The sequence below is a fragment of the Phalacrocorax carbo genome, chromosome 1, assembly GCF_963921805.1.
Source record: "Phalacrocorax carbo chromosome 1, bPhaCar2.1, whole genome shotgun sequence".
Lineage (NCBI taxonomy): Eukaryota > Metazoa > Chordata > Aves > Suliformes > Phalacrocoracidae > Phalacrocorax > Phalacrocorax carbo.
In genome coordinates this window covers 8797009-9085366 of record NC_087513.1, presented here as the reverse complement: position 1 = coordinate 9085366, position 288358 = coordinate 8797009, and the positions used below count along the sequence as shown (strand labels likewise).

Here is a 288358-nt window from a genome sequence, read left to right as displayed (position 1 = left end):
GTTGCTATCTTTGCGTGTTGATTCATCTGACCATCTTTGCTCTCATGTTGTGTCTGTCTTTGCAGAAGATATTTTTCCTGAGATTCAGACATAAAAGCTACATCATGAATGCTTTCTTGGGATACATTGTGCCTTTGTATTAAGACTTCTCAAAAGCCTTTGTCTTATTTCAAGATTCCCTACTCCCAAATGCAAAATTATCTTTAAAGATTTCTTGCAAAAAAGTTACCAGGGAAACGGCTAATAAAAATCTTTGACCAGATAAGCTGAAAATGCACAGATATGTTCTCCTTCCATTTGTTTTCTTGGAATAAATGTAATTTGTATATAAAATCAATTTTGTATTAAACACTACTAAATCCTTATAATGATAGTTTTATCTAAACTGGTATAGAATAGAGCAGCAGTAATAAGAATATTAGTTGCTATGTATCGATATAGTGAAAGATATTTGCTGAGCCCATAGAGATACAGAACTGGAGAGATCAAGTGTCTAAGTCACATGTGAAAGCACGTGTGAAAGGCAGGACTGAACAATAGGATTTCTCTCCCACAGCCCAGCACTTTTTCCATAAGGTCATTGGGGGGTTTTCGTTGTTTTTTGCTGTTGCTGTTATTATTTTGGCTACAGCTGCCAAGGTTCCTTGAAAAACATTAATGTTTACAGGCAGAAAATGTCATTTTTCCTGAAAGATCTGGAAAGAAAAGGGGGAGGAAGTTATCAAACTGCATTTTCTGAACCTAGCTGTAAAACAAAAAGAAAAGGGACACAGAAAAGAGGACTTATTTGCTATTGGAAAAATGTCTATGCTCAAATCAAGTTGTAAGCACCAGACTGAAGCACATTTGACTTCAAAAGTTCAACAGCTGTAATATTTATCTGGAGACCATTAGTTTTCTTCTAAGGATAGGCTGAGGACCAGCAGCTGTAGCACCACACTTGCTCCCTCCTTCCCTCTTATTTGAAAAGAAACATAAGCAAATCCAAGTAAATGATAGTAATGATCACAAGGGCCCTCTCCTTGTTTATTATGAAGCTGTTTTGCTCATGAAGCAAAAGCAATATGAAACAGAGAATGAACATTTTATGCTGGAGAAAAATAAATACAATGTTGATTCAAATCTTTTCCATAGGGGAGGAATGTTAGGAGGCTCCATTAAGTTGCCTGGCACTAGCTGGCAGAAAAAATAAATGAAAACACAGCTTTAAGAACACTGCTTTATTTACTGATGACCATAAATGGAACAAAGCTGGAAGGTATTCAAGATTGCTGACTGGCTGATTGTCACAGCTAATTGTTTTTGACATCCAAGTGTCCTACACATTGATATGCACAACCTGCCAAGCCACAGGCTGCATCTACCGGGGAGTAAAGAAACAAAGCACTCAGTGCTAAAACAATGTATAGTCATGAGTTTAGGCACGCCATTTAACATAAATTGTTTTCCATATCCATTCTGTTATTATCTTTCTAAGCAGGTTTGCTACCTGACAAATTAAAATTCATTCACTGATATATGACGACAGTGTTAAATGACTGCTTTAATAAGTTTTGCCCAGAAATTTCATTCTTGGTTTGATAGACACTGCTGGAACTTGAACTCAAGTTTTCAAGAAATACTAAATGAAAGGCTTAGAAACTGACTGGTAGTGAAAATAGGGTTTGGAAGAAACAGTAGAGCAAACCTACTGTCTGCCACTTTTTGTGGTTGCAAGTACAACTTAAGTACCCTCAGCAAACTAGTGGCACTTTCAGGTATGAATTCAGAAGAATGGAGCCAATTTCCTGCTATATTTTGACGGTAGTTATATCACCTGTAGTAATAATGAATCCATCAAAATAACTTTTTTCCTAAATCTTTGTTAGTAAGGTGTGTTTTACAATATAGTACAACTTCATCTATATTTTGAGGAGCAGTGTAATTGTAGCCCTGCAAGTACAACCAGCACAAAGATAGCTGTGGGAACCTGTTGTTAGGTAAGAGTAAAGCCCATATTATCAAATCTGTTGAGAGATTTATGATCACTTCAAGATCTGAATGCCCAAATCAGAGTATCTTGCTGTGATTTAATGTTCTGAGATTAGGTGCTCCTTACTTTATGAAGATTTATTGGTTCCTATTAGAATACTCTGAAATTGAAGCATGTGAGTTCACTGACAACTTCTAAATGCATTGACCTAAATGACTAAGCAATAAAGATCTGAACAAATATAATTATTCAGTGCTGGATTTTAGTACCTACTCTAAATAGCAAATGTACAAAAATTGAATTTTGCTATTTGTTGTCCTCTACTCATTGTGCTTTACTCACTTCCAGGTCTGATTTTCTCATCATACAAATGGAAAACAAGTTTCCTCTCACAGCCACTCACCCAGTCACTTTGGTTTCTGACAGTGGGCCTTTCTCTCTGACACATCAGTGTCAGAGGTTCAGTGAGCCAAACCGTGATCTAATCACCTCTTCAATTCTACCATTGTCCTCAAAATGTGATCTCAGTGACACCAGGGTAAATGTCCATCAGATTAATTGGCTTAAATGATATATGACAGTGAGAGAGCAAAACCTGAAAAACATGTAATTCTTCATACACAATTTCCACATTCAAAATTGGTGTTTTTTTCTTAAATTGGTTTTTCCCCCACATTTTCTTCCTTTTAGAGGAATCTTGAACATTTGCATTTAAACCAAAGGGTTTATCTCTTCCCTTCTCCCTCTTCTAAGCTCTAACAATCAGAGACTAAAGCCATTCTTCTGTCCCTTTTCTATATCTTGGCAAGTACCCAAACACACTATTACACAAATCAGAATGTCTCCTAAAAAAGAACTATGATTAGGATATTTTCTAAGGACATGTGTTGAGATTCCTACTGGGCCATGAGCAGCTATCACAGTTATCACAGTTAACCATTGTTACCTATTGTGCATATTTTTTTCACTGCAGATCAGCTCTACAGCTTTTCTTTCTCACTCCTCTTGAAATTCCCTCTAGTTTGTTGATATCTTTCTAGGAATAAAATGTTCAGAAGAGACCATAAACCATTTAAAATGTAATATTTCAGGAGGGGATGGAGCATAAAAATAAAGAGCATGTAGAAGAACTGTAACTATGAGCAAATATGACTTGAGACTAGGTACAATTCGTGTGTTGCTGGGGGGAAGCAGATCACAGTAGACACCCACGTACAATATGCTGTCTACCATCATTCACAAGAGCTTCCAGACACCTCCCACCCATCCAAGGTATTTGTCTTAGGTTCCTTTCCCCTCTTGATGCATTAGTGCTGCCACTTTGTGGTTTAAACTTTCTCTCTGCACATTCCTCCAACCCACTGCAATTTGTTCCTTCCTTGTCTTTGCTTCTTTACTTTATGTTATTCTATCAATTGCCATGCTCTTAAAATAAATCCAACAGACAGAAACCCATTCACACGGTTAATGGAAAATCCTGTTCAAGATTCTGGAGGTTCAAAGAAGGGATTTAATGATCATGGAAAATCACCAAATATCCATTGTAAAGATAAGTAGTATGAGTATTCCAGGTCGGCAAGTTCCAAAGCTGTTGCTGCACCATATAGAAATGGAAAGCCCTTCTCTTCGTTTAATGGGTAGCAAAATAACACAGGCTTTATCTAGGTCAGTGACTCACAAAAAATCATAATCTCATTAGAATCCAGTCTGCTTCACAGTAGAAGAGGTAACAAAGTCCCCTGCATGCAATTATGAGTAGGACTGCCTCCAGGACTGTTACATCAAAATAATTCTAAGTAAGCATCATTTGAGAAAGTAAATTAAATTTGTTATGTTTTTCTTGCACATGGAAAACATCAGAGCTAATAATCTCATTGAAATCTCGTTGATATTATGAAGGTGATTTAAAATAAATGTCATGGATACCTGCTATGCTAAGGCCAAACCAAAGAGACTTCAGGGTAGACAGATTATCTACATCTGTCTTCTTTAAAGTGTCTTTTAAAAATCACAGTAGTTCTTTACTAAGCACCTTTTGATTTCATTAGTGACCCAGACAAAACAAATACTAACCATCTAGAAACTAGAACAAGAAACTAGGACTAACACACCAGAAGGTTAATTCCAGTATGTTTAACCATAGTTAATTAATATTCTTTCATCAGAATCAACACTGGACAGACCATTTAACAAAATATGAATCCAAGTCATTTGACAAATTCATGACTGAAGAGCCTACAACAAACACTTTGACCAACTAGGACCAAATCAAGACTATCTCAGCTGATGGTCTAGAGGACTGTGACTACCATACACATTCCAGATGGCCACTTAAAGCATGATGTGATGAATTCCAGTTGGATCAAGTACCTGACATGCTATCTTCTGTCACCTGTCTTTCAGTTCATATTCCTCAGCTCTCCCCTTAACACAGTCTCTCATCAAAGGTATAGACCCTTTGCAGTAACATGAAAGTAGCCTTGGGAGCAGTAAAGTTGATCCGAGTCATTGTGACACATCACAGGTGAGCCCGGATTCCCCACTTCTAGGTTTTAGGATGCAGAGGTGATGAGATTTGGATTTTGCCCATCAGTTGCTTAAGCTTCAATGACCTAAAATGAGACTGAGATTCAAAGCCCGTGATTCTCAAATCAATTCAGAAGATGGGATTTGAGCAGGTCTGATTTTTTTCTCACCATTTTCATCCTGAAAAATTAGATTTAGAGCTTGAAAAATACCGTATGCGCTTTAATTTACATGTGTCATTCTATTTTGCATTGCTGACTAGTGTCTGCAGCTTCCTACTCATAACTTTTGCATTTCATTCTTTGATCGCTCAGGTTGCTCACAGTAACAAAGACTATCTTCATTAGGTCCAGCAAAGATGAACATAATATCTTCTGCTTCATAGCAAATGGTTTAGTCAATCAACAATTATTTGTCTTTCCACTATAAGGATTTCTTATTATTTGATACTCACTTTGACACAAACATGGGCTCTGTCACTAGCATCGAACAGTTATAAATAAATAAAAATATAATTAAAATAATAAATAAAATAATATTGATTGAAATATAATACACATATAACCAAAATAATAAATAATGAAAATTATATTGATTAAAATAATTGATATAATTTTATTAATCTAAATAAAATTAAATACAAATTCGAATGTAGTTCCCATTTGACACTTATTTCTCTCATTTCAGGCTGCCAAGAAGCTTATGCTGAATGTCATCCTGTTGATTAATTTCTTGGGAAAATGGTTCAGCTGATAAAACACCAGTGATGGCATCAAAGAAAACTTGTCCCTTGAACAGTGATTTTGATCAGAGGTACTATGGGCCTTAAGACTTTGCCAGCACATGGGATATGTCTGGAATCTGGTATCTAAGGGCAGGATTTTGAATGCAGCTTCATATTTTCAGTGCTTCAATTTTGCATGTTTAGTTTGATCTGTCTGGAAATGGCTTTATTAATTTTGATATAGAATTTCCAAAAATCAGGGTCTTTTAGAAGGCAAAACTGTTTCCCAAACTTGCATTGTTGAAGTCCTCAAAACTGTCTTCCATTATCAGAGTAAGTATATCTTAGTGTATTTAAAGCAGTCATTTTTGCACAGATTTTGTAGAAAAACATTCAGAAGGAACCTCCCCTTTCTCTTCAGAAACTCAGATGATACATGGAGATGATGACTCATGACTTTTTGAGGTTCAAAAAGAGAAGACACACCACTCTCCTCTTCCTGTCAGGTGCTTGAGAATGATAAAACACACTGAAGGTTAAGCTTGCCTCCAGAGTAGTCTATGGAAATGTTTCAAAATCAGAGAGAGAAAGAGAAAATGTATTTCTTGCCTTAATGATATGAAAAAGAATCACACATTTAAAAATTCAGCAGTCCCTTTTTAATTCTTGGATGCAGTTTTCTGGTAACACTTCTATCAGTCACATTCATTTGGAGCATGTGGAGACACATATTGGAGATACGAATAGACAGTTTCTGCATTTGCAATTTCCTGTCTTCAAAGTGCTTTTCAGTTTTGTCATAAATCTGGAGAAAACTCAGTGATTTGTAAAAGATATTTTCTCCCCTATTTTTCTTAATTCACCACTGTTATTTTATTTAGTTTCTCCCTTAGCCAGGATGCTAATATTTATTTGCCTCTAGGATAGCTTTCAAGCTTTATGGAGCCAATGTCAGGTATCAACTCCAGTTAAGCCTTCATCAAACATAAATATCAACAATTATACTTCAATAAAAAGGGAATACTCAGGTACACATTGCAACAAAAAGCTTCTGTTCTTCACTCTTAAACTTGAATGGACCTGGACAACATAAAAAAGGACCCAAGACCTAAATTAGTGTAATATTGAGTCATCCCTGTTGAACTCCGTAGGTTTCAAGTATAATTCACTTTCAAGTACCCATTAGTCTAAACAAATAATTGCGGGGAGAGGAAAAAAGACCAGATGCAAAAATATTAGTTATGTGTAAAATACCACTGAGGCAGCCAAAAATCCCCCAAATAATTAGTGGAGAAGATTGTTGTATGTCAGAAATATACAAAACCCTAAACAGACAGCATGTGGGCAGATAAATGTTGGGTGCAAAAGTTCATTTATATATATCAACAAAAAATGGAAATATAGAAACTCTTCTAGAGTATTATGGAAAAGCAGAAATGTCAGTCTAGGTATTTTTAAGTTCTTCCTCTTCATCCTATTTCCCACACACAGAGAGTGCCAGTACATGTGCTTAAAACACTGTTGTGGCAGACTGGCATATAATTGACCGTGTAATGACTTCATACCTGGGCCTCATCCAGAATCTCAATAAAAAAGACCCCCGAAATGAAGCCTTATTCAGGTCAGTGGTGCTTCACAGAGGTATGTGGAGGCATTTCATCTGTGAAATAGTATTTTCAGATGTCAAAATACAATGTGATGTCAGTAAACCAGAGATTTGGTTTGAAATCAGCAAATGAAATTTAATTTAAAAATGAAAGATGCTACATTTGAAAGAAGGAAATCCACAACAGAGATAAAAACATGACTCTGCTGCAACAAAGCAGAATCAAATCCGAAGGAATACAGCAAATCACACACAGATTAAAAAGCAAAATTTTATACAATTTTTAACAAGGCATACTGCGAAGTGATTTAAATGTATTATTAGAAGACTTGTATATAAGACAATTGTTTCTTTTAACTGTAAATATCTTATGCATCAGACTACAAAAAAATTGAGACAAACTAAAGAAAGTCTAAAGGAGACTGAAGAACAATAAGAGGTTTAGGAAGCACATCCTAAGATAAAAGGTTAAAATAACTGGATTTATTTAATCTATAAAAGATTAAAATGAAGACACGATAACAATGTCCAGCAGTTGTTGTTTTTACAGTAATAACAAAGATGTAAAGAAGAGAAAAGTGATCAATTGTTCAGAGAGTTCAGTAGGGGTCAATCAAGAAATTATTTGCTCAATTTGCACCAACAAAGATTTAGGTTAGATACAAAAAACTTTCTGACTAAAAGTGTAAGGAAGCACTAGGAGAGGTTACCTCGATGGGTTGCAGAATTGCCTTTCTTGGAGAATGTAAAGCAAACATCTGTTAGAGGTGGCCTCACTACACATTACTTCTTTTTTTCAGTGCAGGATATGGGATTAGGAGGCTAATTAAGAACCTTCCCAGCTTTACTTTTTGAAGATCTATGATATGTGAGATCATGGGCTGTGATATATAAACCCTTTTCTTAAAGACATATAAGAAAAACTTACACTTCACTCTTTTTTTCATCAAGCAAGCATCTAACCCTTATAGTTTTGCAAAAATCTGACATTTTTTGGATCCAAGAAATTATATTCAAACTTCAGTTCGACTGGATTTGGCTTATTTTCTGTTGGTGATCTCTTTGCAAGGGACAATGACCTATTTGTTAGCTCCTAGAAACACAAATGCCAAACTCTGCTTGACATGTTGGAACGTTAAGTAGAAATTAACATTAACATGAACAGAAATTTTACAGATTCCCACAAAGACCCACCAGGCTGACAGAGTTGAATATCAGCAGGAAGCTACATATTGAGGCAATATTGTCCTAGCCCATTAAGTTCCTTCTGCAAAGGAATCCTACCTTGTTTCATCTGACAGTGCTTCCTGAATACGTGGGAATATATTGCAATATATTGTAGTTCACAGAGAGGGGAGAAGCAAATGATTCCTGCGGCATTGGCTAGGAATCAGATTACTACTGCAATGATCTTTTCTCTCTCGAGTGCAGCCTACAGGCTGAAGAGGAAGATGGGACACTACATCGCAAATCACCCTATTATCTCCAGCCCCTCAGCTCCATGTGTGCACCCCAGGCATGAGCATCTCAAAAGCCAAAGAATATGACCTTAAAACATCAAGACAGAGACAAGAAAATACACAGCATAAACTTTGGGATTTTTTTCAAGCAGAGTATCGCTGATTAAAGATCTTCAAATTTGAGTCCCTGAGGCAGTCCTGCTTTGCGTACAGTTCCTATGAAAACACTTCAGACTTCCATGAATAATGAAGAATCTGACTTTACGAATAGTAATTTAAAAAGTTACTAGCTATGTAACTTTAAAATACTGTATATGTTTTATGTATCTCTTCCGCCAGGTCTTAATTGTTTGCTTAATGTGCACAGCTGTTACAGTCTTTGCGATGTGGCAAGGGCTGTAGCTCAGGTGGGAGCTGAGGGTAACAGCTGATCTGGACCGGGGTAGGTCCTGCTGTAGCCTCCCCACAGGCTGTTGAGGGCCTCTCCCTATGGCCTTGGGGCATGGGAGACACCCTGAGCCCTGGCAGCCAGGCCTGACCTCCTGGGGGGACAAGGGTGCTCTCAGCACCCTTACAGGTGTCTTTAAAAGGAGACATATCAAGCATCAGGTATTAAAGATCAGTGATGGATTGACTCACCATTCCCTTCCTCTAGCATCTTGCCAACTTTTTCCCTGGTGTGACCAGAAAACACTGGCATAGCACCATCTCTCACGGTACAGCACAGGATTGTGCTCATGTCCAAGCAGTTCTCCAGCACCTTACCAACGTTATGGATCACGTTACCTCCCATTGAAGAGCTCCTAGAGCACAAGCAGACCACTTGGTCAGTCACTGCTCACATCTCTTGACAAGTGAGTGGGACTCAGCTCAGACACACATATACTCAGTTCCCTCAGATTCAGACAGTCACACATACCAGATGATGTCCTCATCAGAACTAGAAATTCAGCTAGAATTACATATTTTTGTTTATCATAGTCACTATTTCAGGATCTAGCTATATCCAGCTGCTCTGTAGGATCTGAGAAATTTATGACCCACTTCCTCCAAACTTCTCAGAGCACCATCCCATACCTATTAAGGAAGATTTCTGAAAATTCCCGGAAATTTCACAGGTTATGTTACATCCCCGGCACAAGCACTAACATTTCACAGCGTGCAATCACTGAGGTGAGTTTTAGGAAGTGCTGATGTGCAGAGAAATATCCTCATCCATTCTTTTGTAACATCCACCCTGGATGCTGACAGCAACAATCAGCAGCCTCATCCATGTGCTGCCTCTTATGAAGAATATGTACAAATGGACCCAGAATAGAAAGTGCGCTGTCAGACTCCTCTATGGACAAGGTTTATTAAACATGATGTGGGCATAAACAGAAATGCCTTTCTCCTTTCACCCCTCTTTACTCTGCATTTTGCGCTTTGAGAAGGAGGAATGGTGTCATCTGTTAATAAAGATAATTCCAACAATATAGTTAAGACACTGGGTCAAGTTCTGCCCTATGGCATCTCTGGGGAAAATACCAGTGTAGAAGGATGAAAGTGTTATATTGCAGAGGAAAAGAAAGGGGAAAAATATAATCCCGAGTGGAATATATGTTTTTCCTTCTGCTCCTGGAGTAGCATGACTGGGTTTTAGACATCTGCGTTGGTGGATCTGTGCATACTACGAGATTATTGGAATTACAGAAGCCTGAAGTGAGCTATGGACCAGGGTCAATTTGGTAGCCAATATACTGAAACAGGAACAATTTATCTTGGGCCTCATTAGAGCAAAGTGTGACCTCCCAGATCCATAGAAGTGATGGTTCTTTCATGCTGTGTTAACTGCAAAACACCTAATAGCTCACCACTGGAAATCCATAACACATTGTAGGATTGAATGTTTCTACAGTGGATTTAGCTTTACCACTTGCAGTAAATAATGAAGTGAGTGAGTTAAGGGGAAACAAAAACCTCAGTGTCCATGTATTTGTATCCTCCAGATTTTCCCTTTATGCATTCATAGGACAAACCACTGTCTTTTAAACAGAAAAATGTCATATGCATTGACAGTAGCAGAAAAAAGATAAGAATTTCTTGGTATTTTGCATCTGATACCTTCATAGGAGACACGTTGGGTTCTGCCTTAGGCTATTCTCAAAGTCAAAACAAAGCCCTGCCTTTCACTCTCCCTGGGCATAACCAATTGACTCTCTGACGCATGGGATTGAGCACGCTTGACCTTTCATGGTCAAGACTGTTCTACTACACCTATCTGGATTTGCTCAACAATCAATGGAGATGTGCATGCATACCTCTTGAAGGCAACTCGTACCTGTGTAAGTGAAATAACTAAAAGACAGAAGATTATTTACTCTCTAGAGATATTTCTCCCACTCTCCTCAAAATAGAGAGCCAAGAGGACTGCTTTAATCTAGACACTCAAATTTTACGGAGCTGAAGCTGGGTTAGATTAATCCCACATTTGTTCTCTTTTTTCTTTTCCTTTCCTACAGACAGTTCCATTATCTGTGGAGATGAAAGTTTCCTTTCAGCAGGGCTGGTAGGAGTGAGTTTTCACAAACATTTTAACCAGAACTATTTTTGTCCTTTGTTTATGGGTTCTAAACCCAAAATTTATAGTTCCCACAAAGATTAGATCTACACATCACTGTAGGCTATTCACATGGCTCTCTTTTTAGCTCATTATTTCAGGCTTTTCCTCTTTAAAACAATTCTCTTTAGCTCAGTTCTGTGAGGAGGCACTTATTAGCTGATAGGTAATCGAAAGCTTGGAGATACGGCTTAGGCAAAGAGTTATATATCACCTGACCCAGAAAAACTGTCTTTGACAGCTATGAAGTAACTTCACTATCCCTAGTCCTCAGTGGGAAACAGTTTTAAGGATGAACTGTCTGAGGGTATTCTTAGTCATAAAGGAATTAAGGTTTGTAAAGCTAAATAAGCCTTAGTTTTCCTTAAATTACGGTGAGCATCTGCACCCAAGTTTAGTCACAGAAAATGAGATCTAATTGTAAATCTTTATTTTAGCTGAGATTTACAGTCTTTCTCCAAATCTGGGCCAGGGATGGTGGTGGAGTGGTGTTCCTAATTTTTGTCAAAGTTTTCAGCAACACTTCTTTTGTTCAACTCGAAAAAAAAAAAAAAAAAAAGTGTTGTGCCATTTTGTTGCATTTTATTTCCATTGTTTTGTTTTGGCCTTGCCAGTAAATTTAACATTACAATTGCAGAACAAACAAACAAAATTATTTTGTGTCATACGTTTCTCTCATGTTTGGTCACTAGCTGAATCCATGTTGCTCCAACTAGAACAGTTGCTCCCTCCTAATGTCTCACCTCCAGCAGCCTCTCCTTTTGTCTCAGAGTTACTTTGGTGTTCATGTCCGTCTACAGCTCTGGAGTGAGTGGGATACACCCCTGGTGAATGGGACAGTGGTTTTGGAGGTGCTGGCTTTTTCTGTGACTGCAGTGGTTATGAGGGATCTGGTTTTGTGTTAAAACATTTTATTTAATTTGCCTGTTAAAGCAGGTGGGAAGAAAAGGAAGGCAGGACGACAGAGGGGCAGGAAGGAAGTATCTATCTACATTACTAAATAGTGCAGTGTGTAGAAGAGATGTAAAAGGTGAAACATTTAGTGCTGCTGGTCTTCCATTACTGCAGACTCATTTATGGTGGCGGCATTTGCGATTAGTTTCTGTTTGTTCCTGTGGATTGAACACATTTTAGTGGATGAAACACATTGAGTATGTTCCTCTGGCACACTTTCTGGTTTAGCTCCACATAAGATGGGCATGATTTGCATGGTCTGAGAGCATCAATGTGAAGTGAAGCATGGTAAGTGGGCAAAAGCAGAACATCATCTTCAAAAAGTATCTTCATGGTTCAAACTGAAACACTGACGTAGACACATGTTCATTTCCATAAAAGGAGAAAGCTCAGTGTCTCATTGCTAGTTCAAGCCATGGTGTCAGCAGAACCTCTCCCAGAGCCATGTCTGAGATCTGCAGGAGAATGAGACAGGTAGCCACAGACAAAAACTGTTCATCGTTGGAGCGCTTCAGTAAGCAGTGTAGCTCCTCTATCGTGAGAGACAGCTCGTGTGCAGGCTTGAGTTGTAAAAGCAACTGATCAAGAGCAGGAAAAAGACCTGCAATCGACATGGACTACGGGTGCTGGGAGTTGTCCTTTCCCATTGCCAGACTGCTCTGTTGCTGTTAGCTGAGGAAGGACACCCGGCTGGCTCTGTATCATTTGTCTCCCATTCATTTCTTTGTCCACTAAATGTCTCTTTGGTGCAGCTAGCACAGCACTCTCCAGCAGCAGGGCATGTGTCTCAGCAAAAGACAGCAAACTTTCATTAACTCAAAATCAGAGGCACTGATGTCCCAGGGAAAACACTCTCAGTGTGAGAAAGGGCACAGCCAACATGACAAAGCCCCTGGAGGTGGGAAGGAGAAGGTTAAGGGCACAACATAATGTCTTGGTCTACGAGACAGCATAGCTGCTTACTTTTTGGGACACCAACGCTGCAAAGAGGGAAAGGGAAGAAATTGCTGAAGTGTTGTCTGCTTGCTGACAGTTGGAGAGGAATTTGGGAAGACTGAAGATACAATTGCTTCTTCACTTTTTCTTCCTTACTTCCAAATAACGGGAGTTGGTCTTCTGTCACTTATTTTACTGATGTGTTTGGAGTATACTGTTCACAAAATACCTCCACTTAGTGTGTGTGGAAAGAACAGATAATTTTGGAGAACATAAATCTCTTTTTTCTAGAACTTGTTCTCTTCCAAACACTAGACTGCAGCAAAGCACTTGGTCTTGCTGCAGGGTACTGATCCCAGTTCTTTAATATTCTGTGCATTTCTGTACTGACAGAGGAAAAGATTACTGCTTGTGCTTTACCTGATGCTAGGACTGGGGATTGTGCAGACATTTTACTTCTCGTTCTTTAACAGTTTAATTCCGGGTAATGTAGAATGAGATTTATTCTTTGATAACTTTACATTTTTCTTACAAGTGTTGACTGTCTTTGGGCCACATACATACACACACACACACACATATACACGTACACGTACACATGCACATACACGTACACATGCACATACACATAGAACATGCAGAAGGTGAAGACTGACTGAAAAGTGGGGAGGTTTGACGACATTGTTTCTCCTCACACTGTACTCACAGAGCTAAACTTGTTGCTGTGTTTTCACTCTCTGAGATTTGACATAAGAGAACCAGTTTATAAGGAGGAGAAATAAAATATTTCCCTCATCCAACTTTGTTTTTCTTCGTTTTTCGTTCCCTGCCCTCTCCCTCTCCTGGCACAAGATAGCAACAGCTCTTCAGGTGCCCGTTTCCAGCTGGCGTGTTCAGTCCAGCAATTACACAGCATGTAACTCAGCTTCAGGAGCTGAAGTGCAAGTGGGTGTCAAGAAGGCCAGAGGAAGAAGGTGCGTTTGGATGGTTGAACTTTTTCCCTCTTTCTTGCTAGTATTGGGAGAACCACTTTCTCATAGTAGAAGAATGAGGAAACTTCTCAAAAGCATTTCCCAAACATGCAAACTGCTTTTGATTCCAGGCATCTTACAATCTTGACAGATTTAGAGGCTACAGATAGAAGTGAAGCATGCATCCATGGGGTTGCAGGATCTTTAATATAAAACTTGTGCAGAAATGCCTTACACGGCCTCTTTTTTTCCAGGAGGAGATTCTAACTTATTCTGAGCTTACCTGCTCATGCACAAATAAACGTATGAGAGAGGAAAGACTGCGGGTGGATTTCAGTGACTAATGCGTTGGGAAGTGTGAACACTGCTCTGCTTCTCAGAGACATTAGAAAGTTGGCACCCTGTAGTCCTCCTAACATGACTCAGGGTGGTGTGAAAAGGAAGATGCTATACAAGTTCACCCATTAGAATTAAGGCTTTCAAGCAGTGAATTGGGTCCCATATCCACCAGTTCCTGCTGGAACAAAGTAGACATGGGCTAGCTGGTAGCTGGCATCCCTTTTCTAGCAGTTACCCTGACACGTTCTTCCAGTAGCTACTGAATGGCAGAAGGTAAGTGCCTGCTCTCATTGGAGTCACAGGCAAACCTCACACTGGAAGCAGCCCTAGCCCTCTTGAAATAGATGACGATAAAAAGGTGCCCGCAAACTTACGGAAGGTGAAACTCTGTTGCCAACTCCAGACTGTGTCAAAGAGGCATTTGGACTTTTTGAGCATGCTCAGAGTTTTGTCAAGGCTAACAGAAAAGGGCTCGTTTCCACACTCAGTCTAGCATTTACTTTGTCAATCAATAGTTCAAGGCATGAAGCTTTCACAGAAAATGCCTGTAGTCAGTGGCTAACGGGATTATTAATCCCCTGTTGCTGTTGGCTGGGGTAAGCATCAAATTCATGCAGACACAGATGCCCAAGGTGGGCAATGCCCACCTTGCCTGCTGCAAAAGCAGGCTATTGGTAAAGTAAGATAGCATAAACACTGGATTGGTGTTAATTTTGAAAAAACACAGGCATGAACAGGAAGCCTGTACTTCTTAAGGAACTAGACTAGACTCACTGTGTATCAGTACTTAGGGATTTGTCAATAAATTCATTATTAACAAGCTTTTTGTAATAGAGCCTTTTGATTGTAATGTAGAAATCTCGAGCTGAAATAATAGGTCCACTACAAATCGCTCTCAGAGCTGAGCTGTTTATCACGTTAGGTGTCCTGGTGTAACTTAAAAAGGATGAGTTTTCTTGTCTCGGTTCAGTCTCTGACTGGCACTCTGCTGTGAGACCTCCTCAGACCGCTCACACCTTGCTCTGCAGAAGGTGGCAGCAGTAGTTATTTGTGTGATAATCCCTACTATGAATCAAATGGATAGGGAAGTACTGATAAACAAGATTAGGCCCACTATATGACATAAAATACATTACTCCTCAAAACTGAATCAATACACTGACTGTGAGACTCTTGCAGTCATAACTCCATCTCTGGCATGCTCCTGTGTTTGTGGACAGCTCAGCACTATGGCAGCTGGTTGAGTTGGCTGACTGCATCATCTTCTCTGTGCTGTCACTGCAGACTGTCCTTTCAAGAGCGTTCAGATATCTGTCTCCAACCTAAGAGTTTTATTGGCAAGAAGAATACACAGGAGAACTGAATAATTCATAAGAAAAACTTCCAAAAATATGCTGGTTGGATATCACAAATGAGTCTACCCACGAAAATCAAAATACTTTTTTAAAGTGCAAAAATAAAATGTTTTCTTGGAAATGTTTGTGCAGTGCCTTAGGGGAGGTGATTCCCTGATTCTTCATGGTCCATTTGTCCTCTGCAGACAATCTCTTTAGAGCAAACTCTGACTCCCATGAGGCATCATAAACCTGTTCTCTTGGGGATTGTTCTCTTGTGGGAGCTGGCAGTCAGCAATGCAGTCAACTGGAAGCAAAGAAGACCTAGAGAAGAAGGGTACGCTGCATTCACACACCATCAACCATAACTGCCATAAAGGATTTGCACATTCAAAATATTTTGGTTTGACAGCGAGCTTGTTTTGGAGGCAATATCGAAATTACCCATCTGAAATAGAAGTATTTTGTGAAGTGCTTTGGTTAAAAAGCCAGTTTTCCAAGGAAAAATAATTTTGCTGGAGATTTTCTGGCCAGAAAGATAATATATCAACACTAAAGATCCTCTTAGGATGTCCAATTGCTTAACATGAAAAAAAATCAGTCTATTACCTAATCAGAATAACTTCTAAACCTAATATGCAAAAGTATCTTAATTTTACTGGAAGATAGGTTGTTCAATGATAGAGTTTGTAAGTATTTGATGAAAAGTGTTTGTTAGAGAGAGGTAGGACACTCAAAGTATTTCTTCCACCACGGTGAAAGAAAACTAAATGCCAGCTTTTTACCCACCATGAGAGTGGGAACCCAGAGCTGCTCAGTACAGGTACAGCCCCCATGTCCAAGCATTCATAATTTTGAAAAAGCAGTGCATGGACGTCCTATTTACCCAGGAAACCTGTAATGGAATCAGGAGGGAGTTAGAAGCCCTGTGAGTTGCACAAGGGGAATGTTAAGGGCACAGATATAAAGAAAACATATTCCCTGCTGTGGCAAGGATGGACCATTGTTCCTCCACCAGCTGTACGGTTGGTAGCTCGATGTCCTGTGTATTGTGCATGCTGGAATGAAGGATTCATAATCATGAAACACTTTTCAGTAGTGCTGTTAATATAAGAATTTTGGTCATGCCATTTTTATACCAAAGACATTACACACTGCAAAGCAGCAAAAGGAATGAATTATAACTTTTCTGAAGTTTCTGAGATGTGAAGCCATGTGTTATGAATTCTTCATAGAGATGTCACTACTAGCCATCTTCTGTTTTATTTCTAGCTGCAATACTTAGTTTCTGTGAGAAATGAATGAATATGTTAGCCAAGAATTTCCAAAGCAATGAGTCAGTTAGACTGGCAAAGGAAAGAGGATGGGGAGCAATAGCTCCTTCCCCATTAGTATCACCTGGCTCAGAGTGCCTACTCCAAGCTACATGATTGGGTAGAAATGCCAGCACACACATTGCTCTCCATCTTCCTTTCCCCCACCATCTACAGTCCAGACACATCCATCTGACAGGTTTCCATTTTTAAGTTCCCTAGCCAATTAATTGGCACATTCCTTTAGACCTCTCAGCTCTGGTGTGCAAAGATGCCAGTTATTTTTAGAAACCTGAAGTGCTGCTTTTCATAAGTAGAAAATTCACATTTTAAGAAAAACTGTCACAGTTGTTTTGTTTTCAAGAACACATCATAAAGGTAAAAGTTTTGTTTTTGAAGCTTTTTGTTTGCATTGCATGGGTCAGCTACAGAGTGGTCAAAGGCTTTGACATTTGGTATGAAATTGGTTGGCACATTCAAAACAAGATGAGAGAGGGAGACATTTCCTTATCATCCTGGCAGAGAAGCCTTTCCTGGTGATATGTTCAGAATTATCAGGCATGTCTCTGTGTTTCTTTACCTCCTTTCTCTGGGACTTTGATTTCCATCTCAGGAAAAATAATTAACATTTACCAACAGCATCTTTGATGAATTTACCTCTTGGGATTAGGGAGATTTATTAGCCCATAACCTCTGATGTGCTTAGATGCTGACTGTGTGTAAAAAGACATGTACATTCTCCAGGCATGTCAGTCTGGCACCTTTCACCAGTGCTATGTTCACAGAGAAAAGAACCATGGAATTATAATTCCAAACCAACAAGGAACCAAATACAAAATGCCCTCTCTTTCTCAACATATTGACTTCTTAAACATTTCCCCTGTTATCATTCCTACCTTAATGAGTGGGGGAAAGACAGCAGAAGCTTTAGAAAGCTGCAAAAAGAAATGAACTGTCTGGATCACTTATAACTTCTCTGAATTTGTACCTGACCATAACTCCAGCAGAGGAGAAGCTAAACTCCTAATAGTGCCATACCAAACAGAGCTGAACTAAAATTAGATGTAGTCTGGTCTCTACAGCTTCCCACTGTACTTGCAATTCTGCCCAAAATGGGTGGTGAATACAGCCCTGAAGGGAGCCTACAGATACTCCTCAAATTATTACATAGATATGAGGGATGTGCTGAGTCCTTTTCCTATGGATTCTACTGCAAATTGTTTATTCAAGGCACCCTTCCTTCTAAGAAGGTTTAAATTATGCTTCATTTGAGCTAGCTCTGCAATGTCAACAGAGCCATGTAGGACAGAGATGGAGTTTATGGCTCTCATTTTAACAGCATGGCACAGGCTAAAAAGTGCTTCAACTCACACCTAGTCCTGTTGAAACGTCCTTGCTAATGGATGAGGTATTGCAGAGGAGGTTTGGCCCAGACTGAGAGCATCTGATCTGGAAATCAATAAGCAGCTACAAAACATGAAATCTGCATGGATATTTTTACATTCATTTTCCTTTAGGCAAGAGAATACAGTTTTAGAAGCACCCAAGACTATACCTATATGACACAGAGCAGTGCAGCATGAAGATACCTGAGCAAGTGCTGAACAAACAAGCTTTATTGTGGAGCTCCACTGTGACTAATTAACACAGCCAGAAGTAGCTATATTAGTCCGGGCAAACTGCCATGCAAACCTACTACACTGCTTTTTGTATCCAAGCAAATTACTTTAGAGCTACCTAAGGCAGCTGGAATGCGATAGATTTTAAGGGATGGAGAACGATAGTCCTACAAATTATTAGAGATTCAAGGTTCCCAAAAGCCTGTCACCCCTGAATTCTATTTTAAATTAGGAATAAGCTTAAGGGGACAAGCCACTTCAGGAAATTGGTCTCTATACAATCTTTATTTCGTAAATTTTCGCTGTATTATCCACTAAAATTCTTCAATCATCTTGTCTTATTTAGATAAAGGTTGCCTGTGCTTAAGGAGTATGAAAAGAAATAACCCTTAAGAAGCCCAGAGGAAGGGGATTCCTTCATTCTAAAGTTTACTAGTATGATTAGTAGCTGATTAATATTTTTTTTCATCTAACATGGATTTAGCTCCAACTTCTCCCTTACAAGAATTAACTCACAGTTTTTACCATACTCCTGAGCCAAGGTCCTCGCATAGTTTTTTGTCATTCTTTTTAAGGGCAATATTTTTCCTTCTAACTTTTATCTTCCCAAGTAGCAAAGAAAGTACCTCCTGTAATGGGCTGAAGAAGGTGACATTTATTATCTTTGAAACTTCAGTGATTGTAGGTTTCATGAGTACTCCTGGAGAACTGTTTATGCTCAAAAGTAGCGGGGACAATGCAAGTTGTTCAACTGATCCTTATGTGGGAGTATGTTAAGAAGAATTGTGCGTTGAGGCTTACAAATATGATTAAATGTTTTAATAAAACAGCAGATATAAGAACTACTGAGGAGAAGGGATCTGCCTGTCTCCTCTCTGCCAAGATACTGTCAACCAACATTAACACTCCTATTTCAAATCACAATACTTCAATGAAAGGGCTCATCACTACCCATGCACAGCTGTGTGAGACTGTCTTAACCTAGAGGACTGATCATACCTTGGAAGCAGTTCCCACGAGCCATTCAGGTCATGAGAACTCTGCCGGAATGGTAAGCAAAGATGCTGCAGATAACCAGTTTCTGGTTTCTGAGAAATGAAGCCATAGCTGCTGGGAGCTGATCCAAAACCCTCACTTAATTTGATCAAAGCTTTCCAGTGTTATTGCTATCACTTACAGTTCCTTTCACTATAATGTATAGCAGTTGTATTCAAGCCACTAACATAAGAAAGTGCCTGACTTAAACTTTCCAGTGTGTTTCAGAGAACAATGATGACAAGGCACAGCAAATACCAGAGGCATCAAGGTAACGTACATCTCCCTTAATTTTAAACATCTAGTTAATTTTTCATATTCAGAAGAGGGAAAAAAAAGAAAAACATAAAAAACCCCACATTTTGAGAGTGATACATATTTCTTACGATAGTTCTGTATGTTAGAATGAGGTGAACCCTATCCCCAGTGTAAACGGTCTGACTGCCTTTGGTAGCATGACTATTTCTCTGCTTCAGCTTTTCTGGCACACAAGTCATCAAAACCACCACGGTAGCTTTGATACCAATGCTAGGTTTCTTTCTTAAGTTATTGAGATAGGAAACATAGTCATGGACCATGATCTCGGTGTGATAAGTGCTGTAAAGACACGTACAAGTGTACAATATAAAATGTAAGGCAGGAATGTATACGGACAGAGGAATGCAGAGTAGCAAGAGATCTCATTCATTAATATGATGAGGTGTTATCACAGCACATAAACAATGTAAGTAGAGTCAACCTTTGTGTACATCATGACAAAAGAGAGTGTTAAGAAGGGTTATAAAATGGCTTTGCAGATATTCAAGGTACCAGAATACCCAGAGCACCTGGGGATGCAGGCAAGCCTGCTGTGGTCACTCCTTTGAGTACAAACATAAGCAAGATAAGAATCAAGCCTCAAATGGTCCAAGGACTTTTTGTTTGCCCTCAGAATTTGTGTGCCTTCCAAAGCAATATGTGTGTGTAACAGTAACATCACATCAATTTGGAAAAAAATAGACAAGCTTCACAAGGTTTCTGTGCCCCAAAGCAGATATAATTTTTCCATTCTATCAGTTTAATAAAACCACTATAAACATTGTTTCCTTAGCATCCACAGCCTAGAAAAGTTACACCACCATTGGCGTTACTTAACGTTAGGTATTATCAAACTGCTGTTCATAAAAGATGTTTATGAGCCCTGAAACAAATCATTTGAGTGTTTTTAAGGAAATATTTTATTTTTCTATTTACTCCAAAGCCATCGTCAGGGAACAAAATGGCAGATTGATACAGAAGTTGGAAGGGTTGAGCTATGTTATGTCACTGCTGATAAATAAAACATTATTTGCACTTTGACTTTCAGCATTTGTCATTAAATATTGGTATGTTCCAAAGATTTTATTTTATGGCTCATGCAAGCACTGAAAGAAGCACCAGCATCTGCTTCTTTCCCAGATTTGTTTGACTTAAAGACTCATGATGGACCTGTAATATTTTCAAGACCTAATATTTTTACTGCTACTATTTGTAACCATTTCTAATGAATTCTCCTGAGGTTCCCAGTCTGGGAGAGTTGTGGGTGTTTTTTTGGTTTTGTTTTTATTTTAAGATGTTTACTTCCAAGGTATATTTTTTCCACCTATCAACTGCAGTTGTAACTGAATCTCAAGATGGTACCAATCTTATTTTTCTTAGGTAAAAAGAAACATGATGATGCCTAACTGCAGCAGGACGCAGTTGAAGTAGAGTATCATGATAAATACATAGTTGCTAGCTGAGTACCAGTGAATATAGTGGTGTGTTTCCTCTTGACAAGCAGTTTAGAGAAACTGATGTCTATTCCAAAAGGTCATGGCCCAAGATATCAGCTGGTGTGAAGGAGCATTTTCACAAAGTTCAGTGGAATGGTTAAGACTATTCAAGAAGCTGGCATTTTATGGTTGGATGTTTTTTCCTATCTCTTGGTTTCATGTCCTAAGTGTTCATTTCCTGGTAACACCTCAGTAAATGTCATACTCCTGCATATTTGCCTGAAGATGTGCCTACACAGCAGAACTTGTTCCTGGAGTACAGGCTCTGATGTGTAACGAACCAGATGCCCTATAACGTAACACAGGAGCAGGGAATATAGCCCTTACCTGTAGCCAGATGAATCAGCATGGCTCCTTCTTCTGCATGTGAGTAGGCATTTCCAGGCTGGGCATCACAATCCTGATTTAAGTGTTTGTGAGTAATGTCATTCCATTTATACCAAAAGGCAAAGGGAGCGTAGAAGGAAAGCAGGCTCTTTTCTCTGTAACCCACAGCGTCAGGAATGTATAACAAGCTTTAACATTTAAAACAACAGTTTTCCAGCTCCATCATAATTGAAAAAATACAAGTAATTTCTGTGAATAAGAGCTCTGCTTGTAAGCCTTTTCTATTAACCACCCAATATCACCGCAATACTGTTGGCTTTCATTCGCTAGTGTTTTGTGTTTTCATAAAATACACCAAACTGTAGGTGCAACTTTTGTGGCTGAATGTGAAATTACAGCCATTTTGAATGTGTTTTGACTCATCAATATATATTAGCCTGGATAATTGTTAGGTCAGTATGAAGTATTTTAATGCTTAAAAACATAAAGCAAGCCCATTTTTCTTCTAGTGGGTCTTCAATGAGTTCTGTTACAAAAGAACTCCCAAAGTGCCACAGCGCTGGTAATAGGAGAAAGTAATTTTTTTCTGAACCAAAGATGCATCCAGCAATCATTGGATTACCCACTAGTTGAAGTTTTGGCAGACAATAAGCATTACTGTAAACAATTGCTCCAGCCTTATCTTTCAAAAAATCATTAAGCCAAAATGCAATTTCTTCCAAGCAAATCAAGGACACATTTATAGCAAAATACAACCTCTAGTGAATAAGACGTACAGTCAGGCATTGCCCCAGATATGTGCCAGGCTCCATCCTTTTTTTCAAGGAAATCCGTGGGTTGCTTATAAACATACTGAACCAAAATATTTAGGTTATCACTTGAAAGGGTCCCTCCACTGAGATTAATCCAGGAAAGTTAAAAGCCTAGAGGTTGTTCTACAAATATGTGTGTATGCGTCTATAAATATTCCAGCATTTCCTGTAATTAGTGTTGCTCAATACTCCCTGTTTTAGGATCTATTATTAGTGGCTCATAACTTTCCTAATCATTTTGATTAAGATTTTTTCCATGGTGCTATCGAGGCAGACTCAGAACGAGGTTTTTTGACTGAGAACAGCTAAGGCTTTCCTGAGAATACTGTTGTTCTATATTAGAAAAAAATATGAGGAATACTTTTTCTAAGAAAATTAGATAGCTCTAGGATGCTTTGTGGAGGGATTTGAAATTTGAGCCATTCTACTCAGTGTGTATATACCTACAAAGTGATGAGCAAATTACAAGCCTTGGGAAAAAAAAAAAATCTCAGTTCATGGATGCTTAAAACAGATTATTCTGATTATTCTGAGCCTAGCAACTGAAATTAACAGTAGTACTCTCTCTGCCCTGAGCATGCTTCAGTCCCAGCAAGGCCCATCAGTGCTTGGATGTCCCATCCATCATTTCCCAGGTAGCAAACAAGTATGCCCCAGACAGTTCTCATCTTTTTGGCCACACAGTTTCTTCTTCACTCTTCTTTGAGAATTCCCTCTTTTTTTATCTTCTCACACCTCTGAAACCCATCCTAAGCCTGTTCTCAGACTACAGACACATCCAGTACTGACCCACCCCCACACTTCTCTCCCCTTCCTAGTCTCCTGGGCCAGCTTCTTTTCCTGGACAACTGCCATTATTATCCCTTCTCCTAGTGCCCTAAGGTCTTTCTCATTTGTAATTATTTGCACTATGCTAACTCTTATTCCCTTTCCTATATAGTCCTTAGCCATCCTGCCCAAATGTGTTCCATATTCCAGATTCTCATGCTGCCCCGTCTTGTACACCAACAAACGGCCTTGCAACATTTTCCAAACCGTCTCACTACTCAAACCTCCATTCCTTCATGGCTCTTTGGCCATTTTACACACCCTACCAGCTCCAACATCCACCTACAGTCAATCAGTTCCAGTTTCTCCACCACATGCCCAGTCCCATCAGATTTTTTGACCCTGTACGCTCACCTAGCTCTTAGGTTTTTTAAAATTTTTCTCATTTATTCTCCCTGAGTCCAAAACGTGTTATTGATAGTATGGAAGACTTAGGCTTTCTGACTAGCATTTAGCAAGACTGTGAGCAACTCCTTTTGTCAACAGAGATGATGGGTAAATTTAAGACCAGATGGTGATACCAGGCTCACCACTTACTCGTAGAGTTGCGCTTGTGAACGTGTAAACACACATGCATGCACACATACAAACAAATGTACTACTGTACATATGCAGATGTTTTTTTCTACTGAAAGTAGAAGCTTTATCTGTCTAGAAAGATGCAGCTGCCACTTGCCACAGATTTGTTGATACACCAGACCTCTTTGGCATTGCTCCACTGATGCAGAGAATCACAAATGCTACTTATACTGGTTTACAGCTGCTTTCCATCATCTGAGATGCACCAGACAGAAAGTTCATACCAACAGATCTGGTCTTACCTTTATTTTCAGTTGTTTATGACCATGGGACTCTGTTCTTTCCCTGATTATCCTTATGCAAATTGTCTTCAGATTTTAGGTGATGAGACAAATTTGCACTGCAATTTTTCACTCTGGAAAATGAAACTTGTCCAAGAACAAGTTTCCTTGGAACACTACCAGGTAAAATTATCCCGTCCCACAAAATATTATGATGCATTTTCAGATCACTGTTTTCTTATTAAGAATAGGCTTTTTTTGGTCTGATAACCCATAGGAGGAATTAAGAGCAAACTCAGAAGACCTAGGTATGAAAATCATGGGAAGTACAGTATTAACTAAGTTTGGAGACCGAATGATGGTCCTCAGTCTTGTAGGTTTACACCTACATTATGAAAACTGTGTGATATATAATAGATATTGAAATGGAATCTGTGCAGATATTCAGTTTGAGCACTACTGAGAGTTTCACTTATTAGAACTCTGGTAATATATTTGGTAGAGAGAATATTGTCGAAGTATTACAGTATGCAGCCTTAATGTCACCAGCCTATACTAACATCTGACCTTTTCCAACAGCTGAAAAACTCTGCTTTTGTATAAACTAATACAGGAATCACCAGTTTCAAAATAAGGAAGGGCTAGATAATAAAAGATACTCACCTTATGTTCTTTATGATATTAAACTATTTAGAACCTAAATTTCTGAAAACCGCTATTTGATGTAAATTTCTCTAGTTTATGAACTTTGAAGTAACATTGTGTTTAAAGATTGAAACTATGACTGAAATGAATAGGTTTAAATTAATATTAGCATTTTCTGTAGTTATATTTCTCTTTGCAGTTGAATTAATTCTCTTCTCCTTTGGATCAGTGTAAGTCAAAACTAACTCTGCAGATATTGTTCCATTGTAGGATGGGACTACAAGATCAGAATCCAGCCAAGGTAAGGTAAACTGAGTTATTTGTGATTCAGATTATGAAGAACCCCACTTCTTTTGCAGTATTTTGTTCTCAATAAAATCCAGTGCATTGATGATAAAAACACTATTATTTTTTTTCTTATCCTGAAGCTTCATAGAAGAGTCATCAGCCAGTTCGACTAACACCGACATTTACAGTTACATGATCACAGAATCACGGAATGGTTGAAGTTGGAAGGGAGTTCTGGAGGTCATCTTGTCCAAAGCCTCTGCTCAAGCAGGGCCACCCAGAGCCAGTTGCCCAGGACCATGCCTAGACAGTTCTTTGATATCTCCAAGAATGGAGAATCTACAACCTCCCTGGACAACCTATTCCAGTGCTCAGCCACTCCCACAGTAAAAAAGTGTTTCCTTATGTTCAGAGGGAACATCCTGTGTTTCAGTTTGTGCCCATTGCCTCTCGTCCTAGCCTTGGGTTAACCCTTGGCTGTCCACCAGGTGCTCCCCAAGCTGCTTTACCACTCCCTCTAGATCAACAGGACAGGGGGACAAAATGCAATGAAAAAGCTCATAGGGCGAGCTAAGGACAGGAAGATCACTTAATATTTACCATCTGGGCAAAACAGACTCAGCTTGGGGAAATTAAATATATTCTCAATTAATCAGAGTAGGATAGTGATAAATAAAAACAAATCTAAAAACACCTTCCCCCACCCCTCCCTTTTTTCCAGTCTCAACTTCACTCTTTAATCTCCTTCATCCTCCCCCCGAGTCACACAGGGGGATGAAGAATGGGGGTTACCTGCACTTCAGCACCTGGTGGACAGAAGGAGAAAAAGAAAACTGTGCAACAGCAGCTCAGAATACGTTGTAAGCACCAGAGAAAGAGCTGCTCTGTCCTCTTTGTACGCTTCCTTCAGGTATTTATATACATTAATAAGATTCCCCCCTCGGCCTTCTCTTCTCCAGTCTAAACAGTCCCAGCTCTCTCAGCCTTTCCTCACGGGACAGATGCTCCAGTTGCTTAGTCATCTTCATAGCCCTTTGTTAGACTCTCTCCAGAATGTCCATCTCTCTCTCATACTGGAGAGCCTGGAACTCGACACAGTACTTCAGGCATGGCCTCACCAGTGCTGTGTAGAGGGGAAGGATCACTTCCCTTCACCTCCTGGCAGTACTTTGTCTAGGGCAGCCCAGGATACCATTTGCCTTCTTTGCAGCAAGGCCACGTTGCTGGCTCATGTTCAACTTGGTGTCCACCCGGACCCCCAGGTCCTTTTCTGCAAAGCTGCTTTCCAGCTGTGTGGCCCCCAGCATGTACTGGTGCATGGGGTTGTTCCTCCCCAGGTGTGTTGTGGTTTAGGTGCAAGACTTTTTTCTTCGTGTTGAACTGCATGAGGTTCCTGTGGGTGCATTTGTCCAGCCTGTGGAGGTTCCTCTGACATATCAGCCACCCCTCCTCAGCAGACTTGCTGAGGGTGCACTCTGCCCCATCATTCAGATGTTAAGCAGGACTGGACCTAGTATTGTTCCCTGGGGAACATGCTAGTCATTGGTGTCCAGCTAGACTTTGTGCCACTCATCACCACCCTCTGGGTCTGGTCATTCAGCCAGTTTTTAATCCACTTCACTGTCTGCTCATTCTGCCCATACATCAACAACTTCCCTATGCAGATCTTATGGGAGAAATTGTCAAAGACCTTACTGAAGTCCAGGCAGACAATACCCACTGTGCTCCCTCATCTACCAGGCCCATCACTTCATCACAGAAGTTTATCAGCTTGGTCATGCATGGCTTCCACTTGGTGAAGCCATGCTGGCTACTCCTGATGATTTTCTCATCCTTACTGTGCCCGGAAGTGGTTTCCAGGATTAGCTGTGATCCTAAAACCTAAACTCAGCAAAGAGGTCAGGAAGCTAAAAACTATACAAATGAATTTTGAGCAAAAGCGTTACAGTACACAGTTCTGTCTATACTTACTATTAAGTCATAACAGTTCAGAGACTTATATGGAGTGTAATTCAAGCACTCATCCTATGCAAACGTCTACAGGAAAGGACAATTCAAAAAAATCCTACATTTAAGAAAACAGATGTTGAAAGAATTAAATCTAATTAGCACTAAATATATATCACAAAGCTAACTGGAGGGGGATATGTTGACTTAGTGTTTGTAATAGCTTTGTCCCACATTGTACTTATTTAAAATCTGTTCTCTTCACTTCCATTGGGCTAAGTGCTGTGCAAACATCCTGAAAGACATCAGGTGGCATTTCTAAATATTACTGCAACTTAATAAGCTGCAGTTCAGTTTTACCACAAAACTTTGGGTCTGGCATTTGCATAAGTTTTCAGTGTTCACTGAGCCACAGAAGTTTTACATCCTGCTGTATGGATGAAACCTATAGGGTGAATATGCCAACCTTCCTAGGGTTTCTGACTTCTGAGCAGCCAGCTTTGTTAAAAGGTCTAGGTGGACTGTACTGCTGAGTTAGGCTTGAAGCCATGAGATGGGTTCCCAGGGCCTGAGAGTCTAGAGCAATTAGCAAAAAAAGGCACTTCAAGTTTCAGTAGGTTTGCAGCAACTGATGCTTTCTGCAGTTCAATTTAAAAACCTAGCTACATTCAAGTATTTTCAGAGTTTCCAGGGTCAACACCCCAGGTCCTTGAAAGCCGTCTCCAGACCTGTAAGAGATATGAGAGACATCTCAACACAAATCCCATTTCTTTGTGAATAGACATTGATCCCCATCCCCAAAGTAAGCTTTAAGCCTCACTTCTGAGGCAAGTAGGGAGAGCTCTTCATTCAAGAACTGCTTTACCCATCTGGGTCAAAGGCTCCTCCCAATTTTTTCATTTCCATCCCAGTCATCCTTTAATGGTCCCATGTGCAGTGAGAAACCTTCAGAAAGAGTAGTTCAGAGATCCCTTTCCCGATATTTCTCTCTCCTCTGCCTCCAAGAGCAGGTGGTTGTGTATATTCCTCATACGTGACAGCTGCAAGTTCATCTCTCTCAGACAGTGGAGGCTGTTGAGGCTAAAGAGCTTTTCTGCACCTCATCTGAATACAATCAAGTTATTGGGAAATCAGAGACACTCCTTTCTTGCTGCTTATATCTATACTGGGGCCATGTAAGACTGCTGCCACACTGGGCTAGGTTAGACGTAGGTGCTTTGCTTGTTATTCCAGGTGGTGTTTAGCCATGAGATTCAATGCTTTTCCCAGCACTGTCAGTATTTGAGTGGTGTTTCCTGTGCTGAGTACCACAAATATACGGGCAAATATATGACAAAACTCTTCCAGTAGGAAGATGAGCTATCAATGAGTTCAATCATCCACTGGTTTAAGAACACAGGATCTTAAGGTCATAGGTATCACAGCATCTAACAGTTTTACATCTAGGCACACGTGCCATTTGGAAATTAACTTCTGGATGTTCTAAATCTTACTGAAAGTCACTGGGGTTTGTTTTTCTAAATGCTTCAATCATATTTAAATACACTGTAGACTTCTAAATCGTGTTGGCATGTCTGAAAATTTTGCTGAGGAGCTCTGTGAAATATATGATGTATATTTAAAAACGGCAGTGTGGAAGAGTTTGCTGAAGCTATAAATCTGTTCAAGTTTCAGAAACTAAGAACATTGTTATCGACTAGCTAGGCAGAATAAAATTTAAATGCCAACTTTCCTCCACAAAAATCAAGACCCCTTCAAATCCAGCTATTTACAATTAGTTCTAGATGTCTTCTGTTAAGAATAAATTTGGAAAGGAGACAAATCCCTTATATAGGTCACTATGTGCTTGCAGCTGTTTGTCAAAATGAGAATGCTGGTTTTCACACGTAGCATTAAATTTGAACAAATATATTGGTCATAAGACTGCAGTATAACCAGAAGAATATGTTGATTTCCCCTGTGGAGAGGAGTTAGCTAGTACTGCACAATTTCTCTTCTTAGTCTAAAGATATGACAAATCTCTTCTTGGCAGCAATACTGTGAACCATCAAGTGAATCCATTGCTCAAAGAGATTACTTGGATTCAGAGAAGTCCCAGAAGGAGCCATGCAACTTCAAGGCATACGTTTGCGGCTTCACAACTCTAAGAGAAAAGCTGATACTGGTCGGTCCTCACAGACAGCTTTTACAGTATTTATTTATTGAACAGCCAAATATTTCCCTATCCCCACTTTACAACTAGTATCAGATTCAATCTGTATAAGCACGAATGGCCTAATAAAACACTTCATGGCACATGGCGAATTGAACAGTTATCTTAACAGAGACATCAAAAGGTCATAAATACAAAACAGGGTTTGTAAAATAGAACCAAAATCCTGCAAGCAGTAATATGTTTCTTTTTCACTATCAAAATAATAACTTTCTATGGCTGAGCATTTTACTTCTCTTTGTTTTTTATTCCGGGATTTTCATTTTCTAACTCCACCCTCCTTATCCTGCTCCCCTGGTGTGTAATGCTCCAAACTCAATCTGTTTTTGTTCATTTTAACTACATGGGAAGTCTGTAGAATTCTTTAATTTGATTGCTTTGCTGATGCTGCAGCCCTGGAATAATGGACCTTTACTCATTTGGGCTGGGAGGAACAGTGTTGTTCCATAAGACATGCCAGCTCCCATTCACCTCTTGCTTGCACCAGGCACTTGTCAGCATAACCCCATTGGCCTGACTTTTTTCTGGATTACACAGATGCAAAACAGTATTACCGAGGGGAGGGGATGGGACAACCCTAGCAAAACACTTATTTGTCCTACACAAAAGAGGTTTTAAGGGATCTAAACCATCACTTTACAACATTCATCGGGGGAGGAGGGGGGAGCTGGGGGGGGGCGGAACCCAAACAAACATCTTCAGAAGATTGGCATATTTTGTTTTGACATTTCCACAATAGCACATTATTATCTGGGAGGCAAGATTTGGAAAGATGGGTACTAATAACAAAACTGGAGCCTGTTTTCTCAGTTTTTGCATACACCTCAGGTACTGGAATATCCTGAAGTGTGTGGAAAGCCCACATTCAAACTGATTCTTACCTGACTTGGAGAAGGGACAGGACCTGTCTGGCTCTCAGCTTACAACACTGAAGAGTCAAAGAAATATGAGTCTTTACTTCTTAGATATACGTATTTTCTGTTTCAAGCCAAGATAAAACCCCTTTGGCACATCAAATGGCATCTAAGGTCCCTTATTCAGGCTCAGATTTTTCTCTTTTTTGCCTTTTTGTCTTATTTTTTTTAGACAATGACCTACACAGACAACTATTTGCACAGTTCTAATTAGGACTAACTACAAGGAAGCCAGAGTGCAGGAAGATGTGTGTTAAATAAATGCAATGAAGTTACTCCTGATTAACACTGACATAAGTGAGAAAACAATCAAGCACTCTGCTTTTAACACTCCTGTCATTTGCATCATATATTAAAAAATTTCAAGCACCAATATCCAGATACCCTGTTTCTGTAACTCAGCAAATCCCCACTGGAGCTTTGCACATTTGCACCACCTGTGATTCTGGCCCAACTATTTAAGTCAGTTAACATCACACTGTGTGGACTTGTTTTTCCATGGTCTTCACTTTTGATTGATTCTAGGAGGTGATGTGCCACACACCTGCCCTGAGAACATCCTCTGGCTATGGCCCTGCTTCTGTTTGAACCCCCAGTATGTTTCACCTGGATCTTCTATTCATCTTTAACTAAATATTATATCCTGATGTGTGTGAATCCCTGGATAAAATTTCTAGTGTGACGGTGTTTGCTTGATCTGATACATTCAATGACTGTTCTGAGAAACCATGATATTATTTTGTTCTCTTTCTTACATGGTTTCAGTTGTTTTCAATGAAATCATTAGGCATAAGTGTATAAAGCATTCACATAGTGCTTTCTTAAAAGAAATTTTCACTTTAGTCTTAAAGGATCTGTTTCTTTTTGTAACCCAACACGTGCATAGATGATTTGTTGGACATCCATGACTTTTTAAAGATTTATATGTGAACTATCTTCTTAAAAAAAAAATATAGCACAGAAAGGCTTATCATTCTCAGATAAAAGCAGTCATCCTTTGGCAACTCACGTCCACTGCCCTGGTTGGGTACCCAGAAGACAGATCCTTCCCTGTACCCAGTTTCTACTCAGTGCAGCAGAGGGGAAAAGCCACCACAGAGCAGTTGCAGCCCTCTGCCTCAGTGGATTGGGCCCAGCCAGCATGACTAAGAAACACAGAGTCTTAAACTGGCTAAAGTATGGTGAAGGCCTGCATTGTGCCCATCTCTTACCTCCACCCCTCCCATCACACTGTAAGGGCAGGAAGCAACTCTGTCAGATCTATGCCAGCTGAAAGCTGGCCATAATGTGGGAATCCCTCATGTCAGCAAGAAGCAGAATCCAGCTCTGTTCCTGCATTTGAGCAAGGAAATGTCTGACCAGCTTTATAAGCCAGTATGTTCATTTCAGAACTTGTGCTTGTCCTAACATCTCCTCTCTGGGCAGCACCCTGGTCCACAGGAGATTTCAGTCCATTTAAAATATGGGCAGTGGGATCAAGTCCCCGCTGAGGATGGGTCAGACTCTGGGTGGATATACAGTGTTATTTTATTTGCATAGGAGTGTGGGAGAATTGCGGTCCCTAAGTTCAGGCAGATTTATTAACCTCTCCTTCCTTCGCCCAGGAAGCCAGAAAGAAAAAAGTGGGGAAGGACCACCTATCATCCTAGACCAAGATCATCTACTCCTAGGCAAGGACCCTGAAAGAAAAAAGTGCTAGACTAGACATGCAAGATTTGAAGAGTCAATATTCAGGAGGCAAGACGTCTCCCTTTTCACTACCCCTTCCTCGGCAAATGTCACATCTTAAGTCCTATAAAATATTACTGTTCCTTAATGATAATTACCTCTCCCAGTTTTCATTCTAACATCTCAGATCTGCTTACTCCCAACTCAGAAATGGTGTGGATAAAGTCAGAATAAGGCCAGGATTATTACACTTGTTTAAGTCTGGAGTCCAGTCAGGATAAGCTCATAGGCCTTTCTGCATCTAAACTTTTCTTTCCTCTTCAAGTAATATCCTGTATGTTCCTTGCATGCTTGTCGCCTTCCAAGTTAGCAAGCTTTGGCTAGAGTAACAGTGGGAATAATTAATGGGAGTAAAAAGAAAACCAGACATAGCTCACCTGTAGTTCAAAAACATAACCAATAGGTAACTAAATACTAGCCTAAATGATGCAGACAGGTAAAGGCACTGTATCCAGACACAGCACTGGGGAGTGAATACACATCATCCCTCCCAGGAACCACGGTGATGTGCACATCATCAGAATGTCTGTTACAGACATAGCACAGTCAGATTTCAGAAAGGAAGATGATGAAGTTACATTTATTTTGTTCTTATCTCTATTATGCTTTGTTCTGCATCAACAATAACCCCCTATTGCTTCGTATTCCAGACGCAATAAACTGTTTTTATGAGAGATTAGTACCTCAACTTTGCTTCTGCATTTTATCAGCCAGAGCAGCTGTTCATTATTTTGTGTATTTCAAGGCAGCAGAGATTATCACTTAAATAGACATTAAAACTTGTGGTGGGGCAAGTAATCACCTCAGCTGTAGGAAAACAGATTTGTTTGCTCTCTTAAAATATTCTAAAATGTTCAAATTTTTCTTTGACAAATGTGCTGTTTTGACAGCACACTCAATTGCTTTGGTTTAGTGTATAGGCAGTAGTTACCACCCTTCTGCTGGTCTTGTAAGTGTCAGAGGCTTGCAGGGAAACCCAAATGTTGATATTAACAGAAGTCAAGGCTCCTGCCATAGTGAACACTGTACTAGGACTCCAAAATCCAGATTTTATTCCTGGCTCTGTGTGTTACTTTGCATTAGTCACACAGGTGTGGGTATTCTTTGAGCAATTAAAGGAATTTTGGAGAATTTAAAGTTTAATCTCAGTGTGCCCCATATGTCTCCAAAACAGGATAACAGTTTCCTTTATTAGTTAGCTGCAAACCTGGAACTTGAAAATCAGTATCTTTTACTGGTTGAAATACCATGACCTCGCTTATATTGCAAAGCAAATTAGGTGATCATGATGAAAACTTCTGGGTTTGAAATCGGTTCCCGGTGAAGTGTTTAGATACTGAGACAGTTATTTGTCTCTGCACCAGTACAGGTTGGGGGTTGACCTGCTGGAAAGTGGCTCTGTTGAGAAGGATCTGGGAGTGCTGGTGGGCAGCGAGGTGACCCTGAGCCAGCACTGTGCCCTTGTGGCCAAGAAGGCCACCAATATCCTGGGGTGCACTAAAATGAGTGTGGCCAGCAGATCAAGGGAGGTCATCCTCCCCCTCTACTCTGCCCTAGTGAGGCCGCATCTAGACTATTGTGTTCAGTTCTGGGCCCCCCAGTTCAAAAAAGGCAGGAAATTACTGGACAGAGTCCAGCAGAGAGTTACAGAGATGATCATGGGACCGAAGCATCTCTCTTATGAGGAAAGGCTGAGAGACTTGGGTTTGTTCAGCATGGAGAAGAGAAGACTGAGGGGGGACCCTATCAATACTTCTAAATAGCTGAAGGGTGGATGTCAAGAGGATGGGACCAGACTCTTTTCAGTGTTGCCCAATGACAGGCCAAGGGGCAATGGGCACAAGCTGGAACACAGGAAGGTTCACTTAAACATGAAAAATTCTTTCCTGTGCGGGTGCCAGAGCAGTGGCACAGGCTGCCCAGGGAGGCTGTGGAGTCCCTTCCCTGGAGACATTCACCCCCCGCCTGGACGCGGTCCTGTGCCCCCTGCTCTGGGTGTGCCTGCTCAAGCAGGGGGGTTGGACAAGATGATCTCCAGAGGTCCCTTCCAACCCCTACCATTCTGTGATTCTGTGATTCTGTGATTCTGTGATTTGTCTTCCTGGCCATAATATTAAAGAACACAAATTGATAAAAATGCAAGTTTCTTATCAGACGTGGCCAGAGAGTGAAAATAAAGCCCTACTCCAGAAATGTTTTCAAAAGTTGAGGTTCTGGTGTGTTCTGGTTCCAGTATTCACTAAGGTCACAAGTCTCCAAATGACAGGGTTCTGTTCATTTCCAATTCAAGAAGGCTGAAAGTGCAGTTGAAAACACTTGTTTAGACATTGTATTGATTAGAGACAATCTTCTTGCTCCCAAATCTTATGGTCACCCAATTAAATGCAGAAACACTATTCACTGTTGTAACAGAAGCCCTGTTGCCTGCTCATGCTGTGCTGCCTGCATATGAAAAGATAGTTTCTACCCTGCTAATATTCTGAAGACTAAGATCAGCTAAAGACAGCTGTATACTGAGAAATTAAGGGCAAAGCAGGCTGATAAATATAGGTACCTCTAGAGAATTTCAGTTGTGCCTATATAGAGGCATCTGAAGTACATGAACCTGAGTGAAGTCAAGGAGGCAAAACTACTTTAATCTAGTAGACTTGAAAACCTTGCTGGAACATATAGTCACCTTTAGGGGTCTGAACACCTTTGAAGATCTGATCCAATAACATGTTTGTGACAGAAAAAGGACTATGGGTCTCCTGTGTCACATTGAGCATCTCACCCACAGGACTATAAAGTAATTACTATAAGGCACAATATTTTGTTAAAGGTTATGAAAGTGTCATGGAGAAAAGGAAAATACGAAGTTCTTGTTATTGATCTCACTGATCACTTTCCTGGGTCAGAAAATCTAAAAGAAGCTATGCAGGAAATCTGGCAACAACCACGTGAGCCCTCCTAGCTTTCAGCACCTAGGGATCAGAAATACCCCTTTTGGTAGATATCCTTCTAACAGCTTCTTGTCCCTGTCTATAATCTGCCAGCTGAGGGGCAGGGATAACACACCCAAACCCTGACCCTTTCTGGCCACATGGTGCGATGAGGTGAAATCAGTGGAGTTTAACACGTCTCTGTATTTTTGTTCTCTTGCTTATATAACGAGGCAGATGTGTTTGCCGACATCCCCCTTTGCGTGCTGGCATATGGCTGGAAGATCAGCAGAAAGTCCCTACTGGAGTTTTGCTCTGGCATAACTGACCTTCAGAGGCATAGGGAATCTCATCATATGGAACATTACAAGTCAGACTGGGGAATGCGTCACCTGGGCAAAATAGCCTTAGGGACTTAGGCAGCCTTAGGGACTGCCCATCTTTCTATCTCTTCCTTCTCTGAGCTCGTAAATCAAACACAGACTTCTACTCCTGATTCTGCGTAATATGTTAGGACCTGTTTTAAAATATATTTAGTATTTGTATTCATGAGGGGATTGAAATTTGGTCGACGTAATTTATAAATTCTCCAAGAATGTCATTTCCTCTCTTAACTCATTGCTATATCTCTGAGCAGATTTCATGGTGCAGTCCCTTTCAAAGCTCTTTAATTTACATTCCATGAGCAGAATGCATCCTTTCATTCAGTGCATCCTCTAGGTTCAATGTACCTTGAAAAGTCCAAGTCCATCCTAACATGCAATTCACTTCTCACCATTGTAAGGTATTTGTTTATTTAAGTGCAATGTATTTCTGTATCATTCTGGAGTCATCAGGTTAGCTTTATCTGAAGAAATTGTGAGCTTGCAATGAAGTATGAATGGCTATCCTATAATTAATACTATTTTGCCAATACAGGAGTTGACAGGAATGGTTTTCCTCCAACTCATTCTTATTTCCTCTTTTTTAAAAATAAAAATCATTAATTCAGAACCTCATATCTGAATAATCCCTGGGGCATAGGATGCTAATTTGAAAATACTGTGAATTAAACTTTTTTTGCTGATTTATTGGTTGGCTTGTTGCATTAACAAGAAAACTGATAAGTTTAATTACTTTTATGAAAATGAAAGGGAACTATTATTATTTTGCTAAAGCACTAATAGTAGTGCCACTTTAAACTAAACTAAAGCACACCACAAGCTAAGTGACATGCTTTGTAGGGAGCATATCAAGAAATGGAAGAGAATTCTTATTTATTAGGACAACATTAGCATTTTATGGTACAGAGATTGATTACCCAACCCTGATTTGTTTGTTTCTCGCCTGCTATGCAGTGTTCTCCTTTAGGCTCTTGTATAATTCCCTATTTCCCAACAGTAATAGTAATTATTTGATTCAATGATAGATTATGTAGCCTGTATGTAATCAAGAGCTGGAAGCAATTACATTCCAAATTTAAAGGCTTTTAAAAAGATGTTTACATGGTAGATTTAAAGTAATATAGATTAAGTGTCATGGTTGTCCTCCCTGAGAACAAAGTGACGGATTTTTGTTTGTGTTTTGATTCTGTAAAGAATCTACTATCATGCATATCATACACATTTTATTGATGAAATATTAAGTCAGCTTCTCCTTTGTTAAAATCACAAAGTTCTTTTGCCCTCACTAACACTGTCCAGGTGTGAATTAGGAAGTAATTCTGCCTAAGGTACACTTCCACATAAATGTAACTCACTTGTGTAATTCCATTAATTGTCTTCAGGGTTATTTCTGACTTCACTACGGTATAAGTTAGAGGGGAATTCACCCAAATACTTCACTGGGTCTGTTGTTTGTCACCAAAACCTCCATTGTTCCCTGGCCTCTAGCTGCTGCTTCAAAAAGATATGGGCCTCCAGTGGTTCCTCTGTCTTATAGGCATGCAGGTAGCTCAGATATTCTAGGATCTCTCAAACGATAATCCAAGGCTTCATTCAGGTGACTGACATACCCCAGGTGCCTTCGTTAAGGACAGTCGTCTAACCTCCCATTCTAGTCAAAGAAGATCAAATCAAAATAGTCCATAAAGTCTAGGGAATGAGTCTTCCCATCATTAAGCTCTGCAAAAGGTCAATAAAATGCTATTCAAGAGCTTATCTCCTCCCTACAAACAGACTGCACAGTCAGGTGTAGCCATCCATGCTGTAAGCACTGTAAGCTCCCACCCTTCCTGCCTGGGATGTTGCTGACTGTAAGTATAGCAAGTATGACCTCTGGCAGTACAGCTGATCCTAAGAGTGAAGGAGCTGATGCAGTCTCACACTGGTGAGTGCTTAGAGAAATAATACTTCAGGCTTTGGGATAAAACTCAGGAAATCAGGGTTTAGGTCCCGGCTCTGTCAGAGACTTTGTATGAAATCTCTTCAGCAGAATAGGGGATTATTCATACACAAAAATTTGGAGTCAAAAGTGTCAAGAAATAATTTTACAGATAAACTGGTGTTCTGGTTTTGCACACAGCCCTTTTTCTGCTGGGCAGCATGGAGAACAGCTGCCACTAAGAGCCATTAACTATAAATGAAGTGGAAGAAAGGACAAAGTAGAAATAATTTGATGTAGCGTGGTTTGTGGTGTGGTCACAGTCTGAGCTGAGGTGGTATGGCCTCTCCGTTCTAGCACTAAGATCAAAAAGGTGTCCTAAAAGAGAGTGAAGGAGTGCAGTAACCTCCTCCTTATCGTTTGTTGATCAGATGTCATTTTTAAGTTGTCTGGTTTGATTTAAGCACAGTAGATCCTGACCACAGGCAGAAACAGAAACCAATGAGCTTCTGAGGTCACGTGGGAGCTTTTTCGCTGCAGTGCCAGGAAGGTTTGGTGGTCATACTCCCACTGCCCTTTCATACTAGAAAGACTTGGGTAATTTAGTCTCCTTGAGATGCCTTGCCTTCTTGTCTGACTTCATAGGCAGTTGTGTCTAAAGGGCTGAGCTAAACTTTTATTACATGTGAAATCTGAAAGTCAGGCTCTTTCGTGCAACAGCACCTAAAGACTATTTACTTACAAAATACCTAGGTGCTTAAATGTTATATGTACTTTGAAAGTCTTCTGCTTAGTCTCTGGGATGAATCTAGGAAAATGTTTAGAAGCCTGCATTCCCTCTGAGGGAAATAGAAATTAGGCATGTAAGTACTTTGCTGTATCCATCTCTGCGCCTGATCCACTATTTTATATAAAGGACCCATTTATTTATTGTTCTTCCGCCTTTTGTCTCCCTTACATAGAAGTCTGATAACTGTACTCTCAGGCAATCCACAACATCCGAGGCTTAAGTGTAAAGTACTAGAGCTTGAATGCACAAGCCAAACTTCCAGGTCAAGTTGGATCATCTTGGGACAGACAAGAAAGGAAAACTAGCCCCAGGTAATTTTGTAAGATAATTGTTATCTGCACTTGTTTTCCTGTGGTCATATTATAACACCTCACCAGCCAGAGTTGTCATTTTAACATGACTTCTCTACACCATACCAAAATGCACATAATACGAAATTACAGCTCTGTCTGCTATGCTTGTTATCAGTGGTCTGGCTGATTAGCAGTGTGAACTTGCACGGCAGGGAAAATACACTGGTTGTACTTCTTTCTGGGGAAAACTTAATTGTTTGGAAAGATATCACCTTGTAAATTTTACATTGTATGTGTATGACTTTATATTGCTATTCAGTGGAGGACAGAACAGAAGGGGTAACAGGAGGGTTTCCTCTTACCCCCAAAACACTAAAGAAACAAGTTGTATAGAATTTTCAAACACCATTAAGCAAGCATCGGGTATCTGAGGATTCATTGATTACACTGGCTCATTAATCAAAGGGAAATTAGGTGTCACCTCAAGAGCATTCCTATTTTTTATATATTTGTGGTGCTAATCTCACCATCCAAACAAAAGCACGGGACGGAAAAAAGACTGAGAAGAACAAAGCTTTTCTGCCATAGCAATATAAGAGTGATTGTTCCCAGCATCAAAACAAGCTTCTGAGACATTTACTAAGTCCTGTTCTTCCACATCCTTTTATCTATAAGTAAATGTACCCCAGATTAAGAGTGTTGATTTAAATACATGCTTGGACAGAATGAATTGCTATAAAACAGTGTCCTTGAAAATGAGACAAAGGAACCCTGGGCAAGAGAAGAAGTATGAAGAGGTAAGGCTTGACAGACAATAGAGAAGTTTAACAAAAGGTTATAATAACAAAATTCTCAGCCCCAGGCTTTCCAAAATCAGGAGGCGTGCTCAAACATTTTATGATTAAGAAATACTGAGTTCCTTTGAAGTTGCCTCCTTAACTTGGAACCACTGAAGAGTACACCAAGGTCCAAGACACCTATTCAGGCACTGAAGTATAGTGACATCTGAAAATTCAGCAGCTACTCTAACTGGGTATATTGCATTTGTGTGGCAAGGTTTTGGTAGCGGGGAGGGTTACAGGGATGGCTTCTGTGAGAGGCTGCTAGAAGGTTCCTCTGCATCTGATAGAGCCAATGCCACCTGGCTCCAAGTCAGACCTGCCACTGGCCAAGGCTGAGCCCACCAGTGACAGTGGTAGTGCCTCTGGGATAACATATTTAAGAAGGGGAAAAAGAAAACTGTGCAACTGCAGCTGAAGAGAGGAGTGAGAGTATGTGACAAAGACAGCCCTGCAGACACCGAGGTCAGTGAAGAAGGAGGGGCAGGAGGTGCTCCAGGTGCCCAGAGCAGAGATTCCCCTGCAGCCCATGGTGAAGACCATGGTGAGGCAGGCTGTGCCCCTGCAGCCTGTGGAGGTTACGGTCAGTGTCCTCACAAGCCAGACACCCTGGAAATCAGGCATTGCACTTGTCAGTGGTGCAGGAGCTGCTGTCTCGATGTCTGCAGGATTTGCAGATGCAGATGAAGCATGGCACAAACTCCCTGTGGCTTGCATCGGGTGTGATAGACTCTGGAGAAATGGATTCATGAAAGGTAACAAGCAAAGCAGATTTGCATCAGGATTCACACTTAAGGTAGGGAATGTTTAGCAAACAGATAATTATTTGATTGGTGCCAATGGGACTTAAGTAAGAGGCGGGTGCTGGCTTACTCCATACCGTGCAGCAGCTGCAGCAGTGGAGGTTCCGGAGTTCCTTGCAGGCACATCCAAAATGAGGGGGTTTAGGTGCAACGAGATGATGTTTTATGAATACCAGGGGAATCTGCATTAGACAACATCACAATATATCTTCAAGCCCTTAACTTCCTTTTTCAAATCTCATTGCTAAACCCCCAAAACATCTAAAATTAATTTTCTCTGAACAAGCCAAAGAAACTTAAACACTTAGAAACATCCTGTACTGAAATAAGTAGTAAGCATTGTCAAAAAACTGTCAGTCTCTTTCCCATGGTATAAACTTCCCTTCCACATTAAAAAGATATATTAGAGTATGAAAACAGAATCATAGAATCATAGAGTCATAGAATCATAGAATGGGTTGGGTTGGAAGGGACCTTTAGAGATCATCTAGTCCAACCCCCCTGCAGTGATCAGGGACATCTTCAACTAGATCAGGTTGCTCAAAGCCTTGTCCAGCCTGACCTTGAATGTCTCTACGGGTGGGGCCTCCACAGCCTCTCTGAGCAACCTATTCCAGCACCTCACCACCTTTACTGTAAAAAATTTTTTCCTTATATCCAGTCTAAATCTACCCTCCTTTAGTTTAAAACCATTAATCCTTGTCCTGTCACAACAGGCTTTGCTAAAGAGGTTGTCCCCATCTTTCCTATAGTCCCCCTTTAAATACTGAAAGGCCACAATAAGGTCTTCTCTCAGCCTTCTCTTCTCCAGGCTGAACAACCCCAATTCTCTCAGCCTGTCCTTATAGGAGAGGTGCTCCATTCCCTGGATAATTTTCATGGACCCCTCTGGACCGCTCCAACAGCTCCACGTCCTTCTTGTGCTGAGGACCCCAGAGCTGGACGCAGCGCTGCAGGTGGGGTCTCATCAGAGCAGAGCAGAGGGGCAGGGTCACCTCCCTCGACCTGCTGCCCGTGCTGCTTGTGATGCAGCCCAGGATACAGCTGTCCTTCTGGGCTGCAAGTGCACATTGTTGGCTCATCTCCAGCTTTTCCTCCACCAGTACCCCCAAGTCCTTCTCCACAGGGCTGCTCTTTATCCCGATATCACCCAGCCTTTATTGATACTGCAGGTTGCCCCAACCCAGGTGCAGGACCCTGCCCTTGGCCTTTGTTGAACCTCATGAGGTTCACAAAGGCCCACCTCTCCAGCTTGTCCAGGTCCCTCTGGATGACATCCTGTCCCTCAGGTGTGTCAACCGCACCACTCAGCTTGGTGTCTTCTGCAAACTTGCTGGGGGTAGACATGATCCCACTAAGTCATTGATGAAAGTGTTAAACAGCACAGGTCCCATGACTGACCCCTGAGGGATACCACTTATCACTGGTGTCCATCTGGACATTGAGCCATTGACCACTCTCCTCTGTATGAGACCATCTAACCAATGAGGTCCCTTCCAACCTGTGATTCGCTGATTCTGTGAATTTCTTATCCACCAAACAGTCCACCCATCAAATCCATATCTCTCCAGTTTAGAGAGAAGGATGCTGGGGGGGATTGAGTCAAAGGCCTTGCAGGAGTCCAGGTAGACAACATCCATTGCTCTTCCCTTGTCTATTGATGTAGTCACTCCATCACAGAAGGCCATTCTGTTGGTCAGGCAGGACTTGCCCTTGGTGAAGCCATGCTGGCTGTCTCGAGTCACCTCCCTGTCCCCCATGTGCCTTAGCATAGCTTCTACGAGGATCTGTTCCATGACCTCCCCAGGCACAGAGGTGAGGCTGACAGGTTGGTAGTTCCCCAGCTCTTCCTTTCTACCCTTTATAAAGATCATTAAAATAAAATTATTTAGATAGGGGAGCATGTTTAAAAAGCGTAACTAGGGTACACTTTCTAGATTTGAGATGAGCGTAATTCTGGGGACAGAGAAAAAAGTGAAGAATCCTCATTTAAAAGAAAGCCACTTGTAAGATCAGTTGAGTCTTATTTTGTTGTGTTTGTTATATTTTTATTAGGAGCATCTCAGAGGTTTACAGTATTAATGTCTGAGAAAATGGATTAGGAAACAGTGCAAGTGAAAGACTGCAAAGTTCATTTTATATACAGTCACCAAATGGCTTTGCAATATACCGAATTCATATTGTATCACAGGTATGTATTTGACATAAGTATATATGTAGAAACTTTAATGCTCTAAGAAAGAACATAAGATAAGCAGAGTTTGTTCACAAAAATATGTTTTTACTGAAAGAATACCTGTTAGCAACATTAAAATTTGAACATGAATGCATCATTCAGAGCAAAAAAGTATACGTGTCTGTTATAAAAATATTTGTTGCTCTGTCTCTAAGGTAAATAGAACATAAATGAAAAATAAAAACCTTACAATCTGTAGTTTTTATTTCCCCTTTCAATGCTATTTCCTCACATTTGCTAAAGGAATGCCTTCAGTCACATGGAAATGAATTTTAAATTTAGCGTGGGTAAGGTTCTACAAATCCTAAAAAGGATGCCTTTTTTTTTTTCAACTCCTTTTTTTAATTAGCCTTATAACTATGTAATTAAACTTTTTGAAGTCCAGACTTTTCAACTTCCTGCTGTCACAAAAGGATTAAATACGTGAGACTGACTAGGAAGTCACTCTATAAATCAAGGTGATCCTGGTGTGTCCATTACCACAGTCCTTTGCTGCCCCGAGGCAAAACAGCAGTAGGGATTTTCTTTATTTACTTTTTTCTAATCCTCTCAGTTTCAGTAAGTGAGAGTGTTAGTAACACTGCAGGGGAAAGGGATAGTTTTGCAGCTGTGCTGTGGCTGTGTGAGCTGCAGGGCTGGGCACTGTGGGGCTGCTGCATGACATGAAGGGAGAATGAGCATTGCCGGAGGCAGGCCGCAGACCCCTCCGACCACCTCGCCACGTACACCCCCACACCTGCCAGGGCTTATTTTAGGGTTCAGACACAAACATCAATGACAACATTTATAGAGATGTTCATCTGATCAAATGTCTACAGTGCAACTCTATTTAAGTTAACCCCCAAGACTCATTTACAATTAGCAGAGGGAAACAGGTAATTTAAGGATGTGAATCATCTAACACCCTACATCTAAAAAGATATGTCTAAAATGGGTAAAATGGATTACACTCCTTAAATAAAAGAAAAAAAAGAAAAAAAACCCACTGTTTCTCTCCATGACTGGGTAGTGATCCAAAAGTGGCTGGTCTACTGTACCCACAGGTGTTTCACACTCTTGAGGTCTAATTCTCAGTGCTGTAATTCATAGCTGATGTGTCAGCTGGGTTTCAGACCTTTTTCATTCTCAGTTGCTTGGATTATAATCTATGGCAAATTAAATCTTTCCTTTGCCTGTCTCATCTGCTTCATCAGTGGCAGACATTCATTGCTTCCTGCAGCTACGGCCTCTGCAGCGCCAACCTGAGGCAGCTGCACCTCGGCTGTTCACTTTGCCTTAGCCCCACTCAGATGGGAGATACCACACATTCGATACCTGTATTTTCACATTGTACTTTCTCGTGTGTGCAATAATCAGTTCTGAAGCCAAGAGCTGTGGTTCTCAGCACTCCCATAAGGTTCATGAGTTGATGCGCTTTTTAGGAAGAGCAGAAGGGAACCTTGGAAAGGATGTAGAGGATTAACATGACTCACTGTAGGGGTACAAACCATCAGCACATATTGAGAGGCTGTGATACCTGTTATGGAGTGCATTCACAAGTTTTGCAGCCTGTCCCTCTTTGGACCCATCCAACTTGCAGTACAAGCACCACCACATTGTACAAGCAATTGTATTTGTATGTTTTGACTGGATATAACTGCAGAAAAGATGAATCCCAGTAACAAATAAAGCTTCTATTGTTGTGGCACCTCATCTCAGCTAAAGCGTCTATGTACCATGTTTATGCATTATGCGTAACATATATATATATAACATATATTAATTATGCATTATGTTAGTTATAACAATCCTTGTAATAACATAAGCTTGAGAACTATTACAAACCATAGCCTTAGGGTTGTATCAGCTGTGGCTCTGACTTCAGCTTTGTCCTTCCACATGCTTTCCTTCTAAGGCAATGTCATGTCTTTGACATGCATTTCCACGTGGAGACAATCTGATCCCCTGTGGGACCATCAGCATGTGCTTCAGAAATGCCTTTTCTTGGTTTCTTTGTGTTCATATGTGTTTATATGCTTGCCTAGCTTTTTATTCCTTTGTCTGTGACTAGCCAGTTAGGAAAGCTAGTTATTCTAACATTTACCTCTGAGCTTAAGGCTGTCTCAGGTACTTAGGAATATGTGTTTATATGTTATATATAGGTAGTTGTAACTTGGTGTTTGCAATAAATCTGCCAGGCCTGTTATAAGTACCTGGTTCCAGTTTTCCTCTTCCTTTACTTGAGTTTTGTCAACAAGACCCATTACGTTGGAACCAGAGGGAAGCACCTTTTCTCTGCAGAGATCCTCAGACCTTTTCAGTAGCATGCACAGGTTTCCTTCAGGTCTGCCTAGCCTTGTACGTGTTGCTTCAAAGGCCATCCAAATGGCCACAAATATCCCTGTGTTCATTAATAGTTGGGAAGATCATCTTCACCATAGCTTATTTACATTTTTCCTTCTTCTTCAGTGGATTGCCTATTGGTTTTAAAGACAGGATTTAGGCAATTGCTTTATGATGCATAAAACGTTCAGTGTCATGCATTAAACTGAGAAAGGTTTTGAAGTGCAAGGTGCAAAAAAAACCATAAAGGCAAAGAGCAATTTTTTTCTTGCTATATCAGAAAAAAGCTGCCAGAGTTAACTAGTCAATAAATACTCCAGGTGTAGAAGGATGTTAAGGCTGTAACAGAAAACCCAAATGACTTTTTGCATTAATGTTCACCATAGCCTTTCTTTACAGGTGACAAGTCTGAGGAACTGTCTCAAATCTAGTTGTCAAGAGCAGGCATATATTAAAAAATGATAAAATGAACAATAAAAATTTGTGAGACCCAAGCGATAAAGGGATTCCAATATGAAACTGCTGACCTACTGCCTGTGGTCTGTACCATATTTCTTAAATGAACCCTGTTACCAAAGGAATAAAATCTGTCAGGTGTCCTTTAAAAGCATTTTGAGGGTGATCTGGAGAAATACAGATGAATAAATCTGTCTGTCATACAAGAAAATTGCTAAGAAAACTATGGCAAGGAAAGGTATTAACTAATGTGTGGAAAAATCTCTTGGGAATAGGTTCTTGAAATGGAGAAAGCCGTGCTGCACACGGCTGCAAGAGCACTTTGGAGCCTATAAACAAACAGCTACAGGTGACTTATATTTGGATCTTTGCAACATTTTTGACAAATCTCCTCACAAACGACTCTCAAGGAAACTTAGCAAAGACAAGAGGAGGTAGAAGGTGCCCGAGAAAGGAGAAGAAAAGGGTAGGTATTCGTGCTCAATTTTTGCTATGAAGGAAGACCCCAGAGTGAGTTCCCCAAATGTCTATTCTGGGACCTATAGTTCTTAACATAGTCTGGAAATATCTGGAAAATTATTGACTAATGAGACATGAGACTGTTACTCATATACAGAGATATTCAGAACAGTAAAAAATGAAACTAACAGCTACAAGGCATAAAAAGGTCTCTCAATATTGACTGACTGGACAATAAAATTGCAGATGAAAGTCTGTTGATGAATGTGAAACACTGCAGATGAGACAAAACATAATTTAAGCTATGCGTATGATACAATGGACTCTAAATTAACTATTATTTCTTAGCATAGTTAGTGTAGAAAATGCCAGCTCAGCCATCAAAATGGCAAAGAAAATGTTAGAAATTATTAGGAAGCAAAAAAAATAAAGAAAGCTGATATCATCATTATGACACTGGAATAATAGGCATTTCTCCCACACCTTAAGGGATCCAAATGGTGGCCAGCAGATCTCAGAAAAAGGTACTGTGAAGCTAAACAGAGAATAGAGAAGGGCAAAAATGTGGTCAGAAGCAAATTGTGGCCAAGGAAAACTAAGCAGGCTAGAATTTTTCAACTGTCAAGCAGAGAAGGGATATGGCACATGTCTAAACCCATGTACAGTGTGAAGAGGATGAGGAAAGAAGAAGTATTTGTGGTTTCCCAGAATACAGTAAATTAGGGTTCTCACTGAGGCAGGCTTAAAATGTGAAAAATGTGCTTTTCACACACCACCTAATTTGGTGAGGGAATTCCCTGCAGCAGGGTTTTGTAAAGGCAAACAAAAGATTAAAGTCCCTAAAGCACACATTACTGAAAGCCATAAGTGGTATATCAAGAGAAAAATTTTCTGCTTTGTCCAGTCCCCATGTTTTCCTAGGCAGCTGCTACTGGCCATGACTGGACAGCTAATACTGTCCTGGATGGATATTTGGCATGATCCCGTAACACTGTGCTTAGAAGGCTGTTTCTATTGTCCAGCCAAGCTCTGATAACTATCACCACATGAGGTGCTTCTTCCATAAGAAAGCTACCAGGGTATAATCCACCACTAGGACCTGTACTTTGGAGATCTTCTCATTCTTCTTTTCCCTCTCAAAACCCTTCCTCCCCAATAGTCTGAAGTCCAGACCTGTAAAGCATGCTGTAAAGTTAAGCCAGGTGGCTTAACCGAGAGGGTTTGTTGTTGGTTGCCATTTATTACTTGGAAAATTAAGCATTTTTCCTTCTTTGAGACTTTGCATGGAAAATTAGGATGTCAAAATGGAATTAATGTCATGTATCCACAGTCAGACTATCTAGTACTGATGCACAGCTCGGGCCTTATGGCTGCATAAGAGCCAACGCTCACTGGCATCCCCCTCTAATAGGAAGTCTGAGCAAAGTCCACCAACTCTAGCGACCACCTGCAGGTGATTTCAGCCTTCCCTTATTTGGGAAGGAGGGAGGAAAAGCCCACAGAAATATGTCCTTATGAAGTCTGAAAATAACATATATTTGGCAAAGAGCCTATAAGAAACAGAGACCAATAAAAGAGCAAGCCACCTGCCCCCTGCCATCTCACAGGCCTCATGAAACTGGCTTTGCAGAGTGAAAGTATCAATAAGCTTTGGGTAATGTATGATCATTACCCTGCTGATGTCAATTAGAATTTTAAATGAAATTTTCTTCATGATTTAATACCAAGTTATTGGAGTCTGTTAGAACTCCAGGAACAATACCAGGTAGCAGTCTAACTACTGAGCTTTTCCCATCATGAAGCTCTGATTATAATGGCTTATAATTTTGCCAAAATTTAATTGTCAGGATGGCCTTTTCCGTGTTGATTGTCTCTATGCATAATTTCATTAAAAAAAAAATTAGTTACTTATAATAATGCATCTAAGGAAACTATATTGTTCTCCCAGCCAAGCTAGAACCCAATAAAACCCAGCAACTGGGAGCATAGACTTAAAACAAGGTGAGCAACAGCCATTATTTCAAGCTATAATGTGAACTGTTCAGAAAGTGTATACCTCCTAAATGAGACACTCAGAAGCCACAAACACTTTCAGGTTGTAATGCCAACGTCCCACCTGCGAAACGGAAATCCAAAGCACCCGCCCTTACCTCAGAAATCTAGTAAAACTAAATGGGGAAAAAAAAAAAGGAGGTTGCAAAACACTTGAATGTTTTGCTGGAGAAGAAATGGACCATTCTGTCTCTAACGCAGGGCAAGAATAGTGCACAGTATACACGGCAGAGTCACTGAGCAATACAGAGAAATCAAATTAGTGACAAAGTCCTATTTCTTTAAGGTGCTGAATGTGTCAGGATTCTCTGAAAAAGAAAGAAGACAGAGTTAAACCAATTAAAGAGTGTATCAACATGTACATGCACAAGGGAGCTGAATTAAGATTCCACTGTCAATGTTAATTCTCATATTTCTTAAATTTGGATTGCTTTGCAACCTTGGGTTATTCTCCTAACTGCATTTACTGGTGTGCAATTTAACTAGAACAAGCTGAAGAAAAGCATACAGCTCTCTCAATTTGCCTGTATTTTCTCTCTTTTCTTAAATTAAAGAGGACAACAGGGTTCTGACAAAAAAAAAAAAAAAAAAAGGCATTCAAAAAAAGGCTTTAAAACAGCCCCAGTGCTATTTTTATCACCATCTGTTTAATTATATTTTGTGCTAGTAGCAGCTCTCCAAGCACAGGTATGCCTTCCTTGCTGGAAAATGTTTTGTCTTTGTTAAGGGATAGTCGAGAACCGTAGCTTGTTACTGGTTTGTGGGGTTATTTTTCCTTTTTTATTTCCCCCCAGTCTCATTTCCATGAACTTCATTCCTCTTATTTCAGCTTTCTAACTCTGGGCTCACTGTTCCTTTCAGGAGTGCTAATAAAATTAAATGGTTGGGAAAAAGGGAAAAAAAACCAACCAAACAACCAAACAAAAAATAAACCGCTAACAACAAAAATCCCAGCCAAGATAAAATCTAGAATATCTTTCAGCAGACAAACACAATAATCTTCCTGTTTATAAATTTAGCCATTCATTTTTAACTAGTGGCAAAGCAGAGTCTCAGCAGGACATTTAGACAGTAGTATATCCAGATGGATTCTCAGTGTGAAGGGAGTCTGAAATACACTCACTGACATAATAAAAACAGGGGTTTCAGGCTTGCAAAGCAGCAGCACAGGGGCTGCGAGTAAATTTATTTCACAGGAAGCTCATATCTTGAGCTAATGGGAAAATGTAGATCTTTTGCCTTGCTCTGTATGTGGTAGGGCATAGATATGATAGGATTATAAAGGAAATGGATCTATGTGCCACCGCCCCTGACAGCATTGTGCTACATTTCTTGGCCCGTGCCCTAGTTCAGAGTCACAAGCAATCCCTTCTATCAGCCAGTCAATGCTTTAAGTGGCTCACAGCTTGACTGTGTCGCATAAACCCCCAGGGGCAAAGCAAACTTGCCAATAATTCCTAAGCACCTTAACCAAAATATGTAAATGCAGTAATTTCTACGGAGAAGAGAGATGGGGGAAGGGAAAGTGTTTCAGAAGAAATGTTGTTAGGGGTTTTTCAGGGGGGAAGAAGGAGTAGTATGAATAAGCCAGATTGCTAGCAGCTGAAATATAATAAAGATAATAATAATGCACCGAAGCATTAAGGTGACATAAGTCAAAAGCAAAATGTGTTAGGTGATTCCAGTATCTGGTACCCAATTATTCATATGGTAGGAAAAAGGGATAACAGTCAGGATTTTGTAGAATGGGGTCATCTGCATGTATTAATTTAAAGAATACAGCAGAGACTGGAATGTGCTACTGTGCCATGCCCCGTCCCCAGATGAGGAAGACCCCTGCTCCTTCTTGGAAAGGCTAGTCTCCTCTCAGAAGACAAATATCACCTCCTGTATCACAGACTTAGGTGAGGAGTGAGAAGATGCAGACTGATAGTAGACCTTGGCTCCAGACTAATGAGCAACAGAAACTGGAGGAGGTTCGAAGTGTGCTGTACCTATCATGCATACATCAGGCAGAGCCTGTGTTATGCTCATCCCTGCACCTGCACAAACTGCAGTAGGATTTTGGCTAGGGAAGTGTTGTGGAGGTTGTATACTTGTATATCTGGCAGGGACCTGGAGGGAGCCTTGCCTGTTCATGTATTTTTATGAAGGAGCCCCTCTTGGACAACAGCTGGGTGTCACGTGTGTCCCTGGAAGTATGTTGGGAAACCTGATTTCTGAGAAAGAAGCAGAGGTGGAAAGAGGGCAGCTGGTTCCCACAGTGAAGCCAGACCTTTTCCCCTGTTGTAGCTGATGAAGATGAACAACAGCTGCTGTTTTTTTCCATGGAAAGAGGTCTCTGCTGAGAAGGGGCAAGGAAAGCTTGGGGTTAACTGGAGACATGGCCAACAGACATGAGCAGGCAGCCAACTGTCTAAAAAGTAAAAGGGAAGAAGGTGAGAAAGGCAGAGGGAGACTGAAGGAAATGGGAAAGTTGGCTGGAGAAAGGGGAGCTGAGGAGAAGGCATAGACAGAGACACTGATGGCCATGGGAGGTTGAGGCAGAAGGGAGGCTGCTGCTGCATGCGCACAGACAGTACTGAATGCGGTCTTCCTTCCGTGTGCCATACCATACCACGTGAAGCCCAGGGTTTTGTTGTGTTGAGCCTTATAGTCAGAGTTTCCACTGTCCACGTGGCTGAGAAAGGCTCAGGCTACCCAAGAAAAGCCTGAGCATATCATGGCATATTCCCCATATCGGTGCTAGGCCAATATCCCATCAGTCAGCTGAAAAAGTCATCGCTGGACATCTGACAGGAAATAACAATGTCACTGAGGTCCCAATGGGTGCCACACAAATCACTCATAAGAAGGTAAGTGTTGGTAGTAATGTACATGGGGACTTCTTGCACTATCTGTATTGACCTTAAATCTCTTCAAAACCGCTTAACAATAAGAAGACAAGATATTCCATTTTGATGATGAGCTTCACGACGAAGTTAATCAACCATCAGTGTTGTTAAGAGAGAACAAAGTGAATACTTGTCCCAGGAGAAATACACTAGATGGCCACTTCTTGGTAGAGTACATAATTTTCCACGGTAGAGGTCCAATACATCGCCCCAAGATCAGTGAGGCCCTTGAGTATGACAGAGTGACACCCCTTACACTTTTCACAGCTGTGGATCTCCCCTAGGAATTACCTGATGGGGACACACACCCATCTCAAAGCATTGTGCCGTTGGGCTGGTCCTTTGGAGTATGTTTCTGTCACCTACAATTGGCAGGTAGGGATGACCCAGACAGTGTGGGGCTTTGTAGACCTCTACATCAGCCCCTATGAACATTTTGCCTTTGTATCTCCAAAAATGGAGACTGCCATTGCCATAGTGTTGTGAAGACACATCTAGACCCCTGTGGCTACCCAAAAATGGGAGAGTAGCCCTCCTGTTCCATCAAACCAGTGTTTTGCACCCTGAGATTGCCAGACTCTGAGAACACGATATCATCTCCAGATGCTTCCGATGTGTGTCCCAAACCACTGAGATATGCCAGGCTTGGTCCTGTGGTGATGACCACAACTGTTAGCTCAGAACAGCTGCTGCAGAATGAGATTATGCCCAGTCACACTGAAAGGAACCAGCTGCAGAGCTGTTGGAAATCAGGTGGCGGGAACAATTTGCTAGAAAAAAACTCATTGATCCGTGGCCCTATTCCCTGTCCGTTTCTGTAAGGTCCCCAGGGAAGGAGGAAAGATCATAGGCCTCATGAATTATTCAGGTAGGCTGGGCCCAATCCATAGATCGCTCACTGGCTGTACATGCACACTTGCAATTTTTCTAAAGCATCACTTTAAGCTTTAACCTGCAAATAATTTGAGCGTGTCTCAAAACAGCTGTTTATAGCAAGTTAGGGAATCTTACAAAGCATTTTGCTGGAACAGTATCTTGCTATCAAATGTGAAATTGGAAAGTTCCCATGTGAACAATCTTGAAGCTCATGCTAAATTTCTATGTAAGAGAAAGATACGCATCTGTTTATTTGTGGCGGTAAGCCTGTTAATTAATCACATTCAGGAGTTTTATAAAAATAAATTCTTCTGCTCATCAAAGCTTTCTGCAAACTCAATTTGGTATGATGTGGGAACTCAGTTTGAAAGGAATATATCTTTTAACTGGCTATAACTAGTTTTTCTCTAACAGATAATTCACAAAGGCAAAATATCCCTATTTCAGAAACCTTTAGTGTAGCTTTTACATATTTGCGTCAGAGCCAGAAAAGAAATAAATAAATTTCATAGTAAGACTCCTCCTTTAGATCCAAGTCAAAGACATTGAGGGGTGATGATTGTTTTCCCAAAGCTGCCCCCTGGCAGAACTTATACTGCCTGATTGCTGTGTCTAACCATGGGTATATCAACAATCAAGTGTAGCATAAGGTGCAGAATTTAGCCTCAAGTGAGTAATTTGCCTAGTAATATCCAAATACAGCTTAGCACAGAGTTTCAGTGAGATCTCTGGATTGCCCTGCATTGTAACATTGTGTGTCCCCCTAAGTCTCAGCACCTGACTGAAAACACATGCTCAGCACAGGACTGCATCTTCACAACACCCTCTGGATGTAACATGTGCTATCCCAAAAGGGAATCAAGGTACAGTTGTTTTCCCTACAAAAATAAAGATGGTTCTGTTAGAGTCATACACTGAAATGAGGTCTCAAATCCTGCTTTGGGATGACAGGGTAAGTTCTGTTGGGGCTAAAACAAGACCCCGTTGTGCTGGGAGAACCAGCTGAGGAAGTGCGCTGGCTGAAAGTGGGACTGAAACCCTGGTGCCTCCGTGTATGGCTTGGTCAGCTGGTCGGGTTTGTTTCCCTGCTTCTCTGTGACCATAAATCAGGTGTAAATGCTAGTAGTAACAGTGTTAGAGACCATTATCAGACATCGCACAGCAGCAGGCATGGAAAAAGAGTGAACCATCAGTGCCAGGGATGCTTTCTGAAGCAAAGGCATGAATGACCAGGTCACCTCCTTGCCTCTTAAGTGGTGTGCTGCAAATGAAATAATACTTCTCAGCCACTTGGTGCCTGTGGTGACCAATTTAATATACAGTGGGTTTTATATCCTACCCAACCAAAAAGTTACTTTCACACTCACTTTGAGCCATGACTGCTGTGTACAAGGCAATGAAGAATCAGATCCTTCCTCCCACTAGTCTTTCCCAGCAATCAGCCTGCAAGACTGTGAAAAAAAAGTATTCCAGGCCTGTTGGTCAAATTGCACTGTGATTTAAAGATTGGGACTAATTTCCTGTTCATTCCAGTTTACCCTGATGTTACTGCAATGTCCCATGTACCTTTTGATCCAATTTACAGTAGGGTAAACCTGAGAGGAACTGGACTCTTTAGTTTTACCCCCCGCTTATCTTTGAAGTCCTTAATGAAGCAGTTTAACACGCACATTTTAGCAAATGTCTTTGGCTTCCCAGAAGAAACTCATAAAATTAGCCAAGTAGCTCAAATATAATGGGTAGATCACAAAAATAAGCAGATGTTAAATAACTTAAAATATTAAAAAAACATAAACAGGGTTGTTTTTTTGTTTTATTTCCTTTTACTTTGGCTTAGTTCCTTACCAGAACCATGGCTGCTGAAACAATAGTGGCCCCCTGTGAGTTGCTGCAGGTCCTGACTGCAGTGCCTCTTTCCTTGCTTTACCCGAGAACTGATGGTACACAAGGGGGCAGCTGGGCTGGGGCAAGTCTGAAACTGGGGGGAGGCATTTGGGGAGGAGTGGATGATGACTTTCTCCCTGCTGAAGACTTAGAGGTGAGAAATTCACAGTGTCCCAACTGGAGCTGTGATGGAAAGGGAGGTACTGGGATTTTACTGCCACCCTCTCTGTCCTGCACTCAACCGGCAGGAAGCAGCTGCTCGCTGTCTCCCATAGCAGAGGATGAGCAATGAAGCCACATGTAACACCAGCGGTGCCCCATGCAGCGCGGCTTAAACTCATGCCCTCTGAAGCCAACACACCCGCCCTCACTGACTGTTACAGCACACTCACCTCATGGTGTTTAATTCTCTCTTAGGACCACGACCTCCTGTTAACACTCCAGGTGATGTTTTGGGTTTCAAACACATAACACAAAAAGTAGCTTTCTTCTTCCTTTCTCACCCAGCTTTGCTGCACTCTGGAGTGATCTTTCCCCAGTAACTGTTTTTCTTCCATCATGCCATATGGGAGACACAGAATATAGAGAGATAACATAAAAATATAGATAGTACAGATAGCATGTGTAGAATATAAATGTTTACTTATATACATCTACACATTAAAAAAATATATATTTATATATTTTGTAGCTACCTATCTATATATATACACACACAAGTACTTTCTTTTTCTAGGAGGGGTAGGGCAGAAGCAAATGTACGGAGCCAGCTGGAAGGGAGGAGGCAGGAGGACGGTGATAAAACACGCCGGCCAGCCTCGGCTCGCCCGCCTGCTCTCGGTCCCCCCTGCCCGCTGCCGGCTTTTTGAGGATGCGACAAGTCGCAGTGCCAGAGCGCAGCATCCTCGGAGGGGCGTGTTCCCCCCCGGCCCCGGCCAATCGGGGCGCTGGGGGAGGGATGCTCGGGGCAGGGATGCAGGGTTGCCAGGCGACAGCAGCGTCCCCGTGTCCCGCCGCCCCCCCCCCGCCGTGCCCTCCCCGCGGGCCCGGGCTGCGCTCCTGCCCGCGCTGCCGGCGCAGTTAAACGGGCGCGGGGAGCGCCGCGCCGCGCAGCCCCGCAGCATGGGGAGAGCGGCTCGCCCCCGCCCGGCGGCCCCCGGCCACCGCCCCGCTGCCGGCCGCGCCACGAGCGATAGCCAGCTTCAAAGTTAGAGCTAGAAACGCAGTAAATGAATAAACGGTAGGAATAAGCTGCAGCCAGCCCCTCCGCGCAGCGCCGGCTGCAGAGCCACCGCACGCCCCGAGTGCCCGGAGAGGCAGCCTGCAAATGCCAGCCGGCTCTCGCTCCTTGTCTTTGCAACTCTAGGTCGCCTCCTAATTTAAAGCTTTGCACCAATCCCCTTTGCCCGGAAAGGAGAGGAAATCTAGAAAGATGCCAGGCTGCGAAAAGGGACCCCAATTAGCGGCGCTGGCGGCGGGCGCTGCCTGGCCACGGAGAGCCGAAGTTGCTCAGAGGAACGGGAAGCGGGTGCTCCAGAGGAGAGGGGAAGGGAAGGGGGTCATTGCTTGGTGACTGCAGTCTCTCCCTCCCGTTGCCCCCTTCTCCTTCTCCCTCCCAGCCTTACCCCTGACCGTTTAGGAGGCCTCGATGAGTTTCCGTCGGGATCCGATCCAAGGTGGGGGGGAGAAAGCGTGACTGTTCCCGGAGGAAGCAGCTCACACAAGTTTGGGGGGTGAGAGTCCCTGGTGGATGTTTAGCGAGCACATCGAGAGGTCCGCGATGCCCAGGAGCAGCTGGAGACCCTCGCTGGGACCTACCTTCACTGCACGGTAAGGAGCTGGCACCGGTATCCCGCGTCCTGGTCCCTGCATCCCACATCCCGGTCTCTGCATCCTGCGTCTCGGCTCCGTGCATCCCGGTCCTCACAGCCCCGCATCCCGCATCCTAGTCCTCGCATCCCACACCCTGCAGCCTCGGTCCCTGCAACCCGCACCCCCACCCTGCCCTCCCGACGAGCTGCAGCCGCTGCCCGCGGCCCGCGGGATGTACACCCGGGGAAAAAGTTTAGAGTGGCGGTTTGCAAAGAGGTTTGCTGACGGGAGCCAGGGGCCAGGAGGAAGGGGGGGCAGGCGGGCAAGGGTTTTCGCACCTGCAGAGGACAGGTAGGGCGCAGGGGGGACCCCTGTAGTGCGTAGCTGGGGGGGGGGGGGGGGGGGGGGGCGGGCAGAAAGGGATTGGCTCGCCCAAGGCAAAGCAGCTCTGTCCAGATGTTGCCCAAAGGTTCCTGCTCCCATAGAGGCAGATTTTGGGGGTGAGGGGAGGAGATCTTAAGCTTGCCGTCCTATGCCCTTCCTTAAGCTGGAGTGGAAAGTGCCAAGCCAGCAGCTGGGAGAGCCGTGCTGGGTACCCAGCTTATCTCCCTGGATCTGCTGCTGGGAGAGAGGGAGAGAGGCGGGGAACGTTAAAGAAACTGGAAGTGCTTTGCTCCTCCTGAAGTATCTCCCCTGCAGGGACCTGGCTCACTCCAGGATCCTAAAATTGGAAGGCTTCAAAAAGAAAGGAGAAATTAGCAGGGATGATAGAGCCAGTGTAAACTCTCCCTCATATATACCTGTATATCTAGCTGTCCATGTGAGTATGCATCCAGCTGTATAGGTATATGTATGTGCTTCTAGAGTTGTTTGTGCCTATGTATGTGCCTTGCCTATGTTCCTGTGTCTCTGAGTGTGTATATCTATGCTCGCATTTGCTTGGATGTATATAGATGTATTATTTGTATAGATTCATAGGAATGTGGTTTTATTCCTAGACAGTGTTTATCTAACTCTGTGTAGACCTAGAGGGGTGTGAGTACGTATCTTTCATCTGTGTGTGTGTCAGGCACACATATCTGCTGAGATATGCATGTGGGTGTGAGAAAGTGAATTTCTATGCCAGTGTGTAGGTAGGATCTGGGGTGTGTGTTGGTTTTTGGGGGGCTTTCCCCCCCAGGTTAGTGTCTCTGTGGATCATTTTGAGCATACATCCCTGTATTTCAGCAATCTTGATAAAAACCAAGCAGTTCTTGAAAATCCAGACATCTTACCAATACTGCACTGAACTGAGCTAAGGATTTGCTGGTAGTTTGTGAGTTTTTTGGCTTTTTCTCAGCTTATGCCACCTGCTGAAGAGGATTTCAGTTCATTTTTTAAATAATTAATTCAGCTTAAAGAAATCTCCATCAGAAGACTGTGAAACAGAACAGCCTGGGACACAGACTGGTACCTATTTCTGCTTCCATAATGTATGTCTCAGGTTGATTAAATATGCATGAAAACAATTTGAAAAACACACAACCCACCTGATCAAATACGTATTTTAGGAAAATTACCTTTTTCTTTTTTCTTCAAATACACCTAAGTCATTATGAATCCTTTGGCTGTTGTTTATGTTGATAAATGCAAGTATTACAAGAAAATGGACCGCCCCAGTTATACTGGGGAAGATTGCACGTTAAACTACTTTCATTCACACTTAAGGTAATAGAGAAATTGTACTTTTGTAATTTTCACTCTTTGAGTGAAATCAGTAACAATCCAAGAAAATCCTTCTTAATAAACTGATTACCTGAAGAGGAATGGAAGCTAATTTGTTTTCTGCTAGAAAATTCATACTTTAACTTCTGTGGCTCTCTTTCTTGGTTTTTTTTAAAGAATGATGCTGTTCACTCCTACTCTCAGTATTTCTGGAGTCCTGCATTATATATAAAGCATAAACTGCACTTCAAAATAGAAAATCCACTGATTTCTTTACCATTCTGCAACTTAAAAACAAGAAAGATTGCATCGGTATCAAATACATTAAATCAAGATATTCGTCCAAGAGCTGCGGTACTTTTGTAATCGCTGCTGATCTTTGTCTTGGTTCCTTGTGCTGATGACCTACTTATAAGCTTCTACAAATGAAGATTTTTAGGCAAATGTTGACACCTTGTCTAGGAGTAAGATTCTAATTTTATCATTGAAAGAGTGAATCTAACGCAAGGTGCAGGGGTAGGGTATCTTTCTGGATTCCCTTAATGTTTTTATGCTAAATTAAACTGTGATGAAGCAAAGTGCTAAATCAGACTAGAAAGGCAAAAGAAAAGAAATACATTACAAATAGTGGTATCCTTCAGTCCAGCTGTATGCATTACATAAGTGGAGCTGAAGTTGGAAATGAAGAAAGTATAAGGAGATGTACCGGCATTTAGAGCTATTTGGATGCTCTGTGCAGACGCAGCTCTCCCATGGAAGGGTTCTACAGAACGTAAATTGTTATGAAGTTTGCAGAGCCCCATTTAGAATACTATAAGACCTGAATGACCTGGTTGTAATGTCACTTATGCAGGAGTCAAACTGCAATTTTACCTTTAATCATGGAGTTCTACATCGTCTAGTGGTCTACAAGAATTCAGCAGTGTCACATGAAGTGTGTACCCGCCAAGAGTTTAGCAGTGTAATTTGAGAATCCAGCCTAAAGCTTTTTCAGGGTGCAAGACCTTGTCTATAAGGTTGATGAACTTGCCGACACTGTCCTGCAGAGGACTTCACTCTCTGTTATTTTTGAAAGCCGTTTCCCAAGCCCTATAAAATGGCACCTTGTTTCTTCCAACTTGTACTATAGTTATTGATCAGTGAGTATGAATTTTTCTGGTTGATAAAATACTAGGCATACTATCACTCTGAGGATGCCACAGAACAACACAGAGACGTTTGGCACACTCCAGGATCAGACAGCGTTACTCTTTGTGTGTGAATATGCACAACTATAGTAAGCTACATAAGCTCTTGTGAAGAAGATCATGTAATATTGACTGGCTTTTTTCCTGCTTGCTGATATAAAAATTGCAGCAGGTTTAAAGCTTTATCAAGAACTTAGTCCAAGTCAGAGATTTAAAGAGAAGATTGTCTTCCTGGTCTCTACTAGGGTGGAGAATAAGGTTGTGCTTTAATTACCGGGCGCGTTGCATTTGCAATGGAGGGGTACCCACAGCCAACAAGAAGGGGTGACCAGAAGGGTGATTAACCACCCTGCCCCTGCACCCAGCATTGAACGTCCAGAGCACAGCCATGGTGGACCTGGACACCAAAGCTGGCAGGGAAGGAGCGTAGTCTTTGGCTGGTACCATCTTCCTAAATCTCTGCCTGTTACTGTTCCTGGCTATGAACATAATAAGGCCAACTTTCACTGTGAAAACCTAGCTGGCAGAAAAACCTGGGACACATTTCATCTTATGAAAATACAGATTAGCTTGAAAATCATGAGTTTATTTTAGTAGTAGGAGTAAAATGACAAAAAAATAGGAATTTCTCCTGGGCACAATGATGCCTTAGAAGAGCCTCAGTGCAATTGTCAGATATTTCCACTGAGATGAAGACACTGTTCATTGTTAGAAGTGTTTTAATTATTATAGATTAGTGCAATTGGCCATTTTTTCAGGTAAGCCCAGAATCCAGTGCATGACCTAAATGAATTTGCTGGCTTATCTATTGTCTTATGATGTTTTCAGACATTTTATTTCAGGGATGTCCAGTTTTTTAAAAATACTGCAAGGAATATACTGTCTTGTTTCTAGCTGCCTTTCCGAAACAAGGCAGCAAATTTTCATAGGGGGTAAATCACTATGAACCTATTAAAGTCAAAAAGAATTTACTAGAGCTATAGCAAATTACACAAAAAAAAGCTGTAGAACTATATTGCTTTTGTCTCATACTGGCCCTCTCAAATATAAAATTATGTAGTTGGAACTATTATCATGCTATTGTTCATAGCTATGATGAGATTATGGGAGCATTTATGTAGTTAGCAATTGTACTGCTTATACAGGAACATATCGGCTCCTCATGTAAATCAGTAAGTTGTCTCAAAAGCCTAAGTAAGAGTGTAGCAGCTTTTCCAAACCTTCTAAGACCCAACATATCCACATGCAAGGGTGTGGTCTTAACCCCAGTTACTGAGGCAGCATTCCTTCAGAGCTCTTTAAAGTCTGGCAAGCAGCTTGACCTTGATAGCACCGATGACCTTGACCTTGAAAGTCCCTTTCCCAGTACAACCAAAGGGATACAGGATGATGACCAAGTATAAAACTATATCAAATATGCATCAGGCGAGGTGTGTCCAGAGAGAATGGTTAATGGATGCTGTGAGACCTTGAAATTCTCCATTCAAAAAGTGACTGGAGAAGAAAAAAAGTTGTGAAGACAAAAAAAAGGTTGAGGAAAATAGATGGTAGGAGACACAAAGGGAAAAATAAAGAGAAGAAAATAGCTTTATAGGAAAGGAAAGAAAGAGCAGTAAGGAGACTCAGATGAATATTCAAGCTGGAAGAAAAATAAATGGTATGGTGAGTTGTGGGATGAAAAGACTGTAAATCAGGTGAAGGCAGTGAAGAAGACACTCTCTTTAAAGAGATTAGAAATTATCCTGTGATCCAACTAACTGGGCAAAAAGATTGCACATTTATGGAAGTGGTAACTGCAAACTGTGGCCAGGCAGAAGACTGAATTCAGGCGTCCTGACTATGGAAGAGAACAGCATAAGAGATGTGTGAGAGGGTGAGCTAGTAGAGAAAATGTCATAGGGCTGATTTTTTCCATGGTAATTTGTAGTAATAAGGAAGATAAAGAAGCTAGGCGGAGAGGTGGAATGTAAGAGCATTCTAAAGTCCCTGGTGACCAAGAAGTCTTACCAAGTATCAGCATACAGTGAGCACACAAGGACAAATCAAACATATCCTTGAGAAGAGGAGGGAGGGGACACTTGTAGTCACGCATGGGCTTTGAGTAAAAACCAGGCAGTACAGTTAAAACACAGGAGGCAGAAGCAGATTGATGAGGTGTCTTAGGAAGTCAATGGAGAGACTGTCAGATTCTAGAGGAAAACTAAGCAAGTGCACACACGGGAGAATGAAGTAAAAAACTCAGTGGGTGGCCACAACATCAGTGAATTCATAGGTCAGAACTATATTAGGAAAATTAGTGTGTTAAAAGGAAGGTATTACTGGGAAGAAGGATGAATATGTTTGCTTAGAATACCCCTTAAGGAACAGGGTGTTTGAGAGGAGGAGTACTGAGAAGGGAAGGTAGAGTATGCAGGTGAGAAGAAACAGGACTGCTCTTGAGAAAATGAGGGGTGCTTGCGGAGATGACAAAAGGAAGAATAAAATAGGGAAGGAAAATGACAGGGTTGGGACTGAGATTAAATCAGAAGAAAAGCACAAAGGCTGGAAGCAGCAACTGCCAAAAAAAGGAAGGAAAAGAGAAGCAGAGGGGTGAGTACTATGGGGAAGTCACCTCCCACTGGTACAGAGGAGGAGGCAGGGCCTGGGCTAGCCGGGAGGAAGGAGCTGAAGGGAACCTGAAAACTGTTAAAAACCTTTGCCCAGAAGATGACATGCTGATGGGAAATGGAGCAAAAAGAAAGTGACTGGCTGAACACTCATCTAAGAAATATAGTAAGCCTTGTCCATTAGCTTCCACTCCGATGGAAACTCCACTAATGAGTCCACATTCAAATCAGGGACAATTTTTGAGTTACCTAAATGCTGCATCTGGAGAGGTTAATGTCCCAACAGCTGATCCTGATGCATAAACTGCATAATCTAGGGCTCTGCAAAGCCTCAGTTTCTCTGGTTTGTGGTGGCTGGTCCTCAAAAACACATGTTGTTAGGTTGACTGAGCTATTACCTTGCAGTCTGTGAAGGAAGATGCTGTAGGGAATTTACTGAGTCTGAGATTTGGCAGTACTGTCACTCTTCCTTGGAATTAGCCCTGCAAAGAGTCTGGCTGAGATAAGTGACCAACAAGGGCGCTGCCTGATTTTATGGTGCAGCTCCGTAAACTTCTTCCAGCACAACTAGTGTGCCAGATGCCAGGTTTAGCCCTCAGGGACATTAGTAGTTTGTGACAGGCATTGAATAGTGTGTGGTCAAACCAATGACCATTACACCAACCTCTGAAGCACAGTATAGGACACCTTTTGAAAAGGATTTGAAAACCTCACAAAATATTTTTTCATCCCTAAATTCCTAAAATTTATCCCTAAATTTATTCCTAAAGTTACTCATCCCTAAAAATCTCTGAATATTGTTTCATCAGTGGTGTGGCTCCCTGCTCCACAGATATGTAACAGCAGGGCTGAGATGGCACAGGAGCCGTCAGGCAACACCAGTCCTCTCTCTGGGAATGAAGGGATCCTGCGGGTTAGATACGCTCTTCCTCCCTGGTGAGGAATGGAGCCCTATAGAAAGCTAGAGTGTTCTCTGAGAGGCTCCTAGAGCATTCGTGACCTTGTTGACCTTGGCTATCTTATGTAGGGTATGCGCTGCAGTTCTTGACTATTTTAATGTGCAGCTCACAGCATCAGGATGGTTTTCTTTTTTATATAATGTAGCTGTGATTAAGGCTTCTTAGATCCCATACCAGCTCCAGCTTGAATGTGCCATGCCTTCCTGATGGGACACTTGCAGCTGTGCTTGAGTGAACATTTCTGCATGTATGTCTTATAGGAGGTCTTTGGCTGATCTGTTTTTTGACCCGGTACTTACTGACTAGTAATTTCTGATTATTTTATAATTATTATATATTTATATTGTTATTATTAATTTCATTCACAGTGGTTGCATGATCCAGTGAAGAAATTATTAGGAGAGCATGAGAAGACATTGTTCTGCTAGGGTTTGAAAATATTACATTACATTTGTGATGCTTAGCAGAAACCAGCTGCCCTGCTGTTAGAATCACACAGCCACAGACCGGATACAAATCAAGAAGTAAATTTTAGGGATGTTTCCAGAACTCATATTTTTTTCTTACTTATATGTATTTTCATGAGAAGAGAAGACAGGTAAACAGACAAAAGGATGGATACAAAGAGAAAGAAAAATATATTGTGCAGTAAGACATGTAGGGTTCAGTTCTGAAGTGTTAACAGAGTTTGATTGCTTAGATCAGCTCACATGGCTAAAAAATGACAAAGATTATCTTTATCTGCCAGAACATTTAAAACTGATATTTTATGTGAAAATATAATTGATTTGCCATGACAAGGGAGTTTTCAAAAAGCCACATTATAATTTTTGGTGAGATTATGTATTTATTTCAGCGTTGAGTGTTACAAGTTGAGAATATGGCCAGAGACTTTCAGGTTTTTTATCATAGATTTTTAATGGCATTTTTGCTAATGTTCAGTCTGTCAGAAAGACATCTTCACTGTATGTCAACTGACACCAACTTTGGTTCCATTGTAAAAGATTACAGCTGTTTCAGTATACAACAGATGAAAGATCTTCATTTTACCTTATAACAGATTTATTTTGCCAGTATTTAATTCTTTTCCTTGTAAAAAGCAGGTGAAAAAACCACCCTCATGGGATATCAATGTAGTAATAGTGGATTAAACTTCAGCAAAATTGTGTGAAAAGGGTACCTTACAATGCTGGTCTGTGCAGCACATTATTTGCACAGACAGTAATAAGCGTCCATTCCTTATGAAATACTTGGCCACAAAATGCTACCACAGAATGACATTTTCCTAGAAAATTTACAAAGTTTATGGGAATCTTAGCATTTTTTTCCAAGCACTATCAGAACACACTGAAGTACACTTGTCAAATCTACCTTGCAACAGTTTTCAGTGTATTCCCTTGGGGTCTCTTAATTGTGTTTGCTCACTGTCTTCCTTGCAACCATCACGCTTTAGAAGAGCACTGACAATAACAATGAGATCAGCAGACAGCGCATTTTCTTAAAAAGTTGCAAGCCCGTCCTACATGGGACTGATGCACTAGGCTGAGTTATCAGGCCAGTCTTTGCTCTCAAGTTGAGAAAAGGGTAGCAATTCTCTGGGTGGGAATGGTAGATCAACACTGAAGTCTCCTTCAGCCAAATACTCTGAAACTATCCAGCACATGCTTCTCACCATTATTACAGGATACACTTACCTTGGAAAAGAGCATTTCCTTCATAACCAAGAAATAAGCTGTCTGCCTCAGGGTCTTGAAAGCAGAACAAAACCAACTGCTGTTCTAGCAAAAGCAACATGTAGTTCATGCCCTTTTTCATCCATTCACTTGTCAATAAGGATGTATTTACATATGGCTAATCCCACAGTCGATTCATTAAGATGATTTTATGAGTAAAAAAGGAAGATGACCTAATGGGGTAGCTCCAGGAATACAAATAAAGTGAGATAACTTTCAGAGAATAATAATTTTGCTTCCTGAAGTGGACTTTAAATCTCCAAGAAGAGAATAGATCTGCTTAAAACAACCTTTTCTTCTTCACTCAGAAGTGATCTCTGATTAATTGTGCAGCTTAGCTGAACTTTGCTTTCCTTGGTATCCTAGGAGAAAAGCTCTGACAGACTGGGAATTTTAACTTGTTTGTAATGTAAACTCAGTATACTGGTGGTGCTTTTTAACACTCCAGAAACTGTTTGGGAGGAAAAAGAAATAAATAAAAAAGCTTTGATCCTCTAAGCAAACAAAGAGGGGAGAAGGAGGTTAAAAGAACCATCATTAGTGAAAGGCAGAGAAGGAAAATGTGGGAAAGGTGCCTTTATTTTAACAGTTTCCGAGACTATTTGAAAGGCTATTGGAAATATCAGGCACTTCAACAGCATTAGAGCTCTCTGATGAACAGGGAAAGACTGATTTCTTTTTATTGTCTCATTGATATTTTTGAGATTTCTAAGGACTATGAATTTCTCAATTATATCAGTCTCTCTGACCAAGATTTCTCCCAGAAGCAGATATCCAGGACAAAGCTTAGAGATTAATGCTAATGCCTTCAGTATCAAGCTCAGATAAACACATTCCTAGTGGCATTATTCAGTATGAAGAAAGGAAGAAGAATCTAGTGTGGAAGTAACTCCAGCTCCTGGGAGCTGGGAGATGACTTAAAGCCTGCATTTCTTGGCCAAAGGGTGAAATGTAAATTGAAGGACCCACTCATGGCAGCAGGGAGTAGTGTGATCCAGCAATGCCCTGTTGTCTGCTTATCTGTGGGAGGTGTTCCTGCTCCCTAAAGTGTCACTGATCTAGGTATTTTGGCCAGTAGCTAAGAAGGTGGAGTCAAGTCTCCACATACTCCTTTCAATCTGCCTGCCTATTCCACATTCACCAGTTTTAAGGAAAGAAGCAGACAAATAGCTCCATTTAGACCTAGATACCTTAAATCAATGTCCAGGGAGCAGCTGCAGAGAATAATAGAGTTTCTTAGTCCCTGTGATTTCCTGGCAAGGGCGTAAGGTCCCAATTAGAACTTAGCCTGAAAGGGTGCAGTATCCATTAAGGTAGAAATGGATAGAAAGAGGGGTTTTTTTTTAATGTAAGCTTCTTCATTTTCAAAGATTGTACACAACGTTCCATTTTCCTGAACACAGCATTTATAGTTCCACAGATAATGACACCAGTAAGGACCTCATCCAATCCATCTCCCCCCTCCAAAGACAGCATAAACTACCTCTAAGTCTTTGTTAACTAATACTTACACTTAAATCTGCAACAACAGAGATTTCACAGCTTCCTGCAACAGCACATGTCTGTGCTTCACTGTTCTTATGGACAAAAGGTCTCCAAAAGTTTAACTAAACCCCACGTTTTGCAACCAAGCCTATCACTCTTGTCCTCTCTGCTATGGACATTAGAAGCAATTTAGTACTTTCTTTTCCATTCCAGCCTTTTATACAGCAAAGGGATTAGATTTTGGCTTTTTAACGTTTATTTATATAATGTTCCCCTCAGTCATCTCCTCTTGACTCAATGAAATAACCACTTTTCTTTTAGCCATGTGCTTTTTTTAGAATCTTGTTATTCTTGCTGTTTTCCTTTGGACCTTCTCCAGTTGCCCATTTGGACTCGTATCCAAAAGATGAGTATAGCTGATGAATGGCTTGACTTCAGTTGTCTTGAATACAACATTCCTCAAATAAATCCTTTGTGCCATTTCTTTGTTCTGTGCTCCAAGCCTCACTCCAGACAGCATTTTGCCCGAAGAGTCCTCAGGAGCCTCACAAGACTGTAGTGGTGTCCTTGTCCTCCCACCTTCCCATTTGCTACATTTTTATTTTGTGACTGCTAGTAGCCTACAAGCATTCTATGCATTTCTAGTTTGCAAACACACACAACTCCAGCTAAACAGTTGTCAGCCCTCACATCCAAATCCACATTTAAGAAAATTTCTTACGTAGTTTGATCAACTTGTTGCTTTGTCTTTGCCAGAGGCAGCTATATGGGTGATGGCTTCTGTTGGTTCAGTCATTACAAAACAAAGGGATGCAGAACTGCTGCATTGTCTAGCATGAATCAGGTTTAGCATGAAACATGTATAACATGTTTAGCATGAAGTGACCATTATGATCACTAACTTCATCTGGCAGTCTGATTGTCCACAAGTCAGAGATTAGCTCCCTGGGAGCTTCTGTAGAAGGGAAGCCTCCAGGCCAACACCAGGCATAAAATATACCAGTGAATATCACAGACCTGAGTGAATGGATACAAATATGGGATTGGAATTCAGCTGGGTATTCTAGCTATAGGCCCATGAAAAGGTAGAAGCTGCTCATGCTTTCAGGATCATAACTGTGGAGCAATGCATCAGGAAGTCTCAGATGAGAAGTTTGACTTTGCTCCTGGCAAACCCACACAGAGTTCATCTACATTAAGCCTGATGAATGTGGCATTAGGCAAGAATCCAGAACTTCATGCCCCCTAGAAACATTTTCTGCCTCTCTTGTTTAATTTCTCTTCCTTTATTAAGACTCAAACTTTTCCCTGGCCAACCTAGAACGTTTCCCGAACTGTCTAGGACACAGATAACACCAGAGGGGTCCTAATGGAGCTGCCACAGGTACTTGCCCCAAAGGCTCCTTAGAGAACCCTTTGCAGCTGTTAGGTTCATGCATATGAGAGTAGCAATTACTACCAAAAACAACCCAGAAAGTCTCAGAAAGGAAGAAAAAATTTAAGAGCATTCACTTAAGAATCTGCAGCAATTCATGGAACACCTTAACATTGCAACAAAAAGGGTCCCCTCTAGCCTTCAAACTAATCAACACGATGTTTTAATATATCTCAGTAAATTATAACACATCCAGTCCATCTCATTAGTTCCTGCTCATTAACTTCAAAGCCTTGAATCCCCACTGCTCTGAAGGTTTAACTGGCCTGACTCTACCTGAGTACAAGCCACCATTGCATGAGAGTAGTCCCTTTCCTCCACCCTCTGTCTAGCTTGGTCTCTCTGGGATTGATAAATAAACACTACTCGGATTCACTAACTGAAAGGGAACGTTGGTGTCCATGTGAGAGAGAACATTTTTACAATCTCTGATACAATGTCACGGGGAGTCACATTCACAAAACCAGTGGGATGCGGTTTGATGCTTTTTTCTTCCACTGGTAATACACGGATTCAGAGTTTAGCAACCCCAAATACTCATCTGATATGTTGTCTCTTGAAGTTAAATCATGTTAAGTTAGTTAAGTACCTAAGAAACACTGTCTGATCACTGTCAGCAGAGCCTAGCATTGACATGACGCTTATTGGATGGTCAACAGAGTGTTCCCAAGGCCTTAAAAAAGAGCTTCCATGTAAAGAGTCATCTATATTTAATCAACAGAGGTAATCTCAGTGATATTTTAGAGTGCTGCAAGTTCTTTGCAACACTTTTATTAAAGCACCAAGAAATAGGTGCTCTAGCATGTCCCATATTTGTCCCTTCCCATTTATAACACTGTTTCCATGCCAATGCTTACAACGTAATACTAATATGAGTAGTTTCAAAAACAGAAGCACATTTAGAATCATCCATGTTTATCTTTAGAGAGTAAGAGCTGCAAAAACGAATGGATCAAGGGGGATTAAACACTAGGCTAATTGTTCATTAAGCAACCTAAGACCGATTAAGTGTGCTAATCCATTTATTATTTTTTTCTGTTTGTTTCCATTATTATCCCTGCCAAAATTCTTTTACACATATTAATTCATCTATGTTTATTTATTAATAAAGGAATTATCTTGAAATGTAGGTCTTGAATCCTATAGTCCTTTCTCAAGCAAAACTTCCATGACAGCAGTAGCAGAAGGACTTCAAGATGTGACTGGAACATTCTGTACTTCTCTTTTCCTAAAATAAAACTTCAACTCGTTCAATAAGATTAATGTGAATGCATTCTCCATCTGTATTGATTCCAGGTACCCTCCATGTTTAATTAAGATACATTATTCTGCAAAATTATGCATAGTTCTATGTAATGTCCTATGGAAGTGGTCCTGATTGTACATGACCCAAAAGAGTTGTTCTAAAATTGATTGCTGATTGTTGACTACTATTATGTATTAATTTTTACATTATTTTGATGTGTAATTGACTATCTGTTTGTCACATAACTAGAGGACAGAGAGTTATTGATAGCTAGTTTGATTATCATGTCTTCCAAGTTCCAGAAAGCAATATTTTTTTCAGATCAGCTACAGTTTAGTATTGCCAGATACTGGCTCCCAAAATAAACCTTGGAGGGAAGTAGATTCACCATAAAATTATTCACATAGATACTACCAAAAATACGGACACGTGAGCAACAGGCCAGGTAGGTGTTCAACAGAATGGATCTAAGGCTACAGAAGGTCAGAAGCAGAGCATGACTGAACACCATGGTATCATATTGTTGTGAAAAAGGGAAATTTCCTACTGGGATTAATAAATAGGAATATTGTCTACAAGATATGGGAAGTAAACATTATTCCCTGCTCAGCACTAGTAAGGACACATTTGGGGTATGGTGCCCAGTTTCGAGCATTATGTTTTAAGAAGACATAAATCACTGAGGCAGATTTTGGAGAACGGCAAAAAGAATAAATAGAGGTGTGAAAAAACCAAATTTATCACAGGTAAGTAAGAGGCTGAAATTGTCATACAGAAGACTAGACCTCAGGAAAAGCTCTTAATGATAAGGAGAGTGAAGCAACAGAATAAACTGCCTGGAAGTCTAGGAAGGTCCTATCACCAAAGGTGTTTAAAAACAAGCTAGCCAAGAGATAAGTTATATAAGACATAAGTTGATCCTGATTTGGGTAATAGAAAAGATCAAGATCTTTCAGGTCCCTTCCAACCCTCTTCTTCTCTAGGTGCCCTGAACAACATTCAGGGTTCTTACCCCAGGATCTTACAACATAGCACTGCATATTGCAAACATCTACCTCCCTAGGAGGCAACCTAGACATCTGCCAGTAAAGCAGAGCTTCCACTACTCCCTTTGTGAGGTGAAGCAGAGGCAGAAAGGGCAGAGAGCAACATGCTTCTTTTGGGGAAGAAGGGAAAAAATTGACAAATTTCAAGAACAAACAAGGTTCCCCTGCAAAAGAGAAGTAAGCTCTGCCATGCAGAGGCAGATCGTGCATGCATGCATGCAGGGAAAGAACGCAAGATAAGTTTCTGCTTAATTCACACACAGACTCGTTATGGGTGTCTATTCAGTTCCTTCTCTACTGTAGGAGCAGCAGCATGCTGCACCGTCTTCACTATAGGTGGCAACGTAGTCTGTCCTGTAAAGACCATTAGCAGTCCTGCTTCTTATTGTAGGTACTGTGCAGAAGTGTACGTGTCTACAGAATCCAAGATTAAATGAGCTCTAATAATAGGGCAACAGAGAAACAAGAAAGGAAGGAAAAATGTGTCTTGCACTGTCAACTTTAAAGTCTACTCTGCATGTTCATACCCTCTTGTGTAGGCAATACTCTATATAAGGTTCTGAAGTAATGTATGGTTTTTGAATATTTGCATAAGGAAATGAATGCAGTAAATCTATTGATGTCGTCAATGCAGAACTACTGTAACTCTAATGCTTTCTGCACTGCAGTGATGATTATGAAACTAGTAGGTATTTTATGTTATTAACTTAAGGCATCATCTTTAATAAATACTCATAAAATACACTGGAAAAAGCATAAACTGCAGAAACATAAGTAAGAAATTTGTAGTATGTTCCTTATCATAAACAAATTAATACTGTTACTCAGCAATTATTTAATCAAAACTATACCTAAAGAAAATCTGAAATAACTGAGATATTGCAGTTGTTAGAAATAAGGATCCTATCTTCATGTTAATTACTGAAGCAGGGTTAGAGTATATTTTAATAAAAGTCTGAGACAGTACTGAAATTCAAATAACTCCCTGGAGGTTTTATGGCTCATACAAAATGCAAAGATATTCAGAAAGAAGATTTTTCAAAATTAATAACTTTCTTAAAGAGAGATAAAGAATTATATGCCATCTTCTAAAAGGACATTATGTTTTGTCGTGAGTTTGTGAAAAAAATGTATTATTCATACCATTGATAAAAAAGATATTTAGCCTAAATTACACTCTTTCCTTTCTACCCTGAAATTTTCCTTCTATTCAGAAACTACTGTATCTTTCATCATTCAAGGCCCCTCTGCACTGACCCTGGAGAATACTGAAATATTCCTTTTATCCGTCCTAAATCAGGTGAACAATAAAAAGGTATTGATTTGTCATACAGTATAAGTACTTCACGAATATATAAAAATTTAATTCAGCATTCAGTGGGTCAAATCCTAGACTGCGATAAATTAACAACAAAGTCAACAGAGCTGCTCCATCTTACACCAACTGGCAATGCGGGTCAATTTGTCAGGCATACTGCATTTCAATCATTTAATACCTTCAAGAAATCAATACAATCTACAGTTTCAGGTTTTCAAATGCCAGCCTGCTTGCATCTCATATGCTTACTCAAGAAGTAGAGAGGACTTTGCAGCAAAACCCTTATATTACAATAAAATATTACCTTCAGGCAAGCTCACTAGCCTGTCGGATTGAGACTGGATACTGCACTCTGACTCTGTGCTTGGTTGTCACCAGTGGGAAGCTGCTGAGGAGTTGATGGCATGAGAACATGAGTCATGAACATGTTATCCCAATCCCGCAAGTAGAGTAAATCAGTGTAGCTGCACTGTTACAAGCTCCAAGGACAGAGACACCTTGTAAATATGAGAAATAGTGGGTTGTGCAAGATATATAAGGCTGGAAGACACAACAGAAGGTCATTCGGTTTGTCTCCTGCCCCAAAGCAGTGTCAGGGTTATTGCATCATTCCTAAGAAAAGTTTGATTAATTTTTTCTTTAAAATTTCTGACGGTGGAGACTCCACAGATTTCCCGGGCACCATGTCTCCGTGCCACATTACCTTTACAATCAGAACATTTTCCCTTGTATCTAGCCTAAACATTTATTTTTGCAGTTGAGTTCATTTGTGCTTTAGCTAATGACTGCAGCCAAAGTTCTCCTTTCATCCTAATTAATTTCTTACATCCTGACCTTGCTGCAGCTTTGCTTACAACCTGGTCTGGTCACATCTGTGATGAACCTGAGAGTGCTGATGTGATCGGGAAAACTGTGAGTCTCTGGCCAGTCTGTCTATGATTTTCCTAGTCTTCAGAAAGTGTCCCACTTCTCAGTCTGAGGCCGCTTCCAGTCTAGTGAACTGGCCGTCAAGCCATGAGACATTTATTGCCACTGGAAAGACTCAAAGTATTGCTTATGGAATACCTAGAGTCCTATAATCGGGTGCTTTTTTTTCCCTTGTCACCTATTACAGGAACATTCTGCTATGGGTTTTAGTATAAGAAATAGAAACAAAGACATGTTTTAGACTGTTTGTGCAATTAGTGTGGTGTGTTCCAAAGGAAAGCATTTATTTTCTGGTTTTTGGCACAATCTCATCAATGGGATAATGTTTCCTTTCTAAATTGTAGCACCAAATAATCTTATGCTCCTGGGTGAGATGACAAACTTCAGCCCGTGCATCAAATATTTTTCAAATGGCACTGAGTTCTTGTTGCATGATGGTTCCAACATTAACATGATTCATTGTCATCTCTTATGCTCATTAAACAAAATATTTAGATTTTTTAGAGTAAAGGACTCAGTGTTTAGTGAAGGAAATAATATTGAATTGAAAAGAAAATAGAGTGTAAGTAAAAGAGCTATTGCTGGTGAAAAAGGGTTGATGAACAAGGTATTGAGAATGGCAGAAATAATCTGATAATTTTTTCCCTGTTAGTGGACTATTCTGCTCTGATCAATAAAACCTCCCAGACTGACTCAGATGGTGTAAGAGTCACTGTGCTTCCTAAGTTGATTATTGAAAAGAAAACGAATCAGTTCAAAACCCCTCTTAAGTAAACAGTTCCCGGTAAGATCCTTCATCCTCCTTGGTCATTGTTCTTCGCTTGGTCTTCTCTAGCAAAGTTACTTGGAGGCAGCATCCTTGGCTAAACCTCAGGCTGGTGGGTATTCCTTCACTGAGGAGATTCATTACAGTATTTTCCCGGCCCGTGCTCAGCCTCTACTTGGTACCAGGGCCACTTTGCTTCCCTTCTGGTGAGAGAGGGAGGGAAGGACTTTTGCACTACCTGGTGGCCAGAGAGTTGTCCAGACTTTTTCATGCCTGTTGTCCTCATTGCTGACTGTCAGTCACATCTAGGGCCTGAAGCTTTTCCTTTGTTTGTCTAATCCTCCTATTTCCCAGGTACACAACTTAATGACATCCTTCAGATACTTCCAAGCCACTTTCCTCCCTGAAATTTTCGAAGATACTCTGGATTATGGACATATTGTGTACCAAGTTCCCTTTCTGTCTCCTGAGTCTTCAGGGGATAATCCTCTCTAACTTCTAACACCCATGCTGACTTTTTCAGAGTGCCAGCAGAGGATACCTGAAATTATAAACCAGGCTTATTTTCTCAGCTCGGACAAATTCCTCTGGAGTAAAACCACAATGTGCTGGAGGACCTTTGGGTCTGTAAAGAGTAAAATACAGTCTGAATCTCTGCCTGGCACGTAGGCAGTTGTCTCCTCGCTCTTGCCCCCAAGCGTCCCACAGTCTGTAGTGCTGGGAACCTATTGCCCTGAGCCCTTGGGGTCATGTGTGACTCCAACCCACCCAAGTGTGTGGAGAGCAACTGTAAAGGCTCAGTTGATTGCACAACTATGCTAATTGTTTTGCCTTTAGGTGTGAACTTTATATCATTTAGTCTCCCTGTGAACTCCTTGCAGTTAACCAAATAGCTGCATTTCAACTCAGACACGTCAGACTTACATCACATAAAAATTTTCTAAGCAAGCAAGTAATTCTTTCCACTTCAGATCAAATACATTTGTTTGTATTGAATCATTCTGCTTGTGAGTAATATCAACAGTGAAGTTAATACTTAATTTCCCTCACATCCCTCATCAAGACCCAAACTGCCTTGACTCCCACTCAGACATCTGGAAGAACAAGCAGTCTCTCTCCACTTCCCCTTCTGAGAGATAATCTCCCTTTCACCAGATCAGAAAGAGCTTGTGGACTTTGGCAGGGAGGGGGAAGGGAGTATCTGTAGCACTTTTCACCACTTCTGTGACTATCCAGGAATAGGGACTTCTTTTGGTCATTTCACTCCACAACCTCATTCTTTGTTCAAATCAAGGAAAAGAAGCATCTGAGGGTGGAATTTATCTCAGAAGACATAGTGTGAAGACAGAGGCAGACACAGTGTGGAGGTCTACATCTTTAGAAAACAGTATTTCGTGATAAAAAGAAAAATAACATTTTTAAGGAGTGATTCAGCTGATCTATTTTAGACATCCACTATAGGAAGAGAGGAATCATGTCAAAAAAATGTTTTGTTTTTTTCTATAAACTGACTATAAAGGGACGTTTGACTAACCAGATCACAGGTAGGAACATATTACCTGGTTGTTTGGTTAAAAGAATCTCACCTAGATGTCTAGGGCAGTACTCCAGCAGACCAGGCTCGGTTTTATCTGTGTTTCTTTTATGATTGAAATTTTTGTCATAATTTTAATCAAAGCCTGCTCTGTGACTGACCTTGAACAAAATGCCATGTCAGCGAGAGAGGAAAACCTGGTGCAGCTGTTTTTGCTCTGGTCTTTGCCAGATTGTCGTCCCTCAGTTATTTCCACAAGAGTCTGCTCTGCATCTCTTCCAAAAAGGAAATCTCTCTACAGCACAAGATCCTCAGTAGGAGGAAGGCAAAATGTGTCTGAGACCCTAAGGTACCATCTTTATTATTTGGAAAATAGTTTATCTTGCAAAGGGAATTTTCTCTCCCAGAATTCATAGTTTGCCTTTACACTGAGGTTTAACCTTTTTACCACACACAAAATCAAGAAGTTACTTATGCTGGTGGGGATTTTTTGCCATCTGAAACTTTTAGACATGCAAAGTTTTTTAAAAACTTGTCATCGAAGGACATTAGCAAGAATATCACTATATATGCATTTCTATACCTTTGCTTCCCTAAGCGTACACTGATAACCTAGGTCAGAGATTGAATATTGAGAGACATGGGTTTAAGATGCCTTTGCTTTAACCCAGTCCAAAGGTTCTCAGGTTCCTCCTGCTAAGCTGTTACACCTGAAGTGGGAATTAATGCAGGGAAGTCCTTTTGCTTGCTTTATATGAGAGATCAAGCCAGAAGGTCATTATAGCCCCTATGCCTTTAAAATCAGTAGATCTGTGAATTAGCTATTCATAATCTTCAGGGATGCCAAAATAAAACTATGCTAAAGTGAGGAAAAAAAATATTATTAGAAAATCTGGCAAGCATTCAAGCCTAGGCTCACTGTTCATCTTCATCTTGTTGATTTGAAAGATTTTTCTCCAAATATTAAGTTATTCTTCCAATAATCTCATAGTGTCAACACTCTGGTCCAATATTAAAGTATTCAAATATACAAACTCTTTTCAGTTTACATACCATGCATATGTGATCACTTTCATGTTCGTTATAATAAGGACTGAACCAACAATTTCCTAAGCCAAAAACTTAACATTCTTAAACTACAATATTGCTTCCTGCTCCTGAAGCTGAATTAGGCTCAGAGCTTCTGTGGTTTCAGTGTGGAGGAGGTTACGCTGCACAAATTAAAGCAAATACATTTCCTTCCAAGTGATGCTGTCAGAAAGTGACTTCTGCTAGACTCAAGGTTTTTGTGTAGAGGCGTTTGCAGTATCACAAATACCTGCTCTTCCTCCTCGAGTCAAGAGTTCCTGAGACCTCGGGTCCCCTGATTTCTTTTTTGAACACAGATTCCCTGGCAGGGTTCACCAGGGTTAAGTTTAGTTTAAATTCAGTGACTGGTGGGTTGAGTTCTTTCTTTAGCCTTTGCTGTCTTCTCTGTTAAAAACCGTCATGCATTTGAAGCTCTCTGATAAAAGGCTAGAATTTGCCCCTTCTGCATAAACCAGCATGAATCTGAGTCTTATAGCCCCTTATAGCCCCTTATAGCTACTTTCTCCTCCTCAAAGCTACCTTTTATTCCTCCTTCCCTGCTGCACGTTGTGGTGTCTCTCATTCTGAAGTTGCCTCAATTAGAGCTAGTGGAAGTGTTTCCTGAGGCTGTCAAAGGTTCCTGGAGATTCCTGTGTACCATAATCTTGCAAAGGTTTCCTCACTGACTTGATTTTCTCCTTTCTGACTAAGTCAGCTGACTTTAAGGTCCCAAAGACAGGACTATTAACAGGATCAGGACAAAGCCATTATAATATCCATCAGCTGTTAGATGGGTCTTCACAGCAGTTAGGAATAGAATTGCTTCTCTGGTATGATTTGGGTTAATAAGGTTCATTCCTTTACATATTCAAATTGTCCTACTTACATGTTCAAGACGGTCCTTCTGACTTTGAGTGGCATAACCAGGTAATAGCAACAATTACAAGTACATTCCCCTGCTGAGCCTCAAGAGATGCACCATCTGCATCATTCAGTCCTTATAGCCTGGATTGTATTTATGCTTTGGGGTTCAGGGATTTGGGGAAAATTTTCCTCTTTTCACCACTTTATGTCCTGTCATTGTGTCAAGGGTCTGTAATCTCCCCTTCATCAGTATCTGTTAAGATGGCAGAGGACTAGTTACAATACAGGTAACCACTGGACCTGCACTGGGACTGCAGGCTGCCCTGCCCTGTTAGTACTGGTCCCCAGTACCGACCTTCCAGGGTGATGCTGTTGCACTGCTGGTTTTGGTGATTTTGTTTTCCTTCTTTAGGACTACATTACAAAAATCAGAATTTAGTATTAGCATGTTCCTGTTGTGTTTAGGAATGTCCATTTTTGCTAATGTGTTTACAGCTGAAAATGTCTCTCCAGCATGAAATTGAAGGATCTCCACTGATTGTGACTAACCTTTGAGTTACAGCACCATAAACATCGGGGAAGCAGACCAAGTTATGCGGTTGCAGCATTTGGATTCATAAATCCACCAGCACTAACTTTCTTGTGGTCATAGATGTAGTTAAATAGACCAAGGGGGCTGTTTTTGTAGATAAACATTTGTTTATATCTCATCAGGTTGTGTATTTACTCCTTAAATGAGTAAAAAAATACTTACAAAACAAGGAAACAACTCTCCTTATGACTCATATTTACTAGGTCCAAACTGATCTTAAACTGCTCTAGTCCAGAGTTAAAATATTTTTAAAATAAATCCCAACTATCAGTGGATGACTAGTGGTGCAGAGCTCATGTAAAAGTCATTCCATTCTGATGCCATGTTGTGTTAAAAAAAAAAAAAGTGATATTAGGCTAGCCATTTCATAATTCTGGGCATCCGTCTTTGAAAATTAAGTATGTAATATTCAAGCAAAACAACCCTGACAGACTATTAAGGATGATACTGGTCTTTTTAAAAAGAGAAAAGCATAATGAGTTGAAAGAGTTAAGGTCATGTTTTCCACGAATACAAGTGAACAAGCAGATAAAGATTATTAAGGTGACATCAAAGACTGTAATTTCATAAAGTTTTATCCATATATATCATCTCATCACCCATACATATCATACATCCGAGCTCTGCGATTTCAAGGCCCCCCTCCATGATCTACTCAAAGACTTGGATTTTGCCTAATTGTTCCCACAGATCATGGGTATTATCTGGCCAATTAACATTCTTTTTCCTGCATGATTTTTTGGTTTGGTTTGGTTTGGTTCAGTTCTGAGACTTGAGAAATGCTTCAGATATTAAACAGAGCAGACAACCTTTGATCTTCAATCCACCTGCTAATTCTCCATTGGATATTCAACATAAATTCCTTGCGCAGACCTGCCGCAGAAGCGAACAACAGCTCAACATGCAGCAAGTGAGGAATACAGACAATGCCGAGGAGAAAGCTGGCTGTTGTTCACTGCTGACAGGCTATTTTTAGCTCACAGACTCTTATTCCACTGAGTAAACTCAAGTCAGGTAAAAGAAAATGCACTTTGCAGGCTCATCTGCATAGAGTGCTGGATCAATCGGAATTTTCAATACCTTTAATGCTCTCATATTTTTAACACTTGGCTGGCAATGTTGTTCCTGGCTGACTGCTGTGGCAAATCCAGCAGAACTTCTATAGAGCAGTCACTCTGTTGTATAATTAAATACCCACAAAATTTACTTTGTGCTAGAATATGTGCCATGATCATCTCAAAACAGGTGGCTAGCAACTTGCAGAGGCAAAGGCAACTTTTATATTGTTGCAATAAAAGTGGTAATTAGCACTTTCCCCTCCCTAACTGTGTCTTGTCGGCCCTCAGCTTCTTTCCTCTGTCATCAAGAGTGATGATAAGATTTCAGGTCTCCCATTTCTCAGAGCAAAGGGCCATGACTCATGCACCAGGTTGGAGATTTAGGCCACGGTCTAAATCTCCGATTCCTGGTGATCAATTTAGCAAGTGTGACTTCAGTTCAGCACTTTCTGTGCTACTTTCTTTGGGCAATGACAGTGTCATTGTAATTGACAGTGCCAATGACCGTTGCCATCTAGCTTCTCTGCCTGTCAGTCTTTCCTGATACAAGTATAGTTGGTTCTCCATTAACCAGGGTGTTTCCATTTATTAAAAAAAAGGCCATGGGAATCTTGACCCCTTTTCTCTTGTGCTGAGTTCAAAAATGTTCCTTTTGTACCAGTGGTTTTCACTCTTTTTGTTGTTGCTGAACCCTTCCTATATTCCTTTGTAGATGCAGATTCCGCTGTAAGTGTATTGGCATTCAAGTTGCTTTCCTTAGAAAAGTAGAAAAGCGTAGACATCGGGAAAGTAGTCCTTGGACCCATGTGGATTCACAGACCACAGGTTGAAAACTGCAATTTTACTGTTATTGGGAAATAGCATTAAAAACAAATAAAAAACATTACTTTAAAAGGCGTCCCAGGGCTACCAGTTCAAACGGTGAAAATCAGCATTTCCAACAGATTTCTAGCTAAGGCTTTGGAAGAGCAGACAATTATATGGATTAAGTTTTTCTTCACCTAAGTGCTTTTCCACAGTACTTTATCCCATGTCATCCCATTGAAGTGGGATTTTGCACTCTTGGCTTCCTAGGAATGCATCTCTAACCCAAGGATCTACCCAGTTCATCTTTGTGTTATCATTCCCCAAAACAACATTGGTACTATTTATGCTGAAATGTATTAGTAGAAACATATCTCACCGTGATGACAAACACTACTTGTGTTCTTAGTTCAGCAGGTATCTCTCATCATTTTCCCAGCACCCTCACAGCTACCTCTCCACAACGCCTATGTCCTGACACAGACGTTATTCTGGTTTGAGGTTGCCGGGTGGGATGTCCTATGCATTTGTCCAGTTTATGTTCCAGGGATGGTGTCCAGCTCTCATTCTGTTGGTTCATTACAGGACAAAGTGAAGCAGACCTCCCTTTTCATATCAGTGTGATCACTTCCCACATAATTTTTTTGTCAGCTCTTTTCAACCTGCTAAAGCAGAACAATGAGAGGGCAAGGCTCCTCCAGTTTGTTTGCCTGCTTGAAGATTTGTGGCAGCTATTCTCAAACCTCTGTGTGATATTAGCAGCTCACACAGGAAACTTCCCCTTAGGCTCATGCAGGTACACAAAATGTTTACAAAGATGATATATAGGCTGTTGAAGCAGATCCTGAGCATCTGGTACAACTATGTAGCTCTGCTTCCAACACCTCACACCTGGCAGAGACTTTCCAGTGCATCTAGCAAAATCCATGAAGCTGTCTCTGTGTTATTAAACACGCAGAAATGGTCTCATCTCCATTTCAGGATATCAGAAATCACAAACAACTTTGCTAATCCTAGTTATGCCATAATGACACTAGGCCATTTAAAAAAAAAATGTCTTGGAGAAGGAGGAAGCTCCAAAGTGTAGCAGTTGGAGCAGTTAAAGATATTGTCTGTGTGAAAGTAGATTAATTATTCTTCTTCAGTTAAGGGAGAGGCAGGGTCTTTACCTCCCCCTTTTTTAACTATCTTTCCTGCGTTGCAATGAATCTGTCTCTCTGCACCAATGTGAGACGGAGCTCTGTGATATACATACATACAAGTGATGAATTTGGATTATTAAAATTAAATAGGATTAAACTCACCCATTTTGCTTATTGTTTTCACCTGTTGCATCAATTGGGAATAATTTGCCTAACCTTTCTTCTCCGTAGCAGTTTGGAAGCATTAATTTTTTATCACTTTTAAGTTTCAGATTTTTTAGCGTGGTATGTATTACCAGTGGAAACATTATGATATAGTAGGGACTTCACCACATGCTTCAGTTGTTTTTATACCTGTTATTGCTGTGCCATTTTAATGTAATTTTCCACAGACTCCAGTGTTATTAACCTGCATTCATCATTTATATCCCTCTCTTGAGTCTTGTTGTAAGACTCTATAGAAGAAGATAAACAAATTACAGATACAGAAATTAATTGTTGCCTCATTGGAGCACCCCAATCAAGGGATTTTAGGAACATTCATTGGAGTGATACAGCCCATAGGCCACGCTGATGGGAACGGTAGGAAGAAGGGTTGAACAGAACTGGAGAAAATGCTAAAAAAGAAAATGCACAGGTTAGAGCAGATATGAAAATGGAATCCAGGGAAAGTGATAAAATGACTGCAGACCTCCGAGGAATGAGGCTTTGGAAGCCAGATGTTAAATACTTCCAGCAAGGTTTGTTCCCCGTTACACAGCTTTTTCTACAAGCTGTGTCACCCCTGCTGAGCTGGTTAGACAGCTCTGCCTCTTCTTTCTCTTTATTTTCCTGCCCACTTAGGATCAGGCATAGAAATCCCCACTCCCCCCAAAGGGAGGGGGCCAAAGCAGCTCAACCCTTCCTGGCAGACTCTTGGTGGCCCCTGGTCCCGGCCCCATCTCCACCCCAGGACAGCTGCCCAAAGCTCAGCAGCACAGCCCTGGAGGAGGGCAAGGAGAGTGGGGAAAAGGAAGAAGGGCCACAGTGCCGAAAATGAAGACGGTATTAAAAGAACAGTAGAGGCAGGAGGAAGAAGGGACAGAAGGGCAAAATGAGTTCAGAAAAATGTGAGGGCACATCAAAATGACTGCATATATTAAATAAGCATATGGTGCGTTGAACCTCAGGGGAGCTGCGTTGTGCTACACAGTGGGTAATGACACAAAGTAACAGGCTGTCCCTTTCCCTGAAAATGATGTGGTTGAAATGGATAAAATATCTCAGAAGTGAGAGGAGTGACTGGCACAGTGTGCGACAGGACCTCTGCATCAGAACCACGGGGTAGCACCCAAGCTTGCCCCAGCCAGATACACCAACAACGAGGCACTACTGCCCTCCAGGAGCACGGCACGATGGGAAAACCTGAGAAACAGAAGACCCGAGAAACTGTGATGAGGCAGAGGGTATGAAAAGGGGAAGGGAAGGATGCAAAGTTTGTCTCGAGAGAGTCAGGTTTGCTAGCCTGACCTGTGTACACAGAGCCCAGGAGATGGTGAGAGCATGACTGAGTTCTTTGCTTGGAGCAAAAATAGTGACTGTGAAAGAAATAGAGAAGAGGCAGGCAGACATAAAAGAGACGAAAGCTGGGGAAGGAAGGAAAAGAACATGAAAACACTATCCTCAAAACCAAGGCAGACATGCCAGCTGTATTAATTTCCAGTGCAAATGCTCTTCCTCCACTGCAGCCCAGTGAGGGATCTGAGCACAGTTAAGTTTAAGTTATGTTTTTTTAATAATAATAATAACAACAGAAAAGCCAATGCCAAGAAATAAAAGTCAAAAGCTCAGCTTAATTCTTCAGGAGGAATGTAAGGAGAAGCTTTGTATGGAGGTGAATGTGTTCTTCTCTGTCTAAGGAAGAGATTTGTTGGTGGTTTCAAGTAATTTCAGTGGTGGAGCTGATAATCCTAAAAGCCAATCTCTTCTGTTATGTTCTATTATTGTTTTTTAGCCACAGCTATCAATCAGACCACCTTCCAAAAAAGGCAAGTGTCAGTAACTCTGCTCTGTAGAGACAGCACAGGGAGGTGAAACAACTCCCCCACAGGCAGCCAGTACCAGTAATACCCCCCATCAGAAGGGTCCCAGCTTGGCCCATGCCTGCTCTGTGTCCCCTCTGCAAGGGCTGGGAGACTTTGGTGTTGATCTGCTGACGTGACAGCCAGAAAAAGGTCTGCACCTCATTCAAAACCACAGGGTAGGTTCCCATCTGCCCTGACGGCTGTGCAGCCAAAGGGAAGTGGTCATTTCTATGACAGTGAGCTGATTATGGGACTCTATATGGGACACACGCACTGGAATCACTAACTATGTGGGTGGAATTCAGGTTTTTTGGCTTGATTATAGTCATTCAGTCTATAACTGGGAGGAAGCATCTTATGCTTTGGACAATGATATCTAAAGTCTGAAATAGGTACCTCTCTGTTTAATTTTGTCCTGTGGATAGAAATTAAATCTACACATAATAGCAGCCACAATAATAACTGGAAATTAGGAAGATGTTTCCCCCACTTGTAAAAACATAACCTCTACAAATTGTCTTGTATCTTCCCCTGAAGCGTCTGGTGCTGGACACTCTCTGACACAAGATGCTGGTCTAGACTGGATTTGGGTGCAGTCCAGCCTGCAAATGTCTGTGTTCCTAAATAAGTTGTGAAGTATTCTCACATTCTGCTTCTCAGCCCGTATAAAGAAGCCCAAATAAAGCATAACCTTCTCCTTTGAGAAATCTCACATTACATACTTTCTTATATTCTAAAGCAAAATTCCTTTCAGTGCTCTCTTCAAAGCACTTGTACTCCTGACAATGGTTTTGTAATGTGCTTATCGAGGCTTTGCTTTCCCAGCGGAGAGCCACAGTTAATTACTACAGCCACAGAGTGTTTGCAGCGGTGGCTTTTAAACACCCTGCCATCCTCAAAGGTGGCCGGTTGGTTCATTCTTGAAATGACCACCTAAAATAATGGAGTCGGTAAAGATGCTCCAATTGCTTTGCAAATATTGGTACGGAATTATTTATCACCTTTTCTATTTCAAATGTGCAGTTTGTTAAACCAGAAACACAGAAATAGGATATTAAAAGACAGACAGCTTTTGAATCTGAATTCCAGAGTCCCGTGGGAAAATGTTTCTTTTTGTGCTACAAATGGAGGACAGATGAAGAAAAGGTGTTTGTTTAAAAAACAAATTTAAATTGTTCATTTTTGTTATCTCATTAAATTCAGATCAGTGTTCTTTTAATGTACTTTTTGCAATTACAAAGGGGATCGTGTCTTTTGTTACATGCATGTAGTTTGCTTCGCAGGAGGGAAATGTCTATGTTCCTTGACTGGCACTGTTTCAAACAAACTACGTAATGAATAACCAGCAATCACACTTCATAGTGGAAAAATGCGCTGTCCCAGGGCTCCAGCATGCAGAATTCAGGATGTGAACCACATCTAAAGAGCTAATGGGAACAGATGTGGCCAGTTATCTTTGAGGGTCAGGCAGAGAGCTGCTGTCCTATATAAGAAGCTGGTAGATAATGGATCCAACCTTGCAAACAGTGGTGAGCAGCCTGAGCTTTCAGATAGTTCTATGGGAATGATGAGGGAAAAATCAAGTCCATGCAACCAGTGGTCTTAAGCAGAAACAGCTTTAACGGAATTCTGAAGCTGTGGATTTCCAGAAGCTGGGAGCTTTATTAGAAAAAATAAAAAATCACAAAATATTTCCCTGTTCCTGTATTTTGTGAGCTTCTGTATCATTTAGGGAATCATGTAACATACAAAGGAAGATGACAAAGAAAAACAACCAAGCCTCTAAATCCATATAACAAGACACAATAGAGAAAGCAATCAGCTGGATTCATCATCTTCGGTTCATCCAGTTTACACCTGCTGTAGGGCTGACCCTTGTAGGAAAATAAATACCTGGCTGCTATTATCCAGTCACGTTAGGTATTACATTCCCTTCCCACAGACCACCAGTGGCCAATACATTGATTTTACAATCAGTCCAAAAGCAGCATCTTTAACACCATGCTGGATTATTGCCCCAGCTCTGACTCAGGGAACATTTCCTCTAGCTCTTGCATTTTCCTTGGAGGCCTCTCCATCTAAGTACTGACCAAGCTCAACCTGCTTTAGCTTTTGAAATATGACAAGGTAATAAATCACAGCTGTGGGCGAGCGGGGCAGCTGTGTTACTGTAGTTTAGCAGGAAGGCTGCCATGCAGTGCCATGACAACTTCCCACTTTGCTCTCTGTGGGCAGCAGTGTGTATGTCCAAATTGTACCCTGAGGTCAACAGACAGGGTCCCTCCTGTGTGCCCACACCCCGAGGGGTGATGAGGAAGGGATACGAATAGCAGGGACAGATTTTCAAAATTAACCTGGATGTTGCAGACTTGTCAAACAGGCCATAGGACTCTACAGAGAGCACCCTTCATGGATAAGCCCTTGTTTCAGGTGTTGCAACCTGTCTCCCGCCCTGTCACCCTGCAGGCTGGAGGCAAGCAAGCAGTAAAGCCCAGTGTTCAACAGCACCGCACTGCACTGCAGCAGAGGACAAGTCCCATGAAGCAGTCCCCAGTTCAAAGAGGCTACAGCAGGTGCAGACCCCTGCTTGGCAGACCAGCTCCCTGCTGAAGAAAGGATCCTTTCCCAGGCACCTGCAGCCAGCATACAGCTGCTACAACAGTTTTGAGGGAAATCAGGCCCTCGACAGCCAGCAGCAATCTATGAACATTTGCAGGTGTGACACATTTGCTTCTCGTGACCTCTGGGAAGGCAAAAACTTTGCCCCGAAAGTGTGTCACAGATACCACTTAGCACTTACATTTTCTACTTCAAAGTGTTCCACCAACATTAATGAAGTGAGCTTTAAATTAAGAGCTGAAAAACACCCTAATAACACGAAAATATTGCCCTGGAACAAGTATATAAGCAAGAAGACAAGAAAGCCATTATAAAATGAGAACGCTTTTTTTTTTTTTTCTTTAATGAGCTGGCTTTGCACAATCTATTTTAGACATAGCTCATCTGTTTAGCTGAAACCCTCCAGCCATTTCTTGATAGTACTGTGCTGTGGAATATAGCAACCAGAGATGTAAAATTTCAGTTCCTGTGACCTGGTGGCCTGGGAGAATGTAGCACTCAGTTTAGGAAGATCTTAAATGACTTCACTTATCACTCCAGACTATTCTTCTAGACATGTAAATGTTTGGTACAGAGTCCCTCAAAGAAAGATTCGGCCCCTGTTCTGAAGCTCTGGGATCCAGCTCAGGTCTGACCAGGAGCTGTAGACAGTCAGAGGTGCAATTTTCTTCTGAAAATATCATCAGGACACATGTAACTGTGAACAGATCAGATAGGTTTGAACAAAGCAGGCAGAATTGTCAAATCCAGGCATCTCTTAAGCTAGTCTCCCATTGCTTTTACTAGGGTTAGGATTTTGACGCTGGACAAAATTCCCAGCTCTACACTGAATTTACTGTAGTAGAAATCCCTTAATCTCTTGTGCTTTTTCCTGTCTCCTCATCTGTGGATAAGGATGATACTAATGTCTGCCTCCATGCGTGTTAGGAGAACTAATTAACTGAGCTTTCAGGGAAACTTCAGCAGCAAAAGCAAATTTATTATCTGGAGATGAAACACAGACACACACATGTATAGTTGTAGATATTTTTGTCTATGGGGATACAGATATATGTACACACATATGTATAAATAAAAGCCATACCTATCACCTGCCAGACCTTTCTCAACATCAAGGCTCTTCTTCTGTTTGCTTTGTCTTTCTGTTACAGTCCCACTGTTTTTAAATGCTGGGCTTTATTCCAAGTTAGTGTGGGAATGTCAGGCAGGTACTTGTTAAAAAAAGAAAAGAAAGCCTTTGCCTTCTCTTTTTTAATAGCATTGTTGTTCTGTAACCATTGTTCCTGCCAGTCAGAAAAACTGCTTGGTTTTTAATGAAAAATCCGAACACCAACAAATTGCAACCCTCCTTTTCAACACAGACATGCCCTTTGATTTTAATTATGCCACAGGCAATGCATTATAACAGGCATGTGATAAGCGACACCAAAATCTTACAAAAGAGAAAATATCCCTCACTGGGAAAAAAATAATTCAGTACCAGATTGCTTGGTTTGGTACCAAGTCACTCGGGCCAGAGCCTGGCTGATTTACCCCGCCTGGGCTGAGGTGTCGCAGCTTGGCCCCACCGATGCCAGGAGAGCTGAACCCCTTTATAGCCACCCGGGGTCCGCTCATTGCACGCCCCTCGATCCCCGGCTCTGGCAGGAGGGGGTGGCTGCAGGAGAACATTAACCCTGAGGAAGGGGTGGAGGACCCCGCTCTGGGACAGGGACATTCCTGGTGGGGTGATTCAGAGCACCCAGCGGGAGCCGAGAGGAGCCAGGGGCAAAGGAAGTGGAGGAGTTTGGGAGGTTTCCTTTCCTCCCAGAATAATTTCTCTCAAGCTGTGTCAACTATCCGCAGTTAAACAAATACTCGAAATATCAACATTTGCCATTTGGAGGGAGTGGCAGCACCAGTTACCTTCGGTTTTGTTGTCTTGGGAGCTGCAACAGTCAGCGGGAGAAGGCTGCTGAGGATTTTTCTCAATGTTCACAGAAGAAAATTTCCTTTGAAAACAAAAACCCACAGCCTTGCCTGTAATGCAATACCAGGGTCAAACTCTGGCCTTTGCTATCGTGGGATAATGCAGTGCCCCTGTATCGTTATTTAGATCCTCTGTGATGACCAGTGACTCCCAAGCAGCAGCAGATCTGTGTTTGCCACCTCTTCAGCAGTGCTGGTGGCTCAAGTGATCAGGTCTGCTTATTATGAGGATGCAAAGTATTCATGTGTATGGGGAAATAACAGTCGCAGATGCCTCCTGACTGCTGGTGGGCAAATATCAGACAAATTCCATCTAACCTCAAAAGTCATAAGGCTATAAACACAAAATGAAGCAATTGCAATCCTGCCAGAGAGATTCATTCTTTCAAAGTGGCTGCATTTGACCTGGTGTCTGTCTTTCATTCCCTTTCTCTTCTGTACAGGTACCTTGGCTCACTGACATTTTAAAACAGACAATTTTTTAAATTGTATATCAGATATAGCTGCTCTGGGTCTGAAGATCCTTGCTCATGTCAGGAAATGGGTTTCCTGCAGTGGTGCAGCTCTCTTATGAGCTTCTGCAGCGACTGTTTTCGCTGAAGCCTTAAAGATGAAAGACAGTGCTTTATAGAAGAGCGGGCTGGGACGCACAATCAAGTTATTGGGGTTTAATGTATTTCTGTGCAACCGCTGAGCCACACCAGCCAGAGGGGTTCACACCTTGAGCTTGCGGTAAATGCAGTATTTAAGCAACACACGTTACTATGGCCTGAGTTTGTCTCAGGTCAGATATTCACAATAAATCACTCACTTCCTTGAGCACGATAACTCCATCACATAACTGTCCTCCAGATACTTAAATGTTTAATTCTTGATTTCACCACTAGCTTGCCCTGTAACCATGGGTCATATCACCTCCTTAGGCTTCACACTTCAGGTGTAAAATGGGTATAACAGGAGTGCTTAGTCAAAAGGGTATTGTAAGGTCAAATACAATAAAGCCTCTGAGGTGTTGAGATATCCTGAATACCTCAGCTGGCCTGAGGGACATTTTACACACACCAGTCTGCTAAGAGGAATCAGAACAGCAGTGCTTTGCTTTTAGTCATTCACAGTGCTCCTCGTTATTTATACAGCTGTAGAGCTAACAAAAGATTTAGAGTCTTGTCTTTTTCTGCAGTAAATAGAAGTCAACAGGGCTGTGTTGCTGTACAGGAACTGAGAAGCTGGACTGCTTTCTTGCATGTTTTAGTGAGAACCTGCAAGTCACAATTCTTGTACCAAAATATTTCCAAGTGTATCTCCTTTGAAAGATGAAATTTTGGGAGCTGCTGTCATATATCCCACATAAACAAGGTGAAGGATAATACTAAATATTTGGAAAGTGTGCAAGAACACCAAAGGAAAGTACTGTGATCTACTGAGCTTTAATGAGTTCAATATAATTCCATGAATTTTACACTTAAAGGATTCGGATTGCTGTAACCGTTACCTGTGAATAAAGCTTGCTTCTGGCAAGTGATAATTAATTCTTAAATCTTGGAAGCTTCTGAGTTTCAGAGACCCCTGAGCACATTTGTATGAAGATTAGACATTGTTTCTTTTCTCCTTTTTTCTTTGAAGTCTTTTCTTCAAAGATTGCAGCTCGCTGTTCAGACTGCATAAACCCTCTCTTGACAGCGACCGCTCTTCTCTGCGCTCACAGAGGCTTTGGGTCTGACTCTGCCCTCCCTTACTCCGCTCTGCGCCCCACCAAAGTGTACAGAGAGATGTCAGCATCACATCGCTGTGAGTGGGGAGGAGAATCAAGCCCTTTGCCAAATACATCAAGTGAATTGCTCACCCCCTGTGGGGAAAATTTACCACATAACAACGCAGTAATTGATATTGATGGCGCATGTTGTTCACATTTCATTTTTTAGACACTTGTTTTCAGGGTTTTGAGAAGTCAGGTTACAGTGATCAAAGGTCAAAGCCTTAAGTTCTCTGTAAAACAACTTCCCCGGGGCTATGCCTAATGTGGGAAGAAATTAGTAGTGAGATTTATACAAGGCACATACCTAAGCTAAAAAAGACCAAAGATGTTAAATTACAAGAGTGAGATTCTTTTCTTATTTACTTCCCTATGAACTGTAAGCAACTGCTCTGATGTTGAAGGAATGACCTCCTCCCCATTTTTAGTTGGAGTAGGAAGTGTTTGGTCCATAGCAAATGCAGCTGAACTCCTATGTTCACAGCTTAGATGAACTTCTTACTTCTCTCTCCTCAAGCTGTGCCCTTCTTGGTCTTGTAATGAAAAAATATTTAACAACTTCTTTTCTAAAGAAAAAAAAAAACAACTGAGTAGCCAAGGAGAGGTGTTTGGTTTAGGTTTTTTTAATATTCTTGGGAACTGCTTTCTGTCAGCCCATTATAGAGGAAAAGGAAAAGGAAAGGTAAAGATTCATATAATCTAGGAATTCTTTTTTTTTTTTTTTTTTTTTGACAGCTTCGGATAAATGACCCCCATTAGTTGGAAACCAAAAACCATGGTTTCACCTTCATAATTCAGAATCCATAAGGATGACTCAGTTATATGGAAAGCTGGACTCCAGGGTCTAAGTGTTAAATGGTACAAGTCTTCAAATATTCCTATTGCTACTGGTATTCTCAGGTGTGCTCCCTCAGTGGTCACTTAGCCCATGACTTGTGTGAGGAAGTCACTGCCAAGGTACATGAAGGTTGCACCATCCAGATGAATTCTTGTAGATTAAGTTTCTAGTCAATGTAATCTCAGTAAAGTCCCCGGACACTGGGAAAGCGCAGCGTTCTACAGACTGGCCAAAATCATCATCTTTCCATTCAGCAACAACACGGTTTCAGCCAAATCACTGCACACCACTGCAGAATCCTTCACACTAAAAATACATGGCTGTGTGTTTTGTGGTGCAAGTGATAGTTAATTCACACAGTGTCTTGCTCATTAGCAGTTATCTTTAAAAAAATGTTGTAATTAAACCTCTGTTAGGCATGAGAAAATAGAAGTACCAGAGAAAGTAAGTGTCCTGCACAAGACATGTCAGTCAGGAGTGGAGCCCAGAGCACTCACACATCCCATCTTCGAACCATCCCTTATGTTATCTTGCCTCCCCATTTAGTATCCTAAATAGTCTATTCATGCTCAGTCCTTCTAAGCACTCTTGAGAGTTTGCTCTCATGTCATTTCATAGAGTACAGCCTGATGAAGGAAACGCTTCTAACTCTTGTTATGAATCTCTATTTTACCCCAAAATTTCAGCACAGAGCTGAAGTTTTATGAAATTTTGTGAGATTGGCACTGCAGGCACCATATGGCTCCATCTCCCATCCTGAGCATGGGCAGCACTGCCCCATGGTGGCCCAACATGCCAGCCACGCAAGTGCAACTCCACCAGCAGACTCCTCTCCAGGGGCCACAGGCCAGATGACAAAGAGCCAGGAGAGGAGGTTTATAGCTGAATATCTTTGCCCAAGGGAAAGCTGGCCAAAGAATACAAAATGTTGCCCTTGATTGAGTGGTGAAGGGCCCCCACTGGCTGGAAACCCAGAATTAACAACAACAACAAGAAAATTAGTAAGGCTTGCCAGCTGGGGAGAGACATCTGGCTAGTGATCAGAGGGACCTGTGAGTCAATTAATCCATCTCCATGAGCTGGATTAGCCCATTGAAACATGCTTCCCTTCACTGCTGCAGAGGGACCTGTTGAATGAGCTGTAAAGATGAATGGAACTAAAGAAACTTAATTTAGATGAAGAAAAATGGCTCTGAAGTAGTGGGTGGGTGGTTTTTACATGCCTTATGTGCTGCAAGAATTAAGCACAACTGAGAGAATTTAGGGCATGGAAGACCTATTTGGATACGAAAGCTCTTGAATTTAAGATCTGATGGATTTCAAATTTGCATCTAGATATCTGCCTATTTTTTTTCTCATGTTTATAGCGTATCCAGGACAAAAGATACTGCAAACACAGATTAGGATAAATGACTCTTCCAGTCCATTCTTCCCCAACTGTGTTACATCACGTTACCATGTATTTCTCCACAGCGGCTATTCCTGGGCTCTTTTGCTATTATATGGAATGGCAGGACTGTTGCTCAAGGACAATATCCTGCATTTAGCCCTGAAGAGATTGAGACTCAGTTTCTACCTTCTTTGTCATTGCACATCAATGGGACATGGTCTCCTTAGATACTTTTCAGATCATCAGAGATAGGTCTTGAAGGGACTTCTTTGGAACTGATTTCAGTTCCTACTGTCATGAGCCATTAGGTCATATAATCCCTTCCATGGATTTCTTAAGCTCCCTCTTCAGTTTTGAATTTTTAGCTGTTTTTTCTGCTGTTGGAAGACTTTTCCAAAACTTCATTTGTCTGCTGTTTCTAAACTTCTTTATAATTTCCAATATCCATTTATTCACGACCAAGCTACAGCCATTGTGTCTTGTGCCAGAAATGTCCTTTAGTCTCCTCCCTGCTGAGTACTCAGACCCCTGAAGTGCCTATGGATAGCTGGCAAAAAGTTCAGCTTTCCTTTTACTCAGCTAAATAAGTGAAGCCACATTGCTGTCCTCCCTTAAAACAGGCTCACCCGTCCCCTGGTTACTGTATTAGTCCTTTCCCGCACCTACTCTTATTTCAATTATTATTTTCACAATAACACACGGATTATTCAGAAGTTTTAAATAGTATACTGTGCAGTAGCACCAACATTGTCTTGCATCTGCAAAAAATAGTCTTTCTGTCTATACCCTGGATGTTGCATTCACTGATTGGGTGCTGCATGCACTCAAGCCGGAGCCACTGTTCTTTTCAGCAAAGGAGCTTTCAGCTTGAGCAAAGTATGAGGAATTTCTGTTAACACCTGGAAGCTTTAATCCTGGAGACCTCCTAGGAAGAGACACACAGTTTTTTCATACAGTAGAGGATGCCCAGGAGCAATGTGGATGCAGCTATTAGCAAAGCAAATTCAGTGCTAGGGTGCATCGGGCAAGATTTCCCTGGCAGAAGTAGTGAGGAGTGTGTTTGTATATTACTAATAAGATAAATATTGCCAGTGAAAAGTCCTAGACAATATAATCTGATTGCCCATATCAAGAAATTACTGGAACAGTCCCTGGCATAGTTCTGACCTGAGTCATGGAGTTCTTTGGAACATGACATGGCCCTGAATAATTCCTAGACATGGCTTGGGACTTAGCACATAGTGGGGACCATTCACCATACACATTTTCAATGCGGGCACTCTGTTTTAGAGGCTGAGAGAAGTTAGCTGTATGGTGCACACCACTGTGGGCCTAATGATCTCATTGCCTGAGAATGATCCCATGTAAATTTTATTTATGAGGCTAGACATAGCTATTGACACTAGTGTACAGCTCCTTGTCTGAAGGACTGCATGGTTCTGATCATCTGTATTCATGACAGAAGCACAAAGGTTGCAACTATAGGTTTTAAACAGTGACAGACACCAGAATATGATCATCCATATCACTCATTTACTAACACAGTCCCTGGCCCTTGAGTTTTGGCCAAGATAACTCTCCCAGGACACCACCTGGGAAGAGGCTGGAGGCTATCTCAGCCCCAGAAGCATTCACAGCAGACCCCTGGGGTATGACCATCCAGTGCTGGAGTGCCAGACATTTTAGCTGGAAGGGCACTGGCACAGCTGTGTCAGGTGGTATCCAGACCAGAGAGTGGGCCATGACCCATCCTATTTGCTAAGATAATTGCAGACAAACTGGATCAGATGTAGTGAATGGCTATCTGGGTGGTCAAGAGAATGCAGAATTAACTGTATGAGAGATTTTGAACATTTTCGAAAAATCCCCTTTATACTCAAAGGGAGTTTTATGTACAGAAACTGTCCACAGCCCCTGGGAATTTCGTCCTCAATTCCTTTAACTGGAGCATCCCAAATGATTTCAGCTGTCACATGTCATGTCTGAGAGACAGTGAGCTTTGACACAACATGTACCTTCAAATGGATGCAGTAATTCTCTGGGAGGCAATGACAATTGCTGAGCATGATTTCCCTCCCAATAAATATGAAAACTCCACAGGCAGCAGTCAGAAGATATTTACTCTCCTTTAATACACTTCATATGAATCCCCTTCTTTCCTCTGTCCCTCTGCTGTCTCCTCTCTCAAGGAAAGTGCCCAAGTGGATAAATTCAGGGCTTACCCCTCTGAAAAACAAAGGAGACTATAGTAACAAAGGCTCAAAACCACGAACATCTGTACCTAGATAGGGTCGTATCGGGTTTGCAGATATCTAGTCCTTATTGCTACTGTGTCACTCAGTGTCCATTGCCAGCTATTGACTGTTATCCAACACAGACAGTTCCAGAGATAGAGGGAAGGACTCCCTATTGGCATATGTATAAAGCCTACTGCACAGAGTGTTTTGCCATGTTAGAGCTCCTAGTTATACTTACATAATGCTTAAACCACATTATTTGTCACAAATTCAGGTATCTCATCTGAGGAACCAGGGAGAGAATGAGAAGCACTTATCTGCCTTTTCCTTTAAGTGCAAAGGAAAGACTCAAACCTAGTCCCCAGTCTGGGACACATTTAGACCAGAGGTTTAACAATGCAAACCCCTCTTTGCCTGGGGACCACCGTCAGTTCTTCCTGCTCTGATGGTGTCTGAGAAGAAGCAAGTGAAGTACATGCAAGCTTTCGGAGAGGAGAGAATACATGCAGAGAATAATCAATGCCATGGACTACAAGGGTGCAGAAGTGCCTCCATCCACTTCCCTACAGCTCTGAGGAAGGAATCTCAGGACCAACCCAGCCAGCACCTTGTCCCCCCAGCAGCTGCAAGCACTCCCTGCTCAGTGTGCCACCAGTCTGGCTTCTCTTCTTGGGCTCCTGATTTTTCTCTGTGTATGTGCAGTGACACACTGAGTACTGTGAACCAAGAACCAGTGGCTTTGGACTTTTGTTACAGGTGCTTCTCAAACATGTTTGTCCACTCATTTCCTTCCCTCCCCACACCCCAATTAACAGCCAAATGCTGCTAATTTATACAATTTTGAGATATCTATATACTTCTCAATTCGTTCATTTCACAGTTGTGTTCTAAACAATGTATCTTCTAAAACCTTTAGATCCATAAACCAAAAAATAATCCAATGAAACAAGTTATTATAAACAGATATGTATGCTTGAAAATAAAAAGTATAACATGAAATGCAGGTAGATTAAATAGAAGAAAATCCGAATTTATGGACTTTAAAAATATACCCGAACTTACTCTCACAGCCCATCAGTGTGATGAAAGGACTCCAACTTATATCACCAGTGGGGAATATGGGACTTACAGGGATGGAGAAATGTGTCTACAATCACACTTGACAAAGAACTGTGAATTCAGTTGAGATTGTCTGATCATCATCTCATAAGTTAGTCATGATTAGAGAAAAAGTCAACTAGTACAGCTCTAGGAGCATGAAATAGATCTAAATATCCCCTTAATAAGCCCACTAAGCCATGTTCCTTCAATATGGCACAGCAAGAGACACAGGGAAAGGACCAAGGAAAGACAAGCCTGGTCAAGATGATTTTCACCCATCTAATCTCTGTAAACTGTAACACTGCAAGTGTTTGCTGCCAGCCAACACAAACCACCAGCACTGGCCATCTCAGAAACAATCAGTCCCTCATTCAAGAAGGAAAAGCAAATGGGTGTTTAAAACTCCCTGCAAACTGCTCTGACCTTACACTCCTTCATAACGGAGCTTGTGTATTATAAAAAGTGTTGTTTAAAGAGAGATTATTGGCTTGTTGAAGAGCATGCCCAACAGAACCTCTGGGAATAATAAGGAAGTGTTTAAAGCAGATTGCTTGCCTCATTTAGATGTGTCAAAAAGCTGATCCAAAGACACCCAGGAACTTTAAAAGGCGCTGAAGCATGCCCATCCATTTCTAGTACTAATAGGAGCTGAGCTGTTAATGCTTTTGCATGACATCCTGTAAGAAAAAGCACTGGCATTTGGCTTACTTGGGAGAGATTTCACCATCTGTTATTGTAGAGACCCAATAACGATATAAAAAACAAATAAGTGAAAAACCCTAACACTGTCACCATTTCAAATTTAGTGAGGTCTTAAAATATTCCTGCACAGGTAGAGGATTTTGCTGGAGGAGAGGCAACACAGCAACGGGCTCAATTACATCCGAGTTTCCTGTGTAAGATCTGTCAAGCAACTCCTATCATCACGTCTGTTAAGTGAGTGTGAGTAATGGGTTTTATTTAAATTCATGTGGTATTTACTACCTAGACCCAGACAGATAATGGACAGATAGCAGAACAATGATCAGCAAGTGGCTACCACTTAATTCTTGTATTATTCTGCAGCTTGCCTGCCTTCATCTGTCTTCCCTTCTGAAGAAGGAAGCACGTTCTTTCTGTCTCAGATGGAAATGCAATGGCCTATTATGATTCATTGCAAGTTTTCCATTTTCCATCCAAAATCATGACAGTGATAAAAAAAATAAAACTCCACAGTATTTGTTTCCAAAAGCATTCAGCTCCATGTATATATGTTCAGCTTTCTGCAATTGGATTTCTTATCCCCAAAAAGACACAGTCAATGACTGAAGCCTCTAAGTAGCAGATATAACATTTAAGTTTATTTGCCTTACCAAAAACAATAGGTACTAAGCATGGTGGTAAAGGCAGAGCATGCTAAGAAATATTGAAATAATCTGTTGACTTGCTGCAGTTCTATTGATTTCAGAAACACAAAGAGAATTTGTTGAACAGGAGTCAAAAAAACATTAAGTAGCATCACGTGAATGCAGTAGTAAAGCATCCTACACACTCTCATCACTGTCAGCTTCCTGCAGGAAGAAAATATGTGTTCAGCCCTGAAAACTACCTCTTTTCAATACAAGTATTGGTAGGCATCCATTTGCTCTAGCTATCTGAATTCCTTTGGGTTTAGTGAAGCTGTCAAAACCTTACAAGTGTGAATGCTGTTGTGTAAGTAAAATTAATGACGCCTTTCCTGCTTCCCATATTTTAAATCTTTAAATGACTCTTATTGCTGGGGGAAAGGGGAGGAGGAGAGGAGGCGCTGTCAAAATGGAATAGTAAATCTTTTGGCATTTAAAATCTTAGACCCGATTGACCTCATGACGGTGCTTCAGACCGGCATTTATCTTGGTGTTGTAAAGCAAGCGAACTATCTTCACCCAGGCATGAATCCCACTTCGCAATCTGTTGTAAGTAACTAGGGTATGAGGCTCAAGTGGAACACTCCAGTCAAGCAAGTAAACATCAAAAAACAAACAAAAGCATTTGCATTTGCGGAAGTATTAAATGTATTTATAGTCTCCCCTTTGAGTATGTGTAAGTGTTGGAGTAAGCAAACAGTCATTTCAACATATTTGCAAGCCAGTTATTAAATAATATGGAAATATATGAGTAATTAATATCAACAGTGACTTGTGCTTGCCAGACTGGTGTGTGCTAAGGTTTTAGCTGACGCTTGTCATCATATGGGGTCACAAACTAAGAGTTATTTGGGGAGAGGGCTTCCTCAGTGTCTGGATCCCCAGCACATTGTGGGCTGCACCCCGAGCTGCAGGCTGGCTATTTTCAGAACAGTGAGGAGGACTTCCCAGCAATACTCTGCTTATGGCTGCAAGATGAAGGCTGGCTTCAGAAAGCAGCGTCAGCCTGACAAGCACTACTGCCTACATGCTGTCTGTCTATGCCAGTGGCTCTATCCCAGGGTAATTTAGACTCTGTTCAATAGAGGTTATTGACACCCTCATATTTCAGCTGCCCATGATATGCTCCTTCACAGACATTAGAAAGGCCCTCCAGAAACCACTTTAGAGGAGGAGCCAGACCCAGATGCTTTGAAAATCCCACGGGATTTTCCTAAGGAGCTTGCATGTGCCCAGAAAGGAGAGGGAGCCCTGGGAAGATGGCTCGCTTATGACTTTTTCTCCACATGTTAGCAGCAGAGATGACCCCCACATGCCTTATTTAACTGTTCTTCCATCAATCCATTCAGACAGTGCAGGTGATGTAATTATCTGAAAAGTATCTCCTGTTTTATCAGAGTGTGTGCTCCAGTTCTTGCTCAATCCACCAACATACTTTCTCACAATGCAGAGAAAAATCTTTCCTTGTAAGATATGTCACAACATTGAAGTTAGGTCTCTGGCATGTTGCCAGCACAGTGAAATCTGTCTGAAGCCTGGAGAAGATGGGATTCATGTTGCTATCTAATGGGACCAAACTTTTGCTGCCACCAGAGGCATACCTAATTTACCTCCATGCAAAGAAGAAGAGAGTGTACTCACTGATTAGATTACTAATCACTGCAGGACTGTGTAGCACATTACAGGCTTTAATTCTTAGAATGCAAGCACGTAATTTTAAAAAGTAATATTATACCTATTATGCCTATAGGCACAGCGAGGTGGGCCAAAGAAAGAGATGAGACCGGAACCGAGTTACAGTGCACAGCTTTACTTACTAGACTGGAGCCCTTCCAACAAATGTAAGGGGATTTTGTATAATATATTGTAAACCCAAAGCCAATTAAAAAAATTTCTCATGGATTTTAATGAGTTCACCCCAGGAAATATGGGGTATACATGAGTTTTCCTAAGAGATCTGGGAAAGTCAGACTTTAAATTAGAGATTGTCATAAAGTTAAAAGTCCTGAAGGACACCTTCACAGAAAATGTCAGGATTTTCTCCTTCACATAAACAAACAAACAAAAAAATATTCATGGCACTTTGAGTGGTTCTGATCTAATGTAGTAGAGCTCTTCTCTCTTGGTTTTTCTACTGGCTATGCAGTCACTTCCCCACTGAAATTCATAACCTTTCTGGACAAATAGCTTTGTAAAGGGTTAATGTGGCCAAAGTGGTCTAGTTTAAGTGAGGCAACATTTGTAAAGAGAAATGGGAATTAAATCATTTATTAAATTACATGTTTCTGGGGACAAAACAAAGCTTTGGATAATGAAGACCTAAGAAAGAATTTTGGTAGCCTAAATGGTGTCTGCTTTTTCCAGCCATATCAGTCTTATAACATTAACCACTTCTTCTTGCATATGGACTGGGCCTCTAGCTTCCTGTTCTCTTAGTTGTTCTTAGACACCAGTAATCTCCAAGTGTTAGATGCTGGCACTGGAAAAGAAGTAATCTTTGCTGCTCCTGCCATTGATTCATGCCATGCATTGTTTTGTCCTCAGCTTCTCATTGGTAAAACACAAGGAACGGTACTTACTCTCAGTCATTAAGGGATTTGTATGTCGTGGAGAAGTACAAAATATTCTTCTTTATGAGTTCAACTAGTGCAAAGGAAAGAATTGTTCACAACTCCATGAAAAAAAAACTTCTGAGTCTAAAGGTTAGGTTTTCAAAGCAGAGAAATAACCAAAGGAAAGATGAGGCGTGTTGCAGTTCTACTTCACTGTTGCCTTGCTGAGCCATCCAGGATACTAACAATCCCTGAGTGAAGATCATGCCGTTACTTTAGACTCATGGTATGCACTGAAGCACAGCTAGTGCTCCACTGTTATCGTTTCCTGAATGTTGAAAGCAGCAAGAAAACCCACGTGCATGTATACACATATATGCTCATTGCTACTCTTAGGCTGACGGAAATTCTATAAATTGCTAACCTTGTCTGGAACTGTATTGCTTCCAACCAAACATCAGCACATTGCTTTAAGCAGCATATCTAGGAGCTGAAAATGGGTTCTCTGAAACAGCAGGCTTAACAGCTGAAAGCAACAAAGCTGCGAGCCTCCATGCTGGTCAGCTGATGAGTTTTTAATTTCTTCTCTATGGCTCCTAAGATGCAAGAGATAAACAGGAACAAATTCATAAGTTAGTCCTGTCGACCTTTAATATCGGTGGAGAAAGTCTGCACCTTCTATCAGAAATGAAAATAATCCATTGGTGTAAATATATGGACCTCTAATAGTCATCTTAATATGGTCCATGTACTCATTTTGCAGATGTTTGTTCCTTTAGTCAGTATGTTTACAATGAGGACCTACCCACATTTGCAGCAGTCACCAGGAGCACCAGCACGCACATGGCAAAATTTATTAGTTCGCTTGCACATGTGTCAGGTAAACAGCTGCCCCAGAAAACGAATGCAGGTATGTCCATATACCTGAAGACAAGATCCAGCTCTACATCACATGCAGATATCTATTAAAGCTCTCTGACTTTCTTACTATGCCTGTTCAAATTCAATGTACTTTGTACTAGATCCATCAAATGAGAAGGAAGGAGGAATTTAATTTTTCCACTTGAAAAATTATACATCTTTGTGTTTCATTTCTCCACCTTCCCACGCTACAGTCATATTTAATTTAAGATCTTAAGTGGTTCTAAATAAGGTCCTAAGATTCAGTTTAAGTACAAAATATTCATTCAGGATGAATGGATAATTCTGAATAGCTGGAAGAAAAGAACAAAAAGGTTTTAATGTTAACAATGGGCCAGATCAATCAATGAGATAGCTATGATAACACAAACGAAGTCTCTTTCACTGGTACTTAATTTGGTCATTGCACTGCATGGTGTTTTATTCCCCATGATTACAGTCCTATTTCAAAACAGTCTGTTGGTACAAAAAAACTCATCTTTTGAGCCTATAATGCTTCTGTCTCAATGAACCAGTGGAGCCAGTCAAAGTTCTCATGTTGATTCTAGCGGATGCTGATTCAGCAACTGACAGAAATTCTTGAGTTCAGCTTGAAAAATCTATGAGTTTTCTCTCAGTGTAAGAGACCCTTTCTGGGGTGCCTGTTGCTAAATTTGTTAAGCATTTCCCACGTGTGGCTCTCTCGAGCCTTAGCTGAATGGCAATGTAGGGTGTGGTCTGCTTGAGGCCCAGTTTAAGGTGAGCTGAGAGTGGGCTGAGGACAAGAAAGTTTCAGCCAGGACTGGTGTAAGAGGTGCAAATGGAGATGGAAGGACTGCTGCTTTGCCATTTAAAAAAATTCTAGCAAACTTTTCTTCAAAAAGCAATTCCAGTTGCTTATGTTTTGAAGCAGGACACTGAGCGAGCACAAGAGTCATTTGGTTGAGACTTTTCTTAACCTCTGAGAATATCCTGGAGCTTGGCTGTTACCAGCCCTTCAACATAATCACTGCTTATACATACTCAGGAAAACCTTCTTAAGAGATCAGTAACTGAACCCTTTAAAGAGTCTGTCCTCACTGAAAACACGTGAGCCTCTCAGCTCTCCTAGTGCCATCCAGAATAATCTCGCACAATAGTGAAGGAGACTGCATTGCTTCACAGTATCTGCTTGGGACCAGCTTATCCATGCAAAGAAAGACAAGAGCACAGAGGCAAAGCCAGGATTTTACTGCAGTTGCTGTTCTCAGTAGCCAGCCATGGTGGGACTGACCACCAGAACAGTCTCTTCTCTGTTGTCAACAGAGTCAGGTAGAATGAAAGAAAAAAAACATGCCACTGAAATGCCAAGGGCATCCAAAGTGTCTTGCAGTGTACTAATAACTTGGGGTTCTAGAGTGAAGAGGGGGAAGACTTGGAAGAGGAACACAAGGCAATTGCATCTGGGAACTAGGAGTGGGATACGTCTGAGAGCTGCTGAGGGACGGAGCTGAGCAGCGATCGATGAAGGGAACAGTTCACAGACTGAAGAAATGGAACTTTTAACATTTGCAATCTTATTGTGAAAAGCAAACTTCCTACATGCAGGCATCCCAACTACAGAGTACCAAGTTAACTCACCAAGCTCATGCAGGACTAACTGGAGCATGCTGTAAAGATAATAAAAGCATTTATCTGTCATGAATGCAAGCTTATAGATGGATAGATCATTTGACCTGTGTGACTGTATTATGGATTTGCCATTAGCTTTCATCTTTGGCCATGCTGACAGAATCAAAAAACATATTTATTACACTTGGTGGGTTTTAATCGACTTTGCATTTTCCTATGAGCAGAGTTGGAACATAGATAATTTGCAAAAGACACTGACAATCTTCCAGCTTATTTATATTTTTCAAAAAAACAAGCCAGGGAGCATATCACAGATGTATTCTACTGTAAAGGCTTTACCTAAGATTTGAAGGAGAATAAGCTAGCATTAGCCATAGAAGAGAGAAATATACTGTGCAAAAAAAGCTTATTCTCTGGGCTTCATGACGAAAACAGCTTGAAGCCAGCAAATCAGTGATTTCAGAATGAAACTGAAACACTACCCACAGAGAGAATGGATTTTCAAAACGTGCATTCTTCCTATTTCATATGGTATTGTCACTGAAATCGGGAATAAACCTCGTAACACCAATGTAGTGTTAAAAGGTAGACATTCTTCATTCATGGCCCGGTTGCACGGGGGATCGCTCCACCTAACGTGCGTACCATGCGCACCTTTTCCATGTGATTTATATAAACCAAAAATATACATATTCATCTTATTCATACATATTCAATATTGTTCTCTTTGGTGATTGGCACAAACTTACCCGCTTGACATGTAAACTATTGTACAGACTCAGTTGTTCTTTCCCATTGTTCTCTTTTGAGTAGGTGGTATTACTTGGGTCAGTGGTCCATGAGTCAGTGGTCGCGATCTCCCCCTGCTGGAATTACCTTTTACCTGCTTGGCTCTTAATCTTGGCAGTCCTGGTCAGTTTTCTCAGTCTACTACATGAAACCACATTTTGTCATCCTCTTCTGACAGAAGCACATTGTCTATTGTTTCATTCGCATCAACCTAGAGACTAAAATACAGATCAACGAATACACTGATTTGTATACTCCATGTCCCCAGACTTAATGTCCAGTTGTGTAGGGCTGTACAAGGAGTACAGCAACATCCATGGTTGGTTAATTCCATCACCCTGGTTACAGTATTGCTCCTTCTCACAGGGGGGAGTTAGTGCTAAGACACAAAGTCTGATGTTACCAAGGTCTGATATCATACAAATGTGACAGAGGGAAAGCTTTTCATTTATATCAAGAAGCTAAGAGTGCATGAAGGGGAATCCATCTTATCTAGACATCTTTGTTGTAGATGTCTGCATGTGAACTAACTGACTAACGTGGACCTCATTAATATAGTCAATAGAGTGTAGGATATGATTCAGCCTAAAATGATGCCTCCATGTGGTGAAATGAATTGCATGCTGATCTTTTTTGTCTATGCTGACCTCATTGACTAAATGGGAGTCTAAAGACTTGACATGCAGAGAACTCCTTTGTCTGACTCCACAGGCCCTCTTCACTGTCAGTGGAGAGAAATAGATTCAGTTGGGTCCGATTGATTTCATCCGATTCCAATGTCTAAAATAATAATTCTATAATTGACTCCTTCCAGGAGTAAAACTGTGCTGTTGGCTTACATAATAATAGGTGAGATTTAATCGTTAGAGCCTGGGACATTGCAAGGATAGAGGAGTGCTCATAGCATGCACTGGTCTTTCAAAGGCTGCTTTCCAAATAATAGGGCTTATGCGACTACACTGTCACTTCCAATAAAGTTTGAATGTTAGCCAGTTTCAACAAAATTGTACAAAATACTGACTTCAAAGACATTAATTTGTTACAGGTTTCCTTTTGAGGAAAAGAAGGTGGCCAAGTAAATGAATGGAGAACAAGATCAAAATCCCACTGAAAAAGAAAGGCTGAAGAGTGAGCTCAGCCACAATATCAGACACCAGAGAACACTCCCTGGAGAAAGCCACAGGAAAATAGAGTTTTAATAAGCTCCCTTGTTCACATAGGCTATATCACTGTTGTAGCCTGTCTTATATCAGCTGGAAACCACCAGGCAACTTATCTGTCTTGGGAAAAATGAAAGCCCTGGCTTTATACAACGTCAGAAAGAAAACACACAGTGTCTGAGAGTGGGACTCACGTGTCATCTGGGGATAGCCTGGGTTTGAGTGAAATCAGTGGAAGTTTGGCTTTGAATTGAGTAAACCCCAATTTCATGCCTTGTTTTGGAGAGTAAAGCTTACAGATAGAGCACACTAAAAGCCTTCAGTAGCTTATCCAAGACAGCAAGAAATCTTTAAGTCAGAACGACAGACCATCTCTAACACCTGTTTCTTCTGCATGAGATACCGTCATATTGCAGGTGAAGGTGCCTGTTCTGTGACCCACCAGGATGTACTGAAAACATGCAGCCTGTCATAAAGCAAATGTAGGCTGTTACTCAAGTATTGTCCTCATTTTATATTAGAGAGAGGCCATAGGATTTACCATTTTAGATGTTGTCACCTGCTTTCACAGGACTTCCCTGTTTTGCATGTATGTTTTTCATTCCTGTGTGTAATGGGGAAAGGCAGAGGATTTTGGCCACACTGATTTTGCTTTCCTGAGAAAAAGTGTGCCAGCACCCTCCATAGCCAGTCAGCTGGGCCTGAGCCCTGAAGGGAAGGTATTTCACCACTTGCTGCCAAACTGAGTGTGATAGTCCTAAAAGCGCATAATGTCATTTAATTTAAATGCAGTTCTTTTCCCCTGCAAACTGTCGTGTAGCTTAGAGGTCTAAGAATTTGTCAAAGCTGCCATTCTGCCCTAGAAAATTAATTTCAAAATTTCCCCTCAGAATTCCTTCACATTTCCGTACTTGTTCTCCTTCAATAATTCCTCTCTGCCTAGGCGCTGTCAGTGAGATCCTCAGAATTTGTCCCCAGGCTCAGCAATGGCCTGACCTGCGGCTGAGCTACTGCTGGTGCGTTGCCGCTTCCAGGGCTGCTGATTGCTTCCTGATTTTTCTCCTTGCTCAAAGACACCTCTGGAGTTCATCACCTGTGAGGTAGGGTCCTTCTCCTCTCAGAGCCATGGGGCTGGCACGGCGGGTAACACCACAGTCCGAGCCTCCCCCCACCCATTTGTTCCTCACACATCTGCACGATGGGAAGAACAGATGTTCTGCAGAGATCACTCTTCTCCATCATATTCCTGCCCCATGAAACAAGCTGCAGAACAAGAATATGTCCTTTAGGGGAATGCAGCCTGGATCACAGTCTGGCATGTAAGATTCCTAACCTACTTTCTCCGTATGCACCCGGTCTTGTGGCTTCTCAGTTCACATTTTTCAGTCACTGTTTGACAGGAGGATTTGGGGCAATCATCACAGAATAATATTCATTGCTTGCCTGCTGCCACGTGGACAGTTCTGCTGGCGTTCCTGTGGTCAGTAGAAATACTGGCTGACATGGAGCTTCTCCTCGATCAAAGCCAGAAAGTGCAATCAAAGCAATGAAATCCTCACCTCTGGATCAGTTTTGTTAACAAATAAAAGTAGTGACTCTTGGCCAATTCCTAAATTCTTTAATGGAATTATTATTCATTCATGCTGGCCTCAGTGAAATTTAAGATACAAGTATTAATCTTAAATTGTGATGAGAATTGTAATAACAAGAAAGCTTGTTATTACAAGGCACACAGGCCACACAGAAATAATATTCAGCCCTGGCGCTCCCAAAATAAATCAGATCTAACTCTTCCCGGAGTGAGAGAGGAGTACATCCATAATGTGGACTGTACCTTCCAAGAAATAATAAACCTCTATACAAACAGCCATGCAAAACAGTTTTAACTCTTCCTTGACCAAAACTCTCTGTCTGCCTCCAGTAAGGGATGACAGGAGCACAGTTAAGACCTAGATTCATCCTGCTTAGTTTTAGGCCTTTGAGGCAGTGAGGTTAGGATTGTTTTCACCGTAAGCTTTCCACAGTGGATTTCATCCCACCCAGGACAGCAATTGCCATTTGAAGGTTCCTATCTCCATCTATCCATTGTAAAGGAAATCAAACAAGGAACCTCACTTTAGATGTCTAAAATTAGATATGAACCTTTGTTTTTAATGGACAACTTTGGAAGTTGTCTTATCTCTCCTAATTTTCATCCAGGCATATTACCTTTCCTGTATAAGAACAAAACAACATCAAAGATGGAAGGGGGCAGGATCAAACAAGGAAAGGAGGTATGTTTTTGCCATGAAAAAAGGTGTTTTCCTGGCTAAGCTCCAGAATCCCATTTCAAAGCTCTGAAGGTCACTTGGTGAATGCTAACAGTTTCGTGGGTTCAAAGGGAAAATGTACAAGATAAATCTATTGCTGGTTAATAAATTCATAAGAAATCACATCCAGCGTAGGAAACCCCTGAGCTGTAAATTGTTGGAGATTGGGATTGTGTTCGTGGGAAGTAGCACAATGCACTTGTTCAATTTTCGCTCACTTTCGTAGGCAGCAGCTTTAACCACTGCCAGAGAAGGATATAGGGAAGGTGGACTGCTGGCCTCATGCAGTGTGGGTGTTCACAGTCCTTTTACAAATTAAGGTCCAGATTCTCTGCTAGTGTGCTCGTGTCTTCCCAGTGAATCCAGAGACACCACTTTCCACAAACTGTGAAACAAGACTTAATTCAGTAAAGTCTTACAGCCCTGCGCTTTTTGAACAGTGACTATGAGGTACAGAGAACTTAAATTGCTCTCCCACGTCTTGCAGCAATCCATAGGGATACAGCAAACTAGAATTGCAGCCTATGTTCAAAGTAAACTCACAGCCTGCCTTTCTGAGGCAGGGAGTTCCTTAGGAAGGCATGTGGTCTTCATGCTTACTAGTCCAGGGTGTATTTCTTCCCCATGAACTTTTCCAGTGACCCTGAGCTTATGCAGTCATTTAGCATCCACATTGGCCAGCACCAAGCGTTGAGCAGCTGTTGAGCAGCTCAACAGTATCTTGGCAGAAGAACCCCCTGCCTTCGTCTGTTCTGAGCATGCACCCTACTGCCTACCCACGTGCTCCCTCCCTCTGTAACAAAGGAGACAGTGAATGGCCATCACCCACACCCTGCCTATGTCCCCATGAAAATAGATTATGAACAGAACAGCTTTCAGCTCCTGGCAGCCAGCAATGGATGGTTCACATCTGCATGCCTGCCTTCTTGTCATTCTAGTTTTTACCCAAGATTAGGGAGCCACCTCACTGACTTGCTTTTATAGGCAGGTTGACCCCCAGATTACATCTTCTCATACAATTGACATGATCCGAAACATACATAACTTCCACTTTCCCAAGAGTAAATCCACTCCTGAGATGCCCAGCTGCAAGCAGAGCCTTTCTGTCTGTCTGTAACTGACCACTCTTCCAGCCTGTTTTATGTCCTGGTAGGTTTGGCATTCTCATACAAAAGTTGTCTGACTGGAGTTCAGTCACACAAAGACATTTTTATGAAGAAAGAGCTCAGTGATGAATAATTTTTAACAATTTGTGCTATTCAACCAAAGAGTAAAGAACAATAGGGATACTTTGATCTTGTCTTATATAAGATCTTACATAAGGTGTGGCCATATGTAAGAACAGAGGACAAAGTTTGCACAGGTTTAGAAAGAAGTAAGCGAAGGACTGGATTACCAGCTACCTCCTAAATTCACTAGGAATCCTTGAGATTTTATTTGCTGACCCTTCCTCTCCTCTATCATAATGTCTGAGAGTTGGCACCACAGAGCCACTCCTCGCAAGAAGTGTCACAGGCACGCGGTGTGCTTTGTCCTACGACGCAGCCAGGCATGCTAATGCAGAACACTAGTACCATTCAAGAGGCTCTAAATAGGGCCTGTATCTTTCCTTGCCTTCATTAGCAAGCTCTTCCCCCCTCATGCTATCAGACCATGAAGTATTCTGGCACAGGTATTGAGGAACAGGCTGCTCAGACTGTGAATTTGGTTCTGTGGTTGATCAGATGGCTAAAATGATGTTTATGGTCAGCACAGACAAAAAATAAAGAAAAAGCCAGAGTTGGAGAAAGCTTTTTCCTGCACCACACTGAGGAGGAGGTGCGAGACCACAGGTGGCAAGGTCCCCAGGGTGTCCTGGAGCGATTGGTGACTGGAGCCACGGCAGGACATCAAACTGTGGCTTTATGCATAACGCTGTCACCTGTCTTCTTTTGTAGTTTGTGCTAAGTGCTTCTCTAAATTTTGAGTTAAGCAGCTGTTGCCATAGCAATGGCCATTTAGAGGAGAGAAGGCAGCAAGCATGTTGGGGATGTGAGCTTCTGGCTCTTCTTATAAAAACATATATATATGCATGTATGTACACGGCTGTGAAGCTGCAGGAAAGGAGCCAAGCAAACAGCTTACCCCAGATCTGAAGGATGGACAGGTGATATGGAAAAAGGAGCAGCTTGCTGCAGGTCGGAGGTGTTCGTTCCAGGATGCACTCTCACCTACAAATAGCTGGGTCCAAAATACAAATGAGCCTGAGCGGTGACTGACTTATATTTTGTTTCATGCCAGTAGAAGTTGCTCCCTCAGTCAGGATGAGGCATGGTTATTACTGCCTATGCAGGATACATCTTTGCAGAAATAGGAAAGATTGGCTTTCACAGATTCATTTTTATTAAAAAATAAAACCTTACTGCTAGCTCTTTAGCAGGAAATGCTTTTCAGCAATCTTCTCTGAGTGTTTATACTAGTTTATTTGCCAGGGGACAGGCTGCCAAAAAGTCAATAAATAATGCAGGTATTGCATTACCTCACTTTAGGTCCTCTTCTAAGATTTCTCTGCACTCCTAGCACTAGCATTTCTGGTGGTCACAGCAAGACAGAGTCAGAACTCCTAGGTCTTATTCCTTGCTTTATCCCACCTCTCTGTGGGGTACAAAAACCATATGAGCTTAAATACCTACAGTTAGGGCAAGATCCTGCCTGCACACCTAAGTGTATTTCCCTGCGGACTTCAGCAGAGTTTAGTCTTCCTCTGACTAAATTTAACTAACAGGTGGAGTGAGGTGTCAACGTGATCAGCAAATGCAGGCAGTGCCTGAAGTTAAGTGGTTTGGGAATTGTCACCTGAGAGTGAGTTTTAGGTCCCTGTAGCACTAACTGATGCAGAAGAGCAGGCAGTTTGCGTCACTGACTGGGACCCGAATTCTGTCAAAGTCCCAAATTAAACTGATTGTGAATGGCCTTTTAAAAGTCCATAAATTCATAGCAGGACATTCAAGTTTGAAAAATGTAGAAATAAAGTTACTGTGGCATACCTTGTCCATCCCTGAGCCCAGACAGGGTCATGGATCAGAATCAAACATTACTGAATTCCTGCATACACAATTTAAGGTTTGAAAATAATTTTGGGCCCAAAAGAGAGAAATAAATGTGACTGTTTTCCAGGTATAGCTCTCTATTGCTGCTTGTTTCTCAGCAAATAGAAACTGCCAACTCCTGTTCCCGATTGGTGACCTTGCCTGCTTCTAAGGGCAAGCCAAGTGAATGGCAGGTCTGAGAGACTGAGAATATTGTTTCCATCAAGCTTCCAGTGGTACTTTCTGGCAGAGGGAAGGCAGCCTCGCACCTTTCTTTGCTGACTGGAAAAGAAAAGTGCTAAGAGGATCTCTAAGTCAGCAAAACCCATAGGTTTCAGTAGTTTACTGATTTACAACAGCTGCAAATCAAGTTCAATAAATTTTTTAGAACAATCCAGTTCCTGTAGATAGCTGAGGGCAGCTTTTGTTTCCAGTAAACTTCTGTGACATTTGTGATTATAACTATAAAGTCAGTAAGCACAATTCACAATCAATTATGTTTTATTAATGGTTTTTTAATACACGCCACAGCCCAGTAATCATGAAGCTGTTCAACAGCGTTGTTTTAAAATCAGCTAATAGCAGGATGTAATTTGCAGCCGCCTCTGCTCACTTACAAAACACTTGCTCCGTTAATTGTGATTTCACACTCCGCTGAATGCTGTAGCCTAGAGGTAACATTCATGTGATGGAAGAGTTACAAGTCTGGGCTCTGGTGGCGGGGAAAGGATCATTTCATGAGAGGCTACTCTTATTAAATTTTTAATCCTTTTATGTTAAAAAAAAAAAAAAAAAAACCACAAAAAACAACCAAGGAGCAACTCAGCAGCAAAAAGCTACAATCCACTGCTAAAAGATTCTCTCATTTCTTCATATACCAGAACAGCCTTACCCCATTTTGATCCCTTTCAGTTGTTTTGTGTTATCAAGAATGCAACAAAATACATGACCTGCAGGTGAGACCCTGTGTGTCTAATCGGGCACCTACTTTGATCTCATGTTGTAGATGCTAGGTGCACTAGTCTTCCTAAAGCAAGCACCTGAGTTTTCATTAGAAAGATTTTTGTGCCTTTGGAGGTCTCCAGAGACACTTTGTGTCTTTCTTAAATCAGAATAGGCAGGAGATTCTCCTGGGGGAGGTCAAAGGTGCCTAAAATGTTGCCATATGTTAATTGTGCAAGTTAGGCAGACTGAATCTCATGAGTAAATGGTCAGTAGTGATGAGACAGAGTCCAGCACTGAAGATCCATGGGCAAGGAGACGGCCTTGCTCTGAAGTGCTTCTAGTGCACATGTCAGAGGGAGAAATATTACCTTGTCTGACAAATGAGAAGAACCATCTTAAATTAGAAAATTCCCAGCTGTTTGATATTGCTGTGGCAAGCTGGGAGATACAGCTCAGACCAGACAGGGAGCACCACACTGGGAAGGCTTTGATTTGACTTGTGACGGGGAGACAAGAAGGAGCCTTGGAGTGGGGCTTTGTCTGCTGCTGGCCATTGCCTTGCTGTCCGAGGAAAGATTCTCCCATCCTGACTGGGGACGTGGAAGTCACCAGGCCAGGTTTGAATGCCTCTGCTTAGGGGTCCAGGCCAGGATTAGGTCTCATTAGGGCACACTAGGTCACAGCAGAAGTCATCCCATGTACAGATGGAGAAGACAAAGGGTGCACACTTTGCTGCTTTGCAAGGCCTGTATGACTGTAGGGCTGGCCATGCTGGCAGCCAGATTGAGTCTCAGCAGAAGCAATAGTGAGGAAGGACTTTCTGCCCTCCACATATGCAGAAGCTCAGCCATATTTTGGCCCTGTTGCCACAATGTGAGGGAAATGTCTTGGCAGAGGAGCTGTGAGAGTGAAATCTGGCAGCTCACATCGATGTCATTCGGAGGCACCAGAGAATGCACAAGCAGACCACCTCAGCTAGAGCAAGGGCAGAAAGAGATGGAGAGATCTGTGCCCAAGGAAACCCCTGCAGATGTTGCAGTGAGATGAAAAGTGATTAATGGCACAAGACAGAAATGAGCTTTGCAAGGACAGAAAAAAAATAGATGTTTAAAAATCAAGTAAGAAGGAAAGGATAAATACTTGTCCAAAGACTAAATGCACAGATAGTCCTTGGAGGTCTGTACTTAGGCTGGTGTTAACTTCACTTATTTAAGCTTCACTTGCATTAATCACAAGTGTTAAAGCTCCTCTTAGTTAAAATTTGCATCCCAGGACATGATGCAAAAAATGCCACAGATCACTTTGTGCAGGGCAACTCTACATTTATGCCACTACTTCTCTCACACAGCCTTTGACATCTCTGACCTTAGCACGGCAATGGCATCCCTGCACCACCTAGCAGGAATAATTGCTGTGACATCCACAGGTCACAGAAGCCAGCTGCTCCTTTGTCCTCAAAGTCTTTACACTCCCACTTTTCCTATTCCATGTCTTTCTGGGACCACACAGGGAGACTGAGACTAAAGTCGACTAACATGCAATCAATAAGCAGACAGCACTTGTCTGTTCATGGCTGCCTCTGCTGGTGTGCTTTCAGCTGTCGCCAATGCCTGGAAGAAATAAGCAGATGGATAAAAAGCAGTAGGATTCAGCTCAATCCAAAAAAGACAGACGGGAAGATGGTGGGACTTTTAAAGGTCTAACCCTGCATTACATCAAGATCATTACACCACAAATTGTCCAGATGGTGCAAAGCCTCAGGCGTATGGCTGGACTTCTCAATACACTTGAATATACTTATTGTCAAAGTACGGAAGAAACTCTAATGTTTTAGGAGACTGCATGGCCTGACCCAGATCTCTAGCTCTGGTGGTCTGCTCATTGCAGCTCCCTCTCCCGAGACCAAACTCACTGTAGAAGGACTCAGACAGTGCCAAATGCACTCTTTCATTTAACAAGTAGCAAAGACCCATATTTCCACACCACGTTAATGTCTGGTAATCTCCAGGGGCTCCTTGTTCCTCACCAGGCTAAATTAATAGGTCTTGTTCTAATTTATAAAGTTCTTTAATATCTAGAAACTTCAAGAGTATCACGCCAGAGACATCTGTTTTCCTGTGTGATTAATATTTTAAATTCTCTTTTTGAAACAGGATGAATATATCATAGATCTCTGAGGAAAGAGCTGGGCATCTGTTGTATGTTGACATTGTAGAAAACATAAAGCATCACTTGTTGATGCTAACACAGTACAAACAGTAATGCACTGTTCTGACTTTTTTTCTTTATTATTCTGAAGTAACAGAATGTAAGTTTGCATTTTAAGAGGAATGGTCTAATTCTGCACTGACATATGTTCTCTTGCTTTGTATGTCATTCTTTATGTTGAAATTACCCTAAATTTTTAGATTTTTTTCCAACCTTTCTACAATATGTTAGGCACGGGATGAACTGTCTTGTACTCTCATGCTGCTGGCAGTGGTAATTGTATTAATTAAAGTTTTTCATGTACAGATTTCCAAGTTGAAATGAAAGGCATAAAATCACCTAGCTGTAAAGCCATTTTTGTATTTTTTCCCAAGGAAAGAAAAAAATAAATTCTGAGACAGAAGAGTCAGCAGTTGCAATTAAAAGCATTTTGATTCATATTCAGCAAATTTATGTGTCAGCACCTGATTAACGTTTCATGAAGGAAATTTCTCCATTTCCATGGAAGAAATGTACCTGTTTTCTCCACCTCACCGTGCAACTTTTTCCTCTTTTTGTTTAAACTTCCTGATTTAAGCTATCAGATTTCAGCCAGCCAGAACCAGGATGTGAGTAATTTGTGTACCTGGCACATATCTGTCAACATAAGGCTTGGGTTCCTTTAGATATATTTCTCTTCCAGAGGTGATGGCATCTCTAATTATAATTAGTAAGAAGACTCAAGCTTGTCCATCACTTTTTTTCCTATGAAGTGAGACATCTTATCTTTCCACGCAGTTCTCATCAGGCAGAAGGTCAAGTTCTGGCAGAGCACATATAAATGAGCCAAATGTGTGGGATGAGCAATGCTTCTGTGCAAGTTGTCCATGATCTCTGGGAGAAAGAAATCAAGGCATTTAACTTGTTATGTCAGTCTTGAAAGATGCACCAGAATTTGGAGCCAAATTTGGAATAGTTTTAGAAATGTGCTTCCCTAGGATAAGATTGGTAGGGCACAACAAGGGCTTGGGGAATGTTATCTCTCTCATGGGGTGTCCTTGGAGACAGATATGTTGATGGAACTATTAACTTCAATGTTGTGAAACACCACAAGAACACAGGCATGGGAACCTCCCTTGTGACCTCCCACCAAGAACAGCCCTCCTCCAAAGAAAGGTTACTAAGGGTGGTAGGTGATATCAAGTTGACATATAGCTCCAGGCACCACAATATCACATTATAGCCCTGAATAATGAAGTAAAATCCATGACTGCCAAAAGGGAGCCACCCACAATAAAGCTAAACATAATCTTCTCGAGTACCAATGTCAGCTCTTGTTGCATCCTTTCTTAGAAAGCTGTGTAAACAGATAAGACCTGCCAAATGCTGCAAAGAGGAACAAATGTGAGGGAATTTAGGATATAGCACATGGTAGAGATGAGGGGAAAACCTTCCAGAGTTTTAACCCAGTCATGTAGATTGTCCCATTTGTTAGCTAATGGAGTTGAAAAATAGCTGAGAGATCTGAGGTGCCTCAGCTCTCAATAAAGTTTCCCATTCTATCCTTGTAAGTGGAAAATTGGAAAGTCTATGGCTGTTGGATAAGCTGCCAATGCCAACCATTGGTGCTGATATGGTGGAAGGTATCAGTAAAATTGTCATTGATGTATGAACAATTATACTCGACTTACAAGTCATCCAGCTAAATGAAAGATTCAACTGCACTTCTTGTTGGAGCTTGACACTGAGAAAAATAGGCTGAAGACACTTAGCCTAGTAAGAATTTATCCCTGAACTGATAGCACAGGTGGTTACTCTGTGAGCTGAAAACATCCTGCAGAAGACCAGAGCTGTCATGTGAATATAGCCCTGGAAGAAAGCCATGAAAGACAGATTTGGTTTTGGAGATGGTATTGGTGGGATACCGAATGTGGAAAACCCAGACATCCTCTTTCTTATTCTAGTTGCTTTCACAGAAACAAGAATGTGCACATCCTTAGTAAATAAGCAAACTTGCAACAAGAAATACTGGATTTGTGCAATCAACAGGCACAGAAATACTCCACCAGGATTCATTACTCAGATGAAGAGGCAAGGTAGTTTTCAACAAGAGCAGCACAGCTGCCGTTTAACACAAGTAAGTGAATTGCTTTTATTCAGGGAAGTGCTGACAGTGTCCCCCAAAAGCAGATGTAGCTCTCCCCTGTGGACCTTCGCTGGTGGAAAGGGAAGGGACTCCGGAGTCCTGAGTGAAGGTGCTTCACAAGCTGAGTGCTGCTGGCTAAAGTTCACACTGGGAAGTGCTGGCAGAAGCCTTCTGATCCAGAGATGGAAACCTTTCTCCTTCTGCCTGTTTCTGTTTATTTTTCATTATGATATTTGGATCATTTCTACACCTAGGCTCTACATCTATTTCCACCAGGGACCCAAAGCCTATAAGGCTGGAGTGTAAATGATTTTAATATTAACATAACACCTAGAACAATATATCCCTGCCTATAGCTGGAGTTAAAACATTAAATACAAATTAAAAAATAAAGAATTGCAGCTTAGTCAACAGGTAGTTCTTTTTAAAATGTCCCAGAAACATAGTTTTAGTAAAAGAGGGCCCTGCAAAGCTAAATTGGTGTGGTCAGTGTAGTGAAACCACTTTTGGTAGGAAATGGCAAATCTCTACTCTAGAGTGCTACCTTCACCATGGTTAAGGGGAGGAATACGGGCTTTATTAGCCTGGAATAGGTACAAAATATTTGTATATATAGTTGTGAGTTATGCAAGCTGCAGAGAAAGCATGTGGGAGGTGCATGCCAGAGAGAATAGGAGAGAAGCTGAGTTGCTGGCCCATCTTTGCAAGCTGCTTTAAAATAACTTCCCTTCTTCACATCAAGCTGTCTGTTCAGTGTCACCATAGCAACGCTGCTCACTGGCCACCCAAATCTGCCTCTCATCTCCCTTCAGGAGTCCCACCGCCCAGAAGCCATTGCTCCTGGAAGCATCCCTCTCTCACAGCCTGAAGGGGAAATGTCCCCTGACAAACCAGCTTTTGCCTTAATGCCTCTGCTCACCGACCTGTGCACGGCACTCTTGTTCCTCAGCAGGACCTTGTGATGCCACTACACGGGCAGCAGTGCACAGGCTGCTGAGTCTGCAGAAGGAGACAAGCACGCTTGATAACCAAAGCTGTGTTCTTAGTAACTGTCTCCCATTTATAAACAAAGGATTTGAACACATAAGATAGGGTGATGATGTTTTTCTGGAAAGCAGGACTCTGCACGCGTGGTATCTGCTTACAGTTTCAAAGCCTCTGTGAAAAGCTCAGAGATTCATAGGAATTGCCAAGTGGGGAGGCTAAGGCAATTGGTGTTGGTGGGTGTTTCTGACCCATAAGGACCCCATACCAAACAGTGTGTACACAGAAAGAACAGGATCATGGGGCTGAGTCATCTGTGTTCTCCAACCCACATGAGGTTCCAACCATAACCTCCTTCCATATCCTTGGACACCTTCAGACCAGTGCTCCTAACACAAAGCAGCAAGGAAGAAACAGAGAAATGGTCATGCCTATCCCCAGTCCTCACCTCCTCTGATCACAACTTGACTTCTGCTGGGGCTGATCCTCTGCCATACCATGACGGATTTCAGTTTCCTTCAGCCGGGCCACTGTAAAAAGCCTAAGTGATAAAATATAGAAATCCCTTGCATTCTTTGCAGGGAAAGGCGGTTCTTTCTATGGCATCATACATTTTACATATACATTTTTTATGTGCAATACTGAAATAATTTTCGGTACCTTTCTAGCCTTTATTGCTGACGTATCCGAGACACATAGATCTCTGAGGCACAGATGTGATGCAAGGTGGAGGGTGATGCCATTTGCAGAAGCCAGCACCTATGAAGGAGTCAGGGCAATGAGAACAGCCCCCTTGCTGTTCAGGGTAAATCCACTGTAGCTCTAGGCATGTCCTCGGTAGGATTTAGAAAACCTTATAGAGGACCCCATTTACAAGCTTCTACTTTGACAAAGTTAATTGTTCTTGGTAGTGTTGAAGGGTTGTGGAAAGCAGTCTCGTTTTAATATGACCTTATAAAAGACTCCCATAAAAGCCAGAAGGAGCAATGGGAAACAAGGGAGGTTTATTGTTAAGGTATCAGAGGAGCACTGGAAAAGATCAAAGTTTGTTTCTTGGCTGTGCTGATGACCTTAGGTAAATCATTCAGGAACAGGGTTGGAAGAGACACCAGCTTGCTTAGGAAGTTTGTCAGAGTCACTGCCTCAGTGGGAACCAGGGGGTGCAGGGCACAGTTGAAAGCATGTTCTTCAATTCCTAAAGGGAAGAAGAGACCTCTTCAAAGTTTGATAGTGATTGTGAGTTCCGAGCAAATCAAAATCTGAACTTAGACTCTTATGAGAATCTCACTTCATCTTTCTGTGCCTCTTTTGCCCCAAGTGTAAAACAGGGAAAATAAATATTTTAACAGTGTTGTAAGGATAATGTAAGAATATCTGCTGAGATACAGTGGTGACAGAAGCTAGAGAAGTAAATAGGATGGATATTGCATGAAAAAAATCCCAAGATTAGTGATGAGAACAATGGAAGTCAATTTAACTGAATTATTAACCACACAACCATTCTTGTGACAAATGCCACCTTTTTACCTGATTATTTCCAATGGCATAGTATCACCATTTTATATGCCCTGTATACACTTGAATAGTATTTGGTAAATCATAGTACTAAGTCTGACACAAAAAGCACTGCTGAATACGGTTAATTCATTACTCCTCTTAACATTACCAGAAAATATATTTTCTGGACCTGTTAAAAAAAACACAAGTCATCAGAAAACTAGCTTACTTATAGATTAGTGAGGGATGATGAGCTTGTTTTCCATTGACATATCACTTATTTTTGAATGGAAGATTCTGCTGAGACAGCCTGCAGCTCAGACTACACACGTGTTACAAGGATAGCAGAGAAGGACCTTTAACAGTGCATCTGACACATTACTGATTTATGAGAGAACAATGTTGGACTAAATATGAGTAAAAAGCTATCCTTTCACACAATTTGGTAGAGCAACATTGAAATTGTACTAGGATAAGCAATTGCCTTGCAGTAAGCGTGCTCATCCATCACTCAGTGTTAAATCTTAATTGCTGCTTATTTCAATTTCTTTGTGTTAATGTTTCTAAATTATAAATAACCCTGCAACTATAATAATCATATATACTCTGTTAAGAAAAAGGTAAGTACAGAAATAAATTATTAAAGTGATCTATTTAAATATTACGACACTTGATTTATCTGAGGATTTGGAGATCAAGGCAGACACTTTTTTTTGAAGAGATATTGACAAGGATTCTATGGACAAATTATGCATCTGTGTTGCATAAATAGCCTTTGTGAATGCATATTTAGTTACAAATTTGTTACAACGTGATCTTCACTCTAAGGCTTGATTCTCTCCTTTTAAGGTCATCGGCAAACTGTCTTGACCCTTAGTGAGAGTAAAATCCTATGCTGAGTACATACATCACTGCTCTGTTCTCCCTTTGATCTGAGCACTGAACTGTGGTTAACATTAAAAAGAGCAAGTCCAGCCGTAAATATTTTCAAGCCCTAAGCAAGCATCGAGTACGAGACTCCTCCTTGTCATGTCTCTTCTTTTTCTCTTTCTTGTGTCTTTTATTGGCATGAATGGCAGCCATAAGAACAGCTGTGTGAGGTGTGACCAGGTCGATGATTTGCTCAGCATGGTGGCAGAGCTACATGAGGAGGTAGAAAGGTTAAGGAGCAACAGGGAGACTGAGAAAGAGAGAGGCTGTTGGTGCCAGAAATAGGAGCAGCCACCAGAAAAAATCCAAGATCAAGGGGTTCCTGTATCCCTCCCCCACCAGGCTGAAGGCAGTAGCTCAATGGAAAAGAGTGAATGGAGGCAAGTCCACGCTCAGGGTAGCAGGTGAACACCCTCCTTGCGCACCTCACCTTCCCGGGTTCCTCTGTATCATGGGTATGAGGGTCTGCAAGAGGAAGACCAGTCAATGGAAGATGTGGATAACAGTCCATCTAAACCAGTAGTGTTGCCAGGGTCAGAAAGGCCTACCCCCCCCATCAAAAACGCCTCCACGAGGAAGAGAAAACAGATTATAGTTGTAGGCAACTCCCTTCTGAGGGGAACAGAGGGTCTAATATACCAGACAGACCCTCTTAGGGAATTCTGCTATGTCCCTGGGGCCTGGGTTAAGGGCATTGCTAGGAAACTTCCTAGCCTGGCACAGCCCTTGGACTCCTACCCATTACTGCTCTTCCATGTGAGAGGTGATGAAGCTGCAACACATAGCCCAAGGGCAATCAAAAGAGACTTCAGGGCCTTGGGATGGCTAGTAAGGGACTCTAGAGCACAAGTTATTTTCTCCTCTCTCCTTCCAGCTGTCGGCAGCAACACTGGAAGGAACGGATGCACCCAGCCTATTAACACATGGCTTTGTGGCCAGTGTCATTGACACAATTTTGGATTTTTCAATGGGATGGCTTACACAGCACCAGGCTTGCTGGCAGCTGATAGGATTCACCTTTCTCAAAGGGGAAAGGGTCTTTTCTCCTGAGCTTACAGAGCTCACTGACAGAGCTTTAAACTAGACTTGAAAAGGGAAGGGGTTAATATCAGACTTGCCCAAGACAAGCTGAGGGACACACTAATGTTAGAGGGATGGGGTGCTAGCGAGGGCACTCAGCCTGTGTCTCTGAGATGTGCTGGGCTCACTGGAGCACAGCTGAAGTTGTACAGAGATGAGCTAGGGGCTACTGAGGTAATAGGAGCCAAGAGGGGAACACTGGTGAAACACCTCAAAGGAATTAGGGGGTGTTCCTCTAAGAAGGTGGTATGGATGACATCCCAGGTGAAGTGCCTCTACACAAATGCATGGAGCATGGGCAATAAACAGGAGGAGCTGGAGGCCTTTGTACAGCACGAAAACTATGATATAGTTGCTATCACAGAAACATGATGGAACGACTCACACAACTGGAGTGCTGCAATGGATGGCTATAAACTCTTCAGAACGGGTAAGCAAGGCAGGAGAGGTGGAGGAGTATCTCTGTATGTTAGGGAGTGTTTATATTGTCTAGAGCTTGATGGTGACAATAGGGTTGATTTCTTATGGGTAAGGATGAGAGGGAAGGGCAACAAGACAGATATCATGGTGGGAGTCTGTTACAGACCACCCAACCAGGATCAAGAGGCAGATTAATTATTCTACAAGCAGCTGGGAGAAACCTCATGATCACTAGCCTTTGTCCTCATGGGGGACTTCAATCTAACAGATATCTGCTGGAAATACAGTACGGTGGAGAGGAAACAGTCTAGGAGGTTTCTGGAATGTGTGGAAGATAACTTCCTGACACATCTGGTGAGTGAGCCAATTAGGGAAGGCACCTGCTGGACCTGTTGTTCATGAACAGACGAGGACTTGTGTGCGATGTGATGGTTGGAGGCCATCTTGGGCATAGCAATCATAAAATGAGTTTTTGATTCTCGGAGAAGTAAGGAGGGGGGTCAGCAGAACTGCCACCTTGGACTTCCGGAAGGCAGACTTTGGCCTATTTAGGAGACTGATTGACAGATTCCCCTGGGAAGCAGCCCTGAAGGGCAAAGGAGCCCAGGAATGTCGGACATTCTTCAAGGAGGAAGTCTTAAAGGCGCAAGAGCAGGCTGTCTCCATGTGCCAAAAGACAAGCCGGCAGGGAAGAAGACCAGCCTGGCTGAACAGAGCACTTTGGCTGGAAATCAGAAAAAAAAGGACAGTTTATGACCTTTGGAAGAAGGGGCAGGCAACTCAGGAGGGGTAGCGAGGTTGTGCAGGGAGAAAATTAGAAGGGCCAAAGCCCATCTAGAGCTTAATCTTGCTACTGCCATAAAAGACAATAAAAAATTCTTCTATAAATACATTAGCAGCAAAAATGAGGGCTAAGGAGAATCTCCAGCCTTTATTAGATGTGAAAGGAAACATAGTAAAAAAGGATGAGGAAAAGGCTGGCATACTTAATGCCTTCTTTGCCTCAGTCTTTAACCAGTTGTTCTCTGGGTGCCCAGCCCCCTGAGCTGGAACACAGGAACACAGGGACAGGGAGCAGAATGGAGCCCCCATAATACAAGGGGAAATGGTTAGCTACCTGCTACACCACCTAGACACACACAAGCCTATGGGACCACATGAGATCCACCTGAGAGTACTGAAGGAAGTACTCACCAAGCAGCTTTACATAATTTATCAGCAGTCCTGGCAAACTGGGGAGGTTGCAGTTGACTGGAGATTAGCAAAAACCCATCTACAAGAAGAGCTGGAAGGAGGGTCCAGGGAACTACAGGCCAGTCAGTCTGACCTCTGTGCTAGGGAATGTTATGGAGCAAATCATCTTGAGTGGCATCACGTGGCACATACAAGATAACCAAGTGATCAGGCCCAGTCAGCATGGGTTTAGGAAAGGCAGGTCCTGCTTGACTAACCTGATCTCCTTCTATGACCAGATGACCCACTTAGCAGATGAGGGAAAAGCTGTGGATATTGTCTACCTAGACTTTAGTAAAGCCTTTGACACTGTTTTGCACAGCATTCTCCTGGAAAAAAAACTGGTTGCTAATGGCTTGGGCAAGTGTACTCTTCATTGGGTAAAACTGGCTGGATGGCTGTGCCCAAGAGTTGTGGTGTATGGAGTTAAATCCAGTTGGTGGCCAGTCACAAGTGGGGGTTCCCCAGGGCTTAGTGTTGGGGACGGTTCCGTTTAATAGCTTTATCAATGATCTGGATGAGGGGATTGACTGCACCCATGATAAGTTTGCAGACAACACCAAGTTGGGCAGAAGCATTGATCTGCCTGCGGGAAGAAAGGTTCTACAAAGGGATCTGGACAGGCTGGGTCGATGGGCTGAGGTCAACTGTATGAGGCTTAACAAGGCCAAATGCCAGGTCCTGCACTTGGGCCACAACAGACCCAGGCAACGCTACAGGCTTGTGGAAGAGTGGCTGGAGAGCTGCCTGGTGGAAAAGGACCTGGGTGTTTGTTGACAGCAGGCTGAACATGAGCCAGCAGTGTGCCCAGGTGGCCAAGAAGGCCAACAGCACCTGGGCTTGTATCACCAATAGTGTGGCCAGCAGGAGCAGGGCAGTGATGGTGCCCCTGTGCTCGGCACTGGTGAGGCCGCACCTTGAATACTGTGTTCAGTTTTGGGCCCCTCACGAGAAGAAGGACATTGAGTTGCTGGAGCATGTCCAGAGAAGGGCAATGAAGCTGGTGAAGGGTCTAGAGAGCAGGTCTTATGAGGAGCAGCTGAGGGAGCTGGGGTTATTTAGCCTGGAGAAGAGGAAGCTGAGGGGAGACCTTATCGCTCTCTACAACTACCTGAAAGGAGGCTGTAGTGAGGTGGATGTTGGTGTCTTCTCCCAAGTAACAAGTCATAGGATGAAAGGAAATGGCCTCAAGCTGCATCAGGGGAGGTTCAGACCAGATATTAGGAAACTTTACTTCACTGAAATAGTTGTTAGGGATTGGAACAGGCTGCCCAGGGAAGTGGTTGAGTCACCATCCCTGGAGGTATTTAAAAGATGATTGGATGTGGTGTTTAGGAACACGGTTTAGTGGTCAACTGGCAGTTTTAGATTTGTGGTTGGACTCGATGATCTTAAAGGTTTCTTCCAACCTATACGATCTGCGTCTGTGTCTATTTTATTTTTTTTACCTTAATTTGCTTGCAGGAAAACCTTTCATGCCTTAAGGAGGGATGGTTTTGTAATTAAGGCTTTTGATGGAGAGCCAGGTTCAATTTCCAGGTCTTCCACATAATAACTACCCTTAGTGGGTGACTCAGTAAAGTGCCTTCCAGAACTGTAGTGCTAATAAGTAAATGGACCACAGACTGCCCTCCGTTGGCAGTGCTGACCAGCATGAAATGGCTGAAACACTATGACCACAACTCTAGTCTCTGCTTGTCCATGAACCATGCCCAGGCACTATTTAGAAAAGCACTACTTGACCTGAGTCAAAACTGTCCCAGGGAGCAAGATAACAGTTACATGGTATGACGTGGACTTGATTGCTTTTCTCTTACAGACACAGCCTTCATTCCCACCTGGTAAAACAGGGCTTCTCCTGTATTTCAAATCTTTGTCACTGTCCAAGATAGAGGCAAAGCCCCAAGAGGTTTCTCCCATCCTCTCATTGCCTGCACCAGGTGAGCAGGCTAGTAAAGGAAGGCAGGGCAGGTGGACATCAGGACTTTGGATCTGAAGGCTAGATGCTGAGTTCAGCAAAAATTGACAGCGAGGAGATATCACTGTGACAGTGCTATAGCTGAAGGAATAGTAAGTAAAGTGCAATCAGAAAAAAAATATTAAGAGGAGGCTGGAAGCAGCTGGAGACACAGTGAGTGAGAATACATAAGACCCCAAGTCCAGAAGAGAGAGAGGATGGAATAAGAGAGGATGGTATGTCAAAAATATCAGAAGTAGTCTCTTTGACTGCAAAATGTAAAACATAGTTGAGCAGTGGTCAACATCAGATGTATCACCCCGTATGTCTGGTCTTTGTGCATAGCTGTCATAGTAGATGCTTAGCCTGTAATCAGTTATGAAGCAAATGGAATAAGATGTTCTATGAGAACACAAGACAAAGTTATTTCTTACCTTCTATGTTATCCAGCAATCCCTTAGAACTGCTCTTGAATATTTTATTGATAAAACTTTTGTAACAGCTCGCATGTCCTTTTACCTTTTCTAATTCCTTCCATCTCTTCTTCAGAGGTCCAGAGGAAAGACTTGTTGGCTTGTTCTTCACTGGCTTGTGGGACAGCACTTCAAATTTGGCAATGGATCAGAAGGACTGAAGAGCACTTTTGCTCCCACCAATGTTTCTTAGAGCTGCTAAAACAGGACCAATGAAGATGCTCACCAGACTCCAAGTCCTTGCGCTAGCTTTATTTTCCAAAGGAGTTTTCCTTTCCCTAAGTGACCACAGCTTTGTAAGGAAGGAAATTAAGATAGAAGGAGACCTGGTCTTAGGTGGCTTATTCCCAATCAATGAAAAAGGCACCGGGATAGAAGAATGTGGGAGAATCAATGAAGACCGAGGCATCCAACGCTTGGAGGCCATGTTGTTTGCCATTGATGAAATCAACAGAGACAACTACTTGCTGCCGGGAATTAAGCTTGGAGTTCACATCTTGGACACATGTTCCAGGGATACATATGCCTTAGAACAGTCTTTGGAGTTCGTCAGGGCATCTTTGACTAAAGTGGATGAAACAGAGTATATGTGCCCCGATGGCTCATATGCCATTCAAGAGAATTTACCATTACTCATTGCAGGAGTCATAGGTGGTTCCTATAGCAGCGTCTCCATACAGGTAAGTCACAGGAGTCCCATCAGGTGAGAATCATTCATCTGAAATTCCTGTGAGAGAATCACAGAATCACAGAATGGTAGAGGTTGAAAGGGACCTCTGGAGATCATCTCATCCAACCCCACTGCTTGAGCAGGCACACCCAGAGCAGGGGGCACAGGAACATGTCCAGGTATATCCAGAGAAGGAGACTCCACTTACCAGAACCACTGCTTACATACGTTTGTCAATAAAGCAAGTCTTAGCTTGATCACTTTACCGTAGGGGTCAATCAGGCGTATAATTGTTACTGAATTTATATTACTTGATTTACTCTTTAAAATACTTGCTGTAGTTTAAACCTCTGACAGCTGTCCACTTCCTCTAGCTATGGTGTGTTCTGAGGGCATCTGAAGTTTCCAAAAGTCTTAGTATTTATTTTGAACTTTGCATTTCATGAGACTTTTACAACTCTAAGTTCAGGTTTCTGCTTTCATATCACAATAATAAATGTTACCACCTATATTTCTGAATATACGATGCCTGCCATGATGTGTGTACCTAACATTGGTCATTTAAAAAATAGAGATTGAAATGAAAGAATAAATCCTTATCTTACTTCCAGGCTGAAATAAAGTAAAAACGGCATACTAGCCAGAAACTTAAATTACACCTGGCCAAATGATTGCAAGCTTTTAGTGTCTAATTATGCACACTAAAGCCAATAAAAATTATTCTGCTGATCTCAGTGAGCAAGGTCTCAAATACCCCATGCTAGCAGTACAGTTTCTAAATGGATTCTAAATGTGCTGTCTTTCCTGTTGTTTCCATATGTAGTTCATACTAACACAGTCTTTGCCAGGGAATGTCGCCTCACAGAGTGCAGTGTATGCACTGCCAGAAGTCCAGCACAGGAGACAGATGCCCTCAGTATATCTTGCCTCCTCCTTCTGGCACATTGTAGCTGCAGCTTTTGGTTGTGCAATATTGGTCCCAAATACGGTCTCAGCAGGGTGTTGGAGAGTTTTTAATGGCTTGCAAAGGTGTAAAGTTGCAGGTGGGTTAAATGCTCCATAGATCCTTCCAAGTACAGTTTTATTTCATGCTTGGTTTCAGTTGGAAGGGGCTAAACTAATGTTGATTCCTTTTGGTTGTGACTTCCCATTTTTTATAGATTAATGATAAAACTTTAAGTCCTCAGCATTTTCTTTCATTAAATGAACATGAAGACATATACGCCCTCTTTCTTAGCAGTAACTCTGTATTTCTCCTCTCCAGACCAGGAAGTCCTATGGCAGGACAGCCTCAGAAGTTTTAAAGTTCCCCACCACTTCCAGTGTGAAAAATCCACTAGCAAAAATGCCCCCTAGGTTCACTGAACCCACCAAATCTATATATTTCTCATTATTTTGGGTTAAATTAGATAAGGCAGTCCACATCACTCATAAGTGCCAGTGAGTGGTGTCTTAAGCCCAGATTCAGGTAGGTTAAGACCCTGCATCTAGTATTTCCTAATCGTCAGCTGTAGGTTTCCAAAGGCACCAAGCCTTGACAGTGCTAGACTACTGTGAGCAATATGATTTTCCAGACTGAGGACAAGCCCTAATTACTGCGTCAGTGTCAAAAGAGAATAATGTTCTTCTGTACTACAGGCTATTCCAGCAGTGACAGAAAGCTCACAGAGCTTTATTTACCTGTTTCATAAACAGGCCAAGAGTTCATCCAATGCTCATTTCAGTCAGAATTACTTTGGGGAACTGGCTCCTGCTCTTGTCAAGGCATTAAATCCCATAATCTTGGGAGCATGGCCAGTTTCCATCAGACACGCATGAGCACAGAACCTTTTCAACAAATTACATTTTATTCTTCTTTGTGTTTCAGTGTGTGGTTTGCCTGAGTATTCATAGTAGGGAGTGCATGGGCAAATGGTTACCCATACCACAGGAGAATAGTTTCTGCAGAGCAGGACCTCAGCCATCTCTCACACTAGGAGTGGCTTTGTCCCAGTGTGTGCCCCTGTTTGTGCAACAGGGACGTGTGCTTCACCAGTTACGTGTGTCTGATCACTTAGAGCACAAAGAACAAGTAAGTTCCAGGGCTGGAAAAGAGACATCGGAAGAGGAGAAATGATAGCTAAAAAACCTTGGGCAACACAAGCTGTGTGTTAAGAGAATCATTATTCATTGTCTTTTCCAATCAGACAAAGGGTACATCAAGTGAAAGCAGCCAATGTCAGGTTGTTGTGGATGCTAAAGACTAAATGAGTTCAAGAAGTGACCGGAAAAAATCAGGAAATTCTGTACAGATACCACCTTTGTCTCTTTGTCTCAACAATTCCCAGAGATGCAAGTATCTCAAGGCTCATAAAATATTTTGAAACATCATATGCTTGCCCTATCCCACTGGTGGAGAGGTGGCAGTAGTTTTGCTGTACCTTTGGTCTAGTCATTTGTGGTCAGTCTGTTTCTCAGTCCACCTTAAATTCAAGTGTGTCTAAAGGACATGAAGTAGCCTAAAAGGCACACCCATAAAAGTCATTACAGCTGAGGAAATGGTACAGATATTTCTTTCCTCCCTGAGGCAGGCATGCCATGCTCCTAAAATGACCTGGGGCCTTTTGCACAATATCTGCCAATTTTTCCCTTTGAAGCCAGTCTCTGGTGATCACTGTTTTAAGACTAAATCCATATCTGAGGCAGCACACTGGATGCAGTACACACTGAATAACGTAATATATACCAATTCTTCAAATTCCAAAAGCTTGGGTATGGAGCAGCTGTCACATGGAAATATAAAGTCCTCTTAAGAAACTTTCTCATTCAGTACATGTGAAAAATGGCAATATAGCTGTATGCATATACGTATGTTGCCCAATTTTCAAAACTTATGAGGGATGATGAAACAATAGTCATAAATATTACTCTGTACAGCTTCCCTATAGTTGTCAGTAGTTGTTCCAACATAAGATCTTTCTTAAACAGTTCTTCATTAAAATAAAGAAGTAAGTTCACAGATCATTCAGTGAATGTGTCATTGAGCATTTTCGAGCTAGAAAATTCATTTTATTACTTTCCCTTGACCTAGACTGGGTTGGCCTTCCTTCAGCCTCTCTTTTGTAGCTTTCCTCTAGATTTCAATCTGTCTAGAAAAGATGTGATTAAGCCATTCACTCCTTCTGCTCAACTTGTTAAGGTAGCCAGTCATGACTTCTGTTTCAAAAGAAAATCTCTGTCAAGAGTAATAGACATTGCAGATTCAAGCCTGAAGATGTAAGGACTTGAAAGCATTAAAGCTATGCATTCTGGGGCCGCACCAGAAGAAGAGACTACCAAATTTCAGAGACAGTCACCTGTACAGAGTAACCTCCAGTAGCAACTGGAATCACACCACCACTGAACGTCAAACCACTTCAGCAGGCGCATGTGCAAGGCTGAGCATCCCCATTCCCTGTGCTTTCAAACAGCACTCAGGGTGCTGGGAGCTTCCAGGTGTAGCCCTGCCAAACATTTGTCTTTTGCCTGAGAGCTGTAAACATCATAAAGTCCCCAGCACAGTTTCTTAGCCTTAAAATAAACCATGCTGAGCTCTTCAGACAAGAAATTATTTCTGGCTTTTGGGGGTTTTGGGGTTTTTTTTAGCTCCTATGAACTTGCCGTTGTACTTCAATACCTTTTCTTCTCCTTTCACCCCCCGTCCTCAGACTTTTGTCTGGACAGCTGTCTGCCAAATCACTTCATGATGCTCCTGCTGTCAGATTTCTGCTTCTTTCATTATCCTTCCACCAAGGAAAAAGGAATTTGCTGGTAAATCAGCAACGAACACCTTCCCCACTGAGTCATTATGCACGATAGGCACTTTTTGCAGAGACTAAAAACAACAAGAGAATGCAGAATGCTTAATTATTTTCTGGTCGGACTAGGCTATTATCATTAATGATGATCTGGATAATTAGTTTTTAGATGTTGTGTTTAAATTAGCAGTGAGCCCAATCTGCACAGCACTTGATCCTTCAAAACCCAAGCCAGAATTCACAGTCAATGGAACAGAACATGTGAAAAAAGATGTTTTTGTGAAATAAAATTCTGACCTGAGCTGAATCTAGGATCAGAGGGTGAGTTCTCCAAAGTTTGGAGGACTTTATTTTGGATTCATGGCTTTTCATTTGAGCCAGATTATCCACTCTTTCCTAGTTTACAACAGAAATTTCAAACATATTTTCCTTGGAGATGTTCAATGACATTGTAAAAAGGATGAGAAAAAAAGCATTATTCATTTTCACAGAGGATCACCTGCATAGCTAATCCAAATGCTCTGTTTCAAGTACTCTGGTCATCTTTGTCAGGATTATGCATGTGTAAGCAGGAATACAACTATTCAAGTGCTGGATTAGTTCTTCCCTGTTTCTGGAAACTGAATCCATCTTCTGAAAATTAAGATTGGGGTCTGTTCCCTACAGTCAACTCTCTTAGAAACATTAAAACATTCCCTTAGGTGGGCTGGGCTTTGCATTTCCATATCTACTACATTCATGTTGATATAAGGCGTTAACCCTGTGTAAAGTTTCCTTTATGCTACCAACCTGCAAGACCTCCAGAGCACAGTCATGAAAGTTATTCCCAAGTTAAAGTTTCATCCAGAAAAGAAGGCAGAATAGAAACCAGTACCCAGCTGTCTTCTCTTGAATTCCTTGCTGTGTCTCAAGCAAACTATAGCAAAACCACTAGAGAAGGTTTAAAGGTACATAACTGCTATCACAAAAGCTAAGGTCCCTCTCCTAACTGAGTGAGGATCTGGCATGAAATTCAGAATATGCACTCATTTACTGGCAGTCTTTTCCTGGCTGTTGTTTCTCCTTAGCCACGCAAGGGCTTATGGAATCTGAAAGATAATCACCTCCATATCCTTCCTCCAACGATAAATCATCTTCCAACAAATGAGTCTTAACAATAGCATGTGCCTTCCATAACCCCAGTATAGTGCAAAATACTTAGAAGAACTACATGCAAAAAAAAGCCCCATAACATATGGGGGCCTGTCCCCCCTGCATGGACCTAATGGGGATACAGGCAAGAGAAACGTGCAGGGGACACCAGGGACCACAGACCACCTATGCCATTTGTGCTATGCTTGAAGAGGAGCTTTGCATTCAACTGTGCAGTGACAGCCTTTGGTGATTTTGTGCTTGTAAAACTAAACTAAATCCTTATTAAGAGATCTGTTCCATGAGATGGGCCACCTACTACTAACATTTAAGCTACACTTGCACTTGCTGACTTCCTGGTGCCTCCTTTAAACTCTTTCCCTCTTTTACCTCTGTTATTTCTCTCCTTCTGCTACCTCTCAGCCAGATCCTGTTTGTTCCTCTCTTTCTTTCTATGCCACATTCAGAAACTGAACAGTCACTAGGTTAAGATTTTCAAATTGTCTAGTGCCCAGACAGCACTGGACAAGTCTTTCCTAGAGATTTCAAAGAAATGTGAGTACCTCCCTCTGGCTAGCTTCTTTGAAAATCGCAAGGTAACTGATTCCTTTGCAGTTTTTTTTAATTTGAGATCTTTTGTTTATTCAGTGTGTTTTCTCCTTTCGCCAAAGGGAAACTATATGATTTTACAGGGATGGGTAAGGAACCCATGAGATGACAGGTAAGGATCAAGGAAGGAGCCCTACCATGTTACAAGTGTGAAAGGACATAACTACAGGAGAAGGCGGCCAAAAATAGGAACTAGTAAGGGTTCATCTTGACATCACCCACACTCATTCTGTCCCTTCTGACTAGGACTTATGCATCAGTTAATGAGTCTCAAATAACCATATTTATCAATGATGACCCTTTTAACTCCAGAAACCATTTCATGCTTTTAGAACCATCAACCCCAGTTTCAGTCCCTTTTCTCATCATGTGTAAATGTGACATGAGTTACTCACGGTCAGGTTTACCAAGTCTCAGAGAAGAGCTGTACTCTTCGTGCAAAGCAAGGTCTTCTGCACAGATCTCTTCTCAGTGTGCCAGCTTTGTTCTTATCTTACTTCAACAGTTAATGCTGTATGGAGGCAAGTGCATATGCGACAGCTCACTGTTCTATCCCCTGCAGGAAAAAGGAAAAAGAAATTTCCAAATAATTCTTCTTTCAGAGTACAATATTTCTCTGCATGTCCTTCTTGGTTTATGTTTTATTACATAGGACAGACATATAAAAAGAAACTCCTGGGTCCTCTGCAGAAATCCTAGACTTTATTCTGACAGTATTCCCTACATCTGATATTCATTTCGTAGATGCAATTATTTCACTGTTCAAACACTGCTTCTCCGGATGTGACAGCTATTGAGTCCGCTGTAAATGTTTAGCTATGTTTTTCCAGCTTCATTGCCAAAATTTTCAGGAAAAAAGCAAGGCTGAAAACACTGTTGTCTTCTCCCATGATCCTGCTAACAAAAAGTGCCAGACATTTTTATTTGATGGCAATTAATTGTTTTTTCCTGACTTACCTTTTGGAAGGAATTTTGTTAAGGAACAACACTCACTAACTAGTAAACAAACCTCTTAATACGAAAGAGAGACAAAGATGATGGGAACCACTGCTTCAGTCCTCCAATGTGTCAGAAGATTACACGGGAGTACAAGCCAGGTTGGGACTCCTAAATAACTTCACTGCTTCTGGCTTAGCTCCTTGCAACTGACCTTTAACGACTAAAAGGACTGGGATGTTGGCATTGCTGATGCATTCCTGGGGTCAGACCGTGAAGTCCAGCTGAATGCAAATGGATAATTTCTGTTGCAGGTAGTGACATAACCCCCATGTAGACACTGTCTTCCATAGTGCTTATTACAATATCCTAGGCATAACACCCACAGTTTTAAAATGGACTATGGAGAGAAGACATTTCAGGCCAATAAAGGTATTTCAGGTCTGGAGACAGTAAGGAACTTAAGCTCCTAATCTCCCTTTGAAAACAAATCAGAGTTTAGAGTGAAGTTTTTTCTTGTATTTAGGCTGAGTGGCGGCATTTGTATGACTGAGATCTCCCCCTCTCGAATACTCCCAAAGCATGTGAGTATGTCAGAAATGCCCAAGCTGAGTCACACTGGGTCACACTGTCCCCAAGGTGAGAGCCATGCCTTTGAGCCTAATGAATCCCAAGAGGACAGGGAAAATTATGGTGGAGCCCACCTCTTCAGTATTGTTCATATTCATTGCCACAATTGCAATCTGGCAGCACTGTAGGCTCACAGCGTGCTGGGCAGTATCTACAGAAACATAGTCAGTAGATAGATGGAAATTATTATTTCAATTTATTCTATTTATTTCTATTTACTCTGTTTTCATTGGCGGACATCTGGAATAATATGTACATCTTTGGGTCCCCTCATAAAAGAAATATTTAATAAATACAGAGATGATTGAGGGGAGGAGAGTCTGGAGAACATACCCTTCAAGAAGAGATGGGTGGAACTGGGTGTGTTTAGCCTGAAGAAGAGGTTTGGTGGGAACCTAACATCAGCTTTTTACTATGTACGGGTTGGTTCTCAAGACAACAAAGCAAGTGTCTTTACCGAGATGCATGGCAACAGGATGGAAGAAAATAATTATAAATTGAAAGAAGTGAGGTTCTAACTTGACATGAAATGTACGAGCCAGGTGCTGGGAGCATTGGGAGGGTGTACAGGCCAGCATAAGTAGTTGACTAGAGACAGGTACCTCATTTATTCTTCACATTAGGTTTATGTCCACCACTTAGTCACACACCCACACTCCAGCCTGTTCACAACGTTTCTTTCCTGCCCTTCTAAAATTACATTTTCTGCCAAAATTTGATTAAAACATTTTCAGATTTAAGAAAAAAGAAAAAGTAAAATAACCAATTTTTAAAAAAAAATAATTGGAGCAAATGCTTTAACTGCAGTTTGACCCGCAGCTGCCCGAATAATAACAAAAAGCCACACTGTAGATTACCATCATTTAGGAACTAGACACAGGATACATTGGCAGCAGCACACATTTCTTCCAAGTAAAAGCTCAGCTCCTGTGCTATAGCGATGATCTAGACATTAGAAAATCCTTGGGCTTTCCCATGGTCTTGCTGTGGGAATCTGGACAAGCAACTTATCCTCATGAACAGAAAGACTTTTTCACGTGACCGAAGGCAGCAACTGAATTCTCGTTAGGACAGATTGCAGCTCAGAGAGACAGGGATTTCTCCAGTTTCTCACTAGAGACAAACCTCCTTTACCTCAATCCCAATCTCTTCAGCCGCCTAATTTACTGTCTGCTCAAAACAGCCACAGGAGCTCTTGTCTGTCTCAAAGGAGCTGTGTGAAATTAGATTCATTAAACCATGTTAACTGCCATGAGATTCTCGCATGGTAAAATTTTACAAGTGTAGAAAGTACTGACATCTAACAAAGGCCCTCCTCTGTCCAACAAATGTGTGATGTGCACTTGTGTATTGTGTTGAAGAAACCTTACCTCTTCTAACACTTTTGAGATTTTTCTTTTTTTCCAGAGTGTTTCCTGTGCTCCCCAACCCTGTACACATTCAAACAGCCCGGGTAACAACACCTGGATTGTTAAGGAGAAGGGAAATTATAACCAAAACCATCCATATAAATCCTGCTCCCAGAAGAATGATGGGATTTGATAGATCCATATATGGGTCTCCGAGATATATAGGTGTTACCTACCTGACCCCATCTATCTTCAGGATTCTTGAATGGCCATAAATATAGAATCATAGAATCATAGAATGGTTTGGATTGGAAGGGACCTTTAAAGCTCATCTAGTCCAACCCCCCTGCAGTGAGCAGGGACATCTTCAACTAGATCAGGTTGCTCAGAGCCCCAACCAGCCCGATCTTGAGTGTTTCCAGGGATGGAGCATCGACCACCTCTCTGGGCGACCTGTGCCAGTGTTTAACCACTCTCATTGTAAAGAAGTTCTTCCTTATATTATATACTCAGAAACCAGATTCACTTATTTCATAACTGTACCTAATTGGGCTTTCCCATGTACTAAGCTCCTTGCAGGTGGCTATTATGAGGTAATTTTCAGTGTTACAAGCTAGACTGGCAATTTCTCACACGTATTTGTACTGTCCCTAATGCACAGAGAAGTAGAAGCAACAGATGTGGCTTCAACGTCATGAGATGGACATCAGCCTCCTTTGGCACTGCCTTGTCCACTCCATTTGCAGGAGTTGCTGGTGCAGTCTGTCCCTATGGAGGGACATGGCTCTCACTGGACTTTCTGCCATGCTCACATTGGGCAGCTCCTTATGAATCACTCGCAGTGCTAACAGCTGGGTGAGAGCCAGGTTTGCTTGGGAAGTGGACGCTGTAGCACAGGACAAGGGCTACACTAATAAACTCAGCAGTGTGAGGGCAGATAAAGCTTTCCCATCTCACTGGAAGCTGACTATATCGACACGCTTTGTTCACAGTAAGCTGTGCAAAGTGGTTGTTTTAGATTGCAGATACTGAACATCCAGCATTATTTTCAAAGGTGTTAAGCATCTGCAAAACCCACTGGTTTTGACAGAAAAAAACCCCAACAGGCTACTACTGCTACTTAAGTGCCAACATATGGATTTCAGGCTCTAATTGCACACACCATGGCTTGATTAAATTGCTGCCTGGAGCTTTGCCAAAATAGATTATTTAACTTAGCAAAAGCTGGGTCTACACTGCAATTTTGAAGTCCTAGCACACATCCCAAGGCAGCAGGGAGCTCCGGTGTAGGTATGCCTCAGGTGATTCAATCTCAGTTCACACAACTCTGGTTCACATTGCACTGTCCTCTACCACACAGAGACACTGTAGAGTAGGCATAAGCTTAGATATCAGCTCTTCTCCAGGACCTGTTACCTATGCCATTTTCTTGTTGCTCTTTTAGTCAGGATCTGATGTTCAGAATCAGATGTTCAGATCAGCGTGGAAATGGCTGGGAAAGGGGACCATTCTGAAACTGACTGCATCAGCTAAGTGCCTGAGTCCTGAGCTTTTTTGAAAACTTAGTCCCTAAAATCAAGATGTTACAACATTCCAGAAAATCCCAACTTCAGAGTTTCCAGAAGAGTGTCCTGAGCTGAATTAATAACAGATACAACTTCACTGAGCTCCATGATCAGTCACAGTCTTTAGGGACAATCGGGTCTGATGATTAATCAGACTTTTTTTTATTATTATTTTTGGTCTATGAAAAACCTACCGTGTGGACAGCATTGCAGTGAGCAGCATTGCAGAAAGCAGCACTGCCACAGGAAAGCTTTCTTCTCCCCATGGAATTGCAGGCAGTTTGCAGGGACCCTGGATGTATAGTGACCTCCAAGGCTCAGGGCCCCCTTGTAAAATCGGGGTGTAGTTCTGTTTCCCTGCATATGGATACTTTTGCTGCTTAGACTAAAAGGGGGAAAAAAACCCCACAAACAAACAATAGAAAAGCTGCTATATTTGTTCAGAATATCTTTCTTTGAGATGAAGGCTTGACTGCACATAGAATAGCGCTGCTTTATCTAGAAAATGGACTTCTTTTTTAGCCATTTTGGGGAGGAAAATGCAGAATGATATGTGTGCATATCTTTATTATGGTTTAGCTCAAATAAAATAATTCCTGCTAGAATAAACTGGGACAAGAATAGCAATTCCAGCCCACACAGTTCTGCAACAAATGTTCCAGAATAGCTACACTGAGGACATTCTTATTACCAAATCAAAGTGCTCTTTTTGAGCAAGGATATGTGAACCAAACCATGTGGATACGTGGGCATCTAATCAAAAGTTACAAAGCCACAGAGGCTTAACAATACTCAGAGAAACCATTGCACCTTAGTGACAAAACAAGCCTCTCAGCCCACCCCGTTGCTTTAAAGCTGTTTTTTTAAACGACCGCAATGGAAATTAATTCCCACATTTCCAGTACAAGGCAATTTAATGCATGTTACCACCTATCAGGGTGGTTAAGGACACATCAGCTGTTTCCTGGGGAACAGTAATTTGTTCAGCCACACCACTCTCTGGCCACGTGCCTACACAGATAGGCAAACCACAGGGCATTAGCCAAAGCTCCTTGTCAGGACACTCTTTCCAAGCAGTGTAGAAGAGGCTTTATTTTGGTTTAAACTAAAATAAACCACCATGAGTGGTTTACTTTATGAGGACACACTTCATCTCCCTAGATAGAGGCACCCAGAAACCTGAGATGCCAGGGCATCCTGCTTCCTCTTCCCTGGTGCCGCAGAAGGACAGGAGGACAAGGGTCCCCTTAAGTTCCTTGTTTCAGATAACTGAGAGGGCTGTGAAAGGCACCGTGCGTGCATGGTTAGGCAGCAGAGTCTGGCCCAGACAAGAGATTACACCAGTTTACAGTGGGACATGAGCCACAGCAAAACACCAGTCCAGTGTTTGTATTAAAGAAAAGACAGAATCTAAATGTATAAAATCCCAAGAGATACGGGTAGCTGAAAAGTAATAAAATTCTTTTGGTTTTTTTCTTGCCAGACTGTCTATTTTGCTAATGACGTCTGAGCCTCTAAAATTTGTTTTGTTCCACATTTTTTTGAAAACAGTCCTTTGCCTTTGGATTCTCACAGACGTAGTCTGTGGTCAAAGAAACATTGGGGGAAAATATGAAAAATTAATTGATTGGGCAATTTTTAATGAGTTTCCCTTAGGAATCCCAAGTACATTACTGCTTTTCAGATGGTTTTGTCAGGCTGTATTCCAAGATCAGCTTTAAAATTAATTTACTGGACACAACTTCCATGCACCAAGAGCAGAATGCCAAAGTCTCCCCTTTGTCATTTAAGAAGCAATCACAAGAAAAAAAAATGCCATAACCTTTCTTTATTTATTTCCAGATATTATCAGATGCTACACTTCTATGAGAGTAAGAGTAGGTTTGGGAATATTTAAGCAAGGGACACAGCAACACATGAAAAAACACAACAAAAAACAGGACTTTGGACAACATAAATAGCACAAAAATGGCAATTAGAGATTATTCGAAGTTTTTATTATTTATGAAAAGCTGTAGGTCAACATTTCATTGTACAGCACTTGAGGAGTACTAACACACAACAAATATGATATCTCAGGACTGCAGTCAGAACAGCTCTGAAAAGAGTTTAAAAGAGTAAAAAGTAGGAGAGGTGGGGACTCAGAGCTTGAATAAGTGGGATCAGAAAGCTCTGTGAAAGGCCTTTACATGTACATCTATGATGTTTGTATAAAAGATAAATTTATGTCTCGTTAGTGCATTTGGTTATCAAATACAATGAGTCTTGGGGAAGATGAATCACACTATGACACCAAAGGCGTGCAGATCCGCAGACCTTAGTCAGGAGCACAGGCTGAGGCTGAAGTATATTGCCCATTTCTGTCACATTCTCTGTTGGCTTAAACAGACTCAGATGGACAGAAATAAAAGGTCCATTTGAGTCCTGGTAGGACCCTGGGAACCAACTTGCAGCAGAGCAGCTATTCTGCATATGCACAGTGCACTGCTCTCGTCAGAGTATGTTATCAACATCCTCTGTCAACACCCTTAGTCTGTGATTGTCAGAACCCCTCTTATTAAAAAACTCTGTTTATGCCTTTCCCTAGATTTTTCTGTTCAGTTTTATGAATACCAGCCTTTAAAAATCTGTGTTCTCCCCCTTCTCTCTAGGTGGCAAATTTGCTCAGACTCTTCCAGATCCCCCAGATAAGCTATGCCTCCACCAGTGCCAAGCTGAGCGACAAATCACGCTATGACTACTTTGCGCGGACAGTGCCCCCTGACTTCTACCAAGCGAAAGCCATGGCTGAAATCTTACGGTACTTCAACTGGACTTATGTGTCAACGGTTGCTTCAGAAGGAGACTACGGGGAGACAGGGATAGAAGCCTTCGAGCAGGAAGCTCGCCTCCGCAACATCTGCATCGCCACCTCCGAGAAAGTGGGGCGGTCCAACATCAGGAAGTCCTACGATGGAGTGATCAGAGAGCTGCTCCAGAAGCCGAACGCCAGAGTGGTGGTGCTCTTCATGAGAGGCGACGACTCTCGGGAGCTCATTGCAGCTGCCAACCGCTTCAACGTTTCCTTTACCTGGATTGCCAGCGATGGGTGGGGAGCACAAGAGAGTATTGTCAAGGGCAATGAGCATATAGCTTCTGGGGCAATAACCTTGGAACTTGCTTCCCATCCAGTTAAAGAGTTTGACCGGTATTTCCAAAGCCTCAGCCCTTATAATAACAGACGCAACCCCTGGTTCAAGGACTTCTGGGAGCAAAAATTCCAGTGCACTCTTCAGAACCGAAAACCACATAAAAAGGCTTGTGACAAGCACTTCACCATCAACAGTTCCAACTATGAGCAAGAATCCAAGATCATGTTTGTTGTCAATGCTGTGTATGCGATGGCCCATGCCTTGCATAAAATGCAGCGGACTCTGTGCCCAAACACCACCAAACTCTGTGATGCTATGAAGCATCTGGACGGCAGGAAGCTGTACAAAGATTATCTCCTGAAAGTAAACTTTACAGGTAACAACTTCTTTTTTGGTACATACAGAATGTCACTCTAATTAATGAAAAGTTCATTGGTCATAGTAAGAGCCAAATGAATTTCCAGTAGCACCTCTTACCAAAGTTCAGACCAGGGCGTTATCCAGGCAAGGCCACTTCTGTCACAGGAAGGGAGAAAGAAGAGGGACAGGAAGCATGGTAAGAACCCTAAAAAAATCAAGTTTGATGTTCCTACTGTTTCCAGAAGAAGGTGGAGGTGGCAACAGCTGCTCTTGGAAATGTTACCTACTTCCACACACCAACTTCCATTTCATTCACAGCCAGTTTGGCTTCAGCTGGTCATGTCTGGAAGCCAATGGTCATTTCACCACCTGCTACACTAGGCAATAGCCTACTACGCCTATGCCAAGACTTGGCCTTCTCTTCCTCTTTTTTTTAATGACCTCACATAATAGCTGGACCCCTGTCAATGGCTAATGTCCTTGCAAAAGTAAAGCAATAATTCCTGCCGTAGAACCAGATCAGTATAAAATATTTAAATATGTGACATAGTGCCATTATCGATGCTATAGATCTTTAGGCTTGATGACAAAGTATAGAAAGCTAGATTAAATATGTGCAGGAGGCTTGTGGACACAGAGTCAATGATCTGGCAATGATATAAGCAAACTTCATGGGGACTGGCTGCGCAGTACATGACATTGCTGGTTTTGCCATCACATATGGCTGAGCCTAGGTTTGTTATTAATATTACACCATAGCAAAGCTAAGTAGATCTACAGGGGAAACAAGCGTAGAGAGCATCATGTCTTTTTGTTGTTATATGTCTAAATTTCTTCTGAAGCATCTAGGTTGAGCTTTTATTTCTATGTATTATTAAACTGATATTCTCAGCTGAGTGATTTGATAGTAAGGAAACACCAGGCTGTGCTCTGTATGAGAACTAGCTCTAAGAGGAACTGAAGGATAAATACATGTATGATACAACATGCTCAGTCCCAAGAGACCCTCAGTAACGGTACAACATTAATAACACTGGAAACTATGTGGAACTCAGATTGGAGCTCGAACATTTCCCTCCTTCAGAGGTCTTCTCAGCTCTTGATTCAGACCATTTCTAGACACTACTGACTACATCCCTAGAGCTTTTCTTGCTCCCAGTGGGGTATGACTGTGTAACTAAGTATGCCACTTTCTTGGGTACATGTAGACATACCTCCCAGTGCATGCTGAAGAGCGCCATACGACTCCTGGTCTCCCAGCATCCTGCTAGCTGACTGCTTTAGAGCACATCAGGGTTTCCTGCAGCCCACACACCTGGATTTCTTTACCATGCAAATCAAGGAGGTGCAGGTCTTGTCCTACACCTTAACTCATCCCCCAGAAGGTGATTCAGGAGGACCCAGGAGCTTGGCCATGTTCTGGTAATATAGATTCAGTCATTAAAAAAATTAATGCTCTTGGCAAGAACAGTTGTAAGGTGAGATGCTTCAAAACCTTCATCTGAGTGGTGCATGCAATGCAGCTGAAGCAACATGCCTGGCCTGAGCAACACGATGCTTATGCACATCATGTCATTTGGTCTCCTTCTAAAGACTGCTGCATCAGTAGGGATAGTCACATACCATAACATATGCAGATGCATAGGCAATGTATATATATTATAAGTCACGCTGTAACTGCATTTGATTTATTTACTAATTTCATGTGTTACAGACAACAGCACAAGACAGAATGAATCAACTGTTTAGGCTTTAAACCTATAGAAAGTAAGAACCATCATTTCTCCTACCCCTCCACACAGTACTGCAAAGAAACTATCTTCTTGTTTGCCTACACTTACCCTTAGAGATACCTGGATGTCTTGAAATTGTTGAAACCAAAAGGTTTTAGGAGCACAGCACTTCCCAGAGCTGAGTCCTGGCTGACTGATCACATGGGATGGCAGAGGTGTGTGATGTGCTTCTGCCCCTGCCAAGCAGACACTTTAGGACAGAAACAGCCTACCCAAATGAGTAGGCAGTTCAGTAATTTATGTCTGAATTATTTTGCAATTTGTTCTGACACTCCAGGTATTTTTATGGGCTTAAATGCTGTTGTGGTTTAGCCCCAGTCAGCAACCAAGCACCACACAGCTGCTTGCTCACTCCCCCCACCCCAGTGGGATGGCGGAGAGAATCAGAAGAGTAAAAGTGAGGAAACTTGTGGGTTGAGATAAAAACACTTAATAGATAAAGCAAAAGCTGTGTACACACACAAACAAGGAATTCATTCACTGTTTCCCATGGGCAGGCGGGTGTTCAGCCATCTCCAGGAAAGCAAGGCTCCATCACACATAATGGTTACTTGGGAAGACAAATGCCATCACTCCAAATGTCCCCCCTTTCATTCTTTTTCCCCCAGATTTAAATACTGTGCATGACATCATGTGGTGTGGGACGTCCCTTGGGCCAGCTGGGGTCAGCTGTCCCAGCCGTGTCCCCTCCCAGCTCCTTGTGCACCCGGCAGAGCATGGGCATCTGAAAAGCCCTTGACTAGTGTAAGCACTGCTTAGCAACAACTAAACCATCTCCGCATTATCAACACTGTTTCCAGCACAAATCCAAACCATAGACCCATAATAGCTACTGTGAAGAAAATTAACTCTATCCCAGACGAAACCAGGACAAATGCATATACTCTTAATAGCGTCCAGCTTTAGACTGTCACTAAACGATCTTGGTTCCAGTCCATGATTCCTAATCTTTTTTGTATCATGCAGAGATCTTTTAAGAACCCAAGCATTCTTCCACTCAGCATTTATCGATAAAGTCAAAATAACCATGGTTTTCTTTGACCAGAACTCCAGGAAACTTTTTCATTTTGATATACCTAGAAAAAAATAATTTTCATTTTGACTGAAATATCTTTTATACTTTTTATGAATTGGAAGTTGAAGCTGTTCAAGATAAAAAAAGTCAAAACCTGTCATTTTGCAATTTTGAAAATAGAAGGCTTTTTTTGCAATCAGATTATTTTATTTTAAAATCAACATGGAAATCTTTGAAACTCTGAAGAGCTTTAGTTTCAGCTAATTTTCATTTCTAATTTAAAACATTAAAAAGCCTGTTGAGTTCTTATACAACAGCTTTTTTTCTGTATATATTGTTTCTAGCCTACAGCATGATTTGCTCGTCTCCTGTTTCTTTGTTTTCAGTTCTTCCATTATAATGTGAATCCATGTTTTAATGTCAGTGATTTTTGAAAGCAGATAAGTCATTTTTATGTAGTGAGAGAATCACAAAATCTCCCATGTCTTCTTCCTGTCAGAGGGTGTGAAATTTTAATACATACAAGTCTTGCCATTGATTTCCAGGGGACCAAGAATTCACCTTTGCTCTTTTCTAGTTGAAGAAAGTCTCTGGGTGTGTTGTTAATACAATTTCAGGACCCTGCAACATTGTACATTTGGTCAGTGATATCATATTTCCAGCTCCAAATCTGAGACCATATCCCCAGTGCAGAGAGGATGGCATGGAAGCTATCAGCCCATCACATACACTGCAACCAAGTCAGATTGGGAATTTTCTTACTTCTTTAGCTTAGATAGTGAACCACACCCACCAAAAGGAATCAGGCAAGAAATAGAACAACAGTGACGACCATGTTTGCACACACACAGAAGCTGTTTAAGCAACACCTCCCCTGCTGAAAGACAGAGGTACAGATAGATGAGCCCTGCATGCATAAACCTGCAGCTTGCCATGAAGAAAACCCCACAAATGGCCCTGAATGTATTCTCCCAGCTTCCAGGAACAGGTGATGGTGCATTTCAAACACACCAGTCTGAGTAAATGACAGGGTGCATTTATGACTGGTGTGGGACTGTACAATTTTAGATATTTACCCTATTCACTAGAATTAGTTTTGAATTAGTTAGTCTCTGATTACAGTTAGCGGAGGATTCAGCACCTACAAGCTGTGGTTCAGCCACATGAGACAGCCCACCTGATTTGCCCTTACATCTCTTGCTATTGACTACAGATGGAGCATAGAGCAACTGAGATTTTCACTCACCATTTAGCTGAAAGCCTGAAGTGAGACTCAGGCACAGCAATAATGGGATCTCTAAGGAAATACTGAGGGACCAGCTAACAGCAGCTCTGGAGTAGAGGACTGGTCAGGATTTGTGCACTCTCATGCTGCCACTGCTCCTGACATGCTGTGTGACAGGTATTTCATTAATATCTCTGGGGTCCTACTTATTTCCCCTTTTTCACTAAATTGAAATAACTCCATAGAACCAGAGTGTGGCACGAAGGGTGAGATTTCATTCCCTATTGTCTGTGAAATACACTGAGGACATAATTTTCTTGCACCTCAGTAAGATGTATATGACCAATGTTGTGATACCCTGAATCTTTTCAGTAAGGGAGAAGAGAGATGCCTATGCCTGATTCCCACTTACAGGAATCTGAGAATGCAAAGCCCAGCCCCCAGATAAACACCCTCGCTCCATCTCAGTGCTTGTTTGGTCTTTCAAAGAGATATAGGCTGGTTCATCTTCTTGATCTTCTCATGCTCTGCATTCCTTCCTGAGGGCACAAGTGCAGCATTTGATGTTCTGAATTGTGATGCTCTTCAGCTGATAAAGAGATGCTGGTTCAAGAGGCTGTTGGCTTGTATTGCTGGAATAACAAAGAAGTGCTGAACAAAAAGCAAAGGACTCCATGGAAGAGAGCACAAAGTAAACTCAGCTTCTCACCCACACCCAGCCACTGCTTGGTGGAGGGCAGCATGTGGAGAAGACTCTCAGGAGGGCTGTGAATTGGAGATGAGCTCCAACACAAGGCAGAGCTCCATATATCCAGAAGCCTCCCTCCCTCTGAGGGATAGAGGGGCCAGTGCAGCAACCAGCACTGCTAATGGTTTTAGCTCCTTAAAGCTGCCACAATGACACAGAAAACAGTGTTATCATTGTCCACAGCTGCTATTGCAAACCTCACATTTGACATGTGCCAGGACAGTAAAAGTTAGGATGGGCAGTGTGAAAGGGGTGTCCATCATTTGGAATGAAGTGGCAGGGTCCGGCACAGCTGTGCCCCACATCTTGCTACCTGGTGTAGCTGTTTCTCCGGGGCTTGGGCTCCAGGTTGACCAGGGGTGAGGAAGGGCAGCAATGACATTCAAGGACAAGTGTTAGCTCCATCTGGCCCAGGGTTGTTGAGCTGGCTGTTCAGGGTGACAGCCTTGTCACCCAAGGGTGTGGGGCTGGGCTCCAGCTTTTCCCACTGCTCAGTTAGCAGGGCTGATGGTATTGCAGGACCAACTCCACTGTGAGCCTGGCGTGAAAGCATATGGGCAGAGGGAGGTTGGGTTTAGGGGTATATGCTGCTTCCCGAATCTCCACAGGAAATGGTAGGAGGAATTTGGCTAAAGTAGCTATTCTGGAAAACAGACCATTAAAATTTTTAGGCAACACTTATGTTAATAGTCTTTTCCTACCCCTTTCTTCCACACAGCTACAAGAACCACTGTCACGTCCCTCCCTGTACTATGTTCAGAAATCCAGCTCTTCGACAGCAAATCGTGTATAACCAAACCTAGCTTATACTGGGCAAAATCCTCTCCTGTGGCTAGCCAGAATGACTGCTCAAAAAGAGAAAAGGGTTGTAAGTCATGTTTGATTTGTCCCCTTTCATCCACTGGACTTTAATTCATAACTTTTATTCTTATGTTTCTGTGCAGTTTATTTTCTTAATTTTCTCTGCCCCAGTCAACACTCAAATAATATGAAGTGAAAACACAAACTCGCCTTCTCATTTACTCTTAAACACTGGTGACTTCCACGGTGGGAACATACTTCCATGGACCATTTCCATCGCAAATGTTCTACCCAAGTAGAAAAGAGCCTAAAAATCACCGCCTGCAACAGGTAGATATCACCTCACTTCTGAGCACAGCAGCATTGCATGGTCCCTGCTCTGGGATTTAGCCACAAATATTTCCTGTCAAAAGTCCACTTCAAAGCTCAGTGTCCTTCCAGGCTTGCATGGAGCACAGACCAACAAATTATGCATCTGCTATCACAAGCAGATTACGGATGCAGAAACTTCAAAGACCAGGTATAAATTTACAGCAGGGGGTACCTGTCAGTAGGTGTGCAGGCTAAAGCTACAGCTCATATCGCAGGTTCTGCAGCAGATGGCCCTGCTACGCCATCATCTCACCCTTCAGATCCCTTTGGCCTCCAGCACTCAGTCAGCTGTAAGGTCTTCCTGGCCTTCCTTGTGATGCTTGTTTGTAAAATAAACCAGAGCACTGCTTTCAGCTGAAGCTAAAACTTTCATGGCAGAAGTCATCTAATACCTTGTTAATCATAAAAGTTTTTAAAGTGTAATTCATTATGGATTTGTGACCAATAAAACCAAGGAAAATGTAGAGTTAATTCCCCAAGATATTAATTAAAAATATACATTAAAAAGATGTCTAGGATTTATAGGAACAATTACTGCCTTTTTCCCGGGACCACAAATGTGTCATAGCATTTAAAACCTTGAAAGCAGCTAAGGAACAGTCTCTGAAAGCACACTTGAGACTTGCTATTTCAGAGCAGAGGAACAGTTGAACCTGTACAGTATTTTCCCCCATTCCTCTCTATATCAGAGTTACAATGGTATATATACACAGAGAGCTGTAGTGAGATTTTGACAGGTTGGTTTTCCTGATGACCCCCTCTACATTTTTCCTTCCTCCAGCTGCCTCTTTGCAGACCTAGCTGCTGATGGCATCTGCAGTTTCTTTCCTTTGGACAAATTTACCCCTCCAAGAGGTTCCTGGGCAGAAATCTCTGCTTAACTTTTCCTGAAGACTTTTATATATGTATATATTCATACATCTATGTACTTTGTTTATATACATGCATATTTTCATACATATCTATTTAATTGCATATAATATAGATTCATAATATATAGAATCATAAAGTTAAAGAGAAAATCAGGTTGTAAGGGCCCTTAGGAGGTCACTAGTCCAACCTCCTGCTGAAAGCAGGTTCAGCTCCACAGTCAGACCAATTTGCTCAGAGCTTTATAGACGTAAACTGGCTGAAATTAAAATAGTGTGGAACCTTTTCATCCCCTAGTGTAGGACCACGGTGACAAACAATCTGATCTGCACTCTGGATGCGTTGTGTGTCACACACGGCACCATGTAAACTGGGTACTTGGGCTGGCAGCAGGACACAGACATTGTCATCTCTAGGGCACAACTGCCAGAAAAAAATTTCATTAAAACTTCCCTTGCCATGACAGCAGGTCAGTAACCTTCCTGTTAATGGTGTCCGTTATCTTGCTGGAGACCATCATAAAATGCTGCTTTTTCATGCTTTCGTTTGGCGCTAATTAAGAATAATTAGCCTGAGTAAGCAGAGGCAGAGGTTGAACTGTGTTCTTACCTCTTGAGATACGCTCCAGCAGCACAGGCAAAGCTGGACCACTGCTTCCCATCTAACTCTGGAGCAAAGTACTTCTGCCTGCTGCCACCACTGCCACCACTGCCTGCTGTCACCACTGCTGTCACCACTCTTCTGCCCAACCTGGGCGCTGACCTCCCATAGACAAAAAGACGGGAAATGCAGAATTGCCGAGACATAGAGCAGCAACAACTTTTCTTCATATTCCTCAGGCAGATGCTGGAAGTATATTGCCTTTGGCCTTGACCAGCTGGCTGCCATTCCTGGAAAGTCTGCAGAAACCATGGGCCAGCAATGGTCCCAGAGTTGGTATATTTAGGTGAAGGTGCTTTAACATCCCTAAAACAGCAAATAGCTCTCCATCTCAGTTTCCTTTACTTGAATATTTATACAAGCCACCACTTCAGCTGAGCTATGAAAAACTGAACATAAAGTTATATAGTCTGTGCCTTGTATGTAACCTGTAGTCAGTTGCTTTTATCTTACTAATAATGTAGCCTTTAGGTATCATATAAATCTCTAGATTGCGCAGAGCCCATGCCAGTGTGTAAATGAGGACAAGATTAGACACCCTGTGTTTATGGATAAACACATACTGAAAAACTGAGCAATTATTTTCTTTAAGATCACATATTTGAGAGACAGAAGGCTCAGTAGTCTAATTTCTCTAAATCATAGACTTATGTGTTTGCCTGCTGCTTGTTTTATAACAGTTATTATTTCATCTTTTATTTTGCTGGCAAATGTCATGTGAATCCCAAACACCAAGGGTCTGTGCAGTCAAAGTTCTCGGAGGAGCAGGAAGAGTCACAGAACCCTTTCATCCCCCAGCCATGCACACCCGCTTTTCCAACCCCACTGGCCTTTACCATGGCGGGACAACTCAGGACATACCGCGGGATTCTGTTCTTATTCTTCACAGAGTTTTACCCATGAGAGACATCCACACATAAGTGAAAAGATGTCAGGGTCTGCTTCTTTCTCCTCATGAGCTGGAAGAACAAGGTAGCATGTAGGAAAGGAGTCTGGTTCAGGATTCCTACCCTTTACACTTTAGCATCTACTTTGGCTCTGAAAAGCCAATGGAAGGACCAGATTGTTCTCTATTGCCTGCTATGGAAGACCATTTTGGCACTTCCAGAACTAACCTTAGTCTCAGTTGCATGCTGAGGTGTTATTTTAGGGGCTGAAAAAGGCAGAAGCTGTGCTCAGAACATGACCACAGCAGTGTTAATGAGGATGAAGACAAGGACATGAGAAGGAGATTGCATAGGGACACACTGGGACAGTGTGACACGTTGGGAAAATAAATTACTCTTTTGAAGAATCCAGGTGTGATCTGGACTTCCAGTGAGTCCTCAAGAAAACTGTTAGTTTCAAAAGGTGGTGAAGAAAACTACAGAAAGTCACAAACCCGGATTTCTAATCCCAAAGATAACTAAAGTGTTATGTTATTTTTACCAAACCTCTATTTTGGTTGGCAGCTAATAATTATTCTAGAAAGGCAGAACTGAAATCATGATCTGTAGAAAAGTATCTTTTCTCCTGAAATAACCTTAATATCACTACATTCCTGAAAGACACATTTGCTTCACCCAGTAGAGCACAGTGCAAAGATATTCCCAGGCTAATACTGACTAAACAGGAACTGGTACTAAACCAGTACAGCTGCATTAATGTGACACTAACATTCAGCCCAGCCTGGTGCTGCAATTCAGACATGGCTCTTGGTCTGAATCCTACTTCACTTCCACATAGCATATTTCCAGGCAAACCCATCACAAGCTGATTGTTGTACTTATATTTGTTAAACTGCAGCCCAGATGAGCTTTCTGTGAAGCCTGAACTATTCCCTTCAAGCCCATCTTGCCCATTTCTGACTCCCAGTGCAGAAAAAAAGCAGCTCAGTTGTACAGTCATGTTTCTCTATCGAAAAGGGAGAAAGGAACTCAACCCAACCTGAAAACATCCCTTGTGTAAATTTTTGCACTAGCACACATTTTCTTCAAATATTCACAGCCTTTCCTTTTGTGTAAATGATCTCATAAATCAAAAGAAGTACTTAGGGCAAAAGTTTCAGAGGAATGACTGAAAGGATTTCCTACTGCAAATTTACCTTTCTTATTCGTGCAAGGGTTAGTGTGTATTTTTATTTTAAAAATTACTCAGGCCAGTAGATCACACCTACCTTCTAAAGCAATCAGCTCTGCCCTTTCATGGAGCAGAAACTCCTTTTACGTATGAGTACTCTTCACAAACTGACCTTCTACACAATTCCTGTCAACTGCAAACTGGATGGCCCTGGCAGACAAATGTATTAAAAGGTAACTTTCTTTCATTTCTGCATCTGTTAGAGCCACATTTCTAAACACCTCAGAGAACCTCTGCTTTGGTAATAATGCAATATTTGTGGCTATTTTGTTAGCAGATACAGAATATAATTTTAAAAAGATATTTCATTGCTGTTATCCGGGTGAGCTATTTCCTTTTGTTTCCTGCTTTCTGACAGGGAAGTTATTTTGTCTGAGGAAATAACAAATGAATACAAAGAATATGAAAATTCTTCAAGGCAGGGGGAACAACACATATATACACGCACAGGGTTATCAGAAGCAGAGAAGCTTCTAAAAAAAATGCCCACAAAACCCTAGCTGTAGCATGGCTCAGGCACAGGAGCAGTCCTTTGATTTGCCTTCTCACCTCTTGCTCCAGCCATGGAACAACATCAACTAATCTGCTCACTGTTGGGATGCAAAGGGGTTCAGCATTAAGCCAGAAATTACAATATCTCCAATATAAGCCCTTAAACTTAAGGCATGTAAACCATAACATAATGACCAAGATCATTAAGCTGGCTTGTAGGGTCTCCACACCACAACTCGCTGTCTCCTTAGTTCATAGGAAGAACAGCACAGAGCCAAAAGCAGTAGTGATGTGAATGGAGGTTGTAAACACCCAGTAAAGAGGAAGCAGAGGTTAATGCACCTCACAGTCTGAAGGCCTCTGCCCCCTCAGTCTGGCATCCACTTTTCATCTCCTACAGTTTTGCTTTTCTTGTTACAAGCCCATCTTTCTACTTGCCAATATATGAATCATCTCATCTTGCCTACACTAACGGCACATACATATCTAGCACTTTTCCTACAGAAGAAATTCAAGAGTACTGCTGAAGGCTGAGAGGTATTCACTTTATAAATGTGTACGTGTAATTGCTCCTCAATTCAATACAGGTTTCACATAGCACATTTTTCTATTTGCTGCTACACACAGGTTCCAGGCCATTTGATGGACAACAGAATAAGCTAATGCAGGAATTCCTTTTTAGGTATGAAATATTTACCACTTCCGTGGCTGAAACAGGAGGCCCAGCTAAAAACACACCATACATTTAGCCAGGGAAGGAACTGCACCATGCTCAGTGTAAACAGTGAAACTATTAGTGAGAAAGCAGAGTGAAGCACAGCCTTGAACAAAGCCCTCACGTAGAATGTATGTGCTGCAGAAGCCCCGTGTAACTCTGTGGCTGAAGGCATGTGGAGTTTCAAGGTAGAATGTGATTTGTAATGGCTGCATCTGATATCACTTTGACTCCATGACTCAGGATCAACCACAATCATATAGGAAGTTTGGATCGGAAAACACACACACCCGCACACACATGCATGCACACACACGTGCACGCACGCACACTCACAAGAGCACTCACTTAATGCTCATTGAAATTCAAATTTACTTAACCCAACTCTACTGTAAAAGGTAATCCTTGATGTGTGATAGCTGAGTTTGAACTGACAAAGAGTGAACAGCAAATCAAAAAGCAGCGATCTTTTCCTACCGAAGAGGAGGGAGAACGTCCTGGTGTTTAGGTAGCAGCACTGATGAGTTGCGTCATCCACATCCAGGGCACTGTCCCAGAGTGGTTCTTTTCTCAGTTTTCCCTTTGTTCCTTTTCTTGCAGAGGACGTCACTGCCCTTGTAGCTTCTTGTTATTTCTTTTATATTTTCACCATACACAGGATGCTTTGCATATGACGTATACATGTTATTCTTTCTATTGATTATCCCCTAAAAACAATCCCTCTTTGCTGCCAAGGTTGAATTTCTTTAGTGATCAGTAGCTGACTGACTGTGTGTAGCTCTGGTGCCTCAAGCATCCTCCTGTGCTTCTGCTACAGAACTCTCCCCCTCTCTTTCTGTAGGAACACTTTGAACACTTTCTCTGTGGCTCTTTGTCTTTTACAGTAGGTCTTAAATTTGCTACAAAACACCAGAAAATGCTTGACCATATGCAGAAGTGTATGGGATGGGTCTGCTGAACTCTTCTAGTCCAAGCAGCAATGACATAGTTGCCTGTAACAGCAGACAGTTGTGCTTTTATGTCCCTTCCAACTCTATTCCTCTGACACAAATAACTATATGTCTTGTGCCCTTATAAATAATTTTTACCTAGAGTTTCTCCAAAAGTAGAGTTTTTCCACAGTATTTATCTATGGCCCTGATGAATGGAGCAGCTGATCACTGCTCCAAGATCTTGTTGCCAGCTTGGTAGCAGAGAATGGCCTGCTGCGCCAGGACAGACCTCCCCCAGCCAGTGGCAAATAAAACACTGTATGAAGCTGTTATTGGGAACTGACAGAAATGTGTTGAAAAAGTTTGTTAAACTTCCTCTATTACATTTGCACATCTATTTGAATGAATAGCTAATGGCTAGATAATGGTCCAGTAACTGAAAGAATAAAAAGCCTGTCTTTAAATATTCTTTAGAGAAGAAAATATCTTGTCAGATGAATGTTTGAGGCAGTGTTGTTACGTTCTGTCTAGATGTCTAAAGAACTTTATCAGTCTAAGCCTATCAATGTGTCTCTGCTTCCACCATTAAACAGGCAAATAAATCAACATTTTCTTTTTACATTTTCCCCTGAGGTCCAGTGATTGCCGTTGCTGTTGCTGAACTGATTCAGTGGAGCAAAACATTAGCAAAAATGATTCTGTGCTCTCAGCTTTATCTTTTCTTCCTGAGAGCAGAAGAATTTGCAAGTATTAATAGGGCATGCAGCTTGCATGTGATAGGATAATGCACGCCAATGAACACTGATGATGTTGGGAGAGGTGACGTGCTACCTTTGTAGCTTGTGTGTAGCATGCATGAATAACCTTAAGAGCCAGGAGTCCTTATCCTTTATCTCACTGTCTTTTTACCAAAACTCAGTGCTGTGAGTAGCCGGCTTTCACCTCTCAATTGGCTGACTCAGCATTTGGTCATTCGTGAGGTATACTCTCCTGACTTACTCTGTCATTTTAGATGTGCATTTCTAGCCATTGCATTATTATATGGAAATGAGTAAAAAGAAAACCCAGGCTCAAACCTTTACAAAGGGAGATGAGTCACATTTAATGTGTGCGGTGGGCCTTACTGAAAACATTAGTTTGATGATTTCTCCATCAGTGGCCAAAATTCAAGCCAGCCAGCTTTCATATCTTCTTCGGCACAACTCGCTTTGTGGTCTAATAACTAGAGGACTATAGGTGGAGGAAGCTACCCCCTTCCTGATGACAACTCAGTTTAGCCAGAGACCACCTTTGGAGGTGTCTATCTCTCTCCGCTTTTACAGGAGCTCTGTAAGAAAAAATGCATTCCCAATACAGACCCTTTAATTAAGTTTAGGTTAAAGAAATATAGGCCACTTTTTTTCATGCACATTTTATATTCACAGAGAAAACTGATCCACTCCAGAATATTACACCATAAGATGTGCAAAACATTTACATTTCCAGCTGAAGTCCAAGCCTTCTTTGTCTTCCACCAACATTACATCAGATGTGGCAAATCCTACAACTGAGCTGCATGATGTCTGAGCATAAAGGTTCCTCTGTGTGCTTCACCATAGCATTGTTTCTTTATTCCAGCTCTGAAGCATCCTACAACTCCTTTTTTTCCACAAAAATCTTCAATAAATTTGAGTTTCAGTTATTCCAAAAAGATGTTCTCCTTAGAATTCACTACTTACGGTTTTATTTTCCTACTGGAAATACAATTTCATTTTGCAAATTACCTCATTATTAGCAATTTGTAGGGTGATTGCTGAGAGTTTTCAGTAGTTTCTTAACAAAAATAATAGCATAGAGTCATAAGATTTGTAGAAAAAGGCAATACATTTATTAGACTGCTTACATATCTGGAAAAAAACAGAGAAGCTTTTGGTATAACACCTCTTTGCTGTACCTTGTCTTGCATCTTGATCAGACCTTGTGTTTCTAAACTATACACTTTTAAAGGAGCAAAGAGAAAGCTCTCAGCAATCACTCTGCAAATGGGTAGTAATGAGGCTGTTTGCAAAGTGAAATTGTGTTTCCAGGAGGAAATAAAAACCCAATATACTGAATTTCAAGCAGATCTGTTCCTTCAAACTAATTGAAGATGAAATATATTGAGCAATTTTTCTGATGATCTAATGAAGTGACCTTGTGTCAGAAAGCTCGTGCACTTCTTCCATCTATAGACTAGTCTAACAAAAAATACTGCCTTTCTTATGGGCTTGAAATTTCTTGAATCTTAAGACCATCACAGCTATAGTGTTACTATTATTAAATAATAGTATTGCATTATAAGTAATGAAATCTATGTCAGCCCACTGGATCTGGGAGTGTCTTCATATCAAGTCCATTAGGAAAGTACAGCCAGAGGGTCTATTTCATGGTTCATTTGGTTCTGATCTCTAAGGGCAAACTATCTAACTAAATTATTCAGAGCACCGTCTGGAAACACCTCTCTAATCCTCGAGTCCCCACAGAGGAGAGACAGTTTTAACCAACTTCCTTTAATATCTTAATAACTGAATCTATTCATATTTCCTTCAGGCTGACAAAGAAGGACAAAAAATGTTATTAGGTATTCAATACTTCCTTAGCCATCAGCTACTATATGCAATCTGGGGATGGCATTAACACATCATGGAATGGTGCCTCCAGAAAGAGGTGGTTTCATGCCCCTGTGACGTAACTGAGTCCCTCACTTAGTCCAAAAGTGAATTTAGCAAAATTAAAATGCACCTTCAACTTCTTTCAGCTGCACCCCGATGTACTGAGAAGAGTAAGGCAAGAGTACTGAGAAGGGGTAAGGCATGGCACCTGTTCCCAGCCCGGAGGTTAAATGAGTGTCCCTCACCCAGAAGTCCAAATCAGGGAACTCATAACCCCGGGACCGGCAGAAAGTCCCCATCAAAATCTCAAGCTCTGAAAGCAATGTTAATGTTCAGCAACTGGCAGACCGCTCGCCAGCAAACTTATTTTTACTCAGACCAGAACATTTCAAGAGATACCGAAGGCCAGCCCATAACTTACAGTTCCAGCTCCCGAGCTTTTGCGTTGTCACCCTAACGGTGATTGTAAGTCTTCATAACGGGATTGGGTTCCCAGTGCTTCTGTTTACAAAATAACTAGATGGCCTGAGGGACAAGTTAGGCAGTTTAAAGTCAGGGTTTAATTTCCTTTGTAACTGCAAGTTCATTGCTAGTATAAATTACATCACAAGCATTTTGGCCGTTTGCCAGCCATCTCCTAAAGTGGATAATCTTAAATTAAAAGAGTGGTACAAATCGAAAGTCATTGCTATGTTGGAAACTCACAAATCATTCATATCAATTATCAACCTGGCAGACTTATTAAAAAAAACCAAAAACACCTTGAATGCTTTTCCATTAATGTTTGATTTATTTTAAGTTTGGGCTAATGCAGCTTCAACCAAAAAACATCAAGAAATTTTCTTAATTTCAGGGGATATATTTTGTAGTTTTAAAGGAGAAATAAAATGACTGTAAAACATTTACATGCTTTTTGGCTGCCATGTTTCAAACTCTAAATCCTTTAAGGACTCTGAAATCCCCTTTAGTTCGTTAAATTTGCTTTAAAAATAAGATTGATTACATATTTTCTTTGATGGAGGGTTGTACCTTAGCATCTGGTTTATTCTCCCCAAGTCCCAAAGACCACACAAATGCCCAAGGGCCACACAAGCAAGACAACACACCTGAAAATGCAAAACACTATGCTCAAGGCAAGCATTTTGCAGGAAAGATGGCTAGGGAGTTCTGTTTTCAGCCAGGCTGAGGAAAATGACAAGCTGAATTAATCCCTCTAATCTTTTTGACCCTTCTTAGTTTATTTTGCCAGTGTCCACATTACTTTTCTCCTGGACTGTTCTCTGTGATAGCCTCCGCAGCAGTCACAGCCGCCTGTGCAGACAGCTTGCCAGAGACACCCCTTCGCAGGTACATTGCAGGGAGCTTGTACAAGTTGCTATCACTTGGCACTCCAGCTGTGAGCCTTTCTGTTCCAAACAGTGGTGATATTTATCACACCTAACTTCAGATACATACATTGTAGATGTATTTCAGCTAGCCATTCTCATTATGGCCAGCAGAAAAAAAAACGTACAGTTCAGCTGTGCTATCCTAAGGTAATCCCTAGGGATACCCATTCTCTTCTGTAGGACAGAAGCTTGGGATAACTAACTCATATACAGATACCTGTGTGATAGATCTTTGCAAATAGTCCTGGGGAAACGTTTCTGACTACTGCAGATGCTTTGGGGGTCTAAGTATGTGTTAAAATTCCCTACAACAAAGCGACTTTCTAACATGAGAGAGAAACCACAGAGCTGAACGGAGAATCTGTAGACACAGATAAGAAAATTACATTTGTAGGAGACTAATCAATCTTATTCATTTCTTGAATGAGAAGAAGCGATACTGCAAATGACCCAAACCCATCCAGAAATGGTGCAGAGGTTAAAAATGGCTACTTGTCTCTGTGAAAACTGATATTTTAAGCCCATCTGTTATTTATTAATCGTCAAGAGGTACAATTTAGTGACACTTCACTCTGACCATTTCCTATACTAACTTTTAAATTGCAAAATTTCAATGTCCCTTCTGGAATCAGATGTGAAACCAGCTGTATTATGCTGAGACAGAAACAGGAGTGGATGCACCAGGTCTCCATTTCTTGGTCTGAATGTTCAGCCGAGCAGAAATAAGTCACTTTGACCTCAACAAACCATATCTAGCTAAAATTAAAAGAAAATGAAAAGATATATGCATTCTCAGGGCCCTTCGGGATACTTTTCAAGGTAAGGGATCACACATGCAGATGAGCCCATTGGACAAACAAGCCATATCCTGTTGTTAGTATTACGGCTCTTCCTTACAGTGCTTTAATAAGGCATTGACCAGGATATGTAACAGGAAGGAGTAGGGGGCATTAAAAAACCCTACATTTTTCCATTACATAAACAAATGTCTTGTTTTTCAGTCTTAAATAAGAAGTTCAGGGTTTTTGCAGCACCATCTAGTGAGACTAAAGAGGTTTTACTCAACTTTTCAGAAACTCCAGCCTGTTCCCTTTTTACATTTGCATTCCTTTTTCATCATGATCACCTTATAGTCTATTGGCTGAAAGTCTTTGGGGCCAACAAGCTGTTGAAGAAGGTGCCTTTGGTGCAACAATAGTCCTTTTTACATTTCTTTCTGAACTGCATGAAATCCCACAGCTTTGCAAACTGCCAAGCTGAAAAACTCCAGAGCTTTCATCAAGCCTTGTTATTAATGAATTGAATCCTAGCAAGTGAGATGTGCCTCTGATCTGTACCTTGTTTTGAAAGAATACACCCTGCAAGCAAAGAACAGATGTGTATTTTATTGGATATGAAGGATGTTCTCAGATGTAGGCATACCTGTCATCATTCCCACCAGGAAGAGCTGCAGATGATATTTTCTATAAGACAACATGTACACTCTCAGCTCTGTGCCAGACACATGCAAGACTCTGTTTGGAAAAATATCCTTCCTGGCCCCAGGATGTTGCTGGCAAACAAAACTCAGTCTGATTCCAAGCCAGTTACGATGACGCTCATCTTTTCCTAGGCCGCCCTGTCTCTTAAAAGTATCCCTGTGTTTAATTAGGATTAAAACGGCTTTGTTTTCTTCATCCACCCATAGCTGGTTAAAAGATCCTGGTTTGTCTTTTTTTTTTTCTTTGACACAGCTGAGCCAATGTGAGAATCAGAAGCTTTTCAAAAAATATTTCCCACACCACCTCTTAAAATAAGGGTTTTGGTCAATAAGAAAATAAATCCCCCCTTCAGAACTTTCTTTCTGAATTCTTTCGTGTCGCAAGACCTGTTCACACTGGCACTGAAAATAATAAAGATTTCTAAATGAAAGTAACGACCTGCTTCTGACAGCACATAAGCACATACTTGCAAGTTATGTGACTGTTGGAAAAGATGATCCCACTGTAGGAAGATTAAAACAAAATGACATAAATCACTTTATAAAAGCTATGATTTTATTTTACGTTCTTACCCATATCTATTACAAAAACAGTAATAAAACTACATAGTCTTTCCTCTCTTATCTGAAGTTGAAGGAGTGTGTCCTCCACTTACACAATGGCATCCTTCCCCTTTGATAGGATTGCTTCAGTGAGCTGACAGAGGCGGGCTGCTTGCACCACAGCTCCACAGGTTTCTACCTTCTGCACTCTGTATACCTGAGTGTTTCTCCTGTTGTCATAAATGTCACTGCTGTTGCATCTTTATTGCTGAACTGCTGCAAGCTGCAGCACAGAGCATTGCTGGTTTATCTTTAAGTCACTTTTAATCATCTTATTTTTCATTGATAACTTCTTTTATAGAATTTCTCTTGGATAACTGCTTTGCATAAGGATAATTCAATTCATGAAGTGCAAGGGGAGGAGAAGATTCAAAGATACTGCTAAAGGACACAAAGTTTATATTGTCATTGAGACAGCCTCCTAGCTAACAGCATGGGTAGACCAGAGAGTCTTGCTCCTCCTCTCCCAAGGGATGAGTCCAAAACAGCTCGGCTACAACTCTGAAAAACACCTGCCAGAAATACCTGTTATAAATGTTGTAGGTTTATTCACAAAACTGAAGTTTAATTACAAAAAGGGTGACTTATGGCATGGCCTGGTATTTCATCTCTGGGAAAATCACTTACCAATATGCAAAAATTATTGCTTTTACACTAGAACATAAAGTCCTGCTTTCATATGGTATTACGTTCTTGCTAAGAGCATCTTATTTCTGTGATTATTATCAGATCATATTTTCTGAAAACATGACTTCTTGGAAGTGGTTCTACAGGATCTAGAATATGTTGATAAATATCAGTTAAATTGCCTTAGTGATCTTATATGTAATTAATGGGTATATTAATTGCTGCCACCCAGTGGGCTCATTTGTAGGCTTTGGCTCACCATACTATAATTTAATACATCATTGTTTGGTTAAATGATTTCATCCACTCCATCTGAAGGAGTGCGATTTATTTTCCTCTATCAGCGGCCACTAAAAATGAATGTTTCAAGTTACAAGCTGTGGTTAACTTAAAACGTACTGTCCTACAAAAACCTTTTATTCGTATTTGTAGTGTGGGAACAGCCCCATGGAAGGCAATATGCATGAGCTTCAAGTTATCTATATGTAAGATTATGTACTTTTCCTTCTGGACCTACCTGCAAAGTCCAAGTCAGATGCTTTGCTCTGTTTAAATGGTAAATATTCTATCAGAACTAAGAAGGTGTTAAACGTGTTACACAGCGGGAACTCTTTCCTGAAAAGTGCTGAAATTTCTGACCCTCACGTAACTTGCACTGGGGTACTTGTACACTTGAGGTTATGCACTTGACAGAAGATAAGCCATGCCACAAGTCTGCAGTTTGTCTTGCTTAGCTGTGGCTCCACCGGTCCCAGCAGAAGTCACAGGCTCTCAGCACACCTCAGGAGCTGGCCTGTATAACACTGAAGTGAATAAATTGTCTCTTAAAACTGGGCTGCTGCGTTAACAGCTTCTACAATCTATATAAGTGTTATGAATAATGAAATAAGACACTGGCAATGACAACATGTTATTGAAGAGCTGTTAAGTGCTGCATTATGATTTCATTTTAATGCTGCTCCTGTACAAGAGAGCTTGCATGTCTGTGCATGAGGAGGAGGAAAGAGAGAAGAGAGGCTGCTTAATATTCTTCTTGCTAACCTATATTTTGAATTTAGCTACCTGTTTAATTTAGAGCATGGTATTTCCAGAAGAACTGGCCATTTGCGGGAGTATTAGGCTGCCCTTAATTTTTGTGCACTCAGAGGTCTTGCTGGGGTAGACAACAGTACAACCAGATGCCAACAGTGAAGAAAAAGAGAAAATAATTCTCTTATCTGTTCTTGGGTAACCCAGACCTAGCCTGTAATCCTGCAAACCAAGGCTGTCCACCACTGTTGTTGGCATAGGTGAGGTGGTAACGTGCAGGAGAGGGCAGGGATAAGAACAGACAGTCTTGGCTCAAACCCAGAAGAGACTATCACTGGGTGTAAATTATCTTCCAACCTTGCCCTAAGATAAGGAAGTCAGGAAAGAAAAGCACTCCAAGTCCAGCACCTGGGGACATGCAGGTTATGCATCATCCCTCTAATCAGGGCTTCTGTGCCAAAAACCACTGTCCCTTTTGCTGACCTTAGTGGGAATACTGCAAAATAAGGTAATGCTCCGCAGGAATAAAGGTGAAAGAATTTGGTCTCAGTGCTTTATAGAAGTTAAATAAATCTACTGCAAGAAATCCAAAGTATCTGGAGGTCGGCATGGAGGAAAATATTACATCCTTATATGATATTGCTCATGGCACAGCATAGGCGCAGATGCAGGGAAAAAGATTTATTCCAGCAATGACAGTGGAACCACTTCTGTAACCAAAGACACTAGGGAATGAAATCAGCTTTATTGCTCAACAATGGCAAAAAAACCCTCTTTTGCTTCTTGCCTACAAAGCTCTTCACCTTTGATGCTATAGCAAATGATCAATAAATCACATAGTAAATGCAATTTCCTCCTACATTTTTAATATTTCTTCATTGCCTGCATGAACATCAGCTGAAGGAAAAGAACAAAAACTCTCCAGAGCTCTGCAGTTGGAAGTGTTACAATATTGATTTCACAGAAGGTCACAGATCCAGTTTTGTTTTTCCCATCTATTCCCCAAACAAGATATAGGACCAAAGCAGCACATGCTGGGAACGTTAGACCAGACAAGAAAATTGAAGCAAAACAGAAGGGGTTCAAAACTTCCTACAGCACAGGGAGAAGTGAAAAAGACATAGTAAGAAATTGTTGAGGACATCATAGTTACTTCTCCATCATCCCCAAAACGAACCCTCTATTCAGCATCATTCCAGACTGTTGGCCTCAGAACAGATGTTTATTGATCTGACCATTTAAACTTCTTTATGACAGCCAAATTTCACCAAATAATGGTAAGTCTCAGTTAGAAGCAGACATCTTTCTTTCAAGAGAAAATATGAAAGGTAGCAGTAGTGCATACTAGGGGAAATAATTGGAGAATTCATTTGTATTCAGGGCAAAAAAAAGTAAGGACATTGGTAATCTAATGCAACTCTCCACATTCACAAATATTTCTCATGTAGTGAAGTGAAATAGCGTTCTAGTATGTGAGTTGCTTTCTTCTTCTAAGTTCAAACAAGGCAAAAATATTTAAAAAATAAGACAGATACAGGCCTCTCAGCTTACCTGTTGGCACCTGAATTGGTTTCTTTAAGCTGTCAGGTGTCTGTGCTTCCCAAAAGGATGCAAAAAGTCATCTGATGTTTTGATAATAACATTCTCTATTTCTTTTTTTTTTTTTTTCACAGCTCCATTCAACCCTCCCAATGCCGCGGACAGTATGGTCAAATTTGATGCCTATGGAGATGGGATAGGACGATACAACGTGTTCAATTTCCAGTACACTGGAGGCAGGTACTCCTATGTGAAGGTTGGTCACTGGGCAGAAACCTTGTCACTTGAGGTAGACTCCATCCACTGGTCCAGGAGCTCTGTCCCCGTCTCCCAGTGCAGTGACCCCTGTGCTCCTAACGAGATGAAGAATATGCAACCAGGAGATGTCTGCTGTTGGATTTGTATTCCTTGTGAAACCTATGAGTACTTGGCTGATGAATTTACCTGTGCAGACTGTGGGCCTGGAAAATGGCCTACGGCTGACCTGACTGGCTGTTATGACCTACCAGAAGACTACATCAAGTGGGAAGATGCTTGGGCAATAGGTCCTGTTACCATTGCATGCTTGGGCTTTATCTGTACTTTTATGGTCATTGCAGTGTTCATCAAGCACAACAATACCCCCCTGGTCAAAGCCTCTGGCCGTGAACTGTGCTACATATTGCTTTTTGGGGTCTTCCTGTCTTACAGCATGACTTTCTTCTTCATAGCCAAGCCTTCTCCAGCTATCTGCACCCTGCGTCGTCTGGGGCTAGGAAGTTCCTTTGCTGTCTGCTACTCTGCCCTTCTGACAAAAACAAACTGTATAGCCAGAATATTTGATGGTGTAAAGAACGGTGCTCAAAGGCCTAAGTTCATCAGCCCCAGCTCTCAGGTCTTCATTTGCCTGAGTCTCATTTTGGTACAGATTGTGGTGGTGTCTGTGTGGCTTATCTTGGAGGCCCCTGGCACCAGGCGGTACACTCTTCCTGAGAAGAGAGAGACTGTCATATTGAAATGCAATGTCAAAGATTCCAGTATGTTAATCTCCTTAACATATGATGTAATCCTCGTAGTCTTATGCACTGTATATGCCTTCAAAACAAGGAAATGTCCGGAGAACTTCAACGAAGCCAAGTTTATCGGTTTCACAATGTACACAACGTGCATCATTTGGCTGGCCTTTCTCCCCATATTTTATGTGACATCCAGTGACTACAGAGTAAGTCTTTGGATATCTGTTTCCATAAATCATATGCATCACTTTAAAGGACCCTGTCGTCATTCACTAAAAGCTTCTTTCACTTCTTTTGCTCTCTGGATCCTTGCAAACAAGGTCTATTTCAATGTTAATGTCCACCTAAGCGTATTACCAAATTTTAGCTTATTTCTAAGAAAGATGGTCTCGTTTCAAACTGAGCATGTACAACTAGAGCTGGAGGGGATTAGTACTACCAGTCTGATTGTCATAGAGGCATAGCATATGGATTAGGTATTCATACTGGTACATCAGTACGTGAAGTCACAGTCCTAACAGAAAAACCAGTAGAACATGAGGTAGAATGAGTCAGAATGAGTTATTTGGTGGAGGTGGGCCTTAAATTAAAAACTGAACTAATTAGTCTTCTCTGCAAAAGAATCTGCCATTTAAACATGGTATTTTCTTCCAAATAAGAAAGATAAGGGAAGAATGTCAAAATTTCCTATGAAACAGGGTTGTTTAAAAAAAATCCAATAAATGTTATGTTTGAATATAGAACTTTTTGTTCTTTCTCCACTTTTAGAGGATAAAACACATACCCCACTGAGTGGAAAATATTGGTCAGCCTTCACCAACAAACTTAAAAAACACCAAATTGTTCAAATTGTCACATAGTGTTGCAAAGCTTCAAGTTCGATAAAATCATATTTTTAGACAGAAGGAAATTGTCTCAGAAAAAGATTCAGATCTGCTCCACTGGAAATCTCACAGTTATTATGATGTGAGAAGTGGCTGCTGGAGTTGGCCCTTGCAGCAGTTTGCAGTGAATTAATTCAACTTTCTGGCCAGAAGAAAGGTAGCAGACTAACTTAGAGTAGTATTATAACCAGTAGTATGTCTATGAAATAGAATGTAAAACTGTGGAGCTAATAACGTCATTTAACATACTTTTGGTGTGACCACCCTGGAACAGTATATTTAGTACTATTTTTCTCAGTTTAGGAAAGGTACTGAAAACCTCGAGAAAACAAGAATAAACAACAAACGACACAGCAAGACATGCAGAGTGACAGTAAAAGAGCTAAATATATTTAGTCTAGACAGGAGTAAACCCAGGGAGATGCGATCACAGACTATAAATAATTTCAAGGCAACAAAAAGAGAGAAAGGGATTATTCAGTCTCAGGAGAAGTTAGAATGGGGAGTAATAGATGGAAGCTAATGAAGAAAAAGTTTAAGGAAGGCACTGGGGAACAACTCCGGACACCCAAAGTAATCAGGAGTACAGACATAGAAGGAGGGTAATATCAGTGCAGACAGTCACATGAGTGGGCAGCACAGACACTAATGGTCAAGAGGAGCATGACTTGATTGCTCAAGCAGCATTTTTCAGCCATATTTCTTGAGAAGGATTTTCAAAATCACCCACAGGCATTTAATTTAAATACAAGGTTCCTAATCAGCCAACTCAAGTCCTACCAAACAGACAGAAAATGCTTTTAATGTCTCTTTTGATACCTTCTTGACATGTCAGAAGCTTTTTGAAAATCCCATCCTAGATGTCTACATTTCTGGGGTTCCTTTGAAAGGCCCATATTTAATTGCCATGCAGTGTTACATGTTGACTCTGAATCAACCTGTGCCATCCTAATATATACTGATATTGGTAACATCACCAATTAACAGCCTTAGAAACATAATAGTAGCAATGAAAAAAATGAATGTTGACTGGCTTGAGATGTTATCATTAAGCACAAACATCACTTAGGCCTCACCCTTCTGAAAAAAAAAATAACAGAGATTTGGTGTTGACCTCAACGTAGCAGTTAAAGAAACAAAAAAAGTAGTTCAACATAGTATACATCCCTACCAATACTGAAGCAGAAATGCCCCCGTATGAACACTATATAACAGGTGCCAGACAGCATGTTAGATATGCTGGGATGACATATTACCATATGGCTTACAGATTCACCCACCAAATAACCCGGCTATTTGGTTAAGGCCTTCTCTGCTGTGAAAAGGGTTTACGGTATAGCTGTGCCTTCAATGCATACACGTTTTTTTTCTGTTAGACTAAGCTTGCTTATATTGGCACAACCACTCTCTTCTCCCCGAGTCAAATAAATTTTAACAGAAAAAGGAATTCTGGGAGAAGGGTTTACAGAAGAGCTCTTGATGATTCAATCATGACATCAGCTGTCCTCTCCACACACGTCTTCACATAATCATCAAGGCTGGGAGGGACCACTGGGGATTGTCTTGTCCAACCTCCCCTGCTCACACCAGGGTCACCTACAGCAGGTCACTCAGCGCTCTGTCCAGTCAGGTTTTGAATATCTCCAAGGATGGAGACTCCACGATATCTTTGCACAACCTGTACCTGTGTTTGACCATCTTCATAGTTTTCTTATGTTTAACTAGAATTTCCTGTATTTTGGTTTGTGCCCCTGGCCTCTTGTCCTCTCACTGGACACCACTAGGAAAAGTCTGGTTCTTTTTCCTTTTCTCCCGCCATGAGGTACTTATACGCATTGATAAGCTTCCCCTGAGCCTTCTCTTCTCCAGACCAAAAAGTCCCATCCACTCAGCCTGCCTCATATGACAGATTTTGCAGTCCCTTAATCATCTCCATGGCCCTTTGCTGCACTTACTCCAATATGTTCATGTCGCTCTTGTACTGGTGAGCCCAGAACTGGGCATAGCACCACATGTGTCTCACCAGTGCTGAGCAGAGAAGGGAGGATCATTGCCCTTGACCTGCTGGCAATGCTCTCTATAATGCAACCCAGGAGGCGATTGCCTTCTTTGCGCAAGGGCACACTGCTGGCTTATGATGTGCTTGTTGTCGCACAGGGACCTTCAGAATCTTCTCTGCAAAAGTCCTTTCCAGCTGGGTGGCCCCCAGCATGTACTGGTGCCTGGGGTTATTCCTCCCAAGGTGCAGGATTCTGCTTTTCCCTTTGTTGAACTTCATGAGGTTCCTGCCATCCCATTTCTCCAGCTTGTCAGGGTACCTCTGGATCCCTTGCAAACATCCCTCTGGATGCCAGCTATATAGTATATCAGCGACTCCTACCAGTTCTGTATCGTCTTCAAACTTATTGAGGGTTAACTGAGTCCCAGCATCCAGGTTGTTAAAGAAGGTGTTAAGCTGCATTGGTCCTAATATCAGTGCCTGGAACAAGTAGTGACTGGCCTTTGGCTGGATTTTGTGCCACTGATCTCAATACTTTGAGCCCAGCAGTTCAGCCAATTTTCAGTCTGCCTCACTGTCCACTTATCTAGCCTGTACGTCATCAGCTTGTCAGTGAGGATGTTATAGGAAACAGTGTTAAAAGCCTTAATAAAGACAAAATAAATAATATCAGCTACTCTCTCACCATCCACCAAGGCAGTTGTTTCACTGTAGAAATCTACCAGTTTGGTAAAACATAATTTCTACTCTAAATCCATACTAACGGACCAGTCATTGCGCATCCATGCAGGCCTCCTGTCACATTTACTTGACTTCTTGCCCATTGGGATGGGATATTCTTAAGTTTGGATGAGGTGATTTTTGAAAAACAGCCAGGCCTCCTGGACCGCTCTTCTCTCCAGGGCCCTATCCCATGGTATTCTTCCAAGATGATGCTGGAACAGGTCAACCTCCTCTGCAGGGTAGTGATCTTACTTTTTGCCTTGCTTCCTCCTGCCGGGATCCTGAATTCCACCACTTTCTGGTTACAGTAGACAAAGCTTTCCCTACCTGTCACATTCCTGACAAGTTCTTGTTTGTTTGTAAGTATAAGATCATGAGTGTCGTCTTCCTTCATCAGTTCCTCAATCACCCGCTTTAGGAAGTTGATCTCAGTGTGCTCCAAAAACCTCCTGCACTGCCTCTGCCCTGCTGTGTTGTCCCTCCAGTGGATATCAGGGTGGTTGAATGCCCCAAGAAGACCAGGGCCTGCAAATGTGAGACTTCTTGAACTTGTCTGAAAAATGCCTCTTCTACTTCTTCCTGATTATGTGGTCTATAGCAGACGCCCACCACAATGTTGACCACTTTGGTCTGCCCGCTAACCCTATCTATCATCTGGCTCAAGACCCATCTCTGGGCAGAGCTCCACTGACGCCCACTGCTCTGTCACACAGAGTACAACGCCCTATCCTCACCCTGCTACCAGGGTACTGATCTCTGCTGCAATTGCAGGTCTGTAAGTAGAGCAGGAGCCATCTGCCTGCTGCCAAAAGTCACAGACTTCCAGCTTTCATCATCATGGGAGTCTCCATTTCCCGAATCAACAAACATGCCTAGTTCTTCTCCAGTACAGGCCAGGCTCCCTTACCTGCAGAGTGTCAGAAAAGATCCAGTCAGCCTTTTTCTCATCATGTCTGATGCTGCAAAGTCTGCTGACCTCCTCCTAAGTTCCTTAACTTGGCAACAGAAATCCTCCACATGTCCTGTAGAAAAGAACAACTCCTCCCGCCCCCATGAGAGGCCTCAGGCATCCCTGCAGCCCCAAAGCTGCAGAGCTGCATCCTCCCTTGGGACCTCAGTCTGTGTGAATCCTGACATGCCAGGATTTGGGTTTTGACTGGTTCATATCAATCCTGATATGCCAGGATATACAGTTGCCATTGTGGGCACAGGGGAGTGTGCCCTGTGCCATCCCCCTTGCTCTGCGCACGAACGCAGCCTCCAGCAAAGGTTGTAGCCCTCTTCTGTGCACGTTTCTGCATGCTGCTGAACCTGTCAGCTGCCCAGCACCTACAGAGCGTTATTCCCACCACCTGCAACAAGAATGCCCAAGCTTACTCTACCAAGATTCAGCTCAGACAAAAGCTCCAGGCTGGTCAAGGACAGCTGGCAGAGCTCCTTAGGAGCTGATGGAGGTTGCTAGAAGTCACAGCCTCTTGCAGCAATCCTCTGCCAGCAGCAACAAGGACCCCTGACGTTCCTTGATGTGTTCCCAAGAGTCCTCCAATGATCCCAGAAGATGTTCCCAGGAGGTCTATAAGATCCTAAAGCAGAGGCCAGAAACTGCTCTGCAAACTGCTGTGTTTGGCGGCTGACTGTTTAGCTGTGCTGTCAAAAATTTAAAGGAATTTAATGGAAAAAATAGGTTTCTCTGATGTCATTGATTTTCATACAGAGATCCATACTGATTTCAGAATCAAAGATACAATGAAACCTGATCTGATTAGATAAGTACACGTAACATAAATTCACAGCAGCCCCAATACCTAGCACTTTTAAGGGAATTTTCAACATGATTACCTTAGACAAAAGGTTAAGAAATGCAGCAATAACACATGAAGTGAAAAGTCTGGGTGTTAAATTGGTTATAACAAAATCAGGTGTCTAAGTTCCTACTGTTTAGACAGTTTCTCCCTGCATTTTCTTTAGAGGTAATTCTGGCTCAAGGAGCTCGCCCTCCTGCCAGTCGTTCCTGCCTGGTCTAGCAGGATTACCTCCATTCTGCCAGCACACCAGTGTCTGTGAGACTGGCTTACACACCAAACCACTGAACTGGCCTGGGTTAAAAGGAACTCTGTGGGATGGGGCTATTTTTAACCCAAATTATTTCATTGATCAGGTATGTAATAGTGTCAGCACAGCTGAGCTGCTCCAGGAGGCACAAACCCTAGCAGAGCAGGCTGGGGGGGAGGGCTTTGTAAGTGAAGAGAACTTACCTTGAAACTACTGCCTTCATTTATCCTTGTTCTATAAGAAAACCCCCAGTCCTGTTTTACCAGTTCAAGACCCACACAGAACTGGCTGCAGAGTCCTGTGGGCCAAATGCAGAGAAGAGAAGGAGAAAGTGCAGCTGGAAACACTAAGGCGTCCCTGTAGGATCTTCTATGCTCACTCACCCTGTGAGAGCTGAGCACCTTTTCATGGTGCTTGCCACATCTATCTTGGGTAAAGAGTGATTATTATATGATCACATAAATTATACTCACTGCTGACAAAGCATTTGGTGCTCTGTATATATATAAAGCCACAAAGGCCATTCCCTACTTGATTTTTTATTTTGCATCAATTATTTCTGACAAGGAGCTATGAGAAGCATTCCCATGGAAGAAGGTTAATCTCCAAGGACTGCAGGAGTGCGGCTAAGGAAAAATGAGCCATAGATGTATAATCATTCAAATTAAGCAGTAGAGTTTAAAGCAGTTTAGTTCAACAACTTAATTAAGGAATCTGCTTGGAAGAAAAAAAATATAACCTGAAAATGAGGCAGTAAACTGGTACCTAGTTACACCATTGAACAAAAAGGAAGAAAGATAGTGCTAGCAAAGTTACACTAACAAATGTCCCAAGGCAGCTAATCTAAAATCCTGCAACCTTACAAACAATTAACTTCTGAGCCCGAAACCTTATGTCCCAAACTCAAGGCTCCTTTCTGGCTCAGTCTGACAAATGCCACCAGCTCTTATGTTTACTCCAAATCACACCTATATTCCTGCAAGGGATTGTTCAAGTTCACCGATTAGGATTGAGGCTGGAAGCTAAACTGGTTTTCAAGTAGACGGTTTGCATGAGGCATCTAACATAACCCCATGTAAATCGTGGTAAGTGCAAGCCGGTTTCTACCCCAGCCAGCTTTTCCCAGGCATTACAGAGAACTTCCTGATTGATTCATTAATTGAGGACATGGAATATGAGAGAAAGAGAGCAGAACTACCCTTCCTTTGCTAAACTGAGGAAGAACACAGTCAGTCAAGCTTCCCCTGAAATGCAGAGATGCAGGGCACCAGCAGCACCATGCACCTCACTCTTATGATCCTAGGATTGTGGAAGATAAGGATGTGACAGATGTTCAAACCAGCCTGTAGCAGTACAAAACCCTAGGACTTTGGTACCTACTGTTGTATGATAATGCTTCTAATATTCTGCATTTCAGAGCTTTCCATACTGAAACACAGTGCTTTGCACCCACTCTCTCCTAGGTGCAAACCACCACCATGTGCATCTCTGTGAGTCTGAGCGGCTTTGTTGTGCTGGGCTGCTTGTTCGCGCCCAAGGTGCACATCATCCTCTTCCAGCCCCAGAAGAACGTGGTCACTCACAGACTCCATCTCAACAGGTTCAGTGTCAGTGGGACCGGGACCACTTACTCCCAGTGTAAGTAACGAAACTGCCACCTTTCTATAAGGATGTGGGGTTGCGGTGAGTTTGGGTAAAGACCAGATGGGTTTTTTACTAGCAACAAAAAGACCCTTATAGGTTGGGCTGTGTATCCCATGGAAGCATCACTTCATCTGTGTCTGGAGAGAAAAACTCATTCCCCTCCCATGGGAATCAGCTCAGAACCTGCTCTGAAGCTCATTGAAATTGGCAGAAAGCTTTTGTCAGGCTCTGACTCCATCCTGCTGCACAGACCAAGCAGAGCCCATCACTCACTGTCACTCTCGCAGCAGTGACAGGAACAGATTGCCCTGGAGTATTCCTGTCAAAATGACATGCTGACAGGACCTGGGCCACAATACAGCATGCTCTCAATGGCTCTTATTGCCTGCATTATAAGGAAAGGCTCCAAGTCTGCAGAAAACACATAAAAGGGATGCCATAAACTATATCCGTATGCTGAGCGTTGAGCAATAAATGCCCTTTGTAAGTGCCACAGCCAGGAGAAGCAATCAGTGCTCTGTTGCAAGGACAGCTCATCTACTCTGCCTCCCTCCTTTCCCTCGTCTTCAGCCTCTTCATCCCAAGCAGGTTCACATCTGTGATTTTGATTTGATGCTGTTGCTCCTCTTCTGGGCAGGTTGCTCAGAGATTTTTTTGGATTTAAAAAAAAAAAAAGGTCACCTGTATGGATTTTTTTCTTGTCAAGCTTAACCAGTCAAGGATGGGAGCACAGAGCACCTTGTTCACGGAGCTCTGCAGACAGCATGTCGAGCCTGGAAAGCTAATAGAAAAAGCACACTGCAGCTAGAGAGAAGCAAGGAATAAGCAGCAGGGGAAAGGGGGGGGACACAGAGCAAGGCTTGCCAGCAAGTTCACGTTAACCTAGCCTCAGGTTTCTGAGTATGACCTAAATTTCAATATTGGCTAGAAGTCTTTGGCACTTCAGGTTTCAGACAGAATGTGGAAGGAATGTGGGACTCTGCTGTGTATCACATTGGCAGGGATTAGGAGGTAAAGGGGTCCCAGCCATCTCTGGCTCTCCCACCCCAAACCATCCTTTGTCTGTGAATGCCTATGGTCCCTTAACAAGAGAGCAGCCACGTGGCTCTACCTGTTCCCCGTCTCATCAGAGTCAGGACTGCATCTAGCCCTGACATCAGAAACCAAAATCTCCTTGTCGTTTTGGAAAACTTAAACCAAGAGAGACAAGATGGCCCTAAGTGTCCAAAGTGCTGAGCACTCCCGAAGGGGCTAGACTTGCAAGACCAATGGATTCCCAATAACCTTTGGAAGTTTGGTCCCTTATTGAAACTGTAAGTCCCGTGAGACTATTTTCATCACTTACAAATTTTGTATAAATGGTCTTTCCAAGTTTTTTAATTGTCTCATAGTACAGAATAGCTTAGTCAGAACCCATTTTGATTCATGGATACTTTGGTACAGGATTGCATTTTGGAATTTGATATTTATATTATAATGGCTGGATAATACACGTATGTGCACATAGCATGCATGCAACTGAAAGACATCCTCAGTGTACATCTTTATACTAAAAGCTTGCTTTTTCAGGTTTATGAATAGCTTTAAGGCATTAAGGAAAGCATAAAAATCCAGACTTACAGTGGTCTTGCTACTTCATTGTTTAGAAAGGTAGCCACAGTCATTTATTTTTCCTGCTTACACCTAGGTGAACAAGGACTGCTCGTCCTCGTTGGTCTTTTTGGACCATGGCAAGACCTAGACCTTGAAGTAGGACTAAAAGGTCCCTCATATACAATGGAAAAAGCCCTATAATTTCCATCTCATAAAATTATTTGGGAAAATAGCACTGAGAATTCACCAGTGCCAATATATTTAAGAAGGAAAATTTTCCCTTACTCATTTCCATTTATTTGTAAATTATTTAAAATAAATTTTCTTTTTTTTTTTTTTAACTGTTTTGTTATTTATAAGACTCCAAAAAAGTTGTAATCCAAACTGATTCCAGTCCATGCCTAAAATATTCCTCTCAGCAGTCCCAGGGCTGTCAGGTTGTTTTTATTTTGGTCTTGATGGTTCTTTCATCAGTCAGAAACTGCTTAATATGAGACTGATCAAAATTAGCTCCAGGGCATTCTAGTAACAGCAACATTCAAAAAGCCACTTCTTGTTCATTATCAGACCTTCAGGGGTTAGGAATACACAAGTGGCTCAAATCGGCAGTGTATTTCCTAACTCCATGGATTCCCACCTCCATTGTATCTCAGGGCTGGCACCAGCTCTTCACTCCATCAGTCATTAATGCCATGAGCATAGTGAGTCATGAACAGCAAGTGACTCGCCGACAGTTTTTAACACAGTTCCTTGAACCATAAAAACTGATCAAACGCTATGAGAAAAGGTAAGTGACACTCATGATGCTCTTGGGTAGTGTTAAATGTTAGCTCTAACTGTGGGCTGCCATTACATCCCTAAACTAGGCAGTCAAGGGAGGGCCTGAGTCAATGGCCAGCCACATAAGCTGCAGTGTGGTAGTGGTCATGAGAACGAAACCGAGCACCTCGTGTAGTTGTCTGAGCACAGCTCCTCTTAATTGCTGCACGGTCTGCAGAAAGCAAATGCAGGCGAATACTTGACTGCTAAGTGAGGAAACTTGTTTTAGAGGCCCCGAGCTTTGATCACTTTGAAAGCTGAAGTTTGGACAACAAAAGAACTTAGATTCAAGCTGAAGAGAGGCCCTGATATATAGCTCTTATACATGATTAACTCACAGTTGTCTGGCTGTGAGCACGAGTAGAGGAAGTGGCAGACAAAAGCACATTTGAGTCTGCCTGTTCAGACTATGTAGGCGTGCTGCAAGGTGCCCACAGCAGTGCTGGGCTCTTGCATGTTCTCTCTCTTTCTTTGCCTTGGATTATCAAAGCAAAACGAGGAACTTCCAGGAAAGAGGAGATCAAAAGCATGAACTGCAGCCAAATAAAGACTTCTGGTCATGTCACATGTTTTGCCTTGGCCTCAACACAAGGCAAAATGGAGATGGTGTGTCTCTAGCAGGTCCAGCCGTATTTCAGGAAGCCCATTGGCTGCTGCTGTAAGACACACCATGACGCTCAGAAACCTGCCGGGCCAGTAATTAACATTGCTGAGGTCTGTAAGGAAAAGCAAGATCTTTTGTTCAGGCTCACAGAGAGCTGGATGCCCAGTGTGAACACTTTACCCAGCAGAGTTAATAACTGCCTCCCAGCACTGCGTGAGAGGTATGTGCTGGGGAGGAAGCCTGGGAATTCAAAAGGCAAGGCCACTTGTTTCCCACCTACCACCATATTTCTCTGTCCAACTTTGACATCCTCCTGACCCAGTTACCATCGTATTTGAGCTATTCATGCTTTTCAGCGTGTTGGACTTCAAAAAATCTCTGAAGCTAAAAAAATTGTGGGTGGCTGACTGATGCCTACAGAAACAAAGTGCTTTTGCCTGTAGTCATCCTGGAGTAGAACAGAGATTTGAATCAGGTCTCCTAAGCAGTACTGATTTTTCTGTTTGCCAACAATAAGTAGAAATAAAAATAACAACAATAATAAAAATTTCAAGTCAGTGTGCCGCCATATTATACACAGTTAAACACTGGACATAAAACCTGATAGTTAATTTTCACAAAATCATAGACATGATGCCCTGAGCCCTTTTACCTACAAATGACTGTTTTCAACATGTATCCAGGCTGTGAGAGGTCAAACTCCATCTACCTAATTCAGAGCAGGGGCTTATTCTTGGCTCACTTGTTTATCAGGAATATGTCCTGCCCTCTGAGTAGTAGGTTAGTCCAATAGGTACCTCTAAATTTCTCTTGTTAAAGCAGTTCTGTTTTCCATTTGTATTTATTCTGTCAATGAAAGAATTGGAAAGAGTAGCTGATTTGAAGAAGGAATGATCTGTTCTGAAAATGATGCTGAGCATCTTTAAACAACCAGTCTGCAGCTGAGAGTGTAGCCAGCACCAGTTTTGGAAGAGTGAGCATGCCCTTGTCAGCTGCATAAATTGCTTTTTACACTGGATGATTGAGTTTACTAAGTCATTGCTTGCTGTGTGTTTTCTTTGATGAAGGGATCACATTTCTCTGGGTCACTGTTATCATTAACCTAATGTATCTTTCAAAAAACAGCTTTATTGTGCCGTGAGCAGAGATGTCACAGAGTATCTGAAAACACATTCCTGATGTCTATTGGATAATTTTAACAGAGATGGACAAACCAGCTTGCTTTTAAATTAAAGTCTACACAGACTTTAGCAGAACGGTAATATATCATATAATCAAAATGTGAATACATTTAAAAACAGATTCTAATACTCAGATTCTATTGTCATATCACTGAAGCAATGAAAAACAACTGTATAAAATATTAGGCAATCTAGACAAGGGTATCAGAATTTGGCTCTCACCTCTGAATGCACACTGAAGCCTAATCCAGAGCTCTTAGAAATGAAGGGTATTAGGGCCAGAAAATATCCTGGGTTTAGGTGAGAAATAATCTTGCTTTCAAATTCAATTATTAAAAAATTTCTTCACTCCATCCAACATGTACACAAATTCTTGTTTTTTTTAATTAAAAAGTAGATCAGCACACAGTCCTAATATGCAGAGGTGAATTCTCTCCTGGATTTAGAAAAGCATATATTTTATTTCAGGAATGTCCATTCCAATACGTGAAAGCTCAAAAGATCAGACCTTAACATTTCTTGCCAATAAAACACAAAAAATCCAAAGGTTCACTTTTTTTCCCTACGGGGATACCTTAGCACCACTCTAGCTATATTAATTCACACTACCACGCAAAGTGCTATAAAGTGAGACCCACTGGTGCAGGAACATCCAAAAAATTTCACGTATTTTATTCAGACACTTCTCGGAGAAGCTTAGTCACCCTAAGTGCTCTCAAAGGTCAGCAAACAGAAATCAGGTTCCTCCAGAGGATGCTTCACCCTCAGATCTGAATTGCCTTGTGAAGGTGCAAGCAGCACCTCCATCAGCTCCGCTGCTGACACAGCCGTGTATGGTAACTTTTCATTGGGCATCTCGGTTAAATTGGATAAGATTGTCCAGATCAACATAAATCCTAATCCTGTGTGTTGTAATTTTTTGCCACCCTGAAGTGAGTTGGATTTCCTCTCTCCTTCTCTTTCAGCATCTGCTAGTATGTACGTACCGACCGTCTGCAACGGAAGGGAGGTCCTGGACTCCACCACTTCATCTCTGTGATTGTGACTTGCAGTTCAGTTCTTGAGGTTTTAGACTGTTAGGCAAAATTTTGCACATGTTGTGCGCTCCAGAAAACACCAGAAGACAAAAGAAATCAAAACAAAACTAGTACCTTTTTTTAGAAACAGTGTAATAAATTATTTTTGAGGATTGTACAGTATATAGTGATGTTCTGGAACTTTTTAGACTGATTTTAGCCCTTCTGTTGTTAACGGTTGTAAGGGACATGTAAATAACCATGGTTCACAATGTGCATAGTCCTGCAGTAAGGGAGTGATTTGTTGCAAGCACAGTTGCAATGTTAGGTGACTTCTTTCCTACGAAATTTTTTTGTAGCTCCTTGTTGTAATTAACTTAGACTGCATTTCTATGTTGTATATTACAGTTACCTTACGTGTAACGGATTGGTTTTCTCAGCACAAAACAGCAGTATTAATGTAAAGGCACCAATAATAAAAATATAAAAGTTTTTCAGCATGGTTTAATTTTTGTCTCTTCCTCCCTCAAGGTCATTACATTTCCCTAGACACCAGGACAGGTAAAAAGGATCCGGCTTTGCAGCACTAGTGTGTGTACACACGTATCTGCATATGGTCTGTGGCTGTGTTACAAAATTCATATACACAGTATTTGCTTACGATGAATGCTTTGTCAGGGTCGAGTACAAATTCCCTCTCCTTAAAAAACCCGCACATTATTAAAGCATCTCAAGTGCTCTTTTTGTTATTAAAATGTCTGGAAATTTTCAAAAGTGAAAATGTCTAATTGCATCTCAGTGAGATATTAGCAAAAAATCTTTGATTGCTGGTTCACTCATTTGGCATGACTTAAAGCTGTTATGCAGACAATAGATTGGTAGCATATAAAAACCAAAGATATTTTAGATTGGGTTGGTAAAGAGATGGAAGAAAATCTGTCAGAAAATTAGCTAAGACTGTTTTATACCTCCAGCCAAAACAAAGCTGGTTCAGTTTGTCTGCATCAACAGTGCCGTGAAAGGTAATTGGAGCACCACAGAAACGGAGATCAAAAACAGTCAAAAAAGAGAAATCCTGCAGACATTTACACACATCTCTGGGGTGACCTTTGCGTTCAAACCAAACGATTCAAGACACACATAGCAGCTACTTAGACAATTGCAAAATACCTTTAAAGTCTGGCTTTTATAACTGCACCCTTAAAGCCGCCCTCACTCTATTGAAACAATCTGAAATCCTCCCTTACGCCAGGTCCAAAAAGTCATTAAGGAAACAAACACACCTTTGATTAATGTGTCTGGGCATATTTACCTAAGGGCTTGTTCCCGTTGATCTCATTCCAGCTGAGGTCAATAGCAAAATTCTCATTGACTTCAAAGGCAACACCACTGAGGCTTGAAAGGCAGACACTACAGATACATGCTGTTGGATGTACACGTTCTCTGGAGCCCAGTTCTCCTGCACTTGCAGATGTTTTTACACATTTCTGGGAAGGTGCAAGTCCTAAGGGCTGAACTGGCAAAGGAAGTAGCTGTTATTTTGAATGCAAAAATTAAAGATGCAGGTTCTTAAAATTCCTACTCACAAGATAGAAGCCTAATTTTTCTGGACATCCACATGTTCACCTGCAAAGACCTCTTGATGTCAACACTTCTGTGACTACGCAGACAGCCATGGAAGCCTCTGCACATGGAGCTGTCTAGTACAGAAATCCCTGTGATGGTCCCCAAAATAGGCATTGCTCAGGCCGCATTACATGGAGAGCTCTGCATTTGGCTTCCTTCTCTCCACAAGCTCTGGAGTACCTAATGTTTCAGGCTTGATTCCCACCTTGATGCACAGCACAGGTGTCAAGTTTTGACAGGTTGGGAGTCTTGCTTTCTACATGAAGACCCCTTAAAGCATCTCAAGTCAGGCAGCTATATTCATTTGACTTTTGCATGCTCTTTTGTGGACTTAGAGGCTGTTCACAGTATGGCAAAAGGTCAGAATATCTGCCCATCATGCTGATGTCCCTGCATTTACATTATCTTCATGGAGCTCTTAAAATGCCTAAATCAATGGGAATTTCTTCTCGATTTTTTTTGGAAAGCAACAATCGGGGTCAAACCCATCTCACCTAACATTCATTGTCTACAATATAAACAGCTACATACAAGACTGTTAACCCCTTCTGCCTTTGTTCTCAGTGGAGGGAAGCAGGCACAACTCCCCTGGCTTATCTCAGCCTGCTACTTTAGACTGAGACAAATCTCTCCAAATAAAGGTTATCACAGCTCGGTCAGATCACAAAGTTTGCAATGAAAATAAAGGCATTATGTCAGATGAATTCCAACCCTAGAATCTAAATTGGCATCACTGAAGCTAATTTACAGCAGGTGAGGACCTTACTGTCCCAGAGTTTTCACTCATTTTGATAGCACTATTGAGAAAATGACCCAATGTCTGCCTCTGAACACATTATGAATACTTAGGTGGTTTGAAAGCCACTTGCATGTGGATTTTTCATTCAAAAAAGCCCCACACGGAGCTCTGGAGTTCCAGCCCCACCAAATGTCCCCAACACTCTTGTACTTTACTTGGTTTTTGTCTTGAAAGCTTTTCACTGCTTTCTGTTGGATGTTCAGGGATGCAGATTATCTGGTGTTGCGTGATGATTCAAGTAATCCAGTTTCAAAACACAGCAAACAGAAAAGGAAAATGTCAAAGTCTGGTAGAGGCTTTGCACAACACACTGGCATGAAAACCTCTTGAGAAAGGGATTTTTTTTAATATTTGTTTTCCTGAAACCTCTTCTGGTTTCTTTCTTGCTCCCGTCCTATATAAAGAGTTGAGTAATTCACCTCAAAGCACAGCGGGCCCTGTCACGGTTCCTTGCATGGTGGAGGGAAGCCCCAGGTACGTTGGCTGTGAGCCTGAGGCGTCACCACACTGTGCTGCGCCCTGCACGCAGCCAACGAGGGGGAAGCGCTGGGGACGAGAGCAAGGCTTAACCCAGCGTCTACAGTGCCTTACTGGAGGCTGCAGGAAAGTTTAATTTTTTCATTCAGAAGCCATAATTTCAGAGTACCTTAGCTCTCTGATACAAACCAGGAGTGCAGAAAGGTTGTGAAAAACAGATTACTTTTTATTTATTGGCTGAGCAGAAAAATAGATCTCAAAAAGGTCATTGCAGATCAATCTGAAGTAAACAAGGTATGTTTGGTTTTGTTCTTTGTCCTTCTTTTGCATTTTTGTTTTGTTTTGTGTTTTGTAAGAGAGGTGTTGCTTTTTTAAGTAAGTCTTGTGTGACATCTGAAAGCAAAACCAAAATCTACTATGTTAAACCAAAATATTTTATTTTATCTTCAGGTGATTGTTTTTCCTGAATTAACTGAACATAGCTGGTTTCAGTCATAGCCAAAGAAATTTCAAAAGGAATCACCTTTTCCAATTGAAAAACGATCAAAGGTTATTTAAAAAATATCATGTTGTACCCGAACAAAGCAAATCCCCAAAATAAAAAAATAATGTCCAAATTATCCTGGCTCCACCCAGAAATCTCAGCTCTGCTTAAAGTTTCCACTGCAATCCTTCACCCAGTTAGTACACTTAGAGCAATGGCGACCAAAACCAGCATTCATCACCAAACACAGTCTGATGTCCATGATACCATTGCCTACTCATTAATGCTTGCAGTCAGCAAGACAAAAGGCAGAAGCTCTTTATCTAGAGCCATCTCAAAGCTTCTCATAGGCACATAGGCAAAGCTGAGCTTTGTCACTGCATGAACAAAAGAGGCCAAGGCCAGGCTGGGCTGTTTTGCAATAGGAAGGCAATGGGTAGGAAGCAAAGGCTGGGGGGAAACCTCGTGTGCTGATCTTTTTGCTTCTCCTGCTTCTAAGGAAATGGCAGGGCTAGGAAAAGGCTCCTCTTTCCCCAGCAGTGCCACTTCCCTACATACACCATCCCCTCCTTTAGAGACCGCAAGAGCAAGCCAGATAAGCACATTACCACTGCCTACAACCAGCTGGAAAACAGAGCATGTTACCCCTGAAGAGAATGACTTTCTAGTGCATTGTCATTTTAAATATGGAAGGAGGTAAGGACAGGAATGGGCTGTACATAACACAAAAACTCTCAGAGGTCACTCTTGCATGTCTTTAATTCAAGCAAACACACATCCACACACCTCCCTTCGGCTTTTAGGTGTTGTTAGAGCACCAGCCTCACAGTACGTGGGACCTTAGAGTTTTCTTCCTGTTGATGTCCAACGCTATACATCCAGAGGAATAACCAAAACACAGTGGCAGCTTATGATCGACTCAGCTCTCATGTCTCCCTTGTTCCTGCTGCACATGCAACCAGGTGACCGCAGATGTACCCATACATTGTTAACCACACTGCATATTTTAGGATGAGCCTTACCTCCCTTTATTTCTGTTCCTATCGCCTTACATACTTGCCAAAGAAGCACAGTTCACAAGCGTTCAAAAGCAGCAAGAAATTAAAACAAGGAGATTCAGTGAAAGAAGCATACAAGGGGAAAAGGTAAGAGAGAACACCACCAAAGATAAGCAGACCTTCCCAAGATTTCTCTTGAGGTTATTCCCTGTTACTTTACACAGAATAGCTATTTAAGGCCTCCATGCTTCATGATATGGACCAACCAGCAGCTTTCCTTGCTAAGGAAGAAATGTCATTTCCATTGGTGTCAGCAACAACCATAGATGCTTTTACTCTTACATTGAATAATTTGTGTTAGTCACTGTTGGAGGTGGGTCAACAACCACTGGCTCCAAAATGGCAACATCTGCTGCTATCTTGTCTGATTATAACTAAGTATCTTGATTTTATGGGTACTACTTGACAGACAAACCAAAACCTGCAGATTTTCCCCTTTACTAACAAAGAGTCCCAGAACCTCTTTTTCAAGAGCAAATAGTCAAATCCTTTCTTTGAACAAAGATGACAGCTCCTTGAAGCTACTCAGTAACTTCCCATTGTGGCTCTGAGACACTTAATTTTCCCCAAACCTAGACTCTTAATCAATTATATTATACATTACAAACATCAACCAACATAATCAGAGCCAAGACAGAATACACTCTTTGCACATTTCCCCCCTAGCAAGTACTGTCAAAGCTGAGACAATAACATTCTGCTAATTTGCCAGTAATTTATACAGAGACACCGCTAAAATGTGCTTAATCCTCAAAGAGATTCAGCTGCTTGACTCCAGATTTCAAAGAAAAGCATGCAAATGTAGCAATAAAATGCATTCCGTTTAATCAAGTGAACACATAACAGACTGATTCACATTGTTTTATGGCATCAAATAACAGTTTCTGATGTGATTCCATGTGGGAGAAAAGGGGGAGGTTGCTGTAAGTATATTTTGGCAGAGTACTAGAAGAGGTCACAGACAGCTGATTTCTTAATGAAGTGTTAAAGGCTTCCAAAATTTGCCTCTTATGGGAAAACTGAAACTTCCCCTCTCTACTATATCTTTAACGGGAAGAAAAGAATAGCAGAAGTCAGCTATTTTATGCCAGTTTTAACTTGCTTAATTGTTGGAAAATGCAATTTTCTTATTTTAATGTAAATAAAGTCTACAGTATTGGTTTGTATCCCACTACGTTAGCACTGAACCAGATATGCTATTAGATTGCCTGGAAGAATTTTCAACAATATCATGACAAACCATTTGGAAGCAGAGCTGAGAAGGGTCATACAGCAAAGTCTGTCAGAGCTGACAAAAAATTCCACTCTCTACTTTATTAGGAAAATAAAAGGGAAGGAGAAGGGAACCAAACAAACCATCTGCGGTATTAAGTAGAATTAAATATAGTTCATAAAAATTAAGGCATTTTGACGCTACAGAGATATGGGTCCAGTGATGAAAAAGGAATGATGTTCTGGAGAATGAACTGTAATTACGGCTTGGAAAACATATGGAGAGAGAGGGAAAAAATTAAAGGAGATGTAGACAGGTGCAGTTTGATGGCAGCGAAAAGCTCTAGCAACCACTGCAGACCTGCAATGTTCAAGAAATAGGCTGCAGTTCCACCAAACACCTCAAGTCCAAAATTTCAAATATATTTTCACTTTATTTTATGAATGCCCATCAGATATATATCTTTGATGCTACAGCACACTAGTTGAATAAAAATCAACAACATAAAAACCTTCTTCATAAAAGATCCAAGAAGTGAAATCCCAAAGCCATAACCAATTACTCCATGAGCATATCATCTTAGACAACCATATATAAAGGACATCATGACAACAAATACAATGTACAATAATAAGTGTGCAATGGTACAAAATATACAAAAAGGAATGTGTATTTAATATACATTCAACAATACCCCATAAAAATCTTTGTTGGGAAAGTGAAGTGCCTTTTCAAGAACAACAAAAAACGTACACCACTTCAGCTAAGATGTCTGAAGTATCTCCCATCAAAAGAGTAAAGGCTGTATTCTTTGACTGGAGATATAAAATAACTGAGCTTCATTTTCCCTAAAGAAAAAAAAATCTAAACTTCAATACATTTTTGTCCACATCTGTAGTATAATAAAATATTTAGAGTGCAGAAAATTCAGTTTAATTTAAATTTGACTTAAAAGTGGGTCCCCTTTTATTGATAGATCTAGCTCAGTCATATAAAATCAAAAATCTATATTCCTTACAGTAAAAAGATCATTTCTGCCCATGTGTCTTTTCTGGGTTTGATGCATTCCACAGTTCACATAATTTTGCTATAGTGGAAATATGAGTCTGACCAGAGGTCAATACGAGAATCATTCCTCATTTTGTCCTAGCTCTACACAAGTCTTGCATAATTTTACTCAAATATTTTTTTGCCTAAGTTTCAGATTCCTTTGAGTTCAACCTCAATGGGAATTTCAGGAAATTATTACAGTGAATATTATGAAAATCACATGCTTATAAAGTGTTTGATTTCTGAAAACATCCACCTAGCCTCCAGTTTTCCAGGCACCATTTTGTGCCCTTCTTCCAAAGCAGATACTTGCATTGACAGCAGAAAGCATTTAGATGCTGAGCGGTGCAAGTATGTAACCCGTGCTCAGCTCTCCTGGGCATCCATCCTTGCCCCTTGCCATGGGTCCAGGAATAAATATGGCTGAGTATTTTTAAAAAGCCTCCCAACTGACAAAGCTGACCCCTGATTTCCAGAAGTAGAGATTCTTGCTTTACCTCCAGAGTTCAGGCTTGCTTTGCAACCCAGAGAAAGGTGACATTTTGGCAGCCCAAGGGAGGGTACTGAAGCTGCCAATGACCTCTCTTGAAAGGACAAGCTTCCACAGAGAGAGACAAATGCAACTCGCACTGTAGGTATCACTTTCCTTCTCTTTATAGAGTTTGAGTCTGTTGCTGCCTATAAACTCATGGGCCCAGACCTGCAATTCATGTAACATAACACATTTGAATTTAATAGCACTGGGTTTTACCCCAGCCCTGATGGCCATGACTTAGGCATCAGAATGGGTTCAACTTGCAGGTGCAACACTATGCCTCTTGTATTAGAGGCCAACACAGACCATGCAGCCCTTCAAAGCATTAAAATCAAAAGTATTTTCCAAAGTTCAAAACTCACCTGAGGCTCATTCCAAGTACCATTCACAATTTTGATTTTAAGAGAGACTCATACTACTAAAGGACAATACACAACCTTCGCAGGAGGTTTCAGGCCTCTCTGAAAATCATTTCTTATGAATATGTGTAGAAGGAGTGGTAGGAAACTAAAGGTACCTATAAATCATATGGCATGCCTGAGCAATGCCCAGGTGAATGCGTGAAAATTCATGTCATTTGCAGTATGTATATCTCTTCCTGAGTTGAATTTCATTCCCAGTATGGAATCCAAGCGTCTGCTTTCTTTTTTGGCAAGGTACTCAATCACATGGTAAGGCAATCCAATTTTCTGATTTGCTTCCTGCCTTCTTCCCTCCTAAATGGCCAAGCATTTCTCACCAAGATCACCACTACAATGTGTGCCAGAATATGTTTAAAATATGGTCCTGTAAAAATAGAAATTAGGTTTGTTTCTTTGAAGGCAGCATTATTTCTTCATATATTCTGGGATCTTGAAGATTTCAGCTGAACAGATTCAAAATGATCTTCTTTTTCCTGCAGTGGAAAAGACAGGTTCCCATCAACCGGGATTCCTCAAATTCACTCAACAGTTACTACAGTCACATCTTTTAATATCTCCAGAGCAGCCCTTGCCAAAGACTTTATTTGCACCACAGCCATTAAGTGCACAGTTTGACCATTTATTATTTGATAACACTACTAATTCTGTAAAAAAACCCTGCAAAATCAATACAATTATGCTGTATATATTTTTCATGGTACTTACTTTAGAGGGTACAGGGAAAGTTTGCATTTCATACTCATAGTATAGAACAGGTAGTCAGATATGGTGAATTGCAAGGTAATCGTATCTATGGTTATTATTACTTATTAATGTGTTACCTACAATAAATAAAATGTTTGGGGCAAAGTTTGTGAATATGAGCACCATTTCCTCACTCTTTAAAGCCATCTCACTCAGATCAGGGCAGCCTAGTGCAGGTGTGAGAAAGAGTGGGGGAGAAAATTTCCTACGCTAGCCTGCTGCAGAGTACGTATTTCTTGTTCTGAAGGACCTGGTATTGTTATGCTGGAGACAACAGATGGAACTGGAACAGCCTCCAATCTGAAGCAGTTTAATAATTCTCTAACTTCCATATTCTCATTAAAAACAGCAGTAATTTCTATATTATGGGTCTAGCCCTGAATTCCTTGGGTACTCAAAACCACTAATAGATTCATGAGATGTTTTGCTTCATAGAAATGCCATTGCCTGAAGCTTGAACAGATAGGGTACTTCAGATTTTTTGTCATCCCTCAGTTTACATTTCTCTTCTTTTTGTCCCGTTTTCCTCCATGTTTTTTTTTCAATATTTTACATGCATATGCAGCAGGAGATGGATTTCCTCATCTTTTGCATAAAATGAAAACTGATGCCTATAACATTTGTTTTGGAGATATATATATATTAAATCCAGCTATCTACATGGATACAGGACACAGATTTCAGTAAGCTAATGAGGTACTGGAAGCTGAGTTTGCCAGCTATGATTATTTAGCAGAAAAAAAAGAACCAGCTTAGAAATATCTGACAGGCTTGTTTAAAAAGGAGAGAATACTCAGGGAGCCTGCTACAATGGCTACAGGAACTTAAAAAACTCTTTTTGAGTCTAAATAGGCATTCAAGTGGTCTGAATACTAAAGTACTAAAGCTTACTTTAAAGAGAGAAAAAAACCCACTTCTCCCACGCTCTCATCTTTATACTTCTAATCAGGAAGGAGCCAGCAGTTGGTGCTGCAAATGGAGTCAGCAAAGCTTTTACAGTTATCAGGCGTACAGCAAAACATGACCCTCACCAGCAGCACTGGTCATTATGCTCAGCCACAGCCAGCCAAGCCATTTCACTGACAAAAAAAAAAACCATCAGTATTTCAAAGCCAATCCCTATAGGATCCAAAATGGAATCAGCTTCCATTTTTGCAACACCACCACGAAATTTGACGTGATTTGATTTTATTTACATATTCAATATTCTTAGTATTGAATTAAGAATTAATATTGAATTTTTGCCCCTTTCCACAAGAAGCAATATTGATTTTGCAAGACAAGCAGTCAGGCTGGGGTCCAGAGGAAGTTCCATATATTAGCTGTACAATGGTAACATCTAGGAGGAAGATCTAGGAGCAGGGAGTGTGCAAAGAGGACAGCAGGCTAATAAAAAAAGTAAAAGAGCAAAGTGAAGAGAAAAATAAGGGACAAGAAAGGAGGCACACAGGTTTTAATTACATTGCATTTAGTCACAGAAAGGAAAAAAGGAGTAAATGAAACAAATCTTGACATTCAACATTCTGAAATATTATTTGGACAAGGAGCAAGAGAGGGAGTTTTCAAGAAAAAAATTATTGCGATCTTTTAAGAAACCTTATTTTGAAACAACCCCCTTCAGCAAAACTGTTTGAAAGGGAAAATGTCATCCACCTTTATCATGATTATAATAGATGCTCCAGCTGGACCCCCTCAAAGACAACTCTACCCTTCCCATTGACTTCAAGGCACTTGCAATAAAGACCAAAGTGTTTGCAGGATCTACCATGACGGTCCTCTGTCACTCCTCTCAGAAATGTTCAAAGGACCCCAAAGACCTCTGTGCTACACATTCAGACATGCAACAAACCACATCACACGTGCTGTGGAAAAAAAAAATGCTTTTTGCCGTTGCTTCCCACTGAAATGGAGGCGGTGGCTGTATTGGGTAACAGGTTGTGGCTGATGCCTCCTCTTCAACTGAATCCTATAGCACTCATAATTACGGTGCTCAAGTCAGCCACGAAACAAGCCCAGGTAAGCTGCAAGCAGCTGGGTGGTGACTATGTTCCCAGCGTTAATTTTCTGTATCTATAATAGCCGTGTTTGCCTCAGCAATGGAGGTGTCTGGTAGGAATCTGGGAAGAGGGGATCCCCCCACCATTAACTGCTCTTTTTAGGTATCACCCATACAATAAAGAATGCTACTGAACTCTCTCTGCAGAAGAGGGAGCATATACTCAATACCCTGTGACATCTCTTATATTATCCATACTGTGGATTTCAGCAGATCATCTATGGACTGAGTGATGTGTGCGTGGGAGGCTCAACAAAGCACTGTGCAAATTAGCATCACAGCCTCATCACATCTAGTAATAAATAAAGGTAATCATTATTTTTAGTATTAATAGTAGTAATTACTACTCACCTTCGTTGCCAAGGACTTGAGCTTCCCCAGCAGTGACTGCTTATTTGAATACACTATTTCTTCTTCATTATCTTCTCCTTCCATTATGGCACAGCTGTCAGCAGCTGGCAGCTCACACTCTTTTGAGTTTGCTGTCATCACTAATTTGGAATACTTATACTCCAGCCTGAAGATATAAAGCCAGACAGGCATAAAATTTTTTACAAATGTCCCATATTCAAGGTTTTTTTAATTTAGATTATCTGCAGCCCTTCCACATAGTTACTTCTGTGGTATTTACTGGAAATCAGATATTTTCTAATCATTAAAAACATGTAACCAGAATAGTATTAGGACTACACAGAGCTCCTGCTCTGCAGATGAGCACTCCATCCTTATAAGAGAGTCATGCTTTCCCAGAGGACCACAAGTAGGTTGACAGGATTTCCTGCATGAAGTGTGACATGTGTGCTGGCTGGGGCAACAGCAGGTCTGATTTCAGCCTGCATCAGAATCTGCATCGCACCCATGTCCGAGGGGTCTTCGGGGGAGAGATGTGTTACACTGTGAGGTAGGAGGTAGCAAGAGGTGGGGACTGTGATATTGGAGTCTGAGTTTGGTGAAGCTGGATGTGTTATAGGGTGATGAAATCCTATGGAGGTGGTGAATCACGTTTTGAAAGTTTATGGCATGAGATTTGCAAAGCAGAGCAAAATGGGGATGGGGAACAGTCAGTATGTTCAGTCTGAGAAGCAGGGATCTTTTGGGTGTTGACCAGACACGTCCCGCCAAAATAGACCTAAGCATTAAATGGTCAAGAACCTTGATATCTGAAAATTCATGGCAGTCAGGTAAAGTCCTTGGGGACTAGAAAATCGGAAACATTGCTCCCATTTTTAAAAAGCATAGAAAGGAGGACCCAGGGGAACTACCAAACTGTCAGCCTCATATTTGTGCCTGGGGAGGTCATGGAACAGATCCTCCTAGAAGCTATGCTAAGGCACATGGGGGACAGGGAGGTGATTCAAGACAGCCAGCATGGCTTCACCCAGGGCAAGTCCTGCCTGACCAAGAGAATGGCCTTCTATGATGGAGTGACTGCATCAGTGGGCAAGAGAAGAGCTATGGATGTCGTCTATCTGGACTTCTGTAAGGCTTTTGACACAGTCCCCCACAACATCTTTCTCTCTAAATTGGAGAGATAAGGATCTGATGGGTGGACTGTTTGGTGTGTGAGGAATTGGTTGGATGGTCACATCCAGAGGGTAGTGGTCAATGGCTCAGTGTCCAGAAGGAGATCAGTGACAAGTGGTCTCCCTCAGGGGTCTGTACTGGGACTGGGACTGTTGAATATCTTCATCAATGACATAAGCAGTGGGATCGTGTTCACCCTCAGCAAGTTTGCAGAAGACACCCAGCTGAGTGGTGCGGTTGACACACCTGAGGGATGGGATGCCATCCAGAAGGACCCGGACAAGCTCAAGAAGTGGGCCCATGTGAAGCCCATGAGGTTCAACAAGGCCAAGTGCAGGGTCCTGCACCTGCATCTGGACAATCCCCCAGTATCAATACAGGCTGGGAGATATCGGGATAGAGAGCAGTCCTGTGGAGAAGGACTTGGGGGTACTGGTGGAAGAAAAGCTGGACATGAGCCAACAATGTGTACTTGCAGCCCAGAAGGACAGCTGTATCCTGGGCTGCATCACAAGCAGCACGGGCAGCAGGTCGAGGGAGATGACCCTGCCCCTCTGCTCTGCTCTGATGAGACCCCACCTGCAGCTCTGCGTCCAGCTCTGGGGTCCTCAGCACAGGAAAGACATGGAGCTGTTGGAGCGAGTCCAGAGAGGGCCACAAAAATGATTCAGAGGGCTGGAGCACCTCTGCTGCAAATAAAGGCTGAGAGAGTTGGGGTTGTTCAGCCTGGAGAAGAGGAGGCCAAGGGGAGACCTTATTGCAGCCTTTCAGTACTTAAAGGGGACTTATAGAAAAGATGGGGACAAACTTTTTAGCAGGGCCTGTTGTGACAGGACAAGATGTAATGTTTTTGAACTGAAAGAGGGTAGATTTAGACTGGATATAAGGAAGAAATCCTTCACAATGAGGGTGGTGAAACACTGGCACGGGTTGCCCAGAGAGAGGTGGTACATGCCCCATCCCTGGAAACATTCGGGGTCAGGCTGGACGGGGCTCTGAGCAACCTGATCTGGTTGAAGATGTCCCTGCTCACTGCAGGGGGGTTGGACTAGATGACCTTTAAAGGTCCCTTCCAACACAAACCATTCTATGATTCAATGATTATTTTGACCCAGCTGAAAGGGACTAATTAGACTGAAGAGATATCCTTTTGGTCTTCAGACCTTCAGAAAGCTGTGTTGCTTCAGGACCTACAGTCAACTTCAGACTTGTGGGGGTTAAAAAGACAGTTCCTGCTGAGATATTATGCCATAACAAATTACTGTGGATTTCCTATACTTTCCTCACTAGAATTTTTAAAAACCACTGTTGGCAGAAGAAACCTCAATTTGGTGGATTAACAGACTGGTCCAACATGGTATTTCTTATCAACATTGTCATAAGGTCGGATCCATGAAATGGTTTTCTGTTCACCATATCAAGCTTTTAGGTTACTTTTATATGGAACAAAATTTGCAGTACTTACTTCTGGTTCTTCTTCCAAAAATAGCAGGTCAAGGCTATGAGCAGAACGGCTGTGAAAGCACCAACACCAGCTCCAACTTTTAGCCAAAAGTCCACTGTTTCACAAGTGCTGGTCCTTTTTTCTGGCAAGGGAACCCCTTTAATGCAATGCTTTGGTTCATTCCATACATACAAGGTTTCCTTTCAAATGGAAAACAGAAAACACCAAAAAGTAAGCTGCTTACAGGAAAAGAGACAACTATGTAGATTTGAAGAAAGCAAGCTGTTTAGAGGTAGACAGACTGTTTAGAGGTTTTCACACTCCAGATTGAGTCATATTGTCTACTCAAGCGTTCCCCTGATTGTGCCTGCAGGTTCAGACATGGCAAAAGGATTTCCTCTTCCGAATTGCTCTTGAGCTGGCACAATATGGGTTGGACAGTGACTGTGAATGTGTTGTGCCTACACTGGAGCTATTGATCAACAGGTCAATTCTGAACCTGTCAAAGGCCTTCCTAATATTTGAGTAGAGAAGGCAGCAGCAAAAAAAAATTACAAGCAAGGAAAGATGAATTTCTGAACTGAAATTCTGAATCCTTTCCTAGCCTGCCCCTGTTGTTTATGGCTATTAAAGGATTTAAGTCCTTCGGGCACTCCACCCTTCACAGATAACTTGCCCGCATATATGAATGCATACAGAGTTCACATCCCTACCAACACAGTTGGTCAGCACAGGTCAGCTTTCCTTCAAGAACCACGCTGCCATTGGCAGAAATATCTCTGACTCTCGACACAGCATTTCACCAATAAGACTTGCACCCGGCCAGCTCAGAGCCTAGACTGAGATTTTCCAACTCTGCCTGCACTTACATATTGACTTGCACACCAAATTTCAATGGAGTCCAAGTTATACCCAAATAAACCCATCTGACTTGGAGACAGGGGTCCTGTACCTGAAATCCTTTTTTGCAGGCTCCCTCAATCTCGTGGTAGTCTTGCTCCGTGCAGAGAGGGCAAGCTTCTGCACTTTCCCATATAAAGTAGAAAGTGCATCCATCGCAGGTGCCTGCGGGGCATGAGCTAGGAGGAGAGCAAAGCTTAGTTATGACTTACGAAACACTCTGGGGTTTGCATCCTCGCTACACATTCTGCTGCTGAAGATTGGTAATGGTAAGTACAACAAATGGGTAAACATCCATCAAGTCAGCAGATGGAAAAATCTGGGGGAAGAATTTTTCCCACTTAGTAAAATGCTTCTGCAAGGGAAAGCAGATGTTGGCCCGTCAAAGGTCTAAAATAACAGTTCAGTTCCTGGCAATGAATGCTACTCATGTGCCTACGATGAAGAGAAAGAAAAGCAAACTTTGATGACCAGCAGAACTACTCCAGTGTTTCACCAGCATGGGCTAGCCCAGCACGCACCTCTACCGCTGTTCTCCTGCACTGGGTAACTGTTCCACATGAATGCTGCTATCTGGTTCCTGCTGTTGTTCTAATGATGTCTGGGTGATTTCGTCCATATGGAATGGACTTGTCCTGTCATGGTTAATTACTAGAAGGATGTTCACCAGTTAATGAAGAGATAACAGTTCCTCTTAGTCTAAGAAAGACTAATGACCCTATTTCGTATTCAGCCTGCAGAAGAAAGTTGTACTGCCAATGGCAGGACATTCACACAGCTTTCGTCACTGATGATTACATCAGGTCTAACAGCCGCAATGGCCAAAAGTCCGTGCAAGAAGCTAGGTCATATAAATGTGAAATATATCCATACAGAAAAATTGATTTAAAGGAGTGCTGGGAGTTCTTCAAGAGCTCTCTGTTGGAAGCACAAAGCCAATTTATCCCCTACAAAGGAAAGGGAAGTAAGTGGAACAAGAGGACCCCATGGCTCAACCATGACCTCCTGGGTCTACTCAAATCCAAAAGGGAGGCATACCAGAGATGGAGAAGTGGAGGATTATCCGTCAAGAGCTACAAGGGCATTGCCAGAGCGTACAGAGATGCAGTTAGAAAAGCAAAAGCCCAACTCGAATTGAAACTGGCTGTAGATGTCAAAAATAATAAGAAAGGTTTCTTCAGGTATGTCAACCATAAGCAGAAAAAGAAGGAAAACATAGGCCCAGTGTTAAACGGAAAAGGAGAATCAATCACCAACGATGCAGAAAAGGCAGAGGTCCTCAACACCTTCTTCACCTCTGTCTTTACCAACACTGTTGGGTCCCAGGCTTTGGGAATGAATTTGCCGGTTGATCCAAACACCGACCCACCATCAGTGAAGGAAGAGTTAGTATATGAATTAGTACAGGAGCTTGACCCCTACAAATCAATGGGCCCTGACGACATCCACCCAAGGGTGTTGAGAGAGCTGGCTGACATCGTCACAAGGCTGCTCTCCATAATTTTCAAGAAGTCATGGAGAACGGGGGATGTCTCAGAGGGCTGGAGGAAGGCAAATGTTACCCCTACCTACAAGAAGAGCTCGAGGGAGGATCCGGGTAACTATAGGCACATCAGCCTTACTTCAGTCCCTGGGAAAGTTATGGAATGAATCCTCCTGGGGGCCATCACAAGTCAAATGAAGCACGTGACTGGGAAAAGCTAACATGGCTTCACTAAAGGCAGATCATGCTTGACAAACCTGGTGGCCTTCTATGACAAAGTGACTTGCCTGGTTGACATGGGGCGGGCAGTGGACATTGTCTACCTGGACTTCTCCAAGGCCTTTGATACGGTCCCCCACAGCCTCCTCCTGGAGAAATTCATGAGTTATGGCCTAGACAAGTGGTCTGTGCAGTGGGTGGGGAACCGGCTGACAGGCCGCACCCAAAGGGTGGTGGGAAATAGCTCCTTTTCCAAGTGGCAACCTGTCACTAGTGGAGTCCCACAGGGATCAATATTGGGCCCAATGTTATTCAACGTCTTTATAAGTGACCTGGATACCGGCATCAAGTGTAGCCTGATGAAGTTTGCTGATGACACCAAGTTGAGCGGGGAAGTAGACACTCCAGAAGGGAGAGCTGCTCTGCAGGGAGATCTGAATAGGCTGGAGGAGTGGGCCAGCAAGAACCTTATGAAGTTCAACAAGGACAAGTGTAAGGTCATGCACCTGGGAAAACATAACCCAGGAGTGCAGCACAGACTGGGATCCACCTGGCTGGAGAGCAGCTCTGTGGAAAGGGACCTGGGGGTCCTGGTGGACAGAAAGCTCAGCATGAGCGAACAGTGGCTGCTGCAGCCAAGAAGGCCAACAGGGTGCTGGGTTGCATCAAAAAGGGCATCGCCAGCAGAGAGAAAGAAGTCATTATCCCACTCTACTCAGCGCTTGTCAGGCCACACCTGGAGCACTGTGTGCAGTTCTGGTCCCCGCTATACAAAAAGGATGTGGACAGGCTGGGAGGGGTCCAGAGAAGGGCCACCAAGATGACCAAAGGACTTGGAAGCTGCCATAAGAGGATAGGCTGGGAGAGCTGGGTTTGTGCAGCCTTGAGAAAAGGAGGCTTAGAGGGGATCTCATCCCCGGGTACCAGTACTTAAGGGGTAGCTACAAAGAAGATGGAGACTCCCTTTTTACATGGAGTCCCATGGAGAGGACAAGGGGGAATGGACACAAATTGCTCTTGGGGAGATTCTGATTGGACACCAGAGGGAAATTTTTCACAGTGAGGACAGTCACCATTGGAATAATCTCCCCAGGGAAGGGGTTGACTCGGCCACGTTGGACACCTTCAAGATTCAGCTGGACAGGGTGCTGGGCCATCCTGTCTGAGCTGTGCTCTTCCTAGAAAGGTTGGCCTAGATGGTCCCTGAGGTCCCTTCCAACCTGGGATTCTGTGATTCTGTGATTCTTCTATATCATCAGGAAATCTGTTATCCTGATCTGAAGGACTGAAAAATCCACAGGCCTAAAAGCCCATTCTGCCTTATCCTGGTTTGAATAACTGCTAACTGTCCTCTCTGGATTATGGAACATTTTTTCAATGTACATGGCAAGAGCATTGACAGACCTTTCTCCTCAGCCTCTTTCATCTTACACTGCACTTCATATGATACTAAACACCATGTCTGAGGATCAAGGAGTTATATACAGTATTGTGTGACATGTATCAGATACCTTTCTGTTTGAAAATAGATGTCTGACTGCTGAGCTAATCAAAGGGGGCTAGGAAGGAGTCAACAAGAACTGAGATATGTTACATCATGTCAGCTGTGTGCCATTTCTGTCCATGCTCACACTTTCAAAGCAAGGTAGGTTACTCCTCCCTCACTACTGCTGAGTTCTCACAGCTCACATCATGTTTAACCTACAACATTATGACACCTGAAGGATTTTCACACAGCAGCTGATAGATGGTGGCTTGCTGTCCAGCATAATTTGTAGTGTACCAGGTCCCCAAGAAACTGGGTTAAATATCTACAAAGGTGCTCAAACACCAATCGTTCATCTACCACCTATGAAATAGATGCCTCTTTTCCTTCATTCAGGTGAGCATGGTTCACCTGCCTCAACAGGGACAGGGATCAAAGATGATCCCACACTTCTCACACTGTTAGCTTTTCAGAAGGGGACTTCACTTTTGGGAAAGAGGGTCGGTGAGGGGGCCATCAGCAGATTTATAGTAACATCCAGATGGAATAAGTTGGGCCTTGACAGCCAAAGAGGAGGGTTATAAGAATTGAGGGCAACTTCTGAAGAATCACAGGCGGTTACTGAAGAGTAACAGAATTAATTATTTTATTGTTTTTTCTCTGCAAATTTTCAGGTGCAGGAATAAACAGTACTTTGGAAAAAAGAGGTTTTTAGAGTCACTTTAATCAGACTGAAGGGAAAAAAAGGTCAGGCAAATTAAACACAACTGGTACAAGGGGTTCAGGATAGAAACCGGAGTGATGAGACACATAAATAAATGCATATTGAACTTGAACTAGACAGAGTCAGGGCTCACATAAACATTACAATAGCAGATTTCATTGTTCGTAGGACAGGTTGCTCTTTTTCAAAAAAAATCACTTTGTTCACAGCCACTGCTGTAGATCAGGGAAGAAAAACTGCCTCTCAAAGCCCAGACTAGGCAGTTTTATCAGGAGGCCAAAGACCAAAATAAAGGAGAAGTGGACAATAGAAAACATCACTACATTTGCTTTTGGCTTTAACCTTGGAACAACCTGCCTGAGCTCTAACTTCTCTCACCGCACAGCCTAAATACACAGCAGTTGGTGGGCTGGGAGGAGATGGACACACACGTCCTTCACCTAGGAGAAATGAGTGAGATGTCCTGGATGGCTGATGGGGCAGACAGCACTCCTCATTGCTGTTAACTATAAAGTTACTAACAAGTTTTTTAAAAGTTGCCTGAGGGGAAAAGGCTTTTAGGCACTACTAGGATCAAATACATAAATACCTGGGTACAGAAAGCTCTCCTTGGTCTGGTTTGTTGGGGTTGCATCTCATTGTCACAACAGTTGCACGGCCATTTTCACAGGAGGTTGTCACTGTTGAAGACCTAATGTCAAACAAGAGGAGAAATGTAATACGTTTCCACTTCAGTAAATCATGTTGCTCTTTCCTAGGTCTCTGTCTGTTCGTGCAACTGCAGTACTAAAGAAATACCCTTTACCACAGGGCTTTTGCCTTTGTCAGCTGGAAGAAAAAAAAAAGACCAACAGAACCAGAGTAGGTTTCACCATTTCATTTAAATCAGAAAGTGCTCTGAGATACCACTCAGGGAACTGCTGTTTTTCTAGCTAGCTTGAATTCTGCTGAGTCAAGGAATAAAGACGCCCACAAAACAGAATAGAACATTTTAAAAAGAGAATCGCACGTGCTGTGGTTGGTGTGTTACTCTGTTGGAGAGTTTATGATGGCTCTCTCCTCGCCTAGTAATCTGAGAACCACACTGTCCTGAAATAGCACAAGGCAAAGGGGATTAAAAAACTGGACCTTTTCCCAACATGGTAGACATTTTAAGCCAAGTTCATAGTACACTCAAAGTAGGGTCACTGGTGTGGGGTTCAGTTTGCAGAATCAGACACTTAATTTACGTATTCACTTATGCATAAAGTGTTGATACCCAAAGCTCTATAGCCAATTAAGATCTATCACTGACAGCAACACAACCTTGAGAGCCAATCATTAGAACAAATATAGGTATATGCCTTAAGAAAAGCTGAATAGCCCCATGGGCCCCAGAGTCCAAGCTTAGAAACCCTGTTCACACGAAGACACCAGCATGCAGACATCTTAAGTGAGGTGACCTTTGAGCTATTTCTTACCCAAGCTGAGGTATTCTTTTTATGGAGGAAAATGAAGAATAGGAAAAGCACACTAGTAACTGTGCAGGTTGGAACAATTATTTTTTACCTCAATTAGAGTAAAGAAAAATGAATGTGAAAGAAAATATGCAACAGGAAGTGGACATATCAAAGCCGTATATGAGAAATTATGGAAAGGAACATGACACTGTAAGTGGCACCTGGATGAATCAAAGCTCTGATATCACTTTCTCCAGATCAAGTGTAATTTAGATTTGAGGGAAGAGTGTTTGCTGATTTCATAAGCTGTTCTCCAACTTGCCAATCAATATACTGATTAAAGTGATAAAGATTAAAGGTGGATTAAAGATCTCCTATCGCAGCTTTAGTTTCCTTTAAACAAATGAAGAAATTTGATGTACCAATAAACTGGTTTTTTTACCTACTTGTAAAAGAAATGCACATCAGGTATTTTGCTTGGAGAGGGAGGAAACATATCTGTCTTTATGCTGATATTTTCCAGTGTTGTTTCCACAGTAGCTCCTAAAATTAAAGGAAAAAGTAAAAGGCATAAACTAAGAATGGATTTCTATGGGGTTCACATATAACATTTTCTCGGTCTGAAAGGTACGGGTCTCACTTAACAGCATTTAATGACATAACTATACATGATATACTTTCTTCTAACTAGAGTTTGCAGATTTGTATGTTCCTCATTCAGTCTGATTTCCTTACATAGAGATTAAAAAAACCAAAAAAAATAATAAAACAACACCAGTGTAAATAAGTTTTACTCTTTTTCATTAATTTAAAGCAATCACAGGATATTACAGAATCATAAAATAATTTAGGTTGGGAAAGGACCGCTGAAGATACCTGATCCAAACACCTGCTCAAAGCATGTGCCTTGAATGAATAACCCTAACACATCATAATCGTGTAACACCCTGAGCAATCTGCAGTACTGTGGAAGAAAAGCTGAAAGATGCAATGACAAGATTCAGGAGGATTATGGAGTTGTAGGCAAGCCTTGATAGGACTTTTTGGAACAAATGATAGGCTGGTGTGTGGAACAACACGGGTTACACAGGTCTGCATGGATCTTGGAGAAGAGCTGAAAAAGAGGAAAAAACAAGTAACCGAAGTTCTTAGAGATTCTTCCAACCCCATGAATCAAAGAAGACAGAAAATATTGGTGCTGCGCTGCAACATTTCAGAAGAAGGAGTTGTACAAATGGGACAGGCGGCATCCTTCTAGTGAAGTGAAAAATGGCTAGAACAAGAAGTGGTAGCAGCCTGCAACTGGTGGGAAGACGGGAAAGACTTGAAGTTTTCCATTTGTTCTTGCAACAGTACAGACAGCCTAGCTGAATTCTTAGGACTTTGATCCATGTGCTTTCACAGTCCCAAGCTCTGAGTTGTCCTACACCAGACAGTAGTGTCTAGTGCAAACTGTCACCTTTGTTACCTGCTATATTTACCTAAAAGGGTTATAAGCAGACATGGATTTTCCAGCTGTGTGAATCGTCCTCCCAAATGTAATGCCAGTCAAGTCAAAGTCATGTCAATGTGCTCTGTAACATTGCTCAGGAGGGCTTGTAGGTGAGGGATAGCTACAGAGCATCACACCAACCAACAGAACAAAATGAGCTGTGCTACAGCAACCAGCAGGAGCACGTGAAGAAAGATGTCAGGTTATTGTTGAGGGACCTCTGTTCTGAGAACATACGATGACGTCAGCAAGGATGATCATTTCCTCTCACCAAAGACATTGCATCAAACACAGGGTAACTTAAATTTGGATTTCAACAAAATGGACAGAGATAAGTTACTCACTAGACTGGAAGGTGATAGCTCCTAGGGACCTTATTACATTCAACAGAGGCAACGAGAGAATATTCCCGTCCAATATGCAGTACTGTACAGATGGCATCTCAAAGTGCAGTTTCTCAAAAATAAGAACACTAGAAGCAAAATCAAGTGTGAAAAAAAATTACATTCTTCAGAGGATATTAATTATATGGCTAAAAAGCCACAATGACTCTCTCAAGAATGACAACAGTTTTGACTAAGAGTCCACCTTGGATCAGAACAGCGGTAAAAGAGCAATTAAAATAAAAACATTGGCACAAGCTTAATGGAGGGGGAATAGAGAATCAAATAAAATCAAAAGTTATGAGTTACAGAAAAATGATAATGGATGCTAAAGACTTCAGGGAAAAGCCTGTGTTTGCCAGGACTAGAAAAATTGTACGTTTGGAGCTTTTTTAGAAATCCTAGAAATAAAAGTACATCTTATGGATAGGAAAGGCAAACTTCAACCATTTTAAAATGTAACAATTGCAATAATGAAAAGGCAGCAGAAGAGCTTGATATCTTTTCTCTGTATTAAGAAAAAATCAGGACTATCTCCTTTCTTTCCAAGACAATGACTGAACACCTCATTCCTTCAGTGGGCGGAGAGGATATTGGCATCTCCTTGGCATGCACGCTTATAAACTAGCAAACCCATACCTACAGTAAGCTTTAATAGAGCTTTTAATGACAGCAAAATATCAGAAGACTGATGGAGAGGGGATATGGTGACCCAAATTACAATGTGGCTAACACAATGAGGCAAATGGTAAGTGGAAGATGGGTTTCAGTTAATGGATAGATATGTAATGAGAGACAGTCAACAAGAATTTATGGAGAACTGCTCTTGTTGAACAAATCTGATTTCACTCCTTGAGTGCTGATGAATTTGGTTGCTAAAGAAAATTATGTAATGTAAATTTATCAAGTATTTCACTAATTACCACACAAGATCCTAATTTAAAAGTTAGTAGTGTAATACCAATTAAGCACACATTCTGGACTAAGAATTGTTTAACTAATGAATTATAAAATTATCTGGCCATGGGAAATTGTCATCAAATGTGGTATGTCTCCAGGCTTCTCTAGGCATTGATATTGGAGTCCCAAAATGCAAGATTATCATCAGGGATCTGTAAGTAACTATATAATCACTGTTGGTAAAGTGTGAAGGTGAGACAAAGATTAAGGAATAAAATACAAAACAACTTAATTCACTTGGTAAGATGGTCCCAGTCAAACTAAATATATTTTAGTGCAGAGAAGTGCAGCAAGGGATGAAGGCCAGTCCTAAGGAAGAGAGATTTTCCCTTGGAAACTCTAACTTCGAAAAAGATCTAGACTGGACATCAGATGCAAGAAGCCATCATGAAATCCCATGACTCTGGAGAAAGAAGGACTCAGGGGTTCCATCCTTGCATTTAAATACAAATGCAGAAGCAATTTTTATTGCCATTATAGTGAATACTGGAATACTATTTCATTCTGATGCCTATGCTTTAAGAAATTATAACAATAAGTTACAGAGGCTTCAGAAAGATCCTCAAAAAATTATTCAGATGCTTGAGAGAAATACATGATAGCAAGATACTTAGAAGAACTTGGTCTACTTAGTTTATCAGAAGAGCAGACTGGGGAGGGTGTGATGATTCCAGTACACAAAATATTTCTCCAGGGAGGAAAATGTGGGTGTGAAATGGAGAAAGAGTAACAAGAAGCAGGAGCTGAAAAATGAAGCCAGTCAAACTCAAACACGAAAGAAGTCTGCTTTAAAACAAAATACAGAGATGGTGTTTGACCAGTGGAAAAAAATACCAGTGACTGTGGCAAAGCTTTTATTTCTGGCAGTCTTAAAAGTCCAGGTTCAGTGCTCTTCCAAAGACATGCTTTTGTCAAACATGAGTTTCTGGGCTCAGTGCCAGGGAGAAAGTACGAACGCTCAGTGCCTGTAATGGATAGGTGAACAGACTAAATGACTTCATTGTCTACTCTGGCTTCAGACTCTGGGAACTTGTGAGCCAGAGCAATGCAAGACTTAATGATGTGCACAGCCCCATGCTGCCCTAAGCCTCCTCCTTCCTCAACTAATTATGTCGCAGCACCAGCTTCTTCTTCTGAAATTGCCCGAGTAGGGACTTGGCATAGGCAGAAATACTTGGACTAATGTGACTACTACAGTGATTGGTCTTGCCCTGCATGAGGCAGGTAGAAAACATGAAAGAAACCCAGTGCTTTTTAATTACATTCTCCAGATTTTTGTGCTGAAACTCTATGCATCATGGCACCCACTAGACCAAACACAGGGAAGAGCGAGTAATACAGGCATGGAAAACAAAGAATGGGGGACCCTTACTCTTCTCCAGCCACCAGCTGTACTGAAACAGCAGCAAAAAGCAATGGCATCTGCCCACATCTGCTTCACAGCTCACGAACAAAGTGGAACTGAATCTTGGGCTGCTCCTTTGCTTTTCTCCCAGTGTAATGCAGCACTGCTGAGCTGAGAAGGATTTACTCTGCAGCCCTAAATACATGAGAGTACATCCATGATAACAACATGCAGAAGACAAACCACATACCTAAGAACCTGTCAGCAAGGCTGTTGGACTGCAGAGCCAGGGCTGTTCGGAAACCCTTGCTGTCTGAAGGGATAATTGTGGACTGACAGACAAAAGCTCCCACAAAGTTGGAAAAATCTTCTGATTCTGCAACCATGTCTTTCAGAGTAATATCTGTGATATTGTCAGTGCAAATAGCCATCTTCTTCCCCTGTGGACAATCAGGAAAAAATGGGGAAGCTGTTGGTTGTTGATAGGATGTGAAAAAGTTTGGGAAAGGAGAGATTGCAAACTTCCTGACTGCAAACTGGAAGAATTTCATTCCTGCACCTTAGAAACAACTTGATGTTTCTATCATGAGAGAGACAAATTGCGACAGCAAACTGTGCCATTGTGAAAGCTCTGATTAAAGCCTTGCACAGACCCAGAAGCACGATGTCACCTCTGGTATGTGCCTTATCAGAAACCTGTGCTGTGAAGCACTCTTCTCTGTTTATCTTGACAGCGCAGTGTTTACTTGCGGAGCATAATAAAATGGCTCACAAAGGAAAACCATATTTCCCTTGCCTTTAAATAATATACTATAGAATACCTTTTTATTTGGGATTGAATCCAGATAAAATATTTTTTCAAAGCACAAATACGTGAAGCCCCTAAACAGATACATAACCTTCAAGGGTGCATTAATGTCACATGTCAAGACCAGTGCTAGAATCTCAGAGTAACAGCAATGAAACACAAATCACCAGGCTCAGTTGTCCTGACAAAATGCCAGGTACTCAGGACGTAATCATATGGTTGGAAGTACTGCAGTACCATCCTAGTAGTTTGGGAAAATGAAGACCAGATCCACAGGGGAGCGCCATATCTGTATCTTTGTGGATCTTGCTGTCAGCAGCTCATATCCAGGTAGTAAACACACATTTAAGCCTAAAAGTATGCAAAATGCTGTAAAGAAGCGTGACTACTCATTTGCCTCAACTCATGCAAAGCCTTTGGTATACGGGAAAGCAACTTCAGAACTTTGCAGGGCTGAACATCAGTGTAAACTACACGCATTGGCTTTCACAGGACAATACACATCACTGGTACTTCTCTGAAACTTCAATTTATGGATGTGACAACATGCTCTGGTACAGTCCAAGCCCCAGACAGAAAACTTTTGACTCTGGGGCAAAGACTGTTTGCACTCATGCACTAAGCACATTTTTCCACCACTTTCAAAGGCTGCAAAGTCAGCAACAGGTGCCTCAGCCACTGACAGAGAGCAGAGGCTCTGCTGACAGCAACACCTCCAGCCAAGACACAAGGGAAACATATGGAAAGAAGTTGGCAGCTGAAAGACTCAGACTCTTCACTTGAGTTCCTTGGTGGCAGCACAAAAAGGTCAGGGTTGCGATGCAAGTAACTTGAAGGCACAAGAACTAAGAAAAGGTAGGGATGTGACAGGGTTTTTCTTCTGAGCATTACTTACACCTAAAATGCTGTCATCTCTGCTCTGAAAAATCATTTTGCTACTCAAAAGTCCTCTTGCACTGCTGAGCAAGATCCAGAAGAAAATGTTTGCACAGTGTTGGTGACAGCTCAGCTGTAGGGAAGTGCTTGTCCTGTCTCAATGTCATCCCACAGGGCATCAACATGAGCAGCAAATTGGTTAATCCCCCCCAACCCTCAACACCAGCTGAGCTCACCTCATTCCCACACAGACTGATGTTAAAGAAGTGGAAGAACTTGGTGCCTCGGGAGGTGAAGCTGGGTCCGCTCATCAATGAGCCCACCTGGCTGAGGTTGCTAAAATCGTAATTCAGGCTCTGGTTATCCCTGACGTGCGACACCAGGCAGTCACTGAAGCAGGCAGAGTGGTCCTTCAGAGAAAGAGAGGCATCCATTAAAGAGCAGTTATGGACCAGCAGCAAACAGTTCACCTCGGCCTTAAAGCAAGTAGGTGCAGACAGGACTCCTTTCCTTGCTAAGGATGGAGGGGAACTTTTTTCTATCCGTGTAATTCACGGATATCCCTTGGGAGAATTCCCATTCCTGTTTCAGTCCCTTGCATTCACATATCAGGATTTCAATGTTCCCTAAGCCTGGCCTTTCTGCTGCTCACTGCATTAGCCAAGAAAGTGCAGAGTTTCTTGCTTTGTTTTGTTGTGGGTGCTTTTAGGATCCCAATGTCCCAGATAGACCAGAACATGGCCTCAGTTACACTTGCATCATGCAAAGGAAACACAAGAAAGAGCTCAAGAAACAGGGATGGGATAAGAACCCAGCTGGAGAACCCAGGCAGAATATGAACAAATTGGAGCAGTTCTTCAAGTCGTTGTGCAGCTCCTTGACAAAAGGATGCTGCCCATGATAAATGTTTATCTAGGCTTAAGGGTGATTTCATACAGGTTTCTAAAGACACAGAAACATCATCCAACTGAGGAAGTCTCTGAGTTTAAAACAGCAGGAGTCTGGGACAGTTTCAGGTGGAAGTAATCTATATCCTTGCCCTGTTCTTACACTGTCCCCAGTATAGCTTCCTGAAATGAGCCTTTTTTTGAGCTGGTGTGGTCAATTTTATCTTCTTATTGTATATCTGCAAACAGAAATTAGACTAGGGACATATTTGGAAGAGTGGGATCATTAGTTATAATTATAGTCCAATGTTCACAAGGCACATACCTGTAGAAAAGCACTAAAACTGGCCCTTTGAGTGCTTATGTCCTAATAAACCCTGTCTGTCCATCACTCAGAGACACTCAGTTTCTGTACCTTGGTGCTCTTGCTGCCAGGCCCACACGGGATGCAGGCCTCCCTGCCGTAGACCTGGTGGATGGACAGGAAGGTGTTGGCTGGACACTCCTTGCACTGGCTGGTCTCCTTCTCGATGTAGTGTCCTGCTGGGCAGGGCACGCAGGATGAGCCAGACTGCTCAGAGCCCAGCGCACAGGCCCGGCAAGAAGAGGCAACTCCATCCACTGCATTGGTCACCGTGATGGAGTAGATCTTTGCCATGTCATTGATGAACTGTCTGCTCTGGAACAAGAGCCAAGGAAACCACCCTGATGTCACTGAACCATTGCATGTGGTCACTAATCACAGCTCTGTGCACCAGGGCACTGATTCAGAGATCGACTTATGCATGCGCCTGTCTGTCAACATGGATGGTTTATCCACAGCTGCCTCCCAAGGTGACAGCCATGCACCCTTTACAAGAAGCCTGTGAGCTTCAGTGGAGGGCAGGAGCTCTGGCAGTGAGTGTCCAAGGAAAGCTGTGCTATAAAGCCTTGTATGTAAAGAAGTACTTACATCTTGGCCCTCATTTATTCTCTGAAAGGCCCAGGTGAACGTGAAGGAAGCGTTTTTGGAGATGATGTGAGTATAGGATTGTTTCTCTTTACTTCTTTCCCATGATTCCACCACATTGGTATTTTTTCGATTAACATCCTATAAAATGGACATAATTTTTTTTTTTAAACTGAAAAGTGTGGTCATACTACACTAAACACTAGTGTTTTACATTACAGATATTAATATATATAAAGGACTTTACAATAGCATTTAACATTTAATAAAGGAGAGCAAACATATTTATTCTGGTTTCCATCACTGGCAATTTTTTAATTGAGAATGGCTGTCTATTCCAAAAGGTTCACACAACAGTTAAGTTCAAAGTCCTATAGCAGGTTATAAACATTATGAGGACAGATTCAGCACAGCAGTTCTTTCAGATCTGAAATTCTGTTTTTGTATAAAACATGTGGGTTCCACAGCACAGAGACGGGAAGGCCAAAGTTCAAAGAAAAATTGCAGTTTCCACCATCTTCAGATACCCACTTTGCTGTTATATCTAGTGAAACAGAACTGAGGCCAGTAAGACAGTGTCAAAGTTTACACAAGAAAAACCTGTTCAATTTATGTTCCTGTTTCTTATTCTCCATCAGCTGTAACTGTTCCAGCGAAAGATGCTTTTCCTTTAAAACAGATTCTTTTAAATTATCCCTACATGCAGATTGCTTTAAATTACCACCTACTTTCCACTTAATTGTCTTTAAATAAAGAGTAAATACCTTTAAAGTACCACTAAATACAAAAAAGAAAGGACCAGCTTCTCTTTGCAATGGCAGGGGCAAGGGTGCCCTTGCAGGTATGGTTACCTTCCTCAGCTGATGGACTTTTGATAAGCAGATGAGAAAAGTAAAAAACACACCCCTTTGCTTTCCCAAACAAGCGTCTGCCTGCGGCCTTACCGATTCTCCAGGTCACCAACAGGATCAAGAATAAATTTCCATATTTTCTATTTCCCATCCCTCTGACCCACATCTTGACTTGTGACTCTACTAAACTCCTGGAGGCTAACTCAACTGCACGTGAGACACAGAACTTTATCAGTCGGTTTAACGGGGGAAAAAATGGCTCTTTGGTGTCCGGTGATTTCTTTTAAAATAAGCAGTTAATCAGGAATGGTTCACAACTCACGTGGTGGAGGAATTCTGCTAGGCCATTCATTAAATCTTTCCTGCAAGGGCACCGCAGATATTAAACTAATGTCACACTTAATCTTAGTCATAATAAACCAAGTGCAACTAATCACGCCTATGTAGAGGTATTAAAGTGACATGTGGAATACCGGGCTCAGTCATCAGTCATGGAGAGAGAGGTCTCACTTACTGCCATAAAGTACAGCACACAATCTGCTGAACAGATGGTCTCAAAAATAAAAGTAATCCGTCCCAGTTCTGACCCAGTTGCTCCTGTCACTGATGTCGGAGGTCTGTTTAACAGAGAAGGAACGAAACATTTACAAGGTGCTCTCCAGGCAGGCAGCAGTCGGTCCTTCAAATTGCTTTTCGTACAGTGGTGAACCATCAAAGTCCTGTCACATAAAACCTGCTCTTGCAGAACTGCGGAGGCCAGGTTTGCACAGCAGCTCTGCACTGGGTATTGGGCACAGCAAGATTATTTTTTAAGTGTCTGACTTCTTTATGGTAGAGTTCCCTCCTTATGACCAACACCCAAATTTGACCATATTTGTAGGGTATCTTATAGCTTAAATGAATTACATGCTTAAAGTGATTTACACCGATTTAATTGCATCTACCCTCCACCCGTGGGAGATGCATTCAGGAGTTTCGAACAAACCAGAAGTATTCAGGGGGCTCCACTGCAAAGTACGAAACAGTATACAATAAACTGTAGCATGCCGACCTTTTCCATGGATACGTTTCTTGCTTCTCTTTTATCTTCACTGCTGTTTGCCCATATTGCAAAATAAAAACCAGGGTTTGCTCATTGGGTGTAAGAAGTCACAACCCCCTCAGCTTAGATACACTAAAGGGAGCGTATGGTTCATTTTGCCATACCCTACCTGTCTTAATAATTGGCTTCTGATCTGAGCTAGGAGTCTAAGCTCGCTCTTCAAAGAGGCACAAGCACCTGAAGCTGCTAATTCATCCTGTCTGAGGGTCCAGGAGAGGTGGGATGTCCTGCTCTCTGTGGTGCCTGCATCTCGCCACTGGCTCCAGGGGAGGTACAGGCTGTGCAGGCTGCCCAGAGCCACAGTGCAATGTAATGTGGGTTTCTGTAAAACACCTTCAGGGCAGGCACCACTACACACAGTGCAGATTTAGCTTGTTACTTTGGGATAATTCAGAAGCAGAGGGATAGGAATATTTTTTCTCTGTTTCTAGACAGCCAACCAGCTGGCATCTCAGACTGAAGCAAACACTGCTGAAAACCAAGGTCTTACAGAATAGTCTGCTGCAGTGGGATGACTGGAGACACAGGAATAAAATCCAAGTTTCCCCTTGTCTCTCATTCATGAGATTGCACTTCGGAAAGGAAAACCCTGCTCATTCCAGGGGTAATGTGAAACAGGTGTAAGAGGCAGAGATAAATGAGAAATAGATGGAAAAAAAAAATCTGGTTCCTTACTTAAATCCTGGGATGTGCAGGTTCAAGATAAGATAGTCATTGTCAGAGCCTCCTGCCCCACTCTGGATGTGATCACCAGCCACCTCCCAACCTTCACAGGAAAAAAAAGATTCTAGAAATACATGGTGTCTGGGACATGGCAAAAAAAATGTCTATGTTACCACACTTTCTTAAACACTTCACTATTTTAGTACATTTTAAAGATGTCTGCTATAAAATACAGAGCAGAAAAATAATGCTTTTGAATGAAAAAATTTAGTAATTGTATGAACTGCTGATTTTGTAGGCAAATGTCACCTTGAAATCAATTGAAAGCAATTAAAATTCCCTGACCTGAGCTGTGCAGCTCAAGGGGGATGATCCATCTGATCTCTTCCAGCCTTCAAACAGGTGAATCAATGAATCTGTGTGTTAAATGTTACTCATATACTTCAGTGCCCCTCTGCTCAACATGCATAATTCAAAGCTTGAGTTACGTCAGCCTGACAGGGTGGATCAGCCTAAGGAAAATCTCTCAGAGAAGGCTGGAGGTGGGAGAAGTCCCGAACAGGACCACTTTCACTGGTGAGCTGTGACTGCTCTCTGCTGCAGGCTTAGCACATGTGCAGAGAGAAAGCTCTGAGGGCTAAATGAACAAAGATCACAGACTTGGATTAAATTTTCCAAAAGAATTATGTGGGACCTCAGAGGGCATAGTTATCACAAAACATGAAAGGAGACAAACTAGAGAGAAGTCAAATAGTTGGGTTTTTTCAGTGGGGATATTCATATGCATCAGTCTATGGTGGGATAGGTCCTTGGCTGAAGGGACTTCACATAGGCTGCAGCTCCTGCCCTCTTCTGGTACACAAGAGATTTTTTTATTTCTTCTTTGTGATATTGTGACATTGGTTTCTACGGGAAATTTAAAGCCTTGTGCAATTAAAGAAAAGGGGGAAACTGTTGTGACTCACGTAGCAAAGAGCCTACTCATTGTGGTGAGTGCCCCATCACAACAGTGATCAGCACAGGAGAAAGACAGGTGGGTAACAACACAGGGAGGTTGGCTCACCGTTCATCCCATCGCACTTTGAGTTGCCAACATTGAAGCAAGACGTCTTCATGTTGCCTGGCAGGATGTTCCACCACTTGTACTCAAACCCAAGAGCTGGTTCAGTCCCAGCAGGGCAGGCTTTGCACTCTACAGGGCGAGAGCATGGGAAAAGAAATCACAAAGCCAAAGAACATGTCAGTGTTTAAAAGAACATATATATTACTTTTTTACTCTCTGGGACATGTAATGAGAAAAGAAAATATTTTATTTCTTTATAATTAAAGAGAAAAAGACTTATCAGGACCAGAAGAGTGGATATGAGACCAGAATTTTATGAATTGCAGATCATAACCTTGTGATAAGTAATCTGCAACTGATCCCCAAGCCACATTTACTTTTTAATGACTTCAGCTGAAGGTTTGATTGTATTGGTAAACTTGAGCTCCCACAAAGTGCTGTAGGTGACCACTGGGCCGATACATCTCAGAATCAACAAGCCAGAGTTTAAGCTAGACAATGTTGGCAGAGTACCCATCTAACATTGCTTAAAATGAGATTTTCACAGGGAAAAACTTGGCATGGACAGAAGAATGGGTGAGGATGAATTACGGACTGTAAAAGTTCTGATTCCCTTCTCAGAATCCCTTAAAATAACCCTCAGGAAGTTTACATCAGCCAAGAAATGCATCCAGAACACAGCAGGTCAACCTAGAGCCGCAATGCCTGATAAGAAAGGACTTCAGGAGAAAACAGATATCCAACTCCTTCTCTCCAATGTTATTTAGTAAGTATTTTATGCAAAATGAACTCTGGCTTATTGTGTCATTAAACTAAGTGGTTTCATTATAGTGTCATTAAACTAAGTCACATGCAAGCAGACAACAGCTTTCAGGGACACAAGGAATTGTTTTGCAGACTCCTACCCTGTGTCCCATCTGAAAATGTGCCTGGAGGGCAAGGAGTACAGGAAGATGAGGCATTGTTGTAAAAGCCAGGATTGCAGGGTGGACAATCCTTCCTCTCTCCAGAAGGAGGTAAGGTCAATGCATCGGGGAGATCTTCTCTGCAGATCTTGGGTTCAATCCATTTGTACATGATCTGAGTCTGGAAGGAGAAGACACTGAGTTCACATGGTGTGTTAGAAAGCTTTAGGACTAAATGCATCAACCCAATCAAGGTCCCCCTCATAAATGGAATTAGGGTATCCCAGTGTTCTAGGCCAAAACCAGACCTTGCACATCCAGGGCAATAAAGGGAAGGGCAGAGAAGGCAAACAGGAGTGACTGGGTTCACAGGTAATTCCAAGATTTCAGACCTTAAGAGCAAAGGAAAAATGTGAATCTCAGAACAATTACTACTGTTCCTTCCTATTTATCTAGCGGATTTTCTCATGAAAATGTTTCTGAGGAATGTCAGATAAATAATTCTAACAACTGCATAAGCAATCTCTGCATTTTAACCATAGTAACCCAAAATATAACTTCTGCATTAGAAAACCAAATTATTGGGAAGGCATCTGTTAGCAGAGAACATTACAAGTTCTGCATTGTCTCCATACTGGCCTGTTCTTTGGAAAGTCCTCAGTTTCTCTCCAGCCATTTTCACCTACTGAGCAAATGCCTAAACCACACAGGAACGCTTCCAGCCCCATTCCACTCCCTCCACATTACATAAGGAGCAGTCTATGAACACTAACATAAGTCACTCCTTGGTGTTACCATATACAACGGTATCACCTCTCTGATATCACCTCTCTTTGACAAGACACAAGTTTTCTGACTTCAGGAAAAGGCTTAGGTGAGATGCATCACCCATAGTGTTGAGTCTCAAATTTCATCTGTCTCTGGGTCTATCCCTGAAAGGGTTTAATATCCCAAGATAAAAATTAGTTGAGTCCCAGAACTGAGAAACCCAACTGGCAAGACTTCAACCTGGCCCCAGCTCCTTCTCTGAGTACTTCCACCCTTTGGTTCCAGCAGTGCAGTCAGGGATCCTTGAGGGCAGAGGCACAGGTACAGAGGTTGAGAGGGTAGATTTCACCTTATGAATTTGGTTCAGGGCCCTGAGCACATGCCCCTGCCATCCCAGACATTGAGCTGCTTGTCCTCAAGGTTAGCCCCCTGACAACACAGAGCTGTTCAAGAAGTATTGACCAGCTTTCAACCTGTTTGAAAAAAAAAAAAAAAAAAAAAAAAAAAAACTGGAAGAAGCTTCAGTGCAGGCTCAGGCCTCAGCCCCTGGGAGCGGAGGCTCTCGCCCTTTGTTCCTGCCTGAGCCGTGCACAGCCATGCCTGTGCCAGGTCATGTACCCTGGCTGATCCACACCCTGACTGACCCAGGGACTTGACGCCCCAGCTTGGCATTGGTCCTGCCTCATTGCTATGGACTTGTCTGGCAACCTCGGCTGAATCTGGTCACAGACATCGGGTCTGCTTTGCTCACTTTGCTCAGGTACTGTGGTACTGCTCCTGCTGTCAGAGTGGCACCTGCCTCTGCCTGCCTTACTGTCACACTTGGCTCCTGGCTCCCTGTCCCTTACGGATCAGTCTGCCCTTGCTGCTCCTGAACACTTTGAGGATTTTCTAGAGCATTGCTCCAGAAATGCCTCAGCAGCATCAGGGTGCACAGCCTATAAAACAAAAAGGAACAGAAGCTGGTGAAGTACCTGTGTGGTTGCCCAGACCCCAGACACACTGTACACACTAAAGTAATCCTACTGCGAAGGGAGAAAAGGGTCAGAGAGTGCCCACAGCCATGCAGGTGAAGGTTTCTAAGACTAGGGCTGAAGCAATCAGCCTGGGATTTTTAAAGCAGTAGATAGGTGAAAAGACAATAGGAGTCAATTACCTAAATCTCCTGGGGCTCCTTCTACACCTGGCATGGGGACAGCAGCAGGGAGACAACAATCTCATGTCCAGTGAAAAACCTGGCTGATTTTATAAGCCATGGATCAATAGGCCTTTAGGCTGGTGCTTTACAGCCACTGTTCACCTGAAACTGGGCTGCAGAGTCAGGCCCTCTCACTGGACTGCATCCCATGAAGAGATGGCTGGGGACTATGGCAAACCTGGACTGATTTCTAGAGATGCAGAGCACTAAGTGGTGAAAGCAGTCCTGAAAACCCAGCCGGTACCTGTGTGTCTATGACACATGTTGTTGTTGCAACTGGAAGATGAAGGATGTCTGCAGAAAGACCTACTTTATATTCTGATGATGTCCACCAGTGAAGTGAAAAACCATTGAGGACGCAGGAAGAGGGTCAGTGGTGGGAGCTTATTCAATGCCAGGGAGCCTTGAATTGCACAGAGCAGTGACAAGGTAATCTGCAGGAGGCTGCAATTAAAGCAGTACCTGGGGGTGTAGCAGTGAACACTGCTGCTAATTCCTCAAGTCATTACAGGAAGATAACAGATCAGGAATCAGGGAGTCAAGACCAGGTTGTAGAGCCTGCCAGCTGTGGGGCTAAACTTAGTGATGCCTTGTTATGAAAGCACACAAACTCTCAGCAGCATTTTGGAACTGGCTGACCAGGAGACTCCAAAATACTCCAGCCAGCCAGCAAATATTGGGCCAGTAACCTACAGGTGCTATGGATTTTGACTACTTGACATCCCATCTGATACGAGAGAGATGGGAAAGGGAATAAAAGAGATAAAACAGGTCTAACCACATGTCCATACCTCTGTGGGCTCCATATCCTAGCAAATAGGAGTTTCTTCTCCAAATCCCACCAAAATCCCCAGGTGACTGCTGGGACAAAGGGCTCCAAAGCCAGGCTGCTCCACCAGCAGGTCCCTCTATGAGAGATCCAGTGGATCTAAGATCTCTGGGTGAAACAATCTACTGAGAGTCCAGGTGTTCCAAGGCATCACATGGTGCAAGCACATTATTAGCAGCTAAGCTCTGCTGCTGCACATGAATATTCCCAGGCTATGTATATACCAGTATTTCAACAGATCATGGCCTCTTCTTTGATGCTGAAACCAAGGGATATGATACACATCATACCCATGCAGCCAAATGCTCTCCTACCTGTAACAGGTATGGTCATGCTGCTGTGCCATGGTAGCACCTGAATCATGCCTGGGCATTGCTGGGACAGGGCAAATCGTCACAAGCCAAAAGTATGTCAGCAAAGATTGCTAACAACTAAACAGTAGGGTTTATTCTGGGACAGTAGCTCAGCCTGTGGTCCAACCCTGTGTTTTTATGAGCACGGAGGCAGCACCAGTGACCCAGTCATACTAATCACAAGTGCAAGGAGCTTAGCATCTCGCAACGAAAGATCCCTTAAGCAGACCCATGACAGTCAGATTCTTACAGATGGATAAATGCTGGAGAAAAAGCAGCTAAAGGACAAGCCCAAAGCCGGAAGAAAAATTAGGAAAGCAATTGTGAAAGAGAATCCTAAAAATTCTACTTTGTTTTCAAATCAAGAGATCACAGCAAGCTCAATGAGCTTAAAAGTAGTATCATGCCTTCTACTTACTTTTCCTTCCTTATCACACGGGGTATGGATCTGGAAAAAGTCTTTGTTTGTGCATGGAGGACGCTCTATACACGTACTGGATCCCTCATCTAAAAAGAAAGGGTGAGGAACAGGATGTTAAACTATCAAATGGTCCCTGGAAATAGCCATAATGAGCTTAAAATCTGGACATTAAAGTAAGCCAGCAGAAAAATACAAAATTAGAATGAAAAATCAAACTATTAATGGAGTCTACATGAACCTTCCCCTGAACTGAAGCGGGGGAACAGGATAAATACTAGCTGTGCTTGCACCGTCACACTGAAATTAATTGATTCAGTATAACCAGGGAGTCACCCAAACCCTCACGCCAATCCTTCAGGCAGTAATTTCTGTAGTTTGCCAAGCATGGAAAGATATTCTCACTTGCTAAGGAACAAAAACACTCTAACTCATTAGAAACTTCCTTACAACACTGGCCCTAGTTTTTCCTCTTCCCAGATATTTTTGCAAAATTCCCATTCCTATCATGAGCACAGGCATAAATCCCCAGTCATTTGCCATAACCTGTGATAGCAGGTTCTATAGTAGGTAACTGATTCTTCAAAAACTTTCTTACAAAACAACTACAGGAAGAAAAGTGAAGACATTTTGACCATGAAGAATAGATTTTGCCCATGCTATTTGATGACCACCAGCTAACCACAGCTGGAAATGCAGAGGACTTCGGGGACTAGGGTTTGTAACTAGAACACTATGTCTTCCAGCCACATAGGAGGCAGGGATGGGCCGCGAGAGGATTTGGAAAGGAGATTCCTAGAAACATGACAAGTCTGAAGGCAATGATGAAGCCAATCCAGGTCATCGCCAATCAATAACAAAAATTACCACGAGAGGGCACAGCATGACTGTTATTATCCTTCAGAACTGTTCCCTTCGAGGTCATAAAGATTCATAAAGGTAAGACTCTCCTGGTTTTGCTTAACTCATTTCATTTATGTACCTGCATAAAACATTTCTTCTTTGCATTTGGTGCATTCTTTAGCTCCTTTCTCAGAATAAGTATTTCTTGGACACACCTGGCACCCAGATGAACCTGGTTTGTCACTGAAGGTACCAGGCTTGCATGCAAAGCATTCAGACGTATATGCAACTCCTGTAAGGTAAATTACAGGTAAAGCACTGAAATACAGAAAGGTATGTTCCGTAACTACTGCCCACCTGCTTATGGGGGAAAGCAAGCCAGCTGGGTAACACAGCTTAAAAATCACAGACTTTCACTACTCCCTTTAGACACTTTGGCTTTGCTGACTCTTGATTTAGGTCTTTAAGTTTTGCTCCTCAATGCAAGTCTAGCCCACGTAAGACCCTTATATGACACTCCAAGTTTGATTACACTTCAAACAGGACCAAAAGAGCAATCCCAGATTAATTAAATTACCATTTAACTGTCACTGTTATGATATATACATCCACTGATCACTTTTGAGAGGCTTACCAATAAGCATGGTCTTTCTATACTACATTAAAGAAAAACTGTTTATTCCTTTTGCTGTCTCTTTATTTGCTAAGCCAGTCTTCTCCAGTAGATGGCATTGTTTACCAGCTAAATTAATTTTTCAGCCTTTCCCCACTGTGAAGTTTTTCTGTTCTGTTTCTGCACTTTAGAGGAGGGACAAGGGGGCTAAAAAAGCCACTTCAGTGCTGGAGGCACACCAGTAGAAATGGCACTTGGCAAATCTGTGACGAAAGAGTGAGATAAGACCTAAAAGGCAAATATCACTTACCTTCAATTGTGATGTTTTTCACCAGAACTGGTTTTACTACTTTGGACCCCATGAGAATCCCTGTTGTTCTCCAGTATAATATATTGCTACCTGATTTCAGAGTTACCTGCAATAATATGCATGACAGTTAGTGGGCATCCCCTCCCCAAGAAATTGGTTTATTCTTACTTCCATTACTCAGTTTTCTTGCATTCTAGGAGCAATCCTGGCTTTTTCTAAGCTGCTTAGTGAGCCAAGAAGCAATGGGAGACAGCTAGGCAGATGCTGTAGAGACATCTCTGAGAAGTGCCAAAGTGGAAAAACACCAAAAGCTGCTTCTGACCTTGTTGTAAGCAGAACTGGGAAAAAGCTGTTCCTGCCTTTATCGAACTACCCCTGTCACTCAGGAGCTTTTATCTCTAGCTCTATGTTCAGATATAGTCAATCAGTTTGTTTTTAAAGCCTTGAGATACACTTTTATAAAGAAACAAAACACGACCCAGAGTTCAAAAATCCAGGGTCACAAGCGAGTTTTGTTTATAGGCTTTAAAAATCAAGTTCTGCCTGCATCTAACACTACAGCAGCATGATCAGCAAGCCAGGCACAAACCATGAATATCTCCAGCAGCAGTCCCATCCCTCCTGCTCATTTGTGACCCTGAACAGCAGGAGAGATGCAGAAAACAGCCCAGTTTCCAACTGCTTTGACCTACTTGCCTTCACAGTGTGGTTCAGCATAACCCCTGTTCTGGCACAGGAAGGATGTGGGTCGGTGGCACCGTGGCTGGGATAAGGGGGAGGAGGAAGGCAGGACCACTTCTTTCAGCAGCAGCGTTGGTGCCTGCTAACCTCACCTCACCTGTGTAACTACACCATCACTCTACTCACTAAAAGCAGCAGGTTTACCAAGGCCCTGCCTGGCCTGCAAAGCTGTACCATACCTACTACCCCAGTACAGTGATACTGTCCTGATGGTGCTATATTTTCACACAAGAAGAGGGATAAACTCTACCAGCATAAGGGTCCAGGATAATGAGATTTACAGCAGTGCTGTACAGGCCTGGATGGACCACGGTTTTTGCTCACACAGGATAAAGAGTCCAAAAACTCAGTGAAGTGGAGATACAGCATATTGTATCTCCCACTCCCCAAGCACCCACTATCCAGGGGTGCAGAGGGGAGCTGGGTTACTGCAGGTAACAGCAGAACTAGGCCGTATTGAATTAAATATCATGTTGTGTGGTGTAGAGCTACTCAACCTCAGCGCTGGTGCAGGAGAACTAGTATGCTGAAAGCAGAGGCTGCAGCAACTCAAAAACCAGGCTCAGAGAAGCTGCCATGGCAGGATTTGCAATGCAGAAAAAAGCCTTGAGGAGAGTCAGAACTGTCATCTCACCTAGCTTGCGTGTCTACACTTCAGCCAAGCATCCAAGCAACCTTCATAGTCAGTGGAGACCTTTGCACACCCCGGACAATGAGCTCAGATGCCACCATGTCCCGTGCCAACACTGTCTACACCTCTCAGCTCACCCAAGTCGATGTCCTGGCCTTGGATTTACCACTCAACCTGTGCCACTCGCCCCTCCCCACCCAGTTCTCCTGCCTCCTGATGTGACTTGCATTGGCCTTGCACCTGAGCTAACAGGCACTGCCAACCAGAGCTGCGTCAGGAATATGGTTTCTCCTCCAGGAAGATAAACAGACCATGGAAAACAGAGACCAGGATGCTGTCTATGTCCATAAAAAGCCTCTTTCTTCTGTCATAATGTCACCTATGCTGGGTCTTTGCTGGTATGGCTCCGAGAATCTGTGTATGATGGTATAGGGGAAGCCAGGTATCACCATGAGCTAAGGAGTCAGTCTACACGTGGTCTGTGCACTGAGCAAATTCAGACAGCTGGGTCACAGGCCAGCCAAAGGGCTGCTGCTCCCAACATGGACATGCTTGTATCAGTGCTGTAGGAGCCACCCTGGTTCTGCCAGTTTGCCTTTCGACCACGTAAGTCACCACAGAGCACAAGTGGGGTGCAGTCCAGCTCTTCTGCACACACTTGAGAATAAAATGCCCATCCTGCCTGCCTCCACATACACACACCACTCCTGCCACTCTGCTGAGCAACAAGGAATAATCTTGTGTTCTCATGAGCAAACAACTGTTGCAGATTTCAATTACAATCATGCAGAGTGACGGTGGCATGCGGATTTGCATAAATCTATTTAAACTCATAAAACACTTGATTCAAAGCCCAGAAAAATCAATATGAAGTCTTGCATCTATATCATTTGCTTTGGGATCAGTCCCTTAGAGATTTCGGCAGCATTGCCCACAGTACTAGGAAAGCGGTGCTTCTTCAGGTGCATTCACAGGATCTGGCCCTTATCTGCTCTCTGCCCACAGGAAATCACAGACATTTATAAATGGGAAAAAAGCTTCATGAAGGGATGTTTTGCACACTTACAGAATGAGAGCCCCATTCCCCATTGTCTGTTAGCTTCACCCACTTGTCTGCCGTGGACTCCATCTCTTTGCACTGGTCATTTTGTATCTGTTAATCAAAAGCACAAGATCAGTGACCACAATCAGAAGCATCTCTCTGTCAGTATAACCACTGGTGGTAGGGAATGATAAGATACAGCTTTGCTCCTGTTGTCTACATATATAGGACAGCAGCTGCCTTAGCTGTGGCAAAAACACCCCCTTCTTTCAAAACCTGCTAGCAGCTTAACAGTGCCTCCAATGAGCACCTCTGACACAGGTGGAAAAAAAAAAGAGCGGGGGAGAAGATCTCAGCCTCTCGCTATCTGGTCAGACCTGGCTGCTGAGCATCTTGTCTTTGCTGCCTCCTCCTTCTCCTGAGCCCACCAAGATGCAATTCTCTAAAATCCAGAGGCCATGGGCTTCTAAGTCAGAGGGAGGTAGGAATGGACAGGCCAAAGCTAGAAGACAAACTGCTTTCTCTGCAGCCAATATTTGCTACGCCTTTGGCTCCCTGACACCTAACCTCACTAACGATGAGCGTAATGTTATCAACAGATCAACAACATGCCATGGAGAGTCTGCCCCAGCAGAGGTGTGAGGTTGCGTGTCCCTCACCCAGATCCAGTGCAGCTCAGCAGCCTTTCCTCGCAGCAGGGTTAGCTGCATGGCCTCACAGCGGTCCACTTCTTTCCTCTCATAACTGTCTTCTCTGAAGAAAAAGTATCAAGTCCCTTTGAGGCACAAGTTCAACTACACATTTTTTATTCCACCAGGAAGAAAGGCCAGTTCAACACTTTCAGGAGACCTGGGGTCAAGCATCCTCCTCAAAGTTGCTCCATGACAAGACTGAAATAAGTCACATAAACTCGCATCCTCCAAAGCATCTGTGCACTTAATTCCCATTTACATCAACAGCACTGAGGAAAAGAGGTGAGAAGAAGCACCTAAGTAGAAGGTAGATCCCTAATTATGTCATGCAATCTGAGCTACAGCATCTTTGTGCCTCCGTTCCCCTTTGCAAAAAGAATATACAGTCTCTTCTCACAAGGTGTAAAGGGTTTCAGTACATAAAAAGAGCCTGTGAAGGGCAGGCTGCAGAAGCACTGGGTATCTAACAAGAAGTGTCCACTCTTGCTTCCCACGTTTGAGCACACCTCCTCGCTTACCCTCAGACCAACAGTGCAGCCACCTGTGCCTGGAGAGCCCAAAAACTTCACCATTTCCCAGCAGCCTGCAAGCCACAGCCACTGAAATGCCATTGTCCACAGCTAAAGTGTCTTTCTTAAATACATTTAAACACAAAGACATGCTGAAGAGAAAAAATGGACTTTTAGAAGAGCGTTGAATATGGTTTCCCTGAAATATGAGGCTGACTGGGACTTATTTACCTGGGCATTTCTATAAAGGATTGCACCACTCACTGCTTCTTGAAGAGGGAATGATAGATTTAAGGGGGTGAATGAGTGGGATATGGATAAAAGTAATATTCAAAAAGCTATTTTCAAAGTCAGTGCTCAGAGAAACAATATATTTGCTCCACTGCAGGAGTAGATCAGTCAGTCAGTCAAGCAACTGGAGCTAGGATTCATCATCGTGGTACATTCACCTGACAGCATATTTGCTGCTTTCTTCCCATGAAGAAGGCAGGATAGTCTAATATAAAAGTGAAATGGCTAAATAGTATTGCCTGCACTGTCTGTTATCAAAGTGCAATAAACTGCGCTAATATAGCAGCAAGAAGGTGCCTCCATAAGGTTATTTTTGTCTTCCTTTCCCTTCTTTACTAAGGATAAGGATACTCCACACTTTTCTCTGAGCTTCAAGAAACATTAACCAACACCAGCTAAGGCTTCATGCTCCTGTGAGATACCATGAGCTGTGTTTTTCAGATGAAAACCAGAGCTCACTGGACAGGGAGAGAGAGTAACAGAGAAGAGTGAAAAATTCCAGTCATCTCCTGCTCTGAGTTGCCCTCTCATTAAGTTTTTTTCTGTCCCAAATGGCAGGTACAGCATGCCAGGGAAAGCAACCTGTTGGTGAAGGCTTCCAAAGCGTCTCAGTGATGTGGAGCATTTGCACCACACTGCTGAGCCTGGTGCTGGCCCTGCTCCCTGGGCCCCAACCAGTCCATCCACATGGGCAGAGCAGGGCTGTCCTTCCCACTCAGGCCCCTGCTGATCAGATTGCTTTAGTAATTTGGGTACACCATGGTGCAAGCCCAGCCAGGCTGCTCCCTTTTCAGAGGTAATGACCCCCAGCCCCTCCATTTCACAATGCAGACACATTCTCAGAGCCTAATTCCTACTGAAAGTCATGTGAATTTTAACTCCTAAATCTCTTCGGAGATTTAGCTTTTGCTTTTTTTTTTTCCTTAAAGGATCACCTTTTCATTTCTTCTCCTGCTTTTCTTTTCATCTTAATTGCTATGACCAGACTGACCTAAAATTAAAGCTAAGTTTTCTACACACCAATGCCTTGGAGCACTTCAGGTTCTGGATGCCTACCCCCGAAAAAATCTTTTTAAATGTCAAGTCCCTTTAAAGGCACCTCAAGCCAAACACCCCCAAACTGAAGCATCTACCACCAACAGTTGTCTCGTAAAAGGCTGGACTAACAGGGCTGTCATGACCCCTAATGGAAAAATCCCAGTGCATGGTAGATAGGATCAGTTTAGCCTGAGTTTTGAAGCTGAAATAAATGCCAAAAGGCAGCACGAGTGACGGAAGGAGAAGACGACTTTATCTTGGTCAGTAATAGCAAGCTAGGGACACATGGGGAATGTAAAGGGAGAAAAAAGCAGATTCTAGTGGTCTTTATCTGGATTGAATTCTTACAATATAAGGTTGATTCACCATATAAAAGGCCTTACAAAAAATTCAAAGAAGATGTTGTTGTCAATATACTGGTATTCGAAGAAGACAGAACCAGATTTCTTCAGGTGCACAGCATAGATGAGAGAAACTGTACAGTCATCCCTGTTCGACTCTATGTAATTCCCTCGAGGCGTCCATGAAGAGCTGATGAATATAAACAAAACAAGGCTCAGCTGAGATCACAGATACTGAGGAGACTTTTCTTACACTACTATACAAAAGCATGTTACTAAGAACCCAGAATCCTACAATAGCTAACTGCAGCGATTTTATAAATTTATTACTGGATTCCCATTTATTTTTCATATAAATATAATACTTTTCATTAAAACCATGCATGGGGAAAGATATGGTACTAGAAATTTAGGACCCTGCCTACATAGGAAAGGTTTATTATCCATAGGTTCAATATACTTTCTGTTACATTAAGAAACAGCCTTCTGCAACTACCATGGGTCTCTAAATAGGCTGTGAAAGTACCTTTTAGCCACATTTACTATACCTTGACCCCGGAGCTTCCTAGCTACAAATAAGAGCAGCTCCAGGCTGTACTTAGACTCACTAGCTGCCGATGTGCCTGGGGAGACCGTGATGACAGCAAAGAGATAACAAAAAAATTTTGCTTTCCAGCCACTCTTGCCATTACTGGGGGTGGTTAACCTCTGGAGAGCTTAGATAAGTCATTAAGTTGGCTTCGTCCTGCTGAGCTGTCTCAGGTTTACCCATGGCTGTGTAACCCAGATGCAAACAGAACTTCTTACTTGTTGCAGCTGTCAGCTTTATTCTCAGCTGAGCCAACTGCTGTGTCCATGAAAGTCGCCACGTTGGAGAATCCTGCCGGCAGCTCATCCCACTCATCAAATTTGATCCCACTGCCCAGTGAGTAGGTCCCTTCTGCACATTTGCTGCACACCTGGTTCTTCATCTCCAGGTACTCGCCAGAGGCACAGGAGAAAGCTGGGGAGACAATCGTTTCCAACATATGAATGGAGAAATTAATCCCAATTGATTTCAATTCATTTTTTGCTGCCCATTAATTAAGAGTGGACTGTCACTAAAGGGAACGAAACCGGAATGCCCCAGCCCCAGGAACACGAGAGCTGAACTACCAACACTGGCTACAGAATTGAGTTGTTCACCAGTGCCTGTTTTTTCACTGATGTGGCAGCACTGAAACCAAACCTCAGATGACGGCTCCCGATCTGCAGCTTGACTCTGTTGGCAAAACAAGATTTTAGAAACAAAATATCTACCCACAGATTGTGTCCAAAAGCAATTTGTGAAAATAAGGACTCATAATACAATTCTCACCGTTGCTCACCCACCTGTTCCTCCTTGAACTCAATGAAACTCACAAGCACCCGAGAGCCAGGGCAGGCTCATATCACCCGCTGGTATGGCAGCTAAGAGGAGTGCACAGCAGCCTGCTGATGGTAAAGCAATACTACAAACCTCAGCTGAGAGTTGCAGACCTAACCCAAGGCTCTCCCCACATTTCTCCTCACATTGTCTGCCCATAAAGCCTTGAACCTCTTGTCTGATAGACCAGGTGGGTTTGAAAAAGATCACCAATGGGCCTGTGTCTTGCAAATGGGGATCTTTGACTGGGGTGATATTAGCATGCTGAGAAAATAAACACTGGTTGCCGGGACAGCAAAGGCAGTACTCAAACATATGTAACCAGGGAAAGTATAATTTGGAAGGAAAGTTCACAAAGTGCTTTTTTTACTGATGTCACTAGAATTACTTACTTGAAGTTACTATATATCCCTTGCTCCAGCCTGATCACACCTCTACCTGCTAAGGGAAGAATATTCCCATTATATAGAGGAAACCTGGGCAGCGGCTGAAGTCCTGTATGCCCACAGAGCCCCGTATCTGTGCCGGGAGTCATTAACTCCTGCACAGATGCTCATTTCGATGGCAGACCATCCCACTTCCCCCCAGGCTCGTGCTGCACCACGTCCCCTCTGAGACAGAACATTCTGGATGGAAAAAAAATGCGTGCTTTCTGCAGCACAGAATATTTCCTATGTTGCTTGCAGATTTCTAAACATAACTGTGCTAGTCTAGCAAAAGCAGGATCAGAGCAATGTGCACAACTCGCATCCCATTAAATGGTGGGGTTTTTTACTTTTTCACACATGCTGTGTTGTGTAGTGGCAAATATTTCATACACTCACTTTGAGACACATAAACTCACTAGTCTGAGAAACTGTAGGACAAGACCAGACTGCTAGCCAAAGTGGTGAAATTGGTCCAAAGCAACTGATGCCAACTGAAGTCCCAGCATATGCAGTTTTATAGATGTGTTGATGTTTAACTGCAGAAAAACTTGTCTGACTGTGAGTACTTTGATAAAGACATGACTGTGAAATACCAGTTTCCATCTGAATCCAACTTCAATTCAGGATCCCATTTCTGTGCTGGCTCCCACAGCATTTCCTTGTGTAATCACCCCTGACGGGCAATGCTGGGATGTAGATAGAAGGTCCATTTTGATGGTAAGATCTGCCAAAGGGACATTTTTCCCTCTTGGTCCTATCAGCATACTCTGAGTTTGAACCAGTGGACTTCAAGCCAACAAATCTGTTTTTCTAAACCCATTGCTCGCTGGTGATGGACCAAAGAGGAAAGTGGGGAGCATCCTAGGAGGGACAGGTGCTGGGGTGGGTATATGCAAGGAAATCCTGCCAGAACAGATTTCTGTAAAAGTATGACAGACAGGCAAAAAAATCCACCCTCAGTGGGGGCAAGTGGTTTTTCTATAGGCAGTGGCACATGATAGAGTGGTACGGCTAACATCCCATCTGGCTACCTCTGCAACCTCAGCTCAAGCCATAGGATGTACCTGCAGCTGGGGTCAGAAGCACAGCTTTCTTCAGAGACCCGGAGAAAAGTAGTGAACATGTCCCTGTGTGTCTGAACTGAGACCACACATTGTACAGCCTTTCACCCTAAATGAATAAAGGTGTCCTGACTCACTGCTTTAGCACCATTAATTAATACTGCTATATTTTATCTTCTTTTGAAGGGTGCAGAAAGAAGCCATCAGGAAGGGAAGTAAAAAAGTGAGCTCTCTCATGACATATTCAAATGCTTTAACAGTGTCAACATTTTTTTTAAGAAAGTTAAATAGCAGGCAATGGAGAGCACTACTTAACCACAAATTCCAGATTTGTGAATTTCAAATAAGGAGTCAGTAACTGCAAGCTATTTGCTGCCACAATGAAGATGCAGAAGGCAGCAGAGCCCCCTCTTCCATTGCACTGAGGCTGAGCGGAGATTATTGCTTTTACTGAACTAATATCTTTTAACTCCTTTAAACCTGATCATTTTAGAGAAAAAAAGGGTATAAGAGATCAGGCAGGCTGCCACACAGGACACTGCCATCCATTGCTCACCTTCCAGGAGAGAGATGAGCCTTTTTCTTATTTAGGTGGGAAATTACCTTCTTTCCCTTCTCTAAGAATTATATTTCAAAGGCAGCAGCATTTCCCGTCAAAACACATAGGTCTGCAAGCAAACTAGCTCTGAGCATGCCAGCTGCTTGCCAAGTTCAATTTGGGGCTGAATGTGGCTAATGGCAACACGAACCACTTTCAACATTGAAACAGATGCATTGTTTGGTCTCGTTCCAGGTCGTCAAGAGTGGCTGGAGAGGAACAGGGAGGAAACACGGCATGTGATGGCTATGGAGATGGTTTCCTCTCCTAGTGTTATACAACTTGCTCTTCCAGCAAAGGGGGAGACCAAAAGCCAGATCAAACCCTCTTTAATCTAAGCAGCACTGGGTCAGGAGTCCTTCCCAGCTGGAGGCAGGCAGGTTGCGGCCGTTCCCAGAGGGACCCTGCAGAGCAGATGTCCCCTGCGATGGGCCAGGAGGCACTCGCCCAGGGTGGGGACAGGGCACAGACGGATGATCCGCCCCAGGGCACTGGCACTTTGCCTTGCTCATGGCTGCTCCATCTCACTAAGATGTACCTGACCACCAACCAACCTCTTGTCCACAGAAACATAGACATTATCGCAGCACCGCTGTCTTTGTGGGGGTGACACACACAAGAGGCTGTCAACAGGAAGGACAGCATCACCACATAGGAGGTTAAGGTGTGATGTGAAGCTTCAGGAATCTAAATCATATATTTTAGGTGTGTGCTCTGATTTGTCCTCCACTAAATCCTCCCTCTTGCTTCAGACTCCAGAAGGAAAATTAGTCTCCTAGCTTAGAGGTGACCTTTCTGAACACTATCTGACACTGACCCCAGAGCCCATTTGTTTAAGCATTTGATACCTAATTTTTGGAGAAAACATATCTATTGAATCACTTCTTACATGTCTTCCTTGTTTCAGAAAACAGAACTAAGGCTGCTAAATCACATAGGCAAGTCTGAAAATCTTTTCCACAATTGACACTATTGATCCTGTTCGGACATTACTATTCCTCTCCCTCTCGACTGCTCCTATTACACCTTTCAAATATCAGTTTGGGTGCCACACACCAGCTTACACAGAGCAATGCGCATTGTGAAGACTGAATTTGATCTTCTTCCTTTCTGTGAAAAAAAAAAACTGTGAAACTCATTGAAAGGTTTCATGACTTGCCCCATTGTGGGCATTTTTAAAATGGGGAGAACATTTTCAGAGGCCGTTAGGAACAGCACGACATATGGTGCTGGATACACTGATGCCTTCAGTAGCTCCAGTGAAGCCGATGCAATTATTGGTGCTTTCCAGCTGTAGCTTTCTTAAAATAAATACAGAACAAAGGAAAAATAAATATGTGGTTTGTATAGGCAACCACTCTTGGTCACAAAAGATACTGTAAAGTACTATTAGGTAGACACTGCCACAGGCAGCCACACACATTCATACATGCATGCAATAAAGCTGACACCAGATTCACTTCACAAAAACTTAACAAGAGCCACAGTACTAATACCCACTGAAATCATTGTGTAAGTCTTGTCAAACAAACCTCATTTCATTCTTTAAAAGGATTACAAGTTGCTTGATAAAGGTGACTGAGTGGATGTAATAGACTTAGGGTTTCTAATACAGTTAATTTAGTTTTGCATGTCATTCTGATGAATAACGTAGTATCACACAATACCAGTAAGGCACATCTTAAATGGATTAAGAACTGCCCGAGTAGCAGATCTCAGGCAGAGCTGTCGATGGGAAAGCATGACTGAGCGGGGGGAAAGGGCCAGTTCTGCCTTCCCCAGGACTGAGTCTGATGGCTGTCCACTTTTTTATGAACGATCTGCAGGCAAACAGAAAAGGAGCAGCATTAGTGGGTGAGAGACTGTTGCCAAGCCTGAGCCCACTCAAAGTCAGTGTGTTTTAAAAGAGTCAAAGGTAAAGACAAACTGCTGAAGGCAAGGGGTGCCAGACCTGCCTGCAGAAGGCTAAAAAGTATCCCAGAAAGCAGCAAGCCTGAGGGTCAGAGTGGACCCACCATTCCTCAAAAGCTTCTACTGCCAAGATGTGCAAAAAGGCACTAGTGAGATCTGTGGATATATTTAGAGGTGGAAGAGAGATGTGTAGGATGAAACATGTGTATTACAGGCAAGAATATCATTCTAATACTGAATATAGTTGTGATACAGCATTTTTTAGGAGGTCAATGCAAAACAAAAGGACTTTAAATGTTTTTAAAATTAGGGGTAATTTCTTGTAGTGAGACATCTGAAGTGCTTAGTCTATTTAGTTTATCAAAAGACGATTGAGAGTCAACCTGATTAATACATAAGCTTCTCCAGGGGGAGAAAACACAGATCCCACTGGACTCTTTAATCAAGCAGAGGACTGCATAAGAAGAACTACCTTCTGCAAGTTGAACCCAGACTCGTTCAAATTGGAAATAACACACACATTTTTAATAGGAAGAATGACTGATTGCTGGAACAATCTGTCACTGCATGTGACAGACCCTTTGTCTCTAAAGTCCTTCGTACCGTAACTGGCCACCATATGGAAGAAAAGCTCACGTCAAATACAAATTACCAGTGTCAGCCTAACTGGATGCATTTTAATGGCCTGTGAAGTCAAACTAACAAATCTAATTAATCCCCCTCCTCTTACACTCTGTGAGTCAAGTTATGGTATCTTACCTCCTTCCTGGGACACATCATGGATGTGGGGCATCCTGAAGCAGGAGCCCTGCCCACTGTGTAACCACTTCCAGGGAGTGTTCCTATACATTACTTTGCAGATCTGATAGCACTTTACAATCACTTTGCAGACTTGGAAACAGGTCCCTAGAGGGGAAAACAGACCAAAACCAGGCTTGCCTCATTTGGCCTTTGGCTGCAAGGCTCCTGGGTCACATTCTGCCTTTTAGTACAGCTGTGGCCTCAATATTAGTTGGCACATTCCTCTTCTAGTAATTTATCCTAACAATCACATGTTGCCTAACTTCCTGATACTGGGGGTCAGGACAGGCTTCTCACGAACAAAACTAGACTGACAGAGTAGATCCTCACATGTGTATTAACACTCTACCACTTCTGAAGTTTGAAACCTGCCTCTAGAGTGTTTTCTCATGTTAAATATCTCCCAGATACTGCCATGCTGTGAGAGGGATCAGAATATTTGTGATTTCACCAGAAAATTAACCAAAGCTGCCTCAATGCTCTGCATCCTCCAGCACCAAATCGATAATATATTCAGTTGCTTCCCTCTTTATACAGCCCTGGCCACTTAGTCTTACACCTTCTCTCAGCTAGCTTCCCATCCCACACTGCTTGGACCCACTACTTCTACCTCTATCACTCTTCTCAGCAGATGTCTTTCTCCAAACATTTCTCACTTTTGATACCTAAAACTATTGCAGTTCTTCTGTTTATTCTGCTGCCACTGAACATGGGCACGTTCATGTGTACCATTCTGTGTGCCGCTGGCTCTCAATACATTACAATTTAAAAAAAGACACAGGAGTGGATTTTGCTGGATTATAACATTAGAAGGGGGTAGCAATGAAGCAATTTCACCTAAACTAGCGAAAATACACAGGAAAAGTAATCTCAACTACTGGTTTTCCATCTCTCCCCCCTCCATTCCCATGTTGTTCATCCAAAGCCCCACTGCCTGCAATTCAGGTGAGATGCTGCCATGTCCTGCAGGACAAGTCTGGACTGAGCTATCCTAGCCTCCATGGGCAGAAGTGAAAACTGTAGCTCAGAAAGGAAATATGAGGCTGGCAGCATCCCACAGTTGTCCCTCTGAACAGCTGCTGGGTTCAGCAGACACATGCCACAAATCTGGAGGGGAAGATGTGGCCAAGGACAAGTACATAGAGGCATCTGTTCAGTGATACCCTGGGACATCGGGGTCCACACAACATGGAACCAAGGACCAACCAAAATACGGGATGAGGAGAAAAAAAGAAAGCCAAAGGACAAGAGGAAATCATTGCTTCATTATTAATGTTTCCTATAATCTCTGCCAGTTTCAGAATGTCTTCCATGAATAATTTATACAAGGCTTCTCCAATAGACTGTGAATAATTGATGTTCGTTTTCTTCAGTCATTATATCACAATGTGTTATCAGGAACCCAACTGAATCTTAATTTAAGAAAAAAGTCTGTCAATGCTGTTTAGGCTTGAAATGTGATCACACTAAAGCTGATGTAACTTGGGGAAGAGTACCTTCTGTGGAGGAGACCCTTCCTTTTCTTAAGGGTAAATAATTTTTCCTTTTATCCAAGAAATTACAAAATAAAGCAACACTTTTCCAGTTCACCTCTTGACAGGAATAGTACCATTTTCCCCAGCTGGCCTGACACATAGGATGGTTTTATTACCACTATTTTTTCATCATTTGGACACTGAAAGGTGTGGTTTTGGAATGGGAGTACTCAATAAATTCATGAAAGTGTTGGGTAGAGTGGAGGAAGGCAGTCATCACCAAGAGGTTTGCTGCCAGGGTTACAACAGCCATCCTAATGGCTCAGCACTGGCGATGGCAGGAAACATACCTCGAGGTGAGTGAGTAGCTGTCCAGGCCCCACTGACTCCATCAGGCTTATTTTGACTGTTTGCCAACCAAAGTGGTCGGTGCAAATAGCTTCTAGTGCCACCTGAGATATCATCTGCGCGCACACGCGTGCACACACACACACACTCGTGCTTGCCTCTCATCCCTCTACCAAGCCATAGCAAATCTCAAGATCTTGCCAGCGGCTTTCCTGTCAAAAGAGAAGTCAGTGACTCAGAGGAAGCTGTGTTTAACTGATTTAATTACATCATGTACACAAATAGGGTGAAGAAATCATCAAAAGGCACTAAGGTCAACATTTCTCTCGGAAGTCTAAATGCACACATCAACATGCAGTTCCCAGTAACCCTTCTCCAGGAAATAAACTCTGTGGATTCAGTGCAAACTTTTCTGCTTTTTTTAACTATTTACCTAGAAGAATCTGTGCTTCAAAAAGCCAACAATCGGACTTTTTTTCTGGAACGACAGTGTATTGCTCATGCACAGAGGAAAATATCTGGGAAAATTACTTGTAAAACTGGGGTATCTCTCAGGGTAAAAATACGCATTAGGAAAACATCCAGTTGGAAATGCCATGGCCAAATGTAGCCTCGAGCCTCAGTCCTGGTGATAAATAATGCCATCAATAGGACTCACCTACCTGACTTGAGTTAGAACATGCATTAGCAGGGATGCTTTAAAAGGAATAGGAATGAACATCTGCTTGAGTGCTTTGCTAAATCACAGCCTTTTAGTAGTGACTCTCAAACTGTGCCATGCACACCACTGCTGGCTAAGCACCTTTGCTACATGACAGACTTGCATTAATTCCTCAGGTTCACAGTGTTCCTCAGAGCAGCCTCTGCTGCTGTGTGCTAGTCCCCTCCCCAGTGGGCTCTAGTGGGAAAGCCTTTCCTTTTCCTTTCAGAAAAGACATTAAAACTTTCCTAGAGATACAAGAGAGACACAGGTAAAACTGAGTTGCCCAGTCCTGCAGGCCATACACACAAAAATGCCCCATAAAGATCATGTCTTTGAAACCTGCTTCTTGCACGTCTTGCTGTTCGTGTCAGAGAGGGTTCCAGAGACTGACTTATATCATGTTTTTCTCTGTCAGACATCCTTAATTGCTACATGACAAGGCCAAGGGTCAAATCCATGGCATATCAAGAAATTCTCAGATTCCCGGATTTCATGCCCATTAAGAATCCACTTTTCGATACTTAGGTTTGAGAGAGCAACCTGTCATATGTGACTCTCATATGTTGACAGGCAGCTTCACGGGAGCTATACGACTGTTCAAAAGAGAGGGGAGAAGGGAAGGTGTTAGTCAAAATGAGGGAGGAGATCAGCATATACCATTTCAGTGAGCAATCTTAAGGATGGAGGAATAGAAGGGGAAATCTTCTGAATATATATTTTTTTAACATTGTCTCAGAATAGTGCTTTCCTACAGCTCAGGATGCCCGACAGCATCTGTCACCTTATGTAAGTATGTCTATGTGCATATGTCAGATCTAAATGACATGGTTAAACACCAGCAGCCATTAATAGCTTAACCTCATTATTTCTTCCAAGGTGAATATCCACGGAAGCAATATCTGAATGACATTGAAAATGAAAATAATAGTAGTATATCAAGGTTAGTGGAGACAAGATCCAGTGCTTTCAAGCCACAAAAGAAATGAGAATGGGTAAGTGCCTTGTCCTCTAGGAGCTACACTGATGTCACCATATTTCCTCTCTTCAGCTGAAACAAAGAAATCCAAATCACTTCAAAGCCCATTAATGAGACCAGAAAATAATCCTCAGTGAACATCAAATAAAAAAGGAAAAAAACTTTTCTGATGATTTGTTAGGATACACATGCTTGCTTCACAAGGCTGTACTCTGGACTTATATAAGCCCTATGGGAAGTATTTCTTACATGCATTCATATAGGAAGACAATGACACTGTCATGAAAATTTTTGTGATTACATAACAAACTATTTTGAGATATAAATAAATGTGACTGTGTAATAAATAGCACCATTCTCGTGGGAGTATTTGTATGTGTGTTCACATCCACATGTGCAATAATGGAAACATGAAAGAAACTACTAAAACTCATCATGGCTATTTTCAAGTCTTCACCAGCCAAGTTTCAAAAATCTCAGTAAAACTCCGGAAGAACCAATTCTTTAGCACAAAGACTGCACAGAATTTGCCTCAATGAAAATCTAGCTGACAATGAACAGATGTAAACTTTATGTCAGAAGGCTGTAACAGAAGCACACAGGTTTTGCCAGATGTATAACATTTATTTTATATTATCCATCCACACGGATATGTACGTGCATACACTGTATGTTATAAAATTTGCAGATGCCCACTGACTTCAAGGGAATTAGGAGCAGACCCACTTCTTACCTGCTTGGGATACCCAATCTTATTAGAGATGGAGAGAACATCAAACTCAAAACCTTGTATTTAAGTTTTCTGCTACAAAAGCAGAATGATAAAACTTCTGCAGATCACCTAAATTGCCTTAAAGTGTTATAAAACCTACAACCCTTAAAAAGGTCATTTGCCCTAATTGTGTCTGAAGTGGGCTGCAATTAGCAGGAAGATCCATATCTCCTCCTGTGGTATCCTAGGAGCAGATTACACAAGTTAGAATAAACTCAACAAGCACAGATCAGTAGCAACAAATCAGGACAAATTTTGGTTTCAAGTCTCGGAAAAGTCCATTGCAATTAAGGACAGTCTATTTTCTGCAGTCAGTGGAGCTTTTCACACGCTTACCTTTGGCACACGCTCACATGCCTTGCCCCAAAGCTGAAGCGAATTTCTGGGTTCAAAGTTGCTCCTGCTTTAGGGGCACTAGGTAAAGGTGGAGTTTGCCAAGCAGAGCCATTAATAACTCCATGGCACCAGCCTTGATCAAGTTCTCCCATATTATCAATATTTTTTGTGTTTCCTTCCTTAAGAAATCTTGCTGATTAGTTATAACTGGCATTTGGATGCTGACTATACCAGTGACTCTATCAGCACTTTTTCCCCTTGAACACGGCAAATTCAGCTCCTTTTGAAGTTGCTCTATTATTCTCATTACAGTTTCTTTATTATGTACATAACACCACTAAAATTAACAGATATTTATGAGATAAGGTGCAACCTATTCTTGTTTAGGATGGCAAAAAACAACTCATAATCTGTGGTATAAGAAAGTTAATATTAAAAAAGAATTTGAGGTCAAAATGTGAATTCTTTAAGCCCTTTTTGGTCACTAACTCTGCTCAGACAAGCATATCAGTGCACCTGGGCACAGTAAGGGCACATTCTGAACCAGGTATTTGGGTTGTACTTGAGTGAAGGGAGGTGAAGAAGAGAGGAAGGAAAGGAGACATGCAAGGAAGGCAGGCTCCAAATTCAGACTTTTAATTTGAGTGTAAAACATGCAGCATATGGTCAGGCTGGCAGAAAAGCCTGACTGTGGCCGCTGAAACAGACTGCTGCGTAGTATCAGCGGGAGCACGATGCCAAGTCCTGCTCCCACTGCCAGGCCATGAAAGGTCCCCATTAGGCACTGCATACGGCCCCCACACCAAAGCAAAGGGCTTTCAGAGATTCCAGCCATATGGGGTTGCAGGCAAGAGCTTAGCCCTGAAAGCAAATTCCTCCCATTGACTGCCATAAATATTTTCCATTTACAAAGCCAAGCACACTGCCCTTATGGCAGTGATCCTTATCAGCTAAATTCCCTTCCTGCTATCAGACTCATGAGGAGATCAGAGTGAGATCTGTGGTAATTAAAAATGAACAAGACCAAAGCAGTTAAACTCATTCCTGACAGTCAAGAAGTAAGGGAGTGATTCAGAGAGTCTGGATTTTGCCGAGGGAGGCTGCTCGCCCTTCATGCCCCCAGCACAACACTCCCTGCCTCCATGTATGTACCTTACCTCCAAAACAGTACTGAGAAGATGCTTGGACGGGACATCCTAAACATGAAGCTGAGGAGAGCCACACAGAGTAGTTTTAGGTCTAATAAATATTGCCTCTTTCCTAGCCAAGATCCTTGCTGCACTTTTAATGCATCTCTTTGCAGGATCCCTTGCAATCATGATGTGCCAGTGTCAAAAATATGAATCATCTCTGACTAAATACAGGCATGACAGAGGTGGCCGAGTTGTCTGGCATGGCCATGCAGTGGCCTGTCTGGAGGCAGCCCAAACCTATGGGGTAAGCCTTGAGGTACCACACTGTGCAGAAAGGCAGAACGCAGGTTGACATCCGGATTTGGAGTCTGAAAGCAGCAATGGCCACAGCCCCTCAGAGCAAGGAAATCAGAAAAAAAGAGGGGAGTGAAATAGGGAAGAGAGCATGTTGTCCCAGTGCATTGCAAGCGAGCTAATGTGCTGCAGAGCTGCTCCTGCACCCTCCCTCCCATATCTGGGGTCACTGCATAGCAGCACTTCCTACAGCATCACAAACATCTGTCATGTGAGGTTCCTTCTTTCTTCCTACCCCCACCTGGATGGTAAAGCTGTTGTGGGGAGGGTGCCAGGAGGAAAAGGTGGTCTCATCACGCTGCTCTGTGCTCAGGGCAAGATAAAGTAAAAAAAACCTTTCATCTAACACCCAGGTCATAGAGCAGCCAAAATATGACAAACCTTTCTATGCTGAACCCTATGACTAATTCTTAGCGGACCCTGCCTTCTCTGCAGGTAAACTGTGCTGATTAAGTTTCTGAAGACCCAAAAGAGACAAATAATGACATGCTTTGGAGACTATAGCCATTTCGGGGAATGCTGGTAGCTATTCCCAGCGGCTCACAGTCAGCTGTGCTTTGCAGGTCAGCCTGCACTTCAAAATGCAGCAGAGCACACAGATATCCAACCTAATTTTAAACAGGTTCATTCAAATGAAAAGTAGTAAAACACAACATCCTGAAAATGAGCACATCTCAAGACACTGACTGAGCTCCAGTGCCACAGTTAGATTGCTCCAGATATGTGAAGCACCTGAGCTAATATATTTTTAGCAGTCTCAGGTGTCTTTCTGCTCCACTGGAGACCACAGTCTAGACATATTTCCAGAGATGACTGGAGACATTTAACATATTGTTATACCATCTTTTGAATTCCTAGCTCAGGGAAAATTTAAAGAGCATGACTGCTAAGCATTTGGAAGTGGGAGAAGTTGGTGCAGTATTCTCAGGATCAGGTGACAGCCTGCAAGTCACTTCTGTTTTCGTGGAGCAGATATTCTCAAGCAGCAGGCGTTTCTGAATAGACGAAAACAACTGCAAACAGTACATCATTAAGTCAGCAGCAATGGCAGATGTGTTCCAAAAAACCCCACATTCTCACCCAGATTCTCCAAACCCAATGTCCTAACTCCCACCAAGGAGCACTGAGGGCTCTGCCAACCTTAAGGAGACAAAAAAAGTCATAAAAGCTCATGCTGCTATAGAACTGAAACTCTTTTTTACAAGAAGACACAGTTGGCTCAGCTATATCTCAGGAGTAGTAGATACCAACCAAAACTTCTGAAGCTAACAGATCTCCAAAGCTGGAAAATGTCCTGCCTGTGGTGTTTGTACTGTGGTCCCCAGCTCTGCAGGCTGTAGGACTGAAAGAGATACCTAAGGGAGTCCAGGACTCTACCAAATGTCAGGATGAGTCCCAGTGTCAGAACGCTCTGGTGTAAGGTAGGATCTGCAAAATGCAGCAGGATCTGAATAAGTTTGTAGAATGATCAGAAAGACTCATATCAAAGGATATGCCGTATGTTTTTCTTGATAAAATAACTCTAGACCTATGAGAAAAGGAAAGCATCTCATCAAGTCATTAATTACTTGGAGAGATGTGTATGCAATGCCTGGCCAAGTCTGTAGGACAAATCCCACTCTGTATATGATCCACAGAGAAAGTGCATTGTAGCAGCCCCAAATACAGAACAGTTCACAGAATCATAGAATCATTAAGGTTGGAAAAGACCTCCAGGATCATCAAGTCCAACTGTCAACCCAACACCACCTTGCCTCCTAAACCATGTCCTGAAGTGCCATGTCTACGCGTTTTTTTAACATCTCCAGGGATGGTGACTCCACCACCTCTCTGGGCAGCCTGTTCCAATGCCTGACCACTCTTTCAGCAAATAAATTTTTCCTAATATCCAATCTAAACCTCCCCTGATGCAGCTTGAGGCCATTTCCTCTCATTCTATCGCTCATACTTTGGGAGAAGAGACCACCACCCACCTCACTACAGCCTCCTTTCAGGTAGTTGTAGAGAGCGATAAGGTCTCCCCTCAGCTTCCTCTTCTCCAGGCTAAATAACCCCAGCTCCCTCAGCTGCTCCTCATAAGACCTGCTCTCTAGACCCTTCACCAGCTTCATTGCCCTTCTCTGGACATGCTCCAGCAACTCAGTGTCCTTCTTGTCGTGAGGAACCCAAAACTGAACACAGTATTCAAGGTGCGGCCTCACCAGTGCCGAGCACAGGGGCACCATCACTGCCCTGCTCCTGCTGGCCACACTATTGCTGATACAAGCCCAGAAGCTGTTGGCCTTCTTTGCAACCTGGGCACACTGCTGGCTCGTGTTCAGCCGGCTGTCGACTAACATCCCCAGGTCCTTCTCTGCCAGGCACTTTCCAGCCACTCTTCCACAAGCCTGTAACGTTGCATGGGATTTTTGTGACAAAAGTGCAGGACCTGGCATTTGGCCTTGCTAAACCTCATACAGCTGACCTCAGCCCATCAATCCAGCCTGTCCAGATCCCTCTGCAGAGCCTTCCTACCCTCGAGCAGATTGACACTCCCGCCCCAACTTAGTGTCATATGCAAACTTACTGAGGGTGCCCTCGATCCCCTCATCCAGATCATTGATAAAGATATTAAACAAGACTGGCCCAAAACTGAGCCCCAGGGAAAACCGCCCATGACTGGCCACCAGCTGGAGTTAGCTCCGCTCACCACAACTCTCTGGGCTCGGCTGTCTGGACAGTTTTTTACCCAGTAAAGAGTACACCCGTCCAAGCCATGAGCCGCCAGCTTCTCTAGGAGGATACTGTGGGAAACAGTATCAAAGGGTTTACTAAAATCCAGGTAGACAACATCCACAGCCTTTCCCTCATCCACTAGGCGGGTCACCCTGTCATAGAAGGAGATCAGATTGGTCAGGCAGGACCTGCCTTTCATGAAGCCATGCTGGCTGGGCCTGATCCCCTGGTTGTCCGGCACATGCTTGGTGAGCTCACTCAAAATGAACGCTCCATAACCTTCCCCAGTACCAAGGTCAGGCTGACAGGCCTGTAGTTCCCCAGATCCTCCTTCCAGCCCTTCTTGTAGATGGGCGTCACTTCAGCAAGCCTCCAGTCATCTGGGACCTCCCCTGTTAACCAGGACTGCTGATAAATGATGGAGAGTGGCTTGGCAAGCTCCTCCGCCAGCTCCCTCAGTACTCTTGGGTGGGTCCCGTCCGGCCCCATTGACTTGTTAGTGTCCAGGTGGTGCAGCAGGTCATGAACTGCTTCCTCCTGGATTATGGGAGTTTGTTCTGTGATCTGTCCCTGTCTTAAAGCTCAGGAGGCTGAATATCCTGGGAATAACTGGTCTGACTGTTAAAAGACTGAGGCAAAGAAGGCACTAAGTACCTCAGCCTTCCCCTCATCATTGGTGGCAATGTTCCCCTCTGCATCCAATAGAGGATGGAGATTCTCCTTGGCTCTCTTTTTGTTGTTAATATAGTTGTAAAAACATTTTTTCTTACAACAGTGGCCAGACTGAGTTCTAGCTGGGCTTCTGCCTTTCTAATTTTCTCTCTCCATGACCTAACAATATCCCTGTACTCCTCTTTATTTGTCCGGCCCTTCTTCCAAAAGTGCTAAACTCTTCTTTTTTTCCTGAGTACAGCAAAAGCTCCCTGTTCATCCAGGCCAGTCGTCTTCCCCACTGGTTCATCTTGCAGCACTTGGGGACAGCTGGCTCCTGCTCCCTTAAGACTTCCTTCCTGAAGAAAGCCCAGCCTTCCTGGATTCTTTTGCCCTTCAGGACTTCCTCCCAAGGGACTCTCCCAACCAGTGCCCTGAAGAGGCCAAAGTCTGCCCTCCAGACGTCCATGGTAGTGGTTCTGCTGACCCCCTTCTTACTTCACCAAGAATCGAGAGCTCACTCATATCATGGTCGCTAAGCCCAAGACGGCCTCCAACCACCACACCTCCCACCAGTCCTTCTCTGCTTGTAAACAGGAGGTCAAGTGAGGCACCTCCCCTGGTAGGCTCACCCACCAGCTGTGTCAGGAAGGTATCTTTCATGTACTCCAGGAACCTCCTAGACTATTTCCTCTCTGCTGTGTTGTATTTCCAGCAGATGTTCAGTAAGTTGAAATCCCCCATGACAACAAGGGCTACTGATTGTGAGATTTCTGCCAGCCACTTGTAGAACTCTTCATCTACCTCTTCATCCTGGTTGGATGGTCTATAACAGACTTCCAGCAGGATATCTGCCTCGTTGGCCTTCCTGTTCATCCTTATCCACAAGCACTTGACCTTATCACCACAATCACTAAGCTCTATATAATAAGGACCACGGTACACCGCCTCTCTTTCCTTCCTTGCCTCTCCCTTCTGAAGAGCTTATAGCCATCCATTGCAGCACAGCAGTCATAAGAGTCATCCCACCATGTCTCTGTGATGGCAGCTAAGTCATAGCTGTGCTGTTCCACAATGGCTTCCAGCTCCTCCTGTTTGTTACCCATGCTGTGTGCATTGGTGTAGATGCACTTGAGCTGGGCTACCTATTTCACCCCCAACCTTGGCACGCCACTTCTAGTCTCCTCTCTTGAGGAGACTATAGGCTCTGAGGCTATAGCAATTTGTGCTTTTAGTCTAAGACATTCTTAGTCCAGCTCCTGTGTTGTCAGGTCAGACAGAAGCCACCAGCTCAGAGAATACAATAAGTCAGTGGGGAGGTGTCTATCTGTCAGCATTTTCAGTACAACCCATCATCAACAATAGATCCCCATGTGCAAACTCTGAAGAGCTGGAGGGCACATAATTTTCAAAAGCTGCCTCTACCAGTATATCCCACCCATAGAGGAATGGACTGCCAGCCAAAATCTACACTGGTTCAAAACGACCACGTTAGCCAAGCTGAATGGGAGGGGTGTTCCCTACACATTCCTGCAGTGATTGACTGCTGATGACAGATTCATGCTTTCAGCCTGAAAGATTGGTTGTTCTCAAAGCAAAAGGTGAAAGACTACGAGATGAGAAACCTAAAATGACTTTTGCCATCAGCATATAGCCAGACATCTCCTGAAGCCAGATAATCTACTACAGACACAAAAAAAGAGACAGAACTACATTAACACCACTGCACTCCCAGGAGCCCAGAGAGGTCAATCTGAAGGGCTCAGTAAAAAAAGAAAAATATCCAATTGCTTCTCAAACCAGCTGAATTGCTATGGGACTTAACAGCAACACAACAAGGAGGAAAGGGATCAACCAAGATGAGTTTTCCAGTGTATTTAGAAGAATCCTGTACTTCGGTGTATAATATCACATCCAATCTACTGGGCAAAGTTTTCCCCTTGTCTAGTAGTGGGGCAGATATGAAGAATCCAGAGACTCATCTATTGTTACAAAACAGTTGAGTTTTCATTGGAACTGATTTAAGACCAGAAAGTCACACAGATAAGAGGAGGTGAAGAGGGAAGTGCACCATTTGTCGAAATCTGTAGCAGAAAGTCAAGGAGAATGTAATGTTGCTGAGCCTTAAACCATTTATCACAAGGTTTAAGAAGAAATAGTGTATATCAGAAAAAATTAGTTATACCTATGTACTCCAGAGGACACCAAAAGTGGTTGTGCAGCAGAAGGGATAACACTATTTGCACCTTTATAGTGCAGACAGCAAAAAGTAACAGGCTTGAAGTACAAGGGAGATTCAACAGCAGAAAAAGCTGTAACAGGAGTGAAAATTAATAGAACAAAATAGATGAGCAAATATCTGGGGAGCCTGCGGGCTTTTCATCACCAGAGGTCCCTGAAAACAGTCCAGCCAAACATCAGCCATGAATGACAAAGACGTTGCTACTATAGCTATTTGGGCTGGGGGATGAATTATGGGATCACCTGAGGTGCTTCCCAGCTCTATATTTCTGTAATTGAAAAACACATCCTAAGGATATACTGAGATTCCACATTTAGAATCTCAGAAACTAAACCCAAATACCAGGAATGACACAGGCAGTTTCTCAAATGATGCTTGCAAGCAGTCAGAAATCTTCCAATGGCCAACACTGCTCCAGAAAACATTTATGTGCTTTACCCTGAACATATGTCATAAAAAAAGAAAGAACAATAAGCCTTTACAGGAGAAGAGTCAGAAGTGAATAAAATCTCACCTGTCGCACACTAAAACTGAAAGGACATTGCCATTGTTCATCCTGCTTCTCAGGTTCAATAATTTATACCCCCTAGTACAAATTACTGAGAAAGTAGAGGACTGCTAGGATCTTTTGTGAAGAAGAGCAAGGAAGTGTGATGGGAAAGAGCATTCAGCTTGGGAAGCTAACAAACAGTGAGGGAATAGTTCAAATGTGTTTGCAGAGCAGCAGTTTGCTTATGTCCCCAGGTGCAAAGAAGTGTTTTAACATTAAAAAAAAAATGCAGGACCAAGTGATATGCGAACACTCCAAGCTGTTAAAAATAAATACATAAATAAATAAAACGCAAAAGCTTCATTATGAAAATAACTCAGGCAAATAAGACATTTACCATTACTTATTCATTCAGCTTATTAATTAGCTAAATAATGCAGGTAGCGAGAATATGGACACTATGCAAATATAATTTGGTCACTCCTGGTCACCATTTTAGCCAATACAGCTACAATGAACTGGAGATCTGCAGAACTTAAGAGTATGGCAGCTCAGTACAAGCAATGACACCTCTTCAAGGGTTGTTGTAATAGGCGTGGCTTGTCTGTGAATTAGCATACCTGGGTACCCGCAGCAGATATTGAGTTATACAGCTACACTGCAAAGACAATCCCTGCTCCACAGCTCCAAAAGACAAGAGGAGTTGGAGGAGAAGAACTAACTCAGGGACACTCACATCAGTGACAGAGCTAAGAAGCCACACAAGGGTAAATTGCACAAACAGCTAGTAACGGTCTGTAAAATGAAAAGTGCCAACGTACTGCATTCCTTCCCTTTCACCGGGTCGGGTAGTCCAGAGCACTCCACCGACGGATTCGGGACAGCCACCCTCCATCTGGAGCCACTGCTGTCGCACTCTGTGTACTCGAAGTGGTAATCTGTCTGCAAGCAATTACAAAGAATTTCAGTTTAATCATAACATTTGCATATTAAGCTCATTAATCAAGACTGAGATTAGCAAACTCAGTTCTAATTAAACCAGAAAGGAAGTAGCTGGTGTGGAACATACTGCGCAGCACTCTCACTGCTTTGATGATCTCCGTGTATCATCACAGAGCAAGCACAAAGCGCATCGGATGCTGTGCAGCACAAATGTTAAGGCAGGGGGTGGGTTTTGCAAAAGCACTTGAGAGACAGGACACATATTCCACTAGAATTTTTTTCCCAGTCTCTTAGAGCAGGATTGATCCCAAACTTCTGGCCATCATGGTACCCGATCTACAGTGGCCACCCAGGTGTCATCTTTGGTCGATGGAGCAAGGCATACCCAGAGCACAAATCATCCAAGGTTAGGTTGGATGTCTAAGACAGATGGGATGAATCACCTTCTGCAAGCACCTTTCCCTCTTCATCCACCTCAGAGGAAGCCCAGGCAAATTAGGGGAGATAAACCCAGTACTAGGATACCTCTGAAAATGCCATCCAGGGTCAGCTCTGAGGAGTAACTCAAGGCAGAATGATGATGTGAGGGAAGATCATCCCATGGTCTCTGTGACTGAGATAAGCCCTGAGTAGTCTAAGTGAAAAGCAGTAAGAAACTTCCTAGAATTAGCTAGGAAAGAATATGAGCTATTTATCTTATTAATAATATTGGTTCAGATCTTAGATAGAATCTAGACTCACATCTAGTTACATTTTTAGTTTTGTCTTTTTAGTTTTGTTTCCAAATTCATAGCCCAGAATTTTACTATTAAAATAAACCTCAGCAACATCTCATTCTTGAATTGTTTTGGTATCAAGAGAGAGTTTGGGTAAGGCTGGCAAAGTCGGTGCATACCTTTCTTCAGAGGGAACAGACGTATATTAAAACGAGACATACTGGCAAGCTCCATGAAATGTCTCCACATGGGCAAGGCCACCTCCAGCTCCCTTTGCAGTCAATAGAGTGAAAGCATTGGCCACATGCCTATGTTAGACACCTGCTGCAAAGGGGACAAGGAGATAACACATATCGCAGAAATGCCTCTTTCTCTCCAATGGGAGACCAGCCACTTGGTTTGGATGGAGACTTCTCTATTTCCTCAGGGAAACCCCACCTCTGACATTGCATGGACCTGTGTGGCCTATAAAAATAACACACAAAATCATGGGACTGAGGAAAACGGGATCAGAGCTTTAGCCACTGACTTGAGGTTTACGCAGCTTTAGAGTAGGTTGGTGTGGTGGATCCATAAAATTTGTTGGTTCCTTTCAACTTGGCTGGCTTCTCCTGGCAGGATTGGCCATGAACCAAGGAGGGGGAAGGCAATTGTCGTGTCCATAGCCCAAAGCACAAGCAGAAGAGTTCCTTAGCTGGCGTAGCTCATGCTCACTACAGCGAAACCCACCCATGAGGCAGTATAAATCGGCCTTCCTAAAGATCTGTGCCACAAGGACTGCAGATATCAGTCCCTAAGCTATGCTGCCCTAGGAGGAGGTACCCTGTGCACTCAAGGACTGTTTTGGGGGTAATCTTTTCCTGTTCCTTCTATGATCCCTTGCAGTGCCAACATCCCACATGATGGAGCAGAACCGGGGGAATCAGGTGGACAAAGGTGGGTCCATGCTGGCTCTGGTATAGATTAGTTAATCCTTGCAAATACTCAGCTGACTCACAAGGACAAGTCTTGCAATTCTCCTCATTTACTCATAACAAACAATACTGAGTTTAATACTTTTCCTACTGTTACCGTAGCTCTCCAGAGATATTCAGATATTAATAAAGTTCTACCTAAACATCATTAAAGCCTTTGGTATTTTGCATCCAAGTGCAAATAATATTCTGATTTCTCTGGGATTAATATTTTCATGGTTCAACAAATGTCTTTGCAGCTCAGCCTATGGTTTAGAAACCTAAGTAACAGCACAGCAGAAAGGAAAACTATTTGTCTCAAAAACGAATCAAAGCATTTGAAGATACTATCAAACCCAGAACTACACATGATATATGATACATGACACTCTCAACTCTGCGAATACATTCAATTAAAATATGCATTTTCCCCCCTTCATCTCATTATACAGTCTTCAAGGAACAGAAAAAAACAGTTCTTAATCATCTTGGTATGAAATCTGCCTATAAAACAACCAGAATATATAAATAACATATCTGTACTAGGTCCATCTCATAGTTCATATAACTTTAAAAAAAAATTATCTATTAAATTAAATATGCAAGATTGGAGTGAAGCAAAGAAAAGGATATTGAAACCCTCTGAGTCTGGTTCATGTTCAGATCTCTTCCGTGAGGTCAGAAAAATTATAGAGAGCGGTTTGGTGTCAACAATCCAGGTTGCTCTCACAGCCACCCTCTCAAAATACACTTGAGGGGTGACTAGCCAGCAATCCCTCTGTAGCCAAGAAGGAGCCAGAGGGGGGTCTCAGAAGTGGTGCAGCTAGGAGGGACACACCATGCAGTGCAGAAATGTCCCTTCTAATGGTCTGGCTTTCAACTATCAAATCTCAGGACAGTAACTAAAATTATAAAGAAAAAAGGGTTTCCAAATTCAGGCAGAAGAGTCAGGTCTCCATGTCTCTTCTTCTATCCCTCCATGGAAATCTCTCCAGCTTTAACCAGCCAGACAAGGTTTCCAGGGGCAGATGCCCCCAAGAGATGCCCTTCCCTCTGACCACTCCACCGCTGTGTGCAGCTACCTGTGTCCACCAAGGAGTCTCAAGACTTACTAGGAACGTTGTACAGCAGAACTAGGTTCTTACATGATCTCTTTCCATTACTTTTTCCTCTACTGTGATGGGTTCCCTTATGGAAGAGGGGGATTTTTTGTTGTTTTCTATCTAACTTTCAACACAACTTTATGTCTGAAAACCACTCCATGGACTTGGTTGTTCCTTTGGTAATTGACTGCAATGAAAGGTCTGCAAATTAACTTCTGCCCTTGGTTACACACGCATAGATCCAAAATGTCTTCCAGCTACCATAGCTCCCATCTTCTCCCCTATCCTATATTTTTACCTAGAAACAACCACCAAGGGTCCAGCTGTATCAATCTTTTAAAACCAGAATACATCTGCGCTGCATCACAGGCATGCCAGCGGCTCACAGCTTTGGCTGCACCACTGGCCAGCATTAAATTAATCGGCTTGGCTACTTATAGCAGGTAAATGGAGCTCTGCATGGAGCTCTGGTGCAGCTAAATGATCCAGCATCTCAAGCTGACTTAGCAGCCATGGTGATGCTGTCCTCAGCACCCAGCGTAGCTCAGGTCCATCCCTACGAGCTGGAAGCACACCTTGACTGCAGCACCGACACCCTCAGAGCACACATGATGTAGCAAGCAGTGGAAACCGCCCACTAGCACCCGCTTACCGGGCTCAGCGCTTCTAATCTGCCTCAGCAATTTGAACTTCCAAATATAGAAGGCTGACATAGGAGCCTCCTCAGCACCGTGGGACGCTTACAACATCTTTGCATCTCACTGAAAAAATGCCGTTCCATTATGCTGGGATTTCTTCTCCTCCCTGATGGAGAAATGTCTTCACCCACCAGTTCTCTGAAATTAATTTCATGGCAAATCCATTGCCAGATGTTATCCATTGCCAGCTATTACTCTGGTTTTGCTTTCAGTGTTTTTTCCCCACTATCATCCAGATATATAACTTTAAATTTGGCCATGGGCCTGTTTTAATTTTAACTGTAAATCTGACTCTGTTTTATTACTTTCCCGGGCTTGGCTTTAATGTTCTAAACATGTCCCTCCCCCAGTTCAGCTGCTATTTGCTATAACATTTCCTACTTTATTGCTCATAATTCCTAGGCTTTGGCAAAACTGGTTTGACTTTCAGGCCCAAAGAGTAGGTTTCCACAGGGAAGTGTCTCTCAGAAAAAAAAATTAACAGCACCCCATGTAGGGTTAAGCTAAAAACAAAAAAAGCAATTTTCTAAATGGAAAATGGATGCTGTTCCAAGAAGATGCTCAGAATCAATGTGTAGTCCTCAGCCTCAAATTTCAAATGAAAGGTTAATGGTAACCTGAAAAATGCCACCAAAAATAGGCAAGTGTCTTTATTTTACCCTGTGCTGAATTTTGCTTTATTTTTCTTGGAGAATTAGCAAAATCACATCTGCGCTACCATGCAAAGCTGTTGTAAGAAATTCTTCAACGTACGTACACTCTCTTTGAAGGACACCACGTACAAAAGAGACGTCCTCGTGCCTGCACATAATGTCAAAGGGACAGCGCACGGTCACAGCTCTAGCCAGGGGGTGAAAGTAATGACAGAACTTGTCCAGCATGCTATGTTCAAAAAGCATCGATATGGGATCGATGGTGTGGGCCTGTCACCTTCACACGTGCCCCATGCAAAACTCCCGCAGACATCTGCTGGCTGCATGGGGGCACCCACACCTCCTGCTCTGCAGCCCCTCTCCGCTCCCAGCCCACCACGAGCCGGCTGAGTGACGCTTCCCCAAGGCATGTCCTCCCCCACATGTCCTCCAACTCCACTGTCCCTCTTCTCACACAACCCTCGTTTTGACCTGAAGTGGCACTGAGCACTCCTCCTCGCCCGCGTTCCCAGACCCAGTGCATTTAGTGTTGGATGTATCCAGTGCAGACTTCTACGCCTGAACTTGCTATCGCACAGTCCGTTGCAACAACTGACAGACACGGGCACTTCCAGGGCACAGCTCCTCTCATCTTAAAGTAAACGCCTATTTCAGGGCATTTCTGAAACTCTAGAAGTATCGGTTTCCTCTCCACTGACTGGAGAGCTTTCTCCCAGCTGACCCCCTGTAGAACTGAGCTTTCTCCATGAGGAAGAGCAACACCCACTTCAGTGCCTTTCCTACTTTTTTGCACCAATCTTTTCATTCCCTCCTTTCACCTAAATGGGAGATGCCCCATAGCCCTTCCCACTTAACTAGAACTGAAGGGCAGAGAGGGCACAAGCCCTCACAGCCAGTTCCCAATGCACTGAACACTTGATGTGGGCAGAAACAATGGTGACACCCAGGAGTAACATACATTTACCATAGCTGTTCTGAAATATAACAGCAAGTCTCTTACAATTTAACAGCTTGCTCTGCTCATGTTGTTTTCCAACCACAGATATCACTGAGCCAAAAAAAAGGGAAAAAAGCTTCTACACTACCTGCCACAATATTATTAAAAAAAAACCTCTCAGGAGGTTTGAGGTCTGTCGCTTATTCTTTCCCTGAACTTGCACTGCTTGTTCCACGGATACTTTTGCTTAACCCGATTAACAGCACACAATGCTATTAAAAGATATTGTTTGCCAAAAGGAGTACCCATAATCTTTACAGACCCATGTGCTACCTATATTTACATGTGCAGTAGGGATTAGTTCTGTATTTATTAACAAAAAAAAAAAATGGCCCACACAGAAATAAAAGCCCCTTTCAGGAAAGAATGAATTCAGGAGGAGATAAGAAGGGAGTCCAACCCCACTGAGCACTCTTGTGATCCCCTCAGACTAATCACAGTGAAAGGAGACAACACTTTCACATCCCTGGTGCACCAAGATGTGATATCCCAAAAGAAGGCAGATGTAGAAACACGGCAGTCTCTCTGTGTGGCTGTGTTTCCCCACGTCTGTCCTCTGTGGCATTAGCACACTCAGGGACTACGCTTGCAACGCCTTGAGATTACTCCAGTGCTTTCAAGGGCTGCCTATCAGTCATGCCTCCTGATTCAGGCTTTGAAAGAACTGATGCAAGTTCCCATTTCTTATTAGTTTTGGGCTTCTATCCCATCCTCCTTTACTGCACTCATTATTTCTAATTATATCCTCTGGCGTCAGTAAATACCCCTGCTTCCCCTCTGTGCTCTTATCATCCCCAGCCCACGAGCGAGCTGCAGACCCATCCATCAGCAGGGCTCTGCCACGTCACTCATTCAGATCTAATGCCCAGCTCTATGCTTCTCCTCAACATGAACACATTCTTCTTTTTCTCCTTTGAAATTACTTATATCAGTGTTTTTCAGCTGAAAACTTGAGCCGGGCTTTCAATTATTTCCATCCTTATTCCTAAATCCCCAAATTCCTAAAGACATTTATGTGCATTCTGTCACATTTCTCTTTCTGGACTCCTAATTCATTTATGGCTTTTTTGGCAGTGAGCAACCCAGCCCTCATTGCATTACTTAGAACCCTACAACGCAGCTGCCTGTATTCAGACTTTCTGAAAATCAGAATCTTGAGCCTAATTCAAGCACCAGGTTTCAACCACCAGAAGCTGAGGTTGAAACACTGCCAAAGCCATCTGCAAATTAAAGATGAACTGAAGAGGTTTACTGAACGTAAGCCAAAATTCAGCAAAAATATATCATCAATATTTGTGAAGAATTAGAATAAATGACATTTTAGGTAAGTTTTTATATAAGCTATTTAAACATAATTTCCAGGATTCTAACCCAAATGTATTAAAATAAATGTCTAGTCCTAGGCCAGCGAGCAGAGTGACAAGCAACGGACAGATCTGTAGGGAATGGTGGGGTAAGTTCAGAGAGCCATGAGCAGCTCCACCAGCAGGAGGACGGAGACAACCCTTAGCAATGTTTAGAAACAAACAGCTGATAGAAAAGTGTTTAGATTAATATTGTACCTCAGTGGAAATGAGAAAGGTATGGAGCTGTCACACCACCCTGGTCAAAGGACTTCCTCTGCCCCTTGGTCAGCATACTGCAGCATGGGATGATGGTCATCAGAGAGAGGATGCTTGCAGCACACCTCAGACGTCCAGAGCAGGGCACATGAACTTGTTCCTCCCTCCAGAGCTGGACGAGCTAGGTAGCCTAGCTTGGACACACTTGTTTCTACACAAGCATCTATGGTTAGGGACAAGTCCTTCTGTGTGTACCTCTTCACCCAACCGTGACATGCTAGGCTGCCATTTCAATTTTGACTGCTTTGGTGCAGCCTCTGAACAGCTCCTAGTCCAAGAGGTACCCACCTCGTAACTGAGACTCCCAGAGATGCTTGTCATAGAAATAATGTTATTACTATGGCAGAGTTTTAAAGTAAGAGATAGCAGGGCTAAAAGGGCGCTTCAGAAGCCATTTAACCCATCTTCTTGTCCCCGATACCTAAACCATTCCTGAAAGAAGTTTGCCTAACCTCTTAGAAAATCCCCAGTGAAGGATGTTATGTAGCTTCCCAGAGTAAAGCTGTTATCAGCTAGATAAAATGATGCTAATGTGCATGGGCCATTCATCAGGCAGCTAATGAAGCAGTTATCTTCATCAAGGAAGCTGAGCACAAGAGCTAGGAAAAATACGTGGGTGTGAAGGGTTTATTTGTTGAAAAGTACAGCCCATTTCAACACATAAACAGATTCAGAGAGCAGGCAGGCACCAAAGGCAGGCTGTGCCCTTTGAAGAAACCATATTTACTATACTATACATTTACTATATGGTTTGTTAAGGACAGTGCATTCCCATGTGACACAACATCACCTGCATAAAACTTCAGGGCTGTGCTCTGAGCACTGTCTTCTCTTGGCCTGCAGCCACCCTCACTCTGGCTGAAATCAGTGGAGATTTCACCAGCCTCACTGGGCACTGGTCGGGGTCAGACACAATCATCTTTCAGCAGAGATGATGAGCTTTTTCACTCTGACGTTTCTTCAGCCTCTGCCAAATCCCTTTCAGCAGCAGTCCAGTAATGATTAGGAGAGTTTTTATTATCATTATCTTATTTATCCTTTCAGTGACCATTTTCAGTCTGAAAAGGTCAGGTCAGCCCAGCCAGCAGCCCTTTGACTGTAAGAAATTTATTTTTATTTTAAATAAAACTTCACAAACAAGCTATATGCAGCACTAGCCCAGCCATCTCTGAAAGTGTCTGGGTTTATTTGTCTTTGCAACCTAGACAGACAAGTAGTTCTTAGAAAAACAGTGGCTCTTTCATCCAGGGCCTCATCTGTTGCCCAGCTAAGTCAATAAAAGATATCCATTGACTTCAAAGGACAACAGGATGAGCCACAGTCAACCAGCTCATTTACTCATCACCCTAAGTATTAAATAGCAGGCAATAGGCATTGCCATCCTTGCAAGTAAAAATCTAGAGAGAGTAAACACCTTTCTACCTTTTAAGATCATCCCATTAAATTCCATGGGTGGAGATACCAAACAGAATTCTACGGGATGGCGCAAAATAGCCCTCAAAAAGATTATTTTCAGCCAGACAAACTGTATCTGTGGAGGCATCTCCAGTGATGGCTTAATAAGTTCATAAGGTGTATAGGGCAGCTTCTCTGCCCTAACCCACGCTTTTCCTCTTCCCTTGTGTCAGCACTACAGTTTAGAAGAACCTGATTTTTTTTTTCACTAGTTTTCAGCCACAACAGCTCGTTGATCCAGTTCATCGCAGGCTGTGTGAGCGCTGCTGTGGACACAGAGGAGAAAGTGGCAATGAGCAGCTGAGGTGGAAAGATGGAGGGCAGAAGAAGAGCAGGGAACAGGACTGACCTAACAGCCACATGGACTTAGACTGGGTTAAACTGATGGTGCAATGCACCTTGACTCTCATGTCTCCTCTCCCAGCTTTCACAGCTGTGTTACTCAAGGGTTTGGGTCTCTCAGGCACCACAGAGCAGTTTAATGAATATGGAAATTAAAACAGTCTCTAGGGATACACATCTCCACAGCCACTCAACAGAATTTCCAAATGCATATTCTGGTTCATAGCAACAAAACCTTATAAATCTTCATCAAAGCGAGATTTCTTAATGCCAGCTAGGCCATAGAAATAGAGAGTTACAGAATAAACTTTGTGTTCTAACTGCATCTTTCATGAAATGCTGACTACTGTTTTATACTTCCCCCCGCTCTAGACAAAGCAACTTGCAAGAAAGCCATGAGCAAGAAATTCAGATATGATGATACATGTTTGCATGGTATCTCAAGCCCTAAAATGTTTCTTTCCTGAAGGAGAAAGTAGGAGTTAAACTCTCCCATCCTGCTCCATTGCCTCCCCATAGCTCAGCTTGGGTAATTTGGAGATGTGGGAATGAGGGCTGTAGACACATCTCAGATAAAGTTTGCAAAATGGAAGTTGTAAATGGCACCTTGTAAAAATGGTGCGAGATCTCAAATCCCTTAGCAAACAGGAGAATTAGGGCTCTTTTATAATGCATAAACAGGTTAGTTTGGACCAGAGGCATAAGTGCTCCTCCTTGGTCAACTGCTGGCTTGCTGTGGAGTCTCAAAGCAGTCTTACCTGCCCTGCAAGTATAATCTCATTTTGCACACCTGGAGACGATACACTTCTCTGCAGGTTATTTTGGGAATCAGTCGATTTTTGAGTGTCTTACCCAAAGTCAAATTATCAGACAAGTCAGGAGTGGAATCCAGAAGCTGAGTCCTTAAACAGATAATACTTGTTATTCTACAGACAAAGGGCATAGCCACAGAACAGATCTAAATTAACTAATGTAATTCCACAGCATTTCACCCACTGTCTGCATAGCTTCAGAAGAATGGAAGGCTTGGAGCACTTATTTTCTTTACATTTAAGACTCTGTAATAGGCCAGTTACCAGAGCCTTGAATAGGATGCTTGTGTCAGGATAGAGCTTGTAAAAACAGCAGATTAATAACCTGTCACTGTGTCTCTGATGGGTCATTCCACGTATGAGAGATGCCAAATGCCCACCACGAAGAGGGAATAAGCTGGCAAATAGTATAGCACAGAAAGCAGCAGAAGTTTCCCCGTTTCTCCACCAACACATTCCTGTCATCGTCTGATACAAGAAGTCTCCTCTTAGGCTGAAGGGATATTCCTGCAGTCATTCACTTTTGGGCCCCACTGCCCAGTCTGTGAAAAATGGTCCTGGTTAATACCTTTGGAGGATGTTGGTTTTAGAAGAGGATGCCAGTAAAATAAGAGCGGTTCAAGGATCAGGAAAAACATTTCAACACAGCTCTCAGGTGGGACCAGCTGACGGAGGACTAGATTGAGAAGTTCCACCTTCTCATGAGAAAACTTTTTATAATATCCATCCCTGTGTCTCCTACAATGTCACCAAACTTTTAGCTGGAAGTTAACTGTCTCAAGGATGACACAACTTTCTCAGGTCACAAATAAATTTAAATGATGGTATGAAACTGTCTGGCATGTTTCCAACAGCAAGGATAGAAGAGAAATGAGAGAGACACGTTCAATACCCAGAGCTTCCGCTGGGAGGAAAATCTGCTAGACGTGATCAATTAATTTGTTGTAATAAAGAGCACTGTAACCTGCTATCGATCATTTTTGTCCTGCGCTTTGTATCACATGGATTTCTAATATACGCACATGTCAGAGGACTGAAAGGAATATTACTCAGCGAGTCTTCCAATTGGCTTTTTTAACTACAATTCATGTGATAATTTTGTTAACAAGTCAGGGCTGCGTTAACAATCTGACAACAGTTCATTTATGGCTGTTGTCTAGGTAGGGCCTCCAAGGTGCACTAAATACAAACAAATAAAAAAGCAGTCACCTTTAACTAGTGTATGGGCACATACACACCCACAAGTGCATTTTGATACACACACAGAAAAACTCACACAAGGATAATTCTGTCATCATTCAACCCACAGGCTCCATCTCTCCTCGGCTGATAAAACTGGGTAAAACTTCACTGTCTCCAGCAGAGCTACACTGATTTACACCCACAGAGACTCAAGCTTCTTGTTTATCTTTTAACAGAAAGACAAAAGGTCATTAGAAGTAACACTTAGGTCTCAGGTGAAATTTGGTGTATCTCACTGCTGCTCCATGAGAACCCCCCCACCCCGACTGTGCAGCCAGAACTGCAACTTGTTGTCTCTGCTTTCAAACCCTTCCAGCAATGACAGCTCATTAGGTGCCGCAGAATTAACTTTCATCTTCCACCTGTGTGCGGGTGATGACTAAATGCATTCACAGAACAAGTCAGAAAGCAATTCCAAGCATGCCAGTAAATCCCACCATGGACCAGCACGAAGAGACTCTATAAGGAGCCAGACAGGATGGGATTGACCTCGCCAGGACATGGACAACAAGGACGACAGAGCAGGAGCTTGCTATCTTTCCCTGTCTTGGAATTAAAAGAAAATGCTCGGAGATAGTGCTCCTTTCGCAATGCAACGTGTCACTGCAGTCGGGGCACTGGGCTCAAACGCTGCGCCCTTCAAGGGTCCCATCGCGGCTTCTCAGGGTCTATGGTATGGGCACGCCAAGGCAATGCCCACAGTGCTCTGAAGGAGGATTGTAGCTAACTTCTACCTTCCCTGCTTGCTCACACCCACTGAAATGCCACGACAAAGCCCATGGCTGGATTTCCTCCCGGGATCCAGCAAACCCATTTCTCTCCCCTCTCTCCCCAGATGCTTTTATGTTGTGTTACATATCACTGAAGTGCTGGTGCTCTGGGAGGAATATTAACATTAAATATAAATATAGGCATTACAACCAAAGCCATCTGTTCCTCTCTGTCGATTACAAATCTATTCTCCTCATCCTGCACTACTCCAGCCTCGTACTTTCTCCCGCAGCCTGTCTCAGTGCACCCCAGCAAATATGCACATACACAAATTTGGCTCCAACTACCTCTAGACAGGGATTCAGATCAGCCTGACAAGGGACTGAGTAGCAAGGAAACAAGTATGCTAAGGGCTGCAGAGCTGGATAGAAAATATCCTGACAGGCACCAAGAGAGAAACACATCACAGGGGCAATGCAACTAACTGCTCCCTCGGAGCACCTGAGTGCTTCAGTGCATGCTTCACCTCAGCCACATGGGGATGAATCTGTGACTCCAGTAAGATAAAAATCATGCTTCAAGTGAAGCACATGCTGCTCTGAATTCAGGCAGTTGCCAGCAGACCACCTTAGCCTGGCCTGAGACAAGTGCAGATCTTTGGAGAGCTGAAAGGGATACAGGTACCCCAGAAACACAGGAGGGCAGAAATATAGCTCGGGACAAAGCAGAACGATATTCAGTCCTGCATGGTAAACCAGGAGCAAGCAAAGGCTCTTCCCTTTCCTTGAAGGACTGTGACATAAAGCTCCAGCTAAAACAGCTGCGGTAATACTTCCCCACAAGCTCCACATAATTGCTTTTCCCCTTTCATTATTTCTATTTCTTATTTCTACGCAAAAAATCTCACGGGAGAAGGTCACAAAAGATTTGGACAGAGAGAGTCTTTAGCAAGGAGAGCAGAAAAAACAATTCACAGCCCTTTTCCTGGGGTGGTGACAACCCTCTTCCCTCCCTCTTGACATGGAGATGCCAAGGGGAACTTTCCTAGCTTTGTGTCCTTGCCAAGCCAGACCAGCCTCATCCCTCCAGCAAAGAGCAGATGCCAGGGTCCCCATCTTGTCCCTGTCCCCTTGGCCACCCCTCAGGATCGCTGCTCACGCCTGCGTGGGATGGCCAAGCTGCTCAGGTCTGCCCGGGCAGTAACAATAGCTCAGGAAATCTGCTTGTTCTCTCAGTTCCTCTCCAGGTACCGTGGAGCAACGGAGCCAAACCCCAGCAAACAAAAGTTCAATCAGTCAAGGCTTGAAATAGAAACAGGACCACGCTGACTGTCACAACAAAGCGCAGAAAGAGTTGCACGGGCTTGATTGCAAGCGGAGCTATAACAGGCATGATATTTGTTCCTGGGGCTGCAGAATTTGCATATGACTCCCTCTGAGTTTATCAGGCATTTTTCCCTGCATAAGGAAGTAAATAAGCATTGTTAATTCTGAGCCAAAAGCAGAAGAAACTCCTCATTATACAGGAATTTATAGAACTGAAGGCTCAGGCTCACTGTGCTGCTCCATGGTCACCAGCGACAGGTAGTCAGGCTCCATGTCTTTGCCACACCACTGGGGAAGGAGTTGCAGCTAACACCCTAACGCTAAAATGCCCAGGAATCAACCCAAAAAAAGCACCAAAGGCAAAATTTAAAGCATGTCTGAAATTACAAGAAAAGAGCAAACCTACTGCTCTCCCCACAACTGGAGCATCCCCTGAGGCACAGGTATGAGGAAGGACCGTGGTACATGCTGAAGTCAATCTCTGTTAAGCAGAAGTTTTCTGAGCATGCTGGAAGCTCAGCATACGAGCTTTTGACTAGCTCACATCACACGCATTGACATTCACCTGCCTTGCTGCAAATTCCAGTCTGACGCAGGATCTGATTGCAGGGGTTTCTGTTCCCACTCTAACTGGAAAATGTGAAATTCGGAGGTGGTGGTTGCACCATGCCCAAATATCTGAAATGGGTGAGAACAGCCGTGATGCCAACACCTGTTCTGCCCTGATCTCAGCCTCTAGATCTGAGAGCTGAAATGTGAGCCTAGGAAAAACCTTATAATTCAGTGTTTAGCTTACGTCTGCTTCCTTATGACACAGAATATCAAAGCACACCTTGGGCTATCTTTATCATAGCACCTTTCTATGGAAGATGAGTGTTGTTATCCCCAATTTAATTCTGCACAAGAGTTCAGACCCAGGGTATTTAGGCTCATACCTGCAAAAGCTACTTAAGAGCCTTGCTCCTATCCATGTATCTACAGCATCTGGGCTCTTGACTGGCTTAGAGTCATGCCCCAAGTGCTATGACGAGGTGGCACACAACAAAATCGAACGTAGGTCTCCTGAGGGTCTAAAGACTGGATCAATCTCCTGCTTAAGAGCATCCTAAATCTGTAGCGTCGATCCTGCCTGAGGGACTTGTGGAAGTGAGGTGCTTTCACCACAGGAGGAAAACTCCTTGCAGCAGCCCCACCATGGCAACCCCAACCAGCATCTCAGCAGAGCTCCAAAAAGTAGCAAAATAGGAACATTTGGTCTCATTTTTGTCATTCTGCAAAGCTTTCCTGATAATCCATCTCTTTTCTTGCCAAGGAAAGCTCATCACATAAAATCAGGGGCATGGGCTTCTCCAGCCAATTAGGCAGATAGATAGTGCTGCTAAATGTGCTTTTATTGAGCAAACAGGCTTCCCCCTTTGAAGGCAGCAGGTGTCGTTCAAAGGCACTTGGCATGCGGGCCGTTATGCCAGGCTGCTGACATCATCCGTCTTATGTCAGCCAGTGTGACAGAGCCAGCACAAGGTTAATGTAGTCTAGATGTAAAGAAAATCAAATAAAATAGAAAATTCCAAACACTGAAAGGCAACGTGCACGTAAAGCAGCTGATTTCCAAATACTGTTAACTCTGCATTTCTCAGGCTAATCTCGGCATGGGCTTCCACAGCATCTTCCCACCACTGACCACCATGCACTCTGCAAGCAAAAGTTTTAAGCAAGACTCAACATTTAAGAAGGGACAAGTGGAAATTAAGAGATGTCACGTGGGCATGACATGTTTGTACCTTGCAGTGGACAACTGAATGCATTCTTAATTGAAATCTGAAAATCAGAATTAAGCACAGCACAGGCATAGCATGATTGTGTTTCCATTTTTCTCCACAAACTATACCTATTTCAACTGTATCAAATCTGCCCCGAGTTGGGAGTCTGGAAGTTTGCTGTCCTAATTTGAATGAGACTAAATGTCTCCCCCACTGTCCAAGGAGAGAGCTAGGGCCTCCAGAGAATGGTACATGTCATCTCAGAGGAGTCTCTGCCACCTGAGGGCCTTTAAGATGAAACTACTCAGGATGTCAAAGTCATTCACTCTGAAGGCTGGAAGTAGGGAGGGGAGGAGGGAGGATTGTTTGAGTTGTGGGGTTTTCTCAGTTGAAAAGCAAAGGATATTTCATTCTGAAATATCAGTTCAACAGAAGATGGCTTGCTTTCCAGCTAAAGGCACACTTGTCAAAATGCAATAGAAAACATTCCTTTTAATGTGGAAGACTTCAGATCCCACCCACCAAAACATTTTCTTCTAAGGAAAACAAAAAACAAACCAACAAACAAAAAAACAAGAGGACATTTTTCTCTCATTTCACTTACTTAAAATACTGCAGACTTAAAATTTTGTCAGGACTCAGAATATAACCACAGCACAACCTGCACGGCAGTTCCACTTCCACACAAGCCAGAGAGACCCCAGCCAAAGCTTTACTGTGTCAGATGGAGACATCATCAGTACCAATTCATCATAACACCCAATACAGACATAACTCCAGTCAACATGATTTAAGGGTCTCCTGCAGCATTCAGGGGGACTCCAGGGATGGAGCAGCCCTGTGAAGTCAGCCAAAGCCACCCCACGCCTTTCCAACCTGCTACCTTCCTTGTGCCTTTCTCTGTGCTATCCTATTTATTCACAATTTGTCACACACCAAACAACTGTCTGCCTAATGCCATAATTCAGTGTTCGTAATGAATTGTTGTATTAGTCTGCTCATCTCGACTACAGCAAATCAATATACAACTATGCACCGCTATGCACAGAGATAGAGAAATAACTACGAATCCTTCGCCACTGGCTGAGTATTTTGCACACATACATGCAGGCACAGAACTGAATGCAGCAAATCTCAGTTGCAGCCTTTCTATGCGCCTGATACCTCAGGTAGGACTAGAAAATCCAACACAAGAGATGACAAAGTCAGCAAAGCTCTTGGGGTTTTCCTGCAGGAAAAAAATAGCTTTACATCCATGGGATTCACAAAGAGAAGGAATAAAGTGCTAAATCAAATCATCCCTCAGCAACCCTGGCTTCACCACTCCCTAATTCACCCTTGCCTCCACATTGATCTCTTGTGAAGATCTGTGACCGTTTGAAGCTGTTTTGCTTTTGTAAGCTTTCACCTCCAGCCTCTACAGAAGTTTTCCAACACCACAATTTAAAGGCTGAGATTTCTTAAAAAATACAGCATGGGGGAGAGCAAAAGTCACAGGCCAGCAAATTATCTGATGGGAGTGAGGTTGCATCCCTTTCCAAAAGAGTAATTCCCTCTTCTGTGTTGTTCTTTTGTATGAGAGATGCTCAAGTGAAGCAAACTGCTACAGCCAAGTTTCATATCCCAGGAAAACTGTTGTCTCTGATGGAAAACCCTGACTAGCAGAGAACCACAGCTGTTCTGTCAGGAGCCATTACGATGAAGGATTACCAGCATAGGCCATCTGCCCGAGCTTGGGGGTTTGCTTTGCTTTTTCTTTTTTTTTTTTTTACTGTGTGATGCTGCAGTAAATCACAACAAAATTAAACCCAGGAGTGCCCGATCTTTTTGGGGCTGAGCTGCCCCCAGAGCACTGCTATTCCCACCCCACCAGACAGGAAGGTTAAAATAAAAAACCAGCCCAACCTGGTGATTTATGAGCAATGATTCAGCACAATATGAACTGCGTCGCCAGCATGTCCTCGTTAAAAAACATAAACAGTGTCAAACATAAAGGCGGGCTAAATCAATAGCCATGATTTGGGCTGCATTAATTCCAAACCCCTTCCGCTGTGCAAATGCATTACAGTGATTCACGGAGACAGCCTCAAAGAAATAAGTGCCTCTGCGTTATTACACAGCAAAATGTTAGGTGCTCAGGAATCATCCTGGGCAGACAGATGATGACATTAGTGATTTAATTGACCCTTACGGATAAAAACGCATATGAGGAATGGCAGGGCCATCAGCAAGCAGCAGTGTGCACAGAATTCAGGCCAGCAGAGAGTAGAGGAGGAGTTAAGAGGTTTTCCCTGTGCTGGCAAACCAACACCGCTGTTTTCTTGGTGTGAAAGCCATGGCCAGGCAGCAGCGCCACGGAGGGATGCAGCTGGGTTTAGGCATGGAGAGGCACGAGCATCCCCTGGGGATGGCCTTGTCCTGCCACATCAAGGGCCACTTCCTCCTCCGGGGAGACCACAGGGCTGTGTGATAGCAATGCTGGGTGATGGATGCCCTGCAGAGTGGAGGGAGAGGGTATAATCCCAGGATTACGTTTGGGTTTAAAAAAGGGAATTGCTTTGAAAAAGGTACCTGGTGAAGAGCCACATACTGACAGCACACATCACGGAGGCACAGCCAAAACCACCACCCTCGTGGATTTGGGAGCAACAGAGCGGGAGATGCCCTTGTCCCGCTCACAGACAGGACACAGAAAACGTCCATCATTACTTGAGGGTGAAGATAAGGGCACGCTGGAGAGTAACAGTGCACTCCCCGACCCCCCTCCTTCTCCCTCAGTTGTTGCGGCGGTGCAGCAAGACCCGTCATGCCGCGGACAGACAGTCAATTCCCATCCTCATAATCCCCTGCCCAGAAGCATTTACCAGTGCCAGTGGCTCGGTCCTGCCCACAGCCCCTCGGCTGCCAGGAGCCACATACCCACACGCCAGCTGCCACTGTAAGCGGTCCCAAACTGGGAAATGCTCTGACGAGCCAGGACCTGAATTGTGTCGACCATTAAATGTGGGCCATTAAATGCCATCCCTGCATCCTGCACAGAGAACAAGCCTCTATATTTTGAAATAGTAATAAAATAGCTGACTAACAGCTGTTTTTACAGGGCCATTGCATTTCCACACTCAGCAAGGTTTTTAAGGAAAGAAGAATGGTGCGAGTGTTGCTACCAGGTGCATAATCAAGTTCTAACTACTTTTTTGTTCTCTAACCACATGCTACCCGAATCATAAGCTATAACCAGTTAGATGATGGTAGACAGAAGCAGAAAGCAGCCTTGTGGTATCTTTCCTTGCCCACGGGAGACTCATCACCAAGCAAGGTCCCACGTTTGGGTTAGTGGTGAGAAACCCACAGGCTGTGAGGCACAGCCAACCCCCCCGCCGATTTAGGACCTTTCCGCTCACAGATGCTCCACCCACCTGGGTCCTGGGCTGTAGCTGTAACAGGGTTCCCACAGGGGTAAACCATCCAAAGCCACCCTGTGTAGTGCAGAGTGTGAATTATAGAATCATAGAATCGCAGGTTTGGGTTGGAAGGGACCTTAAAGACCATCTAGTTCCAAAACCCCTGCCACGGGAAGGGACACCTTCCACTGGATCAGGTTACTCAAAGACCCGTCCAACCTGACGTTGAACACTTAGCAGTTGAACACCTAAATCTCTGCAACAAGCAGAGAGCAACACGCTTGGGAAAACCAGACAAAACTTGCATTGCAGGTCGTGCCTCAGTGTAGGAGGCAGGATGGTTCGAAGACTTGGAGGCAGACACATGTGGGGCTGGAGAAGGTGAACTGTGAGGCTGTACATAGAGCTGTAGGGGAAGAAATTGCCCACAGAGCTTTGGGGTATTTAGGGTAACGTAAGGGACTGTAGGGCTATACAGGCTCTCTAGGGGAAGGGTGCTCACACAACTGGGGTGTTTGCCATGTCATTATTTGTGTCTGGAGCTCATGGATTTAATAAAACCCTAACTGGGTGGCTCAGAGAGGAAAAATTCTGATGTAATTGGGTAATCTTAAAAGTACAAAGTACTTGCATGCAAGCAAAGTTTGTCCTTTTACCTAGAAGGATCTCACATATAATTCTTGCTGTTACAAATGGTCCCATTATTCAGTATTGCAGTTCACACATCTGTAATCCTTTCATCCCAAGAAAAAAAATGCTCGTTTGTAAGCACGCTCAGTCACATTTAAACAGCCTCCCCCTGAAGTCCGGATGAACCAGGGTGAATTCATGGAAATGAATGTAAGCTTAAAAATTATTTTTCATGAGCAGAAATTTAGGCAGGAAAGAGAGGGAGGCACAGATTTATTGGCATATGAAACCCTACTAAAAGTCAGGGAATGAATAACAGTTCTTAACCAGTGGAGATCAGGTCAGGGAGTAGATGCAGGATGACTAGGCAGGGGAGTCTGTGCTCCCTGTTTTAGAGAGAGAATCAAATTTCCGGCAATTAAACAATTTAATTTTCTAAAGTAAAGACAGAGATGAATCTGAATTAAGGGTACGATTTATGAGGAAAATGTTAAAGACAGCAGCTTTGATGATCTCTTCTTTAGGTGAATAATGTACCTTCCTTAGCAGAAGACCATGAGTTTCTAAAGTAAACCCTCCTGGATTTAGACCGTGCTTTCATGAATACCCACGCATGTCAGACAGAAAATACTTGTCTTAGAAAGGATTAACTCCTCAGCCCAAACAAGCTTTAACACATGACTAAGGATCCTCTGAAGATTTATGCAGCCAGGAAAGGGAAAATAAAAAAAAAACAAACCTGGCTTTTGCAGGCCAATAGGCACCGTGGCTGAATTAGGTCTGCCTAATGCTTGGTTAAGATCTGTAGCCTCAGGCAATCATTTTCTATTAAATAGATTACATTCAGCACAAACACAGCACATTTGTAAGCTTAATGCTAAAAGGCTACACATGAAAAGACAGAACATAAATTGGTCTGGGAATAGGAGCAGGAGGAGAACTATAGGAGAAAAAAAATGTTTTTAGACTCAGGAAAGGAGGTGCTTAGTATTTACCAGTGACAATGATCACCCATCAAAAAACATCTTACTCCATAAATACGTCTGGGATACACAAACCCTCTCCTCTCCTCCTACCCAAATGCAGAATACAGAGGCGGCAGGGCTCAGGGAGATGCACCTCCCCAGGGCTCCTGCTGCTGCTGAGATGCTCCCAACCACAGTGGGGCAAGTTTCTTATCCAGGAGGACCTCAACTGGCCTTACGCCACAGCAGAAGCTCTGGCTCAGAAAGGTCAGCATGTACAGACGGGAACTGGATGGGAGTTTCTGGATGAAAAATTGCTGTTCGGAAAAACATCAGTTCCCTGAGGTATTTTGTAGGAAGTGGCCACATTTTGATAAACTTCTCAAACTGAACCATTTTAGAAAATCTATATTGTCCGCATGTCCTCATAGATTATCTACTTTTTCACTCAAATGGTACAGAATACTTTAACCTCCAAGTAGACAAACTCTTAACATCATAAAGTCTTGTCTTCTCCAGATTTCTTTTGCACTTTTTGTTTAGAAAATGAAGCTCAGCTTCCATAATGAACTGGAGCATGCTGCTTCTGAGCTTCCAGTGCTTTTGCTGAGCAGGGAAACAGCTGGCTCCAGAGAAGTTTGGCTTTTAACTGACTGGAAGAGTTCTCTGCTTTGCTGGGGAAGCAGCTCATGCTTTGTTATTTTATATCTGACTCCATTTGCCACATTTCTGGAATTGTAAGTCAAAGTAAGCAGAGCAAAGCTGACAGCAGTAGCCCTGCTCTGTCAACCTATAAATCTAGCATGGACAGAGAAATTAAAGAGAGAAGGAAAAACCTCTTTTAAAAGGAACATTGTCCACACAGCAAAAATATTTTAGAAGTAGATCTGAACAGGACAAACCACCCAGCCCAGATTTCAGCTGGGCTTTTGACAGAACTGGAGCCACAAAGGAAAGCAGAGTGGATTGCACTGAAAATTAGCAGTCGTAGTCTGCTGAGGGGGAAATCGGTAATTAATAGCCGCCTGTATCTGTCACTTCGGTGCTCTGTATCCCAGCAACCTGGAGCAGAGACAAAGGTTACAGCATCCCACCATCACAGGGGCTCGCACCTACTGTGCCCACTCACACCGTGACGATGTCATTCCTTACAAGCCCCTCAGTCAGCACATATTGCTGTTAAGGTCAACAGAAGATTATGTGAATATATGGGGACAAAGATGTAGCTGCAGCGGTCATCAGCTTTAAAGTGACAAGGATGGGGAATATTGTCCAAGCATTTATAGCAACCCCCCCAGCACCAGCATCCGCTGGGAACTGGCTTCAGGTGCAAAAGGGAAAGGGACAGATCACCTGTAACTCTGTGCAGTGCTGAGCGTGCCCAGCACCCACTAAGGAACAAGAAGTTCTGCCATATCACAGCCTCCTTTCCTACCCACAGTCTACAGCAACCTCTTTGCCACCGAAACACGGAGCAAAGACTTTCTGTATGTGGCATTGGTAAGGGACAAGAAGAATATGACCCCAAGAGATTATTATATTGTGTCTGGGACAGGGGTGTCCACATCCTTGGAGGGCAAGAGAAAAGGGACCGGTGGGACCCATTTCTCCCCACCTCAGCCCACTGTATGAGATCCCTCTGGGGCAGGAGCCAGCTCCAAGGGGAATCACACATCTGGAGCAAGAGGGGTGAAGAGAAGGAGGGAAAGCTCCATCCCCACTCACTGTTCCTGAAATGCCCTAGTGAAAAGCTTTAATAGCAACATGATCTTTGATGGTATCATGGTATTTTTATGCCATACAAGTTATAAAAGCCTTCAGGCCTATCAGCCACCCTTATTCCTTTGTCTAGATGGGAATACACAGCATGACTAGACATAAAAGGACAGACTGAAGACAAGTTTTATTATAGCCTGGAACTGCTGATGTATCCTTATAATTTTCATGTATTTTAGTCTATGACATGGTTACAAAGCCACCTATAAAAAGAGCAGCTCCATGTTTTCATTGTGGAGAAGCTACAACACAGCAACAGGCAAAACAGCATGGGCTGTGAGTGAGGGAGGACATGGAGCAGCTCCAGAAACCCCTGAATCCAGTGGAAAAACTTCCCATCTTCAGCACACTTTGAATCCATCCTCCTTCAGTATAAGTTGAGGAGGGTTTGCCTTTCAGACTTTTTTTTAAATCAAAACCTAAAAATATTTGCTTCAGAGCCCAAAACTGTCCTGGAGTTCAGCTGAGGAGAGAAGCTTTCTCATTTCCTATCAACTTCAAGGACAACTTCAATGCTTTTCGGGACTGCCACATGGCAATTTGTAAATATCTATGAATTTCCAGGCTCCTAGTCCGACTTGGCTTCATTTGCGGTTTCTTATCAGTTTCCTGTTAGTAGTAAGAGTTTCTTTCCATGGATTTCCCTAATGTGATTTTTTTAAACTCCAAAGTATGATTCAATAGGCAAATGACAACTCTGTTCCTTTAGCATGACTTTCATAAAGTATTCTAAAAGTTAAAGAGAGAGAAAATTATAAATTCAATACAATTCCCAATTTGTAGCATTTCAGACTTGAGATCTTATTTAGACTGCTGAAAGTGTTCTCTAAAATAAGAGTCAATTGTTTACTGAAATCAAGGGTATCTATATATAGCATATTTGTACATTAAAAAAAATGTAAATCCTCTGTAAATGTCATGCTCTAAGAAAGCAGCGAGAGCTTCCAATGCATTTCATAACTTGAGTATAAACATAAAGGTTTTACCCCACATGTAGAAATCACTTCTTATTTACATCTTTGGTATTATCTCCAAGTTACCCTTCCAACAGAACAGAATCTGATTGCCAATATTTGTCTTTATCTTTGTTGCCTGTGTTCTTGTTCTTTAAACAAATGATTCGCTTTATTTTGATAGCTCCTATCACAGTAACGGGCTGTAAAATGACCGCGGGTGCATTTACATCCAACTTCACAAAACTAAATTTCTGCTCCAAAGAGCAAGCAGCAAAAAATGTTAAATCACAAAGATTTCTAAAACTCTCTTGATTAAAAGAAATTTCTTTGGTCCAAAGACAAGCTGCTACATCTTTACTGAAGCTTGTTACAATGCTTTTTTCCTAGAACATGCATTCTTCAAAGGAAGCTACTCAGTCAGACTCAGTATCAAAATGAAATTTAATTTCTGCCACTGAAGTCAATGGGTTTCCTTACAGCTTGATCCAATGGCACATTTCAAAGAAAAGAGGGGAAAAACCCATGGGCTTATGAATAGCAGAAATCTTCCCCAGCTTCCTTCAGGATTGATTCTCAAGGTTAATTGGTCTTTTATGTACAGATGACTTGCAGGAGCTGGCTCTTTATCTCTGCAAAGTTCAGTTCATAAAATAATTTCTAAACCCGACTGTGCTATAGCAGGGGAGGAAGCACAAGGCCAGTAGAGAAAGGAGATAAACTCAAGGATTATAAGGAGAGGGAAGAAATAAGAACTAAGATGGAGGCAGCGGCAAGGTCATTGCTGCCAAAGAGGAGGTAACGGGGTTGTTTCAACTGTAAGGAATACGTAAGAAAGAAATGTATTAGCTCTCAAGTCCACAGAGTAAACTAGGCGCAGACAGATAATACTGCAGCACGGTTATGTGAAGACAACAGAACAGACCACATTCATGGTTGGCCTCATCTTACAATACTGAATTTTACATTGAGCTGTTTTTCCTCCTACTGGATTTTTGTCTTTTTTCAGCTTTTCTCACCATTTCTGGGCAGTGGACAAAGGCAGTGGGTAGAACAGTCTCTTCAGCTGCAAAACACAGGAACTAGAATACATTTTCCTGATTAATTTAATGATCCTGAAACCTAAACGCCACCTATAATTGGCCCTTCATCTCCACTGTTGTGAGAGACAGACTCATTAAAGTCTTCCTGGCTTCAGACGCTGGCGGGAGCTGTATCTCAGGAGGGGACAAAGCTTTCCGCCCTCAAGCAGCCTTAGCAACATGGGGAGCTGTCAGAGCTGGACCTAAATGAGTGCACACTTCATGCCAGCCACGACAGGCTGCCAGCTCCCTGGATCCACCACGGCATATACAGGTGCTTTGATAAGGCAACATGAAAAAGGTAAAAGCTGTGCCAAGATTGTTTTGGGAATTATCTTACCTGCAGATGCAAGGGTTTTTAAAAGACAACAGTTCCATCAGCAGTGTCCCTCAGGACATTTGTATTTGATTTAGAAAGTCTAAATCCAGCCCAGCTTCCCAGGAATACATTTTTATGGCTCACCTTTGCTCCCCAGCCTTGGAAAGCCTCCATCGTTGCCACCATAGATGCAGAGGCAGACCCAGGAGTCCAGGAACCAGTCCCGGTCACCCCGGTCACCTCAAATAGGTGACGCTGTTAGAAGTGAGATGTCCTCATCTCATGCTGTTGGTATTTCAGGCAGTTCAGCTTCCGCTCAGGGCCATAAACAGCAGAACAAAACTGATGTCACACTTTCCCTCTCCATTACAACTACTTACAATCTATGTGAATTTGAATTGAAATTTTGAATTTAATTTGAATTTAGTTTGAATCAAATTTGAATTTGAATTGCATTTTCCCCTAAGCTATTTATTTACACCCTTCACCACTGGTATCTTTTATTATATCTTCAGGAAAAGCCACCAGGAGACAGACTGGAACTTTCTGTCACCAAACTGATCTTTTTCACTACGCTACTTGACAAATTTAGTCTGTTATGTTGTCACCCCGTATCCCTGGATCTCTTTAAACATTCCTTACTTCCAGATTTCTGCTTTCCACTGAACACATCTTTTAGATTATTTCTACTACAGATACCTGAATTATTCACTGGAAGTCATTCTTTTCCGGTTAATATAATCCTCCCTTCTCCAAGAAGTCATTAGAAAGTCATTATTTTTTTTTTTATTATTGGTAGATATTAGCTAGCATGCAGAAACCAAGTCATTTGGGAGAGCATTCTCACTTGCAGTTACACGGTAGAGCACTCCAGCATTTGCCAACACTTCCATATCCTCCATTTAAACCCAAAATATACAGTATTCTTCTAGTATCCAGCCCAGCCTCAGAACTAAGCACGTATCTGTAGGGGGCTGATGGATCAGGGGCTAGGATCTGTATACTCTCTTACCAGTTGCATGCCCTGGTACATGTTGTATCGGATGCTTTACAGGAGAGATGGAATTTTTAAAATTAAAATTATCAAACATGCATGTGAACAAAAACTGTCTAAATGTCCAGGAACAACCTTTGAAAGGGAGGCAGGAAAGAATTGGGTTTCCATTGCAAATTTGGCCAACATTGACTCGGTCTCCTGAGTAAAGCAATGCCATCTGCTGTTAAGACACACCCAGTGGACTCACTGCATACGGCCAACTCTTCCTCTTGCATAGAAACAGGGGAGAGTTTCATGTCGGTTTTATTTGTGTACACCTAAAATCCTAAACCAAAAATGAAGCAAACACTGAGGATGTAAAAATAATTTATTGGGTGCTCTGCCACCGCTACACATTTAGCAATCAAACCGCCATGCCATGAATTATTCCTTTTTCCTCAGTGTTTCCTGTGCCTACCAGTTTAGAACCATCCACACTGTTTCTGAGGGTAGTTGAAACTTACCCTTATCAAAGGAAAATGTTAAATAGAAATGCTTTTTGCTCTGTGAACCAGTTGCCCTGCTATGAATCTCTGTCTGGACGTTGTCGCTGCTTTGTTTATAGCTCCTCAGCCACTTACCAATCTGTGCGATAGGATTCAAAGCACAGGCTGCATTTGTTTTATGAGCAGGTTTCAATGCAATACGATAGCAAGTGCTTTATCACAGGACAGACATAAATAACATGAGCTGTAGTCACCCTCATCTACTGATTTGTCTCTATCAGAAAAAGCAATGAAATTTGTCTGACATCATTTGTTCCAGTGAAATCCATGATTTTGCTATTTGCTGGATAATGATTTTCTCTCCTCTGTTATTTGTTACACTGTTTTAGTCAGGTTTATGGGCCACTAATAGCCAAGACTGCCTTTTTTGAAAAACAGTATAGCATTATTTTTCCCATTTCTCAGATTTTTCCATTACTTATTATTGTATCAAACTCTTTATATACATTAATTGAATATTTGTTTTCTAGATTCAAATCATCCTTCCAATTGTTGTACAAGCTCTTTGCCACTTTCTAATTATTTTCCATAAAGGTATTTCACAGGTGAGTGTCCCTTCATCATAAAATACTTAAGACATTATCAGTAACAAAGTTACTGTAAAGTAAACACTATTCTATCTTCTCTAGGAGTCTAGAAGCTCTCTCCGTTTCCTTCTTATATTTTGGCCAACATCACCTATTTTATATAATACATATAATTCCTCATTTTTGGTTACTTTCCCCATATTAGTCAGAGATGCCTTTTTGTATCTTCATCTGGCTGTTTACCATTCTCAGTGGAGGTATTTTTACCCCTACTGTTTTGATAATACCATTGCTTTTATTTCTTTTTCTGAAGAGCTCTGGTTAACTGGTCCATAACATGTTAAAGAAACCCTTACATACTTTACTACCACTGGTTTTTTTCAGCTACTCCCCAGTGGTCCCAGCCCCAGTAAGAGGACAGGCATGCTGCAGAGAAATCCCCAATGCTCTGCCCTCAGCGCCCCTGGCCGCAGAGCGCTGCTACCAGCCCTGCAGAGGAAGCTGGCCGTGCCCAGGTACAACCAAAATCATGACCAGGATAATCACTGGATCAGGTTATGCAGTCCAGTTTTGCTCTGCTCAATCTTTTCCAAGTGTTGCTGCATACACAGCTCATCGGAAAGCATCCTTTTGGTGCTATCATCAGCTGCATACTGCAACACCCCGTATCAAAGAGTCTCTTGAATTAGATCACCAGAGAAAAAACACTAAATGATAAAAGCAGCACAGCCCAGGCTGCAGACTCTTTTCTAGCCATTCTCACCCTGTACCTCACCACGGAAAATGCATTGCAACTTGAAGAAGATTCATGTGCAGCTGCCTGGGAAAATTTGGAAACATTAATATTACTTGAAACTGGGTGGCTTTCTTAGCCCTGGTTTTCCTTTTAGATGCCTGTAAGTAGCAGTTTCACTATATCCCAGTCTGTCTGCATTATTTTAACCTGATGAAGAAATTATGACTGCTGAAATCAGTGGAGTTAGGCTATCAAATCCATCAAAGGCCTGGTCACTGGCTTAAAAAATTAATATGGCAGAGATTATTATTCATGGCAAGAATGTACATAGCTTCTAGGCTAGTGGAGACTCTCTTTCCATTGATCCAGTAGCATCTAACCTAATCCAAATAAAGATATAATAGGAATTTTTGACGGAAACCATTTCTTGAGTCATGTTTCCTAAAATGATGAAACTACTGAACAGTAATGATTGCCCACAACACCATCTACTCAGTGAGTCTGAATCTGTGCCGTGCCCATAGAAGCAGCAACCTTCCTTAACAGCAGGAGCTTCATTAAGGACATATATAGCCAGACACAATGACTAATGGTCTCTACCCAAGCAAGTCATCCCACTGTCTCCAGAGAAATTACCCACGTGAGCCAGAGTTGCCGAAAAAAACCATTTCTCATCAACTGATGCGTTCAAACATATTAATCTTACTACTGCTGCTCCTTTTTAAAAATTATTAAAAGATTTACTGATGGTGAAACCAGATTATCTAGCAAAGACTGACAATCAAAAGGCTGTGGACTCCCCTTTGGCCATGTAAAAGAATGGGAAACCACATGGTAAGGTCTGTGTATAGCACAAGTGGGTCTGAGCATCTCCAGGTTAATATGAATGGGTAGATCCTTCTTTAATTGATATGGTCCCCAGATGACACTTAACACTAAAAATAGAATCCCTTTTGTTAGTGCCCTGCTCCAGTACTTCTGTCGTGGAACTAAAGATTTGGCGTCTGCAGCATCCACCCTTCCAGAACCATGCTGCCTGCAGAAAGGGAATGGACACCATATCCCAAAGAGACAGATGCCTTCTCCGTGAATTCAGGGGTGTTTTTCTTAAGGTCTGTAGGACTGGCAAACTAATCCTTACCCACTCCGTGCTTCCCTCCTCAACTCCTCCTGCTAGACACACTTGACATTTTTTGCATGCGGCCTTGCTTTTCTCTGCAAAACCATCCAAGAAGATGCAGGAGGAACATGTTCAACCCCACACTCACTCAGAAACTGGATTTGCTGCTGAGAATTTAATTATGGACAGCATTCAATGCAGCGAACTGAGAAGTGACCAAATGTGAAACAGGGGCAAGTGCTTTGCAGCATAGGCATGATATAGAAGTGAGTCTCTTCCCACACATTACACTCCATGTGCATCCACAAAGAGCTTTATAACATACGGGGATGATATTATACTACAGAGAAAGAATACACTTTAATTACCAATGACTGCTGAGGTCAACCAAAAATAACAGGGTTTTTTAAATCAAATTTTATCATCTCCTCCAAAACATTACTTCTACAAAGTTTGGTGCAGCACACTAGTTTTAACATGATATTCACTAATTAAAATGTGTTAATGTTTTTCAAGCACACATTACCCTTTACGTACAAGAGCCATTTCTATTCCCAGAAAAGATCATTTTACCTTGACATTTCTAATTAAATTAAAAACATTGCTCATAGATAAATAATAAATGAGAGTGCAGATGCTCTTTTATCATGGCAGAAGGGAATTGGGAATTACTCATGGGTATGTATCCAAATGAAACCACTAGACCTGTCCAAAACATGCACATCTGCGTACCATAACAACTAGAGAGTCACTGATTCATTTTCCACCCATTTTATTCCAGTATCCCATCTAATCAATTGTATGGTTTTCTTTTTGTTCCTGAGGAGTTCTGTGATAAGTAAGTACTATGAAAATGCACATCTAAGAACGAATTATGTTGCTCTTTGGGCTGTAGGGAGTTTTGGTAGTCACCTTAAGTCGTACGTTAATTGCATGTTTTTCCTTGAACATGAGAAACTGCTATAAGTAATCAGAGATATTTCCATCATTTCAGCAGCTTGATTACTCATAATGGTATAGAAGAGTGAGTCAGGACTGTGACTGTGTATTAAATGTCTGGGAGGGTTGAAGATAACTGGCTTATAAATATCCTGAGCTTCGCTCTTTTGGATATTTCAGAACACAAACTTAGACTTTGCCTAAGCACATTCATCAGTGTTCAGAGCAAGCACTGGGAATAGGGCTAACAGCTCCTGATCCTCCTTCTGCCACCAGCTTGAGCTGTTGTGTGGCTTTGATAGAACCACTGGGCCTCACACTTAAATCTCTACTTCTCTAACACCTTAAATGCATACTTTTTTAAAGCCCTTTTTCACAGGACACAGGTGTTACAAGATACAAGTATATGTGCACACATAGGCTTGTTAACGTCCTAGTATGCCAACAGTTGAGGGCTGCAGCATGTTGTGTCATGCTTCACTGTTGGAAACGTGGAAAACTCAAAAGAAGGCACAATTATTTATAGGCTGCTTAACCTCCAGGCAGTAATGCAGGTTTCACCCCATCCGTTACTCTATACAGTCAGAGAAGACAAATAGCTGTAAAAACCTAAACCATCCACCTATAATAAGAAAATTCAGATGCAGACCCCAATTCTCCCAATTGCATTCGGAGCTTGGGTTGCCCTGGACATCTGACAGTCTGAATTGACCCTGCTGCTCTCAAAGTCATGACAGCAGCCATGAGCCCACCGTGGCCGCAGCCACCTGTCCATGGCCCAGTCAGCTCCCGCTCCGGCGGGCGAGCACCATCCTGACGGCATCAGAGGGAGCTGGAGCAAAGCGGAAAATGACACAGTGTGCTTCTCATGGAAAATTAACACAAAGTAGCCTTGCTCCTAAGAAATGTTAGTGATAAAACACCAACATTATTTAACACCATTTCACCTCGCCTTACTGATTGGAAAGTCGTTAACGTAGCAATTTAGGCTTAATCACAAAAGGGCTTAATTAAAATTTCACTATGGATTCACCTAAGTATCCAAAGCACTTCTTATCTGAATGTTCATTCTTCTTTGGATTATGGAGTCCAACACTCAAATCAGTAATTCCAGTTCCTTCTTAACTTACTCAGACAGGGTCAGCATTTCTCTCGGACTTTGTGTAAGTCCTTTCCCCACTCATAAGCCATGCCAGCATGGGGGAAGGGAGGCAACACTTATGCACCATCATATCTCCTCAAAATAATTAGCTCAAAGACCTAGAGATTGATTCAAAAGGCAACATCTAGTAACGGAGAGAGAATGAGCCATCATTAAGTCTCCAATTTCAGTAGCACATCACTTAATCCTAAAGGCAAAATAACAACAAATGAGCAAGCAATTTTCTCCACCATTTTATTTTTATTACTTCACCAGTAACAGAGAACAGGACCAGATTTTACCACTAACTCTGCTACTCTGGGAATAAAAGGCAAATACTGTGCTACCCTGCGTAGGAGGCTGAGAAATGGAGATGTCAATTTTCCTCTTTTGTAGAATTAGAGGAAGAAATTATATCAGGCCAAAATGCTGAGAGAAAATAACAGCTTTGACACTGAAATTACCCAAAGGCGGGCAAATGCTGCCCAATTCTAGAGGTGAAAAATTTGAGATAAAACAGTGAGGTCATAATAATTAGAGATTAAGACCTCAAGGCTGTCAACATATTTTTAAAAGCACAGCTAATTAATCCCCTAATGAGGAGGTGCGAGGTACAAAGTCACTACTTTGAGCCCTCCAGCTAAGGGGATGAGAACACTAGGATTATTTCATGGTAGATATTCCAAACGTCTTCCCACCCAAGCGAGGCATTTAGGTAGCCCCAAGCACACAAACCCTCACATGCTTTGCTTAACCACTCCCACGCGGTGACGGGGCTTCCCAGACCTTGGAGACCAAGGAAGACTGGCACAAAACTGCTCCTCCATGGCTCAGAACTGCTGACGGTACCTGGCGCACAGCACATCTCCAGGCAGGCAACAACCGTGGCACAGCTTCCAGGATGGTGGGGAGAGTGGTGAACAGACACCACTCATCAGGGCCCAGCACTGGGGTCAATGTTCATCATGGGGGCACCTGCGCGGCTGAACCTAAAAATCAACCATGCAGGGAAAGGTAACTAAAACCAAAGCTTTGAAGAAGCTTCAGTTTTTCAGGATTTTCCTAGCAACTCCATTTGGGTTTATTTTCCTCACTCTGAAGGTGAAAATGAAAATCTATTTGAATTGAAAATAGATAAACCCTGATAGAATTCAGAATTTGTCCTAAAAATGGACAGGATTAGTAGTTCAGGGTTTCGTCCAAATAAAAATAACATGGTAATATTTAACAGGCATCAAGCTTCTTGTGAAAATGCAAACTTGCCCTAACATACTTGGTGTAGGCCTACAAGCCAAAACTTGGCCGTCTTTGCCTGGACCTCTTGGCTTATATCTGTCCGTTCAGTCCAGGCAGCTCCAATACACGGGGGAACGCAGTGCTCAGCCACGTCACAACCGGGGAACCCCACCTCTAAGGCCCTGTTTTATAGCTCCAACCCAGCCTCTCACCTGGGCACAGACTTTCACACTACAGTTTTGGAAACCTTAAGGACACACCATAACAACAGATGAAAAAACAAGGATAAGGCTTTCAGAGACCAGCCTAAGTCCACTCTCAATCAGTAGCAGAAATTCCATCCATTTCAATGGAAACGAAACCAGACCAATATAAAATCCTTTGTAAAACCCTTCCCCCCCATCTCCGCAGGACTCAAGACATCTTTTTTTTCCATCATTAAAAATCCACCATAATCAAGCCAAATAAAAGGTCTTGAGGAAACTCCAAACCTTGTTCTGGCAACGTGCTGAGAAGATGCAGCTTTGCAGGCTGGAGCAGGAGCGGGGCCTGGGCTGGTGCCTCTCTCCGTGGCACGGGCAGGGATCTCAGCTGCGAGCAGGAACCCTGTAGCACCACGTAGCACCAGCTCAGCCCAGGAGCACGGGAATATCATTATGCAAAAGGCTCCAATGGCCATTTCGCAGAATCAAACGGGAACAATCCTCTCTGAACTGCAGCTGGATACACATAAATCAGTCACATATGCCATTATTTTTCATCTGTAAAATAAGGCTAGAAGGTACCTGCTTTGCTACAGAGCCACTGCAAGAGAATACGTATAGCTTACTGTGAGGCACTGGAGTATTGCATGATGGGGCCCCCCATGTATGTACCACAGACAGTCAAGAACTGTCTTCCACATAATCTACAATCATTTCAGGCTTTTCTCTGATAGCACCAAAATTCATTGGGTTTTTTTTTTTTAATTACTTTTGAATTCAGCACAATGAATATTGGTCAGCAACAATAACATGGATCCCCTTTTGCATAAATGAGAAAGACTTTCTGCTCTTAAACACCCTGATCACACACTGTCTTTTGGATGCCACTGTGGTAAATGAACAGGCTTATACTGTCCCCAGCTGCTACTCACCCCAGCTCATCCCCTTTCACACCTCCCCCACCCACAGGATGACGGGCTCATGTAATCCCTCCTTCACCTGAAGATGAGCCAATATACTCCTCACACATTTTTAAACTCAGCCCAGAGAGGGGTTGGCAGAGACATGGAGATGCTCTTTGCAGCTAGTACAGCTGCAGCCAGCAAGCCCTAAGCTTGTCACAACTGTTGGGTTAACACAGAGAAACTTTACAAGCAGGAAAACATAAGGAGCTGGCTAGTTAGGAGAATATATAATATTATATAATATAGTTTAGAATATAAATGTATATAATTTTGGTGCAAAACCCAGCCCAGCCAACCTCCAGCCAGACAGACTCCAGGATGAGGGATGCTGTAACAGGAATTGCTTGAAATGGAATTGCTTCAAATGCAATTCAAATGCATTACCCCTCTCCACCTCCCCCTTCTCTACAGCCCCTGCTCCGGCCAGGACGTGATGTACCCAGTTCTCACCTGTCAGTGTTTCGCCACGCATTTAATTACTGTTCTTTCCAATCCCTGGACCACGTCTAATATTTTGCTAACCTTTGCTAACATTGCTATGTTTCAGCTTGCCTTTCAGGATTCCCAGCACCAACCCTATGTATTTCTAATGCACACTGATCCAGTTATAATGCTTAAACCACTTGGGGTCTTGCTCTTCTGATTCACAGAACCTTTCTCAAAGCATTTTGCAGTCTAAATACCACATTGGATATGATTCTAAGGCCAGATTCTACCATTTCTGGGCTTAAATAACAACTGAGTTGGAGGAGGTCAGATACTTCGACACCATCGTTGTCTTTGGTGTGGAGCAAAGAAATTGGTGCAATCATTTTGTCACAGCTCTCCGACAGAATTCTTTTAAACACTTTACCCTTTGTAAAAAGATGCTGAATGCCATAGGCCACAGCCAGACCCTACTCGTAATAGACTTGTCAGTGACACATTGGCTTACTGCAGGGTAGCAGCATGTCATCTTCTGTCTCTGTGAACTGTAACACCGAGCACTTAAAAAAGCTTTTCATCCTCATAAACCTCTACAAATATTAAAAGAGCCCAAAGGATGGTTCAGAGCCTTCCTTCTTGAAAATTAACCTCTATGAAAATTAATTCACTGTGACTAAGAGCCTCTCACTTCTCCGTTTTCTTCCCAGGAGTGTGTCAGTGAAAGTCCCCAGCACAAGGGCTCTTACAAAGCAAATGTTAAACCCCACAACATGGGATGTCAACCCTACCACCGAGTGAGAGGACAGAGCCAGAGGGCAAGCCTCATATCCCTTCACACTGCACCAAGTTCCAGTTACAGCTTTCTAGGAGTCAAAGCATACTCTTGAATGCATTCACACCTCACACCCTTTATAGACCTCCAAGACACAGCTTCTCAGCTCTCTAACTCTGCCACTGTCCACCACCATTGCTGGACAAACAGCAACAGAAGAGGGGTGGATCCATCTCATCCCATTTCAGCTGTCTGCACAGTGGAACCTCTTGTGTGGGCAACAACAAGCATGTGGAGAGAGTGCACTTGGTATGGGATAGGGTGGGATACACGCTGGAGATGGCAGTGCTGCCCACTGGAGGAGCACCGCTCAGAGGGATGAATCCCACTCCATTTCACACACTAAAAGAAGTCCATCAACTCAGATTCTTAAAAAAGCATGGTGTCTGCATATGTGTATTCAGATTGGGGTTTTCTTTAACAGAAAACCTGATCATTACATTCTGAACAGGCAGAAGTGGTTGACCCTTTCAAACACTCGCTTCAAACCTTCATTAGCCTGTCATGTGTGGTTCCAACTCAGTTGTCCAGCCTTTCTTCTCAGGGAGTTTTTCAGTGTCATTTATGCAGGTTGAAGCTAACTCCACAACCAAAGCAAAAATCCTAATGACTCCCGCTATTGCATTGCTCCCCTTGCTTCACCATAGCCATCCACGTCCCTTTCTCACAAGAGGAGGAGGGGTGTGAGACTGCTGAACAGGGTAATGAAACACAAAACTGTCCTAAAGAGCCACTCTGTATAAATCTTCACAGTCATCACTAGCAAGTTACAACAGAGCCCAGAAAGTGTGCAAGTTTGAACATGATACTACATCCATGTTCACACCTGGATCCAGCCTCCAGAAGAAAGGGCTCTGGTGAGGCACAGCCACCCCGCTGGGCTCCGCAGCGTGGAAGGAGGACTCAAGACTTACCCTTTCCTCAGTGTTTCCCTCCTATGACACCCAAGTTTCCTACACAGCCTGTACCAGAGACTTAAAGGTCTAATACAGAAATTAGATTTAAATCAAGGCAACTGTCAGCTGAAAGGTGGAGAACCCCTGCCTTGACTCAGGTGTCCCTCCAGACTGCCAGGCTCTCCTGGCAATCAGGAGGACATTTCTGATGAACCTAGAAATTTGGGGGTTGGGTTGTGGGGTTTTTAACCCTTCACTCTCAAAAGCTAACAAATTCACCTGCAAATCTCTACCATTTTCAAAAATATTTTAGACAAGGGTGATCAGGAAATCATATTTTTTTCAGTGAGCTCCCAAATCTTCTGAAAAAAACAGTCAGATTAAAGAGAAAACTGAAGTGAAGAACATGATGGTAAAGGATGCTTATAAATATATTTATCTTTGTTGTCCTAATGTTATTGAGTCATCCAGCCTTTTAGTCACGCAGCAGTAATTTTTGGACAGGTTTAATCCATCTCCATAACATGAATATTTTTCCATTAACTCCAATAAGCTTTCTGTGAGTTCTTATAATTTTCCTCTTATATTTACAGCCAAATAAATATAGTTTGTCAAACTAAGAATGACTTTTATTATTAACAATCTATATATGACAACTACTTCTTTACTATTCATGACAATAAAATCTTACAGCTTAATGGTTATCCATGAAGGGATGGTTTTCTGTGGCTTGTTGGTTTTGGTTTTATTTTTTCCCCCAAGAGTCTCATTTGCTACAAGCATTTAAATGCACATGTAATAATGTTTTAAGTTTAATAAACACACACAACTTACTATGTGGCTAAACTTCTCCAGTGATACTTTCACTATCTGTGGCAGCCCATCTGTGATTATTTTACACTACGCTACAAACATTCACCCAATTGCCTCATATCACTTCCCTTCCACACAGCAAGAATCAGCTTTTCCAGGAGTAATGAGGTCCCACTGTTTCCAGCCTTTTCAGTGATAATTCCTTTTCCTGAGGTTGTCTCTTCCAAAGCAGGAAGCCCTATTTCAATACTTGATAAAAGTATTTAAAAATAACATTTTTTTCACTTGTTCTTGTTTACGACAAGAGGTTTTCAGGTCACTGCGTGTGCAAGTTTGTGGCAGAGAACAGGGTCACAGTGGTACTGGGCACATCTTCACCTCAACTCAAAAAGACCAATCCCTTAAATGCCGTGCTGAAGCAGGCTCTCATGACTTAAACCTGCAATATTGAACCCAGCTAGCTTGAAAGATCAAGCATTAACAGAGATGTTAGGCTTAAGGAAAAAATTACAGGTTTAATGCCAATATTTACGATCCCATGCAGGCCCATCAAAAGTAGAATCAATGGGTTACAGCTTTTTAACTATCAATATTTAAGCATCCTATCCATAGCTTAAGTACTTGCTTTGTTAACTACTGGGAATCTATCTCTTATCGACTCCTTTTATCAATAAAAAAAAGGTAAAAAGAGGTGTAGTGCCTCACACTTTTGATTTTATAGTATTTTTCCTCCCCCACTGTCATAAATTTCTACCTACAAAACTACAAAAGAGAAAACTCACTAAACCCTCATGTGTTGTTGTCTGGTATTCAATAGTCAGAGCACAAAGCAAATAAGCAGCCTTGCAGAGGGAACAACGTCACGTTGATGCCACACACCACTTTGTGAGGAGTTTCCACACCTGTCTTTAGCCAAAAGCTGCAGATGATGTCCCTGCTGACTACTGAAGGGTCTTCCAAGACCACTCACGTGATGACACTTGTCTGCCTTCCCCACGGCAAGGAAAGCTTTGGGTGGTGGTAGATGATGTTCCCCAAAGTGCTCTGAGACACCAGGTGCTCAGGCACAGCCCGTGTGCCGCGGTGCCATCAGGATGGACGGTTCCCAGCTGGCCGGGTGCCCCTCACCTACTCTCTACCACACGAAGAGAGCAGCAACCAGACACATTGGCAGAGAACTGTTTGCACAAGGTCGCTTCCATACATACAAACCAGCTTTTGTTTCCAGGAAAGTAAATTTTAGTGCCTATTATTCACAAACATCAACTATACAGTACATCTTATGCAAACATTGTGTGCATATGGACACTAGATAAAGCCACCCACAGGATCGCAGTACAGCATACTCTAATTCACACACGCTGGCACTGTGTAACAAGCCAAAACGTTCTCCAAGAACAAGATTCATGTTTCACTGAAAATATGGTTAGGCTTTTTATTCAGACCTACACAGTTATTACAGTTGAGAAGGCCTGACAGTATCAAAGTTGATCGCAGTTCTAATTATAACTTTTAATATGCTGGATTTTATTCATTCCTCCTCCTTTTCAACCTTAATGTTTTATTCCCAGCTATTCAAGGCTTAAGACTCGTAAATGAAGAGAGAAGCCTCTATTTTTTTTGCGTATAGATGTTGCTGACTTTTGCTTATTCAGAAGGCAATCTGCACAGAAAAGAGTTCAGGGCATAACTATTTGATAGCCCAGAAGCAAATCCCAAGAAGGCAATTACTGAAGGTACCTGCAGCATCCCAACACCGGGAAAATTGCTGAGCTTTTGTCTGTGAAGGAGTCAAGGCCATCAGGAGGTTCCAGACCTGAGATGGACAGCAACCAGAAGAGTCAACTGCTTTAAGGTGAGTGAGCAGATCACAGCCCCGGGCAGCCTCTGCTCAACAGATGTACAAGCTTTCCCCAGGCTTCCCCTGGGCACTCAGCTTTCCATCCCCCAGGACAACTTTTTCCTTTTTATTTCTGCCTCTCGCCCTCCTTCTGAACCCCTACACCAATGCTGTGCCAAATTTCAGTAGTTCCTTAAGCACCAGCCAAGTGAACCCACTTTCTGTCATGCCTTGTCATGTCCTTTCCTTATCAGATGCAAGACGATAAATTTCGGTCCTTTTCTCATATTCTCAAAATAAAGGACACAGCAAAAACCTCACTTTAGGTGCTCCTGAGATGTGTAGAGTCAACAAACTAGAACTACATTAGACATAAAACATCTGAGTAGGGTAAAATAATTTACCTCAGATGAGGACCTGAGCTGATACTTTCACTGGGAAAAATATATCTATGTACTTGAGAAGAATGAGACAGGTGGAACAATTGTTAAGATAAATATATCATATTTATCTACGAGGCTCCTCCAATCTGAGTGAATAATTTAGCGCAACATAAACATTTTTGGGCGTGTGCAAGTGCATCCTAGAAGCTGTGCATCTCCTTCCGTAAGGCCACTACCTCACTGAGCCACCGCTCTGAGCCAAGTTTGACTTCTGCAGCTACAGTATCCACGGGGAAAGTACCTCTTTGAGGATTCCGTTCACAAACTATTGCTAAACTGCCCGTCTCATCCTCGCAGGGCTCCCAGAAGGTTCACGTGGGGCAGTATAAAGGTAATACAGTTTTACAAGTTGTCCAGTGAGGGCCTGAACTATGGCCAGATATAATCATCTGAGGAATCAATGTGGCCCATTTCATTGCATTTTCTCTCCAGTAGCAGAGTCCCACGGCAGCATTCTGTCCAATCTGCTACACCAATTAAATTTTAAAAAGCATATAAAATGACGTCATCAGTTAGTCTTAAAAAGTCTGCTGAATGTATACAGAACAAAAGAAGTATTTTTATTCAAACCCACAAAAGACAGCATGAAATGAGCATCAAACTGATTTCACATTTAAATATTGTTTTAAGAACACCCGTCCATGCATTTTTTTAACACTGCACCTAAAGGAAAATCTTCAGTTTACTGGAAGTAAAAGGTTTGAATTCAATAATATACATCAGTTATATCAGACTACTGACTCTCTACAATTCACAGAATTCCCAGACCTTAACCCAGCACTGTATTTAAGCATGATCTTCACCTTAAATAAGGGATCGGTTTTCAAACTTCAGTGGAATTATTCATGTGCTTAAAACCAGGCACATACACGAGCATTTTGCAAAGCTTCCGCTCCCACCCCTCTGCTGTCGGTTATCAGTTTCCATTAGGTGTGTGTTTTTCATACGGCACCAGAAAAATATTAGAAAAGGAACAACACTGTTATTAGAGGGAAGTCTGGGTGATGCTCGCTCATCCGACCGTGTATCATTTTTCTGCCCTGTCACCTCCTCTACAATTTCCTACCAAATGCATTTGCTCCACATTTCCTTTTCTCTCGAGAGATGTTACTATATGACAAAATATCCGCTAGCTATTTGGCTTGCGCAGGGCAGGAGCAGGTACAGCTGTGAAAAGCCCATCCCTCATTTCCTTGTCACTATTGACCCAGGTCTGTGTGCTCTTGGTGTGTTCCTCACTCAAGCCAGATGGATGAGCCTGGCTCACTTCTGAGCTAAGCTTTTCCTTTTCAGACCTTGACTTCCTCAGAGGCTGACTTTTAGGTACAGCCAGGGAGAGATACAGTGAAATCAACCTTCAATGTGGAAGGGATTATCCCAATATTACCCCAGTACAAAGGCTCCTCCACCAATATATATATAGTCCCCAAAAGAAGAGAGGCAAGAGGTACAGGTATTATTCACATCTGTGTCAATACAAATTATTTGCAGTAGAACTTGAACTTGCACAATTTCAAGACAGGATTTTAACCAAAGTTAAAATGTTAGTAACCACGACTTTAATTTTAGCGCTTACATATCATATTGCGAAGTAAGGATTCTGATAATGAAGAAAAGGTGTGCTTCTTTCACTGAGCCTAATTAGTCCTTGGAGGGAAGTAAAAATAGAAATCTTTTTATTTACTTTAGGCTTTGCCAAAGCTGCATTTACTTACATGAAGATCATGACAAGATTCTGCTTTTTACAAATAGAACTTTAACTCGGGAGTCTTCTGTGCGGGTAAAACTGCAAAACCAAAACCCACCAGACTACAGCAACTGTGAACAGTTTCCGTCTCCCATTAGCTGTTTTTTAGTGTATGCTTTGCTGCCAATATCATGCAGCGTTTTATTTGTTTGCTGACCAGATGGCTGAATATTTTCAAACAGGGAAAAAAAACCCAACTCAAAGCAAATAAGAGATTTTTTACAATTTCTAGCTGAATCTTCATCGATATTCAACTTTGGGAACGCTGTATGTTTTTATGAATATTCCATTTTTGGAAAAAATTTAAAAAGACAAAAAGAGACCGATGACACCTGTAACATCAGAGGGAGGTCACGTTTGGGAGGTTCAGCTCAGGAACTTCTGCCTGACTTGCAACCACTTGTCTCAGGATAGGACCATGCCCGTTGTGAGCACACAACTGTATTACCTGCCTGAAACAACCCTGTTCATTGAATGAAGCAAGATCTTAAATCACAGCCTGATGAGAAAAACATGTAACCATATATTCTTATGAGGAAGCCTCATCCAGGATTCCCCTCTTGGGTTGCCTCCAAGGCCACAGAGTATGTTTCCACTGCAAGAATAACTAATAAATAAAACCAAGAACAACCTAGCAGCCCAAGGCAGCCTGAGCTAAGCAAATGATGGAGAAAATGCATTTAGATTTAACTCGGCCATCAGCTGTGTTCAGCTTCTAACCTGTTCTCTGTATGCATGCTACTAACCCCAGTCAAAATGATCTCCAGTAGCAGGGTCTAGCCAAGCTCTGCTCAGCACACACTTCTGTAGTCCAGATTTACCCATAGGGCTAAGGCAGCTTTTTAGGCAGCTACAAATCCAAATTTGTTAGCATTTCTAGCAGCCAGATGGTGCCTGGAGCTCCCTCTCACATAGAACCACAGCTGGGTTGAGGTATGAACTGGGGGGGTGACAGCACTAGGCAGAGCTTTGGCTGCAGCACCATTAATCCCTCTTCAAGGGGCAGGGTAATGTGTTAGTGCAATGGCTGTATCAAACCGATCAGCAGTGACTCATCAGCCCACAAATTGTGGGGAAAGGCAGGACAAGGAAGAGATCTGAGTTTTGCTCAGGCATGGTTCCTGAGTTGTCCCTTGCTATTGATTGCGCCCGCAAGATACAATCCAGTCTACAACACGAAGAAAGAAATGCATTCATAGCTGCTTTTCCTGCCTGGGTAATGTAGTCTGCCTGTAATCATGCACACTGTAAGCAATCACAAATTAAACACCCACCTTTTTGCATGGGGAAATTAAATCCAAATACAAGGTCTTGCCCATTTGACAAACAGTTGCAATAAATTACGGGCTGATCATTACATGCAAGCCTACATGTTAGGTTTAATCCTACATATATCACAGCCAAAAATTTACACTGGCATGAGTTTGGTGTTAATTATTCCCTCGATAGGAAGGGACTTGGTGTGTGAGAACGCGCCTCTGGTAGGACACTGCTACAAGGCAAAATAATAAAACTCTCTACTCACAAATAGCCCTCCAGAACTAAGGACCAAGGCTGTGCTCCTGCTGCACTTCCATTTTAATTCAGCAGTTCAGAGACAAAGGTTTAGGTCCCTCTCCAGTGTAATTAGGTCATTGCAGATCCCTAGCTCCACCACTGCCATGTCCCAGCCTTATCAACACACCTCCACCCCTGTGGTTAACAGAGCGCTGCAAAGCAACCTCATAGCTTGTGCAACAGCTAATGTAATTCAGTTACAGTGGAGATTAATCCCACTGATGGGTCCAGATTCATTTTATTTTACTTTAGATAACTAGAAGTTGAACATCTCCCTGACGTAAGCCAGAGTCCCTCTGTAGTCAGTGAAAAAAGATGGGCACATTCAGCAGAAAAATCACGCCACCCTTTCAGGATGGGAAGAATTATTCTCGAAGGGTGATTGTCTTTGTCTTGACATTTAGGTCAGACTAGATGCCTAACTTGTACAGGTAAAAGCAAGGTAAGTCCTTCTCATGGTATGAAATGCCAGTCCTGCCCTGTGCTCAGCTACTTCTGCAACACGGGGATCTCATGCTTGGACTATGCATGGATCACGGGAGCAAGTTTTCTCTTCACACTCATTTTCTGCTGTCCCGAAGAACTACGAGGGTGCTACGTGCCCTGTACACAGTCACAGTCACGCCATGACAAAACTGCCTCCACTCGTCTTCTTGTCTAACTGGAGGAATGCTGTGGGAGTTCATCCACAGCTTCTACTGCAAAGTCCCACCCTGTGCCGGCTGCCATGGGCAAATCCGTGCCAGGGAGCATGCTAACAAACCTTGGGATGATCTGACAGTTTGAGGACCAGAGCTCTTTGGGCATGTCATGTTTGGCTGACTAGAGACTGCCTATGAAAGCAGGGTATCACCCCAACAATTTACTTTTATTTCCAGCATCGGGTGGAAATAAAAGGTGCCACTGGGTCTCCCCATCAGGCTATTTACAGTGTAAATGCTGAAGTTGAATAATGGCAAAGTTTGTTAATCAAACCGTACTTTCAGTAACAGTCACATAAAGCCTCCCAAACCTCGAGTCAGGCACCATTTCTGCCACCCCATCAAATTCAATATTACTTATTTAAGTGCCACAGGACCTTAAAACACGCTGCAACTTAGCTCCAGTACACTTAACTTTCCAGATTTTTGCTTTTCAAGGTTCACATTTTCCAACTCGTCTCCGCAATACGGAGGAGCTGACCTACCTTTTCTTCCCCCGCCTTTCTCAATGGAAGCCGTGATTCCTGCATAACCACATGATGAGGCTTTAAGGAAATCTTTTCCCTTGTTTAGCAAAGCAGTTCAAGAGATTAGCAGGTCAGTGTCGCAATGGGCAATGCTGCAAATCAGCTTTTATTTTTTCTAATTTAAAAGCTGGAACTAAAAAGCGATGACTCTTCAGATAAGCCAGCAAACACTTAAGTAGGGTTGGCTTTAAGTGCAGTTAAAAATACTGCAAAACAGAAAGATAGGGGAATCGATTTCCTTTTACATTATGGCTCCTCTTAGCTAGGGTGAATGGGGATCTGATCATCGATCACAGCTATTTCGGGAGTGCACGGCCCAGTGCTGAACTACTTGTGATACCTGGTCTGTGCATCCCTAAATGATGCCGTGACACTAACAGGGCATGTTGCTTTGGCGCAGAATTGAGCAATACCTCTGGCATTCTCACCGTGCAGAGGCTAACACAGCGCACAGCAGGCTTCAAGCCAAGAAAAGGAGAATTTAGAGTCCTGGTGAATCCTATATTCAGCATCAAAACCAAGTATTAATCAACATAGTCACCCTGTCTGGCCTTCTGGAAGAGGAGAGAGTTGGCTGGGGTTCAGCTATTACTTGAGCAGCTCTAGGGGCGACAGCCTTACTAACCAGGACACTTGACATTCACCACAAGTCAAGACAAGCTCCTCATCAGCAGGTCTGCATGGCAGGTACGTGCCAAGAAAGGTGTGAAGCACTGAATCATTTCTCCACTCCAATTCTACCAAGCAGTCTCCCCCCAGCATCCCTGGGATGCACATCAGCTCATATTCCCTCCATGCAAGCATAAATCCTGCTGCAAAGGCGTCTGGTTAGTCTGTTTCTTTCCTTTCAAGAGAAGTCTGCATTTTTAAAAAATTGGATTAAATAAGACCAAACAAAAGAAAGAAGAAAAGAACTGTCTTGGGAATCTTTCTTTTTCTTTATTTGCTTTAAGGAACCACAGAGCCGGAGATAAAAAGCAGCTAACCTGAAACAAGCAGCATTTGATCAGCACTGCTGACCTGCCAGCAGGAGGGAGCCACGGATATAAAAGCCTGGGAAAAATCAGAAGTCATCCATTTCTGACGTATGTTTCTCAAAAGACGCCACACCACCTCTATGTGTGTATAAAATATGGCCAGCCTGTGTGAAGATCTTCCTTTGAGAAACTTCAGAGAATAAGTACAAAACCAGAAGGATTTTGCACGCCACAAGAAACACTATTGGAAATTAACACTTTAGGAGTCAATAGCTGAGGTCTAAATCACCTTTACCCTTAAGTTTGCTGCCAGAAGTTGCCACCTCAGTGCATTTTAGTTTTCTGGGACCATACAATCAATTCAGGCACTGATTTCTCTACTATTAAACGTATACTGTACTTTATCAAGCCAGCAGCAAATTATGTTAATGGCATCTTCAGCTTTTGCCCTCCCCATCACTTCTTCCTTTAGCTTGGTTATCTGATGCATTTCAAGCTTCTGACCATATTCAATACATCAAAAATATCTCTAAGCATGTTCAGGTCAGTTCCAACCTCAGAGGGAAAGTTCACCCTTTCCCCAAAGCAGGTTCTTTTTCGTTAAATTGGATTATACAATTAGCATTAGTAATCCACATTGGTAATTATTACATACAAAATAGTTCTGGCTGTGTCTGCCCCGGTAACTAGAAGAGGGCCAGGCATCTGTCCAGTGTCATGGACGAGCTCACCTTGTTTACGTGAATCTCTTCTCCTGGTGCTCCTGTACTTGGCAGGATGGACATATCCTTTTAAGCAATCCCAAACACCCTGAGCCAATTTCCTGTGGATTATCCCTGGAAAATATTTGCACCTCTAAGGAGGGATGAAATCTAAACAAATGAAAATTGAGCTTCCCAGCATATTCACCATCGAAGAATAAAGTTCCTATCATTTTTTGTAGGTATTTTCCAATAATCTTCAAGTATCACCATAAACGCTCTGTGTTGTATTTCTTAACCATAAGATACTAACAGATAAGAGAGGTTAATGCCATATCAGCAAAGGAAAATGGCATGAGTGATTTACCCTTTCTTTGTAGCAGTAGAAATTCTCTGTCAAAGAAATTTTCTAGTTGGGGATAGCCCGTCATCTGAATTTTTTTTTTCATTGAAAACAAATACCTTTCCTTGCAGAGACGGCACTTGCATCTCTTGTCTCTCTCAAGCCAGAGCTCAGACCTCCACGACAGTAACAATCCAGTTCCTTCACACCTTTAACACACACACACCTCTCATGTTCTTCTTCCTACATCAGGAAATAAAATCCCCTTGCAGTGTAAATCCAGGCTAGCTCTACCCAACCAATAATTTATGTTAGAAATAAAATAAGAGGGGATGAGCTTTGTGCCTGGTGGGTCCCAAAGCCTCCTGCATTACTTCTAGTCCCCCAGTGACTAAACTCTGAGTCATGTCTGCCACTCACCCAGCTAAACACTCACCCCTGTCTTTTTTTTTTCTTTTTTGGCACGTTACTTTTCAGCCGAATCAGCGTTTGCTCTGACTCAGCACACAATGACAGGGTCGCCAGCACCAACACAGGAGCTGCCAGCTTGGCTGCACATGTCATCTTAGATCACCTTAGATCAGCTGTGAGCCCATGGCCCAGCGCACAGCGATTACCGGCCGGCACTATTTATAAAAGTGAGTATCAGAGTGTTTGTGAAACAAGGTCATTATTCTATCTGGCTAAGGTTTTGTAATTGAAAGTTTTTTGGGGTTTGGTGTTTTTTTTTTAAATGGAGGTTGTAAAAAAAAAAAAGGTATTTTAACTAGTCGTCTTCTTCAAAACCAGAGATTTTCTCTTTCAAAAGACTGAAAACCAAACTGTTTCCACGACCAGCAGCCAAAACCTAAAGAGATTTTTCCGGTCCAGGAAAAGAGCTAAAATACTACCAAGGGGGAGTGGGAGGGACACTCTTTTCCAAGGAGGTGTATGAGTTAGGAAAGACACAGCCGTGCTGGATACCAGCACAGGACCTTTGCAGTAGCATCCCCTAGAAAAACCCTGGCAATGCCTGAGACACACATACAACCTTTTTCCAGACGCTGTTTCTTTCCCATCCCAGGCATGAAGGGTTCAAGCCTGCCTTTCCTGGTACCAACCCTTATCTATTCTCCACTTTTGTTTTTCCTACTTAACTGGTGTTTACCACTTTCTTCAGCAAGTGTTGATAGCGACTTACACACAGGACATAGGGGAAGCCTGCTCTGATGGCATCTCCCCATTGCCCACAGAGTGAGCCCTGCAAGTCCTCATAATCCCTGGCTCTGCCCCGTGGTCGTTGCAGTCGGTGGGAGCCCTGCCAACGTCTTCACTGACCACAGGGTCAGACTTGCAGGCAAGGGCTTCCCTTCAAGAGATTCCAGCATTTCTGACCCAGGTCATCAGATGGCATAAAGCCATGCACAGTACTCATAAATCTTTCCCAATCAACACCCGGTGGAAAACGTTGCCCAGAGGAGGCAGCTGGCAACCCAAATCTTTGCATACACCCACCTCGGCACCCAGCTTGCTGATGGTCCCCACCAGCACCATGCATGGACGTGTCAGGAATCCCAGCAGAGCCCCTGTTCTCGCTCACTCTCTCTAGATCTACAGAAGCTATGAGGAATAAAGGCGGGGGCGAAGAAAAGAAAATTATGGGCTTTTTTTATAGATGATACATACTCATCCTGAATGATCAAGTGGTGTTTGATTGTGAAAGAAATGCAATCTTGTGTTGGTTTAATGTCTACTAGCCTTTTGAGTTTATGGTCCGTTATAGCAGTTTCCACCACACCTAATTTTCTTATTCTTGAATCATTACAACCATGTCTCAGCTTCCATTTTTTATACCAGCATCTGTCCTCCTTCTCAAGGTTCAGATTCAGACACCTCACCTGTTTCTCCTATGCTTTCCCCTACCTCCCGCCTTGGTCTGCCTACGTGCTGCGGCGGCAATGCTTACTGCTGTGGTACCTGTCTCAGCATCTGTCTTCTCACCTTCTGTGCACCTGTTTCCACTCCATCAACTTTATTGACAGCAGTTTTATAGCATGGGTTTTTGCTCTTCCTTCCTCATTTTTATGACCCTCCATCACCAAGGCAAATGGAAGCTGTACATTTCTCTTTTCACCTCAAAGACACAAGTCTGAGTAGAAAGAGGTAATAAAAATAATATCATCTATCCAGGAATCTTTCCACAGCCTCTTCTGCTGACTATGAATTGCTCATAAATTAAGGGTCTAAGATCTTTCAGGGTGTTTAGAAACCAGGGAATACAGCACTTGATCACCCCAGCAGCTGGTACAGAGAGCTCCTGCTTTGTTGCCAAAACAGCCTGTGCAGATGCTTCAGAGAAAGAGACAAGGGTACCAATAAGGGACAGTGGGGGAGCCTACTTGGAAGGAGAATTCCTTCCTAAATAGTGATGAGCTAATCCCTTCAGAGATTTTAAGGCCAACAGACACTAAATGAATCCCAGAGATCAAGAAGTCCCAGAGGTTGTTTACAGTTACCTGCAAAAAGTATTACCTTTTAAGAGTAATAACATTCAGCCTTTCAAGTGCACAGAAAGCCTTATTTCTACCTTGCCCTAAAGATTTGCATCTCATTAATTTTCTCTACCCTATGCATTAATGGATGTTCTTCTTCCTCCTCCTCCCTCAAGTTATTCCCTTCTTACTTAGACAGCATCACCCTCTGCTGTGATCACTGTATGCTTATTAACCAGTTAAAGAACAATCACAACATTCACAGTTCCTGAGTACTAAAGGTAAGACACATAAACACTCTTACACGTTCTGGTTTTTGGTTTTTTTATGATCCGTCCAACTTATTTCACCACTAGCACAAGGGCTGTCTCTGCAGAGCCACTCACAGTGACCCCAACCCTTTGCCCAAGCAGGTACAGTTCGCTTGCAGCAGAAGAGTGCACGAGATACTCGGGCGCCTTCCGGCAGACATCCCTGCCACGTATACTCGGTGACAAGCCTGCTGACTTTTACCTAGCTTTGTTACATAACATCCTTCCAAGACTGACATGCATCTCCTCTCTGTCCTTTACAGGGAAAGACGGAACTTCACCTCGCTTCTCAGGCTGCTTAGCTTAGTACCTAGTACGCTGATTTAATACACTGATATACTTAAAATATTTCACACTTAACTTCGACACATCCTATTTTTTTAACTTTTTCTCATCATGAAAATTGACATTATTTCAGCATACTTAATCCACTGTACTTGACCCAGATTTAAGTACCCCTCCCTCCTTAAGACTTCCCTGGCTTTGTCTTGCAAGTGATTTTTATAACAGATTTTTTTCACTGTCCAAATATTTTTTTGTATTTTTTTCTATTTCTGTCTTCTCCAGAAGTATTCCAGTACTAGTACACAAATACTTTCCTTTATAGAAGGCAGGTAGCATTACCCTTCCCGTTCACTCCATCACCTTATAATTCTATATTTGATTTACTTGCCCACTGAAACGTCAGGTAAAGCACCCAACGTAGCAGAATCACATTTATTATCTGTATCAAACGCATATGTGTTTGTTCTCAGTCTGCATAGTAACTGAGAGTCGAACAGGGTATATGGAAGCAAACATTTTTGCCAGCAGCTCGGATACTCCCTATCTCTCTTTGCAAACAATTCGGCTGAATAGGAAGTAAGAGAAGAGTCATTCAGTGATTTTTTTACGGTTGCACAAACAACAGAGGGAAAGGAATGATTAAATGAAGAAACGATCCATTTAGGCCGAATATCAGTTAAAATGTCCTAAAAGCATAATCTGCTCAGATCTGGGAGAGTCTCTAAGGGGAAGCTGAAGAAGACTCATTCAGTTGAAAAGTTTAGAAAAAATACCAAGCACTGGAAAGTAAGATGTAACAAAGACGCTCCCTGCAGTGGCAGGGGATGGGCATGAATATCTCATAATTTCCATCATAATAGCTGAATGCGTGTTTAATAGCAGCAAAAAACATGGGTGTCATCAACTCCACTCAAAGTCATAATTTATGCAATACATGAAACATTTGCATTAACATCCTGCTCATCATTGGCATAAGCAGAAAGAGTTCACCAAGCAGTTGGTCTCTTACCACTGTCCTAATCTGAGTAACCAAGTCACCAGAAGCCCAGGATACGGCAGTGGGTCTCCCCAGCTTCTGCACCCCCGCGGCACCCCTGCCATCCAAGCCCAGAGCCTGCCTCCCTTTCCTGAAGATGCACCTAACTCACCTACAAACTAGCTGCTGGCACCACAGAGCTCAGGGAAAGCTCATGATGTGAATGGCCATCACAGCCTGGACTGAACGCTGTTATGCCAGGAGTTTATGGCTATATCAATTTACTCCAAAAACCCCATGGGAGTACCTGTTTGAGCTGCTTGTATATTTGGTTTGTAGAACAAACATACCTTTCCTAAATGCTGGACTACTACAGTCCCTGATGAAAAAGCCAATGACAAAAAGGTTTCTGGAAAGTGACATTGCTATACATTATTATTTTTACTATCTAATTAGAGCACCACAGAGCCTCAGGCATAGCCAGAGATCCCACTGCTCCAAATGCTGTACCAGCGCAGAAATCTCACAAACTGGCAGATATCCCTATTTCGGAAACAGAAAAACAAGCTGTCAAGGAAAGTGGGGGGAGAGGAGTGCAGCTAGAGGAAAGATCTCCTATAGATTCAAAATTAACTACCTGCCAGTGCATTAAGCCTTGCGCTTCTCAAGCCTCTTGGGTATAAAACATTAAGACCTTCACCAAGTCTTCAGAGGACTGCAGTACCCTCTGACAGGCTGCGCTTTCCCATTGCACGACTTCCCTGTCTGAGCCTGCCCAAACCAGAGCCAACCACAGTGGGAGCTGTTGTGATTTTAGTGGCAATAGACTCAGATCACTCGAATTAGGCTGAATTAGGGCAAATGGCAAAGTTCTGAGAGTGACACATAATAGCCAGGTACTAGCCATGTTTTACATGAACTACTAGCTTTTGGTTTTCCCTTCTGTAAATCAGATTACTTTCTGCAAGCTTTTTTTTTTTCCCCTCTAACCAGACATGTTTGTAATTATATTCCCTGGGACATACGGTTGCACAGCTGCACACACACACCAGCTTTTTAACCATGTCAGTGAGGGATGTCTCTGTCTCAAAGAGAATTCAAGTGCAACTAAAGTAAAACATTGTCCATCCTTCGAAAAGAAACCAAAAGCACTCGGGTCCATGTGCAAAGGGGCACAGAAGTGGGGCTCAGGAAAGAATTTGCACACCTAAAGCCCGGTACCAATGCTCAAAACACCAGCTCTATGCCTGTGGTACCTCTGCTGAGATTCAGCTGTCACCTTTAATCATCTGCGGAGGTTCATTTTTTTATGCAAAGACTTTAGGATGAGACCAGCTCTAGAAGGTCCTGTTTCCCTTCACTAGCTGCAAAGGGAGATTGGTCATTCAAAGCAGGCGGCTACATAAATCCCCCTCTCTGAGAATAACCAACACTTAGGAGAAACAGCCACCAATTTAGGTATCCTGCATGTCCCCCTCCGCAAGATTTCCCATGCCAGACTAACACTGAGCTCTCCCACTGAGGTTCTGCTGCTTGGAAGATAGAGTAGATTCAACAGCCAAAGAGGGAATGTTCCCCGGCCCAGGGATGCCCTCTTTCACCACAGGGAGGAGACACGGGCTTTGGCACCCCGAGCCGAGGAGGTCCCGCACTGCAAGAGCCCCCAGGCGTGGGTCAGGACCCTTGGCCAGCCCAGCGCTCCGACCTGCCTGCAGCCACCCACCCCCAATGCAGTCTGAGGATATGCAAATTCTTTCTTGTTAAACAGTGCAACTGCAGCAGGAGAGGTGAGGAAGCTCTGTTCCTCGGAGGGGTAGGAGAAAGGGGACTGACTGCTGTCATCCCACTTGCAGGTTTCTGCTTGCTCGAGCAGTGCCCCGGCCACCGAGACCTGTTTGGCAAGGTGGTACCGAGCCTCCTCACCCCTACACTTACATTTAAAACACAGGAAAGACCCGGTTGCTCTTGAAAAGTAGCAGAGAGCATCTCCCTGCATGTAGGAGTGAGGATAGAAACCCTGGAGCAGAGGACCAGTCTTGTCCCCTCCATCAGGGCTCCTTCTGGGCCACCCGGCGCCGGCCCGGGGCTGGGCATCCCCGCCCGGCAGCCTCAGCTCCCGCACCCCGCACCGCCCTGCAGAGCGGTCCCTGCTCCGAAGACACCAAGTCCCTCCTGTTTCGGGTTTTTTACAGCAGGAGAAAGGCAGAAAGTTTATCTCCCCGTGTCACACACTCGACTTGGCCTAGGACCCCCCGGGCTGACACAGGGGGGTCGCGTCAGCTGCACCACCCCGGCTACTTACTCTCCCCCTTTTGAACTGATTTAACACGATATTTAGACAAGCAGCGAGGCCAACCGAGTCCCCCTCGTTTGGCGGGGGGCTCTGCTATTTCCACGCACGGGAGGGAGCAGGAACAACCCGGGGGGAGGGGGGGGGGGAAGGTCGCGGCCGATGCTAAGGGGGCCGCTCCACGCGTGATGCGGGGGGGGCCGGCCGCGGGCAGCACCGCGGCGGAGGGTCCTTCTCCGCGGGTCCGACCCCTCTATCGTCCCACGAACAGCCCTGGGGGAGCAGCAACACCCAACAATACCCCCCTCCTCGGGTGCCACCCTCCCCCCGAGCCAGCGCCTCCCCACCCCGCGCCCCTATGGATGGGGAAAACCCCGGAGGAGGAGGAGGAGGAAAATCTCACCTCTTCGCAGGGCGGCAGCTGCACGGCGGCCGCCTGCCAGCCCAGCAGCCAGCAGCACACCCAGGCGCTGCCCGGGTACCCCCGCTCCGCTCCGGCCCGCCGCATCCTCATCATCCTCATCCTCCTCCGCCCCCGCCGCGGAGCGCCCGCGCACCCCGACCCCACGCCCCCCCCCGGGGGGGGATCAGCGCCCCCTGCCCCTGCCGCGCCCCTCCCTGCCCCGGCCGGCGGGTCGGGCTGGCCCTGGCCCTGCGCCCCGCCTGCAGCCGGGCATAACCCCGGGGCTGGCGCGGACGGCAGCGGCCCCGCCGGCCGCCCGCTGCCGGCAGCCGGCCCCGCCACCGCCGGGAGAAGGGGCGGGAGGGGGGGAGGAGGAGGAGGAGGAGGAAGGCAGGCAGGCAGCGCAGGCGCATGCTGCCGAGCCTCGTCCGGCCCTGGCGTGGCAAGCAGGAGCGCGGCTGCACCCTGCCGGTTGCATCTGCCCAGCCCCAAAGGCTCAGGGGTGGGAGCGGCACCGGGGGGCGAAGCCCCGCAGGCACCGCCCGGCCGCCCCGGCCCTGCTGGGGGAGCACGACGGCATCCCTCGGTTGGACCTTCCCAGCCCCAAAAGGCTCTGGGGGGATGAAACCCCCCTGCCGTGGCCCTCCTGCGGGATGCCGGCCTGCAGCGCCCGTCACTCCTCGCTCCCCGTCCTTGCGCACGGCAGCGCCAGGCGATGCGGGGTGCTTGCACCCATCTCCCTGCCCCTCCGGTGCTGAGGGTGCCCGTGTCCCCCCTTAGGGTGGGATGCCGCCAGGTGGGATGTACAGCGGACCACTCGCCCTCTCGCCACACCGTGGCAGCGACCCTCTTCCGTGGGACGGGAGAGCAGTTCATGCGTGGCCTGACCCAAATTATTATTATTATCCCCAGAATTACCGGGGCTTCTCCCTCAGCGGTTGCCTTTCAGTCCGGATTTTGCCTCCCCTTCCCCAGCAACGTCCTAATGGAGCGTTTCACTGCCTCAGGCACTGACAGTCCTCTGCCTCCCTGGCATCTCTGCCAAACCTGCTCACTTCCCTGCTCCCGCCTGTCTCTTCCCTCCTTCCTGCCTCCTCTTATTTAACCAGCAAAACCCAGCACAGACAACGCTCCTCATCGCTAGCACGATGTGTTCCTGCCCCTATTGATCTACCTTTCGAACTCCAGCACATAGCCCTTTGTTTTTACTTCTAATTTGTTGAGTGACTCTTTTTTTTTTGGCAATTTTACTGCAATTTTCCTGTGATCCTGGTTTGACTCAGCCTTTATTCATCTCTCGAAAAAAGATGAGGAGTATAAGGGCCTGCATTGTGTAAGCCCTCTCGCCATGCGTGGCTGGTGTCATCGCTGCGGCTGTACGCTAACACAAAAATGGATTCATTTGCTCATTTTATGTCATTTGAGGATCTTGCTGGAGCAGTCTGGAGGGAGCTCTGCGACACTCCACTAACGGAGACAAGTTTGAAATTTCCCTTTGTTCTCAGAGCGTTGCTCTGCTTTCAGCTCTAGCTGGAGGAAGGAAAATGGGTTATTGGTTCTTCCAATGATGGTTCCCGTCCCTCACTGGGGTGCCAAATAAAGCAGCTTGCGTAAACTGTTACACAAAAAAGTCAAACCATCTTTCCAGAAAAAATGGCAAACGGGATAGAAACTGTGATGCTGCTTTAAGTTTTGTGCTCTTGGACTAGGTAGATCACAAAGTTGATCCCAAGGATTCATTGCTCACCCTAACTGTGGGACAAAATGCAGTGTTTGAGGACCACTGATTTCAGCTGGAGCAGCCATTCTCTGTACATTTGCTAAAATAAAGCACACCAAGCTGCAGGCACTCCTAGACATGCAGCAAAGGAGTCACCCTGAAAATAAGGAGAAGAAAACTGTATTGGTTGGATTCAGAATGCCCTTGGTACAAGGAAAATGGATATAAGGTCAACTTCCCAAAAAGTGCACTTCTTGCTGCAGCTGGCCTTGAATAAAAATTCAGGGTGGGAAGCAGACCCGGCGGAGGCTGCCTGCAGAATTGCTTTCTGCAATATGAGGGTTACTGCTCCCAAAGGACTACTGACTCCCAGGGACCCTCAAGAAGGCAACAGGGCCACTAATACAGCAAAGGCAGGAGTCAGTTCAAGTGAGCAGACCTCCCGTATGGCACAGGGGTGGGTGAGGAAAGCGAGTACCAGAGTGTGCCTTGTCAGCTGCTCTGTCACCTTTTTGTTTCACTAAATTATTTAATTTTAAAACTCAGGAAGGGAAGAACTCAATTTACAACTAAAAAGCTAGATACTCATCTTCAGTGATCACTCTATGTGGCCAAAAATTACTTACTCTCCTCCATGGGACTTGCTGTCTTCTTAGCAAGAAAAATCACTAAAGTCTGAGGTTTTTTGTGTCTTGCTTTATGTTTCCAAATGACAGAAAGTCCAGAAATTTCTTGAGCTTTAAAAGCAATGTTGTCACTTCGGTTGCTGTGCTATTTGAACAGGATCTGAAATGACTGTGATATTAAATCCTGCAAATCTCACCTGGAGGCAGCATGGCAAAAATTCTGCAGTGCATAGTAAGCATAAGGCCAGCAGAAAAAAAGTGTACTATTTTAAAAATTAATCAGCTTAGATAGACACGAACAAACGAGGTAGAGGAAAGCAGTGCTGGATTTGAGAAGCATCATGCAACTGTAGCACACACAAAAAAGTAACACCTATATATAAGGCAGCAGAGTTACAGGATTTTTAAATCTAGTAAAAGCAGGTAGCAGTCAGTGAACCTGAGAGGACTGAGACCTGTATCTTGACTTAATATTTTGATTCAAGTGAGAGGATACAAAAGTAATTCAGAAGAATCATGCAGTCTGAGTTTAAAACAATTGCCCTGCTCTACCGCGTTAAGGGACAAAAGAAAAGGAAGAGAAGAAAGCAAAGTAGTAAGTAATAATTTAGACTGCGACAACTGTGAGATGTGTTTCAAGCTACATCTCTGGAATTTCCTGTGTTTTATTGTGCCTCCCCGTTAGTCTGGTGTAAGTTAAAGGTGCGCTTAACAGTGTACCTTTGTACTGTTGTTGTAAGCTGTGCCCAGAAAAACCCAACAGCTTTCAAGCATTTAGGATCCAGCTCTGTAAACGGAGCTTCCTGACATCAGTGAGATGCTTAAGGTTAATCATGGACTTTCACGTTTGCAGAGCTCAAGCCATAGGTTTCTCCAGGAGCCCTTTAGCCGTGGCAGGGAAGCAGCCATACGTCGCTAATGTTAATGACACCAAGTGAAAGGGAAAATGAGATGGCTGCCAGCTACTGTTTGGATGACAGCAATTAGTAACTACACTTGGGATTAGTCAGGCCTGTAGGCTGACATTGGCTTTTGTGGGAATACATCATAGGGTAAATGAAACTATTAACCCTTTTTCGTTCTGCCTGCTTCTGATGAAAACTCTTTAAAGACCTTGCCTGCACGCGCATTTCACTGTGGCTTTTGGAAAAGGCAATTGATATGAAGCATTTGAATGGACTTTCTTCGGTAGGACCCATTTTCTGACAGTGGTGACTCTCCATGTGGTTAAATGACCTGTTCCCCTTACAAGGGTAACTGGTTTCCCACAGAAGGTAACACATTCTTTTAATTTGCAAACACATCTATCTCTACCATGGTGTGGTTTGCTCAGACATCTCCTTTTACTTATGGACCATATATTTCCCCATATAACCTGGTCATCTGTGCACTCTCCACCAGGGTATACTTTACCTGAGATAAAAACTTACATTCTTTCAAGACATCGTGTTATCCTGGGGCTTTGCTAAGTACGGTTCAGGATAGCCTTAAAATGCTCTTGCTCATGTACACGTTCTTACTTTTAGATTCCCAAACTCTTCAAGCTCTTTGGAAATTCAAGATATGCAGCAACAGTAAACAAATGTTTTATACCTGCACTGCTGGCTCTGCTCCAACATACTTAGATGTCACTTTTTCTTTCAGGTCATTCAAGGACCACCGTGAGTCCATCCTAGGATAGTCTGGAGAACCATGCTGAGAAAGCTGATCTATCAGGTCATAGTCACTATAAGATGGCTAACATTTTCCATGGGCTCTCTCTCTAAGGTTCTCCTACAGCCCATGGAGGAGCCCCATGCTGGGATTCATCTCACTTAACTTTGTCACCCATAGGTTGGGGTACTTTGGGAGTACCATTCACTCTCTCCTAAAAAAGAAGTTATAAACATGTCAGGCACATGTTTTAAAGGGACTTAAAAGTGTCCAGAGTTGAAAGTGACAGTAGCACTCATCAGACATGTTTGTATTACCTGTTTTAGGAGGAGCTGAATGTCTCTTCTCTCCATTAACTGCATAGGTAGCTCAGATATGGGCACCTACACATGGTCAAATGAAGCCCACCCTAGATAATTTTCTGCTGCCTAGCATCCTTTTTAGATGAGGCTCATGTCCTCCAGCTTTAGGTGTGTATTAAGTGGTACATTAAGTGGTACACCAGTATGGACTGGTCTATACACTGCACCCTACAGCCCCATTTCCATCCAAACCAGAGTACAGCACAGTGAAATGGACCTGGGACAGTGGTTACTGGGACGTGATCTGGGTTGTGCAGGCTTCGTCACAATAGCTGTAGCCTCCTTATGTAAACCCACACCTGCAAAAACCCTGGAAAAAAGGCTTTCTGGCTAAAGAAAATTCTGTATTGCCTTTCCAAAATTCTCACCTCTATACGTAACACTCAGTATTTATCCCTTTCCCTCCTTTCTTAATACCCTTGTTTCTGAATGCTATATTTTCACCTCTTCTCCCTGGAGATTTTTAGAGTGCCTGTATTTTTCTTTTCTAGCAAACTTCATCTTTCAGATCCCCTTTAAGCCTCTCAGAGCCTTCCAGCTGTGATCTCTTTGTTCATCCTTTCTGTCATTGTGACTTCAGTTAAATTTTCCTGTAAATCTTGCTCATGGCTTGGCACTAGAAGGGGTCCTTCAATACATGCAGTTTAATATTGGCTGTGCAAAGGCTAGACATAAAAGACCCAAAGCGCCCTTTTAATCTACAGACCTGGAGAAGAGAGGTTAGAGAGCTAAGCTGCCTTGCTTGAATCTGAATCACAAGACATTCAGCCATAAGAGAACAATTTCTCTGCTTTTCAGATGGCCACATGATTTGACAGCTCCTTCTTCGCTTTCCAGGCTAAAGGGAAAATATTCATTTTCAGTTTTAAAATGTATAGGCCAGCTGATTTTTTTCCCCAGTGGGTATAGAACAAAAAGCAGTGAACACTGCATTAAAATCAGCATGTTTGTTTTGAGTAAGGAGGAACAGCAGTGCTAAATATTTTCCAGATAGCTGATGACAGACAGCAGGATCAGCAACCGAAGCCTTTTACTGTTGCTATTAGAGTTTCTTAGCCATTCATCCACAGGCACCTTTTCCCAGCAGACCTATTTATCTGCTATCAGGTAGCAGGAGTGCATTGAGTAACGATGATTCTCTTGACTTTGCGTGCAAAACGCAGCCTCGTTAGATGACTCTCAGGGACCCGTCATGACATGGGTTTGTCCAAAGAGGACACGCCATCTGGGGGGGCTGGGTGAGTAATCTGAAAAGCAAAGTAGCTCTATTTATGGAACACTAAGTGCAAACTATTAGAAAGCTAAAATCTATACGCTCTAGCTGTGTTGATTTGGTGTGTCAACTAAGTCAGGATGAATGGCACTGAATAAACAGCTTTCTGCAGTAAAGAAAGGTTATTTGGGCTAATCCTGTATTCATTTCTGTAGTGATGCCAGGCATATTGAGGCTGATCATTTTCACTGTAGGTTCGCAAGGCCTCTGCAGATGTACATCCTTGGCTCTGGGAAAGGCAGAGTGGCTTCCACGCAGTGCTGTGTCCCTGCCCAAAGGGTCCCTACGTTACCCAACTTCTCCAGCCACCATCTGTCCCTCGCACCATCACCAAAACATCAGGGGCCACTATCCCATGGTGTGGTGGAAAGACATCCACCCATCCACCCCACCAGAAGCATCTTCCTTCTCCAGAAAAATAAAAATGAAAATGTCACAAGGCTTTCACATAGTGGGACTAGATGACCTTCAAAGGTCCCTTCCAGCCCAAGCCATTATACGATTCTATGATAGTGTCCCATGGAAGGAAAAGGGGCTCATATTTTCTATTGACCAGCTTGATCTTGATGAAGGCTTTTGTGAATAAAAGGCTACATTTTCAAGGGTCTTCTCAAAGGTCTTTCTGCTTCCCCCTGAACCAGTGACAACATCTCCTCGCTTTTCAAAAGCTTCAAAGAAAGCAATACCAGGCTCCCCCAGGGAAATCAGTGGGAGCCATATTGAGCCAACATTAAAATGCTTTAAAAGTCCCACCTGTTTGATAAACAGGAACTTTTGTAGATAGGATGCATTTTATTACCATATTGTTGCTATGGTTGGTATCAAAATTAATTGAACTGACGCTGCTGAGACTGTTGACACACGCAATGGCAGCAAACGACTGCAGGTCAGTTTTAAAATAGCACTGATTTTCTGCTCCCAGGAGAGCCTTTGTAAACTTTCAAAACCCATTTTTTTCCAAATAAAAGTCACCCAACTAAATGTCAGAGCTTGTAATAAAGTCACTTTAGTAGAAGGCAGAGATGTAATTTATCATGTGAGAAGACTGACTCTGATCTCACGTACTTGGGTGTGAAATTGCAATGACCCTACGCGAGCACGCGGCTGAAATAGGTCTTTTCAAGGTGACTCCAAGGTGATGCTGTGACCGAGCAGCCTGATCTACCCTGACAGGCTGACCTACAAGTCAATGTAAAGTCCCATCTATATTTGTGGGGCTTCAGCTGTAAGGTGGCTATAGCCATGCACGTTGCATCTGACTCCTGATGCTGCGAAAGTGTGCTCCTGTGGGTAAGGATCTATGTAAGTTAAAGCAGAACATGTGGTGTTAGATGGTTTTGCAGCTGTGACAGGGAAAGCTTAAAAAGCACAGTGCTATTAGCAGCTCTCTCAGCATCCAGGAGGCTTTTGCCTCCCTCATCACCAGTCTGGAAGCAGTAAATACCATCAAATGTGTGTGCTAACGCAAAACCTTTGTAACGACTTCTTCTCTCTGTTGGTTATTGCAATTAGATGAGCACAACTAACTGTCACATGCATCATGTATTCGAGCAGTTATTTTGTCCTAACACTGCAGCAGTCACCATTTGGGTTTTCTGTAGTTCAGCTCTGTATGAGTCACAGAGTATTTACCCAGCACATTGGGCTCAGTTATGTTTAATTTCTGAAAACAATTTCTGCAGCCGTTCAGGTGTCACAGGCAGACGCCTGCACGCTCAAAAATAAAGATTGCATAAACTCTTTGCCTGTCTTGCTGAGTTTCCAGCCTTCCCCTCCTGAAACTCCTGTGCTTTTTCATTTATTACACCCAGCTCGCTCTATTGATCTTCAGGGAAAGAGGGAGGTTTGGGGCCAAACCCAGCAGAGGAGCAGCCCCCCAGCTGTGGGGCTTTCATCCCTTTCCAAGAGGGAGGACCTCTTGGAAGGTGAAAGGATGCACAGAT

The 288358-nt window shown here is 42.6% G+C and overlaps 2 protein-coding genes across 4 annotated transcripts; one reads left to right on the top strand and one right to left on the bottom strand.

Moving 5' to 3' along the window:
- Positions 1-53952: 53952 nt before the first annotated feature.
- GRM3 (glutamate metabotropic receptor 3) lies at positions 53953-168882 on the top strand. 3 transcript variants are annotated; one of them, XM_064443720.1, is made up of 7 exons: positions 53953-54638; positions 92896-93005; positions 119766-120369; positions 133007-133862; positions 155018-156084; positions 163000-163174; positions 168343-168882. In XM_064443720.1, the coding sequence occupies exons 3-7, from the start codon at positions 119872-119874 to the stop codon at positions 168414-168416; spliced, it is 2670 nt and encodes an 889-aa protein (XP_064299790.1). In that variant the 5' UTR covers positions 53953-54638; positions 92896-93005; positions 119766-119871; the 3' UTR covers positions 168417-168882. The 3 variants fall into 3 exon arrangements, with proteins under 3 accessions (XP_064299790.1, XP_064299807.1, XP_064299798.1); XM_064443728.1 differs by lacking the exon at positions 53953-54638 and adding an exon at positions 55133-55440; XM_064443737.1 differs by lacking the exon at positions 92896-93005.
- A 5581-nt stretch (positions 168883-174463) lies between these two features.
- On the bottom strand, positions 174464-281155 carry ELAPOR2 (endosome-lysosome associated apoptosis and autophagy regulator family member 2). The gene is made up of 22 exons (XM_064443707.1): positions 280782-281155; positions 230198-230318; positions 211785-211980; positions 211020-211167; positions 208131-208217; positions 205693-205798; positions 204909-205061; positions 203927-204015; positions 200361-200541; positions 199456-199584; positions 198405-198495; positions 197142-197244; positions 195780-195917; positions 195243-195506; positions 194177-194350; positions 192507-192696; positions 188523-188619; positions 187227-187328; positions 182778-182904; positions 181847-182025; positions 179209-179374; positions 174464-176530 (listed from the first exon to the last, which is right to left on the bottom strand). The coding sequence occupies exons 1-22, from the start codon at positions 280899-280901 to the stop codon at positions 176471-176473; spliced, it is 3021 nt and encodes a 1006-aa protein (XP_064299777.1). The 5' UTR covers positions 280902-281155; the 3' UTR covers positions 174464-176470.
- Between the last annotated feature and the right edge of the window lie 7203 nt (positions 281156-288358).

Bases quoted from the DNA above. Each gene is read 5' to 3' on its own strand.
- GRM3 (XM_064443737.1), top strand. From the start codon at position 119,872: ATGTTTCTTAGAGCTGCTAAAACAGGACCAATGAAGATGCTCACCAGA. The intron at 133,863-155,017 runs GTAACAACTTCT...TTTTTTTCACAG, and splicing joins CCTGAAAGTAAACTTTACAG to CTCCATTCAACCCTCCCAAT. The intron at 156,085-162,999 runs GTAAGTCTTTGG...ACTCTCTCCTAG, and splicing joins TGACATCCAGTGACTACAGA to GTGCAAACCACCACCATGTG.
- ELAPOR2 (XM_064443707.1), bottom strand. From the start codon at position 280,901: ATGAGGATGATGAGGATGCGGCGGGCCGGAGCGGAGCGGGGGTACCCG. The intron at 194,351-195,242 runs GTACAGAAACTG...CTTTCTCTGAAG, and splicing joins CTGGCAGCAAGAGCACCAAG to GACCACTCTGCCTGCTTCAG. The intron at 188,620-192,506 runs GTATGTGGTTTG...CTTTAATTTTAG, and splicing joins CCTTGCTGACAGGTTCTTAG to GAGCTACTGTGGAAACAACA.